Source organism: Ahaetulla prasina, chromosome 3, assembly GCF_028640845.1.
Source record: "Ahaetulla prasina isolate Xishuangbanna chromosome 3, ASM2864084v1, whole genome shotgun sequence".
NCBI lineage: Eukaryota > Metazoa > Chordata > Lepidosauria > Squamata > Colubridae > Ahaetulla > Ahaetulla prasina.
Genome location: NC_080541.1, coordinates 12,143,128 through 12,431,485, shown reverse-complemented (window position 1 = coordinate 12,431,485; position 288,358 = coordinate 12,143,128). Strand labels below are relative to the sequence as shown.

The window sequence follows — 288,358 nt, the reverse complement described above, 5'->3', positions numbered from 1 at the left end:
AATTTGTTACAGGTCTTGACAAAGAAGCATCACTCTTACATGAAAGAGCATTAAAGTTATATTTAATACCTAGCTGAACAGACTCCAAAACAAAGTGACTTCCCATTATCTACTGTCATTGATCAAATAAACTGAAATGAAGCAAATCAATAGGGATTAGACATCCAGAGTAGAGAGCAACAGGAACAAAAAGACAATCAAAAGTTCTTATTTATGAATACACTTCAAGACCAGTTTGAGCCCTTGTGAAGTAAGATGGAACTTAGATCTCCTATGCCGAAAAACTGATTGCTCGCAATGGGTTTTCTGCAAGGATCAATACATCACAATATTTATAATCCCATTTTCTATAACACTGAGGGTGGATGTTAGAAAACTACAGCTCAGATTGCATATACAGGACTCACTTCAAGTAGTTAAACAGCTCACACAAATTCTATCCCTGGGGAAAATCAGTGCAATCTATGGTTCGATTTAGCCAATATGTTAAACTGTCAATCCAAGTTAACGGAACACAACTCAAATAAAGTGTGTGGATAGCTCTTCATATAACGGCCTGGTTCACACAATAGAGCCCATGTTCCCGCAATACTCTGAACCAGAGGTGGGTTCCAGAAGGTTCTGACCAGTTCTGGAGAACTGGTAGCAGAAAGTTTGAGTAGTTCGGAGAACCGGTAAATACCACCTCTGACTGGCCCCGCCACCATCTATTTTCTGCCTCCCAAGTCCCAGCTGATCGGGAGGGAATGGAGATTTTATAGTATCCTTCCCCTGCCACACCCACCAAGCCACGCCCACCAAGCCACACCCACACAACTGGTAGTAAAAAAATTTGAAACCCATCACTGCTCTGAACTCTGGATTAACCAATCCCATGTTGATGTGTTGGATGTGCGTCTGGGTGGGTGGGTGTACACAAACACATGCTGACCTAGGTAACATTCTTTGACTTTCATTAGGGCTGATCTATCTAAGGGCATAGAAATTCTTTTATTTGTCTTGTGAAGGTTGGTGCGGTACCCTTGATCAGAACTACCACAAAACAGCAGATGATACATTAGTCAAATCAAACATGTGAATTATGTTTCCCCACAGAATAGTACCAAACCAGGGACAAGGCAGAATTCTCAGCTGTAATTTTTTTTCTTTAGGTACATCCAAAACTCATAAAGTGATTTATTGGTTCTAGGTTGTCAGAGTGCACACAATGTGACTATGTGAGACAATCCAGGAACAAATACATCAAACAGAGGTTTGTAATAATAAATAGTGGTTTATCTCTACAAAAGAATATACATACACGTACTAGGCAAAGGTCAAACAATCAATCAGCAGCTACAGCAGGGAAGAACACACACCGAAAGAGATACGCCTCAACAGGGCCTCTTCCTATAATATAGACTCTTAAAGCGGTAACAGTCAAATAACCCTACTGACTCTTTCCTACCATTGCATCATCATTACAGCATTACAGCATCTCTGGCAGCTGGCCAGCTCTTTCTTATTAATTAATTAATTAATTAATTAATTAATTATTTTATGTTATTTATTTATTTATTTATTTTATGTTATTTATTTATTTATTTATTTGTCAAGTACGTATTATCTAATACGTACTCGACAAATAAATAAATAAATAAATAACATAAAATAAATAAATAAATAAATAAATAAATATACAGTAAGTATAAGCATGAAATTGAATACATAAATGAATACAATTAAAGGGAACATAAGGACAGGGATGGTAGGCACGCTGGTGCTCTTATGCATGCCCCTTACAGACCTCTTAGGAATGGGGTGAGGTCAACAGTAACCAGTCTAAAGTTAAAATTTGGGGGGTTTGGGAATGAAACCACAGAGTCTGGTAGTGCATTCCAGGCATTGACCACTCTGTTGCTGAAGTTGTATTTTCTGCAATCGAGTTTGGAGCGGTTCACTTTAAGTTTGTATCTATTGTGGTTGAAGCTGAAGTTGTCATTGATAGGTAAGACATTGTAGCAGATGATTTTATGAGCTATGCTTAAGTAATACCAAAGGCAGTGTAGTTCTAAATTTTCTAAGCCCAGAATTTCAAGTCTGGCGGCATAAGGTATTTTGTTGTGAGTGGAGGAGCGGAGGACTCTTCTTGTGGGCTACTGCCAGTTCAGACGGGTTTGGGCGAACTGGTAGTTCTGATGATTAGCTGGCCCCACCCACCCACCCTCATCGTATCCTGTCCTATATTTCCTTCTTTCTGGCTCAGCTGATTTGTGCACCTCTGTTGTTCTACTTACCGGGGCTGCCTTAGAAGGTAAGCAGCTGAGGTTCAAATTGCTGTATTTTGAACGCTGCGACAAGCGCGTGGGGCACACATGCACGCGTTTACAGAACCAGTTGTTAAACTGGTTGCAGCCCAACACTGCCCACCACACACACACACACACACCCCTCAAGTGCCACCCTAGAATCAGCACATAGACACCTCCACAACATGGACAAGCTCCCCCTATAAAAATCTGCTGCTGTACCCCATTTCTCAGCAACCTGCCTCTAAAGGTAAACTATTTTGCTTTTAGGAATAAATATTTCTTCTTTCCGCACAGTTGCCTGGGTCTCCTTTTTGTTTATTCTTGCACAGACCCGGCTCAAGTTGGAACCCCAAATTATCCTTCTGACACTTGCCTAGAAGGGAGACTATATGGAAAATGCATTTTTTAAATGTGTCTTTTCGATCCAGGTGTTCATGTCATCTGGATGGCCGGCAGAAGTAAAGCATTTAGCAGAGAAATAAACACATCCACCGTGCGCATTTGGTATTCAAACCTCAGTTTTGTTTTGTTTTTAAAACCACCGGCTGCACTTTTACTTTATGTCTTTAATCAAAAATAAGATACATATATAAAAAGAGCCCAGCAGCTACACCAAAGCCGACTTTCTTCAAAAGGGAATTATGGTGCTGAAATCAATAAAGGTTAATGAAAAGCTCTGATGTCCACAGATGAAAAATATCCTATTCATCAAACTTATGAAAAGATGGAATTTTCAGAGGAGGGGATCAAAGTGAGAAGAAGAAAAAGCAGCTGTTATCAACGCTCATCTTAAATTGAAGAAGGGCCGGGGGGGGGGGGAGGAATGAGAAAAAGGAAGATGAGAAAAAAAATAAAGAGGGCATACATGATGATAACAAAAAAGACATGTAAACAATCTGAAGAGGAGCTGTGCTGTAGTAACTTTTAGTTTAATGAAAAGAAGGCTGTGTCGGGAAGGGGTGAAATGCTCTCGGTTCAGACCGGATCGGGCAATCTGGTAGTGATGGCAGCAGGTGGTTCAAAGATCTGATAGCAAAAATCCCTGCCCCCACCTCTACCCATGCCCACCCAATCGCCCGGTTGCCTGGTTGCCTGCTTGCCACTTCTTTTAAAAAATGCTTTTAAAAGGGGGAAAAAAGGCTCTGATGATCACAGATGAGCTGCGTGATCGTCAGAGCCTTTTTTTACTTTTAAAAGCATTTTTTACAATTTATTCAGCTGAATAGGTTGCAAAAAAATGCTTTTAATAACAACAACAACAACAACAACAACAGAGTTGGAAGGGACCATGGAGGTCTTCTAATCCAACCCCCTGCCCAGGCAGGAAACCCTACACCATTTCAGACAAATGGTTATCCAACCTCTTCTTAAAAATTTCCAGTGTTGGAGCATTCACAACTTCTGGTGGCAAGTTGTTCCACTGATTAATTGTTCTAACTGTCAGGAAATTTCTCCTTAGTTCTAAGTTAGTAAAAAAAAAAAAAAAAATCGCGCAGCACAGCTGATCACAGCCCCCTCGCGCTGTTCTACTTACCCCATGCTTCCTATTGGCGTGCATTGCATGCACACGGGTGGACCTCGCGTTTGGTGTGTGGTGTGCACTGCGCATGCGCACGCACAGTGCACATGTGTGGCCAGAGAACCGGTAGTAAACCAGTTCAGATTTTACCACTGGTGTCGGGGTGCGTGTGTATGTGACTGTTCTGTCTCCTTCCCCACTTCAGACCCACGAGCTGGCCTTCAGCCAGTGGATTCACAGGTCTTATCAGTCCTGGCAGAGAAATCGCAGCTGCCTGCCAAAGTTCAAACAAATGACTCACGTAGCAAGACTTTCAGCTCTTTTTGAAACAGTTCAGCTAAACTTTTGCTTCCCGTGGAGTGAGAGCAGTCCCAAATCTCCTTATACGTCTTGTGGGGTGGGGCTCCTGCCCCACCCTTCCTTTTGATGACGCCGCCTCTCTAATCTTCTGAAGCGCGGGTCAAGCCAAGCTTGATTATTATCATCAGCTGGGTCTGAAGGCATAGTCTGAAGGGGAAGGGAGGAATCAGGGTATGACGGCCTCATTACATCCTCTGACTGGTCTGGTTCTGGCTCCTGGAGTCGAGCCAAAGGAATTGGTGCTCCCAAGATAAGCCTTACTGGCCCTTTCCCCTCACTTTCTGAGTCACTTTCGGGCATGGGGCCAGGTTTGGGGGCTGGAGTCACAACAGTGACATGATAGCAGTCTTCCAATATTTGAGGGGCTGCCACAAAGAAGAGGGGGTCAACCTATTCTACAAACACCTGAAGGAAGAACAAAGAAGCAACGGATGGAAAAAATGAGGAAAAAATGATAAAACAACGTATAGATTTGAAACCAGAGACATTTTGGTTGGGCATTTTACCAGATAAGTATAATAAAGGGAAAGTCTATCTGATTTTACATGTATTAACTTCAGCGAGAATAGAATTCGCACAACAGTGTAACAGTGAAGAGATCCCAACTAATGAAGATGTGATAAGAAAAGTATTAGAATGTGCAGAAATGGACAATTAAGGAAAAAACTTACAATTAAGGAAAAGAAAGAAATGGAATATTTTTTGACTTGGGATTTATTTTATCAATGGCTAGCTGGCAAAAACAGGAGCTAGAAATAGGGGAATATATATGAAAGGATCAGTGATACAAGGAAGATGTGTTAAATTGGCTAAACAAATAGTATGACTCTTATGCAGCTGCGCGGGTTATAGAGGGAGCCCCTCGTGGCTCCCGTATGACACCTATCCTGCGCAGACTGCACTGGCTACCTGTGGCCTTCCGGGTGCGCTTCAAGGTTTTGGTAACCATCTTTAAAGCGCTCCATGGCATAGGGCCGGGTTACTTACGGGACCGCCTACTGCTACTGAATACCTCTCACCGACCCGTGCACTCTCACAGAGAGGGACTCCTCAGGGTGCCGTCAGCTAGGCAGTGTCGTCTGGCGACACCCAGGGGAAGGGCCTTCTCTGTGGGGGCTCCCACCCTCTGGAACGAACTCCCCCCAGGACTCCGTCAACTTCCGGACCTCCGAACCTTCCGTCGCGAGCTTAAGACACATTTATTCATCTGTGCAGGACTGGACTAGATTTTAAATTTATAGGGGTTTTAACTGGTTTTAATATTTATATTATTTTTTAAGAATCTGGCTTTAGAATAAGTTTTTTAATGGTTATTTTAATTTGTACATAAATGTTTTATTTGCCTGTGAACCGCCCTGGTTCGGGAGATAGGGCGGTATACAAATATGAATAAATAAATAAATAAATATTGGTATTAATATATATTGATATAAATGCGACAAATATTGCTGTAAACATTTTGAATATTACTTCCTAAAATGATTTGTATTCAGTCAACACACAGTTGAATTGAAGTTGGAATTTTTATATACTATAAAATAAAATTCAAACTTACTACAGAAGGAGGAGGAGGAGGAGGAGGAGGAGGAGGGGGAGGAGGAGGAGGAGGAGGAGAAGGAGAAGAAGAGGAGGAGCAGGAGGAGGAGGAGGAGGAGAAGGAGGAGGAGGAGGAAGCAGCAGCAACTGATTTAGGCTGGCCCCACCCATAGGGTCTCCTGCATGAGCGGGGGGTTGGACTAGAAGACCTCCAAGGTCTCTTCCAACTCTGCAAAATCCTGTGAAAGAAACACTTGCTGTTCTTAGAACTTCCTGCTGTTCGCAGTCATTTCCTTCTGAAAAAGCCAGAGAAAGCTAGGGCAACTGATTTTGCAGTCTGATAAACCACTTAATAGAATAGAATAGAATAGAATAGAATAGAATAGAATAGAATAGAATAGAATAGAATAGAATAGAATAGAATAGAATAGAACAGAATAGAATAGAATAGAATAGAATAGAATAGAGTTTTATTGGCCAAGTGTGATTGGACACACAAGGAATTTGTCTTGGTGCATATGCTCTCACTGTACATAAAAGAAAAGATACCTTCATCAAGGTACAACATTTACAACACAATTGATGGTCAGTATATCAATATAAATCATAAGGATTGCCAGCAACAAAGTTACAGTCATACAGTCATAAGTGGAAAGAGATTGGTGATGGGAAGATTAATAGTAGTGCAGATTTAGTAAATAGTTTGACAGTGTTGAGGGAATTAATTGTTTAGCAGAGTGATGGCCTTCAGGAAAAACTGTCCTTGTGTCTAGTTGTTCTGTGTGCAGTGCTCTATAGCGTCGTTTTGAGGGTAGGAGTTGAAACAGTTTATGTCCTGGATGTGAGGGATCTGTCAATATTTTCACGGCCCTCTTCTTGATTCGTGCAGTATACAGGTCCTCAATGGAAGGCAGGTTGGTAGCAATTATTTTTTCTGCAGTTCTAATTATCCTCTGAAGTCTGTGTTTTTCTTGTTGGGTTGCAGAACCGAACCAGACAGTTATAGAGGTGCAAATGACAGACTCAATAATTTCTCTGTAGAACTCTGTAGAACTTGTCCACTTGATGAGATTTTTTTGGGGGGTAGGCCTTAAAGATCTGAGGATTTCAATTTGAAGACTCCTGGTAGAACTTACAACTCTTTGGGAAGCAAGAAGCAAGAACTAAGACCCACAAAATTCATCGTTGAGACAGCCTGTGCTCCGTGGCTGGCTTTAATTCCCATTTTTCTATTCCGCCTCACATCTCGGTGACATTTTCATGCTTATCTAACGCACAGAATGACCTTCTTCACTGGAGAAACACAAATACACACTCACAGGCAGATATGCCAGAGCCCAGGCTAGCATTTCGCAGGGAAGAACAGCGATTTATTTTTATAGAATTGATCTTATTATCTCAGAATTCATGATGGCTCTTCCTACATAGGACTGTTTAAAAAAAAAACTAGGGGAAATAAACTCCTGAAGAATAGGTACGTTGAGCAAAAGGAATTTGTGGTGAGTCTATCAGCTCATTTGTGTTACCTGAGCATTTGTAATGATATATATGTATAGAAATGCACAGACATTCCAGCAACACATTCAATCAGATGTCGGGAGGCATCAGTGCAGAAATTCAAGGCAACCCTTCAACGTGGAAGGTGTTCAATATATATATTTTATAGAATAATAATATAAAGAGCAGTCAGCTTGAACTGGCTATTATTTGATTATGCATAAAGTACTTGAATGGAAAGTTATCAAAATGATGTAGATTAAATCAGCGAGGGAGGGAGGTTGGGAGGGAGGGAGGGAGGAAGGAAGGAAGGAGTGGGAGGAAGGGAAGGAGAAAAGAAGGAAGGAGTAGGAGAAAGGGTGGGAGGGAGGGAAAGAAGGAGTGGAAGGGAGGGAGGTTGGGAGGGAGGGAGGAAGGAAGGAAGGAGTGGGAGGGAGGGAAGGAAGGAGTGGGAGGAAGGGAAGGAGAAAAGAAGGAAGGAGTAGGAGGAAGGGTGGGAGGGAGGGAAGGAAGGAAGGAGTGGAAGGGAGGGAGGAAGGAAGGAAGGAAGGAGTGGGAGGGAGGAAAGGAAGGAGTGGGAGGAAGGGAAGGAAGGAAAGAGTAGGAGTGGGAGGAAGAGGAGGGGGAAGAGGAGGAGGGAGGGAGGGTGGGAGGGAGGGAGAAATCTCCATTTCTTGATTGAGGGAGACAGCATTGTCTGAAGGCATTTCCCATGGTCATGTGGCCGGTATGTCTATATACCTATGCACGGAATGCTGTTACCTCCCCACCGAAGTGGTACCTATTTATCTACTTTCATTTGCATGCTTTTGAACTGCTAGGTGGGCAGGAGCTGGAGCAAGGAATGGGAACTCACCCTACCCCACCCCCTCGCGCAGCAGTCGGGTCTCAAACCCAGGCTATCAGCTTTCCAGCTGACAAGCTCAGCTTCCTTGACCAATGACCCATCGTGCCCTCCATAAATATGTTCATATTCTAATTAAATCACAAAATCAAGGCGTTTTTACATTTCCCTTCCAGGCAGTAAATGACTGTTGTTGTCCACCGACCCATGAAGCACCCATCAAAATGGCCGCTTAAAACAATGTGGGACAATCGTTTGTTTAAAAATGAATGATTCCAACAAACGTCTTGGTATGCATATTCAAGTCCTTCCGTTCTTCTTCTTTATAAGCAACTTCTGACCTCCATCATCCCTCAATTCCTCAGCTGAGCCTCATTACCCAAGGTGCTAATTTACAATGTTTGAAGCCATAATCTAGTCCTTCATTATTATAGCCTTGCGGGAATGTTCTCAGAGTGTGGAAGCGCCTACGCAACTGAGGATCACAACCTTTGACTCCCCCAGGGCAGACAGAAGCTTGCAAAGGTCCTCCAAGATTAGCTGCAGAATTACAATGTTTAATCAGACAGAAGAGGAAAATCGTCAATGAAGGGGAAGTAATCGTTTTAACTGTGTTTAATTTAACTGAAATGTACCGTAATTTAATCAAAGCCAATTCAAATTTTAACTGTCTTCACGGTCCGCCTTGGTGAAATCTATCCTCTGCACCCCGGGCTCTTGATAGGAAGGAATTGTGATATTTGTCTTATTTTTCACTTTGTATATTCACGGCACATCCACTCTCCTTCTAGAGCAGAGTTTTGAAAATGGTATTACTACTTTCATCCACACACGTTTGTGGATAAGAAGGCAATTTTCTATTAAAAGTTATCCCAAACACAAAAGGCAATGAAACACGCAGAACACCCAACCTTCAAGTTAAAACCAAAGCAAAGTCAAAGAGTCAAAATAGAAAAGCGTCTTGCATTCATATTTAGTCAGGCTTGGAGAAGACCAGCAGAAACCAGTGAAGGACTTCTGTCCTGTGGAATTCCTCTCCAGAAGCACAATTAAGCAACCTTGTCATTTACAGTATATTTAGAAAATTGGTATAAGCTTGGCTGTTTAGCCTGGCATTCAGAGGCTCAGCCGTTCCCATGCGGCTTAACGTAGTTCGCTGTTTTTATGGTTGTAGACCAGAACAATTTGAAAAATAAAACCATAGTTTAAAGACACCATTGGAACAAAGCATATTGTAGCTAAAATGGAAGGGAGGGAGGGAGGGATGGACGGATGGACAGACAGGCAGATATAAGGGAGATAGATAGATAGATAGATAGATAGATAGATAGATAGATAGATAGATAGATAGATAGATAGATAGATAGATTTGATAGATAGATATGATAGACAAGAGAGAGATGGAAAGAGATAGATAGATAGATAGATAGATAGATAGATAGATAGATAGATAGATAGATAGATAGATAGATAGATGATAGAAGAGAGAGAGAGAGAGAGACTGACTGATTCCAGGTGATGTACCTCATGCTCCCTCCTCCCATTATTTCCCTCAGCATCTCTGTGAAGAAATTTAGGCTGTGAGGAAAAAGTTTTGCCCAAAGTCGCCCAAAGAGCTTTCATAGCAAAGATGGTGGTCGTGGGGAGAGGTGGGATTTGAACCTGGGTTCCCTTGATACCAGTCCAATACCAGTCTAACACCTTCCCCACCACACCACAATTGCTACATTTGGAATTGCCTGTTATTCTGGGATGTGAGCGCACAACGCTTGCAAATGACGCGAGCAGGTTTTAAGCCAAGAGAAGGAACTCTTTTCGTAAAACGGGCTCGCTAGACTCACTTTTTGTGAAATGGCCGGCCATAGAATCGTGAAAACCAAATAAAAGGACAGCTGGCCTAAGCAAGAATATCTCTGAGGGAAGGCACCAGAAACTCCTATGCTGCTCCCAACTGGGCGCAGTGCAATTTCTTTCCATACCAGGTTCCTCTGCGCACGAGGAACTGATGGGCATCTCTAAAATGTCTTTTTTTCCCCCCTTTCCTTTTACTTTTCATTTTATGGCTGAGACGCTGACATGAAAGGCGATCTGATCTTACTTTCCGATTTACACGATCCTTTCAGTGCATGTCATATCAACGCAGCCGCCTGGCTTAATGTCTTCCCGCAACACTCAAGGCTGCCCAGGCAGTTAATTAATTATGTGGCTTTCTGGAAGGTGGAAAAAACACCCAACTTGGTTACAAAGAGCTTAGCCAAGATAGGCCCTCAGAGAGAACAGAGATGCTTTGGGCTGGAGCAGAAACGGGGGTGGGGGAGAGGGAGGATGTCAGTCCTCTACTTATGACCAGAAGATAAAAGCATCTTGAAAGGAGCCTGCAGCCTAGCTTGTGTCCTCTAATCTAATATGATGTTTTTGTACCTTATCTAATACCTCCGAGTTTCTTTCATATAAAGAAACTGTACCAGGCCCCCAATGGAGCCACCTTTGTCATCTCCCTTCAAAAGAAGGTTTAATTAATGTCTATTGAGTTTCAGACTACGTGAGATCTGTCTTGGTCGTTTTTGCAAAATGCATGTTTTTTTCATTTTACATTCATTTCAATAGTAATAATAAAAGCTTCAATTGAGAATACATCGTGAGAAGAAGGAAAAAAAGAAAAAGAAAGAGGTGGCTATATAATGTTTTTTGTATAACAACTTACCTCCCTCCCTCCTTCTTTCCTTCCTTCTTTCCTTCCTTCCTTCCTTCCTTCCTTTCTTCCCTCCCTTTCTTCTATCCCTCCTCCTTTCCTCCCTCCCTGTCTTCCTCCCTTCCTCATATCTCTTCCTACTTCCTTCTCCCTCCCTCCCTCCTTCTTTCTATCCCTCTCTCCTTCCTTCCCTCCCTCCTTCTTTCTATCCCTCCCTCCCTCCTTTCCTTCCTTCTTTCCTTCCTTCCCTCCCTCCCTCCTTTCCTCCCTCCCTGTCTTCCTTTCTTCTTCATATCCTTCCTACTTCCTCCTCCCTTCCTTCCTTCCCAATATGAAACCCTTCACCCCCAACCTCCCCAATTTCAAATGCCTACAAAATATTGATTATAACTATTACTTATTAAGGGTAATTTAGTTTATAATACAGTATAATCTATAAAGACACATGCACAAAGCTGTTTTGGCGTGATGAATAAAGGCTCTGCGCTAGAAACTGGCAGCTCAAAAGTTCTAGTCCTTCCTTAGGCGTGCAGGTAACCGGGTGACCTCGGACTAGTAGTTCCTTTCTCATGCCTAGGAAAAAGAAAGCGAGGGTGAACCAGTTCCAAACATCTTGTCATGAAAATTTTGGAAGTCAAAAATAACCTTTCAAAAGCCCAACACATGTGACATATTATTTTTCTTAGTTTCGAGACTTTAACTAAGAAATATATAAACATTTTGACATGTCAGTATGACGTATATTTGCAATTTACTTGGAGACCTGTATTGTGGTGTACAAATTTGTACTGGATTTGGATAAAGCTGCACAAAACATTTTTTTCCACCAGTGATAAATTAGAGATACTGTTGCTTGCAATAGCCAGTCGTGCCCTGCTGCGTGAATATCTCTTTAAAAAAACAACAACAACCCAAAAGATCAATCCTGGTATATTTTATCAACCAAACTGTACTATGATCAAATATATCACAACACGTCAACGATCACCGTTCTCATTTCCCACATCTCTATTTTTGTTATTCCGAGTGACATTCCCAGTGAGCAGACGAGAGATTTATATTACAGATGGTAATTCTTAAATATCTTTAATACCAGCGAGGCAACTCATCAATCTTAGAGCAGGAGATATAGCCAAGATTATTTATTCTGACAGTCAATCATTAAAAAAACCCAAAATGCTCAATTTATCATAAATCCATGCTCTGTTCCTTCAAAGATTTGGCCTCAGGAAAAACAAAAAAATTCTTTGGAGTCATACCAAAAGGAACATTATGGTAAGAAAAATAATAATAATGACCATGATTTGTTTATTTATTTATTTTACTTTATGTCCCACCTGTATTATTTTTATAAAGAACTCAAGGCAGTAAACTTATCTAATACTCTTTTCTCCTATTTTGCCCCACAATCCTGTGGGGTGGGGGTGGGCCAAGATAAGGTGATTGGCACCAAGATCACCCAGTTGGTTTTCATGTTTAAGGCGGGACTAGAACTCACAGTCACCTGGGGATTGGCCTAAAGTCTTCCAATGGGCTTTCATGTCTAAGGTGGGACTAGAACTCACAGTCAGCTGGTGATTGGCTCAAAGTCTCCCAGTGAGCTTTCACATCTAAGGTAGGACTAGAACTCATAGTCACCCGGTGATTGGCCCAAAGTCACCCAGTGGCCTTTCACATCTAAGGCGAGACTAGAATTCAAAGTCACCTGGTGATTAGCCCAAAGTCACCAGTGGGTTTTCATACCTAAGGCAAGACTAGCACGCAAAGTCACCTGGTGATTGGCCCAAAGTCACTCAGTGGGCTTTCATGTCTAAGGTGAAACTAGAACTCACAGTCACCTGGTGATTGGCCCAAAGTCACTCAGTGGGCTTTCATGTCTAAGGTGAGACTAGAACTCACAGTCACCTGGTGATTGCCCAAAGTCTTTCAGTGGGCTTTCACGTCTAAGGCAAGATTAGAACTCAAAGTCACCTGGTGATTGGCTCAAGTCACTCAGTGGGCTTTCACATCTAAGATGGAACTAGAACTCACAATCTCCTAGTGATTAACCAAAAGTGACCCAGTGAGCTTTCATATCTAAGGTGAAACTAGATCGCACGGTCCCCCAGTTTCAAGCCTGATGCTTTAACTATTAGGCCAAACTTTCTCAACTAGACTGATGGTGGCTGCAAGCAGTGAGGTTGAACCTTTTGTGTTTTTATGCAATTTTTTTAAAAAAAATCATTGCAGAGCTTCAGTTGTAGCCGTTTGGCCACCATCACTATTTTTTAAAACATACTTTGCAGGAAAAGAGAAGATTCTCGTTGCTCCTTTTGCATGCGCACCGGCCAGCTGGTCTTTGGGTTTCCGGTGCTCCAGTACGCACACTTGCACATGTGTTCCAGTTTGGGCCCTTGATGCGGAAAAGGTTGACCATCACTGGCTTAGGAAGTTCATCCTAACTTCTCAATATCTACCATCCCTTTTTAAGGATATTGAATATTTGATTTAATCATAAATATTATCGATGATTCTTTTTTAAAACAGTTATTCAATATATGACGAGAAGTACCGATTATTATCGTAACAGGCAATGCCACTCTGAAATTTCTTGCAGTGAATCCTGAAGAACATGTCATGGAAAAGTAATTCTGAAAAGTATCATAATTGAATCAGATTATCTCATCGGCAGAAAATTGGTTCTGCTTTATCCAGAGTTTCCAATAATGGACTTCTACAATATTTCCCTTCAGACGAAAGGAACAGATGTCCGGAGGAGAAAACTTTGCTAGCATCAATTGAAATGTGATTGGATGTACAATTAAAAAAAAACAACAACAACTCTCCGAAACACATTTTACTGCAAACAGATTTTGCATCTTTATTTTTCTTTAATAAATAATTTTTATTGTAATTTTTCTTTTCCAAAACTCTAATACATAGTCAAACAGACAGTGTCATTTTTATATGCTTTAGATTAACAGTTCAAGTAAAATCTACATTATATACATATATATATATATATATACACATCCTCATGATTCGGAATATTATGCGGTTTGGGAAAAATGGTATAGGTGGATAGACAACAGAAACAAAAATAGGCAATATTCATAAGGAAGTTGAGGATGCAGATTTTGCATCTTTAGATGGATGGGGCTACCATTCGCTTCTTTTTGAAATGCATAATCCTTTTATTTTGGAAAATATTATTTCCCTGTGCCCCTTTCTTCCTTAACCTGGCTACCATATCAAATCAGCATAAACTACATTACAGAATCTGTTGGAAATAATGATATTTAAAGATTGGATGCGCCCTGTGCAACTCACTTGCAACAGATGCTGCGGAGGTGAGGCTGGCTGTTCATAGTAAATGTATCAAAGGAACTCTGATGATGCTAATGTATTTTATTAGGGTTAGGAAGCCTCATTCGTTCAATCTAATGCACATTTACCCTTTCCCTGCCCTTCAGGTATTGCCAGGACATATGGCAAATTAGGTCTCCCTGTTGTAATGTTTCTTCTTTAATTAGCAGCTATTAAAAATCATGTGGTGCATTATTTCCAGCCTGCGGTTGCACCTGTACTAGCCAAATTCACTTATGGCTCTTGATTGATGATAGCGGGGAAGTTATAATCAATGCCGCCTAGATAACATTTGCTAGAGTGAAAGAGGGCCAGGTTGTAATGACAGGGCTCCAGATCAAAGGACAATTTAATCCATGTCTCTGCTGTGGTGGGTTTACTCTCCTATCAGTGTTGAGGGGGGAAAAAACCCAATCAGAATAACAAAGTTGAGAGAGAACTTGGATGGTCTTCTAATCCAATCTCCTTCTCAAGCAGGAAACCCTACAGCGTTTCGGACAAATAGTTGTCCAATCTCTCCTTAAAACCCCCCGTAATTTCTGGAGGCAAGTTGTTCCACTGATTAATTGTTCTCACCAGTGGTGGAATGCTGCCGCTTTAACAACCGGTTCGGTGAACACACGCCTAAGGCGCTTCCGCAAAGTGCTGAAAATGGAGCCTTTAGAAGCTCAGCTGCTTACAAGTCAGCAACGGTAAGTAGAACAGCGAGGGGGAGGGATCAGCTGTGCCACGCGATTGAGATGAGCTACAAAGCAGGATATAAAGGACAGGATAGAGCAGGAGCTGATGGGCGGGGCCAACTGATCATCAGCACTACCGGTTCGCCTGAACCGGTCCGAATCGGCTGAATTCCACCTCTGGTTCTCACTGTCATGAAATTTCTCCTTAGTTCTGTGTTGCTTCTCTCCTTGATTAGTTTTTACCCGTTGCTTCTTGTCCTGCCTTCAGGTGCTTTGGAGAATAGCTTGAATCCCTCTTCTTTCTGGCAGTCCCTCAAATGTTAGAAGGTGCACATGTCAGCAAAGCACATGCACGGAAGGCCAGGCATATGTGTAGACACTCACATTTGTGAACCGGTAGGGAAAGATGAATCAAAAGTTGAAATTATATTGCTGAGAGAAATATTAAGAACCTCAGATATAGAATAGAATAGAATAGAATTTTTTATTGGCCAAGTGTGATTGGACACACAAGGAATTTGTCTTGGTGCATATGCTCTCAGTGTACATAAAAGAAAAGATAAGTTCATCAAGGTACAACATTTACAACACAAATGATGGTCAATATATCAATATAAATCATAAGGATTGCCAGCAACAAAGTTACAGTCATACAGTCATAACTGGAAGGAGATGGGTGATGCGAACCATGAGAAGATTAATAGTAGTGCAGAGTTAGTAAATAGTTTGACAGTGTTGAGGGAATTATTTGTTTAGCAGAGTGATGGCCTTCAGGAAAAAACTGTTCTTGTGTCTAGTTGTTCTGGTGTGCAGTGCTCTATAGCGTCGTTTTGGGGTAGGAGTTGAAACAGTTTATGTCCAGGATGTGAGGGATCTGTAAATATTTTCATGGCCCTCTTCTTGATTCATGCAGTATACAGGTCTTCAATGGAAGGCAGGTTGGTAGCAATTATTTTTTCTGCAGTTCTAATTATCCTCTGAAGTCTGTGTCTTTCTTGTTGGGTTGCAGAACCGAACCAGACAGTTATAGAGGTGCAAATGACAGACTCAATAATTCCTCCGTAAAACTGAATCAGCAGCTCCTTGGGCAGTTTGAGCTTACTGAGTTGGCGCAGAAAGAATATTCTTTGTTGTCCTTTTTTGATGATGTTTTTGATGTTAGCTGTCCATTTGAGATCTTGCGATATGATAGAACCTAGAAATTTAAAGGTTTCTACTGTTGATACTGTGTTGTCTAGGATTGCGAGAGGTGGAAGTATGGAAGGGTTTCTCCTAAAGTCTACCACCATTTCTACGGTTTTGAGTGTGTTCAGTTCCAGATTGTTTTGGTTGCACCACAAGGCTAGTCGTTCGACCTCTCGTCTATATGCGGATTCGTCATTGTCTCGAATGAGACCAATCACTGTTGTGTCATCTGCGAACTTCAGTAGCTTAACAGATGGATCGTTGGAGATGCAGTCATTGGTATACAGAGAGAAGAGAGGTGGGGAGAGCACACAGCCTTGGGGGGGCCCTGTGCTAATTGTACACATGCAGATGATACCACTACTAATGGCAGAAAGTGAAGAGGAACTAAAGAGCATTTTGATGCGGGTGAAGAAGGAGAGTGCAAAAGTTGGCTTATTATTTTTATTTATTATTTTTTTGCATTTATATCCTGCCCTTCTCCGAAGACTCAGGGCGGCTTACACTATGTTAGCAATAGTCTTCATCCTATTTGTATATTTATATACAAAGTCAACTTATTGCCCCCAACAATCTGGGTCCTCATTTTACCTACCTTATAAAGGATGGAAGGCTGAGTCAACCTTGGGCCTGGTGGGACTAGAACCTGCAGTAATTGCAGGCAGCTGTGTTAATAACAGACTGTCTTACCAGTCTGAGCCACAGAGGCTTGAAACTCAACATTAAGAAAACTAAGATCACGGCATCCAGCCCTCTCAATTCCTGGCAAATAAATGGGGAAGAAGTGGAGGTAGGGACAAATTTTATTTTCCTGGGCTCCAAGATCACCACAGATGGGGACTGCAGCCAAGACATTAAAAGACACTTGCTCCTGGGGAGGAAAGCTATGACAGCATTCTAAAAAGCAGAGACATCACCTTGCCAACAAAAGTGCATATACTCAAGGCTATGGTGTTCCCGGTTGCCATGTATGGCTGTGAAAGTCGGAGCATAAGGAAGGCTGAGCGCCAAAGAATGGAGGCCTTTGAACTCTGGTGCTGGAGAAGACTCCTGCGATTTCCTTGGACTGCAAGGCGATCAAGCCGGTCAGTCCTAGAGGAGATCAATCCTGACTGCTCCTTAGAAGGTCAGATCCTGAAGATGAAACTGAAATACTTTGGCCACCTAATGAGAAGGAAGGACTCACTGGAGAAGAGCCTAATGCTGGGAACGATTGAGGGCAAAAGAAGAAGGGGACGGCAGAGAATGAGGTGGCTGGATGGAGTCACTGAAGCAGTCGGCATGAGCTTAAATGGACTCCAGAGGATGGTAGAGGACAGGAAGGCCTGGAAGAACATTGTCCATGTGGTCGCGATGGGTCGGACATGACTTCGCAACTAACAACAACAACAACAAGGGAAAGTAAGTGAATACCACCCCTGCCCAGGGCACTGCGACCATCATCAATATGAGCCAGTTGACAAATATCCACATTTTGATGATGTGCCCATGAGGAGGCTACAATGGTCATTAAGTGTGAAAAATGATCGTTGTCACTTTTTTCACACTTAACGTGGTTGCAACCAGATAGTCACTAAATGAATGGTTGTAAGACGAGGCTTTCCTGTATAGTCGCTAACTAAGTCTTGTCCAACTATATGCTCCCTGCATCTTTGATTCCTGGTATCAAGAAAAAAACCCTTAATGTCTCAGTGTGTAGACAAATTCACTGATGATTCAACTGAGAAACTATTGATATTTTAGACCCAGAGAAATTCCTAAATGCTGGGGAATTCCTGGTGGCTGGGCATTCCCACAATAATTACGCAGTCAATAATTACGCAGATAATATCTCTCCATCTATAAGCTATGCTGTCCTTGACTTACAACCTTAATGGAACCTGCCAGCTATGGTTGTACTTTGTGAGGGTCATAAAGTGGGTTATCACGTGACATTTTACAACTTTTGTGGCAGTTGTTAAGCAAATGTGGTGGTTGTAAGCAAACATGGCAGGAACTGGTTGTCAGTCCTGTCAACTTACAGGAAAAATCTTCCTTCCTTCCTTCCTTCCTTCCTTCCTTCCTTCCTTCCTTCCTTCCTTCCTCCCTCCCTCCCTCCCTCCTTCCCTCCCTTCTTCCTATCACTTTTTCCTTTTCTTCCTCCTTTCCTTCTTCTTCCTCCCTCCTTTCTTATCATCTTTCCTCCCTCTTTCTCCTTCTCTCGTTCCCTTCCTTTCTCCTATCCCTTTTTCTTTCTCCCTCCTTTCCTCCCTTCCTCTCTTCTTTCTTTCCTTCCTTCCTCCTATCCCTCCTTCCCTCCTGCATTCCTCCCTCCCTCCCGCATTCCTCCCTCCCTTCTTCCTATAAGTTTTTCCTTTTCTCCCTCTTTTCCTCACATCTTTCCTCCCTCCCTCCCTCTCTCCCTCCTACCCCTTTTTCATTTCCTCCATCCTTTCCTGCCTCCCTCTCTTTTTTCTTTCCTTCCTTCCTCCATCCTTCCTCTCTCCATTCTCCCTATCACTTTTTCCTTTACTCCCTCCGTTCCTCCTCCTTCCTCCCTCCTTTCTTCCCATCTTTCTTCCCTCCCTCTTTCTCCTTCTCTCCCTCCCTCCCTCCCTCCCCTCCCTTTTTCCTCCCTTCCTCTCTTTTTTCTTTCCTTCCTTTCTCCTATCCCTTCCTCCTTCCCTCCCTTCCTCCCTCCCTCCCTCCCTCCCTTCCTCATAACTGTCCTGAATACATTCACAGACCCTTTTGGGGCCTGAAGAATCAGCCTCAACAATGCTTTCTTTCTTTCTTTTTATTTATTTGTCAATCATATATAAGATAACAGGTAAAAGTATAAACATAATTTGGATACATGAAAAGAGTAAGTAAAATTAGGACAGGGACGGTAGGCACGCTGGTGCTCTTATGCACGCCCCTAACAGACCTCTTAGGAATGGGGTGAGGTCAACAGTAGACAGTCTAAGGTTAAAATTTTGGGGGTTTGGGGAAGAAACTACAGAGTCAGATAGTGCATTCCAGGCGTTAACAACTCTTAGTTACTGAAGTTACTGAAGTAGTTACTGGTTCTATTCAGACAGGCATGTATACTCCCCTAAATAAAAACTCCAATCAATGAACTGGAGACTTCTAACCAGGTCTGTCTCACCAAAACTAACTAAATTTATTTATTTATTTATTTAATCATATTTATATACCGCCCTATCTCCCGAAGGACTCGGGGCGGTTAACAGGCACTTAAAAAACATATAAATACATAAATACAACATAAAAACAATTAAAAAACTTATTCTAAAAGCCCGATAGTTAAAATTATGATTAAAAATATAAAACTAAAACCCAATTTAAAACCCATAAATTTAAAATCTAACTCAGTCCCGCGCAAATAAATAAGTGTGTTTGGATAAGCAAGGAAGATACATTGCTATTGAACTCTTGTTGGAGGGAAAGAAGACATTATTAATAGGAGTTTATGCTCCAAATCAACAACAAGAAAATTTTTTCAAGTTTTTACATAAAAGAATAGTATTTTGGGATTATAAATCATATATATTAATGGGTGATTGGAATGGTGTGTTGGATACTCAAAAAGACAAAAAAAGCTTAAGGAAGATATCAAGCCGGGCGAAATTACCAAAGGCTTTTTTTGATATGATGGAGGACTTGGAATTAAGAGATATTTGGAGAGAACATAATACAGAAGAGAGGGATTTTACCTTCTTTTCTGATAGGCACCAATCATTTTCGAGGATTGATTTTATTTTGATTACTAATGACTTGTATTCTAGAGTGAAGAAGACGAAGATTTGTTCAAGAACTTTATCTGATCATAGTCCAGTTTGGATTGAATTTGATCGAAAAGGAGGCTAGGAGATCATGGAGGTTGAATGAGAATTTGTTTAAATATGAACAAAATGTAAATGAATGTAAAAACAAATGAAAGAATTTTTTATTATGAATATGAAAAAAGAGACATCTATAGAGATGATTTGGGACTCCAGTAAGGCTTATATGAGAGGAAATCTTATACAAATGAATATTAAATACAAAAATAAATTGCAGAAAAAGAAAAAGGAACTGGAAGAGGAAATTAAAAAGAAAGAACAATTATTGATAAATAGCCCAGGAAATAGTAAAATAAAAGAATCAATAAATATATTGAGAGGTCAGTTTAATATGTTAATGGCAGATCAAGTAGCAATTAATTTACAATATGTAAAACATAATACGTTTAATAATGCCAATAAGCCAGGAAGATGGCTTGCCTATTTAATAAGGAAAAAACAGAAATCACGAACGATTGATAAAATAGAATATAGGGGTAAGGAAGTTTATCAAAAGAACTTGATTAAAAAAGCATTTTTAGAGTATTATAGTAAGTTATATTCTAGGGATATGGTTGATGATACAGAGATAGAAAGATATTTACAACAACAAAATATTTGTGAGCTTACAGAAAATCAAAGAGAAGAATTGAATCAATTAATTACTTCAGAGGAAATTTTCTTAGCAATTAAACAACTTAAAATCGGTAAAGCACCAGGAACAGATGGTTTAACAGCTGTTTATTATAAAATTTACAAAATGAGATGGTTGAACCACTTAAAGAGTTATTTAATAAAATTCAAATGGGAGGAGATGTTCCCCCTTCATGGAGGACAGCCTTTATTTCGTTAATACCGAAGGAAGATCGAGATGGTATTAAAGCAGAGAATTATAGGCCTATATCACTTTTAAATACTGATTACAAGATATTTACCAAGATATTGGCTAATAGATTAATGCCAGTGATGAATCAAATAATTCATAATGATCAGTCAGGATTTATTAAGGGTAGGCAGATGAGATATAATGTGAGGCAAATCGTAAATTTACTTGAATATTTGGAACGAAACAACCAAGTATCAGCGGCATTCCTTTTTGGATGCTGAAAAGCTTTTGATAGATTGGATTGGCAGTTTTGTTTAAAGTAATAGAAAAATGCAATTTGGGGATTATTTTATTCGTGCAATTAAAGCAATATATCAGAAGCAAACAGCACAAATAATAGTAAATGGTGGGTTAACAGAAACTTTTAAAATTGAGAAAGGGACGAGACAGGGATGTCCCTTGTCCCCATTACTTTTATTTTAACTTTAGAAATTCTTCTGAATAACATACGTGGTTCCGATCGAATAAAGGGAATTAGAGTTAAACATCAAGATTATAGATTAAGAGCTTTTGCAGATGACCTGGTTGTTACTGTATCTCAACCAATATACTCAGTAACTGGTTTAAAAGATATAATTGGTCAGTATGGTAAAGTATCTGGATTTAAGGTGAATCAGCAAAAGACAAAGATGATAACTAAAAATATGAATATACAACAAAAAGAAGAGTTAGAAAGAACTTCAGGTTTTGAAATCGTTAAAAAGGTTAAATATTTAGGAATATATATTACAGCTTCAAATGTTAAATTATACAAAAATAATTATGAGGTATTGTGGCAGAAGGTATGGAAAGAAATGGAGAGTTGGAAGAAGTTACAACTATCTTTGCTGGGAAGAATAGCGGCTATAAAAATGAATGTTTTGCCCAGGTTTTGTTTTGTTTCAAATGATTCCGGTGTTTAAGAATGATATTAAATTCCAGGAATGACAAAAGGGAGTTAGTAAATTTGTATGGATGGGCAAAAAACCAAGAATAAAATTAAAAGTAATGCAGGATATAAGGGAAAGGGGGGGGTCTTAAAATGCCTAATTTAAAATTGTATTATGAAGCAGTTGTTTTATCATTAATTACTGATTGGATTAATTTAACTGAGGAAAGAGTTCTGAATATAGAAGGTTATGGTTTGTTATATGGGTGGCATGCCTATTTATTATATGATAAGAAAGTTGATAAAATATTTAAAAATAATATAATTAGAAATGCATTATTGAGGGTTTGGAGGAAATATCAATACAAATTAGATGGAAAGATTCCAATATGGGCAAACCCGAGACACATGATAGAAAATATAAATATATATCAAAAGATGGAGGTAGTTACTTATAAAGAACTTCTTTGTATGGAAAAGGGGGAGTTACAATTAAAATCTAGAGAAAAGATGGGGGAAGAAGGGAAAAATTATACATGGTTCCAATATGGACAACTACAAGCTAGATGGAAATTAGATCAAAAAATAGGTGTTAAGCAAATTGAGGATAATTTGTTAAAACAAATGAGAGATCAAGGTCAACAGCATATTAAGAGGTTGTATAATGTATTAGTAGAAATAGATTCAGAGACTGATTTGGTTAAGGATTGTATGATTAAGTGGGCACAAAATTTTCAGCAACCAATAATGTTGGAAACTTGGGAAAGAATTTGGGTGAGGAATGTTAAATTTACACAAGCGCAAAATATGAGAGAAAATTTTATAAGATGTTTTATAGATGGCATTTAGACCCCAAAAATTGTCATGTATGTATCCTAATGTACAGGCTAAATGCTGGAGATGTGATTGTGAAGATGCTACTTATTATCATATATGGTGGACTTGCAAAAAGTTAAAGCATTTTGGATTAAAGTATGGTGGATCATGCAGAATATTTTGAAAAGAAGATTAAGTTTACCCGCAGTTCTTTTACTAGGAATAATTATGGATTGTACAGCTATAGAGACTAAATTGATTCTGAACTTAATAACAGCCGCAAGACTTTTGATTGCTCAATATTGGAAGAAAGAAGAATTACCTACAATTGAAGAATGGACTCTTAAAGTATCAAATCTGGCAGAAATGGCAAAATTTCTGCTTACTTGAAAGACTATACACAAGAAAAATATATTTTAGAATGGAAAATGTGGATTGATTATATTCAAAATAAGTATCAGATAAAAAAATATCAAATAGCATATGAGTAAATTTAGGAAATAATTTGTATTAGATATATTTTTGAAGGAGAGGGGAATTGAGAGTGTGAATAAGCGTGGAGAGACTAGAGATTATAATTTAGGAATTATTTTAGATTATGATTGTTAGTTTTGATACCCTGCATTTTGTTCTGGGAAGTCGGGGTTGGGGTGGGGGTAAAGGGAAGGGAATTGGGGGTTGAGGTTAGTGATGGAGTGATGGTTAATGTACAGGGATTATTGAAGATGTATAAATATAATTAATGTAGGGTCGGGTCTGACCAGTTGCCATTTTAGAACGGTGGGGAGGGAAAAAGAGAGTAGGAGGTAGGAAAGAGGAGAAGAGGAAGGAAGAGGGGTAGAAGAGGAGAAGAGTGTAGGGTGGAGGAGGAGAGGAGGTAGATAAGAGAAGGAGAGGAAGGTTTGGAAAGTAAAAGAAGGTAGAAGAGGAAGAAGGTTAAAAGGGGTGGTGACTGGGCAGGCCCGACTAATTGTATATAACTGTACATTGGATGAATTATTTGATAAGATTGTAAAATAAAACTTTATGAGGAACCTCTCTATGAGCGCACAGGTCGGTGAGAGGTATTCGGTCGCAGTAGGCGGTCCCGTAAGTAACCCGGCCCTATGCCATGGAGCGCTTTAAAGGTGGTCACCAAAACCTTGAAGCGCACCCGGAAGGCCACAGGTAGCCAGTGCAGTCTGCGAGGATGGTGTCATGGGAGCCACGAGGGCTCCTCTATCACCCACGCAGCCGCATTCTGACTAACTGCACCCTCGGGATGCCCTTCAAGGGGAGCCCCATGTAGAGAGCATTGCAGTAATCCAGGCGAGACATCACGAGTGCGTGAGTGACCGTGCATAGGCATCCCGGTCCAGAAAGGCGCAACTGGCGCACCAGGCGAACCTGGTAGAACGCTCTCCTGGAGACGGCCACAAATGATCTTCTAGAGACAGCCGCTCATCCAGGAGGACGCCTGTTGCGCACCCTCTCCATCGGGGCCAGTGACTCGCCACCGACGGTCAGCCGCGGACTTAGCTGACTGTACCGGGATGCCGCATCCACAGCCACTCTGTCTTGGAGGGATTGAGCTTGAGCCTGTTTCTCCCCATCCAGACCAGACGGCCTCCAGACACCGGGACAGCACTCGATAGCTTCGCTGGGGTGGTCCGTGTAGAAAAGTACAGCTGGGTGTCATCTGCGACAGCTGGTACTTCACACCGAAACCACTGATGATCTCACCCAGCGGCTTCATGTAGATGTTGAACAGAAGGCGAGAGGATCGACCCTGCGGCACCCCACAAGTGAGGCGCCCGGGCCGACCTCTGCCCTCCGTCAACACCGTCTGCGACGGTTGGAGAGATAGGAGGAGAACCACCGATAAACGGTGCCTCCCACTCCCAATCCCTCCAACCGCGCAGCAGGATACCATGGTCGATGGTATCGAAAGCCGCTGAGAGGTCTAATAGGACCAGGGCAGAGGAACAACCCTATCCCTGGCCCTCCAGAGATCATCCACCAACGCGACCAAAGCCGTCTCCGTGCTGTAACCGGGCCGGAAACCGACTGAACGGGTCTAGATAGACAGTTTCATCCAGGTGTAAGGGAAACTGATATGCCACCATTTTCTACAACCTTCGCCGCGAAGGTTGGAGACCGGACGATAATTACCTAAAACAGCCGGGTCCAGGGAAGGCTTCTTGAGGAGGGCCTCACCACCGCCTCTTTCAAGGCGGCCGGAAAGACACCTCCACCAAAGAAGCATCGAATCGCCTGAGCCAGCCTCGTGTCACCTCCTGAGTGGCCAGCACCAGCCAGGAGGGGCACGGGTCCAGTAAACACGTGGTGGCATTCAACCTACCCAACAACCTGTCCATGTCCTCGGAGCCACAGGGTCAAACTCATCCCACACAACATCACCAAGACCACCTCGGACGTCTCACCTGAGTCGCTGCAATTTTGGTCCAACCATCCAAGTTGAACGATTTTATCGTATAGATAACCGTTAAACTCCTCAGCACGTCCCTGCAGCGGGTCATCCCGCTCCCCCTGGTGAAGGAGGGAACGAGTCACCCGAAACAGGGCGGCTGGGCGGTTATCTGCCGATGCAATGAGGGAGGAGGCGTAGCAACGCCTCGCTTCCCTCAATGCCACTAGGTAAGTCCTAGTATAGGACTTCACTAGTGTCTGATCAGCCTCTGAACGGCTGGACCTTCAGGAGCTCTCTAGGCGTCTTCTCCGGTGCTTCATCCCCCTCAGCTCCTCGGAGAACCAAGGAGCCAGTTGGGACCTTCGCCGGGTCAGAGGCCGCAAAGGCACGACACGATCTAAGGCCCCCGCCGCGGCCCGTTCCCAGGCCGCAACAAGTTCCTCAGACGTGCCGTGAGCCAGACCCTCAGGAAGTGGCCCAAGCTCCGTCCGGAACCTCTCCGGGTCCATCAGGCGCCTGGGACGGAACCAACGCATCGGCTCCGTCTCCCTGCGGTGTTGGATGGCGGTCAGAAAGTCCAGGCGAAATAAGCTTCACATAAGCTGCACCCCAGCTAAGCAAAGCAAAACCATGGTTATGGCATCTCTTGCTTAGCAACCCTAGTCGAGAAGCATCTCCTGTGAAATAGGAATTGCAAATGTTTTTTCAGATTTTATTTCCTGCTTCCCCAGATGTTATCCCCAAACGGAAGGTGAAGCTGGACCGATCTTCCCTCTCAATCCTGGAGAACTTTTCTTACCCCTTTATTGCTTTCTCTGGGAACCATCTGTTCTTCAGAGAGCGCGGGAGGGAGGGAGAGAGAGGGAGAGAGAGAAAGATTTACTAGATATATGGAGAAGTGAAGAGCAGCAAATTTATCTAGTGTTACGGCAGTGTAACAGGTCCTTGTTTTACAGCTGTTAATTCTGGGGCCTGTAATAAAAAAAAAAGGAGCAGAGATTGGTTTTTAAATGATGGCCTGGGGTAATTGCTTTAGCTTTTATTTCTTCATTCTGGGCTAGCAGAAGGCAGGTTTGTCGAGGATGAAGAAGCGGAAGAGATGTTATCCAAATGTATGTGAGTTTGGCAGAGGCAGCATCTGATATGTTTTATTTATTTATTTATTTATTTTGTCACACAGTATGTATAAGCATAAGCATGAAATGACTAAACAATATATAAGCATATATATAAGCATGAGTATGTAATAACTATATTAATTGGATATAACGAAAGGGAACATTAGGACAGGAACGGTAGGCACGCTTGTGCTCTTATGCACGCCCCTTACAGACCTCTTAGGAATGGGGTGAGGTCAATAATAGACAGTTTTTGGTTGAAGCTTTGGGGATTTGGGGAAGAGACCACAGAGTCAGGTAGTGCATTCCAGGCATTAACAGCTCTGTTACTGAAGTCATATTTTCTGCAATCAAGATTGGAGCGGTTAACATTAAGCTTAAATCTATTGTGTGCTCGTGTATTGTTGCGATTGAAGCTGAAGTAGTCTTCGACAGGAAAGACATTGTAATAGATGATTCTATGAGTTAAACTCAGGTCATGTCGAAGGCGGCGTAGTTCTAAATTTTCTAAACCCAGGATTTCAAGTCTGGTGGCATAAGGTATTTTGTTGTATTCAAAATACAATATATATGATATATTATATATATATACGATATATATGATATACGCAAAGGAACAAGGCTTCACCTAACCGGCTTATCCAAGTCAGGCACAGGAGCTGTTGCCATGCAACTTTCAACGTGCTGGAAGCCCTCTTCCCCCCCCTCAAAGAATGAAATATTTTGGGAAATATTTAAAAAAAAAAGGCAGATTATTAGATTTCCCTAAAGGAGAAATGGAGAAACATGTTTCTTAGAGGCAGAAAGCAGCCCCCGGTCTTCCTTAATAGCCCACGGCAGTTGCCAGCACTTAAGGAGATAAAGAGCTTATGGAAAGAGGAAGGCAACTATCTAGATGGCTCCATTCATAAGCAAAGCAAATACTTGCCTGCAGAAGCCCATTCAAGGCAGGATATTTCGAAACTCCTTGCAGCCAAATTTAAAGTTGCCCAGGTTAAAAAACACACTATCTTAGAAAATAAATCCAAAGTATTCAGAGTCCTAATTTTTAGTACTTAAAAAAAAAGCGAAAGGGAAGATCCATCAATGCAACTATATTTTAAATATAATATAAACTGTACTTTCTGTTCTCTAACTTTTATCTAAAAAGAAATAATTAAGAATCTGGAGAAAATAACCCTGAACTAGAAATCTTTGAGTTTTGATTGCTGGTGTCCTCCGTGACATATCTATTATAATTCTTGAGAATAATATGGAAGTAGTTTACGATGGCATTTTTCAGAGATGGTAAAATTATTATTTCCCAGTGCAGACTATTGCTGTAGTATATCTCACTGGTTGGGTATCTAAGGTGCAAGCAAAACCTCATTCTGCTTCATTTGCAAATCCACAGAAGGTCAACCTGTTGTTGCCCCTTGCCAAGTTGTCTTGAATGTGCTTGACATTAATTAAGATGCCCAGAATAGCAAACTAATAATTACTCTTGGAAGACAGTGGCAAATGTTACCTAGCAGAACTGAATGTCAAAGGGAGATAGGTTAGTTCTCTCCAAAAATTAATTCACAATAAAGTATTGAAACATCAAGAAAAATGAATCACAAAGATGCAATTATGGAAATACACTTTGCTTCTTATTTCCTTTGATACTCTAAATATACCAGGAGGTCTTTATCCCAGTCAACCGTTATTTTCCGCAACAGCCTTTGAGTGACATATTATTGTCATCTTCCAGTTATGGCACTAAACTTATTTTAAATTGGCATTATGGATTTTATGTAGTGCTACCATTTTCATCTTCATATTCCCTAAACTTAAAATGTTAGTGTTGGAAGAAATATCCACCTGGTTCAGTTCCAAGTGGGGAGAAAGACACTGGAAACATGGAGGCTGATTGGAAAGATGGTTTATTGATGTACAGGACCACATGGGTTTGAGGTCCATGGCAGCTGACCACATGGAGTGGAGAGTGAGGGTTATTTATACCCTCTCTTGGGCCTTGCCCTTGAGATTCCTGTTCCTGTGGCAAGGGCATGTTATTCTATTGGCTATAGTTGGACTCCCACGGAGCCATGTAGGATCAGTTTGTCTGAATCAAGTTTGGTTGAAGCCTGGAGGGCGATGCAATGTCCCCAGGTGATTTTGCAATGCAGTGAGCTCTGCTGATAGATAATCCTATTATGTCTGGGAGGGTCATGTCTTAATCCCATCACCCTGGAGCTGAAGGTCTTTTGTTTTGTAGATAGGCTGGCCCAGTCCTTCTCAATGGGCACCAAATATCTGTTGGGGGCAGAGAGCTGAAACTTTGAGTTTCTTTCTCTCTTTAGATGTCCTTTTCTCCTTTAGGGGAAATATAAGATTCTGCCTTTTTAATATTTTCTAAAACATTTCATTCTTCTAGGAGGGGTGGGTGCTAACTTTCTACATTAGGAACCCTCTTAGATGCTTTGTTTGTGGGAAGTCATTGTGATAAGTCAACCATTCTCCAAAGCATCTGAAAGCAGGACAAGAAGCAATGGATGGAAACTAATCAAGGAGAGAAACACCAAATTTTTTAACCTCTCCATCAAATCACCCAAAAGTATATGGACTCCCCCCCACCGCAAATCTTCTCGTAGATCCTCACTTCCCATCCAAGATTTAGGATTTAGAATAAGAGAGTTGGAAGGGACCTTGGAGGTCTTCCAGTCCAACCCCCTATTTAGGCAGACAAATAGTTATCCAACATCTTCTTAAAAACTTCCAGTGTTGGAGCATCCACAACTTCTGGAGACAAGTTGTTCAACTTATTAATTGTTCTAACTATCAGGAAATTTCTCCTTAGTTCTAAGTTGCTTCTCTCCTTGATTAGTTTCCACCCATTCCTTCTTGTTCCCTCAGGTGCTCTGGAGAATAGTTTGACTCCCTCTTCTTTGTGGCAACCCCTGAGATATTGGAACACTGCTATCGTGTCTCCCCTAGTCCTACTTTTCATTAAATTAGACATAACCAGTTCCTGTAACCGTTTTTCATATGTTTTAGCCTCCAGTCCCCTAACCATCTTTGTTGCTCTTCTCTGCACTCTTTCTAGAGTCTCAACATCTTTTTTACATCGTGGCGACCAAAACTGAATGCAGTATTCCAAGTGTGGCTTTACCAAGGCCTTATAAAGTGGTATTAACACTTTACGTGATCTTGATTCTATCCCTCTGTTTATGCAGCCCAGAACTGTGTTGGATTTTTTGGCAGCTGCTGCAGATGGCTGGCTCATATTTAAATGGTTGTCCACTAGGACTCCAAGATCCCTCTCACAGTTACTACTGTTGAACAAGGTACCACCTATACTGTACCTGTGCATTTTGTTTTTCTTGCTTAAATGTAGAACCTTCCTTTTTTCACTGTTGAATTTCATTTTGTTAGATAGCGCCCAATGTTCAAGTCTGTCAAGATCTTTCTGGCTCTTAAGCCTATCTTCTGGAGCGTTGGCTATCTGAGGTTTGGTTTATCTGAGGTTTAAGATATTCTTTTTCCAAGCTTGGCACATCATTTTTTTGTCATTTTTGTCCCAGTGTTTTGTCTGCATTATTTTCCCACAAGAACAAAACATTACAGGAATAGGTTAAGGAAAGTCTCTTTTTGTTACACGCAAAATTGCGCATCTTTCTCAGCAGGATCTTGTTTGAGACAAAAATAGGTTTCTTTTTTGGAGCAGGTGTCAATTTTATGAATACCAGGTGGCATCACAACAGAGGCAAAAAAAAAATGGGTTCCAATTTTGACTCGAGGCCCGTTGGAATAAAAAGGGAAACTTTTCTATGCACAAATCTCATGTTTGGGGGATTCGCATGAAATGTCAAATCAGCGATAGGAAATACCTTTTTGGCCTGAAATTCAAGAAAGCTATTGCCAAGAGAATAGACAATGGTGCATTTGTCTAGAAGAAGAAGAAGAAAAAGAAGGAGGAGGAGGAGGAGGAGGAGGAGGAGAAGAAGAAGAAGAAGAAGAAGAAGAAGAAGAAGAAGAAGAAGAAGAAGAAGAAGAAGAAGAAGAAGAAGAAGAAGAAGAAGAAGAAGAAGAAGAAGAAATCTGGCTTATTATAAAAGAGCTTCTTCACTTCACTTGTTGATTTGCTTATACGAAGGGATAGAGAATCTCAGGTATTCTTTTAACATACTATACCGAGTGGTGGGATTCAAATTAATTTAACAACCAGTTCTCGCCCCTAATGACTGGCTGGGTGGGTGTGGCCATCATGGGTGTGGCCAGGTGTGTGTGACAGACAGCACTTGGCTTCTTCTACCCCCCAAGAGCAGAAACAGGCCACGGGGGGATGCGCCGCCCCCCATGCCCCATTTTGGGCCTACGAGGCCTCCCTGAAGCCTCCTGAGAGCAAAAACAGGTTGCGGGGTGTGTGTGTGTGTGTGTGTGTGTGTGTGTGTGTGCGCACCGCACCTCCTGTGCCCTGTTTTGGGCCTAGAACAGGGGTGAAATTCTCTCGGTTTGGACTGGATCAGCTGATCCGGTAGCGATGGCAGCAGGTGGTTCGGAGAACCAGTAGCAAAAATCTCTTCCCCAGCCCCAAAGTCCACCCAATCCCCCAGTCACCCGCTTCCCCACTTGCCGCTTCTTTTAAAAAATGCTTTTAAAAGGTTAAAAAAAGGCCCTGACGATCACAGCTGAGCCGTGTGATCGTCAGAGCCTTTTTTTTTTTTTTACTTTTAAAAGCATTTTTACAACCTATTTGGCCAACTACCCAGTTTCTAACTTGGAGACGGTCTCAATGTATAACAATTCCAAGATTTTTTTTTTATCAAAACCTGGCACCAGGGCTTCATGGCCCTGCCTACAGTTAGGAGACTACAGGACCTGCCATTGACTGGATGGCACCTGGCTGAAATTGAAATCAAAACACGTCACTAAATTTCTCAGAATAACAACTATCTTCCGCATTGCCACTGCTTTCCATTCTAGGTAGATTTCCAGATTTTGATGTTGTCTTCTTTGACAGATTGTCTGCATTCAGTATCATAATCACACAACCTTTTTTTATTATTATTATTGGAGCCCTGGCTTAATGGTGAAGAGGAAGAGATCCCTGTTAATTCCCCATTGTGAATACAATCGTACCATCTCTGAAGACCAGGTGGGACGAAGCAGGAGCAGGATAGCGTTACCACGGAGCTTTATTATAATGCCAAACAGGCTGTTATTATTCATAGAAATGTGATTTATTATCTGCTTTGTGCCTGACATAAATAGAGAGAATGTGTGTGATTTGAAAACTTGAGCTATGGAAAACGAAGATAACTTGTTCCCAGTATTAGTGGTCTCAAAGCCAGTTTTTGGGCAGAAGGCCCAAACCAACACTAATGCAAATTTGAGAAATAGATTTGACAAGATGCAAGAGACAGCCCAGAGACGATCACTGTTGTGGCTCCCGCCCCCGAACCTGGCCCCATGCCTGAAAGTGCCTTGGAGCCGGGCCTGCTGCCAGAAAGTGATTTGGACAGTGAGGGAGAAGGGCCGTCAGGACTTACCTCGGAAGCACCGACCTCGAGATAACGAGGCCTCCTTCTCCTGACTCTTCCCCCCACCCAGGGCATGCCTGCAGACCCAGCTGACAGCAATCAGGCATGGTTGAATCCTAGGTTTCGTAGGCAGGAGAGGAGGGAACAACAGAAGCAAGGGTGGGGCAGGCCTAGGAAGTGCTGAGTCATGAAGCCACACCCCACAGGATAGGCAGCAAGAGCTGGTGTGTCTCTTTGTATCAGGCAAATCCACGGATTGACTAGAGCTGAAGGTTGTGACTCACCAGCGTCTTGGCAGCTATCGAGGGCTCTTGGCAGACGGTGATTCTTTTGCTGCCAGAGCTGATAAGAGTCGGCTAATTAAGCCATCGTTCGGACGGAGGCGAGGACGACACAACAATCACTATTGGCTCCTGGTAACCCAGGAATCCTCAGCTTTGCATTAGGATCAGTATATAAAGGAGAATCCCCAGTTAAAAAAACAAACCATTAAAGGAATCTATTTTCTTGAACCTTCATTCAGATGTATAAAAGTTCAACTTCCAGAATTCTCAGTGATGGTCATGCTGGCTGGGAAATCCTGTTGGTTGAAATTGCACATATGGAAGAAGGCTGAAGTAAATGCAGCTACCCAAAAAAAAGCTAATGCGATCCTAGGTTGCATTAACAGACCACAGCTAGAATACTGCATCCAGTTTTGGTCACCACGCTATAAAAAACATGTTGAGACTCTAGAAAGGCTACAGAGAAGAGCAACATACGTGCCTACCGTTCCTGTCCTATTGCTTCCTTTCATTAGATCCAATTAATATAGTTATTACATACTTATGCTTATATATATGCATATATATTATATAATTATTTCATGCATATGCTTATATATATTGTTGTGACAAAATAGAATAAAATAAAAAAACCAAGAGGATTAGAGGACTGGAGACTAAAACATACAATGAACGGTTGCAGGAACTGGGCGTGGCTAGTCTAGCGAAGAGAAGGACCAGGGGAGAAATGATAGCAGTCTTCCAATATTTGAGGGGCTGCCATAGAAATGAGGGGGTCAAGCTATTTCCAAAAGACCTGAAGGTCAGACAAGGAATAAGGGATGGAGACTGGTCAAGGAGAGATTCAACCTGGAAATAAGGAGAAATTTTCTGACAGCAAGAGCAATCAACCAACAGCTTGCCTTCAGAAGCTGTGGGAGCTTCATCACTGGAAGCTTTCAAGAAAAGACTGGAGTGCCATCTGTCAGAAATGGTGTAGGGTCTCCTGTTTGGGTGGGGGGGGTTGGACTAGATGACCTACAAGGTTCCTCCCAACTCTGTTAATATGTTAAAGATCATGTGAAATATTGGTATGGCTTTATAATACTTTGGTAAGACCACACTCGGAATATTGCATCCACTACAATACAAAAAATGGTGTTGAGACTCTGGAAAGAGTACAGAGAAGGGCAACAAAGATGATTAGGGGACTGGAAGCTAAAACATAGGAAGAATGGTTGCAGGAACTCGGTATGTCTAGTTTAATGAAAAGAAGGACTAGGGGAGACATAATAGCAGTGTTCCAATATCTCAGAGGCTGCCACAAAGAAGGGGGAGTCAAGCTATTCTCCAAAGCATCTGAGGGTAGAACAAAGAAGCAATGGATGGAAACTAATCAAGGACATATCCCCTGTTTTCCCCAAAATAAGACATCCCCTGATAATAAGCCCAATCGGGCTTTTGAGCACATGGCAATAAGGTCAAGCACAATAAGACAGGGTCTTATTTTTGGAGAAACACAGTAGCAATCTTTCCAGATGTCTACTGTGTCCCAAGGTCTTGTGAAATCTCAAGAAAATACTTTTTTCCCCCAGAAGCTGCACAACTGAAATGCGCTACATCTGCCAAATTGGCTGTAATATGTCCACACTGGCCATCTGCTTAATGAGGAAGGTGCCTAGCAGTAAACAAGAAAGGAAGGAAGGAAGGAAGGAAGGAAGGAAGGAAGGAAGGAAGGAAGGAAGGAAGGAAGAAAGAAAGAAAGAAAGAAAGAAAGAAAGAAAGAAAGAAAGAAAGAAGAGAGTCTGTATCATCTCCGATGAAGTGAGGAATCATACAGAATATATTTGTTTCAATAACTATTGACAAATTAAACAGTAGGACAATAGCAATAGCACTTAAGACTTATATACAGTGGTGGGATTCAAGTAATTTAACAACCGGTTCTCTGCCCTAATGATTTCTTCCAACATCCAGTTTGCCAAACTGCTCAGAAAGTTAATAACCGGTTCTACCGAAGTGGTGCGAACTGGCTGAATCCCACCACTACTTATAGATCACTTTACAGCCCTCTCTAAGCGGTTTACAGAGTCAGAGTTTTGCCCTCAACAATCTGGGGCCTTATTTTACTGACCTTGGAAGGACAGAAGGCTGAGTCAACCTCGAGCTGGTCAAAATTGAACTCCTGGCAGTGAGCAGAGTCAGCCTGCAATACTGCATTCTAACCACTGTGCCACAAGGGAAGAAGGTCTGCTGGCTAAGGAAAAATTGCGTAGCTCTTGGTTGTGGGGGCTTGCAAGCTAAAAGTTCTTCCAGATTTTAGGGCGTTTCATTTATTTATTTATTTATTTTGTCACACAGTATATATAAGCATAAGCATGAAATAACTATATAATTGTTCTGTCCTCCTCCGCCTCCGTCCGAATGATGGCTTAATTAGCCGGCACTATCAGCTCTGGTGACAAAAGAGCCAGCATCTGCCAAGAGCCCTCATTATTTTTCACGACGCTGGTGAGTCACAAACTTCAGCTCTAGTCAATCAGTGGATTTGCCTGTTACAAAGAGACACACCAGCTCTGGCTGCCTTTTATATCTTGTGGGGTGTGGCTCCATGACTCAGCACTTCCTAGGCCTGCCCCACCCTTGCTTCTGTTGTTCCCTCCACTCCTGCCTATGAAACCTAGGATTCAACCATGCTTTATTGCTGTCAGCTGGGTCTGCAGGCATGGCCTGGGGGGGGGGAAAGAGTCAGGGGATGGAGGCCTCGTTATCTCTTTCACCTGGCTTGCTTCTGGCTCCTGGAACTGAGCCAGGGAAGCCGGTGCTCCAGAGGTAAGTCCTGACGGCCCTTCCCCCTCACTGTCCAAGTCACTTTCTGGCAGCAGGCCCAGCTCCGAATCACTTTCTGGCAGCAGGGCTGGCTCAGGGGGCGCAGACACAACAATAATATATAAGCATATATTTAAGCATAAGTATGTAATAACTATATTAATTGGATATAATGGAAGGAAATAATAGGACAGAAACGGTAGGCATGCTTGTGCTCTTATGCACACCCCTTACAGACCTCTTAGTTGTAAGTTGAGTTGAGTTGAGTTGAGGTGAAGCTTTCTACAATTTAATGTTTGGCAGCCGTATTGCTTAATTTCTTTGGCAATCCTCGCAAAAGGATTACATTGATTTCGTTAAGACAACTCAAGTGGAAGCCAACCATAACCATTGTTTCTGAATAATTAACCAGCAGCTAGGAGGATATAAACTAGGAAGCGTATTTCATTTCTTGCATTAAGGCCAATGTTTCTTTTCTGAAGTACCTACGGTGTTGCATGTCGAAGTTTAGCATCTGTTGTTTGGCACGTAGGGATCTCGAGGGAGAGACGGATGCATAAATTCGGGGTGTTCTAAGGCAATATCAGAGCTGGGCCTTAGGGTGAGATTAGCAAAAGTGCAGCCGAGAGATTCGACGCCACAAAATGTGATAGAAGCTGGAATATAGAGGACTTTATTCCCCAGACCAAGGAATGCACTTAGCCTCTGGATGGTGTGTTGGATTGAGGTCACATAAAAAAAACAAGAGGTAAGAGAGAGAAATATGAGGCTGTGGGGAGGCCAGGAAAGAAATGGAAGGAGGGGAGACATCGAGAGAAAAAGTTACCAAAGATGCTGAGAAATGCACAAAGCAGTGTTTTAACTCACTCAAAGTGTTCACCGTGAGGATCATGCTACAAAGGAAAGTTGCAAATTCCTCTTGCGCTTTTGAGCTTCTGAATTTACACCCAGACTTTCATTAAAGACCTCGTGTAGATAGTCCTCGAGTTACAACCGTAATGGAGCCTGCCCATTACGACCGGGAGCCATGACAGTCATAAAACAGAGCATCCACTTGACCAACCTGATTTTACAAGCTTTTTTTTGCAATGGTTGTTAAGCGAAACCCAGTGGTCAGTAAGCAGACCCACTGTTTACTGTAGGGCTGGTTTTACCGGAAGTAAATGCCGAGTTTTGGTAAAAATGTTGTAACACTGGGACACTGGGGACAACCATCAATGCAAGGTCATTGTTGAGCACCTGACATAATCATGTGGTCCATTCGATCGCATTCCAAATTTATAATTGTCATGAGAAAGAATGCAATTGACAGCATACAAATTGATGAATGGTGGCTTAGCAGACTAAGTCTGTCTGTTATTAACACAGCTGCTTGCAATTACTGCAAGTTCAAGTCCCACCAGGCCCAAGGTTGACTCAGCCTTCCATCCTTTATAAGGTAGGTAAAATGAGGGCCCAGATTGTTGGGGGCAATAAAAGTTGACTTTGTATATAATATACAAATGGATGAAGACTATTGCTTAACACAATGTAAGCCGCCCTGAGTCTTCAGAGAAGGGCGGGATATAAATTCAAATAAAAAAAACAACAACCTCTGATTCAAGAGTACTGCAGGCTACTTCTGCTGATTAGCGGCTGCCAGCAGTTTGGCAGATCGAATCTCACCAGGCTCAAGGTTGACTCAGCCTTCCATCCTTCTGAGGTGGGTAAAATGAGGAGCCAGATTGTTGGGGGCGAATAGGCTGACTCTGTAAACCCCTTAGAGAGGGCTGTAAAGCACTGTGAAGTCTAAGTAAATATAGACTAGATATAAGACTAAATATAAGTCTAAGTCTATTTAGTCTTAGACTAAATATAAGTCTAAGAGCGATTGCTATTGCTATTTAGATGGCCAGTTTTAGAGAGAGGCCATAACTAAGGATTTTGGAAGCTACAAGTACTCATATTCTAAGTGTCCTTCCACAATCACGTCCCTTGTGAAAATAATATAACATAATATAACAACAGAGTTGGAAGAGACCTTGGAGGCCTTCTATTCCAACCCCCTGCCCAGGCAGGAAACCCTACACCATCTCAGTCAGATGGTTATCCAACATTTTCTTAAAAATTTCCAGGGTTGGAGCATTCACAACTTCTGCAGGCAAGTCATTCCACTTATTAATTGTTCTAACTGTCAGGAAATTTCTCCTTAGTTCTAAGTTGCTTCTTTCCTTGATCAGTTTCCACCCATTGCTTCTTGTTCTACCCTCAGGTGCTTTGGAGAATAGTTTGACTCCCTCTTCTTTGTGGCAGCCCCTGAGATATCGGAACACTGCTATCGTGTCTCCCCTAGTCCTTCTTTTCATTAAACTAGGCATACCCAGTTCCTGCAACCGTTCTTCACCTGTTTTAGTCTCCAGTCCCCTAATCATCTTTGTTGCTCTTCTCTGCACTCTTTCTAGAGTCTCAACATCTTTTTTACAATGTGGCGACCAAAGATGGGAAAACAATTTCCATAATTCCGAGCCAGCATTGATGAAACTTGTCCAACGCATCTGAACATTGCCCAATGCCAGAGGCTTGATATAGGGAATGCTTGCTAGCTTTTTACAGCTTTATTATTATTTTTTCTCTGTTTTCTCTCATTTATAACTAAATAACACTCTTGCAAAAAATGAAATTTCAGACGCCGAACACATTAATTAGACGAGTGGAACAATGGAAAAACAAAGCATATGTTCCAGGACTGCCTTTGTCCAGTGCTGTTCACTGTATGTGCTGAGTTGTTCCCAGTTTCATTATAATAATAATAATAACAACAGAGTTGGAAGGGACCTTGGAGGCCTTCTAGTCCAACCCCCTGCCCAGGCAGGAAACCCTGCACCATCTCAGACAGATGGTTATCCAACATTTTCTTTTTTTTTCTTTTTTTTTATTGAAAAAGTTTTAAAAAAACAAAAACATTTCCTTTTTCCCCTTCCTCCCAGAAAACCCTTCCCCTCCTTCGGCTTCCGGTCAATCACAAGGTATTGTTATACATAAACCAAACATAGAATAAAATTTTCCCTTCCAATCCAATTAACCTCATCCAAAGCTTTTCATCTCCCAACCCCCTCCCCATTACATAAAATAACTTCCTAATTATTCAAAGGCAATCTGATATTTCTTAATCTGATATCTGTTTTGTAGATAATCAATCCATTTTTTCCATTCAATTAAATATCTTTCCTGCGTATTGTCTTTTAAAAAAGCTGAGATTTTAGCCATCTCAGCCAAATTAATGACTTTCAGTATCCATTCTTCTATTGTAGGTACCTCTTCTTTCAATTATCCAACATTTTCTAGTTGTTGTTTTTTAATTACAAGAGATTGCAACTCTCCTAGAGATTCTGGAAGACGCTCCTAGAAGAGATACAACATAGGACATAGATCAGGGTTGTTAATCTTGATTTCATTGAGGGGCTACATCAGGGTTGTGTTTGACCTCGGGGGGAGTAAGGGGGAGCGTGACCAGGGATTTTAGATTTCACACCAGGGGTGAAATCTAAAAATTTTCCCTACCGGTTCTGTGGGCGTGGCTTAATTGGTGGGCGTGGCTTGGCGGTCAGATGGCTGGGTGGGTGTGGCCAATAACAATAAATAATAAAAATAATAAACAAAATATAAAAAAACAATAAGAGGTACCAAAAACCAACTTTCACACTTTACACACACACAACACAACACAACTGACACACACACACACACACACACACACACAAAATACCACATACAGCGTTCTGAGATTTTGTGTGTTTGTGTAGTTAGAGTGAAACACTACAGAAACACACCAAATCTCAGAAAGCTGCACAAATATTTTATTTCATTATTAAGGACTTCAAATATTTTATTTTATTATTTATCTGGACTTCAATTCCCAGAGTTCCTCAGCCAGCAAAGCCAGCCAGCATTAATCACTCAGTGATGAAATAGATTAGCTAAGTTAGATTAGTTCTGTCTGGTGCTGAAAATGAAACTGGGGCTTTCCGGCTGGGAAAAAAGCCATGAGGTCCATCAGTAATCAGGTAAGTGTCTTAGACTCTTTTAAAAGGAGGTTTTCTACATGTTTTCTATAAAAAACATGTTTTTTAAGGTTCTGCTGATGAGGAACTCAGGTGAAATCCCCAGAGTAGCCTTTAATATATTTTTTTAAGTTTAAAGGCTCTGCCGATCTCAGCTGAGGGGTGGGATCCTCAAAGGCTTTTTTTTTAACTTTTAAAGGCATGTTTTGACTGAAGCAAAACCTTCTTTTAAAAGTAAAAAAAAACAAACCCTGCTGATGGTGGGGCTCAGCAGAGGCAGGGCGGACGGGGCCAGGGATTTTTGCTACCGGTCCTCTGAACCAGCAGTCGCCATCGCTACCGGATCGCGCGAGCCAGTCCGATCCGGAAGCATTTCACCCCTGGGGCACAGCCAGCTCAATGTCACTCATGTCAGGGGCGCCTGTGGCAGCCTGAGCGCTCTGCCAGCGAAAATGGGCTCCAAAGCTCCATTTTTGACTGCGATGGTCTCCTGCAACTCTCTGCCAGTAAAAACATAGCTCCTGGGGGCTGCCCGTGGGCCTTGCGAGCTCCATTTTTGGCTGTGATGGCCTCCTGCAACCTGCTGCCAGCGAAAATGGCACTGAAAAAAATGACTTATGACTATGTTTTACACAACCGTTGCAGCATCCCCATGGTCACATGATCAAAATTCGGATGCTTGGCAACTGACTCACGATGGTTGTAGTGTCCTAGGGTCATGTGATTCCCCTTTTGTGACCTTCTGACAAGCAAAACCAAAAGGCTAAGCCAGAATCATTTAACAGCCTTATTACTAACTTAACCGCTGCAGTGATTCACATCTTGCTTCAAGTCAAATTGGTTCCTGGTGACATGCACAACCTTACATAGTTTTGTTTGGCAAGAAGATGAAAAAGCTTCACTTTCTATGTTTTTCTTTTAAAAAAAAAACACTTCCGAGCTTAGCCTTCATGTGTAAGATTTTTGCTTTGCTGGCTTAGGAACTCTGGGAGTTGAAGTCCACAGGTCTTAAAAGAGCCAAGTTTGCAGACCCCTGGGTGAGGCAAACCTTTCTAGTACTGAGTGCCCAAACCGGAATGCATGTGCATGCACATATATGTGCGTGCTAGAGCGCTGGAAGCCGGTTTTTTGCCCGAAAACGGTCTTGAAAACGGCCTGGTTTTTTACTGTTTTCAGGCCTTTTTGAGGCCATTTTTTTGGGCCGTTTTCCGGCTATTTTTGATCCAGAAAATGGCTCAGAAAACAGCCTAAAAATGCCCCCCAAAATGCCCTGAAAAATGCCCCCCAAAAACAGTCTAGTTTTGGGCCGTTTTTCAGGCTGTTTTCAGGCCGTTTTTTGCAGACCACAGACCAGCTGGCCGGCACACATGTGTGTGCTGGAAACCAGAAGAGCAGCTAGTGACGGTGTGTGTGTCCACAGAGAGGGCTCTGCGTGCTATCTCTGGCACACGTGCCCTAGGTTCGCCATCATGGGTCTATATTATGTTTTATTGTAGAATTAGTGGGATGGAATGTAGTCTGGATTTCCATTAGGGAGAGATGGCATTCCAGAGGAGCAAGAGACAACTCACTTCAGATAGTTTGTGTGAGAGAAAGAGGATGAAGACAGCTCCTCCCTATCAGATCCCAGAGTATAGGCATCATGTGGGTGGTAGCCTGCTTTAGTTTGTCAAGTTTCTGTCTTTAGGCAAGGAACAATAAAAAAAATCTGCTTCAAATGATTCTTAGCTTTTTGGAGCCTGACAGCAGGGGTGAAATGCTCCCGGTTCACACCAGCTCTCCTGATTAGGTAGCGATGGCAGCTGCTGGTTCGGAGGACCGGTAGCAAAAATCCCTGGCCCCGCCCCCCTGCCTCTGCTGAGCCGCACCATCAGCAGAGGTTGTTTTTTTTACTTTTAAAAGTTTTTCTTCAGCTGAAACATGCCTTGAAAAGTTAAAAAAAAAACAAAACCTCTGATGATTGTGGGGCTGAGCAGAGATCATCAGAACACTTTAAAAGTTTTTTTGAAAAAAACCTCTTCAGCCGAAGGGGAAAAGAAAAAAGAAAAAAACCCGAGGTTTTAAAAGCCTCCTCTGATGATCCCAGAGGAGTTTCCTGATCCTCACAGGCTTTTAAACTCACTTTTTAACAGTCCCCACTTACAAGAGCCCCCATCCAAACCCAGCCAATTCCCCTTCCTCACTTACCTATAATTACTGCTCTTTCGGGCTGGCAACGGCATTTTTTCTTCAGCTACTGAAGAAAAAAAAAAGGCTTGCTTTGACTTCCTGCTTTGCTGGCTGAGGAACTCTGGGATTTGAAGTCCACAATAAAACAAAATAAAATAATAAAATAAAATATTTGTGCAGCTTTCTGAGATTTGGAGTGTTTCTGTAGTGTTTCACTCTAACTAAACAAACACACAAAATCTCAGAAAGCTGTATATGGCATTTTGTGAGTGTGTGTGTGTGTGTGTGTGTAAAGTGTGAAAGTTGGTTTTTGAGCTTTTTGTGGCTGTGTGAAGTGTGAAGTGCAGCTGCTTTTACATTGTGTGTGAGTCAGTTGTGTTGTGTGTGTGTAAAGTGTGAAAGTTGGTTTTTGATACCTCTTATTGTTTTTTATACTTTGTTTATTATTCTTATTATTTATTGTTATTGGCCACGCCCACCCAGTCATCTGACCACCAAGCCACGCCCACCAATTAAGCCACACCCACAGAACCGGTAGGGAAAATTTTTAGATTTCACCCTGGGGCACAGCCAGCTCAATGTCACTCATGTCAGGGGCGCCTGTGGCAGCCTGAGCGCTCTGCCAGCGAAAATGGGCTCCAAAGCTCCATTTTTGACTGCGATGGTCTCCTGCAACTCTCTGCCAGTGAAAACATAGCTCCTGGGGGCTGCCCGTGGGCCTTGCGAGCTCCATTTTTGGCTGTGATGGCCTCCTGCAACCTGCTGCCAGCAAAAATGGCACTGAAAAAAATAACTTATGACTATGTTTTACACAACCGTTGCAGCATCCCCATGGTCACATGATCAAAATTCGGATGCTTGGCAACTGACTCACGATGATTGCAGTGTCCTAGGGTCATGTGATTCCCCTTTTGTGACCTTCTGACAAGCAAAACCAAAAGGCTAAGCCAGAATCATTTAACAGCCTTATTACTAACTTAACCGCTGCAGTGATTCACATCTTCCTTCAAGTCAAATTGGTTCCTGGTGACATGCACAACCTTACGTAGTTTTGTTTGGCAAGAAAATGAAAAAGCTTCACTTTCTATGTTTTTCTTTTTTAAAAAAACCACTTCCGAGCTTAGCCTTAATGTGTAAGATTTCCTGGTGGTCTCTTGTCCATGTAACTAGTTAGATCTCATTGACTTAAGATTCCAGGATTGCCTAGAGCAGGGATGTCAAACTCGTGTGCTCATGGTGTCATCATGTGAGGTACAGTGATTTTTTCACCTCCGCTAAATTGGTCAAGGGCCTGGTCAGCACGTGACGCCAGCGCGGGCCACAAAATTGACAGCCCTAGCCTAGAGTTTTGCAACCAAAATCTTTTAAACACATTTTGTTACGGGCAAAACTATGCCTGCTTTCTTGCTAATGGCCACCAAACTTCTTTCAGGAAATTGAGAACACATGTTGAAGATCTTTATACTTCTCACAATGAATTGACATTTTCACTTATTAAACCATACGCTGTCTTAACTGTTGGTGTTTTGTTTTGTTTTTTACCGCTGTTGCTAAAAAAAAATAACCTATTGAGATGCGGCAATTTAATTTAATGAAAATGCCTCCTTTCTTGATCATTCTTTCTTTTGCATTTTAATTTTCTTTGGTTTCACTTTCCTACAAACGCTTGCTCACAATTCTTTAAAAACACTGAGGCTGCATCTGGATCAAAACTACCATCTGCTTTTTTGGGATGAATAATTCAGTATGGACTGTTGGTCTTATCATCAGAAGATCACCACCCAAGTATGATAGTAACCGTAGCAGAATAAGAATTGGAAGGTATCTTGGAGGTCTTCTAGTCCAACCCTCTGCTCAAGCAGTTCTATACCATTTCAGACTAATCTCGTTAAAAATCTCGTGTTGGAGCACCCACGACATCCGGAGGCAAGTCATTCCACTGGTTAATTGTTCTCACTGTCGGGAAATTTCCCCTTAGTTCTATATTGATTCCCTCCTTGATTAGTTTCCATCCATTGCTTCTTGTCCTGCCTTCTGGTACTTTGGAGGATAGGTTGACCCTCCTCTTCCTTGTGGCACCTCCTCAAATAATGGAACACTGCTATCACGTCACCCCAACCCAACGGCATATATTTGAATGAATGAAATAAAAATATTGACATAAACCTACGATCCTTAAAATGCTTAATATGTGCGAACCTGGTTATTATGTAGTGGTTTAGGAAGGGTCTCCAACCTTAGCAACTTTAAGCCTGGCGGACTTCAACTCCCAGAATTCTGGGAGTTGAAGTCCGCCAGGCTTAAAGTTGCCAAAGTTGGAAATCAGGTTTAGGAAAATGATTGGTAAAAGAAGAGAATGGAGTTCAATTCCCAATTAGTTATGAAGCTCATTGGCTAATAATTATCCACTCAGGAGGATATGCATTCATATTATGACAGGACTGAGATAACAAAGAACACCTTGTTGGCTTAGCTAAAACAATCAGTCCCTTGATGGCAACAGATTAGTGTGGCTAGACACTGAATAAATAAAGCAGGAAACACATATTATTATAATGGGAATATAATACTTGAAAAAAAACCAATGAAATACTAGTCCTGGTTTACTCATAAAGCATTTTTTCTACAACCTCTCCAGCCGAAGAGGTTGTAGAAAAAATGCTTTTAAAAGCCTCTGGCGATCCCAGCTGAGCTGCACAATCATCAGAGGCTTTTTTTTTTTACTTTTAAAAGCATTTTTTCGGCTGAAGAAAAAATGCTTTTAAAAGTAAAAATAAAACCTCTGATGATTGCGCGGCTCAGCTGGACATGGGGGGGCCAGGGATTTTTGCTACTGGTTCCCCAAACCACCCGCCGCCATCGCTACCGGATCGGGCGATCCAGTCCGAACTGGGAGCATTTCACCGCTGGTTTACACCCTTAGATATGCTCCCATTTCACCTTTAGCTCTTTTTTTTCCCCATTAAACTAAACATACCCAATTTTTGTAACTGTTCTTCATATGTTTGGTTATTCTTTTTTACATTCTCCTGCTATTTTTTTTTTTAACTTCTTCTGGATGGTCAATTGCAGGCAACTTCAATAAACCGGACATTCTTATTTACGAGAAACTTTCAGCAATAAACTACAAGAAACCGTAACTTTCATTTACTGACTCTCCAGAAAATTGGGTCACAACTTAATTTGGAATGGCTCAGCAACATATCATGCTGATTGGCAGGCCGTTCTGGTTCTGCAGAGTTCTTGATGCTCTCTGAACTTCATTGTTTTCTTGCAGGTGTTCCATTGCCCAATTAGGTAACACCATCAGAACCAGAAGAAGACCCACTCCCTTCTAGCACTGATGATGTTACCTAGTTAGGGTAATGAAAAATCTGCAAGAAAACAACCAAGCTCAGAGAGCAGCAAGGACTGTGCAGTTCAACTCTGAGCCACAAATATTTTCCTCTGTTGCAGGCCTGTTAAAATGGCGGCCCACGGGCTGGATACGTCATGTGCGGGCTATGCCTACCGTGGCTTCACAAAGGCAAAAAACATTGCAATACATCACAATGCGATCGAGTTTGACACACCTGCCCTATTGCTTCCCGATTCTGGTCTCCATGCTCTGGTTCAAGTCCAGAAGAGCATAATATCCATGGTCTTTGATCACTTTTGATTCACTTCTACTCTCCCCCCCCGCCCCGCCAAAATCTCTATATTAATTGGATATTAGCATGCCATAAAGTTCAGATGGCTGTTATTGTCCTTCTGGACTTTCGACAGGAACACCTAGTTCGTTAAATAACTTGATGACAGTTGATAGTCCTGTGCCCATAACTTGATCCTGAAATCAAGGCCGATTAATTTTGAATAGAATTTGAATTTGAATAGAATTTATTGGCCAAGTGTGATTGGACACACAAGGAATTTGTCTTGGTGCATATGCTCTCAGTGTACATAAAAGAAAAGATACCTTCATCAAGGTACAACATTTACAACACAATTGATGGTCAGTATATCAATATAAATCATAATTTTTATCTCCTTATGATAATACAGGTACCTCATTTTTAGGGCTCTGTCTGCCATCTAGCCTCCTATGCTTTGGAATCACTTACTTCTTGAATCCAAGATCGGATTTCTTGAGGTTTGCAATATTCCTTCTTTTCCCAAGACTTGTAGGAAGCCAGGACTGTCCTTTTTCTTTATTCAACATATTAGTCTATATCGGTGATGGCCAGGGGTCTGCAAACTTGGCTCTTTTAAGACCTGTGGACTTCAACTCCCAGAGTTCTTCAGCCAGCTTTGCTGGCTGAGGAACTCTGGGAGTTGAAGTCCACAGGTCTTAAAAGAGCCAAGTTTGCAGACCCCTGGGTGAGGCAAACCTTTCTAGTACTGAGTGCCCAAACCGGAATGCATGTGCATGCACATACATGTGCGTGCTAGAGCGCTGGAAGCCGGTTTTTTGCCCGAAAACGGCCTTGAAAATGGCCTGGTTTTTGACTGTTTTCAGGCCTGTTTGAGGCCATTTTTTGGGGGCCGTTTTCCAGCTATTTATTTTTTTTTAGTAAAAAAGTTTTATTTCCATTTTCCAACAACCTATTCAATATACAGTCTCTTATTCAACATTAGTCATTAACTTTCATTTGTTACTTATTCGGACCTGCCCAGCTACCACTTCCTTCCTTAACAAACCTTTCCTCCTCCCTTCTCTACTTTCTTCTACTTTCTTCATCCTTCCTCTCCTTCGCTTTTCTACATCCTCTCCTCCTTCCCTACTCTTCTCTTCCACCCTTTCTAACCCTCTCTCTTTCCCCTTTCTTCTTCCTCTCCTTTTCCCCTTTTCTACCTCTCTCTTTCCTACCTACTTTCTTCCTTCACTCTCTCCTCTCCCTTTCCATTCCCTTCTGAAATGGCAGCTGAGCAGCCCCGATTTCATTTCAAATTATTTCTATTTCTATTTCATTTCAGAAAATGGCTCAGAAAACAGCCTGAAAATGTCCCCCAAAATGCCCTGAAAAATGCCCAAAAAAACAGTCTGGTTTTGGGCTGTTTTTCAGGCTGTTTTCAGGCCGTTTTTTGCAGATCACAGACCAGCTGGCCGGCACACATGTGGGTGCTGGAAACCAGAAGAGCAGCTGGTGACTGTGTGTGTGTCCACAGAGAGGGCTCTGCGTGCTACCTCTGGCACACGTGCCCTAGGTTCGCCATCATGGGTCTATATTATGTTTTATTGTAGAATTAGTGGGATGGAATGTAGTCTGGATTTCCATTAGGGAGAGACGGCATTCCAGAGGAGCAAGAGACAACTCACTTCAGATAGTTTGTGTGAGAGAAAGAGGATGAAGACAGCTCCTCCCTATCAGTTCCCAGAGTATAGGCATCATGTGGGTGGTAGCCTGCTTTAGTTTGTCAAGTTTCTGTCTTTAGGCAAGGAACAATAAAAAAAATCTGCTTCAAATGATTCTTAGCTTTTTGGAGCCTGACAGCAGGGGTGAAATGCTCCCGGTTCGCACCAGCTCTCCCGATTAGGTAGCGATGGCAGCTGCTGGTTCGGAGGACCGGTAGCAAAAATCCCTGGCCCCGCCCCCCTGCCTCTGCTGAGCTGCACCATCAGCAGAGGTTTTTTTTTTTAACTTTTAAAAGTTTTTCTTCAGCTGAAACATACCTTGAAAAGTAAAAAAAATACAAAACCTCTGATGATTGCGGGGCTGAGCAGAGATCATCAGAACACTTTAAAAGTTTTTTTTTTAAAAAAACCCTCTTCAGCCGAAGGGGAAAAGAAAAAAGAAAAAAACCCGAGGTTTTAAAAGCCTCCTCTGGTGATTCCAGAGGAGTTTCCTGATCCTCACAGGCTTTTAAACTCACTTTTTAACAGCCCCCACTTACAAGAGCCCCCACCCAAGCCCAGCCAATTCCCCTTCCTCACTTACCTATAATTACTGCTCTTTTGGGCTGGCAACGGCATGTTTTCTTCAGCTACTGAAGAAAAAAAAAAGCTTGCTTTGACTTCCTGCTTTGCTAGCTGAGGAACTCTGGGATTTGAAATCCACAATAAAATAAAATAAAATAAAAAAATAAAATATTTGTGCAGCTTTCTGAGATTTGGGGTGTTTCTGTAGTGTTTCACTCTAACTACACAAACACACAAAATCTCAGAAAGCTGTATATGGCATTTTGTGTGTGTGTGTGTGTGTGTGTGTGTGTAAAGTGTGAAAGTTGGTTTTTGAGCTTTTTGTGGCTGTGTGAAGTGTGAAGTGCAGCTGCTTTTACATTGTGTGTGAGTCAGTTGTGTTGTGTGTGTGTAAAGTGTGAAAGTTGGTTTTTGGTACCTCTTATTGTTTTTTATACTTTGTTTATTATTCTTATTATTTATTGCTATTGGCCACGCCCACCCAGTCATCTGACCACCAAGCCACGCCCACCAATTAAGCCACACCCACAGAACCGGTAGGGAAAATTTTTAGATTTCACCCCTGCCTGACAGCAATAAATATTTATTGTTTTACTGTTTTATTGTTTATATTAGCTGACATTGCCTTGTGTTTTATTTGAGTTACCTGTGCTGCACTCAGTTATAAAAATAATATCAAACTCATTGTTTTTGGTACTCATCCCGCCTCCCAGAACAGAGGTGGGTTTCAGCAGGTTCTGACCAGTTTTGGAGAACTGGTAGCGGATATTTTGAGTAGTTCGGAGAACCAGTAGTAAAAATTCTGACTGGCCCCGTCCCATCTTTTCTCTGCCTCCGGAGTCCCAGCTGATCGGGAGGAAATGGAGATTTTGCAGTAACCTTCCCCTGGACTGGGGTAGGAATGGAGATTTTACAGTATCCTTCCCCTGCCATGCCCACCAAGCCATGCCACACTCACCAAGCCACACCCACAGAACCAGTAGTAAAAATTTTTGAAACCCACCACTTGTGGGCCGGTGTGCTTGCAGAAATTATATATCTTATCTGCTCTACTTAAGCTAATGAAAATGCCTCCTTTCTTGATCATTCTTTCTTTTGCATTTTAATTTTCTTTGGTTTCACTTTCCTACAAGCGCTTGCTCACAATTCTTTAAAAACACTGAGGCTGCATCTGGATCAAAACTACCATCTGCTTTTTTGGGATGAATAATTCAGTATGGACTGATGGTCTTATCGTCAGAAGATCACCACCCAAGTATGATAGTAACCGTAGCAGAATAAGAATTGGAAGGTACCTTGGAGGTCTTCTAGTCCAACCCTCTGCTCAAGCAGTTCTATACCATTTCAGACTAATCTCGTTAAAAATCTCGTGTTGGAACACCCACGACATCCGGAGGCAAGTCATTCCACTGGTTAATTGTTCTCACTGTCGGGAAATTTCCCCTTAGTTCTATATTGATTCCCTCCTTGATTAGTTTCCATTCATTGCTTCTTGTCCTGCCTTCTGGTACTTTGGAGGATAGGTTGACCCTCCTCTTCCTTGTGGCACCTCCTCAAATAATGGAACACTGCTATCACGTCACCCCAACCCAACGGCATATATTTGAATGAATGAAATAAAAATATTGACATAAACCTACGATCCTTAAAATCCTTAATATGTGCGAACCTGGTTATTATGTAGTGGTTTAGGGAAGGGGTCTCCAACCTTGGCAACTTTAAGCCTGGCGGACTTCAACTTCAAAGCTGGCTCGGGAATTCTGGGAGTTGAAGTCCGCCAGGCTTAAAGTTGCCAAAGTTGGAAATCCCAGGTTTAGGAAAATGATTGGTAAAAGAAGAGAATGGAGTTCAATTCCAATTAGTTATGAAGCTCATTGGCTAATAATTATCCACTCAGGAGGATATGCATTCATATTATGACAGGACTGAGATAACAAAGAACACCTTGTTGGCTTAGCTAAAACAATCAGTCCCTTGATGGCAACAGATTAGTGTGGCTAGACACTGAATAAATAAAGCAGGAAACACATATTATTATAATGGGAATATAATACTTGAAAAAAAAAACCCAATGAAATACTAGTCCTGGTTTACTCATAAAGATGGCATTATGACAAAAAAATATACTTATTTTTTTCTCCCTTTGGTTATATAGTTGCAGAAGGCAACATATTTAGATCGAGGAAGGCATTAATTTCCACACCCAATAAGCAGGGATTGTAGCTGCTGTTATCAGTCTAAATAAGCCAAGCCTTAAATTGCAAGAGATGTGCGTGACAGTGATATATTGGAAGTTTTCTTTTAAATTACACCTGTCATGGGCAGTGGAAATGCAGAGCCCATTTGAAAATAATTTACTTGAAAACGTGTTAGTGACGCATGGTAAATTAAGTTTCCACAATCCCCCCTCGGGTTGCCAGATATTAACACAAGCAATTGTTTAATTGATTCAGGAAGCTTTCTTTGCTAACAGTGTGAATATTGTGACCAATTGCTACCCTCTTCCAAATTCCATTTTTCACGGCAAATGGGCTACAAAAGGAATTTGCTGTTTCAAGGGTTGTTTTTTTTTAAGTGGGGGAAAAAAATTGATATATTTTGCAGAGGTTGTTTTTAGTTCTGCGATTAGGTCAAGGAGTAATCTCTGCAAATGAACAATGAAGTTTAATTGGAAATCACAACCCAAATTCATTTGCTGCGTTAGCCGCACATTTCGTGGGGAATAGAACTGCTAATGAAAAAAAATCCCCATCTAGGGCCATTTAATAGGCATCCAATTTCCTGCTCAGAATAGCTCCCTTTATTTATTTATTTTTCTACACATCCATAATTATTGGCTTCAAGAAACACCATCAGGCACCCAATGTGGAGAAACTACCAAATCGTACTGAAATATCCGATGGAATATACGCACTCCTGGATCCTGAATGGTCCGCAGGGAAAGCCTTAATGATCAGCTGGATATGCGGAAAGATTTCGAAGATCCAGCTGGTTGCTGATTTTCCAGGTATGGCCTAATCAATTCTTATTAACAAGCTCAGACTTTATGCGCAGGATGGAAATTTAATTGGAGCAGTGGGTCCTCTAGGCATGCTCAATGTGCAAATGCTATATTGTCCCTGTCAGGGAGAGCCTGGCTGAGCCAGGGGTATGAGTCAACCAGAAGACAGTTGGGACCTTGGAGGTCTTCTAGTTCAACCCCCTGCTCAAGCAGGAGACCCTGTATCATGTCAGAAAAGTGGCTATCCAGTCTCTTCTTAAAAACCTCCAGTGATGAAGCACCTATAACCTCTGAAGCAAACTCCTCCACTGGTTAATTGTGCTCACTGTTGTTGTGGTCTGCCAGCAGCCTGCAGAGCTGGCAACGAAGTTGGACAGCGATGAGGCTGAGGTGAGGCCAGGGCCATCGGGAAGTGAGGTGCGGACTCCAGAGCCTCCAGAGACTGATAGTAGTGAGACAGAGGAACAGGAGGAGCCTGTCCCTAATGCACTCATGAGAAGAGTTGCCAGAAGGCAAGAGCAGCTCAAGCAAAGAGGATAACGGGAGTAGGGCCAAGAGATGATTGGCCCCTCCCATAAGGCTTAAAACAGACCAGCAATGGCGTTTGAGCTTTGCTGGAAAACACCGTTGGTAGCTTTGTCTTCTTCTTTGTTTGTCTTGCATTTATTTTTGTGACTTCTGAACGTTTGCCAAGAAAGGCCTTGGGCAGTTTGCCTAATTGGACCAAGGTTTGTGATAGGACTGAGGAATTTGTGTTGGGAGGAATTTGCTTTAGTCTGAGTTGAACTACACTGGGAATGAAGTAATTCTCAGCTGTTCGAATAAAGTTTGTTTTTTCATGGACTGAGTTTCTTACTACTTACTTGGACCTGGGTCACAAGAACTGTTAGGAAATTCCAGAGTGCTTCTTTGCTTGATTAGTTTCCATCCATTGTTTCTTGTCTTGCCTTCTGGTGCTTTGGAAAATAAGTTGGCTCCCCTCTTCTTTATGGCAGCCCCTCAAATATTGGAATACTGCTATCATGTTACCCCAAGTCCTTCTTTTCTCTAGACTAGACATGGCCAGTTCTTGCAACCGTTCTTCATGTTTTAGTCTCCAGGCCTTTAATCAATTTAGTTGCTCTTTTTTGCACTTTCCCCCCCCAAAGTCTCAACATCTTATTTGTAATGTGGTGACCAAAGCTGGATGCGGTATCCAGGTCTGGCCTTACTAAGACTTTATAAAGTGGTGCTAATACGTCACATGATTTTGATTCTACGCCTCTGTTTATACAACCAAGGATTGTAGTAGCTTTTTTGGCTGCTACTGCACACTTAAGTGATTGTCCACGAAGATTCAAAGTTTCTTAGTTATTGTTTTTGAGCCAGGTTTCGCCTAATTTGTACTTGTACCTTTGGTTTTTCCTGCCTCGGTTTTAAACCGTGCTTTTCTCCACATTAAATGTCATGTTGTTGGATAGGGCCCATTGTTCAAATCTGTCAAGATCTTGTTGGATCCTGACTTAGTCTTCTGAGTGTTGGCTATTCCTGCCAGCTTAGTGTCACCGGCAAATTTGATGAGTTCCCCTCCTAGTCCCCCATCTAAGTCATTTATGAAGATATTAAAGAGCATTGGGTTAAGGAGGGAATTAGCCTGGAATCTTTACAGTGGTGGATTGCCCCTGGTTCGGACTGGTTCGCAAGAACCAGTACTAAAACCGATGGAAGGTGCCGCCCACTGACCTGGACGTCATCAGGAAGCTTCTACGCACATGGGCCCATTGTGAACAGGTAGTAAAGGCAAGTAGAACCCACCCCTGAATCCTTATGTAGGCACAAAAGGGCAAGGACCAACTTCACTTGGATGATGTTAAATCTTATCTAGAGTCAGGTCCAAAATGTAAAGTCTGGGAAAATTCCTGTGTAAAGAGCATGAGCAATGAAATAGCTAATTGAACTCTTCACACGTGGATCTGGTTGTTGGCGCCTAATTGTAGCCAGGGGTGGGCTTCAAAATTTTTAGCAAGGAGTTCTCTGCCCGGTTGCTGTAGCCATGATAGGTGTGGCCAAGTTGGCCTCCTGCACCACAGCAAGAGGGGGCGGCTTCCCCAGGCTCCAGAGGCCAGAAATGGGCCAGTTTTCAGCCTTCCTGAACTTCCATTAGGCTCATTTTTCACTCTCCCTGAGCCTCTGTGTGCACCCTGCACTTACCTGCATCCAAAACGGGCCACGTGGGGACTCCTGGGAGGGGTGGGGTGGGTGGGGCCAGCCAGGAGTGGGATTTGGGGGTTCTCCAAACTGCACAGAATCTTAGCTAGAGGTTCTCCCGAACCCCTGCGAACCCCCAGCAGCCCACCGCTGACTATATCTCTCTCATTTTAAATTTCATTTTTTCCCCTGCATCTATTCTTTTAAGAAAAAAAAAATCTCATTGAAAAATAAAATCTGAAGAAACGCCACAACGAATTTCTTTGACCGTGAAGCCATTTTCTAAAATACTTTTAGCATTCCTGTCAATTCTATGCCATCTGGAATTTAGGGAAGGTAACCTTTCAACGTTGAAAGCATGGCGTTCCTTTCCAACGTTGCTTTGATCGGTTCATTGTTATGCTTGGCATTAGTGTCTGAAGTGCACCCGGACTCGTTGAACCGGCAGCTCACTTTTCAAAAGCTTCAAAAGCTTCCTGACCCTTCTGCCATTTGCCCCCCCCATCTCCCAGTGCAAAAAATAATAATTTTCACAATTGTGTTATGACTGATAAAGAGGAATTCAGGTAGTCCTCAACGTACGACCGCAATTGAGCCCAAAATTTACGTTGCCAAGTGAGAAATTGGTTAAAGTGAGTTTTGAACCCATTTTACGACTTTTCTTGCCACGTTTGTTCGGTGCATCATTGCGGCTGGTAAATTAGTTACAACGGTTGCTAAGTGAATCTGGTCTCCCCATTGACTTTGCCTCTCAGAAGGTCGCAAAAGAGGATCACATGACCCCGGGGCACAGCGACCGTCGTAAATGTGAGTCAATTGCCAAGTGTCCGAATGTAAATCATGTGACCATGAGGATGCTGCAATGGTCTTAAGTGTGAAAAATGGTCGTAAGTCCCATTTTTCAGTGTTGTTGTAACTTTGAACGATTGCTAAATAAACTGTTGTAAGTCAAGGACCACCTGTATTATATTCTACTGTATACAGGTAGTCCTCGACTTGCCACAAATGAGCCCAAAATTGCTGTTGCTAAGCAAGACAGTTGTTAAGTGAATTTTGCCCCATGTTCCCTGGTTGTTAAGTGAATAATGGCAATTGTTAAGGTAGCAAGATGGTTGTAGAGTGAACCTGGCTTCCCCATTGACTCTTGCTTGTCAGAAAGTCACAAAAGGGGATCACATGACTCCCCGGGACATGGCAACTGTCATAAATATGTACGAGCTGCCGAGTATCTGAATTTTGATTGTGTGACCATGGAGCTGGTGCTAGTCATCAGTGTAAAAAACAGTCATGTCACTTTTCTTCAGTACTGTTGTTAAGTTTGAACGGGCACTAAATGAAGGGTTGTAAGCACTGGTGGGATTCAGTCGGTTCGGGCAAACCAGTAGTTAAATTGCTGGCTGGCCCCTCCTCTCCCCTTCCAGAAGTTCCCAAGTTTTGGCTCCCAGGTAAGTGCAGGGAGGCTTCCTAAGCCCAAAACGAGGCGGTGTGTGTATGATGCCTCCCCCTGGCCTGTTTTTGCTCCCAGGAGGCTACAGAGAGGCCTCTTAGACCCAAAACAGGGCACGGCGGTGCGGGGGGGCGGTACGTTCCCCCCACGGCCTATTTTTGTTCCCAGGGGGGTGCAGGAGGCTGAGTGCTGCCTGTCACACACCCCCAGTCGGTCATTAGGGCAGAGAACCGGCTGTTCAGTTATTTGAATCCCACCACTGGTTGTAAATCGAGGAGTACCTGTACTGTATACACAATAGCGTACAATAATATTGTACATTATATTATATTGCATTCTGACTAATATCCAAGCAACAGGAGACTTTGAAAAGGATTTATTGGCTTGGTGGATTTTCAAGGAAGGGAAAAAAATCAAAGGTTAATGGAGATGTACAATGATGAAGTTGTGGCTATTTGCACATGACTGATAATCTTCCAGGCATGCTCCCCTCAAGCAAAGGAGCTTCCCTCCTTTGGGAAGCTGCTGCCACAGATATTACAAACCTTCTCTTGCTTTCTATTTTCCTGTCTGTACAATTATTTGAGCTGGAGATGATTTACAATTGAAGCTGTGGAAACACCTTTTTACATATTAACAAGACAGTCCTTAAGGTCCACCGAGTAGATTTGGCAACGATAGCGACGTACAGCAGAATTTTTAGGAACCCTTTTTAAGATCACTAACAAACAGGTTTTAAGTTTTAATTCCAAGAGAACGGCACAATCAGTTTGTAATATTTGGTGGGTTGTTTTTTTTTAGCATCCATCATTCATCCCTTTTGTGGAATTAATTTAATCCAGCAATACTCGATACCAATTCAAGTTACTATAAGCAGGTACAGGAAAATAAATTTTAGCTTCCAAGGGAAGCTAGCTATTTTTGAAGCACATATCTGGATATTTATAAGCCTGTAATGTTAGTTTTATTTCATTTCTGCTGCAAAGGGTGACTGGTCAGGTTTTTTGTTTTTTTAACCAAATTATAGTTAGAAACCTAGTTTGCTCCTCTTCCTCCTTCTAAGGTGGAGAGTAATGCATCACCTTAAAACTAATTACCTTGGGCTTCCGGTGGCGCCACCTTCTTCGCTGAGTTCCTAATTAAGGAGCTCCGTACTGAACTTTGTAAAAGCCAGGAAAACGCCGGCTTTAATCTCCTTCCCTGAATGAAAGGGAAAGATAAGAGCTGCGGAGGTGTGGTAGACCTCCCCAGGGGTTTTGTTTTTTATTAAGCAGAGCCCTGAGGGTCGAGTCCCATAAATAATCCTGCCAAGCTCCGACCTTCAGTGCGCGCCTGCAAAAGCAGGAAAAGAAGAAAGTGTCCATCTCTGCTAATTGTCTTATCTTTATGGATTTCTATAAGCAGAAGGAATGAGCACGAGTGAACAACTACTGGATTGCAAGTATTTTTGATTTCCTGACTTCTACCCTTTTAAAAAGAGAAACTTTTTTTTCTTTGTTTCAACTGACTCTTTAAGATGGCGCCTGAAAGGGAGTGAAAGTGAAGAATGGAATTCTAAACAGCCTGTGACAATACGCAAGAAAGATACTTAAAGGAATGGGAAAAATGGATTGACTATATTCAACGTAGATATCAGACTAAGAGTTATCAGACTGTTTTTGAATGATTATAATGTATTATTTTTGATTGTTTTCGGGGGAAGTTAGGAATTGATGATTGTAGGGGTATAATTAAGTTGGGACGAAAAATTTTTAGCATATGTTTTTATTTTTAACTATACCTTGTGCTAGTTCCGGGAAGTCGGGGGGGGGGGAGGGGGGTTGTGAAGGGAGGGGGGAGGGGAGGTGGGGGGAAAGGGGGAAAATTTTTTTCTGTAAAACTTTTTGAATAAAAACAAAAAAAACAAAAAACAAAAAAAAATATATAAGAAAAAAAAACTAATTACCTTTTCAGAATGGAAATAGCATAACCTGATGCAAAAATATACAGGTATAGATTTCAGTTGCAGCAAAAAATAGATTTTGGTGACCAGAAGGTCTCTTCTGTATATTAAGGATTTAAGGCAGCTGGAAGTAACTCCTGAGTAGTGAGAGCTATACTGAATATTTTGGGAAGAGATGATGGACACAAGGAGATTATGACCTGTTTTGGAAGTCAGGGATGGCTTAGCTTTTAGCCACAATGATTTTTTATTATTATTTTCTTTTACACCTAATAATTTGGTTTTTTGACTTATTCGGCTGTGTTACTGTATGTGTGTTGGGAGTGATGCATTATTTTTCCTGTCTCATTGCGAAGGTTTTACTCTATTTTTCTTTTTCTACCGGGTATGGTTTTTTTTTTTTTATGATTGCAAACTGGCAGGAATTTCAATGATTCAGTGGCACACACATTCAATGAATTTAATTATTTAACGTAATAAATAATGGGGAGATATTAAGAATTTATTTCAATTCTTGGTTTTCCTTTGTCTTTTTTTTTTTTTAAAAAAAAACCCCAAACCATATTAAATCTAGATGTGGACTTAATACGTTGCATTCTATCTTTCCAGCAAAAGTACATGGAAAAGAATTGAGATACCGACAGTCAATAATATGCTTGGAAACAGGGTCTGGAGGTCTCCCCCCCCTGCAAAATGGGGTTGCCTATTTAAAACTTGCATTATGTATATTTTAAAATTCCATTTTATTTGACAGAAGTCTTTTCAAGATCTCAGACGTAACAGGTCAGACAAGTTAAACTCTAAGCTGCTTCCTATATCAGAAGATAGAATTTCCTCGCTCAGAATCAAAAATGGGTGCTTTGATAATGTAAAAAAATTCATAGGATAAAAGAAGTCAGGTTATTCCTGTTTTTTTCTCCCCCTCTCCCTTTCTCCCTCAGAATAATAATAATAAAAAAAGAATAATCAATCTCAGATTTCAACTATGACCTGTTGGCATTGTTCCTCAGAGCTCTTCATATGGTTGGGTGCCAATCGTAACGTATCTTCTCTCTTTTCCTTTAAGCAAATTGAGAAGCAACATCTCCCCATAAATCAAGGATGTCCAACCTTGGCGACTTTAAGACCTGTGGACTTCAACTCCCAGAATTCCCCCAGACAGTATGATTGCAACTAGAATTACTGGTCTGGCGGAAACAATCTCGCTCAAAATCGTATCCCGTTTTCTTCATGGAACAGCAAAACGTTCACCCCATTGGTGACCACTTGTTAGAACTATGGACTCAGGGGTCTCCAACCTTGGTCCCTTTAAGACTTGTGGACTTCAACTCCCAGAGTCCCTCAGCCAGCAAAACAAGGTTGGAGACCCCTGATTTAATCCAACCTTGGTCCCTTTAAGACTTGTGGACTTCAACTCCCAGAGTCCCTCAGCCAGCAAAGCAAGGTTGGAGACCCCTGATTTAATCCAACCTTGGTCCCTTTAAGACTTGTGGACTTCAACTCCCAGAGTCCCTCAGCCAGCAAAGCAAGGTTGGAGACCCCTGGACTAAATATTGCCTGAGCTTCCTAGCATCCATTTCCTCCATTCTTCAAGAAGGCTTAGTAAAAATTAAGGCCTTCTCCAGATCAGCCCTGGTGGCCAGTGTACCGTATTTCATGCCAAATTGCTTAGTTTGATAAAGACATATGAACCATAATGGATTGTAAGCTGGGCTTTTCATGAAGAAATGTTCAAACATTTGTCAGACAAGGCAAACAGGACCCCAAACTCCACTTTATCACTCTGGTTTTCACAGCTTTCTTGATGCTAAATTACTTCTCTATGGCTCAAAATTGCATTCATTATGCATTATGGGGAACATAACCCGGCACTATGAACATCAATCAGAAATAGAGTGGCCAAGCTCAGGAAAAAAAGAAAAAAAGTCCACGGTTGTTTTTTTATACTCCTGAAAAACACTGTTGTAATCTTGCAAAGGCGAATAAGGAGGAAAAGCAAAATAAAACTTCAGGGATGGTCAGACCCTCCTCAGCCTTCCCAAATTATTTTCAATCTATGTGCCGCAAATACATGGTAATAATAAAACATTTCCTTTCTCATAGGAGCCTGGGGAAACTACGGCGGCAGCTTTGCATCCTTGAGAAACTGGAAGGAGGTGAAATTAAAAGATGAACGATCTAAAAGAGAACCCAGCTGCTTCAGATAACATTCTCAAGTCTTTTGAAAACTCAAATCACGTTCTGGGGTTTTTCGAAACTCACAAAGGCAAAGCTCCTTTAGAAGATTAAAAGAGTGATTTCTTTTCTAGAAGCAAAGAGGGAAGCCAAAGATGGGAAGAAATTAAAGGATGGAGCTTTATCCTTAGAAGCAGCTACACTGCCTGGGCCTTCTGTTTTTGCCCGATTGTCCTTTTGCTTTCTCAAGAAGCTTTTCAAACGGTGATTAAAAGAGCCTTTTTTTGAAACGCTACAATTTTCTTAAAGTGCATGTAACACACCCAGATAGTTTTATCGAGCCTCGCGGCACATTGCCAGTGATCGCTCCTCCTGGTTTGTTGGCTGGGGTCTCCTCACACAGATGCTTGTTCAGGATGCTTATTTGATCCCTGAAGAAGGTACCGGGATCGGTGTAATAAGAGGCTGTGATCTCTTGAGTTCCCTGGGAGAAAGGAAAGATTCGTGGGGAAAAAAAGGCATTAAAAAAAACAAAAACAGAAATGGCTCATGGCTCAGTGAGTGTCAAAATATCTCCTGCGAAAAGCCATTAGGGGAAGTCCTTGACTTACAACCATTTGTTTAGTGACCCCTCAAAGTTACAATGCCACTGAAAAAGTGACTTGCAGCTGGTCCTCACACTTATGACCAGTGTACCATCTCCATGGTGACATGATTAAAATTCAGGCGCTTGGCAACCGGCATGTACTTACAATAGTTGCCGTATCCTGGGGTCATGTGATCGCCCATTTGTAATCTTCCCAGCTGGCTTCCAACCAAGTCAATGAGAGAAGCTGGGTTTGCTTAATGGCCATGTGATTCACATAAGAATTGCAGGGATTCACGTAACAACTATGACAAAAGGGGTCGTATACCGTATTTTTTGGACTATGATGCACTTTTTTGTCTCCCAAAAGGGGGTGAAAATGTCTGCGGGTCTTATAGACCAAATATATTGTTGAAGCCCCGCCCACCCACTGGCCGTTTTTTTGGCCTCCACACGCCCCGTTTTTGGGCTTTTTTTCAGCCTTTTTAGGCCTGTTTTTGGCCCATTTTTTTCGGAAAATGGGCCCATTTTTTTCGAAAAATGGGTAAAAAAAGCCTCAAAAATGGGCTGAAATAAACCTCAAAAACTGCCCAAAAAAAGCCCCAGAAATGGGCCAAAAGAAAGGACTGAAAAAAGCCTAAAAATCGGGCTGAAAAAAGCCTCGAAAACAGGCCGTAAAAAGTCCCCCAAACGGGCTAAAAAAGGATCGAAAAAAGGCCTGAAAATGGGGGCGGGGGGGGGGGCAGAGGCCAAAAATTTTGTTGTTCTTGTTTTCCTAAATTTAGGTGTGCTTTATAGTCCGGAAAGTACAGTAATCACTTATAAAATCACCATGCTTAGCAATGGAAATTCTGCTCACGATTGTGGTTGTAAGTCGAGGATTACCCGGAGTCCAATCAACTGCCACCCTCACATCTAGCAGGAGTGAAACACACCATGGATTAGTAGCTGCAGGAAGAACCTTTTATGCTTGCTGTCAAATATACACTGGGAAATCATTGAGTGGCTCAGACTGCTAATGCAGTCTGTTATTAGCAGCTGCTTGCAATTACTGCAGGTTCAAGTCCCACCAGGCCCAAGGTTGACTCAGCCTTCCATCCTTTATAAGGTAGGTAAAATGAGGACCCAGATTGTTGGGGGAAATAAGTTGACTTTGTATATAATATACAAATGGATGAAGACTATTGCTTAACTTAGTATAAGCCACCCTGAGTCTTCGGAGAAGGACGGGATATAAATACAAATTAAAAAAAAAATCATTTAGCAGTGTCAGGAGGTGTCTAAAGGTGGAATCATTGCAACTGGGTCAAAAGTTTGCAAATCTGAAATGTTTCGTTGCTCATTCGAGCAACTTCATCAGTCAGAGAAAAATGACCGAATTTTTCAGAGTAGAAGATGCACCTTTCCCCCCCCCCAAAAAAAGAAGGTGAAAATCTGGGTGCGTTTTATACCCTAAATGTAGCCTCACCCAGCTTGTCAAACGGAGGTTTCAGAGGCTGAAAAAAGCCCCAAATGGAGCTTCAAAAAAAAAAAAGAAAGAAAGAAAAAGCCCCAAACGGAGCTTCAGAAAAAAAAGCCCCAAACGGAGCTTAGAAAAAAAGCCCCAAACGGAGCTTAGAAAAAAAGCCCCAAACAGAGCTTAGAAAAAAACGGAGCTTAAAAAAAAAAAAAAAAAAGCCCCAAACGGAGCTTAGAAAAAAAGCCCCAAACGGAGCTTAGAAAAAAACTTCAGAGGCTTTTTTTCTGAAGCTCTGTTTTGGAGGCTTTCAGAGGCAGAAAAAAGTTTTTTCCGAAATGGAGTTTCAGAGGCAGAAAAAAAAAAAAAAAGCAAGGCATAGAGCTCACAACCAAGGAACCTTTTGCTAAAATTCACCTCCGGGGAACAGCTGTTTGGGGGTATTCCAGGAGGCCGATCCACCTGCCAATCCGTTTTTTTCTTATTTTCCGCCCCAAAAACTAAGGTGCGTCTTATACTCCGGTGCGTCTTATACTCCGAAAAATACAGTAGTTAGGCAGAGAATCAGAGAGTTGTTGGAAGGTACTAACTCTTGCCATGCCAATTTGAGGGGTATCTCCCCCAAATGGCTTGCAACATGGCATCATCCAGTGCCATGAGGCTTACCTGCCCGAAGGACTTGATTTAGATGTCCTCTCCAGGTTGCTCCTGCTCTTCTATCGGCTGCAGGGCTTCTTGCACATAAACAATCAGTTCTGAGGCTTCTCCGCCCTGAGTATAAACTGTCACTGTCCCAATGCCTTCCATGTCATCTGAGGAGACCACCAAATGGTGCTGCTCGGACAACTCCAGCGAAGCCGGTTGCAAAGTTTCCTGAATCATCACGGTGTGATTAGCTGACTCTTCCTCTTCGGTCACCTGTCAGAACGATGGGAAAGTTACAAAAATGTTTGCAAAAAGGGAGCGGCAATGAAGAGGCGCAAAACTGGTAAGACCGAAGTCCCATAACATGCCAATTACTGGCCGCAGGTTTCAGTAGTGTATTGACTTTAGGGAAATGATTGACCAGATGTCAGCGTTCCGAGTAACGCATCCAAAGAAATCAGAAGAACCTCAGAGAACATGTTTTATTGGACACATCATATTGGCACAGCCAGTGGAAACCAACTCTAAAGGTTTCCTGTGGTTACCACGTAATTATGTTATGTCCCCCTCCCCACTTCACAGAGCAAACGCAAAGACGCGTGTCTCCCAGTCTTTTTATTTGCTACAGACCTGATTTTCTTCAGTTGAGGAAATACTTGGCATTGACCGTGCAAAGGCCTGCCAAGTTCTGAGTCCGTTATCTCGTGTCCAAGATCCGTTGCCAAAACTCACTGACAAAGTCCTTTAACCCTCCAACAACCGAGCTGCAGTGCACCCTTGGTAGCTTTTTTGTCCGTCACAAGGGCCACATGGCAGCTCCACCCACTTTTATACCCTGTGGAGTGTGGCTCACTGACTCAGCAATCTCTGAGCCTGCCACACCTTTTCCTCTGCTGCGCACGCTTATCTTTTCGTCGCTGTCTCGGATCAATCCAGGATTGATCGTCAGCAGCTGGGACTTGAGGCGTTGCCAGTGAGGAGAGTCCTGGCGAGGGAGGCCTTGCTGGCTTCTCTCCCTCACTCTCTGAGTCACTTTCCTCCATGAGGACAGGGTCGGGGGGCGGAGTCACAACAAATTAAAAGAACAAAGGTTTCCCTCCCCCAGGCGTCACAGGTCACATTGTCCAATCAAAACAGTTGGCAGGCTCCCTCCACCACTTCTGCTCCTCCTCCTACTGCCACCTGTTGGGATGATCTTGGTTCCCATGGGAGAGCTCTTTATTTTGTCTACGAGACGCTCTAGCTCAGTGATGGCTAACCTTTTCCGGAACGAGTGCCCAAAGCGTGCACCTGAACCCCCAAAATACAATGCGTGTGCAGCCCCGCGCATGTGCGCTACCCCGCACATGCCCCCCCTGTGCATGTGCAGCAGAGACGTGAAGACCAGCTGGATGGTAGGAGGCATGCGCGCATGCACAGAAGAACTGAACTGGGGCGACGGCTCACGTGCCATCGAAGAGGGCGCTGTGTGCCACCTCTGTGCCATAGGGTTGCCATCATGGGTCTAGCTATTTTCTCCCTCATCCATAGTGCATGGCAACTGTGAAGCAGCACAAATGGCTTCAGCCAGGTTCGATTCCAAGTTGACACCAGAATTGCCTGCTTGACTATGGTAGATTGTTAAGTCAAGCATGTATTGGAACGGCCACGTATGGAGAATCCATCACAAGAAAGATGTTTCCAGCTGGCCGTCTTTACACAGCAATTGAGCTGAGGTGGCTTAATGGGTTCCCAGATCAGGGGTCTCCAACCTTGGCAACTTTAAGACTTGTGGACATCAACTCCCAGAGTTTGCTGGCTGAGGAACTCTGGGAGTTGAAGTCCACAAGTCATAAAGTTGCCAAGGTTGGAGACCCCTGTTCTAGATGGTATCTGTTTATGGTAGAAAATGAACTAGGAAAGACCAACGAGAAATATATTCTTAAAGGCTATCAAAGCAGAGAGCTCTGCAGATTCTATAGAAGATTTCTATTTTTTTTACACAGTTCTCTCTCTGGACTGGAAACCACTGGTTTAAGCCATTGTAGTCCTTGACTTACAACCATTCTTTTAATAACTTGTCAAAATTATAATTAGCGTTGAAAAAAGTGACTAATGACCAGTTTTCACACTTTATGACTGTTGCAGCATTGCCCATGGTCATGTGATTAAATTCCGGGCGCATCTTTTCCAGCCAGCTTCCGACAAGTGAAATCAACAGCCAGATTTGCTTAATGATCATGTGATTTGCTTCACGATTGCAAGGGTCCGCTTAACAGCTGTTAAATGGAGGCAAAACTCAATTAACTGCCATGCTTAGCAACAAAAATTTGGGGCTCAACTGTAATCATACATCGAGGACTACCTGTATTCCACAAAAAGCACAAAGAAATGTATCGCTATCGACCAGAATTTAGGATAGACTGTATGTAAGCATCTTATGTATGATTTTCTACCAAAAAAAATATGATTTGTTCATTAAACATATATACTGCCCATCTCACCAAAGGCACCCAACCAGTAGTGAAATCCTCCAAAGTCTGCCACCAGTTGGCTGCGCACGCATGTGGGGTGCATGCCAAACGTGTGCTGCGCACACATGTGCATCGCAGGCACAACTGCACAGCGTGGAAAACGGAGGCTTAAGAAGGAAAATAGAACAGCAAAGGGGGGGAGGGGAAACAGCTGTGCTATGCGATTTAATTCGCTAGAAAGCAGGATTTCCTGCTTTCTAGCGAATATAAATTGTGCGACACAAATGATAGTCAGAAATACCGGTTCAGACGAACTGGTAGCATATTTTTTTACTACCGGTTTGCCCGAACCCATAGCTTTTATTACTACTGTTCTCCTGAACCAGTGCGAACCGGTAGAATTTCATCCTTCCCTGCCCCCAACCTTTTGAGACCGGTTCCGTGAGGTTTTCCTGTAGACCAGAAGGGGTGTGGTTTTGCATGCTGCCTGGATCCCGGCAGATGGGATCTTTGCTTGTTTGTGTGGTCCGGTTTCTGGCATGCTGTGGCCCAGTGCCAGTCCACAGACCAGGGGTTGGGGACCCTTGTTCTAGTCTCTCATGATCACAACAGTAATTTTCAAAGACAAGTAAAACACCAAATACTACCAGGCAAACTCAGAAAGGTTCAACCAGTTTATGCTGCGGATTTTCTTCCCACACAGATGTGTAATTCACATAGCAGTTTATCTTAAAGGAACAGCTGGCCCAGCAATGCAACTATAAACCACATAAGTTAAGCAGAACTTATGCTTATGCAGAAGACTAAGAATGAAAATATTGGAAGCTCAAGGTCTCCTTTCATTTCAGGCATGAGCAGCAAATGGAGCAAAGAATGGAAGAGAACAATTGTGCACTTATTTCAGAATACAAAATGCAGTCGTTTTGTGCCAAAATGGTCATTATGTGATATGCTTATATTCTACAAGACACCATTTTAGGCGAACATGCTGTACCATAAAATTGATTTACGCTGGCTTCTTTGAGGCCTCAGAAAACGAGTTTTATGGAGGCCTAGATTCAGTTGAATTTATCGTGAAAGAGGGGGAGAAAGATGGAAATATCACGCTCCAGAAAATGCAATGTAACGTGTCACAGTCATAGGCAGTGACAGACAAGATGCACAGGAGGAGGAATTCTACTGCTGACACACATTCCTGTTCTTTATGTCAATTCAAGTTTGGGATGTCCTGTTTCTCAAATGAAAGATCAAGAACTGGAATCTACAACCACTTCGGCTGAAGAAGTTGTAAAAAAAATGCTTTTAAAAAACTCCTCTGGCAATCCCAGCTGAGTTGCCTGATCATCAGAGGCTTTTAAAAGCATTTTTTTACAACCACTTTGGGGAAAAAATGCTTTTAAAAGTTAAAAAAAAATTGATCACGCCCACCCAGTCACATTACCCCCACACCAAGCCATGCCCACAGAACCGGTAGTAACAAATTTTACACTTCACCCCTTCCCTGGCCTCTCCAGGGGAGACATGCCATCCCTATCAGATGGTCCCGGTTCCAACCCCTCCTCCGAACCAGGAGCTGATGCAGCCATGATCCCTAAGTACAAGAATATAGTCAACTAATGGTCGAGGCAAAATTGGCGCTAGAATGTCAAGGGAATTCAATGGTGGCTGGACTTAAGTCTCTTGTGGCAACGCAATGACTCCGAAGTGATGACACATTTAATCTCACCTTCCAGCTCAGCCTGCTCTTCTACAGCAGGGATCTCCAACCTTAGTCCCTTTAAGACTTGTGGACTTCAACTCCCAGAGTTCCTCAGCCAGCTTTGCTGGCTGAGGGACTCTGGGAGTTGAAGTCCACAAGTCTTAAAGGGACGAAGCTTGGATTAAATCAGGGGTTTCCAACCTTGCTTTGCTGGCTGAGGGACTCTGGGAGTTGAAGTCCACAAGTCTTAAAGTGATCAAGGTTGGAGATCCCTGTTCTACAGCGTGAGAGATTAGCTAGTCATCCCAGGTCCAAATTTTTTATTTTTATTCTCTGAAGGATGTCAAAGCTGTCCTGCTAGGTCAAACGGAAGATCCATCTAATAACATTTTCCCCCTTTTCGTAACGGACCTTCAGGCTTCTTCTGGAATTGGTTGTTTTGAAACTTGATAATTTCTCTGTCATGGTTAATCTTGCCCAGCTAAAAATGCAGGGAACGAAGTCCAGCAGATCTAGACAGATCCACTTGGGGCAAGATTTATTTAATGTCTAGTTCTCCTAAAGAGTTAAGGCAACTCTTAAAAGCCAGTAATAAAAGACAGAATTAAAATGTGTAGTTCAAGAGAAGTAAGTTCTTTTTTTCCCATTACATTAAGAGAGAGCCAATATAAAGGTAAGAGTGAACGTATTTTTTTACTCCAGGATTTTAAGTTTGGAAGTTTTTGTTTTTTTCTAAAATGGCAAAACTGTCAGCTACAATCCAAATTTCATTAAGTGCAAAAGTTCTTCATAAACTGTTATATACCTATTTGGGGGCGTGTTATTTAGCATCACATCCTTATTTCTCTTCTCTTGGAATCTAGAATACTAGAGTTGGACGGGACCTTGGAGGTCTTCTAGTCCAACCCCCTGCTTGAGCAGGAGATTCTATACCACTTCAGATAAATGGTTATTCAGTTTCTTGCTGCAAACCTTCAGTGATAGGAGTACCCACAGCTTCTGAAGGCAAGCTGTTCCATTGGTTGATTACTCACACAGTTAGGAGACGACTTCTTAGTTCTAGGTTGCTTTTCTCTTGGTTAGTTTCCATCAATGGTGGGCTCCTACCAGTGGTGGGTTTCAATTTTTTTTACTACCAGTTCTGTGGGTGTGGCTTGGTGAGTGTGGCATGGCTTGGTGGGCGTGGCAGGGGAAGGGTACTGTAAAATCTCCATTCCTACCCCAGTCCAGGGGAAGGATATTATAAAATCTCCATTCCATCCCCAATCCAGGGTAAGGTGACTGCAAAATCCCCATTTCCTCCCGATCAGCTGGGACTTGGGAGGCAGAGAATAGATGGGGGTGGGGCCAGTCAGAATTTTTACTACCGGTTCTCCAAACTACTCAAAATTTCCACTACCGGTTCTCCAGAACTGGTCAGAACCTGCTGAAACCTTGTTATTCAATTAGCCGCCAATCTACAAATTCTCTCCAAGGCTTGTGCAGTTTTAAGAAAGAGATTTTAGATAGGATGATCTCTGATTGGTAATGTAGATATAAAGCTGAGAGTGGTGAAATTTTAAAACGTAAATAGAATTTATTAATGACGTTGAAGGGAATTAAGCACGGGGACTAGATTTAATTTAAATATTTTCCTGAATGGGTTGAATTTGATTTACTTCTATAATCAGATTGTGTGCAAACAAATAATTGAATTTAAAGAAGAAGAAGGAAAATACATTGTATTAGACTATAACTTAGGTGAAACGTGATATGTTTAAAGATGTACCTGACCAATAATTTGTTCACAATGATTTTTTTAATTATGCTTGTAAAATTTTTTTAAAAAATTGGCAAAAAAAAAAAGAACCTGCTGAAACCCACCTCTGGTTCCTACTGGTTCAACTCCGTCCACCCACCCGGACGCTTCTGTGCATGCACAGAAGTGTTGTGTGCGCGCACAAGCGCGTGTGCACCCATGAGCAAACCCGTAGTGACAGGTTTTGAAACCTGCTCCTGGTTTCCATCCATTGCTTCCTGTCTTGTCTTTTGATGTTTTGGAAAATAGTTCGATCCCTCAACTTTGTAGGAGCCCCTCAAATGTTGGAAGCCTGCTATTATGTGTCCCATAGCCTGTCTTTTCTCTAGATTAGGCATTCCCAGTTCCTGCAGCCATACTTCATATGTTTTAGCCTTCAACCCCTCAATCTTTCTTGTTGCACTTCTCTGTACTCCTTCCAGTCTCAACATCTTTTTTTATATTGAGGTGACCAGAACTGGATGCTGTATTCCAAGTGTGGCCTTAATGCGGTACTATAACTTCGCATGATCTTGATTCTATCCCTCTCAAAATTTAAAACAGAACCCTCAAAATTCTATTAATAATAATGTGGGTATTAAACCAAAATGTGACAACCCCAGAGCAGAACCAAATTATGTTAGGTATCCCTTCAAATGCACTTTACTTGTAACACAAAAATACTGACACTCAATCCTACTTCAACGTTTCCTGATTTACATAATGAAAAAGAATCTTTTTCAGATGACCCTGTTCATCTGAAAATCACAAGACGTATTTAACATTTTTTTTAAAAAAAAAAGGCAAGAGCGTTGATTTGTTAAAACATGGCAAGCCAACTCTTCCTTTCAAACCCCTTGGAAAATTAACAATATTAATAGTAATTTTAGTAATTTTCAACTGTCTACAGAAATCAGCCAAAGATTTAAACTCCTCTAAGACATCATTCAATACAAGAAGTAATTTGGGAGTTTCAGCACTTGTTAATGTGTCGGGACCAAATTAAGAAGTCAAGAGATGTTGAAATTGAAAACACTGCCATTAGCTGCTTTAGGCCTCTTGTGAATGTGCTTCTCTGTATTTTTTTTTTATTTGCATTTATATCCCGCCCTTCTCCGAAGACTCAGGGTGGCTTACACTATGTTAGCAATAGTCTTCATCCTATTTGTATATTTATATACAAAGTCAACTTATTGCCCCCAACAATCTGGGTCCTCATTTTACCTACTTTATAAAGGATGGAAGTGAGTCAACCTTGGGCCTGGTGGGACTAGAACCTGCAGTAATTGCAGGCAGCTGTGTTAATAACAGACTGTCTTACCAGTCTGAGCCACAGAGGCCCTTTGTGTGTCTCTCTATCTCTCTTGCTCTGCACAGTTTTGAACTTCATTTATTTTGCGGTATTTATAGATTCTAGGTGCTGGACAGCAAAACACAATCAGCAAGGTAGGTTACCTAAATGAAAAATAACAATGCATAGCAACACTATCTATATGATGTTGGTCCATAAATTAGTTACAAAGATACGATGGAATAGTATAATTTTAACAAGCTTGCAGCATGTAGAAAGGGTGGGGCAGACTTCGAAGGAATGGGATGAGAATTTGGAAGATCCATTCTCTACTTATCAGCCCGTAATATCTTGAGGTGTAGAGATTCACACTCAAGACGTTTGATTTGGGACAAGCAGATACAATTCAGACAAAGCCTTGCCCAGTATGTCCTATAGATTTTTGTGCTATAAAAGACTTTGCAGCAGTGGTGTAATCCAATTTTTTTTTACTACCGGTCCTGTGGGTGTGGCTGTGGGTGTGGCTTGGTGGACGTGGCAGGGGAAGGATACTGCAAAATCTCTATTCCCTCCCACATTCCTGGGGGCAGGATATTGCAAAATCATCCTAGAGTGGGGTGGGAATGAAGATTTTGCAATATCCTTCCCCTAGAAGTGGGGAAGGATATTGCAAAATCTCCATTCCCACCCCACTCCAGGGGAAGGATACTGCAAAATCCCCATTCCATGTTGCTGTGAGCGGGTTAGTTGGCTGTTAGTTGGCTGTCTTAGCAGTCTGAGCCACCAGAGGCCCAGGGTTGGACTAGATGACCTCCAAGATCACTTCCAACTCTGTTATTCTATGTTCTATATACCTTTTCCCTTTTGCACTTTCCACTAAATGGATTTGGCAAGGCTGGGGGGCAGAGTAATGGGAATTTTAAGTTATGCAGTTAAGGCAAAGGTACAATAAATTGTCCCTGTACTGTATTATGTTTGTAACAGGACAGGGGTGAAAATTACTTTTTTACATTATGGCATCTCCTGCTGTCAAATGTCCATAATTCTTTATTATGTTTCCTATGGCTCTGGTGCAATCTTTTATGGGTAGCATGAAAAGACTTCAAATTTAACCTAAGATGGATGATTATTGACATAGGTCTGCAAGCAAAACCAGATTGGGAAGCCCTGCTGGTAGTAACTCACGTCTTGGTCACTTCTTGCTTAGATTACTGTAATGTTCTCTACATGGGGCTGTCTTTGAAGTACACTTAGAAACTGCAGGTCTATGGAGATTCTCAGTCATCCAGGTCATGGTTGTCTCAAAGGTGCTTTTTCAAAAAGGCAACTGGAACTATGTTTTTTTTCCCTTGAAGAAGAAGAAGAAGAAGACATTTTTGCTTCTCATTGAAGAAGCTTCATCAAAACTGATGGAGCTTTTTGGACGAGAAGCAAAACATCTCCTTCTTTCTCAAAGGATTAAAAAAAATAGTCCAGGTGCCTTTTGAAAAAGCACCTTTGAGAAACATGGAAGCTAGGCCAGATGGCATTTTTGGCGGTCCTTGTTACACCCATCTAACATCACCGCTCTGTCAGCTGCAATTTTTATTTATTTATTTTTATTTGTCAAACACAATAGTATATATAAGTATAAGCATGAAATAACCATACAAATTGGATGCAATCAAAGGGAACATTAGGACAGGAACGGTAGGCACGCTGGTGCTCTTATGCACGCCTCTTACAGACCTCTTAGGAATGGGGTGAGGTCAGTAGTAGACAGTCTTTGGTTAAAGCTTTGGGGGATTTTGGGAAGAGACCACAGAGTCTGGTAGTGCATTCCAGGCATTAACAACTTTGTTACTGAAGTCATATTTCCTACAATCAAGATTGGAGCGGTTCACATTAAGTTTGAATCTATTGTGTGCTCGTGTATTTTTGCGATTGAAGCTGAAGTAGTCTTCGACAGGAAGGACATCGTAGCAGATGATATTATGAGTTATACTCAGGTCATGCCGAAGGTGGTGGAGTTCTAAATTTTCTAAACCCAGGATTTCAAGTCTGGTAGCATAAGATATTTTGTTGTGGTCAGAGGAGTGGAGAACTCTTCTTGTAAAATATTTCTGGACACGCTCAATTGTATTAATGTCTAAAATGAGGTGGGCCCAGTAGGTCTTGGGTACAATACAAAGTGCTGGTCACCACCTATAAAGTTCTCTGTGGCTTAAGAGTGAGGATGTTTGAAATTCTGCCTTTCTCCTATTGATTTTGCTTGTCCCACCAAATCTGTAGAGGACATTATCTGGATCTTTTCTGTCAAATAATGACATCTTGCTGGATCCTGGAGTTGAACCTTCTCAACAGCAGGATTCTGCATACCCCAGAGATTCAGATTATCCCCAACTATGTTAGTCTTCTACAAGGCAAAGATGACCTGGCTGTCTCTTTAGGCATTTGGGACAAATGAGGTCTGTTAACTATTAATGGTGAGCGGAGTCAATGTTTATACTTGGGCTCTGGGAGATAATCTATGGTACAGGTAGTCCTCGACTTACATCCAAAATCAAGACCAAAATTTTGTTGCTGCTAAGCAAAGGCAATGGTTAAGTCCAGGGGTGAAATGTAAAATTTGTTACTACCGGTTCTGTGGGCGTGGCTTGGTGGGGGGGGGTGTAATGTGACTGGGGGGCTTGGCCAACTTTTTTTAAAAAAAACTTTAAAAGCATTTTTTCTACAACCTCTTTGGCGGAAGAGCTTGTAGAAAAAACACTTTTAAAAGCCTCTGATGATCAGGTAACTCAGCTAGGATAGCCAGAGGAGCCTTTTAAAAGCATTTTTTCTACAATCTCTTCAGCCGAAGAGTTTGTAGAAAAAATGCTTTTAAAAGGTTCTGATGATCCCAGATGAGCCTCCTGATCATCAGAAGTTTTTTTTTTTTTACTTTTAAAAGCATTTTTTCGGCCGAAGAAAAAATGCTTTTAAAAGTAAAAACAAAAACAAAAAAACCTCTGATGATCGTGCGGCTCAGCTGGGCATGTGGGTGGGGGAGGGCAGGGATTTTTGCTACCAGTTTTCCGAACCACCTGCCGCCATCGCTACCGGATCGGGCAATCCGGTCTGAACCGGGAGCATTTCACCCCTGGTTAAGTCACTTTTGTCCCCATTTTATGAACTTTCTTGCCACGGTTGTTAAGTAAATCAATTAAGTTAAGCTAGCGGCATGGTTGTTAAGTGAATCTGGCTTCCCCATTGACTTTGCTTGCCAGAAAGTCGCAAAATGTAATCAAGCAACACTGCAACTGTCAAAAATACATGCCAGTTACCAAGCGTCCGGATTCCGATCACATGCTGCTTCAGGCGTAAGTGTGAAAAATGGTCGTCGGTCGCTTTTTTCAGTGCTGTTATAACCTGGTGAACAGTCAACTAAATGAACTGTCGAAAGTTGAGAACTATCTGAAGTTTGTATGTGTTTGAATCCTGTAAGCATCTTGTGTGATATGGGCTGCTATGTAAATGAGGGGTCTCCAACCTTGGCAACTTTACAACTTATGGACTTCAACTCCCAGAATTCCTCAGCCAGCAAAGCAAAGCTGGCTGAGGAATTCTGGGAGTTGAAGTCCACAAGTCTTAAAGTTGCCAAGGTTGGAGACCCCTGATGTAAATCATACATAGGTATGAATGAATGAATCGTTGTGACAACGAGCTTCTATAATTGGATCAGAGCTTGCATACAGAAGCCTGGCGTGATGAAACAAATAGAATAGAATTTTTTATTGGCCAAGTGTGATTGGACACACAAGGAATTTGTCTTGGTGCATATGCTCTCAGTGTACATAAAAGAAAAGATACGTTCATCAAGGTACAACATTTACAACACAATTGATGATCAATATATCAATATAAATCATAAGGATTGCCAGCAACAAATAGCTGTGCTTGGCTAATTTTATAACTAAAAGGGCCGTGGTGGCTCAGGCTGTAAGAAGCCTGTTATTAAAACACAGCTGCCTGCAATTACTGCAGGTTCTAGTCCCACCAGGTCCAAGGTTGACTCAGCCTTCCATCCTTTGTAAGGTAGGTAAAATGAGGACCCAGATTGTTGGGGGGGCAATAAGTTGACTTTGTAAATATACAAATAGAATGAGACTATTGCCTTACACACTGTAAGCCGCCCTGAGTCTTCGGAGAAGGGCGGGATATAAATGTAAACAACAACAACAACAAAAACTATATTTGTAACTACAGCTATTTTAATTGCTGATCTTTAGCAGAGGCCCAATGGACCGTGATGCCTTCTGAAGACAAGAATGGAACCTGGTAACTTGCCACTTTTAAAAAAGCAGTTGGAGGGCGATTATGAGGCTAAGGAGGACACCAGCTGATTGACAATCATTGTCATCTGAGGAGGGTTGAAGGCACTGAGCTGGAACTACTGCCAGATTCAATTGTATCTTCTTAAATGGATTTGCTGGCAGAATCACAGGGTTTATGGGATTTTCCTAATCTGGCGGATCAATCAGGAGAGCCTTATTCCCCGGGAACGGCGCTGGCCTTAGAACCGACTGACAAAACTCCAAGAGGCAACCAAATATCCATTAACCCGAGAAGCACACTTGGGAGTATTAACCCCACTAGATTAGGGGCCTCCAACCTTGGCAACTTGAAGCCTGCCGGACTTCAACTCCCAGAATTCCCCAGTCCGCCAGGCTTCAAGTTGCCAAGGTTGGAGACCCCTGCACTAGATGGATCACGCCCGGAAATCAATTCCATAAAAAGACCAAGGCTACTTTTCTTGAAGATTTGCTATTATTACAGAATCTTGCAAGTCCAACTGTAATGGACGTCTTCTTACAATTCAGTGAATAGGAATGGGTCTGCCTGAACTGCTTCTAAATGCTATCCGGCAGTTCTCGGCTGGCTTAGCCAATAACAGGAACAGGAACATAGTTGGAAGGGACCTTGGAAGTCATCTAGTCCAACCCCCTACCCATTCAGGAGACCTGTACTAGGGATTCGAACTGCCGAAAAGCCGACCTTTCTGATCGACAAGCTCAGTGTCTTAGCCACTGAGCCACCTATGGTAGTCAGGTGACTAGTCACCTAGTCTGGTTGGCCTAAGCAACAATTCCTACATATTTCTATCAAAGTCTTCTTTCTTACTCTTAACTTGTAGATAGCAGCATGTTTATGAAGGCGGGATCACCATCACTTCCATGGGAGTCCATGTCTTGTACTGACTTGAGAAACACTGTTGCTGTGTAGCATTGGAGAAAAGAAGCTATGAAATGAAGCATGCCTTTACTCCCAAATTGAGAAAAATAAAAAGGTTGGAAAAAATACCCGATTTTCCCTGAATTTACAAAAAGGGAAATGCTGAAGGTGGCACTCTCTTAGTGCTGGGGCTCTCAGCCACTTGGCTGGATGAGTAGATTAAACTCAGAGAAGGATAATCAGTTCAAAGCTATTAAAGCCAATGCATCTCTTCCCAGAAACGATAATGAACACGACTGCTCCAGCTCCAGCTCCAGTTCCAGCTCCTGCCAACCTAGCAATTTGAAAGCATGCAAATGCAAGTAGATAAATAGATACCACTTTGCTGAGAAGGTTACAGCATGCGGTGCTCTTTTGGTGTAGAGTCATGCTAATAAATAAATAAATAAATAAATAAATAATAAATAAATAAATAAGTAAAACCAATGCTAATTTGTTCTGGGCTTAAGGATATCTGTACGGTATGTCCTAAGTGGAAATGTGGGGGCACCTGCCCTCTGGAATGAGCTGTGGGGGGCTCCCCTTCTCTGTGGGGGCACCTGCCCTCTGGAATGAGCTGCCTCCAGGGATAAGACAACTCCCTGACCTCCGGACCTTTTGTCGCGAGTTGAAGACATTTTTGTTTAGCCACGCAGGGCTGGCTTAAAGTAATAGTAATTTTAATAGGGGTTTATTATAGTTTTATTATTGTTTTAAAGTCTTATTTCAGCCAAATTGAATCAGTTTTTTAACAGGTTTTTAAATTTTTGGGTTATATGTATATTGTGTTTTTATCATTATTATTATTATTATTATTTTTATTATTATTATTATTATTATTATTATTATTATTATTTTTATTATTATTATTATTATTATTATTATTATTATTATTATTATTATGCTGGCCACATGACCACGGAAAGGGTCTTTGGACAAGACCCTTTTCATGTCTTGGCTGGCTCCTTTGGCTAGCAAACAGAAATGAGCACCAGCCCCTAAGAGTTGGATATGACTGAGCAAGAGAACCCTTGACTTTAAAAAAAAAAATTTAATCTACTCGCCCATTAAGGATGATTGACTTAAATTAGGGACCTCTCTATGAAGTACTGGTATCCGAAAACAAGGATGGTCTGTTGATGGATGATAGGCAGTACTAGCAGAACCTGGATGAGCAGAAATGCTAACTTCAATTTGCTCCTCTACTTGTTCCAAGACTGGTCGTCTGAATCGATGAACTGTTTACACTGATGAACGTCCCACTGAGTTTCAGATGGTTCCTGACCATGATGGTCTTTAGGAAGACCTCACAGAGATGATCGTCCCCCCAAGTAGTGGGCCAAGAGGTTACTAGGATGGTTATAACCTCTAGTTTCATGAAAAGAAGGACCAGGAGAGACATGACAGCGGTGTTCCCATACTTAAGGGGTGGCCACAAAGAACAGAGGGCCAACCTATTCGCCAAAACACCTGAAGACAAGACAAGAAGTAATGAACGGAAGCTCATCAAGGAGAGAAGCAACCTAAAAGTAAGGAGAAATTTCCTGATAGTGAAAACAATTAAATCAGTGGAATGACGTCCTTCCAGAAGATGTAGGTGCTCCAATTCTGGAAGTTTTTTTAAAAAAGGTTTGGACAACCATTTATCTGAAATGGTACAGGCAGAGGTGGGATTCTGCCGGTTCTAGGCGGTTCAACCGAACCGTTTGTTAAATTGCCGTTTTGCCCCGCCCCTTGCCCCTCCCTTCCCCACCATTACTTACCGGTGTCGGGTGGGCAGGGAGGTGCATGGATCTGGTGGGCAGCGGCCACAAGCTGCTGCCCACCCGATTCATGCACCTCGCTGCCCACCCAATCCAAGCGCCACGCGGCCACTGACTGAAGCCTGCCTGCATCCGAGCCTCTTGCTAGTCAGCCGATTCAAGCTCCTCACTGGCCACTGATTGAAATATGTGCATAGGGACTACCCAGAAAACTGAAAAAAGTGATTTCTGACAGGTTGTCACACTTTTGACCAGTCCTCATACTTATGACCGATCATCATTTATTCCTGTTGCAGCATTTTGTGCATAGGGACTACTCAGAGGGCTGAAAAAGTTATTTTTGACTTGTCCTCACACTTTTGACCGGTCCTCACACCTACAACTGTCCTCACATTTTACAGTTTGCGCCCTATCTTGTAACCGTGGTGAAGAGAAGCAGTTGTGAAATGAGTGACATGGTTGTTAAAAATGCTGCAATGGGCATAAAAGTGAGGATGGTCATAAGTGCGAGGACAGGTCAGAAATGACTTTTTTTTAGCCCTCTGAGTAGTTTCTATGCCCATAGCCAGGACCACCCGGTCACATGAGCAGCTAGGCTCACCCACCCAGTCACATGACCAGCTAGCCACGCCCATCCAGTCACATGACCACCAAGCCACACCCCAAAATAAGCCTCGCCCACAGAACCGGTTGTTAAAAAATTTGAATCCCACCACTGGGTAAAGGGTTTCCCGCTTGAGCAGGGGGGCTGGACTAGAAGAGCTCCAAGGTCCCTTATATCTCTGTTATGTGAATTATTTGCTATCAGTGTGGCAAAATCCAATGATTAATTCGTACTCTGTTTTAACCCCCAGGAAGTAGGCCAGAGTCACTCAACCATAAAAAAAAAGAAGGGAGGGAGGAAAGAAGGAAATGAAATACAGTTTGGTGTGAACTGCTCATCTAATTAATCAGTCTGAAGCGCCACTGGGAAGGGTTTCCGTGATCCGACTCATCTGCAATTTTTGTTTTTGTTTTTTTTGAAAAAGCTATGTTTTTACTGCTCTCCAGAAATATAGTAAGCCGGGAGCGGCTCAATATTATTATCTGCTCCAAAGGCAGGGAGTCATCACCAAAAAGTCCAAGATTGCTGAAGGTGGCACACTCTCTTAGTGCTGGGGCTCTCAGCCACCTGGCTGGATGGGTAGATTAAACTCAGAGAAGGATAAATCAGTTTGAAGCTATTAAAGCCAAATGCATCTCTTCCCAGAAGCAATAATGAAGAAATAAATATAACTATAATCAAAGGATCTGAATTTGGCAACTCCTGGCTTTAAAGAGATGCATTTTTTTAATACCCAGAGACATGCAGATTTGGAGGGCCAGCTGCGGCTCGGCTCAGATGTTTGTCAGGATAGAATTTCTAATTTTGCAAACACAGGGGAGCTCAAATTAATTTCATCCCTATCTCTTGGCTAACATCACGATTATCTGAATGCGTTGCAGGAGAGCAGGGAAAGTGCCCGGCGTCTCTGTAGGCTGCCTCTGATAAAAAAAATAATATCAGTGAATTAGGCAATGGAGAAATTAGATGAGTGAGCGAAAGAAGAGAAGTCTAATTGTGTTAATTGAAGAATGCAGACTCCCTAATGAGTCATTCCCACAATAGTTTGTTCCAGCACTGAAGCCTCGTGCGGCGTTCAGTGGAAATTTTTTTAGCTCCGTTGGCACCTCAAGATAGGATCACTGCGTCTTTTTTTTTGGCTGAAGATGCCAAGTTGCACTCAATAATTTCAGGGGAAATAAGAGTTAGATAGGGAGGAAATAGGGTGGAGGGGGAGAAAGGAAGGGGAAATAGAGAAGGAGTAGGAGAGGAGAGAAGAAAGGAGGGAGGAAGAAAGGAGGGAGGGAAAGGAGTGAAAGGAGAAGAAAGGATTTGTTCTGTCCCCCTTCGCCTCCGTCCGAGCGATGGCTTAATTAGCCGGCACTATCAGCTCTGGCAGCAAAATAGCAAGCGTATGCCAAGTGTCTCTGTTATCTCCCTCGACGCCGATGAGTCAAACAATACTTCAGCTCTTAGTTAAGCAGTTAATTTGCCTGCTACAAAGAGGCACAGCAGCTCTTGCTGCCTTTATATCCTGTGGGGTGTGGCTCCATGATTCAGCACTTCCTAGGCCTGCCCTACTCCTGCTTCTGTTGTTCCCGCCTCTCCTGCCTACGGAACCTAGGGTCCAGCCAGGCCTGATTGCCATCAGCCGGGTCTGGAGGCGTGGCCTGGGGGGGGGAAGAGTCAGAGGACGGAGACCTCATTATCTCTTCCACCTGGCCTGCCTCTGGCTCCTGGAGCTGAGCCAGGGAAGCCGGTGCTCCCGAGGTAAGTCCTGACGGCCCTTCCCCCTCACTTTCCAAGTCCCTTTCTGGCAGGAGGCCTGGCTCCAAGTCCCTTTCTGACAGGAGGCCCGGCTCAGGGGGGCGCAGACACAACAGGATTGTTGTGAAAAGGAAAAGATGAAATGGAAGAAAGGCAACCCCGAATATATTTGAATATATTAGAATAAAAATTGAAATAGTTAAAAAAAAAAGAATGAAAGACAATGAAGATGAATAAAAATGGAGAAATTAGAACTTGAGGGTGAAAGAAGATGTGACTTAATAAAACGAGCAAGGAACTATTAGGAAATGAATAAAAACTATGAAAAAAGAATATTTTGGCAAAAACTGTAACTAAGTAAAATATATTCGAATATACTGAATTGTATAAGATACGATACGGCCAACACTCTGTTCATAAATCGTGTATGTGTGTAGGGGGGAAACTAAAAAACCAATAAAAACTTGTTCTAAAAAATAATAATAATTGCATCTTTGGTTGTGGTGTTTCAGGCAGCTTAATGACAAGTTTAATAATAATAATAATAATAATAATAATAATAATAATAATAATAATAATAATAATAATAATAATAATAATAATAATAATAATGCTATTATGCTAATACAGGTAGCCCTCCACTTATGACCGGTCACTTAATAACCATTCAAACTTACGGTATACATGAAAGGGGAGACTTATGACCCAGATTCAATGTTCTGACGGTAGTCACAAGACCGCACTGCGAATATTTGGCAACACAACTGTATTTATGGCCGTTCGCAGCATCCTTCAGTCACATGACTGCATTTTATGACCATTTTGCTGAAAACCAGCTCTTCTGGTTTTCTGCCAGATTGCGTCACGGCAAACAATGGGTTCAATTAACAACTGTGGTATTTGCTTTATGACTACAAAATTCGTTTAATGAGCTCTGCAAAAATGGAGATCATTTATGGGTTCTAAGACCAACCTATTTTGTGACTGTTAAAGACTTACGACCATAACGGGCAGGCTTCATTACAGTTGTAACTCAAGGACCACCTGTGGTTATACGACGCTTGATTTGGTCACCTTGGGCTACCATAACTGCATCCAGCCACAAATGTTTTATGTATTTGTTTATTTGTAAAACTTATTGGCTGCCATCTTATCACAGGGTAACTCTGGGTGGCTTAAAATCCTAAAAAGATTAAAAACTACACAAAAGCAAAAAGACAGAAATAAAATAAAGCATTAGCAAATGCTGGCCACTGATCAGTTTTGGGTGAGTTGAATCAAATGATTCTTTCATCAAAACCTAACGCTTTGCTAAAGAAAACCCAACGTTTTGTCATCAATACATCAAGTTGTAATCTGATTTACGACCACAGTTGAGCCCAAAATTTTCCCTTGCTTGGCCGAAGAGTTGTTAGATGAGTTTTGCCCCGGTTTATGACATTTCTTGCCACAGTTGTTACGCGAATCACTGCAGTTGTTAAATTAGTAACACCGTTGTTAAACGAATCTGGTCTCCACATTGATTTTGCTTGTCAGAAGGTCGCAAAAGAGCCTGTCCTTGAACCTGGGACACTGCAACCGTCATAAATGTGAGCCAGTTGCCCAAGTGTCTGAATTTTGATCACGTGTGCAGAGGCATGCTGTAACAATTGTAGGCCTGAAAAATGATCATAAATCGTGTTTTTTTCCAATGCCGTCGTTAACTCTGAACGGTCACTAAATGAATGGTTGTAAATCGAGGATTACCTGTGCTCTTTCTAATCATCCAGGGAAGACATATGTAGTAATTTCAGCATGTCTGTACTACATAATCTAAAGGTGTTCCGCTAACCGTATTCTTTTTGGCAGGTCATACTTAACAAAGAAATGGGGTGTAAATAAGAGAAAGATCTAATAAGCAACGGGCCTGCCTGTCGCTCAATCAAAATAACAGAATTGGAAGGGAACTTGGAGGTCTAGTCCAACTCCTTGCTCCAGCAGGAGACCCTATACCAGTGATGGCTAACCTTTTTGCCATCATGTGCCAGGAGACCAGGGGATTGCGTGTGTGCGATAATTCTATGCGCCCCCCTGCGTGTGTGCATGTGACCCCACCCGCTTCCTCTGCTCCTGACACACGATGGCTCAGTACGGCCATTTTTCTCTTTCACCTGGCTCCAGAGCCTCTCTAGGAGTCTGGGGAGGGGGGAACTGCCTTCCCCACCCCAACGGAGGTTCTCTGGAGGCCAAAAACAGCTCATTTGCCAACTCCTGGTGGGACTGGAAGGCCCGTTTTTTGTTGTCCCCAGCCTCCAGGGCCTCTCTAGGAGTCTGGGGAGGGTGAAAACAACCTTCCCTACTCCGGCCCGTTTTTAAAATGCTTTTAAAGGGTTCTGACGATCCCAGCTGAGCCGCATGATCATTTTTTTTTAACTTTTAAAAGAATTTTTTCGGCCGAAGAAAAAATGCTTTTAAAAGTTAAAAAAAGAAAACCTCTGCTGATCGTGCGAGAGGGTGGGGGGGGGAGGGATTTTTGCTACCAGTTCTCCGAACCACCCGCCGCCATCGCTACCGGATTGAGCAATCCGGTCCAAACCGGGAGCATTTTATCCCTGCTCTGGAGCCAGGTGAGAGAGAAAAACGGGCCTTCCCCAACACCTCCCGAGGCCCTCCAGAGACAGGAAACAGCCTGTTTCCCTACTTCAGGTGGGCCCAGAAGGTCGGAAAATCACGCCGGAGCGGAGCTCGCGTGCCCACTGATATGGCTACGTGTGCCACCTGTGGCATGCGTGCCATAGGTTCGCCATCAGGGCCCTATACTATTCCAGACAAGTCCAGTCTCTTCTTAAAAGCCCCCACTGATTGAGCACCCACAACGTCTGGAGGCAAACTGTTCCAAGGGTTAATTGTTCTCCCTGTTAGGAAATTTCTCCTAGGTTACTTCTCTCCTTGATTAGTTTCCATCATCCATAAACTCAACAGGCTTAACCGTTTAGAATTTGCAAGCCACACATTTGTAATCATTTACAGCACAGAATCGAAACGGGTAACCCAACAGTTAGCAGATGGGCTACTGAAATTAGAGGATTGCACCATCTCACCCACCCCTGCCTTGGCACAAAGGGTTGAGTCACTGGCAGTGAACTGTCAACCCTGTTGTTCTATGGCAGCCAGGACCTGCTTAATATCACAACATCACAGAACAGACCTGCAATTTACCCTGCAAATGACACACTGCGGCACATACAATTGCCGTGGCAACAAATCGGATTGCTTGGGGATAGAGGGGTAAGGAGGTGCAGGGAGGCTTGCAAGCCAAGGATAATGTAGCCTGAATGGTTGTTCAAAAGGGCATTTTGTTTTTCTTTTTAGTCAAAAGCCCTGCATAATTTTAAACACCGTGGAGACGTGCAAATAAATAACACGGGCAAGCACAGATGGAAGAGGTAAGGTGACTGATGTAAAAGTGATCAGAAACTAAAATCTCATCGGGGACAAAGGCACTGAGCTGAATGCCTATTCGATTTGATATTCTCCCAAAATGAAAATGGCCAATAAACAAATTTAGCAGCTTTCCTAGCTGCTCTTGTCCGTATGTTTTCTACTAGTCTTGCCATTCGACTGACTGCTGTGACGCCTCAGCTCTGTTTTTTTCCTCTGGTGGACATCGGTCTGCATCTTTTACCATGACAAATTGCTGTGTTTCTCAGGGTATGTTCGAGTCAAATCAGATCAGTGCTTAAACTCCTTCCGTGTGGCTCCTGTTGAACTGAATGCCACCTACCCAAAATTTTAATTTTGTGTCTGTCTGACAAAAAGAAAGAAAGAAAGTAAACAAAGAAAGAAAGAAAGAAAGAAAGAAAGAAAGAAAGAAGGAAGGAAAGAAAGAAAGTTCATAAAAGGTAAAGGTAAAGTTTCCCCTCGCACATATGTGCTAGTCGTTGCCGACTCTAGGGGGCGATGCTCATCTCCGTTTCAAAGCCAAAGAGACAGCGCTGTCCGAAGACGTCTCCGTGGTCATGTGGCCGGCATGACTCAACGCCAAAGGCGCACGGAACACTGTTACCTTCCCATCAAAGGTGGTCCCTATTTTTTCTACTTGCATTTTTACGTGCTTTCAAAACTGCTAGGTTGGCAGAAGCTGGGACAAGTAACGGGAGCTCACCCCGTTACACGGCAGCACTAGGGATTCGAACTGCCGAGCTGCCGACCTTTTGATCGACAAGCTCAACGTCCTAGCCCCTGAGCCACCGCATCCCTTTAAGAAGTTCATAGCAGCTGTCAAATCACAGGGAGATGCCCTTCCAATTTAATTCTCTTTTAATTCTTCGACATTGGAAGTTCCGAAGAAGAGGCTGGACAGCCACTTGTCTGAAATTGTATAGGGTCTCCTACTTGAGCAAGGGGTTAAACTGGATGACTTCAGTGGTGAAATGCAAAATTTTTTGCTACCGGTTCCGTTGGGCGTAGCTTGGTGGGCGTGGCTTGGTGGTGGGGGTGTCATGTGACTGGGTGGACGTGGCTAAAACTTTTTAAAAGCATTTTTTACTACTTATTCGCCCAAAGCGGTAGTAAAAAAATGCTTTTAAAAAGTAGAAAAAAGTTTCCAATGATCACCGCTGTGCCGCACAATCGGTGGAAGCCTTTTTTTTTTGGTTTACTTTTTTAAAGCATTTTTTTTACTACCAGTTTGGGCGAATAGGTAGTAAAAAATGCTTTAAAAAAGTAAAGAAAAAAGTTCCGATGATCGTGCAGCACAGCTGTGATCGTCAGAACCTTTTCTTTTACTTTTTAAAGCATTTTTTTTGCTACCGGTTCACCCGAACTGGTAGTTTTTATCACTACTGGTTCACCTGAATCCGAGCGAACTGGTAGCATTTCACCCCTGGATGACCTTCAAGTCCCTTCCAGCTATATTCCGATTGAATTCCTTGGTAGCATCAACATAAGAACCCTGCTTTGCTAAATAGTGGGCGATTAAACAGTTATTATTCATTATTTAGGTTTAATTTATTATTAAATTTGTAAACTGCCTGACTCAGAAGAGTGATATTTGCACTTTTTCTCAGGAGGTAGTCGTCGACTTACAACACTTGTTTAGTGACTGTTTAAAGTTATAACAACACTGGAAAAAAATTGATTTATGACCATTGCAACATCTTCATGGTCACCTGATCAAAATTTGACATTTGACAACTGACTCATGTTTATGACAATTGCAGTGTCCGGGGGGGGGGGTAGGGGGGGTTCACGTGATCCCCTTTTGTGACTTTCTGACCGGGAAAATCAACGGGGAGGGCCAAATTCACTTAACAACTTCTCACTTAGCAACATAAATCTTGGGTACAATTTTGGTTATAAGTCGAAGACTACCAGTGGTGAAATGTAAAATTTGTTACTACCGGTTCTGTGGGGGGGGGGTGTAATGTGACTGGGTGGGCGTGGCCAACTTTTCTTTTGCCGAAAAAAAAAAAAGCTTTTAAAAGTAAAAACAAAAATTTCTAATGATCGCATGGCTCAGCTGGGTGCTAGCCCAAAAACTGGGAGGGGGGGAGCCTGTTTTTCCTCCCAACAGGCTCCCTGAAGCCTGAAGCCTGCTTGGAGGAAAAACGGACTCCCCCCCCACCCACTTTTTGGTGTGGCTAGCAGGCTTCAGGTAGGCTGGGAGGAAAAACAGGGTGTTTGGAGGGGTCGTTTTTGAGAGAGAGAAAGAGAGAGAAGTGAGGGAGGGAGGGAAGGAAGGAAGGAGGAGAGAAAGGAAGAGGTACAAACCTGGCACTAGATGCAGCTTCAGAGGATAATCCAGGGCTGGAAGGGACCTAGAGGTCATCTAGTCCAGGGGTCTCCAAATGTGGTCACTTTAAGACTTGTGGACTTCAATTGTGGCGTGCACAAGAGCACCAACGTGCCTACCGTTCCTGTCCTAATGTTCCCTTTGATTGTATCCAATTTCTTATAGTTATTACATACTTATGCTTATATATATATGCTTATATATCGTATAGTTAATCCATGCTTATGCTTATATATACTGTTGTGACAAATAAAATAAATAAAATTCCCCCACAAGTCTTAACGTGGCCAAGGTTGGAGACCTCTGATCTAGTCCAACCCTGCTCCAGCAGGACATTGTTAGTGAGTTTCCATCTTTTGATCCCCCAGTCACATAACCACGCCCACCCAGTCACGTGACCCCACAAGCCACGCCCACAAGCCACGTCCACAGAACCGGTAGCAAAAAAAATTTAGATTTCACCCCTGGTTGTGAGTAATATCACATGTCTACACAGACGTACCAGAAACACACTTACACTTACTTTATTGGTAAAAATTTCTGGAAAGAAGGAAGCCCTTGCCTTCTTTCAACAACTCCTGATAGAAGGTATTTCAAGATGAGCTGTATAATTAGGTAAGTAATTAGGACTAAAGAGATAAATGGGATACAATTATCTCCTTCACGCTGTGGGAGGGGGAGTGAAACCTGTCCCTCTGCTTCTGCCCACTCAGATCTTCCCTTCTGCTTAAGACGGATTTTTAGACGACAGAGATAAAGAGACTCGTGACAGGATGCATTAAAATAACCTCCAGTCTTTTTTACTCTTACGATCGTTTCAATAACTGAGTCTCAGGGCCGAGAGAAACACAATATTGCCCCCCTTCCAAAGCTGCCTTTAAAATAATTGCCTTTAAAATAATACATTGAAGAAGGATGAATCTAGAATGATTAGAGATTGAAAAAGCATCCATTCTCCCCATGGATTCTTCCTCAGATGGTGTTATTTATTTATCATTTGTTAAATTTATTTAGACAGTATTCATTTATTAGTCGAAGAAATTTCTTTTCCTTCTTATTCACCACTGATAAAGACAGTCAGGGCAGTGGCGGGCTGCTAGCAGTTCATCCCAGTTCGGGAGAACCGTTAGCAGCGGTGGCGGGAGGCTCCGCCCACCCACCTGGAGATCATCAAATACGCTCTGCGCATGTGAGCAAACCGGTAGCAAAGGTAAATAATAATAATAATAATAATAATAATAATAATAATAATAACAACAACAACAACAACAACAACAACAACAGAGTCGGAAGGGACCTTGGAGGTCTTCTAGTCCAACCCCCTGCCCAGGCAGGAAACCCTACACCACTTCAGACAAATGGTTATCCAACATTTTCTTAAAAATTTCCAGTGTTGGAGCGTTCACAACTTCTGCAGGCAAGTTGTTCCACTGATTAATTGTCCTCACTGTCAGGAAATTTCTCCTTAGTTCTAAGTTGCTTCTCTCCTTGATTAGTTTCCACCCATTGCTTCTTGTCCTGCCTTCAGGTGCTTTGGAGAACAGCCCGACTCCCTCTTCTTTGTGGCAGCCCCTGAGATATTGGAACACTGCTATCATGTCTCCCCTGGTCCTTCTTTTCATTGAACTAGACATACCGAGTTAAAGTGAAACCCACCACTGGATCAGAGGTTGAAAAGAAAATAAAGCACAGCAAAACCAAGACCGCAACAATAAAACAATCATGTCGCCTATGCAAGAAGCAGGCTACAAAGCTAACAATCACGAGTTCAAGTCCTGCTACAGCCATGAAAAAGCGAGCTAGGTGGCTTGCGAGAATCACCAGGAGGCTCTGACTTCTAGTGCCGTCTTAGGCATGAAGGCTGCCTGGATGCCTTTGGGCCAGTCACTCTTTTTTTTTTTATTTGAATTTATATCCCGCCCTTCTCTGAAGACTCAGGGCGGCTTACATTGTGTAAGGCAATGTAACTCTCTCTCTCTCTCTCTCTCTCTCAGCCCAGCCCGCCTCACAGGGTTGTGCTATTGTGGGGAAAATAGGAGGAGGAAGGTATATTGGATATTAGGGCAATCAACCAATGGAATGGCTTGCTTTCAGAAAGTGTGGGAGCTCCATCACTGAAGGCTTTCAAAAAGAGACTGGACAACCATTTGACTAAAATGGTATAAGCTCTCCTGCTTGAGCAGGGGGTCGGTCTAGAAGACCTCCAAGGTCCCTTCCAACTCTTATTATTCTCTGTCATATACACTATGGGCTGTGAAAATATTTACAGACCCCTCACATCCTGGACATAAATTGTTTCAAGTCCTACCCTCAAAATACACTATAGAGCACTGCACAACTAGACACAAGAACAGTTTTTCCCCTGAACGCCATTACTCTGCTAAACAAATACTTCCCTTAACACTGTCAAACTATTTATTAAGGCTGCATTACTACTACTATTAGTCTTCTCACCGTTCCTATCACCCATCTCCTCCCACTTATGATTGTAACCTTGTTGCTGGTATCCTTACAATTTATACTGACTGTTTCCTAACATGATTTGATTGCTTATTTGTTCCCTATGACTATCATTAAGTGTTGTACCTTGATGAATGTATCTTTTCTTTTATGTACATTGAGAGCATATGCACCGAAGACAAATTTCTTGTGTGTCCAATCACATCTGGCCAATAAAGAATTCTATTCTGTTCTGTTCTGTTCCGTTCCGTTCTGTTCCATTCCATATTTTCTATTCTTTTTCTGTTCTGTTCCGTTCCGTTCCATATTTTATTTTATTTTCCATTCCATTCCATTCCATTCCATATTTTCTATTCTATTCTGTTCTGTTCCGTTCTGTTCTGTTCCGTTCTGTTCCATTCCATATTTTCTATTCTTTTTCTGTTCTGTTCTGTTCCGTTCCATATTTTATTTTATTTTCCATTCCATTCCATTCCATATTTTCTATTCTGTTCTGTTCTGTTCTGTTCTGTTTGTAAAAAATAATGGCTCCACATCCATTTCTCCCCATCCTAGCCCAGTGCCTGGATCTCAGTGGGAGGCTCTTGCAAAGGGCTGGGGGTAGCTATAGACAAAGCGCCTTTCTTTTTCGGCAATATTATGAAGCGGCTTCAGAACCCCGAGAAGAGCCTCGGAGTTTATTTAGCTCAACTTAATTGAGTTTCTGCAAGGCTAGCTAAGGAATCGTTCCAGTCCTTCATGTCAGGTAATTTGGTGCCCGCAGCTTGCCAACTCAATTCCTTGACTCATCATTTCTTTTAGCAGAAACTCAGCAAGATAATCAACAAAAACAGAAGAGAGGCGTGGAGAAACTGGGGGAAGGGCCAGGTTTTTTGATTTGCATTTCTCACGGCCACTCAGCCTTCTCTGCTCCTTGTCACATGCGCCCTTGGAAGGAGGTCTGCAACGGCTTGTGGGGGCAGCTTCAGCAGGAGTATCAGCCCCTGCAAACACTATCAAATGATCAGAAGAGAATATTTGTAGCTCAAGGGTTAAACAGTGAGGTCCTTGGTGCTCTCCGAATTTTTTTTTTAAATTTGCATTTATATCCCGCCCTTCTCCGAAGACTCAGGGCGGCTTACACTATGTTAAGCAATAGTCTTCATCCATTTGTATATTATATACAAAGTCAACTTAATTGCCCCCAACAATCTGGGTCCTCATTTTACCTACCTTATAAAGGATGGAAGGCTGAGTCAACCCTGGGCCTGGTGGGGCTTGAACCTGCAGTAATTGCAAGCAGCTGTGTTAATAACAAACAGACTTAGTCTGCTGAGCCACCAGAGGCCCAACCAAAATTTGCTGGTTTTCTTGCAGACGTTTCATTACCTGACTGGGTAACGACATCACTACTAAAAAAAAGGAGTGGGGTTTGCTCAGAGGGCAGCACCAAGGATCCCACAAAAGAGATTTCTTCCCTAGAACTGACTTAAACCCCATTCTACCCTAAAAATTAGGGAGGCGGGGGCTCAGTGGCTAAGACGCTGAGCTTGTCGATCGAGAGGTCGGCAGTTCAGCGGTTCGAATCCCTAGTGCCGCGTTAACGGGGTGAGCTCCCGTTCCTTGTCCCAGCTTCTGCCAACCTAGCAGTTCGAAAGCACGTAAAAAAAATGCAATTAGAAAAAATAGGGACCACCTTTGGTGGGAAGGTAAGAACGTTCCGTGAGCCTTTGGCATTGAGTCATGCCGGCCACATGACCACGAAGACGTCTTCAGACAGCGCTGGCTCTTTGGCTTTGAAACGGAGGTGAGCACCGCCCCCTAGAGTCAGGAATGACTAGCACATATGTGTGAGGGGAACTTTTACCTTTACCCAAAAATTATTGTGCCTCGCCCGCCCCCCTCTCCGCAGCCGGGCTCCTCCCATCTCCTGTAATCTGAGCCAGAGACTGATAGTGAAGAAGAATGGCCTGGCATGCCTCCAGCCCCCAGCCCTGGCACCATGCCCGGACAGACTGAGCAAATAAACCTCCCCCAGACACCGTGTGAGCAAGAAGCCAGCCACGAGCTAGAATTGCCGGCAGCTGACAAAACGTGGACAGATCCCCGCTTCCGGAGAATGGAGGCGACATCAGCAAAAGGAAGGGAGGCAGGCCTGGATAAGTGCTGAGTCATGGAGCCACATCCCATGGCTTATATAAAGGATCTGCTTTTTGGCATTCCTTGAGTCAGGCAAAGTCTAATCTGGTTGCTGAAGTCACACCTTGGATTCCTGCCTGAGAACTCTGACAGGAATTTGGCAAAGCTGCAGAGGCTTCGTGGCCACGCTTGATACAGACTTCCCAGACCCGGCCGTCAGAGGAGGAGTGGGATACGACAACTTGTGGGGGCAGCTACAGCAGAAGTATCAGCCCCTGCAAACACTATCAAATGATCAGAAGAGAATATTTGTAGCTCAAGGGTTAAACAGTGAAGTCCTTGGTGCTCTCCGAATTTGCTGGTTTTCTTGCAGACGTTTCATTACCTGACCGGGTAACGACATCAATACTAAAAAAAAGGAGTGGGGTTTGCTCAGAAGGCAGCACCAAGGATCCCACAAAAGAGATTTCTTCCCTAGAACTGACTTAAACCCCATTCTACCCTAAAAATTAGGGAGGCGGGGGCTCAGTGGCTAAGACGCTGAGCTTGTCGATCGAGAGGTCGGCAGTTCAGCGGTTCGAATCCCTAGTGCCGCGTTAACGGGGTGAGCTCCCGTTCCTTGTCCCAGCTTCTGCCAACCTAGCAGTTCGAAAGCACGTAAAAAAAATGCAATTAGAAAAAATAGGGACCACCTTTGGTGGGAAGGTAAGAACGTTCCGTGAGCCTTTGGCATTGAGTCATGCCGGCCACATGACCACGAAGACGTCTTCAGACAGCGCTGGCTCTTTGGCTTTGAAACGGAGGTGAGCACCGCCCCCTAGAGTCAGGAATGACTAGCACATATGTGTGAGGGGAACTTTTACCTTTACCCAAAAATTATTGTGCCTCGCCCGCCCCCCTCTCCGCAGCCGGGCTCCTCCCATCTCCTGTAATCTGAGCCAGAGACTGATAGTGAAGAAGAATGGCCTGGCATGCCTCCAGCCCCCAGCCCTGGCACCATGCCCGGACAGACTGAGCAAATAAACCTCCCCCAGACACCGTGTGAGCAAGAAGCCAGCCACGAGCTAGAATTGCCGGCAGCTGACAAAACGTGGACAGATCCCCGCTTCCGGAGAATGGAGAGGCGACATCAGCAAAAGGAAGGGAGGGGCAGGCCTGGATAAGTGCTGAGTCATGGAGCCACATCCCATGGCTTATATAAAGGATCTGCTTTTTGGCATTCCTTGAGTCAGGCAAAGTCTAATCTGGTTGCTGAAGTCACACCTTGGATTCCTGCCTGAGAACTCTGACAGGAATTTGGCAAAGCTGCAGAGGCTTCGTGGCCACGCTTGATACAGACTTCCCAGACCCGGCCGTCAGAGGAGGAGTGGGATACGACAACTTGTGGGGGCAGCTACAGCAGAAGTATCAGCCCCTGCAAACACTATCAAATGATCAGAAGAGAATATTTGTAGCTCAAGGGTTAAACAGTGAAGTCCTTGGTGCTCTCCGAATTTGCTGGTTTTCTTGCAGACGTTTCATTACCTGACCGGGTAACGACATCAATACTAAAAAAAAGGAGTGGGGTTTGCTCAGAAGGCAGCACCAAGGATCCCACAAAAGAGATTTCTTCCCTAGAACTGACTTAAACCCCATTCTACCCTAAAAATTAGGGAGGCGGGGGCTCAGTGGCTAAGACGCTGAGTTTGTCGATCGAGAGGTCGGCAGTTCAGCGGTTCGAATCCCTAGTGCCGCGTTAACGGGGTGAGCTCCCGTTCCTTGTCCCAGCTTCTGCCAACCTAGCAGTTCGAAAGCACGTAAAAAAAATGCAAGTAGAAAAATAGGGAACCACCTTTGGGGGGAAGGGAACAGCGTTCCGTGCGCCTTTTGCATTGAGTCATGCCGGCCACATGATCATGGAAACATCTTCGGACAGCACTGGCTCTTCGGCTTTGAAACGGAGATGAGGCACCGCCCCCTAGAGTCAGGAATGACTAGCACATATGTGTGAGGGGAACTTTTACCTTTACCCAAAAATAGTGGCCAAGATATAAGGCCTGGTCTAGCTTAATGTCCATATAAGCTGCTTTTTTGCCAGTGAGCTCGATGTAAGCTTAACTCCTAGCTACTCCACTTACAAACCAACTATATAATTTATCATTTTAGGCACCACATAGATCCATGGTGGCACAGTGGTTATAATGCAACACTGCGGGCTACGTCTGCTGACCGTCGGTTGCCAGCAGTTCGATTCTCACGGGCTCAAAGTTGACTCCGCCTCCCATCCTTCCGAGGTGGGTAAAACTGAGGACCCAGATTGTTGGGGGCAAGAGGCTGACTCTGTAAACCGCTTAGAGAGGGCTGTTAAAAGCACCGTGAAGCGGCACGTAGGTCTAAGTGCTATTGCTATTCACCCTCCTTAGCGGCTGCATTTGAACAATTCCGCAAAGCTCTGTGTAGCCAGACTGATTGAAGGAAAGAAGAAAGATTTACACAAAGAGAGGAATCACACAGAGAGGGCTGGTAAGGACAGCAGCTGAGAGAGGAGGAGAGGCAATTCTCACAGCAGCTGGAGACCAACCATCGCTTTCAGGGAAGGGGGGGGGGAAGGAAGCAGAAAGAGCTCTAACAGAGATGAAGGGATGGAAAGGGATGGAAAGGACCAAGTCGGAATCCCGCTGAAGAAAGGAGAAAAAAAAAGGCTTCCCAAAGCTTCAGCAATGATGGTAAGATAGGCTCCAACACGGACTAAAGCTTAGCCTTTAACAAAACCTTAACACAGTGGTTCTCAACCTTTATAGTGCTGCGACCCCTTTAATACAATTCCCCACGATGTGGCGACCCCAACCATAACATTATTTTCATTTTGAATTTATCGCGCCTGAAGCCGTGTTTTTTTTGTTTTTTTTTGTTTACATTTATACCCTGCCCTTCTCCGAAGACTCAGGGCGGCTTACAGTGTATAAGGCAATAGTCTCATTCTATTTGTATATTTTTTACAAAGTCAACTTATTGCCCCCCCAACAATCTGGGTCCTCATTTTACCTACCTTATAAAGGATGGAAGGCTGAGTCAACCTTGGGCCGGGCTCGAACCTGCAATAATTGCAGGCTTTGTGTTCTTAATAACAGGCTGTTCTTAATAACAGGCCTTACCAGCCTGCGCCATTCACCGGCTAGCGATCTGAACTGCTTGCGATTGCCTTGAGGACAGAGGCATTAAAGCGGAGACTCCTCCCCTATTAAGTTTATGGCGCCTGAAGCCAGATTAGGCTAGCGATTGGGAGTGATTGCAGCTGGCTTGAGAGGGAGACATCAGAGCAAAGATTTCTCTCTTTTTTAATTCATCGCGCCTGAAGCCGAATTCGGCTAGCGATTTGAAGAGCCTGCAGCTGGCTTGCGGAGTTAACCATTGGAGCGCGATTCTTCGACTCGCAAGTATACTTCCCATATTTCCGATGGTCTTAGGCGACCCCTGGTAAATCGTCATTCGACCCCCAACGGGGTCCCGACCCACAGGTTGAGAACCGCTGCCTTAACAGAATAGAACAGAGGACCTTGGAGGTTTTCTAGTTCAACCCGTTGCTAAAGCAGGAGACCCTAGACCAGTGATGGCGAACCTTTTAGGGACCCAATGACCCAAACTGCACACACGCAGCCAAATTGCAAGGGGTGGGTGCATGCGTATGCGCACCCCATGCATGTGTACATCCTCCGCACATGCGCCCATGCCCCACCCAAACTGCACCCCATGGGCACATGCGTGCGCACCCCACTCATGTGCGGAAGACCCGAAGACTAGCTGGCTGGTAGGAGGCGTGGGTGCATGTGCAGCAGAGATCCGAAACACAGCTGGGGTGATGGCGCGCATGCCCTCAGTGTGCCACCAGTGCCCTATACCTGTGATGGTGAACTTATGGCATGCGTGCCACAAGTAGCACGCAGAGCCCTCTCTGGGACATGCAAGCCATCACCCCAGCTTAGCTCCACCGCGTATGCGCGCGTGCCTCCCACCAGTCAGCTGGTTTTCATGTCTCTGCCGCACATGCGCTGGGTGCAGGCATTGCATTATGGGTGTGCGTGCTTTCACACGTGCACACTTTTGGCACTCGCTGCCCTATATCATTTCAGACAAATGGTTGTCCCATCCCTTCTTAAAAACTTCCAGTGATGGAGCACCCACAATTTCTGGAAGCAACCTGTTCCACTGGTTAATTGTTCTAACTGTAACTAAGGATATTAGTTACACTGCACTGGCTCCCGGTGATCTTCCGGGTCCAATTCAAGGTGCTTGTTATCACCTTCAAAGCGCTCCATGGCTTAGGACCGGGGTATTTACGGGACCGCCTACTGCCACCAGTAGCCTCACACCGACCAGTGCGCTCTCACAGAGAGGGCTTCCTCCGGATACCGTCAGCCAAACAATGTCAGCTGGCGACCCCCAGGGGGAGGGCCTTCTCCGTGGGGACTCCCGCCCTCTGGAACGAGCTGCCTCCGGGGCTTCGTCAACTCCCCGACCTCCGGACCTTCCGCCGCGAGCTGAAGACGCTATTGTTTCGATGTGCAGGACTAGCTTGAACATAGTTTTAAACCAGGGTTTTGAATTAGGGGTTTTAAACGGGGTTTTAATTGTATTTAAAAAATTTTAGGCCATTAATCGAATCAGTTTTTTAATATAGTTTTTAATTTGTATTATATGTATTTTGTCTTTTATTGGCTGTGAACCACCCTGAGTCCTTCGGGAGTAGGGCGGTATACAAATATAATAAATAAATAAATAAATAAATAAATAAATAAATAAATAAATAAATAAATAAATAAATAAATAAATAAATAATAGTAATAATAATAATAATAATAATAATAATAATAATAATAATAATAATAATAATAATAATAATAATAATAATAATAATAATAATAATAATAATAATAATAATTCCCCTTAATTCCAGGTTGCTTCTCTCCTTGATTAGTTTCCACCCATTGCTTCTTGTTCTACCCTCAGGTGCTTTGGAGAATAGCTTGACTCCCTCTTCTTTGTGGCAACCCCTGAGATATTGGAAGACTGCTATTATGTCTCCCCTAGTTCTTCTTTTCATTAAACTAGACATACCCAGTTCCTGCAACCGTTCTTCATATGTTTTAGCCTCCAGTCCCCTAATCATCTTCGTTGCTCTTCTCTGCACTCTTTCTAGAGTCTCAACATCCTTTTTATAATATAGTGACCACAACTGGATGCAGGATTCCAAGTATGGTTTTATTAAGGCTTTGTAAAGCAGTACAAACACTTCGTGTGATCTTGATTCTATCCCTCTGGTAATGGAATCTAGGATTGCATTGGCTTGCTTTCTTTTCCTCCACTTTTACATTTGGACTATTTTTTCCTACCTTGATATGCCTGTCTGGTATTTCTTTATTTCCCGCTTTTATTGTTTTTTACAAATCAGATGGCGAATATACTCAACCCACCTTCCTTCTCCTATTTTCCTCACCCACAAGCCTGTGAGGTGGATTGGGCTGAGAGCAAAGGACTGGCTGTCAGGCATGAAAGATCAGCATTGCATGGGAAGATCCAATTAAACCAAACTTATTGTTATTCATATCTATGTACAGGAATCTTGCCAATTAATGCTTAGCGCCTGCTTGGAGTTAGATAAGGGTCCATGGAATTCAAAGGGGGTTCGACTTAAGTCTGCTTGTGGCAATGTAGAGATTTTAGGCCGATTCCGCTTTTGACTCTGTCCCCACGCTCTGTTTTTTGTTTTCCTACACCGGCTCACAATCACCCAGCCAGTTTTCCACACCTAAGGCAAAACTTGTCCTCACTGTCTCCTGGTGATAGGCCCAAAGCCATGCAACTGGCTTTCATGCCTAAACTGGAACTAGAACTCCCAGGCTCCTGGTGACTGGTGTAGGAATGAGTTGCTTGGCTGAAGAACAACCACCTTCAGCTGAGATCAACCAGATCTCAAAAAAATGCACTTGTGTGTCAAATAACCAAAGGATGTTCCACAGGATCACAGGCGGGGGAGGGGAGGGAGAGGGAGAGAAAGAGGGAGAGGGAGAGAGAGGGGGAGAGAATGAGACACAGAGAAAAAGAGAGACAGAGAGACAGAAAGAGGGGGGGGGGAGAGAGAGAGAGAGAGAGAGAGAGAGAGAGAGAAAGAGACAGAGACAGAAAGAGGGGAGAGAGAGAGAGACAGAGAGAGAGAAAGACAGACAGAGAGACAGAGAGAGGGAGAGGAGGGGAGAGAGAGAGAGAGACAGAAAGAGGGGAGGGAGAGAAAGAGAGAAACAGAAACAGAGAGAGAGAGAGAGAGAGGGAGAGAAAGAGAGAGACAGAGACAGAGAGACAGACAGAGAGAGGGGGGAGAGGGAGGGGAGAGAGAGAGAGACAGACAGACAGAGAGGAGGGAGAAAGAGAGAGACAGAAACAGAGAGACAGAGAGGAGAGAGAGAGATGGAGAGGGAGGAGAGAGAGACACACACAGAGAGAGAGAGAGAGAGAAAGAGAAAGAGAGACAGACAGAGAGAAGGAGGGGGAGGGGGAGAGAGAGACAGATAGACAGAGAGAGAGAAGGAGGCAGAGGGAGGGAGAGAAAGAGAGAGACAGAAACAGAGAGACAGACAGAGAGGGAGAAGGAGGGAGAGGGAGGAAGAGAAAGACAGAGACAGACAGAGAGAAGGAGGGGGAGGGGGAGAGAGAGACAGACAGACAGAGAGGGAGGGAAAGGGGAGAGGGAGGGAAAGGGGAGAGGGAGGGAAAGGGAGAGAGAGAGAAAGAGAGAGAGCATTCCACTGGTAATGAAAAGAAAGGTTACCTGCTTCACCACAGTGACGGTTCCTGGGGCCATGGCAACCACCGAAGCTAGAGCAGCGCCGTCATGGGGCTCTGATCCCAGCTCAATGATTTGCTGAAGGATGTTGACAGCCGTGGCATCAAGCCTTCCTCCTTATGGGGGAGAAGCATTAAGGTTAACCCTGTGAGGGGGATGCAAACTTTGTGACCACCATTCCCCTTTGCTCACCTTTCCGCACTGCATACTCTCTCTACAACCACTCTACACTCTAAAGGTCACCCGTGATTTACAACCGTTTGTTTAGCGAGTTACAATGGCATTGCAAAAGGGGACTTCCCACCAGTTGTCATACTTATGATTCTCACACACCCCTGCAGCCACGTGGGGATCAAGTTTCGGGTGTTGAGCAACCAGCATTAATTTACGATGGTTGCAACGTTCTGGACACCTGCGGATCCCCACTGCGACCTTCCCAGCCAGCTTCTGACAAGCAAAGACAATAAGGGGGGGGGGGAACATGGTGTTCTGTCCTCCCTCGCCTCCGTCCGAGTGATGGCTTAATTAGCCGGCACTATCAGCTCTGGCAGCAGAATAGCCAGCGTCTGCCAAGAGCCTCCATTATCTTCCACGAGGCTGGTGAGTCACCCAGGAACAAAATTCAGCTCTTAATCAGTGGATTTGCCTGTTACAAAGAGACACAGCAGCTCTCGCTGCCTTTTATATCCTGTGGGGTGTGGCTCCATGACTCAGCACTTCCTAGGCCTGCCCCACCCTTGCTTCTGTTGTTCCCTCCTCTCCTGCCTACGAAACCTAGGGTTCAACCAAGCCTGATTGCCGTCAGCTGGGTCTGCAGGCGTGGCCTGGGGGTGGGGAAGAGTCAGGGGACGGAGGCCTCGTTATTTCTTCCACCTGGCCTGTTTCTGGCTCCTGGAGCTGAGCCAGGCAAGCCGGTGCTCCTGAGGTAAGTCCTGACGGCCCTTCCCCCTCACTGTCCAAGTCACTTTCTGGCAGCAGGGCCGGCTCGGGGGGCGCAGACACAACACATAGATTTATTTAACAACCACATGATTCACTTAAGAACGGCAGTGATTTACTTAAAAACCGTGACAAAAATGGTTGTATAATCAGGCACAGTTCACTTAAGAACCACCCTTGCTTTGCAAGGGAAATTATGGTTCCAATTGTGGTCATAAGTCAAGGACCACCTGTATGCCAAAATATCCCTCTTGTCTTCTGACTCAGATGTCTCACCTCCCTCCTTCCATGCTTATTTTCTCTTTCTTGGGGGTTTTATTGAATTTTATTCCAATTTTCCCTCAGAGTTTTGTGCAAATTTCCCCTTTCGCTTATTGCATCTTCAATATTAATTGAATGCTGATGCTGTCTTTTCTTCTTATCTTTCAAATGTGGTACCTAACAGCTTGGCCCAAAGTCATCATCTCCCGGTGATTGACTTAAAAGTCAGCCAATCAGTTTTCATGCCTAAGGCAGGACTAGAACTCACTGTCTCCAGGTGATTGGCCCAAAGTCACCCAGCCAGCTTTCGTGCCTAAGGCAGGACTAGTGTTCTGACCTGCGCTTCCTGAGTCTGTAAAACACACGAGTAGTCCCCAAAACCTCTTTTATTTCAATAGCTGTAAATTCTGCTCATTCACAGATGAGTCCCAAATAGTTGTCCTTCGGGATAAGGCTGATAAATCACCCACCTTTATCTCCCTTGACACACTGCCAAAGACCTAACTGGCAAAGCTACATGGAGTCCAGAATCAAACAGAGCTTCAGACTTTAAACTGCACAGAATTAACAATGTTGCTTCCTGCAAAGGCCCACGTGCCTTTGCTCCTCTTTTAAGTCTTATGGGAGGGGACAATCATCTCCAAGCCTTACTCCTGAGTTGTCCCTTTTGTTTTAACTTATCTTGCCTTCTGGCAGCTCTGCGCATGCGCGCACTGGGAAGAGGCTCCCCCTGTTCCTCTGCCTTGCTGATGTCAGACTCTGGAGGCTCCGGAATCAGCATACAACTCCCAGATGGTCCTGGCCCCATCTCTACCTCTGACGCAGAGCCCTCGTCCGAGCCTTCCCCAGACTCCAAGACTGGCCCATGGTCCTCCCCAACCTCCTCACTGTTCAACTCTGTTGCCAGCTCCACAGGCCGCCAGCAGACCAAAACAACTAGAACTCACTGTCTCCAGGTGATTGGCCCAAAGTTACCCAGCCAGCTTGCATGCCTAAGGCGGGACTAGAATTCACTGTCTCCTGGTGATTGTTCAAAGCCACCCAGCCAGCTTTCGTGCCTAAGGTGGGACTAGAACTCACTGTCTCCTGGTAATTGGCCCAAAGTTACCCAGCCAGCTTGCATGCCTAAGGCGGGACTAGAATTCACTGTCTCCTGGTGATTGGCCCGAAGTCACCCAGCCAGCTTGCATGCCTAAGGCGGGACTAGAATTCACTGTCTCCTGGTAATTGGCCCAAAGTTACCCAGCCAGCTTGAATGCCTAAGGCGGGACTAGAACTCACTGTCTCCTGATGATTGGTTCAAAGCCACCCAGCCAGCTTTCGTGCCTAAGGCGGGACTAGAACTCACTGTCTCCAGGTGATTGGCCCAAAGTTACCCAGCCAGCTTGCATGCCTAAGGCGGGACTAGAATTCACTGTCTCCTGGTGATTGGCCCGAAGTCACCCAGTTGGTTTTTTTTTGCCTAAAGTAGAACTAGAACTCAGAATTTCCTGCTTTTTCACCTGGTGCCTTAATCACTAGACCGAACTAACTGAAACATCATTTAAACATCTCTTTTTTTAAAAAGTATTGATTTGGTCTTAATGAGAGCATGTTACCATTCTCTGAGGTATATCTTAGGTCTTGCAGAGCAGCGACAGCTGCTTGAGTCCCTTGCAGATCTCCAGCTTCGGTGATATGCAGGTACTGCGTGGCGGGCTCTTCGGAAATTTCTGCAGTTTGCTACAAAGCAGAAAGCAGTTGGAGAAGAAATAAGAGTTAACAGGCACCAGTATATTACAGAGCTGCCAAAATACTTACCTACAGTTCAAGCTTAAGTATGTCTCTTTGAATAAGCACAGCATCACAAAATGGCCCTTAACAATGAAACAAGTTAGAATCTTTTGATGTGCGAAGCAAGCAAAGATTCAGCAACGAAAGAACATTGCTTTAATCGAAAAGTAATCTGGAAGTGACTTGTCAAGGTCATATACAAGTCAGTTGCCGCAATTGGGAGACTCTTTATCAAATAAATCCTATCTCTGATCGTTACCGATCTCATTAATTTTACTAGTGGGTGCATAAGGATATGCGCATAAAAAATCAGTAGGATTATAGGCATGAAAGTAATCCTTTTGATTAGAAGAAAACTATAATTTATCACATTACTTTCAATCCAGATGGTGCCTGAAAACACCAACAGTTTTGAGGTTTTAATTTTTACGTTTAACACAAGTCATTAAGATTTCTATTTAACTTCACAGTTTTTTCCATCGTTTTTTTTTTTCAAGGAGAAAAATGAGACTGCAGTCTTATAACCATCATTAATAATCTCCATCAGCCGCAAGGGGTTTAAATAAATATGTATAAAGGAGATAGATGGCATTGCATAACTTTATTGTAAAATAAAGCCAGCACTGTCCGAAGATGTTTCCATGGTCATGTGGCCAGCATGACATCATAGGGTATTGTTAACCTTCCTATCGAAGTGGTACCTATTAATCTACTCGCCTTTCCATCCTTTTAAAAAGCTAGGTTGGCAGGGGCTGAGGTGAGGATGGGAGTGTCAGAATATGAATATTCATAGACTGGAATAGATCAGACAAGGTCAGCCAATGAATAGGCATAGCAACTAAGTCAGCCAATGGGAGCTGATTGGTGAATTGAAACTGAAACTGAAACTGCAAAGAGGCTGGGCATGGCTGTGCATTACGCTCTGAGCTGTGAAGCTGCAAACTAGTCTGTCTGCTGTACTGCTTGTGTTTTGCTTGTAACTGCTACGTTGGAAGAAATCTGCTATTGGTATTGTACATTTATCTTCAGGTATTATATATATATATAAAGAAGCTAATGAATCCTGCTGAATCAGGTTACCCGTGTGTGCTTCCTGGATTTAATTTCTGCAACAAACTGATAGGGAGCTCACCCCGTCATGTGGTGCATGGGTCTCGAACCTGGGCTGTCGGCTTTTCAGCCAACAAGCCCAACGTCTTAACCGCTGAGCCACTGTGCCATCCTAACTTTATTGTATTATCTAATTAATTTTAATACACTTCCAAGGATTCTTTTTAAGAATCCAAGATTCGGTTGTTTTGCAACCAAGCCTCCAACTGAATATCTTACTATATAGGTAGTCCTCAGCGTATGACCACAATTGGGACCAGAATTTCTGTCACTAAGGAAGTCATTATGGGAGTTCTGCCTGATTTTATGCATTTTGCCATGGTTATTAAGCAAATCACTACAGTTGTGAAGCGAATCCAGCTCTCCCCCATTGACTCTGCTTGTTGGAAGCCAGCTGGCTGTTTAAGTTAATGACATGGTCGTAAAGTGAATCCACCTTCCGCATTGACTTTCCTTTTCAAAAGGTTGCAAAGGGTGATTAGATGATCCCGGCACACAGTAACGGTCATAAATGCATGCAGGTTGCCAAATGACCAAATTTTGATCACGTGACTTTGGGAATCTTGAGACAGTCATAAGTGCAAAGGCCGGTGTTGTGTCTTGCCCACCCTCAGAGCAGCCGGGGCCTTCTTATCTGCTCCCGAACACTGAGGAATGTATGCCTCCCGGTCCCAGTCCTGGCTCCATGCCCACACAAACTGCAGAAGAAGCAGCACCTCCCGGCCCCAGCCCTGACTCCATGCCCAGGCAAACGGAGCAGCTAGACCCCTCCCCCTCCTCCACAGCATGTGAGCCTGAGGAGGGTTTATTCCCAACAGCTGATTGGAGTAATCCTCGCATCAGAAGATTGGAGAGGCGGAGGCAACAGAGGGAAGGGAGGGGCAGGCCTTAATGAGTGCTGAGTCATGGAGCCACACCCCATGGCCTATATAAAGGATCTGCTTTCTGGCAGTCTCTGAGTCAGGCAAAGTCGAACTTATCTTGCTGAAGTCACTTACTGGTCTCCTGCCTGCTCTGAGGACTTTGCTAGGACTTTGGGCAGAGCTGCAGAGGCAAGCCTGATTCGGATTTCCCTGACCCGGCCGTCAGCGGAGGAGTGGGACACGACAGCCGGTGATAAATATAAGAACTTTTTGCATGCCATTGTAAGGTTGAACGCTTGTTACACATATAATTGTAAGTCAAGGACTAGCTGTAGCTACAGTAACTTGTGCATTGAGTTTGGATATAAATGCATTTCTTACTTCCATTCTATCTTTATCCTCAGTATAATAGCTACGGTGGCGCAGTGGTTAGAGTGCAGTACTGCAGGCTACTTTTGCTGGTTACCGGCTGCCAGCAGTTTGGCAGATCGAATCTCACCAGGCTCAAGGCTGACTCAGCCTTCCAAGTGGGTAAAATGAGGACTCTGATTGTTGGGGGCAATAGGCTGACTCTGTAAACCGTTTACAGAGGGGCTGTAAAGCACTATGAAGCAGTATATAAGTCTAAATTTATATTTTAAGATTTTAAATTGTTTTAAAATTTCGGCCACATTATAATATGCTTTTTAATTTCTCTTAATGTTTATATATTGAATTTTACTTGGCTGTACACCGCCCTGAGTCCTTTGGGAGAAGGGCGGTATAAAAATCGAAATAAATAAATAAATAAATAAATAAATAAATGTTAGTGCTACTCAAATAAAGCTTGAAGGTCTAACTTTGGAAGAAACTTCCCATCAATTCCTTTGTATAGTGCTGATCTCTACACAACAACGCTGAGAATCAGCAACACACCTAAGCATTGCAAGTAAAAAATAATGTTCTGCATTTGGGTCAACTCCAACTACGAATGGAACTTATATGGGTGAATATATTGAATGGAACGTAATGGATTAAAAGGGACATTCTGCCAAGGAGAACTTAAGAGGAGCAGAACTAACCAAAAGATTTTATGCTATTATTCCCTACCTTTTAAAGGATGTATACCTTACTTCCCATATTGACTACAGGTTAAAAAAAATCATCAAAATTCTAAACGAAAGAGGGAAAAAAACCCCAAGAATACTATTGCTCCTTGCCCCTTTCCCTTAAACCAAGGATGGGCAATTATGGCCCTTTTATAACCTGTGGATTTCAACTCCCAGAATTCCTGAAGCAAGGCTGGCTCAGGAATTCTGAGAGTTGCAGTCCACAGGTCATAAAGGGGCTATAGTGGTCCATCCCTACCTTAAACATTGCCGCCTGAGCTAAGAAGGGTGCCTTTTTTGTGGCAGCCCCTGCCCTATGGAACACCTTGCCACCTGAAGTTTGGGAGGCCTCCAACCTTTTTAGCCTTCTGTAAAACTTTGAAGACTCAGTTTTCTCCCCCAAGCGCTTAGAGAAGCTTAGATAAATGCAAATCAGAAGTTTGACTGGGCACCAGGTTTCTGTTGTTTTTAATATTTTTAAAGGTAGTCCTTGACTTACAACTGGTTGCTCAGTGACTGCTGGAAGATATGAGGGAAGAATAGATGGAAGGATGGATGGATAGATGGAAGGAAGGAAGGAAGGAAAAAAGGAAGAAAGGAAGGCCTGGCCTAGGGTTTAATTTTAAAATTAATTTTAAATGGGGTTTTGTACTTTTAACTATAGTTTTAAATTTGGCCTAATGGAATAAGTTTTTTAAATGTCGTTTTAACATGTATTTATTTTATATTTTATGTTTTATAAGGCTGTAAACCGCCCTGAGTCCTTCGGGAGATAGGGCGGTATAGAAATTTGAATAATAAATAAATAAAAATAAAGGAAGGAAGGAAGGAAGGAAGGAAGGAAGGAAGGAAGGAAGGAAGGAAAGAAAGAAAGAAAGAAAGAAAGAAAGAAAGAAAGAAAGAAGGAAGGAGATAGAAAGAAAAGTAAGAAAAGGAAGGAAAGGAAGGAAGGAAGGAAGGAAGGAAAAATGTATGTAAGGAAGGAAGGTAGGAAGGAAAAAGATAGAAAGAAAAGTAAAGAAAGAAGAAAAGAAATCTGTATTATCTGTATCGAAATCCAATCTGAATTGAGTGTCCCAACAAAGTCTGCCTTCTTCAGATGAAAAAATACATGGCCTTTATATGTGTGTGTATGTGTGTGTGTGTGTGTGTGTGTGTATGTATATGTATATGTATATGTATATATGTTTTCTGAGGTTTTCGCGGGTGTTTGTATGTAGGTCTTTGGTTATTCGGGTTTTCTCCCGTGTAAAATTGGAAATGTCTTGGCGACATTTCGACGAAGTCTCATTCGTCATCTTCATTGCGATCACACATTGCTCCCAGAAGCACGAAGCTGAAGCCTGAAGATGACGAATGAGACTTCGTTGAAACGTCGCCAAGACACTTCCAATTTTACGCGGGAGAAAACCCGAATAACCAAAGACCTACATATATATGTATGTATGTATGTATGTATATGTATATGTATATGTATATGTATATATATATATATATATGTATATATATATATATATATATATATATATATATATATATATATTTCTGGCTCAGGTTTCAGCTTGAAAAGAGAAACGCCTGGGCTGATGTTGGGAGTTGTGATAGAATTTAGCCACACGTTGTTGCTATGGCCACCAATTCCTTATATATAATTTCAGCCTCATATGAGGCTTCATTCTAAAGAAATAAATGACATTGAACAATTCGCTTGCACTCGATACCCCTGCCTGCATAAAAAGAGAGAGAAACAGGATATTTCTTTTTAAGTTTTATAGGAGAATGTTTGTTACTCCAATTTTTTTCCTCGATTCCCCATCACATTTCAGGGAAAAGGCAATATTTTAGGACAGCTGCGGCTGCTTGCATTTACCTCCGCGTCCTGCTCCATTATTTTAAGTCCGTGTTTGTTTTTGAGGTGCCTGTTGAATTCCCATTTTGTGCTGTACACAAAGTTGCACACAGGACATTTGATGCCACCTGGGAGGGAAGAAAAACAACAACAAAAAGAGAGAGTGCATATTTAGAGATATTAAATAATAAAAACGTACTATAAACCTACCGGGATACAAATAAAGTTTATTTTTCTATTAGTTTTTAACCTGGCTTAACCTGCTAACCTTTTCACAGGTTTGGTATTTTTCTCTTCCCCATATGATATAGCCTTGTGCCATTTCACGAAAGGGTTTTTTTTGGCAAACGGTAGCAAATTGATGATTGTGTATCTATATTCCGGATGAATACTGCTTCCTGTATGAATATGCCAAAAATATACCATATATAAGATGCTCCGGAGTATAAGACGCACGTTAGTATTTGGAAAGGAAAATAAGAAAAAAAAAATATCTGCCTCTGCCTACCAGCATCCATCAGTATTCATCTGGCTAGCGTCCTGTCAGTGTGTGAGAGTTTTGAGGGATGTTTGGAAACTGAAACAGTATTTGCTGTGTGAGGAACAAGGAGACAGTTTGGAGCCTGGGCATGGCTGAGCTCTGCAGCGCTGAGTCCATGCTGAGCTCTAAACTAGTCTGTTGCTCAAAACGGAAACTGAAACTCCTCTCCTCTGCTTGTGTTTTGCTTGTATTTACTACCATGTTGGAAAACCTGCTTTTGGTATTCTATATTTACCTGATATGTTATGTTATATATAAAGAGAAGTTATTGAATCCTGCTGAATCAGTTACTTGTGTGTGTTTTCTGGATGTGATTGCTGCTGCAAACTCTGACACGTCCTTGCAGCAAATAGCGAGCAGCCAGGTTGTTGTGGTCCACCAGCAGCCTGCAACGGAGTCAGATAGCAATGAGGCTGAGATGAGGCCAGGGCCATCAGGGAGTGAGGTGCAGACTCCACAGCCTCCAGACCCCTGTTGTTGTGGCTCCAGCCCCCAAATCTGGCCCCATGCCCGAAAGTGACTCTGAGAGTGAGGGGGAAGGGCTGGTAAGGCTTACCTCAGAAGCACCGATTCCTTTGGCCCGGCTCCAGGAGCCAGAACCAGGCTAGTCAGAGGACGTAATGAGGCCGACATCCCCTGATTCCTCCCTTCCTCAGGCTATGCCTACAGACGCAGCTGATAACCATACTAATCAAGCCTGGACCGACCCGCGCTTCAGAAGATTAGAGAGACGGCGTCATCAAAGGGAAGGGTGGGGCAGGAGCTCCACCCCACAGGATATATAAGGAGCTTTGGGACTGCTCTCACTTCTACGGGAAGCAAATTAGCTAACCTGTATCGAAGTGAGCTGAAGTTTTAATCTGTTTGAACATTTTGGCAGGCAGCTGCGTTTTCTTGGCCAGGACTGATAGGAGCCCTGTAACCACTGGCTGTAGGCCAGCTCGTTACTCCAAAGTGAGGACGGAGACCGAACACCTGTTCTAAGACCTCCAGCACTACTCCAGCGCCACCACTATTAAGCCTGTTAGACGAGGCACCTCCCTGATTTTATTTTAAGTTAAATGCCTTTATCTGCCTTTATCTGCCACAGCGCACGGGTCTTGGTACAGGACAAAGGCATTACCAGTTACAAAAACCTGAACTGAAATATTCATTCCATATTCCCCTCTTTAATAAAAACTCAATTAGAACGGAGACTTTCCCTTCTTTTCTTTTAAATTAAAATTACTGCAACAATAACAGTCAGTTAATTAAAATAGCCACCTTTGTCACTCTGACTTTAATTAAGGAGCAACAAGTGAAAGTCTGCCATTGAGCCAGTGGCATATTCGGTAGGGCGGTTAATTGACACCACAGCTAAGGAAAATTAATTTCTCTCCAATTCATTAACTGCCGTGGCAATATAGAGGCAAAAGGTCATTGAATGGCATACCTTATCTGCTTCTGACACATAAAATGGAAGGATTTCCCATTTCTGAAACAGCGAGACAGCCCCATTTTCTGCCACCCCAGAGCCTTGGGGGGAAAAAAAAGGTCTTTTGGAAATGATTTCATTTATATTTTTGCAGGATGGACTGGAAAATATATTCCGAGGATTAATGCAGGGAGAGCTCCAGGAAACACAACTTTGTTTTACAAACTCCTGGACAGTTTGAATCTGGGAAGAGGAGAGAGTGAAAGTGGCCACAATGTTGTGTCTGCACCCCCCGAGCCGGGCCTGCTGCCAGAAAGTGACTTGGAAAGTGAGGGGGAAGGGCCGTCAGGACTTACCTCGAGAGCACCGGCTTCCCTGGCTCAGCTCCAGGAGCCAGAGGCAGGCCAGGTGGAAAAGATAACGAGGCCTCTGTCCCCTGACTCTTCCCCCCCCCCCAGGCCACGCCTCCAGACCCAGCTGATGGCAATCAGGCCTGGCTGGACCCTATGTTTCGTAGGCAGGAGAGGAGGGAACAACAGAAGCAGGGGTGGGGCAGGCCCAGGAATGCTGAGTCATGGAGTATTTATGCCTTTTGCGATTAGTGGAGAATATGCCTTTATCTGTAGCTGGAAACCCAAGAGAGTTCATTAGTGTGCTTACATGGAGTGGTTCACACTTAAAGCGGTTTGCGTTTCAATATACAAGCCTAGCTATACATTTGCCAACAATATTATACTACTATAGTGGGGTTTTTTAGAGGCAAGGTGAAAGCAGGTTGGGAGATTTTTATAGAGACTGGCACGCCCTGCCTCAGTTTATCAAATCTCTACCAAAATACTTTCAGCATGTCAATTGTCCCACCAGAGGCAAGAATACTCTAGACCACTGCTACACAACACTAAAAGATGCCTATCGGTCTTTACCACGTGCAGCTGTAGGACACTCTGATCATTGCATGATTCACCTTGTACCTGCTTACAGGCAAAGACTTAAAGCCATAAAACCAATAATTAAATCAGTGAAAACCTGGACGGAGGAATCAGAATTAAAGCTACAGGCATGTTTTGACTGCACTGATTGGAATATTTTTAAAGATACCTCTGCAGACCTGGATGAACTCACAGATACTGTAACATCATATGTCAGCTTCTGTGAAGACCTATGTGTACCTACAAGGAACTTGCGAATACACAGTAATAACAAACCTTGGTTTACACCTAAACTTAAGCAGCTACGACATTCCAAAGAGGAAGCCTACAGAAAAGGTGATAAAATGCTGTACAATCAGGCCAGAAATGCACTAACAAGGAGATAAGAGCAGCAAAAGAAGCTACTCTGAAAAGCTAAAGAATCAATTTTCAGCAAATGAACCAGCAAACATGTGGAAAACTCTTAAAAATATCACCGGCTATGGCAAACCTCCTTCCCAGGCTGAAGGTAATCAACAACTGGCAGATGACCTGAATGAGTTTTACTGCAGGTTTGAAAGGAAACTACAGCCACCTATCTCCACAACCCCATCTCAGACACACCAACAACAGCCAAGCCTCCTACAACTGACCCCATTTCATTGGGTTCACAACCCCTAGTGATCACAGAAAAGGAAGTGCAGGACCTATTTCACAGACAAAAGCCAGGAAAAGCTCCAGGCCCAGACAAGATAACTCCTTCTTGCTTAAAAGTCTGTGCTGACCAATTGGCCCCATCTTCACCCATATTTTCAATAAATCACTAGAGATGTGCTATGTTCCTTCTTGCTTCAAACGCCTACCATCATCCCAGTGCCAAGAAGCCCACCATCAAGGAACTGAATGACTACAGACCAGTTGCTCTAACATCTGTAGTCATGAAAACCTTTGAAAGGCTAGTGCTTTCCTACCTGAAAACCATCACGAATCCGCTCTTAGACCCCTTGCAATTTGCATACCGAGCAAATAGATCAACAGATGATGCTGTTAATATGGCTCTGCACTACATTCTACAACATCTTGAGTCTCCAAAGACCTATGCAAGGGTCCTTTTGTAGACTTTAGTTCAGCATTCAATACCATCATTCCAGACATTCTTCTAACTAAGCTAAACCAGCTACAGGTACCGGAACAGACTTGTAAGTGGATCACAAGCTTCCTAACAAACAGGAAGCAGCAGGTGAAGCTAAGCAAGATCACATCAAATACCTGTACAATTAGCACAGGGCCCCCAAGGCTGTGTGCTCTCCCACTTCTCTTCTCTCTGTATACCAATGACTGCATCTCCAATGATCCATTTGTTAAGCTACTGAAGTTCGCAGATGACACAACAGTGATTGGTCTCATTCGAGACAATGACGAATCCGATATAGACGAGAGGTCGAACGACTAGCCTTGTGGTGCAACCAAAACAATCTGGAACTGAACACACTCAAAACCGTAGAAATGGTGGTAGACTTTAGGAAAACCCTTCCATACTTCCACCTCTCACAATACTTGACAACACAGTATCAACAGTAGAAACCTTCAAATTTCTGGGTTCTATCATATCGCAAGATCTCAAATGGACAGCTAACATCAAAACATCATTAAAAAGGACAACAAAGAATGTTCTTTCTGCGCCAACTCAGTAAGCTCAAACTGCCCAAGGAGCTGCTGATCCAATTCTACAGAGGAATTATTGAGTCTGTCATTTGCACCTCTATAACTGTCTGGTTCGGTTCTGCAACCCAACAAGAAAAACACAGACTTCAGAGGATAATTAGAACTGCAGAAAAATAATTGCTACCAACTTGCCTTCCATTGAGGACCTGTATACTGCACGAATCAAGAAGAGGGCCGTGAAAATATTTGCAGATCCCTCGCATCCTGGACATAAACTGTTTCAACTCCTACCCTCAAAACGACGCTATAGAGCACTGCACACCAGAACAACTAGACACAAGAACAGTTTTTTCCCGAAGGCCATCACTCTGCTAAACAAATAATTCCCTCAACACTGTCAGACTATTTACTGAATCTGCACTACTATTAATCGTTTCATAGCTCCCATCATCAATCTCTTTCCACTTATGACTGTATGACTATAACTTGTTGCTGGCAATCCTTATGATTTATATTGATATATTGATCATCAATTGTGTTGTAAATGTTGTACCTTGATGAACGTATCTTTTCTTTTATGTACACTGAGAGCATATGCACCAAGACAAATTCCTTGTGTGTCCAATCACACTTGGCCAATAAAATTCTATCTATCTATAAAAAATTCTATCTATCTATCTACTATCAAAATGTGTTCCTTTTTCATTTAAAAATTAGCTTCTAAAAACAACTGTTGCTTACCAGTAAACCACCATTGGCACACGACATAAGAGATATACAGCAAAATATACATTCCTTCCCTCCCCTCAAAATGTAAATATTGATAATCAAGGAACATTGATTTATCCCAAAGGTGCAAACTGAACTGGAGAAGCTTCTGGGATGAGAAGTGAAATGCCAGGGGGGAAATGCTATCGGTTCGGAACGGTTCGACCGAACCGATAGTAATAAAAGCTACCGGTTCAGACAAACCACAGTATTTTGGGTTCATATAACATATAGAATAGAATAGAATAGAATTTTTTATTGGCCAAGTGAGATTGGACACACATATTTGGCCAAAATGAACAGAGGTAGTTCTCGACTTACGACCGGCTGCTTAGTGACTGTTTGAAAGTTGTAAGGGACTCTGAAAAAGCTGCTTACGATCTGGATTCAAAGTTTTGATGGCCGGCCTCCTTTCTGTGGTCATTTGGGCATTTGACAACTAGCCTGCATTTATGGCTGTTTGCAGCCTGCATCCCATAGTCACGTGACTGAGATGGATGACTTTTTTTTTTCTTTTTCTGGAAACCAGCTTTTACTTCCAGTTTCTGGCAACAACAACAACAAAAAAGTTGCCTAGTGAATATGATTTTACATGACAAACACAGTGTTTGCTTAAGCACCGCAGCAAAAAGAACCGGTCGTAAAAGCTGGTGTGGTCACATGGTGACCCATCTACCGACCGTCATAATTTATGATTGAAATTGTGCACTCCATTACGGTCATAAGTCAAGGAATACCTGTATAGGTATGCCATTTTTATTTACAATATTTTTATTTTCCTGGACTTTTAGCGCTGCTTCAGTTGGTGCTGACTCTGAGTAAGAAGCATCCATACTAAGATTAAAAAAAAAGAACGGTGTTAGTAGGAACGGTGTTAGTAAGCAGCATAATGAAGAGCAGCATCCACAATGTGGAGTGATTAAAATGAAATTAAAGAAGCGTTCTATTGTAAAAGGAAACAGCTTTAACACACGTCCACCCGAAGGCCTGCTGAAACAACCAGGGTTGGGTGGCTTTCCTGAATCCTAGGAGGGTTGGAATGAATAGTTGGATAACTATTTATCTGAAATGGTATAGGGCGGGTGTCAGCAAGAAAAAGAGAGAAGGGAGGGAGGGAGGAAGGGAGGGAGGGAAAGAAAGGGACAGAGGGAGGGAGGAAGGAAGGGAGAGAGAGAAAGAGAAGAAGGGAGGGGGGAGGGAGGGAGAGAAGTGGAGGGAGGAAGGGAGAGAAAGGGAGGGAGGAAGATAGGGAGAAAGGGAGAGAGAGAGAAAGGGAGGGAGGGAGGAAAGAAGGAAGGAAGGAAGGAAGGAAGGGAGAAATGAGAAAATGATGGAGGGAGAGAATGAGAGAGAGGAAAAACAAAGTAACGAGAGAGAGAGAAGGGGGAGAGAGAGAGAAATGAGAGAGAGCTGGAGGGAAAGAATGAGAGAGAAGGAAAAGAGAGGAAACAAATGGGAGAGGGAGAAGAGAGAGAAAGAGAGAGATGAAAGAGGGAGAGAGGGAGGGAGGGAGAAAGGGAGAGGGAGAAAGAGAGAGAGAGATGAGAGGGGGAGAAAGAAAGAGATGAGGGAGGTAAGAGAGGGAGAGAAAGAGAGAAATGAGAGAGAGAGAGAGAAAGAAAGAGAGAGGGAGATAGAGAGAGAGATGATTGAGAGAGGGAGAGGGAGAAAGAGAGATGAGAGAGGGAGGGAGAGGAAGAGAGGGAGAGAGAGAGAGAGAGATGAGAGGGAGAGAGAGACCTGTTTCCATAGAAAAGAAAACACCAGGAGCCACAAAACCCGGGTAGGCGTGGCTGGGGGGGTGTCATGTGACTTGGTGGGAGTGAGTGACATCATGTTGGCCACACCCACCTAGGTTTTGTGGCGCCTGGTGTTTTGTTTTCTGTGGGAAATGGGTCCAAATGGCTCTTTGAGTGTTTAAGGTTGCAGACCCCTGTTTCAAAGGGGTTCCAAAAAAAGATGGCATTATTTATATCCATTGATACAAATCAATGGTGGTGCAGTGGTTAGAGTGCAGTACTGCAGGCTACTTCTCCTGACTGCTGGCTGCCTGCAATTTAGCAGTTCAAATCTCACCAGGCTCAAGGTTGACTCAGCCTTCCATCCTTCTGAGGTCGGTAAAACCAGGAACCAAACTGTTGAGGGCAAGATGCTGACTCTGTAAACCGCTTAGAGGGGGCTGTAAAAGCACTGTGAAGGGGTATATAAGTCTAACTGCTATTGCTATCGCTATATATCTGCCATGATATCCCATTCAACCAAACTTCTAAAATCTCTGGATTAATCAAAAAATGCCAACTGTTTGTTGGTACATGATGTATCTTTCAAGTAGGGCAGAATCGATAAAGCCCCTCCTCCACCTATAACCAAATCTCAAGATGGATCATGGACAGGTAGCCCTCAATTTATGACTGCAATGGAGCCCAAAGCAAGGCAGTTATTAAGTAAGTTTTGCCTCATTGTACAACCTTTCCAGCCACAGCTGTTAAGTCATTGTGGTGGTCATGTTAAATTTTGCTTGTCAGAACGTCACAAAAGGGGACCACCTGACCCTAGGACATTGCAAACATGATCAAAATTCAGTTGCCAGTTGCTAACCATCTGAATTTTGATCATGTGACTACAAGCATGGTGCAACGGTCGTAAGAGTGAAAAATGGTCATATGTCCCTTTTTCAGTGCTGTTGTAACTTCGAACGCCCACTAAACGAATGGTTATAAGTTGAGGACTATCTGTATGTACTTCATATTCCTGAGCAACTTCCTTTCCTAGCACATACTGTGATAAACATATCCATCTATTAAAAGCCAACACAATTCTAGGCTGGATAAACAGAGGGATAGAATCAAGATCACGTGAAGTGTTAGTGCCACTTTATAATGCCTTGGTAAGGCCACACTTGGAATATTGTATTCAGTTTTAGTCGCCACGATATAAAAAAGATGTGGAGATTCTAGAAAGAGTGCAGAGAAGAGCAACAAAGATGATTAGGGGACTGGAGGCTAAGATATATGAAGAACGGTTGCAGGAACTCGGTATGTCTAGTTTAATAAAAAGAAGGACTAGGGGAGACATGATAGCAGTGTTCCAATATCTCAGGGGCTGCCACAAAGAAGAAGAAGTCAAGCTATTCTCCAAAGCACCTGAAGGCAGGACAAGAAGCAATGGGTGGAAACTAATCCACCCATTCATTTCATTGAAATGAAAAGGTGTAGGGTTTCCTGCCTGGGAAGGGGGTTGGACTAGAAGACCTCCAAGGTCCCTTCCAACTCTGTTATTATGTTATTATGTTATTAATCAAGGAGAGAAGAAATTTAGAACTAAGGAGAAATTTCCTGACAGTTAGAACAATTAATCAGTGGAACAACTTGCCTCCAGAAGTTGTGAATGCTCCAACACTGGAATTTTTAAAGAAAATGTTGGATAACCTTTTGTCTGAAATGGTGTAGGGTTTCCTGCCTGGGCAGGGGGTTGGACTAGAAGACCTCCAAGGTCCCTTCCAACTCTGTTGTTGTTGTTATTGTTATTATTATTATTATTATTATTTTATTAACTCATCATAAACTCTTGTTATTCTCAACACAGTTAGGACTCTAAATAGCCTCCCATACATTTTATGCTAGTCCGTCTTGCTCAAATTTCCTTGACATTAGAAAGAGAACTCAATGCAAATTCCTTAACGCATTTGTCTCGTGCCACCGTTTCCATGCTGCCGAAACACAGATTCATGCTTCTTATAGACATAAATTCTGTGGGGAGCAGGAAAAAAAAAAGCCAGTAAAGAAAAAGAATAATTTGGCAATGCTTTAAAATGTCATGCTTGGGAAAGTTATGTTTTATTCATTACTCAAGAGCAGCCTTGCATTATGCTGGCATCTATTCTAGTGTAACAAAACGGGGGAAATTTTAAATCCTCCCAAAGCTGCTTTGAAATGGGGCAAGAGAGTTTTACATAACATCATTCAACGTTGAAAGATAACGTGGAAACAATCAGAAATAAAATAAGAAAAGTCATTTCACTCAACCGGCCCGGCGTTTTTTTAAAAAGACACTACAATCTAAATTGGGGACCTTTATTTCCGCACTGGCAGGAATGTTACATCGTTTTGTGATGTCCTGAATTTTTTAAATCTGTTTCATGCCCCGCAAAATATTTGATTGTACAGCCAGATTGCCAGACTGAACAACAGCACAGTATCTGCTAAGGGATGAAAGACAATCTCTTGAGAAATTACATTTGAATATTTTACTGCTCTCCAAATCCTTAAAAAAAAAAAAATTATTTTGATGTCAGAAGAAGAAGAAGAAGAAGAAGAAGAAGAAGAAGAAGAAGAAGAAGAAGAAGAAGAAGAAGAAGAAGAAGAAGAAGAAGAAGAAGAAGAAGGAGAAGAAGAAGGAGATGGAGAAGGAGAAGGAGAAGGAGAAGAAGAAGGAGAAGAAGAATTTCTTTTTAATCTGCCATCTGTCTAGCTAACCTTCTGGTGCTCAGTTCACTCTTTGGAAGAAGGTTCAGCTAATTTTACATCTCTAGGAAATAAATCAGGGCCTCTGTGGCTCAGACTGGTAAGACAGTCTGTTATTAACACAGCTGCCTGCAATTACTGCAGGTTCTAGTCCCACCAGGCCCAAGGTTGACTCAGCCTTCCATCCTTTATAAGGTAGGTAAAATGAGGACCCAGATTGTTGGGGGCAATAAGTTGACTTTGTATATAAATATACAAATAGGATGAAGACTATTGCTAACATAGTGTAAGCCGCCCTGAGTCTTCAGAGAAGGGCGGGATATAAATGCAAATAAAAAAAAAATCTGTTTTGGAATGAAATTTGAAATGAATATACCACAAGGAGCTTCACCAAAAGAGCAACTAACCAGGATTCTAATTCCAGGTCACATTCGTAAGGACCTGGTCAGTAATTCTTGTAATGAATCCTATGTCAGGCTTACACAATCAGACCCATTTTAGAAAGGGCACTTCACTTCGATAGAAATGACCTCTGCTCCTTGAAGTAGTCAGTTGAAAGCCAGGGAAGAAGTTGCTTAAAAAGGACTTGTGACTCTATTGAAGTGTTGAAAGGCCAAGTACCACTCCATTTTGAACAGATAGATAGTGCTTTGTTGAAGGGACAACTGAAGCAAAATGTCTCTCCAAAGTTTTGCACAACCCCCCAAAATTTATCAAATCTGATTGATTCTTGTCACAAGGGACATGGGGGCGGGGGTTTATTGTTTCAACTGTTTTTTTAAAAGATGCCCACTGAGATTGAGTGGCTGACTATATGTATTCTCTTAAATAAATAAAAAAATAAATAGAAATCAAAGCTGGTGAAATTTGCAGGCCAAAGATTGATCGAAACTGATTTTCATGTTCAGGTTTGGAGATTCCAGAGCAAACCAAACCCAATTCAATCTAGCCAACTCAACCAACCCAACCCAACTTAACTCAACTTGATCCAACCAAACTAACTCAACCCAACCCAACCCAACCCAACTCAACTAACTCAACTCAACCCAACCCAACCCAACCCAACCTATATATGGCCAATTAGAATGTTGTTCCTTTCAGATGCTTCAGATGACACACAGAAATACACTTGGATTATTTTTTTCCCCAGTGAAAAAGAACCACATATTAGACTTCTCATTTATGTGATTTATCCATTTCAACTTAAATCATTTTTCTTTCTTGGCGATGATGCTCAAAGTCATTCCATGGAGAGGGAAGGAGAAGGAAAGCCATCATTCATCAATGATGCAAAATATTCTCTCTGTGAGAAAAGTAACTATAGGTTAATGGAAAGGAAGACAAGTTACCTTGCTGGAGAAGGGCTTCAGCTGCCAATTCGCCAGAGCCTGCATTAACATATTCTTCACTGGGATGTTTCCTGTTATAATGTCTTTTGAGGGAACCAGATATGTTGCAGGAATAATGGCAGTGTGCACAACGGAAAGGCTGCAATTATAAAAGGAAATGAATTAATTATATCTGGCTTCAGATGCTGCACATCTTATTGTTATGTTACCATAATCAGATTTAGATCTGTCTTGCTCCGCGCATGTGAGCAAGTAAACTTATCCCATTATGAAAACAAAACATATAACGGGCAACACATCTTAGATTTTATTACCTTTTTATGCCCTGCAAAGTTTTACAACATGATGGAAAACTATCGGCACCAAACATTCAGTAAACTATTTATTTGCCATGAATGGCTAAATTCTGCTCTGTTTCATAAAGGGATAGATTGCCAGAGCAAATAAATTTACAAAAAACAACTGCAACCTTTTTTATTGACTAAATAAATTACCCGGCAATGAAATTAATGCTCTGTGCTAATTTAGTGGCATACCTCCAAACGGAAAGAGACAGGAAAGCAGAGGGTTGAACCCCATTCAAAAATGACTTCTAAAATGAGACTAATGTGAGCAGGAATGCACCAGATGCAGAAATTGCTCACACGTACAAAAAAAAAAACATTTGTTCCAAGAAGTCTTAAGCCGCAGAATGCACTTTCACAAAGCCCCAAAAAGAGCAATAAATAAGAAAGCTCACATGTTTTCCATTCTGAGTTAATGTATGCCGAGTGTTTAATGCAGTCGGCATCCAAGATTTATACTTAGAAGGCCTGGACCGATTTATGCTTGTTCAATATTTGAAGATGAGTGTCGTAATAACAAATTAGCGACTGAATACAGACTGTTATTGATGTTGTTATTACTATTGGTATCATTCACTTCCTGCTTTTGTCCCAGAGCGTTTTATCCCCCATAATAATATCTCTGTAGATAAGTCGATCTGAAAAAAGAATGACTGGCCCATAAATTAAAGAACATCCTCTATAATTTTTATTTTTTTGGGGGGGATAAAGAATAAATCACCATAAAATATAGACATTTATCAGCAAATAACTGTACCGTCCAATAAAATCTGAGCACAGATTACCATCAAAATGGAAAGACATGAAGCATCACACATGATTTCATGTCGGGTGGGATATATACGTGTTTGCGTTGTTTATCTAAACACCTTTTCCAGCCAAGGAGTTTTTTCACGTAGATCTTGAAAAGAGTCTATCTCATTCATCTAATAGCAGGGTTTGATCATTGTCATAAATAAGAGACAGGTTCATATGGAAGGAGGTGGCCTTTATACAACCCCTAAAGAGTCAGATCTTTGCCATAACGAAATTGCCACTTTGAATTATGGAAGTCAGTGGTCGAGCACAGGGTACTCTGGCTTTCCTGGTGCACCTCTGACCAAAGTTTAATCGCCATGTAGCTAAGATTAAGACTCTCTCTCCAGTATCTGCCCCATGCAGATAACCTTAATTGGTTACAGATGTTAAATCATAAATCACAGGGACAAAAGTCACCTTAGAAAGGAATGAAGCTTAGCAGGAATCCTAGACAGAAAGAAACACATTGGTTCAAAAGGCGGATGAGTTTGTAGACCTATATCCAAGGTTTATGAAGAGACTTGTGGTCCGTGAGAAAATTTTGGTGGTCCCCAGAAAAATTATTTGCATTTTTTTTATATTGCACTAAATACTATTTCTCTTTTTAAAAATTCATATTAGTGGTCTGCAGGATTTAAAATTATGAATTTAGTGGTCACTGATGTCCGAAAGGTTGGTGACCCCTGGCATAGACCACAATCATCCATCCACCATGAAAGAAAGCTTCCAGAAATTTATCTTTAAGAAATGATATATAAATATATCTATAAAAGTTCTATTCTATTCTATTCTATTCTATTCTATTCTATTCTATTCTATTCTATTCTATTCTATTCCATTCCATTCCATTCCATTCCATTCCATTCTATTAACTTCAGGCTAGTAGGGAACTGAGATACATCTTCAAATTAGTAGTTTTCATCGATGACACTATTCAGATTATTCCAGAGATTCTATGCCCGTGATGACAAGTTTATGACACACGTGCCACAAGTGGCACACAGAACCGTATCTGTGGGCACGCGAGCGTTGCCCTAGCACAGCTCCAGCACGTAGGTGTGCACCAGCCAGCTGATTTTCAGGCCTTCTGGGCCCGCCGGAAGTTGGGAAACAAGCCATTTCTGGCCTCCAGAGGGCCTCCAGGGGAGTGGGGAAGGCCATTTTTTGCCCTCCCCAGGCTCCAAGAAAGTCTCTGGAGCCTGGGGAGGGCAAAAAATGGCCTACCATTGTCGTGTCCCACTCCTCCGCTGACGGCCGGGTCAGGGGAATCCGAATCAGGCTTGCCTCTGCAGCTCTGCCCAAAGTCCTAGCAAAGTCCTCAGAGCAGGCAGGAGACCAGTAAGTGACTTCAGCAAGATAAGTTCGACTTTTGCCTGACTCAGAGACTGCCAGAAAGCAGATCCTTTATATAGGCCATGGGGTGTGGCTCCATGACTCAGCACTCATTAAGGCCTGCCCCTCCCTTCCTTCTGTTGCCTCCGCCTATCCAATCTTCTGATGCGAGGATCACTCCAATCAGCTGTTGGTAATAAACCCTCCTCAGGCTCACATGCTGTGGAGGAGGGGGAGGGGTCTAGCTGCTCCGTTTGCCTGGGCATGGAGTCAGGGCTGGGGCAGGGAGGTGCTCCTTCTTCTGCAGTTTGTCTGGGCATGGAGCCAGGACTGGGGCCGGGAGGCATACATTCCTCTGTGTTCGGGAGCAGATAAGAAGGCCCCGGCTGCTCTGAGGGCGGGCAAGACACAACAACCATGCCCACAGGTAACCTTTTTGCCATTGCATGCCAAAAGCGGGGGGAGCGCAGGGGAGCCGTGCGCACATGCATGGGGGGGGGCATTGAATTATGGGTGTTTGCACGCATGTGCACAACCCCCCCTCCTGAGCAACCCCCCCTTTTGGCATGCGACGGCAAAAAGGTTAGCCATTACTGTCCTATGCCAAAATTACAGCCCAGTTCCATTAGACAAAGAGTCAATGTAACCCAACTTCACAGGCTTATCTGTTCTAAAGATGTCCTACAACACATAGTGGTTTTCATTGGAGATGTGTCACTTCCGAATTATTGTTGTTCAGTTGCTAAGTTATGTCTGACTCTTAACAACACCGATGGACCACCGCACACCAGGCCCCCTTGTCCTCCATTCCCTCCCAGGGCTTGGCCAAATTCATGGTCATTGCATTGATGACATTATCTAATCATCTCATTCTCTGCTGTCTTCTTCTCTTTTTGCCTTCAGTCTTTCCCAGCAACCTCTTTTATTGAGATGGCTGTGATTCACAGCCCATAATTATTCACAAACAGTCTGTGAAGATTCCGACTCGAGTTGACACAGTCTTTCACGGTAATGTTGATAAGCACCCACCTTTATCTTCCTTGAAACGCGGCCAGAGACCTAATTGTCAATTAGTTTTGCAAGGCCAAAAGGGGCACAGAGTCAAATGGACTTCTCAGAGCTTGAATTGACTGTATGAACTAATTGCTTACTACAAAGGCTCACGTCCGTTTGCTCCTCTTTTATGTCTTATGGGAGGGGTCATCATTTCCAAGCCTTACTCCCAAGTCACCCTTTTCTTTCTTAATTGTTCTTACCTCCTGGCAGCTCTGTGCGTGCGCACACTGGGAACAGGCTCACACTGTTCTTCTGCCTCACTGATGTCAGATTCCGGAGGCGGCACATAACTGGCAGATGGCCCTGGCTCCCTCCCTGCCTCTGACGCAGAGCCCTCGTCCGAGCCTTCCCCAGACTCCAGGGCTGGCCCACGTTCCTCCCCAACCTCCTCACTGTCCGAATCTGCTGCCAGCTCTGCTGGCCGCTGGCGGGCCACAACACTGTCCTTCCAAAGAACAGGCAGGATTGTTTTCCTTTAGGATTGACTGATTTGATCTTCTTACAGTCCAAGGGACTCTCAAGAATCTTCTCCAACACCACAATTTGAAAGCATCAATTCTTTCGCGTTCAGCCTTCCTGATGGTCCAACTCTCACCGCCATACATCTCTACCCTTCATAATAGGGAGGCTTTATTTTGTTACGGTAACTCACAGCGCTGAAAGAGAGTTCTCCATCTAAGCTTTTAATTTTGTTAAAAGTTAATGCATTTATTTGCATATATTTGCACCTTTTAAAAAGGATGGAATGATAATCGAAGCACTCTATCTTGTGTTGGAAAATAGTACTTTTTAAAAACCTGTTCAGAATTCATACGAAGAGATAAACAGATGAAAGATGGGCTTAAGATAGATTACAATGTCTGAAGTTTTCAAACAATTTCAGACATAATTGTTTCATATCTTATATACCGCCAGCTAATGATTCTGAAATGCTATTAGAAACTATGACCAGCCTTTATCTAGAGCTACAAATAACTTCCTATTTGGCTTCCTATTCGGCTAACCTAATTGTAATTAAATGTTCCACTAATTAGCCTTTTAGAAGTTGAACTTGAGTGAAACTAATTCTTTTAGTTGGAGACTAAAAAATGTTGTTACAGCAAGAAGCAAGAGTGGAGGACTGTAAAAAATATTTTTTAAAAAAACAATTTTATTTATGGCATCTACAGAGGTCATGCAATCGTTGATACACAAGTTTAGTTTAAATAAAGTGTCAGCAAATGTCTATGTATACATATGCGCACATACATACACACACACACACACACACAAACACACACACACACACATATTTGCTTACATTATTTAAACTAAATTTGTGTATCAATAATTGCACGACTTCTCTAGATGCCATAAATACAATTGTTTTTATGTATATATATTACAATCCTCCACTCTTGCTTCTTTCTGTAACAACACTTTTTTAGTCTCCACCTAAAAGAATTAAATATTATTTTTATATAAGATATGTGGACAATATAATACAGGAGATAATACATTAAATTAAAATAAAACCATAATAAAATCAACATGATATGGAGCCATAGATTTGCAATGGATATAGATGATAGAATTCATAATTGAAAACAATTTAGGTAAGGGTAAGAAAGGTTTGGGATGAAAATAACATTTTTATCAGAGTGGTTATTAGTGTATAGGTAGTCCTCAACTTAAAACCCTAATGGAGCCAGATCATTAGGGTTTTAAGTCTTGATGTCATAATGACGCTATAGAGCACTGCACACCAGAACAACTAGACACAAGAAGAGTTTTTTCCCCGAACAAACAAACAAAACAAACAAACAAAAATTTGTTTATCTGCTAAACAAATAATTTCCTCAACACTGTCAAACTATTCACCAAGTCTGCACTACTATTAATCTTCTCATCGTTTCCATCACCCATCTCCTTCCACTTATGACTGTATGACTGTAACTTTGTTGCTTGTATCCTTACAATTTATATTGATATTGATTGTTTCTTGATTGCTTATTTGTACCCTATGACTATCATTAAGTGTTGTACCTTAGAATTCTTGATGAATGTGTCTTTTCTTTTATGTACACTGAGAGCATATATATGCACCAAGACAAATTCCTTGTGTGTCCAATCACACTTGGCTAATAAAAAATTCCATTCCATTCCATTCCATTCCATTCTATTAAGCGAGTGGGGAACAGCATTCTGCTCTGCTGAGTGGCCACAAGATTATTCAGTGGCAGACCTTGATCCTGGGGTATTCTTTGTAGTAAGGTGCCCCAGAATTAAACTTTCCATAATGTTGAAAAGACAAGTAAAGATGTTTTCATTCTCTCAGGTCTTTTAATCAATTAATGTTTAAATCAATTAATGTTTAATCCATTAAGCATATTTGCTGCTTAGAAGCGTATTAACTATGCCGGCGGTTGCTATAGTTGTTTTATGGTTATGTACTTTAATTATTGTGTTTTAAGGTTTTATTTAATTTTTCATAATTGTACTTGGTGCCATTAACATGGCACGACCTACCCCAGGAAACTTTGAGTTTGAAGGAGAGCATATAAACATTTAAAATAAATAAGTAATAAGTAATAGATTATAAATGAAGTGTTGCTCTGATGTTGAAATTAGCAACCAAGGCCCTAGTTTTTCCTTTGCTGAAAAATTTAAGTGATGACTGCAAACAAGGATCCTTTTGATAGTAGTAGCCACTCCACACTCCATACTCTTAATAGCGTATTAATCTCACCAGGAATATAGCTGCGATTCCGAGTGTGATTTAGGGATGCTTCTGATAGATTTTTAAATATGTCTACATGTATGCATTTCTTTGATGCAGTTTAATTTCATCTTGCATAGCTTTGTAAAGACACTTTGATCAGCTTGTGAGACAGACATTCCTTGATCTATTTACCAAATTAAATAAACTGCCTTGTCTGTCGCCTTCGTAAAAGTAGCTTTTGCTATGTTTTTCCTCTCCAACATCCTCAGATTTGCTCCTAGCAAAACGAGCAAGCAACTCAAGTTTCTAACATTCCCACTTGGAAGGTAGATGTGAACTGATATTTTGGAGAAAGGATGTCAACCAAAAACAAAACAAAACCAGATTCTTTAAGAGAAATATCAAAAACTCTTAATTCCACCAAATAGTAAAGCTGGCAAACCACAATACCACAGTTAAGCAGAAAGAGGATCTCAATTGGTGTGAGTTTCCTAATGCCTTCCCACAAGTTCTCTTGCTTACTAAAGACATTTCTTGGGTTTTGAATTCTCGAAGTATCTCAGACTCTCCAATATCTGACTGTGTGGTCTCTTCCCAAAATCCCCAAAGCTTCAACCAAAAACTGTCTTACTATTGACCTCACCCCATTTCTAAGAGGACTGTAAGGGGCATGCATAAGAGCACAAGCATGCCTACCATTCCTGTCCTGTGGAGTCAGTGTGCATTGCGAGGTACAAAATCTGAACAGTAATTCGGCCCTGTAAAATCCTTGGTCAGACAACTGAGTCAACTGTCAACAGTTTTCAATACACATACAAAGCAAGAGGAAGACTTAACCTAATCAAGAGAAAGACTTAAACTAATCAAGAGGAAGACATGACCTAATATGGCAATTGGGGAAAGGGATAACCTAATATGGCAATTGGGGAAAGAGATACTTAAGATAACAATACCTGCTACGTGACAATTGTATAATCATGCTTTACCCCCTGTTTGCTACTCAATAAAAGGTGTGCACTCAGAGCAATCTGGGCTCACCCCATCCAGAGAGAACAATGGTGTCTGAGTCTTTATTGGGAAGGTAGCCCGTGTTCCTAACACGCACCCTTGCGAGGGCCTGATCCATTTGCAAACAGCATCCCTGCGGGGACCCTACGAGTCAGCGAAGAAGACCCACCCTAGATGACAACGATGCAACAACTGGGAGCTCGTCCGTGGATTCTTCTTGACTCCAAGGTGTGATCTCTGTCTAGAGATACACTTCCTTCACTCCTATTACTTCGCACCTGGAATAGGCTACGTACACGTAAGTAATGGGCTCCTCACTTTCCAAAGTTTTGTCAGTTCATAGGGACGAACTTTATTCTTTAGTGAAGAAGGCTAACTGTTTGCAAAAAATTAATGGCACCACTGTATATCCTCTTTCTAAAAAAATCTCTTAATCAATTTCTTCTCTATATTACTCTTCACTGTCCTGCGTATCCCCAGGAGGGTACCTTGCGTCGTTCCTCTTGGGAGCGATTAGGCAAATATCTTTATGAACACCCCAGGGCACCAACTGAAATCTTAACCACATGGAGGGTGGTCATGGCTGCTCTTACTACCCTTTATCCTTCCTTTCCCACCTCCTCTCTTTCCCCCCTCTCTGAACCTTCAAAGCATATTGAGCTAGAAATTAAATCTGTGCTTGCTGTCCCTTCAGCCCCTTGCTTTCAACTCTCAAAGCATATTGAGCTAGAAATTAAATCTGTGCTTGCTGTCCCTTCAGCCCCTTGCTTTCAACTCTCAAAGCATATTGAACCAGAAGTTAAACCTATACCTGCTTCTTCCATCTCTGCTTTGAAAACTGCCTCCTTTCCCCTGCCTGCCTCCCTTCCCCCAGAGCACCCCTCCCTTTCCCCCATGGGTGCTCAGCAACTGATTTGGTTCAATTACTTCTTTATATTTGGAAACAATCTGGAAAAGAATTTGCTCAGTGACTATATGGAAAAATTGGGAACTTATTTCCATGAAAGTCCAAGAGCCCCTGGAAAAATTTGTCCAAGTGGCTCATGATCCTTGAATGCCTTATTTTACACGAAGTCACTTAAACAGTTTGTCAAGACTTCTGCCTTATCAAAAATGACTTAAAAGGATCCACAATCACAGTCATGATTTAAACTGCTGAGTTTTCTCAGACAACGTTCCCCAGGTCTGTAAATGTTGTTTGATGATGTGTGTGCTTGTGTATGTATGTATGTGATCATTTTCAGACCTGCATAAGAATTGTAGAGATAATTGTGATGCTTGATTTGCATGGAATGTGTGTATGTGCAAAACTCATTGAGAAGGTGTGAGATTTCTGTGTTGTCTTTTGGATTTGCAAGAAATGTGTGCATGTGTGAGAAATTGTCTCTGCATGTGTGTATGTGTGTGTCTGTGTGTGTATCTGTCTGCATAAATTCCGTATGCAAGCAGCCAGGTACTTTTGGGGAAAAAAACAAAAAACAATTTTTTTTTCCTTTTGCAAGCAAGTGAGTTACTTTTGGACATTTTTTTTCTCTTCATATGCATGAGAGTGTCTTTGCAGTGAGTTACTTTTAACTTTTTTTCTCTGCCCTCGCTGGCTTAACTACCCCCCCCCTTCATTCCTTGTAGTGCCAGGGAAGAGGGTGGGCGAAGGGGGAGAACCATTCACCCCCCCCTCCATTTTTTTTTCTCTGCTGAGCCTGTCTGAGAAGGGAGGGACAAATAGGCTCTTTGGAGCTTTGCTTTTCACTGATTTGGAATTTCTTCATCTGCATAAAAGCCCTGCAGATATATTTTCCTTTCAACCCTGAAAACAATTTTGATTCTAAATTTCAATCCTGAAAACACTTTTGATTTTAATTTTTAACCCTGCATACGATTTTGATTTTGATTTTAATTTTTAATTTTTCTTGTTTCTGGAACTTTTTGAGGTTTAAACTGCCTGATTAAACCTATACCTTTATAAATGTTTTCAAAGCACTGAGCTGACTCAAAATGTTTCATTTAGTTTTGTATTTTTGAAGCTGTTAACATACATAATAAGAGTTGGAAGGGACCCTTGGAGGTCTTCTAGTCCAACCCCCTGCCCAGGCAGGAAACCCTACAGCATTTCAGACAAATGGCTATTTTCTTATGTGTGGATGCATTTTTTTTTAGCAGAAATCTTTTTTTGGGAAATGCACTCAGGTTTTCCACATAAACAGACTCACCAAAAGCTTACAAAATGTTTTTCTTTTTTGAATCAGACTCAAGGTGCCCCCTATTTGCTGTTTGTATTGTTTATCTTTATTTTTTAGCAGCACAAGATGTGCCCTGTTTTAGGAACTATTTCAGAGATAAATTAGAAAGTTACAGGATGTGAAGAGAGATTTAGAAGGATGAGCAGATACTAGTGCTGTGAAAGATTTAATTTGTTAATGAAGCTGAAATAAAAGTTTAATGTTAGGAGTTAGGAGTTAGAAAAGTTTGTTTTTGGAAGTTTTGATAGTATGGATTTGTTAGTGAACAACTTCCACACATGAATAAAAAGGGTGGGAGTTGGGTTTTTATTGATTTTTTCTCTGTCTTCCACATAGTACCTTTGTTAAAAAACAAAACTGAGATTTGTATGTAAACCCCCTCCCCAAGTTGTGTCATCTCTTCTTTGTCCCTGCTTTTGTGTTTTAAATTTTAAAAGATGCTGGAAAGAAGAAAAATGACTTTTCCTCCAGGATGGACTGGCTACCTAGACAGGGTGAAGAACAGAGTTCAACTTTCTTTCTTCTCTGTATTTTTGTTTAAATGATTTCACCTGTTCATTTCCTTCCTGAATCCAGCTACCTTTTCTCATATGGAAATATATTGTATTAGTTTAACTGTTCAATGCTGATGTTTGCTGTTTCTTTTTCAGTTCTACCTGCAAGCTATCTATTCCCCCTTGGCCCCCTCCCTAATCCTCCAACAATGCCTTTTCTCACCCAGAAAAAGAGGAGGAGGGGACCCTTTCTCATGTCTTTTAAACATGTAAAGATCAAAAGACTTTTTAAGACAGTTGATTCTTTCTTGTTTTATGTATTCATGTAAAATTTGTATTTTGAGATTTCTATCAGCAGCGAACATCCAAATCAACGGTGAGACCTTGTGAGTCCCTGGTCGACATATCTGTCCCTACCATCAAAAGATTGACGGCAATTGACTTTTTTCTTCCTACAAGAGACATTTATCGCTCCTTTGGCCTTCTCTTCCTCCAAGAAGGTGGATTGTGTGTGGGTTTTAAAGGAAGACTGCTGCTTCTATGCTGATCATCTGGCATTGTACAGGACTCAAAGAATAAACTAAGAAACTTAACTTTGATATGGTTTACAAGCTATTATAGTTGTAGTTGGTATGATTGCATTAGGATGTATAATTTTACCTTGTATTCTACCTATTTTTGTTAGAACAATTTCTAAAAGTTTATCTTTACTGGCTATTGAAGAACTCGAAGATGATTACACCCAAACTGCATCTAATGATTTCTGCCTGGTTGACGAATAAGAAATAGACAAGGATAGTATGGCTAATATTTGTGTTTACACCAACATGAAACTGACTGTCTGGTCCTAAAAAATAAAAACAGAGGAGATGTCCCTCTCAATTATTCAACTTACTGTATTAATGCCACTACAGATTTATATCATCAATGTACTATGTATGTGCCTAAATCAAGAATGTCCTCCAGTTTGCAATCTCAATCTTTCCATGGAGGGTATGTTACTCTATTCTCCACCATTGTATCAAGATCTTTTTAACGTTTCCCCATGGTTAACCACTTTATTGTCTGCTTTAATAGGACCTATTGTGTTGTTATTGCTTGCTTGTACTGTAGCACCATGCGTCATAGGACGTATGATACAATTTTTAAAATCTCGCATTCAAGCACTTGACTCAGAGGTTTCTGAAACCAAGGCAAAATTGAATTTGGTAGCTGCTCAGGTTTACGACCCATGCAAACAGCCACTGTTAGCATTTACCTCTGATTCTGATATAGAGGATGACAATTACCTTTCACAAAAAAACTTGCTCACTGACATGGAAGGTGTCGACCTTAAAGGGCCTGCTCCGGCCATGCAGACTTATGCAATGGAATCTATCAAATATGATTGTCTCGAGCAATTTTAAAATAAAATAAAAAAGGAGGAAATGTGGAGTCAGTGTGCATTGCGAGGTACAAAATCTGAACAGTAATTCGGCCCTGTAAAATCCTTGGTCAGACAACTGAGTCAACTGTCAACAGTTTTCAATACACATACAAAGCAAGAGGAAGACTTAACCTAATCAAGAGAAAGACTTAAACTAATCAAGAGGAAGACATGACCTAATATGGCAATTGGGGAAAGGGATAACCTAATATGGCAATTGGGGAAAGAGATACTTAAGATAACAATACCTGCTACGTGACAATTGTATAATCATGCTTTACCCCCTGTTTGCTACTCAATAAAAGGTGTGCACTCAGAGCAATCTGGGCTCACCCCATCCAGAGAGAACAATGGTGTCTGAGTCTTTATTGGGAAGGTAGCCCGTGTTCCTAACACGCACCCTTGCGAGGGCCTGATCCATTTGCAAACAGCATCCCTGCGGGGACCCTACGAGTCAGCGAAGAAGACCCACCCTAGATGACAACGATGCAACACTGTCCTATTGTTTCCTTTCGTTATATCCAATTAATATAGTTATTACATACTCATGCTTATATAAATGCTTATATGTTATATAGTTATTACATGCTTATGCTTATATATACTGTGTGACAAAATAAATAAATAAAATAAATAAATAAATAAAATGGTAGCCTGGATCCAATTTTACCTTTTTTTAAAAAAAATATAGAACATAATGTGAACACTCTACAAGCAATTCTCGACTTACGACCCGCTGTTTGGCGACTGTTCAAGGATGCAACGGCTTCCTCACAGGGGGATTTACAATCTGGTTCTGACAATTGTTTCCCCATGGTCACGTGAACCTCATGAGGAATATTTGGCAACCAGCCTGCATTTATGGCCATTTGTGGTCATATGACAACGTTTTATGACTTTTATGCTGAAAACTGACATTTGCTTGCGTTTTTTGATAAAAATGGCCTGTGGCAGTGGTGGCAAAACTTTTACTCACTGAATGCCGAAAATGTAAGCGCTTTGCACACGCACTTGCTATCCCCGCTAATGTGCGGCTCCCCCCACGTGCTGCATGTGCAATCATACCATCTGCGCATGGGTGCAGGTTTCATGCAGCTCCCCCATGTGCTGCGTGCGCAATCGCACCATTTGCACATGCGCACGGCTCCGCCCCTTTGTGCTGCGCGTGCTACAGCACCATCTGCGCATGTGCATGGCTTTCGTGTGTCCTCGTGCACTGCGCATGCAACCACATGTGCGCGGCTTTCACGCGGCTCCCGGTACACTGTGCGCACAATTGCACCATCTGTGCATGCATGCAGTGCGATCCGTGTGCAATTGCACCATCTGCGCATGCACGTGGGTTTCGCATACGCAATGTACCCGTGCGAACGCCATCTACGCATGCGTGCATTGTACACAAGTACTCTCACATGCATGCGCAAAATGCATGCGCATATGCAGAAGAGCTCTGAAGACCAGCTGGGTCCCCTGAATTGCGCACCAGAGGCCCGAACACCAACTTGGGTGCGCGTTCATGAGCAGCTGCAGGTGAACTGGGCGACAGCTCGTGTGCCCGGAAAGATAGCTCTAGGTAGGTTCGCCGTCACGGGCCTATAGCAAACCATGGGTTTGATTTATGACCATTCCTCTTCACTTAACAACCACCACAAAAAAGGTAATAAAACACAGGTCCGGTCATGTGGTGACCCACTTTACAATCACAAAGGGTAGGTCCATAAGTCGGAAGTGGAGGACTCCCTGTATCAAAATGAAAGAATGCAAATTCCTACCTCATTCCACCCGATTGGCTGCGAGTTAAAACCATTTTGCTTCAGTTCCAGAATTGATTTAGAGGCCGTTAAATTGTAATTCTGAAACCTTGAGCTGTCAGGCGTAGCAGCAGTCAATGAACCACATTTATAAAACAAGACCGGTGGCAGGCTTCTTACCTTGAATGAAGTGTGTTGTTCCATGTGCCTCAGAAGCTGTGGCTTTTGGGCTGCAGTGTAATCACACACCGTGCACTTGAACTGTTTTCCTGAAACAGAAAGCGGAGAAATTCAGATCTAAGTGGAGAAAGAATAGAATATGCTGAAGGGAATTTTGACTGCTGAGGAGCAATTTCTCTCGAGCATAAAGAGTTGGTTGCTCAAAGAGGTTTCCATCAACTGAGAAACGTAAAGGATAAGTGAAAAAAAAAAAATCTGGGTTCAACTGTAGTAAATCAAGGACTACTTGTGTACCAATAAAACCAAGAAAAAAACAGTTCTTGCATGAGTTGTTGTTGTTGTTAGTTGTGAAGTCGTGTCCAACCCATCGCGACCCCATGGACAATGTTCCTCCAGGCCTTCCTGTCCTCTACCATCCTCTGGAGTCCATTTAAGCTCACGCCGACTGCTTCAGTGACTCCATCCAGCCACCTCGTTCTCTATCGTCCCATTCTTCTTTTGCCCTCAATCTTTCCCAGCATCAGGCTCTTCTCCAGGGAGTCCTTCTTTCTCATTAGGTGGCCAAAGTATTTGAGTTTCACCTTTAGGATCTGGCCTTCTAAAGAGCAGTCAGGGTTGATCTCCTCTAGGACTGACTGGTTGGATCGCCTTGTAGTCCAAGGGACTCGCAGGAGTCTTCTCCAGCACCAGAGTTCAAAGGCCTCAATTCTTTGGCGCTCAGCCTTTCTTATGGTCCAACTTTCACACCCATACATTGCAATTGGAAAAACCATAGTCTCTACTATACACACTTTTGCTGGCAGGGTGATGTCTCTGCTTTTTAGTACGCTGTCTAGATTTGCCATAGCTTTCCTCCCCAGGAGCAAGCGTCTTTTAATGTCTTGGCTGCAGTCCCCATCTGCGGTGATCTTGGAGCCCAGGAAAATAAAATCTGTCACTACCTCTATGAGTGGAAACCATTAAATCAAGTTGATTTAATCAATTCCACTCATCTAAGAAGTGATTTTTTCCCTCCACACCTGCATTTTGAGTTGGAAACAAATTGGCATGTGCAAAACAAGAAGGAAGTCAAGGAAATGGTTTGACTTGCTGGTTGGAGAAGATGGCCAGAGGGTGATAAGCAACAGGGAGAAGTCTGAACTGCTTAAATGTTATTTTACATACATATTTTTAATATCCAGCGAATATTTATTTGTTAAAACTTTTATGCCAAAAAGCCCTCAACTGTATAGCAGCTTTTAATACTAGCATACACAATATACATTTATTTCTTTCATTTCTCATCATTTTCAGCATTTTTTTCCCCACGAAATAAGGGTGGTTTAGCATTTAGAGAGCATATTTAAACCCACACAGAGATCTGTTCTACTCCCACTCTTCCTATAGAACCTGGACGGAGAAATGCTGTTTGAAATCTTTTCAGAAAGAGCTGTCAAAAACTTGGAAGAAATACTCCAATGTGCAAGAGGAAAAAAATTTCCACTAATGTGAAGAAAACTAGTTCCTAAGTTTGAAATTGCTGTAGAAAGTTGGGAGCAAAGATGACAGTTTTCCTATTATACAATACCAAAAAAAAATAAAATCTGATGGTTAAATATTCTCTATCCTTCTGAAGAAAGAAAAAGTCAGATTTTGATGAACCTCAGTCTTGCCGTGAGCAATAATAATAATAATAATAATAATAATAATAATAATAATAATAATAATATCATCATCAGAGTTGGAAGGGACCTTGGAGGTCTTCTAGTCCAACCCCCTGCCCAGGCAGGAAACCCTACACCATCTCAGACAGATGGTTATCCAACATTTTTTAAAAAATTTCCAGTGTTGGAACATTCACAACTTCTGCAGGCAAGTTGTTCCACTGATTAATTGTTCTAATTGTCAGGAAATTTCTCCTTATTTCTAGGTTGCTTCAGTCCTTCATTAGTTTCTACCCATTGCTTCTTGTTCTACCCTCAGGTGCTTTGAAGAATAGTTTGACTCCCTCTTCTTTGTGGCAGCCCCTGAGATATTGGAACATTGCTATCATGTTTCCCCTAGTCCTTCTTTTCATTAAACTAGACATACCGAGTTCCTGCAACCGTTCTTCATGTTTTAGACTCCAGTCCCCTAATCATCTTCGTTGCTGTTCTCTGCACTCTTTCTAGACCTTTTTTTTTTTTTTTTTGCATTATGGTGATCAGAATCAGGTTTTATGTTGGGACCCTCTTCTGGCTCAGAATAATGAAGTGAGCGGTGGTGGCAGACGCCAGTACAGGTAGTCCTTGACTTACTATTGTTAATTGAGCCTGGAATTACGGTCATTAAGTTGTGACCGCCATTAAATGAATCATCATGGGACTGCACCCGATATTATGATTTTTGCAGTTCAGCAAATTCCATGATTGTTCCTTTCTAGAACAAGACAACCATGATAAAACCTGGTCACATGACTGTGAGATGCTGCCAATGGCCATAAGCACCCAAAATAGGGTCACATGATATGGGGGGGGACACACACACACACACACACACCCATTAGAATTTTGGAACCAGGTCCTAACTCCCTTTTTGCAGCCGTAACTTCCAATGATCACTAAGCGACCGGTCGTACCTCAAGGAATATATGAATTTAGTTTAGAGAAGGGCAGATAGCCAACACAAAATACGGGTGGTCCTTAACTTACAAAAGTTCATTTAGCGACCATTCTAAGTTACAACAGCACTGAAAAAAAGTGACTTATGATCATTTCCCACACTTGGAGCATCCCCCTGGTCAAGGGATCAATATTCACACACTTGGCAACTGGCTTGCATTTATGCAGTGTCATCTTTCGCGACATTCTGACAAGCAAAGTCAATGGAGCGGCCAAATTCACTTAACCACTGCCTTCCTAACTTAACTGTAGAGATTCCCTTAACAGCAGTAGTAAAAAAAAAAAAAAGGTTGGGGAATGGGGCAAAACTCACTTAACAGCTGCCTCACTTAGCAACGGAAATGTGGGGCTCAATTCTGGTCGTAAGTTGAGGACTACCTATACTGTGAAACTGGAAAAATAAAAATGAAAGCACCTGTTTGCTCTGATGAGGCTTGGCTGATACTTTCGATTGTTCTTTTTTTATATATATATTAAAAAGTTTTTTATTTTTTAACAAACATACACAAACAAACAATACTTTTTTTTTGAACATAGTATTGGCCGAGTCATAAATTTGCATAGCTTTCAGTTATCTCCTAACAAAATTTATATATTTTGCTTTTTGCCATAATATGCTTTCTCTCTAATTTTAATTTTTCTTTTCCTTGTTTCTGTTATATAACTAATCTTTCCATTCGCCCTAATCTCTAATCTTAAAAGTTGTTCTCCTTTTTTTCCCCTTCTCTCATTGCTTCCTTCAAGTTAAAACCCTATAATTTAAAATCAATACTTCTATTCAAATATTTTCTCATTGCTCCCTTTTCATACCATAGTTCCAAGCATTTTCCCTAGATTCCATTGTTCCAATTACAAAAATTAATATTCATACAATTTTACCTGTATAACCCAATTCTTTCCCTCTTTTCCATTTCTTCCTTTATCAACTTAAAGGTAAAGGTAAAGGTTCCCCTCGCACATACGTGCTAGTCGTTGCCGACTCTAGGGGGCGGTTCTCATCTCAGTTACAAAGCCAAAGAGCCAGCGCTGTCCGAAGACGTCTCCGTGGTCATGTGGCCGGCATGACTCAACGCCAAAGGCGCACTGAACGCTGTTACCTTCCCACCAAAGGTGGTCCCTATTTTTTCTACTTGCATTTTTACGTGCTTTCGAAACTGCTAGGTTGGCAGAAGCTGGGACAAGTAATGGGAGCTCACCCCATTACATGGCAGCACTAGGGATTCGAACCGCTGAGCTGCCGACCTTTCGATCGACAAGCTCAATGTCCTAGCCCCTGAGCTACCGAGTCCCTTTTATCAACTTAGGACTGTTCTTTTCTGCCTCTATACGAGCCATGGTGGCGCAGTGGTTAGAATGCAGTACTGGAGGCTACTTCTGCTGACTGCCAGCTGCCTATAGTTTGGCAGTTCGATCCTGACCGGCTCAAGGTTGACTCATCCTTCCATCCTTTCGAGGTGGGTAAAATGAAGACTCAGATTGTTGGGAGCAATAGGCTGATTCTGTAAACCGCTTAGAGGGGGCTGTAAAGCACTGTGAAGTGGTATTGCTATAAATTGAATTTAAAAAAAAAAACCCCACTGGAACTTGTCAGTCCCTGCCTGTTGCAGTCAGATTCTAAAAGTAGTGTGTGCATATTGTCACATAAGCTTTCTGTGAAACTACCAGTGTAGCAGAGGGACCTTTCAGACAAGACAGAAGAATCACAGGAATGTCCTACTGAGAACATTTGCCCCTTGAAGTATTCTTTTGTGGTTGGCTCTAAATGTCGGCCCATCTGCTAAATAAGACTAAACAAGGCCTGGGCCGTTTCTTTCAACTTGTATCAATTACACCTTCCTTTGCCATCTGGAACCACGTCTCCAAACCTGACCCAGAGCTACTCACCATCAGCAGTGTGAAGGAGTTTATGGCTCTTCAAGGTGCCTTTCGATTTGAACTTCTTCCCGCACCTGTCGCACAGGTGTGTCTTCTCGGTGCTGTGACGATTCATGTGAGCTTTGAGGTTGCTTTTGCTGCGAGTAGCGTATTCGCACAGAGAACATTTGAATGGCTTGAGGCCTGTGCGGGGAGAGAAACCGTTTTATGTAGTCAGTCTGTCCGGCTCGGTCAAGATGAGAGAATGTTTTCAGGTGACATTCCCCCCAAGCTGCTTGAGAATTTGGGGGTTGCATTTACAAAGTATTTGAGAAGGGGATGTCCAACGATAAAATCCTACTGGTTCGCACCGGTTTGGGTGAACTGGCAGTGATAAAAACTACTGGTTCGGGCGAACCGGTAGTAAAAAAACCCCTTCAATTCCAGCGAACCAGTATTTCCGATGATCAGCTGTGCCGCGTGATTTAAAATCACCAGAAAGCAGGACATCCTGCTTTCTAGTGAATCTAAATCATGCGGCACAGCTATTTTCCCCCCTTGCTGTTCTACTTACCTTCCCAAGCCTCCTTTTTCTGCGTGTTTGGTGCATATTGTGCATGCATTTTGTGTGAATTGTGCATGCGCGCGCAGTGTGTGTTTGGCACACAGCGCGCAACACGTATTTGGCATGCACTGCAGATGTGTGCGTGCGTGGTGCAGATCGTACACGCGTGGCCAGTGAACCGGTGGCAAACCGGTTCAGATTTCACCACCGGGGATGTCCAATTAGGGAGGGCTATTTTATCTCCTTTGCAAAATTGTACCACGGAACCTCATGATAGCGTACGCTTATGTATGTACAGAGGCTGATGGTTATAAGCCACTGATAAGATTGTGTTGCCCCCCCTACAATATCAGACAGAATGGGGCAGGAAAAACCTGTTTGGGATTACGCCAGAAGGGAACGAATTTATAACCTGCTCATTTCACAACCTTGACCTGCCTCAATTTTCTCCCATTCACACCAACCTTTAATGATTCTGGAGCGATGCTTAATGGCTGGGTTTGCACAGCATTCTAGAGAATTGTTGCTGCAGCAAAGGAAGTGCCAACGAACTAACGGTAAACAGCCCAAACAAAGAACCACCACGACCCTGTCCTGTCTCCTTCCCCACTTCAGACCCACGAGCTGGCCTTCAGCCAGTGGATTCACAGCTCTTATCAGTCCTGGCAGAGAAATCACAGCTGCCTGCCAAAGTTCAAACAAATGACTCACGTAGCAAGACTTTCAGCTCTTTTTGAAACAGTTCAGCTAAACTTTTGCTTCCCGTGGAGTGAGAGCAGTCCCAAAGCTCCTTATATATCCTGTGGGGTGGGGCTTCTGCCCCACCCTTCCTTTTGATGATGCCGTCTCTCTAATCCTCTGAGGTGCGGGTCAAGCCAAGCTTGATTATTATTATCAGCTGGGTTTGAAGGCGTAGCCTGGGGAAGGGAGGAATCAGGGGATGACGGCCTCATTACGTCCTCCGTCTGGTCTGGTTCTGGCTCATGGAGCCGAGCCAAAGGAATCGGTGCTCCCGAGGTAAGCCTTACCGGCCCTTCCCCCTCACTTTCTGAGTCACTTTCGGGCGTGGGGACAGGTTCAGGGGCTGGAGTCACCCCTTCCACCAACACTGAGAGGGCAGCCACTGGAATATAAAATGAAAGCAAACCCCACTCCCTACTAGCACTGATGATGTTACCTAGCTTGGTAATGAAATGTCTGCGAGAAAGCCATCAAGCTCAGAGAGCACCAAGGACCCCACAGTTTAACCCTGAGCTACAAATCTTCTCTTCTATCAGTATCCATGAGTAGGTTAAGTTTTTATGTGCATCCTAACATCTAGAGCATGGGTGTCAAACCTTTTGGCTTGCCTGGGTCACATATAAAATAAATAATATAGCTAATGTATATAAATAACAATGTTAAAAGTTTATGATCTTGTGGGGCTGATGTCCAAGGCTGTGGCCTGTGAGCTGCAGGTTGAACATTCCTGATCTAGAGCAGGGGTCTCCAACCTTGGCAACTTTAAGACTTGTGGACTTCAACTCCCTGAATACCTCAGCCAGCAAAGCAAAGCTGGCTGAGGAATTCTGGGAGTTGAAGTCCACAAGTCTTAAAGTTGCCAAGGTTGGAGACCCCTGCTCTAGAGCATAAAGTAACAATCATGGCTTAATTTTCTGGACATATGTATATGTAATTCACATAAACGCTGGAAGTGGATACCTTTATTTTATTTTAATTCTGTTCCTTGCTCAGAGTCCCTTGTTCAAGTGGGCAGCCACATAAATTGGATAAATAAACAGATGCTGCATTTTATTTATCTTAAGTTTTGGACTTAAATGTTATGTGAATCCAAGCCATTCTTTCCTGGTTTACCGTTCTCTCCTACCCATCCCTTTTTTCTCTGAGCTGTAATTATCGATTTCAAGTTCCTTGAATAAGAGTGCATTGTCCTGCAGTTTGTAGAGTGCCATGCATTTTTAGGGAGGGAGGGAGGGAGAAGTAATAGCTAAGCACACTGAATTTTTTTTGCCTTTTTTTTTTGTGTGGCCAGCAGCTTTGAAAATGTGCGAACACTAAAAAAAATCAGTCACAAATGGTAATATGTTAATTTAACATTTTGTGAGGAGGTACATATCAAGAAAGAATTACTTGCTGGAGTAATCCTGATTCATTAATTTAGCAATAAAAGAGATTCAGCATATTGATTCCTGAACAACTGTGGACTTCAGCTGCTGAGGTAGAAAATCGCAAAACATATAGCCTGAATGAGATGAGGCACGAACAACTGATTTATACAGCGTTCATTCCAAAATAGGATATAGGAAGGAGTTCTGAAAACTGATGATATGACATGCTGAAGCAATAAAAAAAGTTTTAAAATAAAAAGCAATAAAGAAGTTCTATTATAAATGCTATAAATGAAGAATGCATTATACAACATCAATGATGGGGATTAAAGATTAACCCTGTGCTACTGATCTCCCTGATAGATTTTTGCGTCAGATCAGATAGCCTCTTAAATAATGTAGAAGTGTTGATATAGTTAAATATGTTTGTATTTACTATATGATGCAATATGAATGAAAAAGTTTAAAACAAATTCAGTTTTGTGGGGTGCCGCAGGGGTCGATTCTCTCGCCCCCCTGTTCAACATCTATATGAAGCCACTGGGTGAGATCATCAGTGGCTTTGGGGTGAGGTACCATCTGTACGCTGATGATACTCAGCTGTACTTTTCCACCCCGGGCCACCCCAATGAAGCTATCGAAGTGCTGTCCCGGTGCCTGGAAGCCGTACGGGTCTGGATGGGGAGAAACAGGCTCAAACTCAATCCCTCCAAGACGGAGTGGCTGTGGATGCCGGCACCCCGGTACAGTCGGTTGCAGCCGCAGCTGACTGTTGGGGGCGAGTTATTGGCCCCAATGGAAAGGGTGCACAACTTGGGCGTCCTCCTGGATGGACGGCTGTCTTTTGAAGATCATTTGACGGCCGTCTCCAGGAGAGCTTTTTACCAGGTTCACCTGGTTCACCAGCTGCGCCCCTTCCTAGACTGGGGTGCCCTATGCACAGTCACTCATGCACTCGTCACATCTCGCTTGGATTACTGCAATGCTCTCTACATGGGGCTCCCCTTGAAGAGCATCCGGAGGCTTCAGTTGGTTCAGAATGCAGCTGCGCGGGTAATAGAGGGAGCCCTCATGGCTCCCATGTGACACTTCTCCTGCGCAGACTGCACTGCTACCTGTGGCCTTCCGGGTGCGCTTCAAGGTTTTGGTTACCATCTTTAAAGCGCTCCATGGCATAGGGCCGGGTTATCTATGGGACCGCCTGCTGCCACCGACTGCCTCCCACAGACCCGTACGCTCCCACAGAGAGGGACTCCTTAGGGTGCCATCCGCCAGGCAGTGCCGACTGGCGACACCCAGGGGAAGGGCTTTCTCTGTGGGGACTCCCACCCTCTGGAACGAGCTCCCCTCAGGACTGCGCCAACTTCCTTCAAACCTTCCGCCGCGAGCTTAAGACACATCTATTTATTTGTGCGGGGCTGGCCTAGGGTTTAGTTTTTAAAAATTAGTTTTAAATGGGGTTTTGTATTATTTTAATCGATATTTTTAAATTTGGCCTAATGTAATAAGTTTTTTAAGATTTTGTTTTAACTTGTATCTATTCTTATGTTTTTTATGTTTTTATAAGGCTGTAAACCGCCCTGAGTCCTTCAGGAGATAGGGCGGTATAAAAATTTGAATAATAGAAAGTTACTGAAATAGTGATCCAATGAACCCTGATGTGGGGCAAATCCTAAACTGCGCTTTGAATTCTCCCTGCTCCAACTGACTTTAGGACGCTGATATCTGGCCTTGATTATTTTTATACATAACTCAAGGCAGTGAACATATTCAACACATCTTCCTCCTCCTATTTTCCCCACAACCACAACTTAGTGAAGTGGGTTGGGATGAGAGAGAGAGAGAGAGAGAGAGAGATTGGCCCAAAGTCACCCAATTGGCTTTCATGTCTGACACAAGACTAGAACTCATCATTTCCTGGTGACTGGCTCAAAGTCACTTGGTCAGCTTTCTTTCCTAAAGTGGGATTAGAACTCACTGTCTCCTGGTGATTGGCCCAAAATCACCCAACCAGCTTTCTTTCCTAAGGTGGGACTAGAACTCACCGTCTCCTGGTGATTGGCCCAAAATCACCCAACCAGCTTTCTTTCCTAAGGCGGGATTAGAACTCACTGTCTCCTGGTGATTAGCCCAAAATCACCCAACCAGCTTTCTTTCCTAAGGCGGGATTAGAACTCACCGTCTCCTGGTGATTGGCCCAAAATCACCCAACCAGCTTTCTTTCCTAAGGCGGGACTAGAACTCACCGTCTCCTGGTAATTGGCCCAAAATCACCCAACCAGCTTTCTTTCCTAAGGTGGGACTAGAACTCACCGTCTCCTGGTGATTGGCCCAAAATCACCCAACCAGCTTTCTTTCCTAAGGCGGGACTAGAACTCACCGTCTCCTGGTAATTGGCCCAAAATCACCCAACCAGCTTTCTTTCCTAAGGTGGGACTAGAACTCACCGTCTCCTGGTGATTGGCCCAAAATCACCCAACCAGCTTTCTTTCCTAAGGCGGGACTAGAACTCACCGTCTCCTGGTGATTGGGCCAAAATCACCCAACCAGCTTTCTTTCCTAAGACGGGACTAGAACTCACCGTCTCCTGGTGATTGGCCCGAAATCACCCAGTTGGCTTTTATGGCTGAGGCAGGATTTGATATGATTTTGTTTATCATTTATGTATTGGTGCTGAAGAAGGACTTTTAATAATAGGAACAGCTCATTGTAGACATTTGTATCAGAATATGTCATGCTTGCTTCCCAGTTTTTTTTTGCCTTCCTGATTTTTTCCCCTCACTGGCAAATTACTACAATTACGGACAGACAGGTCCTTGCTACACCCCATTTACCTTCATGAGCCCAAATGTGACGCTGGAGATCCGATCCGTTCTTCATGAAATAAAAATTGCAATAAGGACATTTCACGGCTCGTTTTCCGATAAGTCCTTTGAGCTGAACTCTCCTGCCAACAATCTTGGAAATTGTGTGCATAGATACCTCTGAGATTGAGAGGGGAGACGGGGTTGGGGAAAGAAGGAAGGAAGAAAGGAAGGAAGAAGCAGAAAAAAAGAAAAGAAAAGGGGAAAAAACGGTAAACACTAGTCTTTAGGGAAGACATTTGCAGAAACCAATAAAATATATATGTTTTGACTGCTGGTTGTTGAATCTTTTAACGAATATTCCTTTCGTGGGTTTTCTTTTCCCCAGGTAAGATCTGAACTTGAAAGAAAGAGCCTCATTAATTGATGGCTTTCCCAGCATTGGTCAATCCATTTGTGTATTATGCTGTTTTCTCTACTCTTTGAGCAACAAATTATAGACTGGTGGGGCTGTTGGTGCAGAAATTGGATTCTGTCTGTGTTTTCTCGCAGGAAGCCTCCTCAAACAGTAAACACCTGAGCAGGGCAGCTTCACTAACCAAATATTTATGAGCTTTAATAGTCTCCGAGAGCTGCTAACATTTGTTCAAGGCTTCACCCAGGATTTCCGGAAGGGGATGGGAATTCCAAATAAACAGCTTGTTAACAACTGCAAAAGGCCTAAAAACTCAGATGGGATGATATAATTGCCAGAAAAGAAGGATGCGTTATTCGGATTCAGCGAGGGAGAAGAACCAAACATAAGGATGTACCGGATCTTTACAAGGATGCATATACAGGTAGCCCTCGAGTTACGACTATAATGGAGCTTGGCCCTTTATGGTTGTAGGTCGTGATGGTTGTAAGTCGGGCCAACCATACAACCGATCCAATTTTATGAACTGTGTTTGTGGTAGTTGCAAAGCAAACAGCATTCTTGTATGTATCATTAAGTGTTAAATTTGTACTCTATGACTATCATTAAGTGTTGTACCTTGATGAAGGTATCTTTTCTTTTATGTACACTGAGAGCATATGCACCAAGACAAATTCCTTGTGTGTCCAATCACACTTGGCCAATAAAGAATTCTATTCTATTCTGTTCTGTTCTGTTCTGTTCTGTTCTGTTCTGTTCTGTTCTGTTCTGTTCTATTCTATTCTATTCATGTTAAGCAGGGGTGAAATCCAGCAGGTTCTGGAGAACGAGTAGTGGAAATTTTGAGTAGTTCGGAGAACTGGCAAATACCACCTCTGGCTGGTCCCAGAGTGGGGTGGGAATGGGGAGTTTGCAATATCCTTCCCCCTGGAGTGGGGTGGGAATGGGGAGTTTGCAGTATCCTTCCCCTGCCACGCCCACCAAGCCACGCCCACCGAACTGGTAGTAAAAAAATTGAATTTCACCACTGGCGTTAAGCGAACCAAAGGTTTGCTAAGGGCTGCTTTCGCCAAAATCTGGAAACAAATAACGGATTTTTTAGCAAAACCATTATAAAACCCAATTACATGATCATGGGATGCTGCAAACAGCCATAACTGCAAGGCTGGTTGTTAGGTATGTAGATGTATGATCTTGTGGGTGGGGGGGTGGGGTGCGGAAGAGGGCAGCCATCAGAGCTCTCTGTATTCAACAGGAGCATTTCTGGGGTCTGTTGCTAAGCCACCCGTCATAAGTCAAGAATTACCTTTACGAGTAGTCCTCAACTACGAGCACAACTGAGCCCAAAATTTCTGCTGCTAATAAGAGAGGTGTTAAGTGAGTTTGGTCCCGTTTTGTGACCTTTCTTGTCAAAGTTGCTAATTGAATCACTGCACTTGTTATTAACACGGTTGTTAAGTGAATCTGGCTTTCCCCGCTGACTGACTTTGCTTATCAGAAGGTTTCAAAAGGGGATCACATGACCTCGGGACACTGTAACTGTCATAACTATGAACCGGTGGTCAAGCCTCTGAATTTTGATCACGTGACCATGGTCATGTAGTCATCATAAGTGTGAAAAACGGTCATCAAACACTTTTGGAGTACCATTGTCACTCTGAATAGTCACTAAATGAATGGTTGTAAGTCAAGGAGTACCTGTTCAATCTCAGGGAGATCATATAAGGCACACAAGTTTCCACAAGGACTTTAAGTCGTTTTTTTCAGCGTCACTGTAACTTCTTAGGGTCAGTAAACAAATAGTTATACCATGTTTTTCAGATTATAAAATGCACCGACGTATAAGACGCACCAAGATTTAGAAGAGGTAAACAAGAAAAAAAAAAGTTTTTGCCCTCCCCAGCCCCCAGGAGCACTCTGCAGGCCTCCCAAACCCTCTGCTTGTCCCGTTTTTGCAAAAAACAGAATTCGCAGAGGGTTTGAGAGGCCTGCAGAGAGTTCCTGGGGGCTGGGGACGGCAAAAACGTGACACGTGAAGGATTTGGGAGGCCAAAAAATGGCCCCGTTTTTCACAAAAATGGCCTCATTTTTTGGGGCACGCAGGGTGTTTGGGAGACCTGCAGAGTGCTCCTGGGGGCTGGGAAGGGCAAAAACGCCCCCATTTCTGCAAAAAACAAGTCAATTTTTGCAAAAAACAAGCCCGTTTTTGGCTTCCCAACCCCTCCATACATCGTGTTTTTGCCCTCCCCAGCCCCCAGGAACACACTGCAGGCCTCCCAAACCGTCTGCACATCCTGTTTTTGGAAAAAAAGGGCCTGTTTTTGGCAAAAACGGAATTTGCGGGGCAGTGTTTTGGGAGGCCAAAAATGGCTATATTCAGTGTATAAGACACACCAACATTTCTACCCTCTTTGGAGGATGGGAGATGTCTGTCTTACACTCTGAAAAGTATGGTAAGTTGAGGACTACTGTATGTCTTTGTATGCTGTACGGACCTGGTTATACCTAAAAGGTAAAAGTAAAGGTTCCCCTCGCACATATGTGCTAGTTGTTCCCGACTCTAGTGGCAGTGCTCATCTCCGTTTCAAAGCCGAAAAGCCAGTGCTGTCTGAAGACGTCTCTGTAGTCATGTGGCCGACATGACTCAACACCAAAGGCGCACAGAACGCTGTTACCTTCCCACCAAAGATGGTCCCTATTTTTCTACTTGCATTTTTTAAGTGCTTTCGAACTGCTAGGTTGGCAGAAGCTGGGACAAGTAACGGAAGGTCACCCCGTTACGCAGCACTAGGAATTTGAACCGCTTAACTGCCAACCTTTCGATCGACAAGCTCACCGTCTTAGCCACTGAGTCACCACGTCCCGATGGTTATAGCTACTCGAAACAAAAATAATTCCAGGGTGAAGAGCTGCTTCCTAAACCGTTAAGTCACTATTTTCAAGCAGACCGAGGAGTTGACCCCAGTGACTTTTGACCGATTCAAACACTGACCAATCCAAACACTCTCTGTTCTCACTTTCTAGACCGTTTCTCGGGTCATTTGCTACATGAGGGAGAACGACAGTCCCGTCCACAAGAAAATCCTCTGAAACAGCTTGAAAAGTGAGCAAGGCGACGATATGTGTTCACACGCCCACTCTCCCTCTGCAGACACAAGCTGACAAGCCACAATTTCCTTCCCCCTCTGCTAACGCCCCCAAAATCTATCCAATTGTTATGCTGGAAACCAGAAATCCTTTGCGCAGCCTGGCAGATAGGAGACTGGGAAGGTTACAGAAGCACTGAGGAGCCCTTGTTAACTACTCGTATGCTCCACATTTCAATTCCAGAAGAAAGGTTTGCCTCCTTCATTTTAGCCTGGCAAATTCACTATTCAGAGTATAGGTGCTGGGGCACGAAATAATTTAATCACCCAAGTGATTTCTTTTTTTTTTTTTTAATCTTCCTCATGATGATAATGACAATAATAACAGTAACAATGAAAGCCTAATAGCAAGAAGGCATAATAATATAGCAGCAGACTGTTATTCAGCTGGCGGCTTGCCTCCGCGATTGCAGTGCATTAAAACCCATCAATGGGCCTTATCTTACCTGGATGGTTTGTCTTTATATGAGCTTTTATAAGTCGGTCTTCAGAAAATGATTTCTCACACACAGGGCAGGAATAACTCTTTTTGTCCTTTAAAGGAAAGAAAAAGGAAAAGAAGATGGTATCGGTTCACTGAACTGATTGCTAAACTCATTACACAGTGAATAATATCGGGCTCCCAACAAGATGAGGCTCAAAGGTGGATTTTAGTTGGCGGATGAAACGGCAGAACAGTTATCATTATCACAATGAGCCACATGGAAAGGATTTAAAAAAAAAGAAAAAAGACTCGTAAGCACACGGGTGATTTCAAAATAATTCAGCGCTTCGGTTTTAGAGCAGGGGTGTCAAACTCAAGGCCCGGGGACAGGATCTGGCCCACGGGGTGCTTAGATCTAGCCCACGGGGCCGCCCTGGAAAAAGCGGAGGACCGGACCGCAGGGCCTCTGCCAGCGAAAACGGAGCTCGGGAGGGCTGCGTGTGGCCCTCCCGAGCTCTGTTTTCGCTGGCATTGCAGGAGGCCGTCACAGCTGAAAACGGAGCTCGGGATCCTGTTTTCGCTGGCAGAGTGCTCGGGTCCCCACAGGCACCCTCAACACAAGTGGCAATGAGCTGGCCACGCCCCCCTGACCCCCTCCCCCCAATGAAAACAAGTTTGACACCCCTGGTTTAGAGCAATCTTGGCAACTTGAAGATCTTCCAACTCCACTGGTTGGTCCACAGGTCTTGAAGTTGCTGTGGTTAGACATCCCCCGGTTTAGAGCAATAGAGGGGAGAGGGAAAGAATAGCAATAGTATTTAAGACTTATATACCGCTTCACAGTGCTTTACAGCAGGGGTCTCCAACCTTGGTCCCTTTGAGACTTGTGGACTTCAACTCCCAGCTTTGCTGGCTGAGGGATTCTGGGAGTTGAAGTCCACAAGTCTCAAAGGGACCAAGGTTGGAGACTCCTGCTTTACAGCCCTCTCTAAGCGGTTTACAGAGTCAGCCTATTTCACCCAACAATCTGGGTCCTCATATTACCAACCTCCGAAAGGTGGAAAACTGAATCAACCTTGAGCCAGTCAGGATTGAACTCCTAGCAGCGGGCAGAATTTGCCTGCAATACTGCATTCTAATCACTACTACGCCACCAGAGGAAGGAAGGAAGGAAGGAAGGAAGGAAGGAAGGAAGGAAGGAAGGAAGGAAGGAAGGAAGGACTTCTATTTCTATGTCAAGCATGGCTGGAAATTGTTGGGAGTTTAGTATCATCTCATGAGCAATAATTTGTTTAGCATTACTATACTGTATATTATGAAGCAGCTCTTGCAAAAGGACAGATGCAGCCTGGCAGACCAATCTTCTTTAATTTAACAGGTCATGGGATTCAAAATTAAAACTGGCTTTAGAAATGGCAGGTTTTAAAAAGACTGACACTACCTCTGCTAGACTGAAATTGCTTTCTTCCGCAAATGTTATGCGTAAATAATATCTGGGACCACTCCATCCCACGTAGGGGAAAACAAAGAGCTAAATGAGAATGGATTCCAAGCCCCTAAACTATTATTTCTACCGATGTTTGAATAGCTGCTCGATGGGAAGTGAACATTTCAGAAACCAGACAATAAATACGCAGAACCTCAAGTACATTATCATCCCAAAAGCTAATAATTTCGAAGCCAAGTTGATGAGTTGGAGACTCTTAATTCAATTCTGAACATATGCAGCCAGCTCCATAAAGGCTCCTGGGAACTTTGACAGTGTGGAAGAGACAGACTGCTCCACTTCTAACAAATGCCAAGATTTGCTTCCCAAAAAAGCCAAATGCTACACGAGACTCATCGAGATAAAAAAAAAAAAGATTTTCTTGCAGAGTAAGAGTGGTCTACGAAGGAAAATTCCAGCCACACAGAGAATATCAAAAAATTCTCATCACTATATGTAAGACCTTCACTTTGACGTGGTAATAAGTATAATATGAACGAGTTTAAAATTTGATATTTCTTGTTGGGATATGTGCTCATTAGAAAACATTTTCAGGGCTGAGATTTATCAGGAGGAGTAAATCTCAACGATAAGCGATCATTTTTAACGTATCTCTGGATCTGCAATTCTTCTGTCAAGGAGAAATTAGAATTTGACTTTCAGCATCTTCAGAGATTTTGGCTCAAATGTAAAAGAATTAGATATAGTCACTATCAAAAAATGTCCATGTTTATAAGAGGAAAAAAAAAAAGCATAACATGAACACATTTTCTAGTATGAATAGAACGTAACATCCTAAGGCTGGAAGGCGTCAGTATATTCATGAACTAGAATAGGGACAGCCAATGAGGGCTGTTTGGTAACTGAAACATAGTATTTGTTTCATGGGGCCATAAGAGACAGTTTGGAGCCTGGCCGTGGCTTTTAACTGTTCTGTATGTAAACTTGAGGGCACTAGCTTCTCCCTCCTCCATTTGGCCTTCTTCATTTTGTGCTTCCATTTTGGCCTGTGTTTGTACATACTATCTTCTCCTCTCTACTACGTTGGAAAAACCAGCATGGGTATTGTATAAATGCCTTATGTGTTATTATGTATATAAAGAAGTTTTGAATCCTACTGAATTGTCTGATTGTGTGTGCTGCAAACAAGCTCTGACAGAAGGGACCTCAGAGGTCTTCTAATCCAGGGGTCTCCAACCTTGGCAACTTTAAGCCTGGAGGACTTCAACTCCCAGAATCCCCCAGCCAGCAAAGCTGGCTGGGGAATTCTGGGAATTGAAGTCCTCCAGGCTTAAAGTTGCCAAGGTTGGAGACCCCTGTTCTAATCCAACAGGCAAGAGATCGTATCACATCCAGATCAAATGGTTGTCTAGGCTCTTTTTGAAAACCTTCAGTGATGGAATACCCAAAATCCCTATTCCATTGATTAATTGTTCTCAATGTCCTTCTCATTTCTAGATTGGAGGTCTTTTTAACAAACTTCCACTCATGATTTCTTGTCCTGCTCTCTGGAGCTTTGGAGAATAAGTCACTAACTCTTCTTTGTGACAGCCCCTCAAGTACCAGAAGACAGCTATCACATCGCCTCTAAACCTTCTCTTCAATAGACTAGACATGCCCAGGTCCTGCAACCGTTCTTCATATGTTTTAGCCTCCAGACCCTTTATCATCTTAGTTGCTTTTCTCTGCACACTTTCTAGATCTTTTTTTTTTTGCATTATGGTGATCAGAATTGTGTGACCTCACTAGTGTGGTATAAAGAAGCAATACTAACTTCTCATGATATTTAAGACTGCATCAGCAGAGGGTCAAAATCAAGTTAGCTCTTCTGAAACTCCTTTTCTTTGGAGGTTTAGCACGTTCTATCAAGCCAAACCGTCTGGACATTTTATGGAAGAAAGTCTCCTGGATGTTATACATTCTGGCAAGTGGTCGGGCTACAACTGCAACGGCCTAGGAATAAATCACCCCATGGACCTCTGGTGGCTCAACAGACTAATGCAGTCTGTTATTAACAGCAGCTGCATGCAATTACTGCAGGTTCAAGTCCCACCAGGCCCAAGGTTGACTCAGCCTTCCATCCTTTATAAGGTAGTTAAAATGAGGACCCAGATTGTTGGGGGCAATAAGTTGACTTTGTATATAAATATACAAATAGGATGAAGACTATTGCTTGACATAGTGTAAGCCGCCCTGAATCTTCGGAGAAGGGCGGGATATAAATGCAAATAAAAAAAAAAAAGAATGATCTGGACCAGTCAGATTTCAGGCCTGATTTAGCACACACAGAGAGCATCAATCATATTGAGGTGGCGATGTGACTCCCGTCTATGGAGATTCTCAGTCATCCAGGTCATGGTTGTCCCAAAGATGCTTTTTCAAGAGGCAACTGGATTTTCTGTTTTTTCTTGGAAGACGTTTCGCTTCTCATCCAAGACGCTTCTTCAGCTCTGCTATGGTACTTATGACCCAGTTTCAAAGTTCCAATGAACTTCCAATGCACACACACACACACACTGGTCATGTCACAATATTTTGGGTGCCTGCATTTACAACTGTTTGCAGCCGTCTGCACTCGTGCGACTGCATTTCACCATGTTTTTACTGAAAAAAGGGCCTCTCGTGGCTCAGCAGACTAAGTCTGTCTGTTATTAACACAGCTGCTTGCAATTACTGCAGGTTCAAGCCCCACCAGGCCCAAGGTTGACTCAGCCTTCCATCCTTTATAAGGTAGGTAAGTTGACTTTGACTTTGTATATAAATTGACTTTGTATATAGATTGTTGGGGGCAATAAGTTGACTTTGTATATAATATACAAATGGATGAGACTATTGCTTAACACAATGGAAGCCGTCCTGAGTCTTCGGAGAAGGGCGGGATATAAATTCAAATAAAAAAACAAAAACAAAAAAACCAGCATTTTTCGACAAAACCAGCCCATCGTGAACAATTGGTTTGCTTAACGACCGCTGCAAAATGGTCATAAAACCAGGTTGGTCATGTGGGTGACCCACTTTATGACTTGCGACCATAATGGGCAGGCTTCATGATGATCCTAAGTCGAGGATCATCTGTGTTGTACTTTATTTAAAAAGGGGGGAAAAAATAACAGAGGTATAGAGAGAGGATGGTGAAAAACATCCAATTTAGGCAAAAGGGCTGGGAAGTGGCTCAAAAGTCTGTTATTAACACACAGCTGCCTGCAATTACAATTACTGCAGGTTCTAGTCCCACCAGGCCCAAGGTTGACTCAGCCTTCCATCCTTTATAAGGTAGGTAAAATGAGGACCCAGATTGTTGGGGGGGCAATACAAGTTGACTTTGTATATAATATACAAATGGATGAGACTATTGCTTAACACTGTGTAAGCCGCCCTGAGTCTTCGGAGAAGGGCGGGATATAAATTCAATTTTTTTTAAAAAAGGTAACTGGAAGTTTTACTTGTTTTTCTCTGGCATTATGTTGAAAACTCTGCTATTCAATCAAAGTCCTTGGCTCTTAAGCACCGCGGAAGCTGTAGGTACCTTTGCGATAGACTACAAACGCACACAGAGCACAGCAGTTTGTAAGAGATCAACGGCTACAAATAAAAACCGGAGACCGTGATCAGAAAACAAGCCCAGGCTTTTCTATGCAGAAGGAACTCAGCTGAGCATTCTTTTTCTAATTCAGGGCTATAATCATCCTAATAAATACCTGTAAACGCTACGGTGCATTTATAGAAGGATTTCCCCCCAATTTGCTCACAATTTCCTGCTGCTTTCTGAAAAACCAACCTGGGGTTTTCAGAGACACGGTACTTAGTCAGAGTAGGAAATTGGCCCTTCTGAACATTTTCATTTTTGTTTTTTCCACACACACACACACCCCGAAGGGGTTCGACCTGGTGGAGATATTGGCTGACAGCCAATCTTCTGTCAGTATAGAAGAGCTCTAAAAACGTCAGATGCTCCATGCTGACCGTTTCTTTTTAAGGAAAAAAAAATACATAAACACAGTCAGGCATCAGAGAAGGGGAGGGGGGGAATAGCATTGACAAAATTTCCTTTTGTTCTTTTGCGATATAGGCATCAAAAATTGTTTAACCTGTAAGGAGGCTCACAGTGGCTTAGCGCCTCCTGGCTTCTTTCGACGGTTTTAAAACAGAAGTGGGCCATTTCAAAATACGACAAAAACTAAAACACAGTATAGTAAGGTAGATTCAAAAGATTCTACTTTTCTCCGTAAAACGTGACAGGTGAAAGGGGACAGAATATTTCCGGCAAATTCCTAGTTGACTGGCTTGGTTATGACAGTTCTGCATTTCCTCTCTTTTTATCTGTGTTAAAGAGAGAACCAACCTAGAAATTAAGGAGGTATTTTTTTAACGGTGAAAACGATTAATCAGTGGGACGGCTCATCTTCAGAAGTAGTGGGTACTCCAAGACTTGGAGGGCTTTAAGAAGAAATTGGATAGCCATTTTTTTTTTAATTTGAATTTATATCCCGCCCTTCTCCAAAGACTCAGGGCGGCTTACACTGTGTTAAGCAATAGTCTTCATCCATTTGTATATTATATACAAAGTCAACTTTGATCGGGATCAAAGTCAATTTGATCGGGATGATATAAGGCAGGGGTCCCCAAATTTTCAGACCTCAGGGACCACTAAATTCATAAGTTTAAATCCTGCGGACCACTAATATGATCTGCCTAATGACTGGCTGGGTGTGGCTAGGTGGTCATGTGACTGGGTGGTTGTGGTCAGCTCGATGTCACTCACATTGAGGGGCGCAGCTCCCCAGCCTCTACTCGCCCCTCCCCTCCCAGGGCCTCCTCGCCTGCCCGCCCAGGCTCCTTAGGGCCCCAACAGGAAGCAGTTGCTGGAGCTAAGCAGCCACCATAAGAAAGATTTGGCAAAACAGCTGGCTCAGTTCTAATTGGATCTGACCGAGAAGGAGGGTCAGCAGAAGCACCTCACTCAGGACTAGGAGCATAGGCTTTCCAAGCAGCGGGAAGACCTGTGGGAGTGCAAGGCCAGGTACTGGTGCCTGGAGGCTCAGCAACCTAAGATGATCAGCCAGTTCATGATCAGACATAGTGTAAGCCGCCCTGAGTCTTCGGAGAAGGGCGGGATATAAATGCAAAAATAAAATAAAATAAATAAATAAATAAATTCCAGGCCATGATGCAGTCCCACTAGAACAAGGCCTTCCGGCTCTTCGTCACCAGCCTTCGCCCAAAGTCCCACACCAGGAACCCCAAATCGGAATTTCTGTCCCCCCTCCGACCCACACAAAAAGACCCCGAAGGGGGAGACTCTCTGCAGCAACACAAACATTCATTGCAAGTATCTGGCCCAGGGGTCGTAGTTTGAGGACCCCTGATTTAGTGCAATATAAAAAAATGCAAATAATGTTTCTGCAGACCACCAAAATTTGTCCACGCACCACCAGTTGGTGAACGCAGATATAAGGTGTCCTGCCTTGAACAGGGGGTGACTAGAAGACCTTTGAGGTCCTTTCCAGCCTATGGATTGCATGTACTATGCAACAAAAGGATTTCTTATTTCCCATGGCTCTCACTTCTCCTTCACTGATTATATCTCACCCTGCAAACAAAGAGCCCAAGCCAATTGGTTCCAGCCACCTTCCTCTCTACATAAATCCTGTACAAGGCTCATGTGCAAGGAAGCTGCAAAGTCAAGTAGAAAACATCATTTTTCAGGCCTTTTGTTGTCAATGGGCTTGCTGAGACTTTGGCCAATGCGTCAAGGAGAGAAGATGAAAAGATAATTAAGGCGGAAGGGAAGGGGAGGACTTGGATAAGCATGACTGAAGGGCATATGGCTGGTGTGCCAAGGGGACGAAGAGATTTAGTCAAGGATGCTGGGAGATGGCTGGAGGCACTCTTGCTCCCAGATAAGGCCAGAAAATTAGCAATCCATGGAGGCAATTTTATATACAGCTCTTCCTTCTCAAAAAGGTAAGGAGAGGAAGGTTATATGTATTGCTGAATAAATTTGCCTCAACTCAATTGAGGAAGGAAGGAAGGAAGGGAAAGAAAGAAAGAAAGAAAGAAAGAAAGAAAGAAAGAAAGAAAGAAAGAAAGAAAGAAAGAAAGAAAGAAAGAAAAGAAAGCTAGAAAGAAAAGCAAGAAAGGAAGGAGGAAAGAAAGAGAAAGAAAGAGAAAGAAAAAGAAAGAAAGAAGAAAGCTAGAAAGAAAGAAGTAAATAAGTAAGTAGAAAGATAGAAAGATAGAAAGAAAAGCAAGCAAGCAAGGAAGGAAGGAAGAAAGAGAGAGAGAGAGAGAGAGAAATGGAAAGAAAGAAGGGGAAAGAAAGAAAAAAGTAAGTAAGTAGAAAGATAGAAAGATAGAAAGAAAAGCAAGCAAGCAAGGAAGGAAGGAAGAAAGAGAGAGAGAGAGAGAGAGAAATGGAAAGAAAGAAGGGGAAAGAAAGAAAAAAGTAAGTAAGTAGAAAGATAGAAAGAAAAGCAAGGAAAGAAGGAAGGAAGCAAGGAAGCAAGGAAGAAAAGAAGGTAATTTTCATGCCCTTTCTATATTTTTGTCCAATTCAATGTGTATAACTGAGATGTTATTTCCATACAGGCATGCCACCTAGTGTAAAAATCATTAAGGTATGAAATTATTAACAGCAAGGAGCTTTTCCCCATAAGCTGTACTTGTTTTGATGCATCAGTAGTCAAGGCAATAAATGTTCCCTAGGTTCTGGGGTCTCTTGATTACTAATGCAAAAGAAGCCCAAAATTAAATTATGCAAAATAATCCAAATGCAACCAATTCATCCGGATATAAAATGCCTAGTATTTAGTTAGGGAACTCATTCAGAGGTTGTTGTGCTCCAGTGGCACACAACTTTTTTTTTTTCCTTTTTATGCAACCAATCCATAATCATAGTCCCAAAATTCAGACTGTCCCACGCCTGAACTGAGAAACAAATATAGTAGTACTACTTAGCTGGAGAAGTTTAGAAGGTTGACCACAGCTATTTATAGAGCAAATGCAAACAATATAATGGTAGAATTGACATTTGAGCTTCACCCTGCAGAAAATGTAGCAAATTTTGTTTTAAATCCCCCTTTTTAAATTGCTTGCATCCTTCAAATTTTATATACTGTTTTTATGCTTTTACTATTTTATTTGTACACCACCCAGAATCTCCTTGGGGAGGAGATGGGCACAGGTAGTCCTTGACTTATGACAATGGAGCCCAAAATCCATGTTGCTAAATCAGACACTTGTTTAGTGAGTCTTGCCTCATTTTACATTCTTTCTTGAAGCGGTTGTTAAGTGAACCACTGCAGGTTGCTAAGTTAATCACACGGTTGTTAACTGAATCTGATTTCCTCGTCAATTTTGCTTGTCAGAAGGTTGCCAAAAGTAATCGCATGACCCCGTCATAAATATGAGTCAGTTGCCAAGTGGTCAGTTTTGATCATGTGACCATCAAGGTTGTAACTGTGAAAAATGGTCACCAGTCTCTTTTTTTCCAACGCCGAATGGTCACTACACCAACTGTTGAATGTCAAGGACTACCTGTAGTTTTAAAAAATCTGATAAAACATGTAAATTGAAAGTTTAAACAAAGGTACTATCCACGTTCCAGGCTTACCAACTCTGAGTGCACTTTGAGATGGGCTTGGAGTTTGTACTTATCCGGGGTAGAATAATCGCAGTCTTCGGTGGGGCATTTCAGCAAAATGTTGCTATGCTTCTGGATGACATGGCGCTTAAGACAATTTTTGGTGATGGAGGAGTAGTTGCACTGGGAGCAGTAATGAAGATGCTCTCGTGTGTGTGTGCGGACGTGCATGTCGTAATGCACCTGGTACCAAAACAACTTGCCTGAAAACAATATGGAGAAACATTAGTAAGCAGATGACTTATCTTACTTATAAGTAGATAAGTTTCCACAATTCGGTAACCGGGTTCAACCATAAGGCTGATGTGTTGATCTTGATGAACGTATCTTTTCTTTTATGTACACTGAGAGCATATGCACCAAGACAAATTCCTTGTGTGTCCAATCACACTTGGCCAATAAAATTCTATTCTATTCTATTCTATTGCAGGAACACCAAAAAAACTTTATCGGACCCCAGTGTTGTGCCTCGCCCGTCCCCCTCTCCGCAGCCGGGCCCCTCTCATCTCCTGCTATCTCAGCCAGAGACTGATAATGAAGACGAATGGCCTGGCATGCCTCCAGCCCCCAGTCCTGGCACCATGCCCAGACAAACTGAGCAAGATGAATGGCCTGGCATGCCTCCAGCCCCCAGTCTTGGCACCATGCCCAGACAGACTGAGCAAATAAACCTCCCCCCCCCCACAGCGTGTGAGCATGAAGCCAGTCACGAGCTAGAATTGCCGGCAGCTGGAGGGTGGACAGATCCCCGCTTCCGGAGAATGGAGAGGCGACGTCAGCAAAAGGAAGGGAGGGGCAGGCCTGGATAAGTGCTGAGTCATGGAGCCACACCCCATGGCCTATATAAAGGATCTGCTTTCTGGCATTCCCAGTCTAATCTGGTTGCTGAAGTCACACCTTGGACTCCTGCCTGCCCTGAGAACTCTGACAGGACTTTGGCAAAGCTGCAGAGGCTTCGTGGCCACTCTTGAGACAGACTTTCCAGACCTGGCCGTCAGAGGAGGAGTGGGACACGACACCCAGTCTGTTAATGCGCACAGAGTAAATCAGCTCTGAACAAATCTAAATTGGTTATACCAGGGGTAGTCAACCTTTTTATACCTACCGCCCACTTTTGTATCTCTGTTAGTAGTAAAATTTTCTAACCGCCCACCGGTTCCACAGTAATGCACCATGTATCGTCTGCACATGTCTCTCGCACATTGTGGATTGGGTTTGGGGGGGCGCCGGCTACCAGCTCTGCTTGTCTGTTACAGCTGGGTGGTGTGGGGGGAGATACGCGAGCTATTCCAGGATGAAGCTCTTTTGTCTGCGGTCGCACTAGAGCGCCATTTAGTTTCACTTACATAACGTGAACTAAACTTATGCGCGGGCGATACAAATAGTATATTTTCAGAAATTTAAATTGTCACAGGGAATTTTATGAAAACCTAATGAAAATGTTTTTAAATAATGCTATGAAATCTTTTTAAAAAGCCAATTAAATTAAAAAAAAAAGGAAAGTGCTTCAGTATCGCAAAACCCCTACCGCCCATCATGAAAGCTGGAACACCCACTAGTGGGCGGTAGGGACCAGGTTGACTACCACTAGGTTAAACGAATGCAGTCTAAACCTGTCATGAAAAATACCTAATACTAATTGAATTGAACCCATTTTGGCATATCCAGTCCACACACCCCACCAAAATTGGAGTAAAAAAAAAACAGCCTGAAAAAAAATAGGTCATGACCTAAAATAGGTCATGACAGAACATACCTCCCAAATAACTGACTGCTTATAGTGGCCAAATCATGATAGTGCTGCAATTTTGGACAATGAGAAAGGGGGCTGTGATGACTTGCCAGGACTCCCTTAATAACAGAATAACAGAGTGGGAGGGGACCTTGGAGGTCTTCTAGCCCAACCCCATGCTCAAGCAGGAAGTCCTGTACCGTTTCAGATAAATGGTTGTCCAATCCCTTTTTAAAGGGGCTTTTAAGGGGGGGGAGGGTAGTGACGGGTAGGGGGAGCTCAATCCCTCCAAGACGGAGTGGCTGTGGATGCCGGCACCCCAGTACAGTCAGCTGCAACCGCAGCTGACTGTTGGGGGGAAGTTATTGGCCCCAATGGAAAGGGTGCGCAACTTGGGTGTCCTCCTGGATGGACGGCTGTCGTTTGAAGATCATTTGGCGGCCGTCTCCAGGAGGGCCTTTTACCAAGTACGCTTGGTCCGCCAGTTGCGCCCCTTCCTTGACCGGGATGCCTTATGCACGGTCACTCACGCTCTTGTCACCTCTCGTTTGGATTATTGCAATGTCTCTCGCACATTGTGGATTGGGTTTGGGGGGGCGCCGGCTACCAGCTCTGCTTGTCTGTTACAGCTGGGTGGTGTGGGGGGAGATACGCGAGCTATTCCAGGATGAAGCTCTTTTGTCTGCGGTCGCACTAGAGCGCCATTTAGTTTCACTTACATAACGTGAACTAAACTTATGCGCGGGCGATACAAATAGTATATTTTCAGAAATTTAAATTGTCACAGGGAATTTTATGAAAACCTAATGAAAATGTTTTTAAATAATGCTATGAAATCTTTTTAAAAAGCCAATTAAATTAAAAAAAAAAGGAAAGTGCTTCAGTATAAAACCCCTCCCGCCCTTCATGAAAGCTGGAACACCCACTAGTGGGCGGTAGGGACCAGGTTGACTACCACTAGGTTAAACGAATGCAGTCTAAACCTGTCATGAAAAATACCTAATACTAATTGAATTGAACCCATTTTGGCATATCCAGTCCACACACCCCACCAAAATTGGAGTAAAAAAAAAACAGCCTGAAAAAAAATAGGTCATGACCTAAAATAGGTCATGACAGAACATACCTCCCAAATAACTGACTGCTTATAGTGGCCAAATCATGATAGTGCTGCAATTTTGGACAATGAGAAAGGGGGCTGTGATGACTTGCCAGGACTCCCTTAATAACAGAATAACAGAGTGGGAGGGGACCTTGGAGGTCTTCTAGCCCAACCCCATGCTCAAGCAGGAAGTCCTGTACCGTTTCAGATAAATGGTTGTCCAATCCCTTTTTAAAGGGGCTTTTAAGGGGGGGGGAGGGTAGTGACGGGTAGGGGGAGCTCAATCCCTCCAAGACGGAGTGGCTGTGGATGCCGGCACCCCAGTACAGTCAGCTGCAACCGCAGCTGACTGTTGGGGGCAAGTTATTGGCCCCAATGGAAAGGGTGCGCAACTTGGGTGTCCTCCTGGATGGACGGCTGTCGTTTGAAGATCATTTGGCGGCCGTCTCCAGGAGGGCCTTTTACCAAGTACGCTTGGTCCGCCAGTTGCGCCCCTTCCTTGACCGGGATGCCTTATGCACGGTCACTCACGCTCTTGTCACCTCTCGTTTGGATTATTGCAATGCTCTCTACATGGGGCTCCCCTTGAAGTGCACCCGGAGGCTTCAGCTAGTTCAGAATGCAGCTGCGCGGGTGATTGAGGGAGCCAAACGTTGCTCCCACGTAACACCGCTCCTGCGCAGTCTGCACTGGCTTCCTGTGGTCTTTCGGGTGCGCTTTAAGGTTTTGGTTACCACCTTTAAAGCACTCCATGGCTTAGGGCCCGGGTACTTACGGGACCGCCTGCTGTTACCTTATGCCTCCCACCGACCCGTACGCTCACACAGAGAGGGTCTTCTCAGGGTGCCGTCCGCCAAACAATGTCGGCTGGCGTCCCCCAGGGGTAGGCCTCTATTGAAAGCGAAGCAAAAAAACCAAAAACACATCCTTTTAAATATACTTTTTCTCCAGTAAGTGAATTTAAAAGACTTGATGAAATGGATTTAATTATTTCCAGAGAGACAGGAACCTCATCTGGACATAGTTAACTGGCATTCCTCTGCCAATTGTGTCCCTAATGAGAAACCTTTCTAAAAGGTATTCGGCTAATTGAACTGTTCTTAATGCACAGAGTTGTTATCAAATGCAATTTTCGAAAAGCAGTTGCATTAGGGAGCCTTATTAGTGTATCAGGAGATCAGGAGATGACTGCCCAGGGAGGCATACTTTAGGGAAAAAAACATTTTTGCTATAACAGCTGCAGGAAGCATGGAGTTTAGTTGGCTCAGGTTTAAATTAAGAGGGGAATTGATAAGATTAATAGGCAGGACTCACAGCGAGAAGTTAAAGAATGGGGACAAAACATGGTTTCAAGAGAAGGGAATATTTAGAGCTCATGGTTGAATTGTGGGGTCCTTGGTGCTCTCTCAGCTTGACATAACATAACATAATAACAGAGTTGGAAGGGACCTTGGAGGCCTTCTAGTCCAACCCCCTGCCCAGGCAGGAAACCCTACACTATTTCAGACATTTTCTTAAAAATTTCCAATAATGGAGCATTCACAACTTCTGGAGGCAAGTCGTTCCACTTATTGATTGTTCTGTCAGGAAATTTCTCCTTAGTTCTAGGTTGCTTCTCTCCTTGATTAGTTTCCACCCATTGCTTCTTGTTCTACTCTCAGGTGCTTTGGAGAATAGCTTGACTCCCTCTTCTTTGTGGCAGCCCCTGAGATATTGGAACACTGCTATCATGTCTCCCTTGGTTCTTTTGGTTGCAGACATCAAGTAAATAACCAACTCAGAAAGCACCAAGGATCCCACAAACCATGGTTTACTATTGAAGAAACTGAAACGAAGGGAAGTGCAGGTCTTCAGTAGCAAGTTGGAAGTTAAAAACAGGTAAGCAGTGCTAATAACAAAGCCAGCAAGATTTTAGGGTTAATAGATGAACCTAGGTTTAATATTAAGGCTGACCCTCTGTAGCTTCCATTTCTTAGATAGCTTATTTACCACAAGGAGAAGCACAAATTCCCAAGGGTAAAATATTGTCTTCTTCAATCAAAACAAAGAACAGCTTAGGTTCTCTGAAGGTGGCTCAGAGGCTAAGACGCTGAGCTTGTCGATCAAAAAGGTCGGCAGTTCAGCGGTTCGAATCCCTAGTGCCGCGTTAACGGGATGAGCTCCCATTACTTGTCCCAGCTTCTGCCAACTTAGCAGTTCGAAAGCACGTAAAAAATGCAAGTAGAAAAATAGGGACCACCTTTGGTGGGAAGGTAACAGCGTTCTGTGTGCCTTTGGTGTTTAGTCATGCCGACCACATGACCACGGAGACGTCTTCGGACTCTTCGGCTTTGAAACGGAGATGAGCACCGCCTCCTAGAGTCGGGAACGACTAGCACATATGTGCGAGGGGAACCTTTACCTTTTAGGTTCTCTATCTGACAGTTAATGCCAGTCAAAGATAAGCTGTTATTGCCAGTGCGCTGGAATAGGATAATGTTCAAGAGTTTAGGAATCAAGAGCCCAATTTTTCATTCTTTGGTTGGTTGATATGGATTTGCCAGGTACAGAGGCAGTACTAGAAGCTCAAACACTTCTGTTGGGCTGAGTGGTGGATTTAGTAGGGCAGAATGGAATATTCTTCAAAATGAAAAAAAGGTGTTCTGTCCTCCTTCGCCTCTGTCCGAGTGATGGCTTAATTAGCCGGCACTATCAGCTCTGGCAGCAAAATAGCGAGCGTATGACAAGTGTCTCTGTTATTTCCCTCGACGCCTATGAGTCACCCAGGAACAAACTTCAGCTCTTAGTTACTCAGTTGATTTGCCTGCTAGGAAGACGCATAGCAGCTCTGGCTGCCTTTATACCCTGTGGGGTGTGGCTCCATGACTCAGCACTTCCTAGGCCTGCCCCACCCTTGCTTCTGTTGTTCCCTCCTTTCCTGCCTACGAAACCTAGGGTCCAGTCAGGCCTGATTGCCATCAGCTGGGTCTGAAGGCGTGGCCTGAGGGGGGAAAGGGGACAGAGGCCTCATTACCTCTTCCACCTGGCCTGTTTCTGGCTCCTGGAGCTGAGCCAGGGAAGCCGGTACTCCAGAGGTAAGTCCTGATGGCCCTTCCCCCTCACTTTCCAAGTCATTTTCTGGCTGGAGGCCCGGCTCCAAGTCACTTTCTGACAGGAGGCCCGGCTCGGGGGGGCGCAGACACGACAAAAGGTCTTCTGCTGTCATGACATAAGCCTAAGATTGAAAATCAGGCTTGTCAGTTGTTACATCTTTTCTATCCTGTTCTACAGAGTGGAGAGTTGGTCTCTGACAGAAAGCCACGTGAAGAGACTAGAAGCATTTGAAATGTGGATTTACAGGTGGCGGTTACGGATAAGTTGGGTTGACAAAATCAGAAATGAGGAGGTGATCAGCTGCCTGGGAAAGCCAAGGGAAATCATCCAAACCGTAAAAAAGTGAAAGTTGGAATATTTTGGACATCCAGAAAAATATGGTATACGTCATTTAATCCTCCAAGGAAAGATGAAAGGCAAACAAAGTCCAGGCAGAAGAACATCATCATGGCTTCAAAATCTAAGAGAACAAAACTTAACAGCATTTTTTCGTGTGGCTGTTGATAAAAATAGGATCACCAACATGATCGCCAACGTCGAATGACAAATATGGCACAAGAAGAAGAAGAATGGAGGAGTAGTCCCTTATCCTTTCTCAATGAGGCATTAATTACCTGCTGACTCTACCATTCTCTTCTATTCTGTCCCACCAAATCCGCCACTAAGCGCAACAGAAGAGAGATGCTTACTTCTTCCCAGGACGTTTAGCTTTCTTCTTACCCACTTTGTATTATTTTATGCCAGGGGTCTCCAAACTCCCCGTTGTGTCTCGCCCAATCTCACCACAGCCGGGGCCTGCTTATCTGCTTCCGAACACGGAGGAATGTTCTAGTATGCCTCCCGGCCCCAGCCCTGGCTCCATGCCCAGACAGGCTGAAGAGGAGGAAATATCTCCAGCCCCCAGCTCTGGCTCCATGCCCAGGCAAACGGAGCAACTAGACCCCTCCCCCTCCTCCACAGCATGTGAGCCTGAGGGAGGTCTATTGACAACAGCTGCCGACTGGAGTGACCTTCGCATCAGAAGACTTGATAGGCGGAGGCAACAGAAGGAAGGGAGGGGCAGGCCTGGATAAGTGCTGAGTCATGGAGCCACACCCCATGGCCTATATAAAGGATCTGCTTTCTGGCATTCTCTGAGTCAGGCAAAATCTAAACATATCTTGCTGAAGTCACTTTCTGGTCTCCTGCCTGCCCTGAGGACTTTGCTAGGACTTTGGCAGAGCTGCAGAGGCACACCTGATTCGGATTTCCCTGACCCGGCCGTCAGCGGAGGAGTGGGACACGACACTCCCAAAGCATGAGAAACTAAGAAGCGGCAAAGAGATTAATGGGATTTATAAACGAATGCTTCAAAAGATCTTATTGCATGGCTTAAAGTGGGTCTCCAAACTTGGCATCTTTAAGGCTTGTGGACTTCAACTCCCAGAATTCCTCAGACAGCACTGAGCCTAAGAGAAGTGTTTGGGCTGCTAGTACTGCTTCTAGTCCTCTAATCCAGTGGTGCCGAGTGCCGAAATAGGAGCGTGTGTACACACGGGGGTGGGGGGAATGCCGGAAACTGGAAGAGCAGGTCCCTGGCATGCGTGCGCCAGGAAGCTAAGCTTCTGGTTTCCAGTGTGTGCATGCACACCAGTGTGTGCATGCACACTTCCTGTTTCTGGCACGCACCAGGGAACTGCTCTTCCAGTTTCTGGTGCTCCCGCATGCGTGAAGAACAGCTCGCCAGTGTGCATGTGCGTGTCGGAACTCGGAAGATCAACAGGAAACGGCTGGTGTGCAGGGAGAGATAGCTCTGCATGCCACTTCCGGCACACGAGCCATAGGTTCGCCATACGATTCTGGTCCAAGCTCAGAGAGTACCAAAGACCCATTAGTTCAACCATGCTTTTCCCCAATTCTTTTTGTCTAACCAGGTCTGCTGCTTCTTTACTTATCTGATGTGTCCTGCTCAGTGGTGGGGCACTGCCGGTTTAACAACCAGTTCGGTGATTGCGCGCTTCGCGCACGTGTACAGTTTTACAAATACTAACCTTCTGTGTTAACTGTGGGAGTAACACAGTTGAGGCGCGGCAATCTGCTCTGCCACGCCAATCAGCTGAGAAGATAAAGGTAAGTAAAGCGCAGGAGCGGGCGGATGGGCTGATCTGATCATCGGAGCAAACCGGTTCGCTCCCAGCTGATCGTCAAAGCTAACGGTTTGCCCGAACCGGTCCGAACTGGTAGAATCCCACCCCTGGTCCTGGTCCTGCTCCTGCTTTTTGACTCTTGTTCCAGATTCTACATCGCCACCTTTTACTTAAGATAGGACTAGGAACAGCCTCAAGGTTTTAAATCCCAGATCCCTCTCCAGGTTCCTCTCACAGGGCAGATGATCCCATTAAAGAAGGAGTCAAATCCTGAACTCCGCTTCTTCAAGAGACCTGCAAAATAATTAATTTCAGAAGGATAGCAACACTCCTTCCTTGGGTGGCTTTAAGAAACCGATCTTCAATCCTATTGTTCTGGTGATTACGATGGAAACAAACTTCCGCTATTCACGCGCCTATGTGAAAACAAGTCATCAACATTCTGCTCACCACAGTATTCGCATTCCAAGTCTCCGTAGACCTTCCTGATCTTCTCACACAAGGCTGTATTCATTTGTTGTTTTTGCAGATTGTCCAAAATCTGCATAAAGGCTGCAGCTCCAGTTTGCTCCTCTGAAGGTTGAGGGCAAGACTCTGAATTCTGGTGAGACTCTACACTGGATTCTAGAAGGGAACTGGGGGACTCCGTCTTTTCAAGAGTTGAGTCGTTGACTTCCTGATGATTAAGACACACAGTCTGACTCTCTTCTTCAGTATCAGGAATATTCTCCGGATCTTGGTGTTTCTGGTTAAAACTGGAGTTTTCCTCTCCCAAAAGCTGTTCAACTTCACAGTGGACATTCACCGAAGAGTCAAGTGGCAGCTGGTCTTTGGCCAAACAGGTCTTTTCACCATCTGGATCTGGCAAAGTGTCCTTCTGTAAAAAGCTATCTGAAGCACTGACCAAGCTAGCATGCGGGGACAGCAATTCAGTTAGGGGCTCACAAATTGGATCCGTTGCATTTGTTGCTGGTGAGCTTTCAAAATCCAAAAGGAGAGCGGGAGACGTTCCCAAAACCTCTGCAGGGTTATTATTTTCATGGCTTCCCTCGATGGCATCTCCTTCTCCCATGGAGACGGACTTTACTACACAGAGTGCTTTGGAGTTTAAAAGTGACAGTTCAGCAGCGGTCTGGGACAATTCTTCTCCGAGGGCTTCCTGCTGGATGTCTCCTCCAGGCTCCAGCAGACAAAAGCTCTGATTGATGGAATTGTTAAAAACGGATGTCTCGGGCAGTTCCCCATGTGCGTCTTTGATATGCGAGCGGAGCCTGACGGAGCTGACAAATTTCTTTGAGCACTCGCTGCAAATGTACACAAAAGGGTGTTTGCGGACGTGAAGCTCCAGAGCTTGGTACTTGGTGGCTCCGTGGCCGCAGAGCTCGCAAGCAAATGGCCTCTGATCCCCGTGGACCAGCATATGCCTGTCACGATCCAGTTCGTTTTTGAACTTGCGTTCGCAGATTTGACAGTCGTACAAAAGCTGTCTCTTGCCTTCCCGAGTCATCAAGCGGAGCTGGTCGAAGACGTTCTTCACTTTTTTGTCCTGCAGGTCATGGGCTTCCTTGATATGCTTGATCAGGTTTTTGACATCCGAGTATTTTTTCTTGCAGAAGCGGCAGTGCTGCTTGATCTTCTTGTGGACTCTCTCCACGTGGACTTTGAGGTGGCCTTTGCTCAGGCAGGTGAAGGGGCAGTAATCGCAGGAGAACTTCTCTCCCGTGTGCTTCCGCAGGTGGACGTTCAGGTTGGCTTTGATGGCGCTGGCGTAGTTGCAGAAGGAGCATTTGTAGGGCTTCTCGTTGGTGTGGATCCTCAGGTGGGCCTGAAGGGAGTGCTTGAATTTGAACACCTTGTTGCAATACTCACAGGTGAAAATTTTTAGCTGAGTGGCTCCCAACCTAAGGAGAAAAAGAATCAAGTCATAAAATCACGAAAGCAGACATGAGAATAAGAGCCATTCAGATAGACCAGGTTGGTCCTGAGGACTACTTCTAAAGAGCTCCTCACCCGTATTCAACATTGAGATACCAATAGAATTTCAGGCTTAGATACTGCCCCATAGCGTTTTACAGCACACCATTTTATATACCGTATTTTTCAGAGTATAAGATACTCTGGAGCATAAGATGCACCAAAGTTTTGGGGAAGGAAAATAAGAAAAAAAAATTCTGCCCACCAGCATCCATCGGTATTTATCTGGCTAGCATCCTGTCAGTGTGTGTCGTGTCCCACTCCCACTCCAACGAACGAGTCAAGGAAGTCCGTAACAAACTTGGCAATGAAGCCTTTGCAGCTTGCCAAGTTCCTTCAAGGTTTATCAGGGCAGGCAGGAGTCCAAGTTGTGACTTCAGCGATAGAGTCCGATATCAGCAAACTAGATAAAACTTTGCTTGACTCAAGGTTGGAATGCCAAAAGTAGATCCTTTATATAGGCTGTGGGATGTGGCTCCATGACTCAGCATTTATCCAGGCCTGCCCCACCCTTCCTTCTGCTGGCGTCGCCTCTCAGATCTCCGGAAGTGAGGGTCCTCCCACTGTGAATTGTCTTCAGCTGGATCTGCTGATAGCGTCTGGGAAAGGGAGGGGTCAGAGGGAGTAGGCCCGAGTAATTCCAGCACCTGGCGGGCTTCCTGTTCTGAAGGCTGAGCCAAAGGAACACACGCTGTATGAGTAACGTTTCTTGGGGTACACCTTTCACTCCTGGAATCCTCTCTAGGCATGGGGCCAGGGCCGGGGGCTGGAGGCATGACAGGCCGTTCATCTTCATTATCAGACTCAGAGTCTGATAAAAGGCCCGGTTGGAGACGGGAGGGGCCCGGCTGAGGAGAGGAGGGAGGACGAGTCACAACAGTGAGACTGTTTGGAAACTGAAACAGTATTTGCTCTATGAGAAACAAGGAAGGAGACAGCAAGGAGCCTGGGCGTGGCTTAGGTCAATTGTTCTAAAGCTGCATGCTATGCTGATCTCTGAAACTAAAACTGAAACTCCTCTGCCCTGCTTGTATTTTGCTTGCTGCTGCAAACTCTGACAGTCCTTGCAGCAAATAGCGAACAGCCAGGTCAGCTTCGGCACATTATTGCAGCCTGATTCAGCATGAGCAGCTGATTGGTGGGTGGACTGGCCTCCTGGAATACCCCCAATCAGCTGTTCCAGGCTGCAAGGATTGCCATAGACCATCACTTCCTCCGTGCCTTGCGTTTTTGGCTACATTCAGTGTATAAGACACACCCAAATTTTCACCCTCTTTTGTAGGTGGGGGAGAGCATCTTATACTCCGAAAAATATGGTACTTCATTAGCTAAATAGGGAAAAAAACAGCAATGCAATGTTCCAAATACCAGTCTTCCCATGTGCTAATTGCTACGTAGCTTCTATTAAGAAAGATAAGCTTTCTCCGAACGATGGAACATCCTTAGCATGAATTAAAATTCCTGGAATTTTAAAACGATGCCTATAATACATTTTCAATACATCAACGCAGGTCTTCCCAAGCATCTTTCCAAAAATGCCACGATTGCGCTTTCTCAGTAATTTAAGTTACGAGAACGTTTCTGCCCAGAGGGCTACCCTGTACTTAGATTTGTAAATGGAGATTACCTGCTTGACTTCATTGGCTGCTCATAAGGAGTTTGCTGAATGGCATATTCCTGATAACCTCTTCGCTGAGATGTGTCTGGCACAGAGGTTTCTGAGTTGACGGGCTGCTCATTTTTGGGAGAATCTGCTTCCACAGGAATGATCTTTGTGGCACCTGCAGCAAAAACAAAAAAAAAAAAACCAGAACTGCAATTCACCTAAAAGCCTCTAAAATAGTCCTCAATTTACAACTAATTTGTTTAGTGACCAATTTGAACCTACAGCGGCGTTGAAAAAAGCAACTTATGAATAGTTCTCAGAGTGGTGACCGTTGCAGCATCTCCACGGCCACATGATCTGAATTTTGATCATAAGGCATTTTCACAAGACGTTTTATTGGTCTGGGCTCAAGCCCCGTTTATCTGATTGTTGTCTTGGTAATGGAGCTTCCTTCTGCCCTTCAAGGCCATCCTCTCTACCCATGACGGCGAACCTATGGCACACGTGCCAGAGGTGGCACGCAGTGCCCTTTCTGATGGCCTGCGAGCCATCGCCCCATTTCAGCTCTGCTGCACATGCGCCTCCCGCCAGCCAGCTGGTCTTTGGGTCTCTGTCGTGCATGCGTGGAGGCAGGGCGCGTGGGGGGGCTGTGGGCGCAGGCGGGGGACATGTGCATGCAGGCGGGCGACAGGGCGCATGCAGGGGGCCGTGCATGTTTGTGGGGAGGGGTGCATGCGCGAGGCCCGCGTGCACATTGCATTTGGGGGGTTTGGGCGCACACCCGCAGCATTCATATGTACATGCCCACTTTTTTTTGTTTTGTTTACATTTATATCCCACTCTTCTCCGAAGACTCAGGGCGGCTTACAGTGTATAAGGCATTTTTACAAAGTCAACTTATTGCCCCCCCAACAATCTGGGTCCTCATTTTACCTACCTTATAAAGGATGGAAGGCTGAGTCAACCTTGGGCCGGGCTTGAACCTGCAGTAATTGCAGGCTACTGTGTTCTAATAACAGGCTTCTTAACAGCCTGAGCTATCCCGGCCCGGGATAGCTTTGGGCACTTGGTCCGGAAAAGGTTATCCATCACTGTTCTATACCATTACTGTGGCCTCTCTACTCTATTCACCATAAACAATATTTCTGAAAGTTACACTTGTAGCATTCTAGGCTGCCAAGCTACACACCCACTTCTGATAATAAGATATTTATTGAAGTAGTATATCTTACGACAAAGCATAATAAAGCTCGAAGCTTACTTTAGAAAGAGAGCCTGAAGACACAAATCTTTAAGATTGTCAAAATGCAAGCACAGTCCATTTCCAATCCAAGATTCCCAAAAATCAAGAATCATCCAGTCATAAGGAGGAAATTTGAACATTTTTTTTTTTTTGTCATCAGAAGCCAGTTACAAAAGTTACATCTCTTTTGTAACTGGACATTAGCTTGAGTGAGTGACATTTCTTTTTCTTTCAAGAAGACAGGTGAGTCTCCTCTCTTTAGCTAATTCCTTTCAGGTACGAAAAACCAGTCCCATATGTGAAGAGTTCAAATGATCTACTGTATTTTTCAGAGTATAAGACACACCTTTTCCCCCAAAAAAAGGGTGAAAATCTGGGTGCGTCTTATACTCCGAACATAGCCACGCCCAGCCTCAGAAACGAAGCTTCAGAAAAAAAGCCTCCAAAATGAAGCTTCAGAAAAAAGCCTCCAAAACAGAGCTTCAGAAAAAAAGCCTCCAAAACAGAGCTTCAGAAAAAAAGCCTCCGAAACAGAGGTTTCAGAGGCTGAAAAAGCAAGGCGCAGAGCTCATAACCAATAAACCTGTTGCTAAAATTCACCTCTGGGAACTGCTGATTGGGGGTATTCCAGGAGGATGATCCACCCGCCAATTAGCCTTTTTCTTATTTTCCTCCCCAAAAACAAAGGTGCGTCTTATAGTCCGGTGTATCTTATAGTCCGAAAAACACAGTACTTTATTGCTCAATGCCTGGCAGTTTGTAACTGGGCAAGACTAGATAAGGTTCACCGGCATTCAAGGGGAGGTTCAGACCTTGTCCTTTTTTGCCTATGTAATGATTCCAGACTAAGTCCCAGCTTCACTCCTCCACCAGCTCAGCCAACATCTCCATATATAAATTGAGGCTCAAAGTGATCAATTCTTCAGCTTCTTAATCTGAAAATTTAGACTGATCCTTAACAGTCCCCTACAAATAGCCCTACTCTGAATCTAGAAGCAAATCTAATCTAGATAGAAGGAAGAAATAATCTTAAGGACAACTGCTGGTAAGAAATGGCAAGCCAAGGAATGAATAAAGATTGCTTTTTTTTTTGTTTGTTTACATTTATATCCCACCCTTCTCTGAAGACTCAGGGCGGCTTACAGTGTATAAGGCAATAGTCTCATTCTATTTGTATATTTTTTACAAAGTCAACTTATTGCCCCCCCAACAATCTGGGTCCTCATTTTACCTATCTTATAAAGGATGGAAGGCTGAGTCAACCTTGGGCCGGGCTTGAACCTGCAGTAATTGCAGGCTACTGTGTTCTAATAACAGGCTTCTTAACAGCCTGAGCTATCCCGGCTTATTCCCATACATTCATTCACCAATTCTTTTTTTGCTAGTTTCCCATCTTGGCATTATCACCCGAATTCTGAAATATCCTTTTGCTGAGTTTTAGCTCAGCCCTAACAACTTTTCTTGGTTAATGAGCAACTTTCTGTTTTTTTGTTTTTAAAGAATAATACCGCTTTTGTGCAGCAGTAGCTTAACTATCTTGAAATATGAACAATATGGCTTCATATTTTAATTTCAACATGAGAGCTTATCTACAAAGGCCACGGGGGAAAAAACAAAGAAAAATGAGCAGCAAACAATTAAGAAGACAACATGAGAAAAAGAGACAAAGAGATAAAGCTGACATTTAGAACCAAATAGAAAGCTGTTTGATAAACAATAATGAATGCTTTTGCCCTCTGTAGCTCATCTCATTTTTTTCCTTTACTGCCCATCAATTAGTTTTATTCATACTTATTTAGAGAAATAACATACATTTAAGAGTTCAGTCTTAAAAATGGAGTATGGGGAAAATATGGAGAATGGTCCTTTCTTTTGTTAATACTTTTCTCTTTAAAGATTTGAAAAGCACTGATTCTTTTAAAATCAGTCTAGGTAGTTCTCAGCTTACAACAGCTTGTTTAATGACCCATTCAAAAATACAACAGGAGCAGGAAAAGTGACTTATGATTGTTTTTTTCTTTTTCACACTTATGATGGTGGCAACTTCCCCATGGTTACATGATCAAAATTCAGACGCGTGGCAACTGGCATGCATTTAGGATGATTATAGAAGAGGGCCGTGAAAATATTTACAGATCCCTCACATCCAGGACATAAACTGTTTCAACTCCTACCCTCAAAACTACACTACAGAGCACTGCACACCACAACAACTAGGCACAAGAAGAGTTTATTCCCGAAGGCCATCACTCTGCTAAACAAATAATTCCCTCAACACTGTCAGACTATTTACTGAATCTGCACTACTATTAATCGTTTCATAGTTCCCATCACCAGTCTCTTTCCATTTATGACTGTATGACTATAACTTCTTGCTGGCAGTCCTTATGATTTATATTGATATATTGACCATCAATTGTGTTGTAAATGTTGTACCTTGATGAACGTATCTTTTCTTTTATGTACACTGAGAGCATATGCACCAAGACGAATTCCTTGCGTGTCCAATCACACTTGGCCAATAAAATTCTATTCTATTCTATAATGTCCCAGGGTCACATGATCACCTTTTGTGATCTTCCCTCAAGCAAAAGCCAATGTGGAAGCCAGATTCACTTAACAACTGTGGCAAGAGAGGTTGTACAATGGGGGCAGAACTCAACAAAAGTCTCACTTGGCAGCAAAACTTTTGGGTTATAAATCAAGGACTACGTATATCTGGCTGGTTGGAGAGAAAGAAACAGAAGTTGGATTCTTTTAAGATGACACTGGACCAGCCATTTGTCTGAAATAGTATAGAGCAGGGGGTCTCCAACCTTGGCAACTTTAAGCCTGGAGGACTTCAACTCCCAGAATGCCCCAGCCAGCTTTGCTGGCTGGGGAATTCTGGGAGTTGAAGTCCTCCAGGCTTAAGAATTGCCAAGGTTGGAGACCCCTGGTATAGAGCTTCCTGCCTGAGCAGTGGGTTGGACTAGATGACCTCCAAGGTCCTTTCCAACTCTGTTATTCTGTAGGACTAGTTAAAAGAGAATACGAGTCTGGTAAAAAGGAATAGCTTTTGTTCCACAGATGCATCGATAGTCAGATCTAGAAGAAAACAGACAATGGAATACCTACTGTAGATGGAGAAATTACAGAGGCATGAAATCAAAGGGATTATACACAAGAGAAAAATGTTCCTCCTTGAAACAGGAAGGATGCTGAGGTTGCATTTACAAAGATTCAACATAACCAAAAATATTTTCAACATAAAATCCACAAGATAGAACATTTTTCTGCTGTCGTGTTCTTGAAGTTGGTCATTTCCCCCCCCCTCCCTTTTTCCAGGTCTCTTTCTTGGATGATGGAACAAGTCAAGTTAACCTACACGTGTGTTGTGGTCCGTCAGCAGCCTACGGAGCTGGCAACGGAGTCAGGCAGCGATGAGGCTGAGGTGAGGCCAGGGCCATCGGTGAGTGAGGTGTGGACTCCAGAACCACAGAGACTGATAGTAGTGAGGCAGAGGAACAGGAGGAGCCTTGTTGTGTCTCGCCCAATCTCACCACAGCCGGAGCCTTCTTATCTGCTTCCGAACACAGAGGAATGTTCTAGTATGCCTCCCGGCCCCAGCCCTGGCTCCATGCCCAGACAGGCTGAAGAGGAGGAAATATCTCCAGCCCCAGCTCTGGCTCCATGCCCAGGCAAACGGAGCAACTAGACCCCTCCCCCTCCTCCACAGCATGTGAGCCTGAGGGAGGTCTATTGACAACAGCTGCCGACTGGAGTGACCTTCGCGTCAGAAGACTTGATAGGCGGAGGCAACAGAAGGAAGGGAGGGGCAGGCCTGGATAAGTGCTGAGTCATGGAGCCACACCCCATGGCCTATATAAAGGATCTGCTTTCTGGCATTCTCTGAGTCAGGCAAAGTCTAAACATATCTTGCTGAAGTCACTTTCTGGTCTCCTGCCTGCCCTGAGGACTTTGCTAGGACTTTGGCAGAGCTGCAGAGGCACACCTGATTCGGATTTCCCTGACCCGGCCGTCAGCGGAGGAGTGGGACACGACAAGCCTGTTCCTAATGCACGCATGAGAAGAGCTGCCAGAAGGCAAGAGCAGCTCAAGCAGAGAGGACAACTCTTGAGTAGGGCCAAGAGATGATTGGCCCCTCCCATAAGGCTTAAAACAGACCAGCACCAGCGTTTGAGCTTTGCCGGAAAACAACGTTGTAGCTATGTCCTCTGCTTCGTGTACGTCTTTGTTTTTGTGGCTTCTGGATGTTTGCCAGGAAGGGCCTTTGGCAGTTTGCCTAATTGGACTAAGGTTTGTGAGATAACTGAAGACTTTGTGTTTGGGAGACATTTGTTTTAGTTTGAATTGAACAAATTCGAATAAAGTTTATTTTTCCACGGACTAAGTTTAGTACTACCTACTTGGGCCTGGATCACAACAACGTGGGACTGCTAAATAAAAGGTCAAAAGCCTGCAAGCATCACACTGCCGTACCCCAAAATGGGCAAACTTTCAAACTGGCCCAACGTCACAACTCAAAGAAGTTGACCAGCACAACTAAATCGGTTTCACTCATACACAACAGCCCCAAAAGGCAGATTAGGCAGTGAACTACAGTATGTATTTACAGATTTGTTACGTAGCCACATGTCTTTTTTTGAAGGTGAAGGCCTAACTTGTGTCTTCAATGGGAATTGCTTTTCTGTTCAACATACAGCACTGATGACCTATACTTGTAAAAGGCAAGACGGTACGAGAGTTTCTATTATATCGGCCAATAGACCAATCACATGAAGTAAATAAAGCTTGGGTGTTGTTGTTTTTTTTGCTTCCTGCAATCTAGTGAAGGTCCCGAAAGAGGAAGAGAAAACAGCTACTTAAGCCAGGGGTCTCCAACCTTTCGGACCTCAGGGACCACTAAATTCATAATTTTAAATCCCGTGGACCACTAATATGATCTGCTTAATGACCGGCTGGGTGGGTGTGGCTAGGTGGTCAGGTGACTGGGTGGGCATGACCAATTTGATGTCACTCACGTCGAAGGGCACCTCGCCAGCCTCTACTCGCCCTTCCCCTCCTACTCACTCCTCCCTTGCCTGCCTGGGCTCTTAGGGCCCCAACAGGAAGCAGTTGTTGGAGCTAAGCAGCCACCAGGAGAAAGAGTTGGCAAAACAGCTGGCTCAGTTCAAATTGGATGTGGCTGAGAAGAAGGCTCAGCAGAAGCACCTCACTGAGGACTAGGAGCATAGGCTTTCCAAGCAGAGGGAAGACTTGCAGGAGTGCAAGGCCAAGTACTTGCGCCTGGAGGCTCAGCGGGCTGATGGTCAGCCAGTTTCAGGCTATGATGCAGTCCCATTGGAATAAGGTCCTCCGGCTCTTCGCCACCAGCCCTGCTTCCTTCCAGCCTTCACCCAAAGCCCCACACCAGGAGGCTGAAGCAGACCCCAAGTAGGAATTTCTGCCCCCCTCTGACCCACACAAAAAGACCCCGAAGAGGGAGACTCTCTGCAGCAACACAAGCGTTCATTGCATGTATCTGGCCCAGGGGCCGTAGTTTGAGGACCCCTGATTTAGTGCAATATAAAAAATGCAAATAATTTTTCTGGGGACCACCAAAATTTTCCCACGGACCACCAGTTGGTGACTGCTGACTTAAGCAATGTCACCGTTGGGGTTGTAACCGTCCTGAAGGAAAACATTTCTTGTCCAAAAGTCTGCTTGGAATTGCTGAGGAAAGAAAACAACCACAAAACCAAGCAACAGCCCAAAAAGTTTGACCCTCAACACTTCACAAAGTCCAAGTGAAGGACGATAACTTTTTTAATCTAGCGTGTTGCGAAAAGAGAAAGGAGAAGAAAAATTACAATAGTCGTACAACAAACACAAAAATATGCAGCCTAGTTTTCATCATCAACTTTGGGCTAATCGCTCCCTCTCAGCCCAACCTACCTCACAGGGTTGTCGTAGGAAAAATAGGAGGAGGAGGAAGCGTAAGGTACATTTGCTGCCTTGAGTTATTTATATAAAGCAATAAAGGTGGGATAAAGCCTAATAAATAATATATTGGCTTCCTGTGGTTTTTCGGGTGCGCTTCAAGATTTTGGTTACCACCTTTAAAGCGCTCCATGGCTTAGGACCCGGGTACTTACAAGACCGCCTGCTGTTAAACCTTTGCCTCCCACCGACCCGTATGCTCTCACAGAGAGGGTCTCAGGGTGCCATCCGCCAAACAGTGTCGGCTGGCGGCCCCCAGGAGCAGGGCCTTCTCTGTGGGGGCAGCGACGCTCTGGAACGAACTTCCCCCTGGCCTACGTCAAGTGCCTGATCCTTCCGTCGTGAGCTCAAAACACACTTATTCATTCAAGCGGGACTGGCATAATAGTGTTGAATTTTAATTTGGGGTTTTGTTAATATTTTAAAATTTAAAATTTTAACTTTTAATTATCAGCCTTTTATAATCTGCTATGTTTTAATTGTTGTTTTTAATTGTATATATCTTGTGTTTTATTTTTGGCTGTACACCGCCCTGAGTCCTTCGGGAGAAGGGCGGTATAAAAATTTAATAAATAAAATAAAATAAATAAATAAATAAATATTGACCACATGAAATGATATTGAGGACCCAGATTGTTGGGGGGGGGGCCAATAAGTTGACTTTGTAAAACATACAAATAGAATGAGACTATTGCCTTATACACTGTAAGCCGCCCTGAGTCTTCGGAGAAGGGCGGGATATAAATGTAAATAAATAAATAAATAAATAAATAAAATAAATAAATAAATAAATAAATAAATTTATCAATCTTTCCATTGCATCCATGGAATAACAGTTGATTAAAAAGAAGTCCATATCTATACAGGTAATCCTCAATTTATGACCACCATTGAGCCCAACGTTTCTGTTGCTAGGCGAAACATTTGTTAAATTAATAAAGGGCCGGTTTAGCTCTGCCTGGTAAGGCCTGTTATTAAGAACACAAAGCCTGCAATTACTGCAGGTTCAAGCCCGGCCCAAGGTTGACTCAGCCTTCCATCCTTTATAAGGTAGGTAAAATGAGGACCCAGATTGTTGGGGGGGCAATAAGTTGACTTTGTAAATATATACAAATAGAATGAGACTATTGCCCTATACATTGTAAGCCGCCCTGAGTCTTCGGAGAAGGGCGGGGTATAAATGTAAAACAAACAAAAAAAATAAAAAAATAAATGAGTTTTGCCCCATTTTATGACCTTTCTTTTTATATCTATTAAGTGAATCACTGCAGTTGTTAAGTTAGTAACAAGGCTGTGAGGTGAATCGGGCTTCTCCATTGATTTTGCTTGTCAGAAGGTCGCAGAACGGGACACTGCGACTGTCGGAAATATGAGTCGGTTGCCAAACATCGGAATTTTGATCGCGTGACCAAGGGGATGCTGCAAGGGTCGTAACTGTGAAAAACGGTCGTAAGTCACTTTTTTTCGTGCTGCTATAACTTTGAACGGTCACTAAATGAACTGTCTTAAGTTAAGGACTCCCGGTAGCTTTCTAGACCGGGATGCCTTATGCACGGTCACTCATGCCCTCGTCACTTCTCGCCTGGACTACTGCAATGCTCTCTACATGGGGCTCCCCTTGAGGTGCACCCGGAGACTACAGTTGGTTCAGAATGCGGCCGCGCGGGTGATAGAGGGAGCCACTCGTGGCTCCCATATAACACCGATCCTGCACAGGCTGCACTGGCTACCTGTGGTTTTCCGAGTGCACTTCAAGGTGTTGGTTACCACCTTTAAAGCGCTCCATGGCATAGGACCTTGATATCTTCGGGACCGCCTTCTGTTACCACATGCCTCCCTCCGGCCGGTACGCTCCCATAGAGAGGGTCTTCTCAGGGTGCCGTCAGCCAAACAGTGTAGGCTGGCGACCCCCAGGGGGAGAGCCTTCTCTGTGGGTGCACCTACCCTCTGGAACGAGCTTCCCCCAGGACTTCGACAACTTCCTGACCTCCGGACCTTTCGCCGCGAGCTGAAGACATATCTATTCTTCGAGCAGGACTGGCTTAAATAGAGTTTTTAAATATGGATTTTATTGGGGTTTATTTTTTTATATTTTGTATGGTATTTTAAATTTAGGCTATTTTGAATAAGTTTTTTAAAATGTGTTTTATTGTAATATATTGTATTATTTTATTTGCCTGTTCACCGCCCTGAGTCCTTCGGGAGAAGGGCGGTATAAAAATTAAATTATTATTATTATTATTATTAGCGGTTGAGTAAAAAGAAGTCCATATCTATCGTTCAAATCAGGCGTGTTCCATGTACTGGAATAATGTTATTTTGTGCAGTCAAAAGGCAAAATTTGCACAACCCAGAAAGAAAGGAGTTGCTGTAGCATGAGATGCTCTGTTCTTCCAATCTGGCAAAGATTTAAAGACCATTCTTAGACCAGGTCACCCATGTAATTCCTATGCTCTGCGCAATTAACCTAAATGCACATGAGCCCATTAGTGGAACTTAAAGTTGATTCTTCTAAGAATTAAAGCTTATGTGGGTCAGAAAACCCTTTAGGGGCCCTCAAACCCTTATTTGTACCACTCAAAGTCGAGCTCCAAGACTCAGCCACCGAGAATTCTGCATTATTTATAGGCGACTAAGTTTACCATCCATAATTTCAATTTTTTTCCCCCACTTTGCAAGTCTAATGAGCAGAGAAGAAGCGAGCCCCCGTTTTTTCCCATGATTTGGCAAAATCTTCTAGCTCTTGGGTCAAAAGCTGTATATTTTATACTGAAATGCCGCTGTAGGGATGCAGATTCCTTTACATCCATAATTACATAGTACGTGAGGGCCTAACTATATGAAAGGAATGTGGCATTTCGCGAGAGCCGATCTGGACTAGTGAAGTTTGAGAGAGGTTTTTATAATGGAAGAATTGTTGAAATACATACTGATTTAAGATGATGAAATGAATGATGTAATATGATTAACATAAAACTTGGACTACTTTACATGAAATGAGGGAAGAAATACTTATAGTTAATTAAATGATTAACTGACCAAAATACCGTATATACTCGAGTATAAGCCGAGTTTTTCAGCATGTTTTTTGTGCTGAAAAACGTCCCCTCGGCTTATACTCGAGTATATACGGCTTATACTCGAGTTTTTTTCTTTTCTTTTTTTCACATTATACCGGATGGTGCAAACTTGGCGGGCTTTTGCATTAGCGCGGGGAAGCCCTGCCGGTGCAGTGAGAGGGCGGGGCGGGGGACCCGCCAGCCTTCTCGGCTGAGGGAGGGAGGCTTTCCCTGACCGGTAGCTGCCTCATTTCCCTCCCTCGGCTTATACTCGAGTCCCCAGTTTACCCCAGTTTTTTGGGGTAAAATTGGGGACCTCGGCTTATACTCGGATCGGCTTATATTCGAGTATATACGGTACTTGGACATCTATCAACCAGATTGATAAAACGTAAAACTAGATAAATCGTATGTTACGTATATGCTGAAATTGCACAAAAGATTTGTAATCAATCAACCAACACACTATATTTGTATTGGAGATGTTTTTATATTTGTTTGTCTAAAAAAAATAAAAAAAACTTTCAAAAAAAAAAGCTGTATATTTTATACTGAAATGCAACTGTAAGGAAGCAGATTCCTTTACATCCATAATTGCATAGCACGTGAGGGTTTAACCCAGTGGTAGTCAATCTGGTCCCTACCGCCCACTAGTGGGTGTTCCAGCTTTCATGGTGGGCGGTAGGGGTTTTCTCCGATACTGAAGCACTTTCCTTTTTTTAAATTTAATTTACTTTTTTAAAAATTTTCATAGCATTATTTAAAAACATTTTCATTAGGTTTTCATAAAATTCCCCGTGACAATTTAAATTTCTGAAAATATACTATTTGTATCGCCCGCGCATAAGTTTAGTTCACGTTACGTAAGTGAAACTAAATGGCGCTATAGTGCGACCGCAAACAAAAGAGCCTCGTCCCAGAATAGCTCATGCATCTCCCCCCACACCACCCAGCTGTAACAGACAAGCAGAGCTGGTAGCCAGCGCCTCCCCCCCAAACCCAATCCACGATGTGCGAGAGGTATGCGCAGACAATGATACACGGCGCAGGCTCTTTTGTTTGCAGTCGCACTGGTCAGTACGCAGTTAGATTTGTGAGAGTGAGCACGAACTGGTGGGCAGTTAGAAAATTTTACTAATAACAGAGATACAAAAGTGGGCGGTAGGTATAAAAAGGTTGACAACCCCTGGTCTAACTATATGAAAGAAATGTGGCATTTAATGAGAGCCAATCTGGACTAGTGGTTAAACCACTTTAACTAGTGATTAAAGCACCAGGCTAGGAGTTGGAAGGCTGTCAATTCTAGTCCCACCTTAGCCATGAAAGCCGTGGGGTGACTTTGGGCCAGTTATTCTCTCTCTCAGCCCAAGAAAGAAAGAAAGAAAGATGGGAGGGAGGGAGGGAGGGAGGGAAGAAAGATAGAGAAAAGGGAAGGAAGGAATAAGAGGAAGGAAGGAAGAGAAGAAAAAGAAAAAGAAAGAAAGAAAGAGGGAGGGAGGGAGGGAGGAAGAAGAGAATGGGAGGGAAGAGAGGAAAAGGAAGGAAGGAAGAGAAAAAGGGAAAGAGAGAAGGAGAGGAAGGAAGGAAGGAAGGAAGGAAGGAAGGAAGGAAGGAAGGAAGGAAAGAAAGAAAGAAAGAAAGAAAGAAAGAAAGAAAGAAAGAAAGAAAGAAAGAAAGAAAGAAAGACAAAAATCCTCCCCTTCCCGCCCCTCTGAAATAGTTGTGGTTACCTGGAATTGCTTCGTGGGCCGTCAAAACCACACTTATAATCGGATTCTTAGCTCCTGAGTCTGCTTCTTTTGAGGAAAGACTTTTCTCAGTCCTTTGTACCCGCTGCCTCTTGGATGGCTTTTCTCGCTCATCTTCCTTCCTGTCAAGGTCAACATCAGAATCATTACCTAAAAGGGCAAATACAAAAAAAAAAAAGAACATAAAAGAGAATGATGAGTAGCTTTCTTTCACGTTTACCAGCCACAGGATGGTGAGGTTTCACCCTTGGCTTTGTTGAAAAAGAAAACCTTTGTAAAAGGGAGGTCCATCTAGCGCAGAGGTGGGCAACTATGGAAACTTTATGACCTGTGGACGTTCAGCCCCCAGGATTCCTCAGCTGAATTCCACAGTAAAGTAAAGCTGCCACGGTTGCCCACCCCTGATCTAACGGGACCAACAAGGGCCTTCTCTGCGGTGGCTCCCTCCTTGTGGAACATCATCCCTGTGGAGATAAAATTGGGCCCCACTTTGACACCCTTTTCACAAGCCCTGAAGACCCGGTTTTGCCAACGGGCCAGAGAGGGATGGAGCCCATCACATCACACTCTTGTCAGAAACACCGAGATGCTTCTGTGTTGAAAGCAGGGGTGAGATTCTACCGGTTCGGACCGGTTCGAGTGAACCGGTAGCTCCGACGATCAGGTGGGACCAACCACCCGCCCCTGCGCTTTACTTTACCTATATCTTCTCAGATGATTTGCGCAGCAGGGTGGATTGCTGTGCCTCAGCTGTGTTACTCTCCAGCGGTAAAGCGGAAGGTAAGTTTTTGTAAAGCTACGCATGCGAGCGAATAGGCGCAATCACCGAAGCGGTTGTTAAACCGGCAGGATCCCACCAGTGGTTGAAAGGATTAGCCAGTGCCCAGGAGATGCCCAGTTGAGGGCTCCTTTTACGTCCTCGGCGGGAGCTGGAGCGAAGGACAGGAGCTCACCCTGCCTCACATCAGCACTTGGATCTCGAACACAAGTTCGCTAACCTCCAAACCAGCATCTTCACCATGAGTGCCACCAGACTCCTTATGGAGCCCATCAAACGGCTTAGGTGATTGTTGTAACAGTGGGTTACAGGTTATTGCTTTTAATGAAGCAACTGGATTTTTTAATCCCTGTAAACTGTCCAGTGTCACTAAGAGTGAGTTGGGTGGCCATAGAAATTTGTATAAATAAATAAACACAGAAGACAATTTATGACAACAAATACAAGAGATTGGGGAAGCCGAAAGCTTCTCAGTCCGATGCAAAGAATTATCCTTTCATTTTTGATCTGCCTGATCTCTTCCTGTAAATCAGGAGTATTCAACCTTTTTATACCTACCACCCGCTTTCGTATCTCTGTTAGTAGTAAAATTTTCTAACCACCCACCAGCTCCACAGTAATGCGCTATATATTGTCATCTGCGCATACCTCTTGCACATCGTGGATTGGGTTTGGGGGGAGCCGCCGGCTACCAGCTCTGCTTGCCTGTTACAGCTGGGTGGTGTGGGGGGAGATGCGCAAGATATTCTGGGATGAGACTCTTTTGTTTGCGGTCGCACTATAGCACCATTTAGTTTCACTTATATAGCGCGAACTAAACTTATGCGCGAGCAATGCAAATAGTATATTTTCAGAAATTTAAATTGTCACGGGGAATTTTATGAAAGCCTATTGAAAATGTTTTTAAATAACGCTATGAATTTTTTTTTAAAAAGTCAGTTAAAGTTTAAAAAAAAAGGAAAGTGCTTCAGTATCGGACAAAACCCCTACCGCCCACCATGAAAGCTGGAACGCCCACTAGTGGGCGGTAGGGACCAGGTTGACTACCACTGCCATAAATGGTTCTTCTTTGCTTTCTCTTCTCGTTAGTCAGGTGCTTACACTGGATCTATCCTCAGATCAATAATGCCCATTAATTTGTGGAAGGCATTCATTGGCAACTTGCAACGGGTGTTAAAGCAATTACTGCGTGAAGGATTTCACGGCTTGTTCTTATTTTTTCTTTGTTTTAATTCCTTTTTAATTAAGTACTTCTAAGAATGTGACACAAACGGGCCAGAATGGAGAGAGGAAGTTGAATCCTGACTTCTGGTATGCATCGTTGGTTATTTGTACAAGGTGGTGAATTCTAGAGGTGAAATTCGGGTTGTTGTTTTTTAGGCAGGCCAAGGTAACCGCTCTGCCAATGTAAAGAAATTGGTTTAATTCGACATATGAGACAAATCTATTTCGCAATGCAGCTCAGAGACAAAATTAGTCGGCAAGTAGTCTGCCGAGATTCCTGAAGGTGTTGACAACATGGTAGGTAGTCAGTGCGTGACTAATCATCGTGTTTGAATGGTTTAAAAATGGTACAGATTAAGCACAAAAGCAAGTGACTTATTTGTCTATTTGGCTTTATGAAATGACGAGACGCTTCCTTCTTTCAGGGGCAGAAAAGGCTGTAAAATGGGGAAAAACTCACATAACCAATATCTCAATTTTGGTCATACGTAGAGGATTACCTGTAGATCTTTTCCCTGGGCAAGAAAGGTCATAAAATGGGGGGGAAACTCACTTAACAAATATCTCACTTAGCAACAGGAATTGTGGGATGGATTTTGGTCATAAGAAGAGGACAACCTATGTTTTTTTTCCCCTAGATCTAAAGTTTGTCCAACTAATGAACAATGGAGATAAGAAAAAATGTCTGTGATTTATTGAGCTTAATTTCTGCTACTTGTAGACCAGGGGCCTCAGAAATGGATGATCTACAAACTGAGGACAACCTATCCCAGGGGTCTGCAAATTTGGCTCTTTTAAGACTTGTGGACTTCAACAAGAGTTCCTCAGCCAGCAAAGCTGAAACCAGCCAGCCAGCCAGCAAATTTGAAGTCCACAAGTCTTAAAAGAGCCAAGTTTGCAGACCCCTGACCTATCTATCCCATTCAGAAGGGCTGACAATATAAGACAGGGGTCTCCAACCTTGGCCACTTTAAGACTTGTGGACTTCAACTCCCAGAGTCCCTCAGCCAGCTTTGCTGGCTGAGGAACTCTGGGAGTTGAAGTCCACAAGTCTTAAAGTGACCAAGGTTGGAGACCTCTGATATAAGAGACCCTTTCTCTCATCAAACAATACATGATTTCCCCAACAACATGTTCATAAGCAAATCACAGAGTGGAGCTATGTGAGGTTGGAAGAAAAGGTCCATCTCCCAGTTGCTGTGGTCTACAGCAGGGGTCTCCAACCTTGGCTGGCTGAGAAATTTTGGGAGTTGAAGTCCAGGAGTCTTAAAGTTGCAAAGTTTGGAGGTTCCTGGTCTACAGACAGGAGAAATCAAAGCGCAATAATTCACAAGTATTTTGCAACTCTTATCTCCATTGTTCATTAGTTGGACAAACTTTAGATCTAGGGGGAAAAAAATTGTACAGGTAGCCCTCTACTTACGACCAAAATTCAACCCCAAATTTCTGTTGCTGAGTGAAATATTTGTTAAGTGAGTTTTTCCCCATTTTACGACCTTTCCTGCCCAGTTCGTAAGTGAATCACTGCAGTTATTAAGTTAGTAACACGGTTGTTAAGTGAATCTGGGTTCCCCGTTGAGTTTGCTTGTCAGAAGTTCACAAAAGGCGATCACACGACCCCGGGATAGTGAAACCGTCATAAATATGAGTCAATTGCTAAGTGTCTGAATCTTGATCACGTGACCATGGGGATGCTGCAATGGTTATAAGTGTAAAAAATGGTCATAAGTCACTTTTTCCAGTGTTGTCGTAACTTTAACGGTCACTAAGTGGATTGTTGTAAGTTGAGAGCTATCTGTACTGGGAGAGTTTACAGCAGGGGTAGTCAACCTTTTTATACCTACCGCCCACTTTTGTATCTCTGTTAGTAGCAAAATTTTCTAAGCGCCCACCGGTTCCACAGTAATGGTGATTTATAAAGTAGGGAAGTAACTTTACTTTATAAAATTTATAAAGCAGAGTTACTGCAAGTTAAAGCGTATAATAATAATTACTTACCAAATACTTTATGTCGGACTTTTGCTAAGTTTGGCAGAATAAATCTTTATAAATCAACTTAATTAACTAACTTAATTAATTAACATCAATTGTGTTGTAAGTGTTGTACCTTGATGAAGGTATCTTTTCTTTTATGTACACTGAGAGCCTATGCACCAAGACAAATTCCTTGTGTGTCCAATCACACTTGGCCAATCACACTTTGGCCAATAAAAATTCTATTCTATTCTATTCTATTCTATTCTATTCTATTCTATTACTGTAGTTAAATCTACCTTTTTATTTATACTTTGCATACATAGAAGCATAAATTATGAAAACCTAATGAAAATGTTTTTAAATAATGCTATGATTTTTTTTTAAAAAGTCAATTAAATTAAAAAAAAAAAGGAAAGTGCTTCAGTATCGGACAAAATCCCTACCGCCCACCATGAAAGCTGGAACGCCCACTAGTGGGCAGTAGGGACCAGGTTGACTACCACCTGTTTACAGTATCTGAGTATACGATTATTAGGCATTACTGTCCATTCAACAAATTACAATCTGACCAAGGTATACCATATTTTTCAGAGTATAAGACACACCTTTCCCCCCTACCCCAAAAAAAGAGAGTGAAAATCTGGCTGCATCTTATCCTCCGAATGTAGTCCCTTCCAGCTTCTCTAATGGCCATTTCAGAGGCTGGAAAAAAGCCATTAGAAATGAAGCTTCAGAAAAGAAGCCCCCAAACAGAGCTTCAGAGGCTTTTTTTCTGAAGCTCTGTTTTGGAGGCTTTCAGAGGCAGGAAAAAAAAAGCAAAAAAAAAAAAAAAAAGCAAGGCACAGAGCTCACAATCAAGGAACCTGTTGCTAAAATTCACCCCTGGGAACAGCTGACTGGGGGTATTCCGGGAGGCTGATCCACCTGCCAATCAGCTTTTTTTCTTATTTTCCTCCCCAAAACCTAAGGTGCGTCTTATACTCCGAAAAATACAGTAATTTAGACAACTGTCATTTAACAAAATAAGATTAGCTTTGTGAGTAAAGTTGAGGGTCCTTGAGTGGCTCAGACTGCTAAGACAGTCTGTTATTAACAGCAGCTGCTTGCAATTACTGCAGGTTCAAGCCCCACCAGGTCCAAGGTTGACTCAGCCTTCCATCCTTTATAAGGTAGGTAAAATGAAGACCCAGATTGTTGGGGGCAATAAGTTGACTTTGTATATAATATACAAATGAATGAAGACTATTGCTTGACATAGTGTAAGCCGCCCTGAGTCTTCGGAGAAGGGCGGGATATAAATGCAAATAAAAAAATAAAATAAAAAAAACTTATGACCGTAATGAAGCTGGCCCATTACAATCATACGCCATAACGGTTGTAAAATGGGTTGGCACCGCAAAGATGGCGGCTGTCAGCACTGTGCAAAGTCTTTTAAAACTCTTTGTGTTGTAGTTGTTAACTGAACCAGGGGTTTGCCGTGGGTGTGGTTTTGTCGATTGTAAAATGGGACCATATGACCAGTGGTGGGATTCTACTGATTTGGACCAGTTCGCGTGAACCGTTAGCTCCGACTTTCAGCCATGAGTGAACCAGTTCGCTCCGATTTTTAAGTGGGCCTGCCCGCCTGCCCCTGCATTATACTCACCTATATTTCCATTTCCGAGGCCCAGCTGATCAGCGCGCCACAGTGAATTGCCGACCTCAGCTGTTTAGCGAACTGGTTGTTAAACCGGTAGCACCCCACCCCTGCATAGGATGCTCCAAGCATCCATAAATGAAGCTGTGCTGTTGAGCACCGTACGTTGGGTCCCATGACCATGGAGGGGATGCCGAAGGTTGGAACTTTGAATTTAAGTCGCAAATTTCCTTTTCTAGATCCATCGTTAAGTCGAGAATCATCTATATACAAAGTCGATTTTTAGTAGTAGGTTACAGAATTACAGAATAACGGAGTTGGAAGGGGCCTTGGAAGTCTTCTTGCCCAACTCTCAGCTCAAGCAGGAGACACTATACCTGTTCTTTCCCCACCACCACCAGTCTGGGAGGCACAAGCGATGACTTAATTAGCCAGCAATTCACTCCACGGCAGCTATCAGCTCTGGCAGCAAACTAGCGAGCGTCTGCCAAGTTTCTCTGTTATCTTTTCTTGATGCCGGCGAGTCAACCAGGAAACCAAGAACAAACAGTACTTCAGCTCAAGTTCTCTCTAAGCAGTTGATTTGTTCGCCACGGAGTAGTATAGCAGCCCCTTCTGCTTTTATACCCTGTGGGGTGTGGCTCCGTGACTCAGCACTTTCTAGGCCTGCTCCCCCTGCTTCTGTTGTTCCCGCCTCTCCTGTCTATGAAACCTAGGGTCCAACCAGGACTGATTGTCCTCAGCTGGGTCTGGGAGCATTGCCTGGGCGGGGGGAGATACAGGAGACAGAGGCCTCGTTATTTCTTCCACCTGGCCTGTCTCTTGCTCCTGGAGCTGAGCCAGGGAAGCCGGCCCTGCAGAAGGGAGCCCTGACGGCCCTTCCCCCTCACTCTTTGAGTCACTCTCTGGCAGGGGACCAGGCCCCAGGGGGTGGGGGGGTGGAGCCCCAACAATACCATTCCGGACAAGCGGCTGTTCAATCTGTTGTTAAAAACCTCCTATCATAGAGCACCTAAAATTTCTGAAGGTAAACAGTTCCTCTGATTAATAGTTCTTACTGTCAGGCAATTTCTCCTTAATTCTAGGTTGGATCGCTCTTTGATAGTTTTCCATTCCTTATTTCTTGTCTTGCCCTCAGGTGCTTTGGAGAATAGATCACCCCCCCTCCTCTCATCTGTCAGGTAAAGGTTTCCCTCGCACTTACGTGCTAGTCATTGCCGACTCTAGGAGGCGCTGCTCATCTCCGTTTTAAAGCCAAAGAGCCAGCACTGTCCGAAGACGTCTCCATGATCATGTGGCCGGCATGACTCAATGCCAAAGGCACATGCAACGTTGTTACCTTCCCACCAAAGGTGGTCCCTATTTTTTCTACTTGCATTTTTACGTGCTTTCAAAACTGCTAGGTTGGCATAAGCTGGTACAAGTAACGGGAGCTCAACCCATTATACGGCAGCACTAGGGATTCGAACCACCGAACTGCCGACCTTTCGATCAACAAGCTCAGCTGTCTTAGCCCCTGAGCCACCGCATCCCTCTCATCTGTTAAGAGCCCCTCAAATATTGAAAGGTTACTAATATGTCACTCCTTGTCCTTTTCTTCATTAGGCTGGACGTACCTAGTTCCTGCAATCACTCATAAAACACATCATATGTTTTAGACTCCGGTCCCATTATCATTTTTGTTGCTCTTCTCTGCATTCTTACTAGAGTGTTAGCATCTTTTTTATATATTTGTCTTATTTTATTGTTAACCAGTTTGTACATTGGACTGAAAAGGGCATCTAATATCATGTGGCTTATGTACATATATTGCCACGTCCCTGAAAATAAGTACTACTGTTGTTAGCGGAGGGAAATGTATTCCTATCTCTTAACTTCTATCAGACCGAAGCAAACTTTTTTGGGATAACGAGCTGTGACAGTCCTAAACTCCCATAATTTCCAGATAACATGCCCAGGAAAATCCCAATGCTTTTATACAACATCAGGAAAGGTTAGACTCAAGCAAATGTTTTGCAATAGCATTTTATTCTTTGTCTTGCAGGAGCCTGATTGAGATGAATAGTCTTCGCTTCTGCTCCCTCTTGCAAAGGAACATTAAGCAATCAGTTTGAACAGCTGGCACTCTGATTTGGCAAACTAATAAACTGACCTCATGTACCCAGAGTTAGGTGATTTAAATCCAATGCAGCATGCACAGAGTAATTTGATGCCGGGCTGCCTGTATATTCAGACGGCATTTGCAGGATGCCTGCATTTCTACTGATGATAAAGGCAGCTGTCAAAGACATGAATCACTGTGTTCATTTCGAGCTAGGCTGTTCATCAAGCCGTCAAGATTTTCTCTTTGGGGTTCCTAATTAGAGACTCAGCTGCTTAGTGCGCATTCTTAATTGGAGAAGGTCCCAGCTGAATGTTTAGGACATATATTGGTCTCTTAATTGTCATGATTCCAACCCACTCTTCTTTGGTGTGTTTGTAGATTTTCTTTTTTTAAAAAAAAGAACGGCACTGGTTTTTATAATGATCATCATCTCGATTTAAACATGGGAAAGTTCTTGGATCAGGATTGTACAAACCCAAAGATTCTTTTAAAAGCACATTGACGACTCAAGAGATTTACGGTTTAAATGAATCATTTGCTTTTAAGGTAAATGACAATTAGGTGCTGGGCACCTAGAGGATAGTTGCTCGGGTTTTTCCCTCTCTTCTAGAATTTTTTTCCCCAGATTTATCTCACCTTTATTGCTTTATAAGAAACTCAAGGCAGTGAACGTATCTAATACTCCTTTCTCTTCCTATTTTTCCCATAACAACAACCCTCTGTGGTCAGTTGGACTGAGAGAGAGTGACTGACTCATCCAGCTGGTTTTTATAACCAGAACAACTAGACACAAGAACAGTTTTTTCCTCTGCTAAACAAATAATTCCCTCAACTCTGTCAAACTATTTACTAAATCTGCACAACTATTAATCTTCTCATTGTTCCCATCACCCATCTCTTTCCACTTATGACTGTATGACTATAACTTTGTTGCTGGCAATCCTTATGATTTATATTAATATATTGACCATCAATTGTGTTGTAAATGTTGTACCTTGATGAACGTATCTCTTCTTTTATGTACACTGAGAGCATATGCACCAAGACAAATTCCTTGTGTGTCCAATCACACTTGGCCAATAAAAAATTCTATTCTATTCTATTCTATTCTATTCTATTCTATTCTATTCTATTCTATTCTATTCTATTCTATTCTATTTTAATGTTAGACTAGAACTCACAGTCTCCTAGTGATTGGCCCAAAGTCACCCAGCAGGCTTTCATGAGTTACATGGGATTAGAACTCACTGTCTCCTGATTTCTAGTCTGGTGTATAACCACTACAATCACATAACCAAAACGGTTCAGATCAGACAAATCAATCATTTTGCTGATCCTCCAAGCAAAGAACATGGAGTAGACCAGTGGGAGTCAACCTGGTCCCTACCGCCCACTAATGGGCGTTCCAGCTTTCATGGTGGGCGGTAGGGGATTTGTCCGATACTGAAGCACTTTCCTTTTTTTTAATTAAATTGACTTTAAAAAAAAATTTCATAGCATTATTTAAAAACATTTTCATTAGGTTTTCATAAAATTCCCCGTGACAATTTAAATTTCTGAAAATATACTATTCGTATTGCCAGCGCATAAGTTTAGTTCGTTACATAAGTGAAACTAAATGGCGCTATAGTGCGACCGCAAACAAAAGAGCCTTGTCCCAGAATACCTCACGTATCTCCCCCCATATCACCCAGTTGTAACAGACAAGCAGAGCGGGTAGCCGGTGCACCCCCCAAACCCAATTCACGATGCGCGAGAGGCATGCGCAGACGACGATACAAGGAGCATTACTGTGGAACCGGTAGGCCGTTAGAAAATTTTACTACTAACAGAGATACAAAAGTGGGCGGTAGGTATAAAAAGGTTGACTACCCCTGGAGTAGACTATAGTAGCTAGACAAACTTATCGAAAGAGATTTTGGGCTCAACTGTGGTCATAAATTGAAGACTACCTGTACAGCAGTGGTGAAATCTGAACCAGTTTACTACTGGTTCACTGGCCGCGCATGCGCACTGGGTATGCGCATTTGCACTGTGTACCACACACCAAATGTCAGTGCACGCACGCAGTGCATGCCAAAAGGAGGCATGGAGTAAGTAGAACAGTGTGTGGAGGGGTGATCAGCTGTGGTGCGCGATCTTTTTTTTTTTACTTTTAAAAGCAATTTTTTTTACAACCTATTCAGCCGAATAGGTTGTAAAAAAATGCTTTTAAAAGTAAAAAAGGGCTCTGACGATTGCGTAGCTCAGCTGGGATCATCAGAGCTTTTTTTTTTTACCTTTTAAAAGCATTTTTATAACCTATTCAGCCGATTTGGTTGTAAAAAAAATGCTTTTAAAAGTTTAAAAAAAAGGCTCTGACGATCAGGCAGCTCAGCTGTGATCGCCAGAGCCTTTTTTTTTTTACCTTTTAAAACCATTTTTTAAAAGAAGCGGCAAGTGGGCAGTTGGGTGGGCATGTGGGGTGGGGGCAGGGATTTTTGCTACTGGTTCTCTGAACCACCCACCGCCATCGCTACCGGATTGGCTGATCCAGTCCGAACTGGTAGCATTTCACCCTGCTGTACAGCAGTATTTTCAGGAAAGCTCCAGAAAGACTGAAGCATCTTCTGTTAGCACTGTCTCCGCACGGACCAAAGCTGCAGAGTCTTACCTCTTCAACAAACAGAGATGTTACAAATGACTGTTAGTAGAGCTCCTGCTGTTACAGCTGTGGAGCAACTCCCCTCAACCCCCCTCCCCTCTGGAGTGAACTATGGGGCAGCAGGGGAGATGTTTCTTGTTGGGTTAGTGTGCAAAATCAATGCGCTCTCTAACCCATCTACTGATCAGAGAACAATACATGTTGTCTTCCCTAATTATCTGTTTTATGGGAGACAAATAGATTATTAGGTATCCGGAGATCGTTTCTTGACATCTCTGCTAAATTATTACCTTGTGCTATGTGGGTTTCAGAGGGAAGGTCTCGGAAAACACTGGCAAATGCCATCTGATTTGTCTTTGTTTCTTCATTAGATTCTATCCTGCTTTTGTTACTTTATAATCAAAGTGGTTGTACATATGTAATACTTCGTCCTCATCCTCTTTTTCCTGACAATAAGAACCCTGTGAACCCAAATTCAACCAGCCGGCTTTCATGACTAAGGCAGGACTGGAACTCACTATCTCCTGATGATTGGCCCAAAGTCACTCTGCTGACTTTCTTCCCTAAGACTGGACTAGAACTCACAGTGTCCTGGTAATTGGCCCAAAGTCACCCAGCCAGTTTTCGTGCCTAAGGCGGGACTAGAACTCACTGTCTCCTGATGATTGGCCCAAAGTCACCCAGCCAGTTTTCGTGCGTAAGGCGGGACTAGAACTCACAGCCTCCCACTTTCTAAGCCAGCAGCTTAACCTTTAAGGTGAAACCTTACATATTTCACAGATCACCTCTTGTGGAAAGAACCCTTATTTCCCAACTGTCTAGCTAAAATCGTGATTTTCAAAAAAAAAATATTTTTCAGGAAATAATGATTATGGATATTTCTCTTATATGTTCAAAGGAAGAATGTATTAGGGGGTCTAGGAATCATCAACAACAAAATCCCATGGAAAGCTGTGGGTAACCAGAATTAGGAGTTGGCTTATACTTAAGAAATGATGTACATAGAGTGGACATATCGTGTTGTGACCCAGGCCCAAGTAGGTAGTAATAAACTTAGTCCGTGGAAAAAACGAACTTTATTTGAACGGCTGAGAATTACTTCATTCCCAGCGTCGTTCAACTCAAAGTAAACCAAATGCCTCCCAACAGAAATTCTTCAGTTAACTCACAAACCTTAGTCCAATTAGGCAAACTGCCAAAGGCCTTTCCTGGCAAACGTCCAGAAGCCACAAAAACAAAGACGGATACGAAGCAGAAGATGAAGCAGAAGACACAGCTACAACGTTGTTTTCCGGCAAAGCTGAAACGCCTCTTGCTGGTCTGTTTTAAGCCTTATGGGAGGGGCCAATCATCTCTTGGCCCTACTCCCGAGTTGTCCTCTCTGCTTGAGCTGCTCTTGCCTTCTGGCAGCTCTTCTCATGCGTGCATTAGGAACAGGCTCCTCCTGTTCCTCTGCCTCACTACTATCAGTCTCTGGAGACTCTGGAGTCCACATCTCACTTCCTGATAGCCCTGGCCTCACCTCAGCCTCATCGCTGTCCGACTCCGTTGCCAGCTCCGTAGGCTGCTAACGGACCACAACATATCGGTATGTACTGGCCTCACCCAGAAGTTCTTACATCCGATCCATTCCACACGTTATCTTACATGCAAATATAGTTCCCATTCAGACATGCATCAGTCCTGCTGAAACAGTGACAAAAAGGAAGCCCAAAGCAAGCTCAAGTCCCAAGCTTAAGTTTTAAATGTTCACCTTGAGAGTCAATACAACACCGAAAGTTCACATTTAATATTCTAAATTAATTTGGAGTAGTGAGGTGCAAATCCCTAAGGCTCTGACTGTAATTGGATTGCCAATCGTAGGCATCATTGTCCAGTATTAGGGGAAAAATTGAAGCGGTGCATTTTTGAAAAGAGATTTAAATTGCTTGGCCAGACTATAAAAACATCCATATTCTCAATGTTGCTAGGGAATTTTAGGTTGGACAGGAGGGTTTCTTACACCAGAAATTCAAGCCATGGGTAATGTAGGTAGTCAGGTCTCTTGGCAATCTGGTCACCCTTAAAACGTACTGCAGGAATGTAGCAGCAGCCCCTCTGTTATCTTCTCACCCAATTCCACCCTGCTGGGTCCCTGCAGACCTTGGGTTTGCTACCTATGGGGCCTTGGGGGTGGGAGGTGGAGAATGGGTGCCTCAGGGGGTGGAGGAGGCTTTAGGAGGTTCAGGGCAAACTATGTGTGAGCTGAGGAGGTGCTGCTGTGTGAGCACAGGCCTGCACTAGGTCTTCTGTGCTCTGCTTAATGACCAGAAGCAGGAGAACAAAGTTTGTGGGCATTAAACAAGGTGATTCTTTGGGTACCTCATTTAATGACTACCATGACTATAATGGGCAGGTAATGATAGATAGATAGATGATAAAGAATAGATAGATAGATAGATAGATAGATAGATAGATAGATAGATAGATAGATAGATAGACAGATGATAAAGAATAGATAGATAGATGATAAAAGATAGATAGATGATAAAGGATAGATAGATAGATAGATAGATAGATAGATAGATAGATAGATAGAGACAGAGAGATAGACAGACAAAGAGATAGACAGACAGACAGATAGATAGACAGACAGACAGACAGACAGACATCATAGGTGGCTGGGTAGATGGATGGATGGATGGATGGATGGATGGATGGATGGATGGATGGATGGATGGATGGATGGATGGATGTAGGTAGGTAGGTAGATGATAGACAGACAGACATGATGGGTGGGTGGGTAGGTGGATAGATGGATAGATAGACATATGCAGACAGACAGACAGGTAGATGATAGACAGACAGACAGACAGACATGATGGGTTGGTGGGTAGGTGGATAGATGGATAGATTAGACAGAGATAAATAGAGATAGACAGAGACAGACAGATAGGTAGATAGGTAGATGATAGACAGACAGACAGAAGGACAAGATAGATGAATGGATGGGTAGGAAGGGAGGGAGGGAAAGAGAGAAAGATACACATACATACATGTATATATACATATACATACACACAGATAGATAGATAGATAGATAGATAGATAGATAGATAGATAGATAGATAGATAGATAGATAGATAAATTCCATTTTTAAACTTCTGAACTTTCCTTCCAGCACAATTTATAGCCTGTGAATGAAAAGTGCTGTCAGCTTCTGGAGAGCAAGGCTTAGGAATTCCAATAAAAGATTTATCAACTCAGCATGTATGCTCGTAACATAGCTGAAACTTAACTAGCCTAAGAATGTAAAGCTGGGCTTTACACGTGACTGAGTTTAATGAACGACAAAACTTTGCATTCCAAAACAATTTCTGAACCTTAAACTCTGCAGAATTGTATTTCAATTTATGCAAGTGGTAACTCCAGGGCATTTGCCTGTCAGTTATATTTGTAGGTGTAGAGAGCCAAGGAGATGGGCTTAAGGCGTGTATCAACAGTCCTCGACTTATGATTGGTTGCTTAGCAACCCTCTGAAGTTACAATGGACCCCTCCCTCCCCAAAAGGTATTAATGACCCAGTGCTGAAGTTTTCATGGCCACCACTCCTGCAGTCATATGACTACCAGCCTGGCCCTTTACGTAGTCCTGTGGTCACCTGACTATGTTTTAGGACAGGGGTCTCCAATCTTGGCAACTTTAAGCCTGGAGGACTTCAACTCCCAGAATAACCCAGCCAGCAAAGCCTCCCATCTGGAAGGCCTGGACGAGGAGCCTCCAGAGGCGGACAGCAGAGAGGCAGAGGACCAGGAGGAGTCTGTTCCTAGTGCACGCATGCGAAGAGCTGCCAGAAGGCAAGAGCAGCTGAAGCAAAAAGGACGACTCGGGAGTAAGGCCAGGAGATGATTGGCCCCTCCCATAAGGCTTAAAAGAACAGCAACAATCCATTGGGTTCTTTGTGGAAAAGCAATGTTGATTCCATTGCTTCTTGTCAGCGTCTCTTGAACTTTGTGGGGGTTTTGCCAAGAAAAGTCTTTGGCAGGTTGCCAAAGACAACAAAGGTTGGTGATAAAGCTGAAGGACTCTTTATGAAGAATTTGTTTTAGGCTAAGCTGAGAATGAATTAATTCTCAGCTGTTCTAATAAAATAAGTTTGTTCAGGATTGAATTGTGTTTGGTAATCACTACTTGGGCCTCGGTCACAACAATGCTTGGCAACCGGTTCATACTTCTGTCGCTGTGTCCCAAGGCCATGTGATCACCTTTTATGACCTTCTGAGGAGCAAAGTCAAAGGGGAAGACAGATTCACTTAACAACTGGGTTACTAATTCATCAACTGCAGGGTTTTCACTTAACAACTGTGACAGGCAAGAAAGGTCATAAGATCGGGCAAAACTCACTTAACAAATGTCTCATTTAACAGCACATCACATCAGCCCAGGTCTCCCCAGGGCGAAGAGAAAACATGCCAGCAGTTTGGGGAGTGGCATGAAGGTGGCCATACCCACCCAGTTGGCCAAGCCCAGTGAGTGGTGTCAAGCTGGCCACATCCACTCAGTTGGCAACATCCACCCAGTAAGCGCCCCACCCCCCCTGAGGTCAACCACAGCCCTGATGCGGCCCTCAATGAAATTGAGTTTGACATCCCTGATTGTCGTGTCCCACTCCTCCGCTGACGGCCGGGTCAGGGAAATCCGAATCAGGCTTGCCTCTGCAGCTCTGCCCAAAGTCCTAGCAGGAGACCAGTAAGTGACTTCAGCAAGATAAGTTCAACTTTGCCTGACTCAGAGACTGCCAGAAAGCAGATCCTTTATATAGGCCATGGGGTGTGGCTCCATGACTCAGCACTCATTAAGGCCTGCCCCTCCCTTCCTTCTGTTGCCTCCGCCTATCCAATCTTCTGATGCGAGGGTCACTCCAATCAGCTGTTGTTGGAAGTAAACTTTCCTCAGGCTCACATGCTGTGGAGGAGGGGGAGGGGTCTAGCTGCTCCGTTTGCCTGGGCATGGAGCCAGGGCTGGGGCCGGGGGATGCTCCCTCCTCTGCAGCCTGCTTGGGCATGGAGCCAGGGCTGGGACCGGTAGGTGCCCCCTCCTCTGCAGCTTGTCTGGGCATGGAGCCAGAACTGGGGCCGGGAGGCATACATTCCTCCGTGTTCGGGAGCAGATAAGCAGACCCCGGCTGCGGTGAGAGCGGACAAGACACAACACTGATCTACTGTGTTTCCCTGAAAATAAGACCCTGTCTTATATTTTTTTGAACCCTGAAATAAGCGCTTGGCCTTATTGCTGTTGTGTCTGTGCCCCCCGAGCCAGCCCTCCTGCCAGAAAGTGACTTGGAGCCGGGCCTGCTGCCAGAAAGTGACTTGGAAAGTGAGGGGGAAGGGCCGTCAGGACTTACCTCGGGAGCACCGGCTTCCCTGGCTCAGCTCCAGGAGCCAGAAGCAGGCGAAGTAGAAGAGATAACGAGGCCTCCGTCCCCTGACTCTTCCCCCCCAGGCCACGCCTTCAGACCCAGCTGAAAGCAATCAGGCTTGGTTGGACCCTAGGTTTCGTAGGCAGAAGAGGAGGGAACAACAGAAGCAGAGGTGGGGCAGGCCTAGGAAGTGCTAAGTCATGGAGCCACACCACACAGGATATAAAAGGTAACGAGAGCTGCTGTGTCTCTTTGTAACAGGCAAATCCACCGATTGACTAAGAGCTGAAGTTTGTTCCTGGGTGACTCACTAGCGTCATGGAAGATAACGAAGGCTCTTGGCATACGCTGACTATTCTGCTGCCAGAGCTGATAGTGCTGGCTAATTAAGCCATCACTCGGACAGAGGCGAAGGAGGACAGAACACATGCGCTCAAAAGCTTGATTGGGCTTATTATCAGGGGGAAACGGGGTAGTGAGACCAAGAAGAACGGCCTTGTTCATGGTGGCTCCCTCTCTGTGGAACATTGTCTCTGCAGAAATAGGATTAGTCACCACCTTGATACTCTTTCAAAAGGTCCTGAAGATACGTTTTTGCCACTGAGCCAAGGAAACCCCATACAAAGCCCATCAAGGGGGTGGTTTGATTTTGTTGGCAGGGGAGTGGAGCTTTATTAGACTTTTGTACAGGGGATTTATTTCTGTAAGTCGCACAGAATCAGTGTGACTAAGTTGGGTAGCCATATATCGGTAAAACTCCCTTAAAAAATAAATAAAACTCCATCAAGGCAGCTTTCTACGTGTCTACTTTTCACTCATCTTTGATTCATGCACCGTAACATACTTGTGCTCACCTGAATCCCCTTCTTCTTCCAAGTCCTCATTCTTAACGAGAATACAGATGTGCTTTCGTAACTGTCGAGAATTAGAGAACTTCCGGTTGCACTTCCGGCATTCCAAGTTGTCAGTGGGAATATCCACCGCTTCTCCCCCTTCTTCAGGTCCCAGTTGAATGCCTTCACTTGGAGCAGAGGTGGTGTTTTCAGCTGGTTCCTCTTCAGCGTAACATTTCTTGGTTGATCCTTTGGGCCTTCCTCTCTTCCTCTTCACTACAAGCAGTTCTGTTGGAGTAGAGAATGGGAGAGATATTAACCATTGTTTGGACCAGAGACATTAACCATTGTTTGCCGTCGACCAAACAATGTCGATTGGCGGCCCCCAGGGGGAGAGCCTTCTCTGTGGCAGCACCCGCCCTTTGGAATGAGTTGCCTCCGGGTTTACGCCAACTTCCTGACCTCCGGACCTTCAAGCGGGAATTGAAGACTTTATTATTTCATTGGGCGGGACTAGCCTAAGTGTATTTTAAGTGTATTTTAATTGTAATTTTAAGGGGTTTTAAGTCGGTCTAAGACCATTTTAGTTGATTGCCTTGTCAAATATTTGTTTTTAAATTCTTTTTAAATTTGTTATTTATTTGTTGTATTTTAAGATGGCTGTACACCACCCTGAGTCCTTCGGGAGAAGGGCAGTATAAAAATTAAATTATAAATAAATAAAATATAAATAAATAAAAACCACTTTACAGGGTTATTCTGGGCTTTAATGAGTATTTATTGAATAAACTCGCAGCAAAGGCATTCCAGGAGATTCTCACCACAAACGATTTTATACGGCCAAGTGTCTTCGGATTGTATTTATTACAGGGTGGTCAATTAAATTACAAAGCAAGCCAATCCTATTTTCCCAACTTAACTCGAAAACTCGTTATACATTCTAGACATTTGTTGTATTAGTGACAAGTCACAGTAAAATCTAAACCACTGACCTTCTTCCTTATGAATCAGCATTAGTGTTTAGCAATTACCACTTTAAGGGAAGCTGGAGATTCAAATACTAGTGAAGGCTGGAAACAGCTAAGAAAAATATGTGACTTGCATCAGGAAGAATAAAGATTTTTTAAGAGAATGTTCCAATCTTGGAGGGGCTAGCACAAAGATGAGGGGGTCAACCTATTTTCCAAAGCACCAGAAAGCAAAGCAAGAAACAATGGATGGAAACTAATCAAGGAGAGAACCAACCTAGAACTAAGGTGAGGGTGAGAACAATTAATCAACCTTCCGAAGTTGTGGATGCCTCATCACTGGAGGCTTTTAAGAAGAGACTGGACAGCCACTTGTCTGAAATAATATAGGGTCTTCTGCTAAGCAGGGGATTGGACTAGAAGACATCAAGGTCCCTTCCAACTCTTGTTATTCTATTTAAAGAATGAAAAATATGGTCAAAAATGTTTATCAGGCCTTGTGAGTGAGCTGGGTCCTTGGCTGATGTTTCATTTGACGGATACTCATCCCAAAATTACCCAGCTAAGGAAAGGATTTCTTAAAAAAAAAAAAAACAACTGGGAGCCAAACCAACTGGATTCACACACAATGCAGGAAGCCAAAATCATAGTCAACCCAACCTGCGGTCTATAACTGTGAGCTGTGATTTATATGAGCCTCACCAGCTGAGCTTGCAAACCCCTCCTCCTCAAAAAACAAGGCTTGGTGCTAGGTGTGAACCCATCCGTGTATGGAAAAAGCGATACCTTGGGGAGAGTTCTGGAGAAAAATGATGGATTAAGTTGGCTTAGGTTTTAGCGGAGCAGAAGTTTGGGGTTGAAAGTGGGACTTCACCTAAGCAAGGGGTCTCCAAAGTTGGCATCTTTAAGACGTGGACTTCAACTCCCAGAATTCCTTAGCCAGCAATGCTGGCTGGGGAATTCTGGGAGTTGAAGTCCACAAGTCTTAAGGTTGCCAACTTTGGAGACCCCTCGCCTATCTCACCTTTTAATCACTTTTATTGGAAATGGCCTATAAATTGCCTTTTGGCCATTAAGACCTCCAAGAAAGACAAGTTTTATTACACTGGGTGGTTTTCCTCCAACCCGGCTTGTGAAAGAAGATTTATGTAAATTTGAAAACTTAAAAAAACTTTTGTTTTAATTTGGAAAGAAGCAGTTAAGAAGTTGATTAGAATGTTGATTTTGGAAAGTGTTTAAACGGATTAACGGGCCAGATTGACTGGAAACAAGATTTTGAAAAAGTTGTACGTACATTTCCTGTTGTTGTTGCTGTTTTTAAAAATCTTATTAAAATATATGGAGATCTGAGCTTAAGAGTCAGAAATCTCTTCCTGGGAAATGTTCTGTTTGAGAACAAAACATGATAAGAACAGACCTTGAGGGCGGGTTACTAGAGGCAACCAGAAAGAATTAAAGATTATAATTAAAAGAGAACTCCCACTAATACAGAAGTGGGGTGGGGATATTGAGTCTGAAGAATTTAAGGATATTTAGCAACAATGTACTCAGAAGTTACTCTTTAGACTGATACAATAAAAATGGCTTAAAAGAAGAGATAGAAGGGGCATAGCTTTATATCAAGGTGTTTTCGATATGGTTTTAATTAAAACTAACAGGTTAGGTGCATATTGACAAAGCACAACAAATAAAACTGGCTGAGGTTTCCATAGGCGCAGAGGAGATGCTAATAGTAAAGCAGAATAATGACTTGGATATGTGGATTTTAACTCAGAAAAATGACTTGGCTAATTTTCTTACTTTGGATTTACGAAAAGATGTGTTATACCTATGAAGGAATTCAGGAGAAGAGAAAAAAGAAACCAGCTTTTAGGATATTACCTAAAAGGAATAATTAAAACCCTTAAAACAAAAATTAAGGTGTACAAAGTGGGCCTATTTGATCAAGGTTAAACTGTATATCAGCCTCTTTTTTTCCAGCCGCTTTAATGGGATTTCTTTGAGCAGGAGTGAATGAGACTTGTTTATAGATAAGATACAGGAAAAAGAGTTTGGTCATTGGAGAAAATGATAAACTATGATATTATAACTGAGGGGCGATGAAAAGAAGATGATCAGAAATTAATTTGTGGCGTATTATTTGAAGGGATTAAAGATTAATATTTTCAATTTGTTCTTTCGAGTGGCTCTTAATGGAATTTTTCTCGATTAACTTTGACAGCTGAAGTTTTAAAGATTTGTTTATAGATATAAGACATGGGAGGAAGAGGTGTGTGCGTGCATGTGTGTATGAAAATATTACAATAAGGTGTAAAAAAAAAGAATTATGAAATTGATTTACAGTACTTGTTTAAAGTTAAACTATTGGAAATGTTTAGACTTATTGTATTCTTGCAAAACCACTGTCAAGCTTTTTAAAAGAGAAATTCAGCTAGGAGCTGCATATTCCCCCACTCTCCCTTCTTAGGTTTCAGCCACTGTTCAGCCATTTTACTCTGAAACTTGATCAGGGAACAAAGAATGAAGAAGAAATGTTTTCCTCTAAACTTCAACCCAAGGTTAGAAGAAAAATTCAATAGAAATAAACTCCAGATATTTTGCAAATTCAAAAAATACAGAAATCCAGTGTGAGAGTCTAAAAACTCTTCACATATACCACCCCTCCCCAACGCCTGTTGTGCTGTCATACGGAGGGGACAGAGGTTATCTAGAACAACATATATCAAAAAGGGGAAAAAAAGAAAAAATGTTTATCCTTATTCTTGATGGAGAAGATCCATCCATCCATCCATCCATCCATCCATCCCTCTCTTGCCCCTTTTCTCCTTTTTGCACTATATTTTCTTATTTATGTTTTTCTTGTTTGTATTGGTTTTTTAATCCATCCATCCATCCATGTCTGTCTGTCTGTCTCTCTCTGTCTCTCTCTCTATCTATCTCTTGCCCCTTTTAGCACTATATTTTCTTATTTACGTTTTTCTTGGTTTGTATTGGTTTTTCATCCATCCATCCATGTCTGTCTGTCTATATCTATCTATCTATCTATCTATCTATCTATCTATCTATCTATCTATCTATCTATCTATCTCCCTCTTGCCCCTTTTCACACTATATTTTATTATTTATGTGTCAGGCTGCCTCTGATTATATCTAGGAAAGAATACACCTTGACTTCATTTGCAAATAAAGAAAAGTACTTTTACTAGGTACATCTGGACAGCAGCAGTATAAAGTTGAATCTGAGACAAAATATGGTTAACAATCTATATCCCCCCTGTTTCTCCCTCCTCTTCCCCAAGAGGTCATCAGGTCTGGTCCAATGCCAGCTCCTTCCCGGGGCCCCGTGGTAATCTTCTTCCGCAGGTCTCTGGCTGTCAATCATATCAGGAATGCAATGTCCGTTAGAGTTCGCGCTCAAACATTCCTGTTGAATTCAAAACATTAATCTCCCCTCCCCCCTTAATTATGTCAGACCGACACTCTTAAAGGGCCCTCTCTACTTAACTTGAATCCAAGAGCTATTTACATTAGAAATAAAATCCCATGCTATCTAACAACTGAATATAAGGAGTACAAAAAGATGTAAAGATTGGAGTGGAGGCTGACATTATGTTTTTCTTGGTTTGTATTGGTTTTTTATCCATCCATCCATCCATCCATCCATCCATCCATCCATCCATCAATCTATCCATCCATCTATCTATCTATCTATCTCCTTCTTGCCCCTTTTTTCTTTTGTGCACTATATTTTCTTATTTATGATTTTCTTGGTTTGCATTGGTTTTTTATCCATCCACCCGCCTCTCCCCCCTCTTCTCCTTTTTGCACTATATTTTCTTGTTTACGTTTTTCTTGGTTTGTATTAGTTTTTTACCTTTGTAATTTTAAACTTCAATAAAAAGTATTTTTTTTTAAAAAAAAAAGGAAAGGCAAGGAAAAGAAATGTCCTAGCCTTTCTGTTTTTCAGTCCCAATCGATGTCTCCCCTGGTTAGAACTTAAGAGAGCTACAATCTTCCCCTGATTATCAGTCTAGCTAAGACTCCCTCACTTTTTTTTTTAAATAAAATAGTTTTAGAATAGAATAGAATAGAATTTTATTGGCCAAGTGTGATTGGACACACAATGAATTTGTCTTGGTGCATATGCTCTCAGTGTACATAAAAGAAAAGATACGTTCATCAAGGTACAACATTTACAACACAATAAATAAATATTTAAATAAAATAGTTTTACTGTCTGTTCATGGTTAGGCTTAGAAGAAAGATCATCATCCAAAATTGGTCTGCCTGCTAGGAAAACTGACTCCTGCTACAGTGCTTCTTATCCCAAAAAATATGAGAAAAACATCCCGTTCTGGGCAATTCATAGAAATTACTTTTTTTTAATGAAAGGATCAGAGAAATGAATAAGTTATCCCAAGTAAAGAGCCATTATGCTGTTTTTCCCCTCTAAATATATATATATATATATATATATATATATATATATATATATATATATATATATATATATATATATATATATTGGAAGTGTCTTGGCGGCGTTTCAGGCTCTCAGCTTGCTTCCCAGAAGCTTGAAGCCTGAAGATGACGAATGAGACTTCAAACGCCGCCAAGACACTTCCAATTTACACGGAGAAAACCCAACAACCAAAGACCTATATACAAACACCGTGAAAACCTCAGAAAACAAATATATATATATATATATATATATATATATATATATATATATATATATATATATATATATATTATTTATTTATTTATTTATTTACATTTATATCCCGCCCTTCTCCGAAGACTCAGGGCGGCTTACATTGTGTAAGGCAATAGTCTCATTCTATTTGTATATTTACAAAGTCAACTTATTGCCCCCCCAACAATCTGGGTCCTCATTTTACCTACCTTATAAAGGATGGAAGGCTGAGTCAACCTTGGGCCTGGTGGGACTCAAGCCTGCAGTAATTGCAGGCTGCTGTGTTTTAATAACAGGCTATCTTACAGCCTGAGCCACTCAAGGACCCATATATTTCATTCAAGCATCAACTAATCCATTTGGTAAAAACTTATATTGTTTTAGCATGCCTATCCTGATAAAAGGGCTGAGGTGGGTGAGGAATTAGATGTTGTTACTGAGAAATAATGGACTTTGCATTATCTAGGCTTTTATTATTCCCTGGTGATTTATCGAGACATGCTCGCTTTTTTGCAATGCGGAACTTCATCAATAATTTATTCGGAATGCATGAGGGGAAATACACAACTGAAGTGTGTGTGTGGGTGTGTATTCAGACATAGAGCCTCACACAGAGCAGCAGGTTTGGCTGAATTACTGACAGCCTATGCTTCTCACTAAAACTTTTACCTGCTTTGCAAACCTCAAAAGAGTTGCAACCCTGCCAAGTTCTGATTTTTATAACACTCGGTATTAGTATGCTTCTCTGAATGGCCCTTGTGCAAAATCACAGTAATCTAAGGCAGGGGTCCCCAACCTTTCGGACCTCAGGGACCACTCAATTCATAATTTTAAATCCCACGGATCTAATGGCTGGCTGGGTGGGCGGGGCTAGGTGGTCATGTGACTGGGTGGGCGTGGCCAACTCAATCGCCAACTCAATGTCGCTCACATCGAGGGGCGCCTCACCAGCCTCTACTCACCCCTCCCCTGACAGCCGCTCCTCGCCTCCCCACCCAATTGTTGGAGCTAAGCAGCCAAATTTGGGCAAAGGCTGGAGGGAAGAGCTGGAGGGCCTTGTTCCAGTGGGACTGCATCATGGCCTGGAACTGGCTGACCATCTCAGCCCACTGAGCCTCCAGGCGCCGGTACCTGGCCTTGCACTCCTGCGCAACAGTTCACTTAGTGACCGTTTGAAGTTGCAAAGGCACCAAAAAAAAGTGTCTTATGACCCGTTTTTCACACCTACGACCGTTGCAGCCTATCCCCCACGGTCACGTGAACTAAATTCATATGACTGGCAACGGACTCGTATTTATGACGTTCTGCAGTGTCCCGGGGTCACGGGATCCCCTTTTGGGACCTTTGGACCAGCCCAAGTCAATGAGGAAGCCAGATTCGCTTAAACAACCGTGTTACTAACTTTAACAGCTGCAGTGATTCGCTTCACAAATGTGGCAAGAAAGGCTGTAAAATGGGGCAAAAACTCACATAAAAAAAATGTCTCGCTTAGCAACAGAAACGTTGGGCTCGATTGTGCCCCTAAGTCGACAACTACCTGAACTGTGGCAGCATTCAGAACAAGAGTTTAGTGTATATGGGGGAACATACGAAGAAAGTTGAAATGGAAGTTAAAATACACGTTTGTAGCCTTGCTTGGCTCAGCCAGGACGTTCACAGTATAGAAATTTCCTCCTGGTTTGTGCAAACAAAACCACAGACAGTTTTATAATATATTAATTAGACCTCCAACAGCTAATCTTTTGAACGTATCAATGGCCAGATTTATTGCATCAATTCTTGCCGCAATGGTGCACAGGGTTAATTAGCAAAGCTGGTAGTTCAGCTGTCATGCAACCCTTAAGAAACAGTGCTTGTATTTCTCACTTGTGGTCCACTTTTAACTTTTCAGTTAGATATAGCCTAATCTTACATATTGTGTGAACCCTCCAGTGTGTGGAAGACATCAACAATTGCCACTTTTGATTCACAGCCTGTCTCAGCTTAATACTGTATGTCTGAAGAGGCGTTATGGTATTATAACATCCATTCCTTAAATGTACGGTAAGTTAGCAATAATGGCAAATAAAATTAGCTTTTAGAAATGTAGACTCCTGCAACTGTATAGAGCGGTTGGACTAGAAGACCTTCAAAGTCCCTGCTCTGTCCCACTCGCCTCAGTCCGAGCGATGACTTAATTAGGGGCCGTGGTAGCTCAGGCTGGTAAGAAGCCTGTTATTAGAACACAGCAGCCTGCAATTACTGCAGGTTCAAGCCCGGCCCAAGGTTGACTCAGCCTTCCATCCTTTATAAGGTAGGTAAAATGAGGACCCAGATTGTTGGGGGGGCAATAAGTTGACTTTGTAAATATACAAATAGAATGAGACTATTGCCTTATACACTGTAAGCCGCCCTGAGTCTTCAGAGAAGGGCGGGATATAAATGTAAATAAATAAATAAAAAAAAATTAGCCGGCAACTATCAGCTCTGGCAACAAACTAGCGAGCATCTGCCAAGTGTCTCTGTTATCTCTCTTGATGCCAATGAGTCAACCAGGAACAAACAGTACTTCAGCTCTAGTTAAGCAGTTGATTCGCTTGCCACGAAGGGCCTCTGGTGGCTCAATAGACTAATGCAGTCTGTTATTAACACAGCTGCTTGTAATTACTGCAAGTTCAAGTCCCACCAGGCCCAAGGTTGACTCAGCCTTCCATCCTTTATAAGGTAGGTAAAATGAGGACCCAGATTGTTGGGGGCAATAAAAGTTGACTTTGTATATAATATACAAATGAATGAAGACTATTGCTTAACACAATGTAAGCCGCCCTGAGTCTTCGGAGAAGGGCGGGATATAAATTCAAATTAAAAAAGAAGTATAGCAGCCCTTGTTGCTTTTATATCCTGTGGGGTGTGGCTCCATGACTCAGCACTTCCTAGGCCTGCCCCACCCCTGCTTCTGTTGTTCCCACCTTTCCTGCCTATGAAACCTAGGGACCAGCCAGGCCTGATTGCCATCAGCCGGGTCTGTAGGCGTGGCCTGGGGGTGGGAAAGAGTCAGGGGATGGAGGCCTCATTATCTCCTCCACCTGGCCTGCCTCTGGCTCCTGGAGCTGAGCCAGGGAAGCCGGTGCCCCCGAGTTAAGTCCTGATGGCCCTTCCCTCTCACTTTCTGAGTCACTTTCTGGCAGGGGGCCCGGCTCAGGGGGCACAGATACAACAGTCCCTTACTGTATGATTCTAGTGTACGATTCTATGCCGGTCTATAAAACTTACAAGATATATGCTAGATGCTGTCTGGCTACCTGCTCTTACAATAATGGAGACGCTTGATTTACAGCATAAGGCTTTGCTTATCAGTTGTGCAACTTTTACTTTTTTTTTGTTTTGTCCTCTCCTTCGACCCAGCTATAATAATATTGAAACCAAGCGTCAGAAAAGGGCCATCCAGCCTCCGATTATTTTGGCTATCCAGCCTCCGATTATTTTGGCGCCAAGGACAAATACCGTTCTTAGAAATGAATGGAGAATTGTATTTGTCATTCTGTTTAGCTAGGACAACAATCATCGGCTAAGCTACTCAACCTTTGTGCTGTATGGTTTTTTGGCTAATACATCAGTGTTAATTTTCCATTATAAATTATGAATGGTCCCCAGTCCTGCCTTTACAGAAAATGAGGGCAATTATCTAAAATGAATCACAAGAATTTTTTTTTTTTTAGTTAGCATTCAGCCAATTGACTTGCCAAATGACAACGGCCTCTTATCTGATGCGGTGGCTGCTTTCCAAAGGAAATTTCCCATAATGGCTCTCTAAGAGCTAGTTAACTGTGGAGCACCAAAATAAAAGTTTTAGAGACAAAGCCAAGCTCTGCTTACACTTAAAACCAATGGGCAGCAATCAATCGTTCCTGGAATGTGTCTGTAATCTCGGAGGTGATAACCGTCATTACAAAGAGCGGCTCCATATTGCTCTCTTCTCATGATAGAAGTCCACCCCATGGCATTCTGCTTCGCATGGGGCAGGTTACCGCGTTTGGGGAGGAGGGCATTTGTTCTACTGTCATGGCCTGTATATAAGAGAAGCAATGGCATTCGAAGGCTATGTTTCTATAAGAAGATAGAAGATATAAAATCTATAAGAAGGTTTAGGTATGAAAGCCACCCCAGGAGGCCGTGAGTTCTAGTCCTTCCTTAGGTATGAAAGCCAGCCCAGGAGGCCGTGAGTTCTAGCCCTTCCTTAAGCATGAAAGCCACCCCAGGAGGCCGTGAGTTCTAGTCCTTCCTTAGGCATGGAAGCCACCCCAGGAGGCCGTGAGTTCTAGTCCTTCCTTAAGCACGAAAGCCACCCCAGGAGGCCATGAATTCTAGTCCTTCCTTAGGCATGAAAGCCACCCCAGGAGGCCGTGAGTTCTAGTCCTTCCTTAAGCATGAAAGCCACCCCAGGAGGCCGTGAGTTCTAGTCCTTCCTTAAGCATGAAAGCCACCCCAGGAGGCCGTGAGTTCTAGTCCTTCCTTAAGCATGAAAGCCACCCCAGGAGGCCGTGAGTTCTAGTCCTTCCTTAAGCATGAAAGCCACCCCAGGAGGCCGTGAGTTCTAGTCCTGCCTTAGGCATGGAAGCCACCCCAGGAGGCCATGAGTTCTAGTCCTTCCTTAAGCATAAAAGCCACCCCAGGAGGCCGTCCTTCCTTAAGCATGAAAGCCACCCCAAGAGGCCATGTGTTCTAGTCCTGCCTTAGGCATGGAAGCCACCCCGGGAGGCCGTGAGTTCTAGTCCTTCCTTAAGCATGAAAGCCACCCCAGGAGGCCGTGAGTTCTAGTCCTGCCTTAGGCATGGAAGCCACCCCAGGAGGCCGTGAGTTCTAGTCCTTCCTCAGGTATGAAAGCTGGCTGGGTGACTTTGAACACCAATCACCGGGTGCAGCGAGTTCTAGTCCCACCTTACTTAAACATGCAAATCAGCTGGGTGACTGGGCCAGTCACTCTTTCTCAGCCCAACTACCTCCCAGGGTTGATGTAAAGAAAATAGGAGGAAGGAATATCAGGCAAGTTTGCTGCCTTGAATTATTTAGAAAAGTAATAAAGGCAGGAAATAAATCAATGACTAAACCATGGACGCTCAGCTTTGTTACTTCTACCCGAGCGCGCAGCTGAATTTATAAAGGTAGTTAAATTCACGCACGTACGCGCTCTCTCCTTAAAGGACAGGGATGGTAAACATGTGGCACTGCAGACATTAAACCGCACTTATCATTCATGAAAGAAAACAAATCTTCTGGCAAGCTCCAAGAGACCATCAAAGCCTTTCTCGCCTTACGCAGAGAACGTTTAATCGCCCTAGTCAAAAATTCATGAATTACACCAAGATTTTGCTGCCGTTATGAATTAAGAGGAAGCTGCGGTTGTTTTAAGTGCTGCAGCAATTTAGGACAAACCCGAGCCACGGAGCGCAACGAGGGTTCACGTCTTTGGCAGACTTTGGCTGGTACCTTCTCCGTTTTTATTCAGATTGGCGGGCGTCGCGAGAGGCCTGAGCAGAATAATGATTTCGTCCACCTTGGCCCCATCTTCTGAGTGTTTCTCGGAGGCGTGAGACAGCAGTTCGGACTGGTTGGGGGAAAACAGATTGCACAGCTTGCACATGAAGATGGATCTGTTCCCTGGAAAACATAAAACGAAAGAAAAAAAAATCAAAGTTGGTTATTATTATTATTTAATTGGGAGTCTTCGGGAATCTATAAAGTTATCCAGGTAGTCCTTGATAAGAGCGGTGCGGTGGCACCTAGAGGTGGAGCTCTCGTCTCACAATCAGGAGGCTGTGAGTTCGATCCTAGGTAGAGGCAGAGATTCCTCTCTCTCTCTCTCTGCGCACATTTGAGAATATATCTGCTGAACAAAACTCCGCATTGGCGACAGGAAGGGCATTCGGCCATTAAAACGCTCTGCTAGCTCCATTCAGTTTGCCCAGACTCCAACCCCACAAGGGATTATGGGGTTCTTAGATTATGGAGATGATGACACAGGTAGTCCTTGACTTATGACCACAACTGAGCTCGGAATTTCGGTTGCAAAGTCGGGTCATTATGTGACCGGATTCAATTGAAGCAATTCATATGGTCATAAATCCAAATCCAAATCCAAATCCAGATAACCGGATAGACGATTTTTGCCAGAAAATGCCCCCCGAAAGTCACAAAATGTAAAAACAGGAGTACAAGGACACTACAACCGGTCATAAATGCGAGCTGGTTGTCAAGCAAACATGGAAGGTGATACAGCAATCCTAACTTTGAGAATGGACCGAGAGTCACTTTTGGGGGAATATGTCGCAACTTCAAATAGCAATAAACACTTAAGATGTATATACCACTTCACAGTGCTTTTACAGCCCTCTCTGAGAGGTTTACAGAGTCAGCATATTGCCCCTTCCCCAATCATCTGGGTGCTCATTTTACCGACCTCGGAAGGATGGAAGGCTGAGTCAACCTTGAGCCTGGTGAGAATCGAACTGTTGGCAGAGGGCAGAGTCAGCCTGCAATACTGCATTCTAACCACTGCGCCACCAGTTTCCAAATGGTCATTAAGGGTTTAATCTTAAATCAAGGCATATCTATGGATTTATTATATAAGGTTTTCTGCCTAAGCAAGGGGTCGAACTAGAAGACCTCCAAGGTCCCTTCCAACTCTGTTATTCTGTTCTATTCTATTCTATTCTATTCTATTCTATTCTATTCTATTCTATTCTATTCTATTCTATTCTATTCTATTCCATTCCATTCCATTCCATTCCATTCCATTCCATTCCATTCCATTCTGTATTTTATTATTCTATTCTATTCTATTCTATTCTATTCCATTCCATTCCATTCCATGTTTTATTATTCTATTCTATTCTACTCCATTCCATTCTATTCCATTCCATTCCATATTTTATTATTCTATTCTATTCTATTCTATTCTATTCTATTCTATTCTATTCCATTCCATTCCATTCCATTCCATATTTTATTATTGATCCTATCCTATCCTATCCTATCCTATCCTATCCTATCCTATCCTATCCTATCCTATCCTATCCTAAACTCCACCTGGCGATCTCAGCAATGTAAGCCAGATGAGGAACTTTTTTTTTTTGGGGGGGTGACATCCCAGAAATAACAACATGAAAACGGTTTGCCCTTTTTCTAGGATGTCCCTCCCACCAAATTCCTAATCTCTGAGATTTCCTGGTGGTCTCCCATCCAAGGACCAATCAAGGACTAATCTGCTTTATCTTTTTAAAATTAGCCAAGTTTGGGTAGAGGCTACTTATCTGATGTACTTAACCATTTTTTTAATAATAATTAGACTCAACAATTAAACACTTAGTGACCATTTAAAGTTTTAACAGACCTTTCAAAAGGTACATATTCCGAAGTTCGACAGCCATTTCCTCTTCCCCCCACACACACACACACACCAGTCATATGACTGCATTTTGGGCATTTGGCAACCAGCTCACATTCACAGCTATTTACAGTCTCCCACAGTGACATAACTGTGGTTTGTGACGTTTTTTGAAGAAATAATAATAATAATAATAATAATAATAATAATAATAATAATAATAATAATAATAATAATAATAATAATAATAATAATAATAATTTAATTTGTATACCGCCCTTCTCCCGATGGACTCACAGCCAAATAAAATCGACAATAAATAGGTACAATACAATAAAAACAATGATAAAAAACTTATTAAATTTGGCCCATAATTAAAATAAAACCATAAAACCCCAATTAAAATACAAATAATAAAACTAATTCTATGCCAGTCCAGCGCGGAAGAATAGATACGTCTTCAGCTCGCCTTTTCTTCCAGTTTCTAGCAAAAAAACGGCCATAGCAACCAACAGAACTCCAGTGTTCACTTTATGAATGTCACATTCGCTTAACGTTCTCTCAGGCTGGTCGTTTTCCGATCATCGTTGCTGGGCTCAATTATTCCACTAACTGGATAAATAGGAATGCGGATAGTCGTCGACCTACTACTATAATTGAGCTTGGCAATTAGGGCCTTAAATTGAGGACTGCCACAAAGAGGGGGGGGTGTCAATTAATTAATTAATTAATTAATTTGTTTGTTTATTTATTTAGTTGAGTACATACTAGATAATATATATAAGTATAAGCATAAATTGAATATATAAAATGAATACAATTAAATAGAACATTAGGACAGGAACGGTAGGCACGCTAGTGCTCTTATGCACGCCCCTTACAGACCTCTTAGGAATGGGGTGAGGTCAACAGTAGATTGTCTTAGGTTAAAGTTTTGGGGGGGTTGGGGATGAGACCACAGAGTCTGGTAATGCATTCCAGGCATTAACAACTCTGAAGTCATATTTTCTGCAATCGAGTTTGGAACGGTTCACTTTGAGTTTGTATCTATTGTGTGCTCGTGTATTGTTGTGGTTGAAGTTGAAGTAGTCATTGACAGGAAGGACATTGTAGCAGATGATTTTATGAGCCTATGCTCGGGTCATACCGAAGGCGGCGTAGTTCTAAATTTTCTAATTTATTTTCCAAATTTTCTAATTTAATAAATTTTCTGATTTATTTTCCAAAGCACCAGACGGCAAGACAAGAAACGATGCATGGAAACTCATCAAGGAGAGAAGCAACCTGAAATTAAGGAGAAACTTCCTAACAGTGAGAACAATTAACCAGTGGAACAGCTTGCCTCCAGACGTTTTGGGTGCTCCAACACTGGGGTTTTTTAAGAAAATACTGGACAGCCATCTATCTGAAATGGTAGAGGGTTTCCTACCTAAGTAGGAGGCTGGACTAGAAGATCTCCAAGGTCCCTGCCAGCTCTTGATTGGAAGAATGAAATAACGCAGTTTGCCTGCTAGACATTTGGTTTTGAAGATTGTAACGAAGAATAAAAAAGCAGAAGAAAACCAAAAGAAGGAAACTCAGTTTCAGAACATGAAGTGGAGTCAAGAAATCACCTGCCAAAACTAGATTATTATTTTTTACTTGTTATCTCACAGATGTGTTTCCCATCTTCAGTCAATTTAGTGCCCTGCCTCTAAACTCCATAAAAAGAAAAGCCAAAACGCTTTACAGATTTGCTGCAAGGATGAGTAGTAACTAAAAAGTGAGATCTTGCTACACACTGCATAAATAATTATTGCTGCTACTAATAATAATATGCTGCCGATCTCTGTAGTATCTGAATAAATATGTGAACTGTAAGGGATAAATCAGCTGATAATTAGGCTGGGAACCTACAGGACAATAACTGAAAGAGCCAATTAAAGGTAAAGAATCAAATAAGCAGTATTCCAAATTAAGCATGAGTGGAATTGATGAGGAGGCTGCGGGTAATTAATTAGGAGGGAAGTCAACAGAGCAATTAATTAGACAAAAAATTAAATATGCAGAGGATCCAAGAAGCTGTTAATCAATTACGTATGCAGCTACGCTACAGAGACATAGAACTGGTTGAAATATTTCGGCTGGCTGTATGCGATTTTCTTGTAGTCTACAAACCTAAAGCCTTATTTACTATTCCAGACAACTTCCTTATGCCATGAAAGCTTTGGGAAAATAAATCTATTTATCTGCTATCATTATCTCTGTATTATCGTAATATTTTCTCTACTTAGAGCAACAACCTGTTAGAGAAGAAACGTCAACGAACGGAGTGTGACTTTGCTTCTGTGTAAAGATGGACACAGTTGCCCTGTTCATCTCGTACAGGGTGACAGAATAACAGAGTTGAAAGGGACCTTGGAGGTCTTCTGACCCAAACCCCCTATTCAAGAGACCCTACACCGTTCCCAGATAAATGGCTGTCCAGTCTCTTTTTTGAAAACCTCCAGTGACGGAGCACCCATGTTGTGCCTCGCTCGTCCCCCTCGCCGCAACCGGGCCCCTCTCATCTCCTGCCAGACACTGATAGTACAGAAGAATGTTGTTGTTGTTGTTGTTGTTGTTGTTGTTTACATTTATATCCCGCCCTTCTCCGAAGACTCAGGGCGGCTTACAGTCCTGGCATGCCTCCAGCCCCCAGTCCTGGCACCATGCCCGGACAGTCCAAGCAAGACGAATGGCCTGACATGCCTCTAGCCCCCAGTCCTGGCACCATGCCCGGACAAACGGAGCAACTGGGCCCCTCCCCCACAGCATGTGAGCCTGGGGAATGTGAAGCCAGTCACGAGCTGGAACTACCAACAGCTGGGCTGGAATTACCAACAGCTGGAGGCTGGAGAGATCCACACTTCCGGAGAATGGAGAGGCGACGTCAGCAAAAGGAAGGGAGGGGCAGGCCTGGATAAGTGCTGAATCATGGAGCCACACCCCATGGCCTATATACAGGATCTGCTTTCTGGCATTCTCTGAGTCAGGCAAAGTCTAATCTGGATTGCTGAAGTCACACCTTGGATTCCTGCCTGCCCTGAGGACTCTGATAGGACTTTGGCAGAGCTGCAGAGGCACGCTTGATATGGACTTCCCCGACCCGGCCGTCAGAGGAGGAGTGGGACACGACAACCCACAACTTCTGAAAGCAAGCTGTTCCACTGGTTAATTGTCCTCACTGTTAGGAAGTTTCTCCTTAATTCCAGGTTGCTTCTCTCCTTGATTAGTTTCTATCCGTTGCTTCTTGTCCTGCCTTCCAGTGCTTTGGAGAATAGCTTGACCCCTTCTTCCTTGTAACAGCCCCTCAACTGTTGGGACACTGCTACTTCAGGGAAGCTGTAGCCACTGAACCAAGATTAACATCAGACTCATTTCACAATGACTAATGCGACAATAAAGATAATTACAATAATAATAAAAAATTGTTTGGAACGAAAGATAAGCTGTCGATAAGAAAGACAAAAGAGGTCTGGATAGCGGATGTGGCGGTAACTGAAGAACGCAGGAGAGGAGAGAAAGAACTTGAGAAAAAAGCAAAATACACAAACCTGCAAGTAGAAATAGAACAACTGTGGCAAAAGAAAGCAAAGGTAGTATCGATAGTAATAGTCTTTTCAGGAAAAACAGGGCTATATACCTTGATTAATGTGCAAATGTTAAGAAAGAAAGAAACCGAGGTGGGAAATGAAGAAACGCAACAGATTTTAAGGGTGTCTTGCCTTTTCTCACACTGTTGTGTCTCATTCGCTTTCCCCGCAGCCGGGCCCTTCTTATCTCCTTCCGAACGCTGAGGAATGTCCTGGCATGCCTCCAGGCCCCAGCCCTGGCACCATGCCCAGACAGGCCGAACAAGATGATGGGCCTGAAGTGCCTCCAGCCCCCAGCCCTGGCTCCATGCCCAGGCAAACGGAGCAACTAGACCCCTCCCCCTCCCCCACAGCATGTGAGCCTGAGGAAGGTCAATTACCAACAGCTGGAGCCTGGAGCGACCCTCGCTTCAGGAGAATTGATAGGCGGCGTCAACAGAAGGAAGGGAGGGGCAGGCCTGGATAAATGCTGAGTCATGGAGCCACACCCCATGGCCTATATAAAGGATCTGCTTTCTGGCATTCTCTGAGTCAGGCAAAGTCTACCTTATATTGCTGAAGTCACTTCCTGGTCTCCTGCCTGCCTTGAGAACTTTGCTAGGACTTTGGCAGAGCTGCAGAGGCATGCCTGATACGGACTTCCCCGACCCGGCCGTCAGCGGAGGAGTGGGACACGACACACATCTATCAAATGTATGTTACCCCTTTATAAAGACTTGACCATCTGCTTAATAAAATTCTTTTTTTTTTTCTTTTTGCTTTGCTCCGGGACTTTAGAATTCAAACAGAGAAGCATCTGCCACATAACACACCATACTTAACAACTGTCAATAAGCAAATCTGGATTTTGGACATGGCAGTACCTGGAGACAGCAGAATAGAAGAGAAGAGAAAGAAGTGGAGAAGCTAACAAAATGCAAAGACCTACAAATAGAAAGAGAACGACTATGACAAAGGCAAGCAAGGATAGTACCAATAGTAACAGGCACCTTGGGTGCAATCCCAAAACAACTGGAGCACCACTTAAACACCATCGGCATTGACAAATTTGCCGTCAGTCAATTGAAGAAGGCAGCTTTACTTGGAATAGCTTAAATCTTGTGACCATACATCTAACACCATCATACATCAACATCTGTCTATCCCAGGTCCTTCCTTGGGAAGGACTCAATAGGAGGACCAAAGTGCCAAATCCAGCCTGAACATCTGGCTGACTGTGCGACAAAAAATAAAAAGTAAAAAATAATAATAATAATGTATTATCCCATATCCTTGGGGGGAGATTCCAAAGGTGAATAAAAAGGCCAAATCTCATCTAAATATCTTACAGACTGTGTGACTAGCCATATGCTGTAACTAATAATAAAAAATAATATATATTTAAAAAAAAAAGAACTGGAAAAGATCTTAAAGTATCAAGATCTGAAAATTGAAATTGAAAGATCATGGCATAAGCCGGCTGCGATGACCCAGGCGTTATTTATTTATTTGTTTATATTTCTATACTGCCTTTCTCCCGAAAGACTCGGGGCGGTTTACAGCCATGTTAAAACAATTTTTACAAACACTAAAATAATTTAAAATGAAATATTTAAATTTAGGCTGACTCCTTAAAACCCATTTAAAATTCCCAATTAAAACTATCAGGCCAGTCCTGCACGATGAAACAGCCATGTTTTCAGCTCACGTCGGAAAGTCCGGAGATCAGGGAGTTGGCAAATACCTGGTGGTAATTCGTTCCAGAGGGTTGGGGCCCCCACAGAGAAGGCCCTCCCCCTGGGGGGGTCGCCAGCCGACATTGTCTAGCTGACGGCACCCCGAGGAGGCCCACTCTATGGGAGCGCACCGGTCGCTGGGGGGCCGTCGGTCGCAGTAGGCGGTCCCGTAAATAGCCAGGTCCCATGCCATGAAGCATACTGGGAAACATACCAAAAAAAAACTTGGATGGCACACAGAAAATCTGTGCATTGACAAAATGTTCATCCTTGGTTGCAAAAGGACACACTGATTGGATCTGTACACATACTATGCTGATGCATTACACTATACCAGATTCTTGGGAAGAACTTGATACATATGAAGGCCATCGTTAGAATATTCACAAACAGGACATGAGTTGACAACCTTCTTTCATTGCGGCTCCCTGGTATACAGTTTAGTAGCTAAGGTGTTTGGTTAGAAGATGGGAGACGGTGAGTTCTAGTTCGGTTTCAGGCATGAAAGCCAACTAGGTGATTTGAGGTCAATCAGAAAAGTTGTGAGTTCTAGTTTCATTTTAGGCATGAAAGTTGGCTGATTAACTTTGGGTCAATCACCGAGAGTCTGTGAAATATAGTTTCATTTTAGGCATGAAAACAAGCTGGGTAACTTTGGCTCAATCACCAGGAGACCATGAGTTCTAGTCTCACCTTAGCTATGAAAGCCAACTGGGTGACTTTTAACCAATGCCCAGGAGACAGTGAATTCTAGTCCCAGTTTAGGCATGAAAGCTAACTGGGTGACTCTGGGCCAATCCCCAAGAGACGGTGAGTTCTAGTCCCGCCTTAGCTGTGAAAGCCAGCTAGGTGACTTTAGGCCAATGATTTCCCCGTGCTGGCTGGGGACTTCTGGGAGTTCAAGTCTGTTAAGAGTTCATTGCAAAAATCAAATCCAGAAGCACATACAGATAACTGATTCAGCTGGATTCATTAACTTCTTTATATACATAATAACAGATGAAGTATTTACAATACCAATAGTTGATTCTTCCAACGTGGTAAAAGTTACAGGCAGAACACAAGGCAGGAGAGAACAGTTAGTTTAATTTCAGCAGAGCAGACAACATGCACAGACTGCTTAGTTTCAGTTTCAATTCTCTGCACAGACTCAGAAGCTGCAGACTCAGACACACCCTGTCTCCAGTCTGTCTCAGCTCCCATTGGCTGGCTGAGTTGCTACACCAATTCATTGGCTGACCGTGTTACCATGTCTCTGCCAGTTTATGAATAATCTGACAAAGTCCTCCCCATCTTTAAAGTTCCCAAAGTTCTGAAACACTGTTCTAATGCAATGCTTAGGGGCCCAGACAAGAGAAAGGCCCCCACCTTTCCTTTTGGCCTTGAGGACAGCTATTTTTTGAGCCTTGTCTCCATCAAAACCAAGTGAATGATGCATGTATCCTGATTGACAAGTATCTCCTTTTCACTTTACTAATCAGACAGTAGCCTTCAATCCTCAAGGCTGGCTGTTACATGCAACGTTTCCTGATTCAGGAAAGATACCAGTGAGAAAAGTTATTTTTATGTTTTCTTTTCCTTAATAAATTGGTACAAGATTTATTTTGGTGTGTATGAATACATACCAAAGGGACTGAGCCACCGAAAGGATGCAGTGGCTCAGTGGCTAAGACACTGAGCTTGTCGATCGAAAGGTCGGCAGTTCAGTGGTTCGAATCCCAAGTGCCGCATTAACAGGGTGAGCTCCCGTTACTTGTCCCAGCTTTTGCCAACCTAGCAGTTCGAAAGCACGCAAAAATTGCAAGTAGAAAAATAGGGACCGCCTTTGGTGGGAATGTAACAGCGTTCCGTGTGCCTTTGGTGTTTAGCCATGCCGGCCACATGACCACAGAGATGTCTTCGGACAGTGCTGGCTCTTCAGCTTTGAAACAGAGCCCCCTACAGTCAGGAACGACTAGCACATATGTGCGAGGGGAACCTTTACTATGAATACCAAAATTAAGTGGTATGGCTTAATACCAGTGGTGGTATTAATACCAGTGGCGGTGTGGCTCAGGCTGTAAGATAGCCTGTTATTAAAACACAGCTGCCTGCAATTACTGCAGGTTCAAGTCCCACCAGGCCCAAGGTTGACTCAGCCTTCCATCCTTTATAAGGTAGGTAAAATGAGGACCCAGATTGTTGTGGGGGGGGGCAATAAGTTGACTTTGTATATAAATATACAAATAGAATGAGACTATTGCCTTACACAATGTAAGCCGCCCTGAGTCTTCGGAGAAGGGCGGGATATAAATGTAAATAAAAAAAAAAAAGTAGATTATTTCCATTTTAGACAGGGAGTTGTTTGCATTTTTTTCCCTTCATTCAATCAATTCCAATTTTCAAAGACCACCTAGATAAGTCCCTGCAGTTTCCTTTGCAAGGGTTTTTCAGAAGTGGTTTGTCGTTGCTTTCTTCCTAGGGCTGAGACAAAGTGATTGGCTCAAGATTACCCAGCTGGCTTTGTGCTCAGGGCTGGGCTAGAACTCCCGGACTCCTGGTTTCTAGCCTAATTGCTATACCAAACTGGCTCTCTGCATTCTTTATTACTGCAGCCATTGCTAGAATTAACTCAACGGTTCTCAAGAATCATCTTAAAAAAAAAAAAAAAAAAAGCACCTACCCTGAAATTTCTGGAATATTGCAAACCTTATTTTAAGCATAATTCCTTACTGTTTATCTTCCAGCCTCACAAAGAGTTAAAACAGCCTAGCTGGTTAAAAACACTGTATTGATTTTTAAGTTAAGGGCTGAGTGTGTTCCTTTGAAGTAGCTCTCTTCGGAATGTTAACAGCGGCCTCTAGTGGCCACTGTGTTAGAAAACACAACTGCAATGAAAACTTTAAAAAGAAAAAAAAACTGGAAATGCTAAACCAAAACAGGGTTTTTCAACCTTTGTCACTGTTAACTTTTAAGAGGTCTGGATTTCAACTTTCATAATTTTCATGTTGGCTGGGAAATTCTGGGCGTTGAACTCCAGATCCTTTACATCCTGGACATAAACTGTTTTAACTCCTACCTTCAAAAAGGACGCTGTAGAGCAGGGGTCTCCAACCTTGGCAACTTTAAGCCTGGCGGACTTCAACGCCCGGAATTCCAGAGTTGAAGTTTGCCAGGGTTAAAGTTGCCAAGGTTGAGGACCCCTGCTATAGAGCACTGCACACCAGAACAACTAGACACAAGGACAGTTTTTTCCCGAAGGCCATCACTCTGCTAAACAAATAATTCCCTCAACACTGTCAAACTATTTACTAAATCTGCACTACTATTAATCTTCTCATCGTTCCCCTCATCCATCTCCTTCTACTTATGACTGTATGATTGTAACTTTGTTGCTTGTATCAATTTATATTGATATTGTTTCCTGATTGCTTATTTGTACCCTATGACTATCATTAAGTGTGGTAACTTATGATTCTTGATGAATGTATCTTGTCTTTTTATGTACACTGAGAGCTTATGTAGCAAGACAAATTCCTTGTGTATCCAATCGCACTTGACCAATAAAGAAATCTATTCTATTCTATTCTATTCCATTCCATTCCATTCCATTATTTTCTCTATTCTATTCCATTCCATTCCATTATTTTCTCTATTCTATTCCATTCCATTCCATTCCATTCCATTATTTTCTCTATTCCATTCCATTCCATTCCATTCCATTCCATTATTTTCTCTATTTTATTCCATTCCATTCCATTATTTTCTCTATTCTATTCTATTCTATTCTATTCTATTCTATTCTATTCTATTCCATTCCATTCCATTCCATTCTATTCCATTCCATTATTTTCTCTATTCTATTCCATTCCATTCCATTATTTTCTCTATTCTATTCCATTCCATTCCATTCCATTCCATTCCATTATTTTCTCTATTCTATTCCATTCCATTCCATTCCATTCCATTCCATTATTTTCTCTATTTTATTCCATTCCATTCCATTATTTTCTCTATTCTATTCTATTCTATTCTATTCTATTCTATTCTATTCTATTCTATTCTATTCTATTCTATTCCATTCCATTCCATTCCATTATTTTCTCTATTCTATTCCATTCCATTCCATTCCATTCCATTCCATTCCATTCCATTCCATTATTTTCTCTATTCTATTCCATTCCATTCCATTCCATTCCATTCCATTCCATTCTAAAGTAGAGAAAAAACACTGACCTACAGTAGCTCGTGAAAATGGAAGGAAAGGGGGGAAGGAGGATTATTATTTATTTATTTTCAGAAGCAATGAAAAGCGTCTTACAGTAACTTTGGTGGGTTCTGATTCTAGGAATTATGAGAGAAGAAGCAAGCAAGGGATGCACATTCAAAGCAGGAATTTTTTTGGTTTTATCCAAATGGCATTTAGGGGCCCAGCTTCCTTAAGGTGGAAGAGGTTAAAGTATCTCATGACCCAAATCTCTCCATTTGTAGCCAATGTATCGTCTGTGTGATGTTTCCAGGTATGTTGCTCACCAGGAGGCACCAAGTGATCTGTTGGGATCTTGGGATCTACAAGTAATGAGCTCCAAGAGGACAAACCAGTCAAATGGAGCTCAGTGTAATTTCGCTGACTGCAGGATAAAAAAGATGGAAGGGACCTTGGAGGTCTTCTAGTCCAACCCCCTGCTCAGGCAGGAAACCCTACACCACTTCAGACAAATGGTTGTCTAATCTCTTCTTAAAAATTTCCAGTGTTAGAGCATTCACAACTTCTGCAGGCAAGTTGTTTCACTGATTAATTGTTCTAACTCTCAGGAAATGTCTTAGTTCTAAGTTGCTTCTTTCCTTGATTAGTTTCCACTCATTGCTTCTTGTCCTGCCCTCAGGTGCTTTGGAGAATAGTTTGACTCCCTCTTCTCTGTGGCAGCCCCTGAGATATTGGAACACTGCTATCATGTCTCCCCTAGTTCTTCTTTTCATTAAACTAGATATACCCAGTTCCAGCAACCGTTCTTCATATGTTTTAGCCGCCAGTCCCCTAATATATTGCTATGTTGGTTAAATTAATACTCCACCTTTGCTTCAGAACCACATTACTCCTCTCTTAATAAATAATAATAATAATAATAATAATAATAATAATAATAATAATAATAATAATACTATTTTAATTTTTATACCGCCCTTCTCCCGAACTCTTAGGTCCCTGGGAAGGTGTTTGGTGAGTTTGCTTGATTTAATCTTATAAACCAGGGGTCTCCAACCTTGGCAACTTTAAGCCTGGAGGACTTCAATTCCCAGAATGCCCCAGCCAGCTTTGCTTTGCTGGCTGGGGAATTCTGGGAGTTGAAGTCCTCCAGGCTTAAAGTTGCCAAGGTTGGAGACCCCTGTTATAAACCATCAAGAGTCACTTGTATGATGTAGATGGTAGATAAATAGATATACAGACAAGACACAGGCAGCAGGATAAATAAAAGATAGGAAACGTGAGGGAATTAAAAAAAAGGCATATCAATTTCCAATTTCTATAATCTGTCAGAAGGTTCCAGAGTTGGACGGGACCTCAGAAATCTTCTAGTCCAATCTCGGATCTAGGACAACTCGCCGCAGGACAAGAGTTATACATTTCGAAGAAATGGTGGAACGAAACCATTAAAGAAAGGATGCACAAGAAGGGCCAAAATGAAATGTGAATGACAAAAATTAACATTTTTAAAAAATTATTTTAAATAATTTAAACTGAATTGTTAGCCATGAATATCATCTGGGCTCCTTTTTCTCTCTCTCTCACTCAGTCCAACCCATCTCACAGGATTGTTGTGGGGAAAACAAAGTTACATAGAATTTTAGGCTCTATTATTAGTGCTTTAAGAAACGTGATACTTCCATTTTAGCAAAACTTAAGTTGGGAAATTAAGTTGGCCCATAAGAAAGGCTGAGCGCCAAAGAATGGAGGCCTTTGAACTCTGGTGCTGGAGAAGACTCCTGCGAGTCCCTTGGACTGCAAGGCGAACAAACAAGTCAGTTCTAGAGGAGATCGACCCTGACTGCTCTTTAGAAGGCCAGATCCTGAAGATGAAGCTCAAATACTTTGGCCACCTAATGAGAAGGAAGGACTCCCTGGAGAAGAGCCTCATGCTGGGAAAGATTGAGGGCAAAAGAAGAAGGGGACAACAGAGAACGAGGTGGCTGGATGGAGTCACTGAAGCAGTAGACGTGAGCTTAAATGGACTCCAGAGGATGGTAGAGGGCAGGAAAGCCTGGAGGAACGTTGTCCATGGGGTAGAAATGGGTCGGACACGACTTCGCAACTAACAACAACAAAGTTGGGAAATGAAGTTTCTCCTTTGAGCCAAAGTTACTTCTTTTGATATGCAAAAAGAATAGCCTTTTCAAGAACAATAGGGCTTTTGATGAATATCCCTGGCTAAAGTCCAATTGTTAAGAAACAAACAAACCCAGGTAGGAAAGAAGGAGATGCAATCTAGCTGAAGGGTTTCTTGCCTTTACTCACACCTATGAAATGTATGTACCCCTATATAAAGACTTGAGCGTACCCTTCATAAAATGGATTTTCCTTTGCCTGAATCACTTTTGGTTGCAATTGTTGGGGTGGGTGAAGAGAAAGACAAGGTCATTCTGTGAAGGTCTTCTCTCACAAATTCAGGGACCACGTATTTTCCAGCTCTATGCTGGCTTAAGTGCCGGAGCCTTCCTTCCTTCCTTCCTTCCCTCCCTCCCTCCCTCCCTCCTGGAACTGAATATGTCTAGTCTGATGAAAAGAATATCTCAGGGGGTGCCACAAAGAAGAGAAAGTCAAGCTATTCTCCAAGGTACCTGAAGGTAGGACAAGAAGCAATGGGTGGAAACTAATCAAGGAGAGAAGCAACTTAGAACTAAGGAGAAATTTTCTGACATTTAGAACAATTAACCAGTGGAACAACTTGCCTCCAGAAGTTGTGGATGCTCCAACACCGGAAATTTTTAAGAAAATGTTGGATAACCATTTGTCTGAGATGGTGTAGGGTTTCCTGCCTGGGCAGGGGGTTGGACTAGAAGACCTCCAAGGTCCCTTCCAACTTTGTTATTCTATTCTATTTTTTCTTTATCTTTCTATCTTTCTTTTTATCTATCTATCAGAATAGTTGCATTACTAAAGTGTAGGAAGTTAGCACCCACCACTCTCCTAGAAGAATGAAATATTTTAGAAAATATTAAAAAGAATAATATATTTCCCTGGATGAGAAATGAAGAAACATGTTTTAAGGACAAAGCAGCTCCCAGCAGCTTCCTGCCTCCCCTCCACACCTTTGTCAATGGGTCAAAGACAGAAACTCATTCCCCCCCAACCTTTGTCAATGGGACCATCATCTGCAACACAATAGGACCCATCTAGCAACAGAAACTCCCCACATGGCACCTGGGAAGATTACATCAGCCAGCAAGCTTAGCTAAGACTCCCACCCCCTGGGAGTCTGACAACCAATCAGGATACTCTTCCTGTGCCCCAGGAAGTTCAAAGCTCAGAAAAAGTATAAAGCCAGGGCGCGCTCAGCACCTCGGCCCTTTTCTGTTCAGGAACTCAAGCCATGTGATCCTGACCACCATTAAACCATCTTTCCAAGCAGCCTCCATGTTTCCAGTGTCTTTTTCCCCACTTGGAACTGAACCCAGATGGATATTTCTTCCAACAATTGATATGCATTATACTATAAATATATTATTGACTTGCCTGCAAGAGGACCATAAAATAGACAAATAGAAAATAAAGAAGGTAAAATTCAAACCAACATGCACTTTCCACTAACATCCCACACTTAACAACTGTCTCAATAAGAAAGACAAAAAGTCTGGCTAGTGGACGTGGCAATACCTGGAGATAGCAGAAAAGACAAGAAAGAACTAGAGAATATCACAAACCACAAAGACCTGTAGACAGAAGTAGAATGACTGATGCAAAAGCATCAGGGCCGTGGTAGCTCAGGCTGTTAAGAAGCCTGTTATTAGAACACAGTAGCCTGCAATTACTGCAGGTTCAAGCCTGGCCCAAGGTTGACTCAGCCTTCCATCCTTTATAAGGTAGGTAAAATGAGGACCCAGATTGTTGGGGGGGCAATAAGTTGACTTTGTAAAAAAATATATATATATATACAAATAGAATGAGACTATTGCCTTATACACTGTAAGCCGCCCTGAGTCTTCGGAGAAGGGCGGGGTATAAATGTAAAAAAAAAAAAAAAAAAAAAAAGCAAGCAAAGGTAGCACCAATAGACGCCTTGGGTGCAATCCCAAAACATCTGCAGCACCACTTGAACACCATCGGCATTGACAAAATCACCATCAGTCAATTGCAAAAGGCAGTTTTGCTTGGAACAGCTTACATCCTGCACACCACACCCTCAGTCCAGAGATATTTCATGAGAAGAGTCCTCCACTCTGCTCGCAACAGAACACCTTATGCCTCCAGACTTGGAAATTTTGGGCTTAGACCAGGGGTCTCCAACCTTGGTCCCTTTAAGACTTGTGGACTTCAACTCCCAGAGTCCCTCAGCCAGCAAAGAGTTGAAGTCCACAAGTCTTAAAGGGACCAAGGTTGGAGACCCCTGGCTTAGACAACTTAGAACTTATGTAGGTCTTAGGTCTGACCTGAGCATAGCTCATAAAATCATCTGCTACAACGTCCTACCAGCCAATGACTACTTCAGCTGCAACCACAACAATACACAAACACACAATAGATACAAATTCAAGGTAAACCGCTCCAAACTCGATTGCAGAAAATATGACTCCAGCAACAGAGTGGTCAATGCCTGGAATGCACTACCTGACTCTGCGGTTTCTTCCCCAAACCCCCCAAATTTTAACCTAAGACTGTCTTCTGTTGACCTCACCACATAAAGTTGCCAAGGTTGGAGACCCCTGAGCTAGCTTGCGGGGGGGGGGGTTGCATGAAAGTCTAGATAAACTCCTGACTATGGACTAAGGAGGTTGGGAATGATGGGTAGGGGAGTCCCCGCGTTTTATTTTTTGGGGAGCAGAAAGAAACAAAATTATTTCTTTTTTTTTCCTCCCAAAGAGGTCTCAGCAAAGCGGGGGGATACTAAACATTTCCGGTTCTCCTTCGACACCAGCGTCGTTTCCGCCTGCCACTCAATTTGCCCCGCACGGTCGATATAGAACCGGAAGTGTATGGCAGTCCAACAACCCTCCGCTGCTTGCCTCGTTCCTTCCGAGTCCGAGCCGCCCCTTTTTCCCCCACTCACCGGCCGAAGGAGACTCCATGGCAGCCCGCGGAAAGAAGAAGGAAATATATATATAGATATATCCGGGTGTTTCCTTTTTGAACTGCGAGAAAGAGAAGGGAAAAGGAAGATGGGCGCACTTCCGTCCCTTCGGGAAAGCGCCGTCCGCCGATGCGCCTTTCCGGAGTCCCTGGAGCGGCGAGGAGCGGCTTTAAAAAACGAAAGGAGGGGGAAAAGCCAGCCCCGACCCGTGTAAATATTAATTGCGGCCGCTCTGGAATGGCGGCGGGAGAAGCTGCCGGACGGGGATTATGGCGAATCTGCGGCGACCGACATGGCGGCGGCTTGCGCTTCCTCGAGTGACGTCAGAGCCGCGCGCGCGCGTCGAGGGAGGGGCCGTCCCCTTCGCTCCAGCGCCGTTGGGCGGAGCCAGGTCTCCTCCGGGTGCGCCTGCGTGGCTACGGCGCCTCCTAGTGGCTGCTGGAAAGTTTCAAAGCAATCGGAGAGGATCCTAAAGGTGCTTTTTTTTTTTTTTAGCAGGCAACTGGACTCTTTTTTTTTGGAAGACGTTTCGCTTCTCAACCAAGAAGCTTCTTCAGCTCTGACAGGATAGTATTATTAGTATCCAATGACCATCATTAAGTGTTGTATTTTATGATTCTTGATGAATATATTTTATTTTTTCTTTATGTACACTGAGCCTATGCACCAGACAAATTCCTTGTGTGTCCAATCACACTTGGCCAATAAAAAATTCTATTCTATTTTTCTATTCTATTCTATTCTATTCTGGGGAAATGGAAGGATATACAGACTTTCAGCCGGAGGGAAGTTGTGCTGGATCTCTGCAGATTGGGAATTGGAGCTCCCCAAATCTCTGGATGCTGAGCTTGTAAACCCATGTATGGGCATAGGAAGGGTGAAGATGCCACAACAAGGTGGCGGCATTGAGTTGGCTATGTTTCCCAAAAGAACCAAGTCAATGCTTGGATGGGGGACCACCAGGAGATCCAAAGGCTGTGATAAAGAAACAGAAAACCCCAGGAATCAGTGAAGCCGTTTCCTTAATGCCAAGAAAACTGCATGGAAGAGTCTCTGTAGTTACCAGCAGTCAAACTCTTCTTTGAATAAAGTGTAGTCTTAATCAAAACACAATGAAGTGGAGTTCTCACCTTTCTGTACTGCCAAAGAAGACACCCACATTCAAATGTTCAGCAAACTTTCAGGAGTTGCGCTGCCTTGGAAATGTTTATGTAGACACAGCACACAATGTACTCATTTATTTATTCAATTTATATGCCGATCATTTCATTTTATGTACACAAGTATGTGCTTGTGGGCCTCCCAAGAGTCAAGCTGAAATCAACTTGCAATCTGAATGGCAGTCTCCAGCATATGAGCTAATAAAACTCTACAAAAGGACAGGATGAATGTAGTTTATGACAGAGAATCGCATGGAACAACTTAACTTCTCTCCTTAAACTGCAGTTCTGGACATGCCAATCCCAGCACAAAGGTGTTTTGGTGCAAGACTGAAGGGCCTACATGATGTGTGTCCAATGTTTTGGCTTGCCTGAGCCACATATGAAATATAACTAATGTATATAAATAACAAACTTCATTTTTAAAATATTTGTATTTAATTTTTTATTATATAATGTGGAGCTGAATTACAAGCTAGGGCTACATGTGGTCCATGGGCTACAGATTGGATATGCCTGATCAATGCGATAACAAACTGTCTAAGGCAGAGGTCTCCAACCTTGGCAACTTTAAGCCTGGCGGACTTCAACTCCCAGAATTCCCCAGCCAGCTTTGCAGTCCGCCAGGCTTAAAGTTGCCAAGGTTGGAGACCTCTAGTCTAAGGAACAAAATGAGTTTTCAGAACAGTTTTAGATATAAACAGGATACAAAAAAGGAAAATAAATTTAAGGCATCTCTAAACTGAGGTACAAATAACCAGGTTCAAGGTCCAAATTACTGAGCCCCTTAAGTTTACTTCAAACACAAATAAGAAGCAATATGGAATTTGTACATTAACAACCCAATTCTGAATAACACTGTGACCTTTGAGTTTTTTTATTCCTTCCTCTAGAACTGTTTTTCAAACTTGGCAACTTTTAAGATGACTGAATTTTAATGTCCAGGATTCTCCAGCTGGGCACTGAAGTCCATACATCTTGAAAGTTGTTCGAAAAAACATTAAGAGTGGCCAATTTTATTTTATTTATTTATTTTTGCAAATTCATGAATTTTCCAATAAGACCTTACAGCTAGAAGCTAGCTTAACATAATTTGCAACATTTGGGTTTCACAGAGACCAGACTAAATATACCAAGGATTCTAATTTCTGCTGACCAAAAGTCTTTGGCCTGCAAGACAAGAAGTTCTCATATTTAACGGAAATCCTCTGCTCAGAAAAAACTACTCAAAACAAAACAAAAACCCTAATTCAAAGCAAAAACAAAGGTTTACAGTAGTGGCCAAAATTGTGGAAACCTTTTGGGAAAACTAGCTAATAACACCACTTTTCTTTTGAGTAGTACCATAAAATTATATATCAATGGAAAGATAATTGAATCAAGAATAACTTTTATGAAGGATTTGCTATTAGAATAGCAGAAACATAGAAATAGAAAAGTGAAACACATAGAAAAAATGAGATATACAAAAATTATCACCATAGAAAAAACAAGATATAAAAAATTGATCCCCATGTCAGTTCATACTTAGTGAGTCACCTTTAGCATGAATTACGGCCTTACAACATCTTCCCATGGAGTGAACCAAGTCTTTTAGTTCTGCAGCTGTTGTCATGTGAAACCAAGATTGAAGGATTGCTTCTATTAATTGGGTTTTATTGCTGGGTCGCTTCTGACTAACAGGTTTCTTTAGTCGGTTCCATAGATTTTCAATTGGGTTAAGGTCTGGGCTATTCCCAAGCCATTCCAGCAGTGGGATGTGATTGTCTCGAGACTCCAAAAATAAAGTGGTGCTATTAGCCATCAAACCTCAAAAATACACTTTTCCCAAAAGGTTTCCACAATTTTGGCCACTAGTGTATATAAAATCCTCCCAAATCAGCTATTCCTTGCAGAGAATGGCGATGCTGTGAAACATTTTGCCCCTCCCTCAGTATTTACTAGCTAGCATGTATGTGCGAGGGGAACCTTTACCTTAAGCTGTTCTAGTATTGCTGAAAACAGGCCAGTGAAGTTAAAAACCTTTCTCATCACCCCATAGCACTTTAGGGTGGTATGTCCAACACCCCAGATTCAGGCTGCAGAGTTCAAGGCTGGCTCCTTAAAATGCTAGAGCCCACCCCGGGGCTGTAATTAACTTCTGCTCTTAACACACGGGATTAGGCATCTATGCTCCGACAAATGGACATCACCAGGAATAATTTTCGCAAAGACCAAACCGTATTCCGAGTCTACCAAACGTGGGGTTAAATGTGGGTTTTTTCCAGCAGTTTTTCAGGGCTGGCTTTCTTTGCATCCCTCCCCCCCCCCCACAATGGCTGGTTCTAGACCTCACTAATTAACCTTTACTAAGCTATTAGTTCTTCCTTGAGTGGTGCAGTGGCCTAGAGGTAGAGCTCACAATCAAGAGGCTGTGAGTTCGATCCGAGGTAGAGGCAGATATTTTCTCTTTCTGGGCACAGTGAGAATGTATCTTTTTTTTTTTTTTACATTTATATCCCGCCCTTCTCCGAAGACTTAGGGTGGCTTACAGTGTGTAAGGCAATAGTCTCATTCTATTTGTATATTTACAAAGTCAACTTATTGCCCCCCCAACAATCTGGGTCCTCATTTTACCTACCTTATAAAGGATGGAAGGCTGAGTCAACCTTGGACCTGGTGGGACTAGAACCTGCATTAATTGCAGGCAGCTGTGTTTTAATAACAGGCTTCTTACAGCCTGAGCCACACCGCGGCCCTTCATCTTCTGAATATAATTCTGCATTGGTGACAGGAAGGGCATCCGGCCAGTAAACACTCAGCTCTCCGTTCAGTTGCCAAGACTCCACCCCGCAAGGGTCATTAAATGTGGATGAGGATGCTATTATTTCTTCCTCTCTAGAGCAGGGGTCTCCAATCTTGGCCACTTTAAGCCTGGCGGATTTCAACTCCCAGAATTCCCCAGCCAGGCTTAAAGTGGCCAAGGTTGGAGACCCCTGCTCTAGAGGCCTATCTTGTCCCCTCAGCTTGGCTTCTCTACTGTTTGTAGCGTTCATCACGAGCTTCACATTACCTGTGTTCTTTTAAAGAATATAAGCATGCTGCTGAGATATAACTTACCTGCAGAGATCTACCTGGGCTTTTCTCTCTAGCCTCCTGGGCTTTGCACATTTCTGTTCAGTTCAGGCACCCAAAGGAAAGTCTGCTTTTAATAGGCAGATCTACAAGGCTTCTATGAGACATCTCCAACCAGGAGAATGGATGCCACCTCCTTCCCAAGGGCACTAAGCCTCTCTTCTTTTCTTTTTCTTTTTTTTATTTGAATTTATATCCCGCCCTTCTCCGAAGACTCAGGGCGGCTTACATTGTGTTAAGCAATAGTCTTCATCCATTTGTATATTATATACAAAGTCAACTTTTATTGCCCCCAACAATCTGGGTCCTTCATAATTCCACTTTGGGACAGCAGGATCCACCATCAGAAATGGTCTGGCGCCACCTCAAAGTCATGGTTTGTTTAAACTTGCTTTGTCGACCAAGCTACGATACTGGATTTATATACAAGGAGGCTATTTATATTTATCAAAGACAAGCGGAAGACTTTTATCTTTTAAGGTACGTCAGCTTAGTGGGCGAAGGTTATATTTTATAGAAATCTCAGCTGGAGTAACAATTTGCACGATTTCAAACTGTTTTCTACACCCATCCCATTGACTGTGAAACAATCATCCTATTTTGGGACACAAAGATTAGCAGCCTGCAGCTATACACCCCATGTTTTGCACTACCAAGCCCTCCCCCTATTTTGTTCAACAGAGAGCAGATAACTGATGAATCAGCGCTCATGTTGCTAAGAGTCATAGTACGCAGGCAGTCATGGATGTGGCCAGTGACTACTAACTCAATCCTCAGCTAATCATCATTTATCGCCATCAATTTCTATATGAAAGGGGTTCAGCCAAACATTTGAAAGGGTTAAGGACAATTTATTCTACTTGAAAAGCCTCAAAAGGGACAAACCAACTAGTGTAGTATGTTGATGATAAGAATTTCCCGTACATTACTCAACAATTGTTTCTGAAACGCAAAAGGGCAGACAACTTTTATGTAGGCTTTCTTCTCCAGGACTCAAACCCGGCTACCACGCGTGCAGTGGCAAAATTCTTGTGTCGCTGCAATGGCCACAAGAAAAAAATCGCTTACAGAATTATAGCTATCAGCTTGTGCCAATATCGGCTCTCCACTCACGTAAATTAGGGAGTGACGGTTTGAGGTCATGTATTTTCTTAACAAGGATGTTATTATCCGCTATGAATGCATTATATTTTTTTTTAATATATTGTATGTCTATTGCTGGTCGATGACCGTAATGAAATTATGTTCTGTTCTATTCTGCTTCAGTCAAGCTTGTCCCTCTTCCTCCGCTCACTCTTTATTAGAGTCTTTAGAGCAGGGGTCTTCAGCCTTGACAACTTTAAGACTTGTGGACTTTGCTGGCTGAGGAATTCTGGGAGTTGAAGTTCACAAGTCTTAAAGTTGGCAAGGTTGGAGACCCCTGCTTTAGAGAATAAAGGCTGCATTCCATATTTGAAGAAATGAAAAAAAACAGCAACTTAATACTGGAAGACCTTGATGTTTTCACCATCAACATTCCTGATTGTGTAGAGTTTTGGCCTGCAACAACCCACGTGGTCACTAAGCACAGCATAGTATGGAGATTTTTGTACCGGTATCTGAAATGTGTTTAAATGAGGTGGTGCGGGAGGCACCACAATCAAGAGACTGCGAGTTCGATCCTAGGTAGTGGCCGATATTTTTCTCTGGGCACAATGATAATATATCCGCTGCTGAACTCCGCAGTGGTGACAGGAAGGGCATCCGGCCAGTAAACTCAGCTCCATTCAGTTACCCCAACTCCACCACTATGCGAATAATTACGGGGTCATTAGAGGACCAGAAAAAAAATCTGAAATGTGTTTGAATATTAACCAACAGCCCGATTTTTGTATCTCTTGACTGCCATTTGGATTGTTGCAATCCAGATATAGTAGCCCTAAGCTGACTTTCCACACTTCCGGTGAATAGTATCTATATTCAACGCTTATTTTTTTCTGTTGTCCTGAGACTTGTGTCGGTGAGATGTGGAAGGCATCAGCAAGCAACATGATGTCTTCCAACTAAGATGCCTTTGCAGAAGAATCCTAAAAATCCGCTATTTTGACCGTGTTCCTAACAACTAAGTGCTCCAAAACAGTTTCTCTTGCAAACTACATAACATCGTCGCACGTAGGAGACTCCAGCTCGCTGGTCGTATTTTCCGCATGGAAAACAACTGAATCCCCAAGATGGCAGTGAGATGGACGTCCCTGATGCCAAACGGCCAAGATGACACTCTCAAAATACATGGCAAAGGATGTTCACGGAAGACCTAAAGACTGTAAAAACCAGGAGTCTCCAACCAGGGCAACTTTCAGCCTGGCGGACTTCAACTCTCAGAATCCCCCAGCCAGCAAAGCTGGCTGGGGAATTCTGGGAGTTGAAGTCCGCCAGGCTGAAAGTTATCCAGGTTGGAGACTTCTGCTCTAAACATTCACATTGGAGATTCTAATGGAGATTCTCAGTCATCCAGGTCATTGGTTGTCCCAAAGGTGCTTTTTCAAGATGCAACTGGACTTTTTTTTTATCCTTGAAAACGTTTCGCTTCCCTCATCCGAGAAGCTTCTTTATTTCTGACAGAAACGTCACATAAGAAGTGAGACGTCTTCAAGGAAAAACAAAGAAAAGTCCAGTTGCCTCTTGAAAAAAAAATCCTTTGGGAGAATCACATGGATTTGCCCAAGAGATCCCATGCTGCCTGAAATGCTACACAGCATGGGAGGATCTAATGCTAATGCTAAAAACTGTCCTGAGTTGAAGTGTGTGAAGACCTATATAACACACTCTTGAGTTGATATAGAGAAAAGACATCCGTAGAAACAAAATGGCCAGATACGTCACTTCTATAGTTTTTGGGTTTTTGTTTTCTGCTTTTTTCTTTTCTTTTCTTTTCTTTTTTTGTAGTTGGTTACCCACATTTAAGGGACGCGGTGGCTCAGGGGCTAAGACAGCTGAGCTTGTCGATCGAAAGGTCGGCAGCTCAGTGGTTCAAGTCCCTAGTGCTGAATAACGGGGTGAGCTCCCGTTACTTGTCTCAGCTTCTGCCAACCTAGCAGTTCAAAAGCACGTAAAAAATGCAAGTAGGAAAATAGGGACCACCTTTTAGTGGGAAGGTAACAGCGTTCCGTGCGCCTTTGGCGTTGAGTCATGCCGGCCACATGACCACGGAGACGTCTTCGGAAAGCGCTGGCTCTTCGGCTTTGAAACGGAGATGAGCACCGCCCCCTAGAGTTGGCAACGACCAGCACGAATGTGTGAGGGGAACCTTTACCTTTACCAGCATTTAAATGGAATGGAGTGAAGCAGATGGCTCGTCTCCCTTCTTCCCCAACCCCAGCTGCTCAGCAAGGCCCTTCTTTCCAAAGCAGTTGGAGTAAACTTCCATCCCCCAGCCATTTCATGGGATAAAAGCTGAGTGTAGGATGTTTACATGAACTAACAAAATGAAATTCGATGTAGACAAAAGTGAAGTCTTTGCACTCAGGCACGAAAAACCAAAAGTACACATACAGATTGGGAGAAATCAGGCTTAATAGCCGTGACTGTGGAGGGGGATCTTGGGAATCTTAGTGAACAGCCAATTAAATATGAGCCTAAGTTGCATTAACAGAGGGATACAATCAAGATAAAGGGAGGGCCTAAGACTACTCTATAAAGCCCCTAGTAAGACCACACTTGGAATATTGCATTCAGTTTTGGTCACCACATTATAAAAAAGATACTGAGACTCTAGAAAGAGTGCAGAGAACAGCAACCAGGATGATTAAGGGACTGGAGGCTAAAACATATGAAGAACGGTTACAGGAACTGGGCATGGCTGCTCTAGTGAAGAGAAGGACCAGGGGAGACAGGATAGCAGTCTTCCAATATTTGAGGGGCTGCCACAGAGAGGAGGGGGTTAAGCTATTTTCCAAGGCACCCGAAGGCCAGACAAGGAATAACGGATGGAAACTGACCATGGAGAGATTCAACCTGGAAATAAGGAGAAAATTTTTGACCGTGAGAGCAATCAACCAATGGAACAGAAGTTGCCTCCAGAAGTTGTGGGAGCAAATGGAAGCTTTCAAGAGGAGACTGGACTGCCATCTGTCAGAAATGGCGTAGGGTCTCTTGCTTGGGCGAGTGGGCTGGACTAGATGACCTAGAAGGTCCCTTCCAACTGTGTTATTCTAACTAAGAATCAGTGGCAACCAGTGCCTGGGCTTCAATATTTTTAGAGATCAACTACACCAAATGCAATGGAAAGAAATAAAAGGAAGCGTCCATTTTCAAACACGAATTTCCCCCTGAACGCAATTAACAAGCGACCGTAACATTCAGAAATACAGGCAGTCCCCGACGTACGACCCCAGTTTAAATTTCTGTGGTCAAGCAAGACATTTGTTAAGTGAGTTCTGCCCCATTTTATGACCATTTTTGCCACAGTTATTAAGTGAATCACTGCAGTTGATAAGCCAGTAACCCAGCTGTGGAGAGAATCCAGCTTCCCCATTGACTTTGCTTATCAGAAGGTCGCTAAAGGGAATCACGTGACCCAGGGACATAGCAACGGTCATAAAGATGAACCGGTAGCCAAGCATTTTGATCACATGATCACGGGGATGCTGCAAAGGTCGTAACTGTGAAAAATGGTCGTAAGTCACATTTTTCAGTACCATTGTGACTTTGAAGGGTCATTTGATCAGGGGGTCTCCAACCTTGGTCACTTTAAGACTTGTGGACTTCAATTTCTAGAATTAGCAAGATGAAGTGATGAGAGATTTTTACTTACATATTCTGGATTTTCCAAGAACTAATCAATATAATACTTTGCACAAAAAGGTGGGTCTTAATTTTGAAATATGCACATCCAGAAAAAAAAAATGTTGACATACCGTAGCTTCTCCCAGCCTGAAGGACTTCAAATATTTGGGCTTAAAAGTCCCCACCTTTCAACTAAAACAGTCTAACTTGAAAATCCAACACAATTAGAACATGTCACATTAGGGAAGCTGCCATTTTGTAAATGCCATTCTTGATTTCTACAAGGGTATGTGCAGTTTTTTGAAAAGAATGGAATGGAATGGAACAGAACAGAACAGCAAAGCTGGCTGAGGAACTCTGGGAGTTGAAGTCCACAAGTCTTAAAGTGACCAAGGTTGGAGACCCCTGCACTAGATGAACTCTTGTAAGTCGAGGACATTTAAAGCAACAGATACTTCTGTAAGTAGCAAATAATAATAATAATAATAATAATAATAATAATAATAATAATAATAATAATAATATTTTAATTTGTATACCGCCCTTCTCCCGAAGGACTCAGGGCGGTGAACAGGCAGATAAAATATAAATACACACAATAATTTAAAAACAACCCTTAAAAAACTAATTTAAATGCCCAAAACGTTAAAAAACATACTCCCCTATAAAATAACACAATTTTAAAAACCCATCCAATAAAAATAAAAATCAGGCTAGTCCAGCCATATGAAATAAATAAGTTTTAAGTTCGTGAAAGGTCCTAAGGTCAGGTAATTGTCAAGTCCGAGGGAAGTTCGTTCCACAGGTCGGAGCTCCCACAGAGAAGGCCCTCCCCTGGGGCCGCCAGTCGACACTGTTTGGCTGACGGCACCCTGAGGAGTCCCTCTGTGGGAGCGTGCGGACGATGGGAGATAGAAGCCGGCAGTAGGCGGTCCCGTAGATAGCCCGGTCCTAAGCCATGGAGCGCTTTAAAGGTGGTCACCAATACCTTGAAGCGCACCCGGAAAACAACAGGTAGCCAGTGCAGTCTGCGCAGGATAGGTGTTATGTGGGAGCTCCGAGACGCTCCCTCAATAACCCGCGCAGCCGCGTTCTGAACTAGCTGAAGTCTCCGGGTGCTCTTCAAGGGGAGCCCCATGTAGAGAGCATTGCAGTAGTCCAGGCGAGAGGTAACAAGGGCATGAGTGACTGTGCATAAGGCATCCCGGTCCAGGAAGGGCCGCAACTGGCGGATCAGGCGAACCTGATAAAATGCTCTCCTGGAGACGGTCGCCAAATGGTCTTCAAAGGACAACCGGCCATCCAGGAGCACGCCCAAGTTATGCACCTTCTCCATCGGGCCAATGATTCACCCCGACAGACAGCCGCATCTGCAGCTGACTGTACCGAGGTGCCGCATCCACAGCCACTCCGTCTTGGAGGATTAAGTTTGAGCCTGTTCCTCCCCATCCAGACCCGTACGGCTTCCAGACACCGGGACAACACTTCGACAGCTTCACTGGGGTGGCCCGGGGTGGAAAAGTACAGCTGAGTGTCATCAGCGTACAGATGGTATCTCACCCCAAAGCCACTGATGATCTCACCCAGCGGCTTCATATAGATGTTGAACAGGAGGGGTGAGAGAATCGACCCCGCGGCACCCCACATGAGGCACCTTGGGTCGATCTCTGCCCCCTGTCAACACCGTCTGCGTCCGATCAGAGAGGTAGGAGGAGAACCACCGATAAACGGTGCCTCCCACTCCCAACCCTCCAACCGGGCGCAGCAGGATACCATGGTCGATGGTATCAAAAGCCGCTGAGAGGTCTAATAGGACCAGGGCAGAGGAATAACCCCTATCCCTGGCCCTCCAGAGATCATCCACCAGCGACCAAAGCTGTCTCCAGATTGTATCCGGGCCGGAAGCCGGACTGGAACGGGTCTAGATAGACAGCTTCATCCAGGTACTGGGGTAGCTGACATGCCACCACACTCTCTACAACCTTCGCCGTGGCGAAGATTGGAGACTGGCCGGTAGTTCCCTAAAACAGCTGGGTCCAGGAAGGCTTCTTGAGGAGGGTCTCACCACAGCCTCTTTCAAGGCCGGAAAGACCCCTCCCGCAGAGAAGCATTTGTAATCCCCTGAGCCAGCCTCGTGTCACCTCCTGAGTAGCCAGTACTAACCAGGAGGCACGGATCCAGTAAACATGTGGTGGCGTTCAGCCTGCCCAGCAACCTGTCCATGTCCTCGGAGTCACAGGATCAAAGTCATCCCAAACCACCTCAACAAGACGGGCCTCGGAACCTCGCCTGGATCTACCCAATTTTGATCCAATCCGTCCAAGCTGAACGATTTTGTCGTATAGATAACCGTTAAACTCCTCGCACGCCTTGTAGGGGTCCTCCGCCCCTCCTGTTGGAGGAGCGAGCGGGTCACCAAACAGGGCGGCCGGGCGGTTATCTGCCGACGCAATGAGGGAGGAACGAGGAACGCCGCAACCCTCATTGCCACTAGGTAGGTCCTACTATAGGACCTAACTAGTGTCCGGTCAGCCTCAGAGCGGCTGGATCTCCAGGCACTCTCTAGGCGTCTTCTCCGGCGCTTCATCTCCCTCAGCTCCTCGGAGGACCAAGGAGCTGGTTGAGACCGACGCCGGGTCAGAGGCCGCAAAGGCACGACACGGTCCAAAGCTCCAGCCGCGGCCCGTTCCCAGGCCGCAACTAGCTCTTCAGTCGAGTCGTGGGACAGGTGTTCGGGAAACGGCCCAAGCTCCGTCAGGAACCTCTCCGGGTCCATCAGGCGCCTGGGACGGAACCAACGCATTGGTTCCGTCTCCCTGCGATGGTGGGTAGCGGTCAGAAAGTCTAGACGAAGGAGAAAATAAAAATGGGTACTGTCCTTTTTTCTTTCTTTAAATATTTATTAGGGTTTTTTTTAACGCCGAAGAACATATTTAAAAAACAACATCACAGCAAGAACAAAGGAATAAAAAGTATGCTCAGCCACTAAATAAAACATGAAGGTTTCCGTAAACCAAAGATACAGTAGAGCTAACAGAAGCATGAGGACAAGCCAAGACATTTCTTGGGCTACTAGGAGTCTCAAAGACAAAGCGCCCGAAAAGGAGCTATAACTCTAAATAATGAATAATATTAACGATATTTTGTCCTTCCAATTTAAACGAGGATAATGCGTTAAATATTTAAGTAGGGCTGTGTTGGAGGTGCCCCCCCAAATATTAACCTTTTGAATTTGTAATTGGTCATCACCAGCTCTTCTAAATTTGGATTTCAGACGCTCTTGATTTCACCTTTCAGTGACGAGAACATTCTGTCTTCGGACAAACGAGGAAAGGGCTCCTTGTTTATTTGTTCAGTTTAGTATCTCCCCTTCCCCAAGAGCAAACGGCATCTGCCTATTTCTATTTTTCTGTTTCCCCCACCACAAAAACTCTGTGGGGTTAAGCTGAGCCGAGACGCACCGATTCGAGGTCTGATTTAGTCTGATCTTGACAAAAAATAAAGTCAACTTATAAAAGAGTTGGCAGCCTACAAGTGTGACAACATAAAATAAGAGGAAACTATAGGACGCACCCCAACATTCAGGAGCACAGAGCGTTATTCTTAACTTTCAGATGCTAGAGAGGCACCTTGAAATTTTTCCTCTTTTATGCCTCATCGTCCTTAACCCGTTCAGCTCTCAACAGAGTGCCAAGAAACTTAAATGAATGTATGAATGCGTGTGGGTGGGTGGATGTTTCTCAAGTTGTCCAAAATTGTAGTCTTAAGAAGCAGAAATGCTGAGGAGCTCCTATTTAAGAAAACAAACAAACAGCACTGCTCAGTCCGAGAGGGAACACATTAAAGCAAAAATCATGAGAAAAAAAAATGGATAGACCTTATAGTAACCTCTAGATCAGGTCTAGTAGCATTGCGGTTGGCTTTGGCTGCCCATAATGATCAATGGCCTAACCCTATCCAGGTAGTCCTCCACTTACGACCACAACTGAGCCCAAAATTTGTCAGAGTATGAATATTCATAGACTGGAATAGATCAGCCAATGAATAGGCATAGCAACTAAGTCAGCCAATGGGGACTTTGGATAGAATGGTAACAGGTCAGCCAATGGGGACTGTTTAGAAACTGAAACTTAAGTAAGAAGTCTGGGCGTGGCTTAGCCCTGCAGCTTTAAGCTCTGAGTCTGATTCTATGCTGAGAACTAAACAAGTCTGGGCTTGCCTGCTCTGAACTCTGAAACTGTGAGCTATTCTCTCCTCCACCTGTAACTTCTACCACATTGGAAGAATCAGCTGTTGGTGTTGTACATTTATCTTCATGTGTTATTATGTATATAAAGGAGTTCATGAATCCTGCTGCATCAGTTTACCTGTGTGCGCTTTCTGGATTTGATTTTGCAACAATCTCTGACAAAATTTCCATCACTAAGTGAGACGTTTGTCAAGCAGGTTTTGCTCAATTTTATCACCGTTCTGGCCACAGCCGTTAAGTGAATCAGGGCAACTGTTAGATCAGTAAAGTGGCTGTTAAGCGAATATGGCTTCTCTGTTCTGCTGACTTTGCTTGCCAGAAGGTCGCAAAAGGAGATTGCATGAACCCGGGACGCTACAATCGTCGTAGACGTGACAAAGTTGCCGAGTGTCTGAATTTTGATCACGTGATACTGGGGATGTTGCAATGGTCGTAAGCTTGAAAAATCACTATTGTAAATCACTATTTTCAGGGCTGTTGTAAATTTGAAAGGTCGCTAAACGAAGTGTTTTAAGTTGAGAACTACCTGTGTGTGTTAACCACATTTACTGATATTGGCAAATCCAAAGGAGGAAAAATGGATTCTCCCCCTCCCCCCCCCACTTGTCCAGAGAAAACTGACATTCCCTTTAAGGCAGGGATAGAGAACGATGGCCCCTTTATGACCTGGGGACTTCAACTCCCAGAATTCCTGAGCCAGCCATGCTGGGAATGGAAGTCCACAAGTCATAAAGGGGCCATTGTTCCCCACCTCTGCTTTAAGGTCAACAGGAGGATTTTATCATCCATACTGCCAGATTTTTTTTTCCTCCTCCTCTCAACCAAAACTCAATCTGTGTTACAGATCCTACCGTGTTTCCCCGAAAATAAGACCCAACTGGAAAATAAGCCCTAGAACAGGGGTAGTCAACCTTTTTATACCTACCGCCCACTTTTGTATCTCTGTTAGTAGTAAAATTTTCTAACCGCCTACCGGTTCCACAGTAATGCGCCGTGTATCGTCGTCTGCGCATGCTTCTCGCGCATCATGGATTGGGGTTGGGGGGGGGCCGCCGGCTATCAGCTCTGCTTGTCTGTTAGAACTGGGTGGTGTGGGGGGAGATGTGCGAGCTATTCTGGGACAAGGCTCTTTTGTTTGCGGTCGTACTATAGCGCCATTTAGTTTCACTTACGTAACGTGAACTAAACTTATGCGTGGGCGATACAAATAGTATATTTTCAGAAATTTAAATTGTCATATGGAATTTTATGAAAACCTAATGAAAATGTTTTTAAATAATGCTATGAAATTTTTTTAAAAAGTCAATTAAATTAAAAAAAAAGGAAAGTGCTTCAGTATCGGACAAAAGCCCTACCGCCCACCATGAAAGCTGGAACACCCACTAGTGGGCAGTAGGGACCAGGTTGACTACCACTGGACTAGAATGATTTTTTTCAGGATGCTCATAATATAAGCCCTACCCCCAAAATAAGAGCCAGTTAAGATCGGCAGCCAGATGGATCCATTTAGTACTGTATTTTCCCCAAAATAAGACCTAACCAGAAAATAAGTCCTAATGCGTCTTTTGGAGCAAAAATTAATACAGGACCCAGTCTTACTTTTGGGGAAACATAGTAGAATCAACAGCGCAGTACCTGCCAGTTTTGAAACAAAGCCTCTTGATAATGAATCTTTTCCTTCGGCGTTGTTTATGAGTAGCCGGTGGCAGCAAACATCGGACTGAAAGCTACGTTTTCCAGCTTCCAGTCGGGGATGTTTACAACAACAAACTACCATTCTTTGGGCTGCAGGGAAGGGCCCGTCTGGAAAAAGACAGAAAAATAAAGGTAGGTGAAAAACACATTTCTAGGTCTCCTTCAGCAACCATACTGGTAACAGTATAGCAATAGCAATAGCACTTTATACAGTCCATAGTGCTTTGCAGCACTCTCTAAAGCAGTTTACAAAATCAGCAAAATCAACCAACAATCTGGGTCCTCATTTTACTGACCTCGGAAGGATGGAAAGCTGAGTTGCTCAGGATCGAACTCCTGGCAGTGAATTTAGTTAGCCGTACCACCTAGACTTATATATTGCTTTACAGCACTCTCTAAAGCGGTTTACAAATTCAGCATATTGCCCACCTCGGAAGGATGCAAGGCTGAGTCAACCTTCAGTCGGTCAGGATCGAACTTCTGGCAGTGAGCCAGCCTGCAATACTGCATTCTAACCACTGCGCCACCACGGCTCATATTATGTACAGCACAACTACCCTATGCAGAGGGGAAAGCATAAACGGTTGATACAGGCAGTCCTTGGCTTACAGCCACAATTGAGCCCAACGTTTCTGTTGCTAAGTGAGGCAGCCGTTAAGTGCATTTTGCCCCATTTTACAATCTTCCTTGCAACAGTTGTTAAGTGTATGGCTGCAATGTTGGTTCAGTTGGTTGTTAAGTGAAGCTGGCTTCTTCATTGACTTTGCTTGTCAAAAGGGGATCACATGACCCCAGGATAGCAACTGTCATAAATCAGTCAATGGTCATAACTGTGAAAAACGATCCTAAGTCACTTTTTTCAGGGCTGTTCTAACTTTGAATGTTCATTAAATGAACTGCTATACCTATACATTTAAAGCAAAAGATATTTTTTGGTAAACAGCGAAAAAATGGGCACTGGATCTTTTTTCTTCCTTTAAATATTTATTAGTTCTTTAACGCAGAAGTACATATTTAAACAGTTCATTAAATGAACTGTTGTAAGTCGTGGACTATCTGTACAGAATTTATGGAAGTGGTCGTTATTGATGTGATATTGAACGTGATATCAGTCAATTCATGGACTTGGTTGAGGGCCCTGATATTTTATTAGTGAAATTTTATCCAAATGCTTAAGTTAAGTGAATAAGTTTTTTTTTTAACAACAACAACAAAAAGATTCTTAAGAGCAACTTAGAGAAAACATTTTAAAGACAGGTGTGCTCCCTGTGAGAGATGGGAAGGAACTTGGTTACATTAAGCCAATTGATTTAGATAGTGTAATCTTTGGACCAGTTACAATAAGATCTTCGTTAGTCCAAAAGTTTCCATTAAACTTGCGGTTAAGTTAATTTTTTTTATAGTGAATCACTATAAAATTATGTACAATAGAATCCTTTGTTATTACCTCAGACATAACAAGGCTAATAATAGCAAATAATCTGTCCAAGAAAAAACAAATCCAGTATTTTCTGGAAAGATTTTATCAGGATTATCTGATCATAAATACCTGAATCTTGCAATTTGTCTCCTTGCGGTGATTGGATCCCATCTGGTATTGGTCTGCATTGGCTTTTATGGTGTCATATTGTGCCCAGAGTCGGTTGGAGTTGGGCGATGCCTAAATTGAATTGAATACATAAATTTCAGTAAGTTGCCATCGCTTTATTGAGCCAGTTAAGTTCAGTACAAAACCTATGTGGAAAAGAGGTGGAACTCAGGTCAGATGTATTAATTTTCAAGATCTTCTTTTTAAAAAAACCAAAACAGAAGGTTAAGCAGGTGACATTAACATAAACAATGGCTACCCAACCTGCCTTCCACTGAGGACCTGTATACTGCATGAGTCAAAAAGAGGGCTGTGAAAATATTTACAGACCCCTCACATCCTGGACATCAACTTTTTCAACTCCTGCCCTCAAAACGACGCTATAGAGCACTGCACACCAGAACAACAAGACACACCAGAACAACAAGACAACAACAGCTTTGCAGGTTGAGGAATTCTGGGAGTTGAGGTCCACAAGTCTTAAAGTTGCCAAGGTTGGAGATCCCTGCTCCAGAGGAGCCTACTCGTCCCTCTCAAGTCATGTGGAAGACACCCGGTCGGCGGCGCAGGCTGTCCAGAGCCCTAGCCAGTGGAGAGCAAGCGCCCAGCCTGGCCCTCGAGCTCTCAGGACACCGGGGCTCCACAGTCCCAAGTTCCGTTTTTAGCCGCGAAAGCCTCCTGCTATGCTCTGTCAACAAAACTGGAGTGCGGGAAGACCGCACGTGACCCTCCTGAGCGGTTTTCACTGGCAGAACACTGTAGAAGGCCGTCGCAGCCAAAAATGGAGCCCCCAAACACCATGCACAACCGTCTTGAACTCCATGCACGGCCCTCCTGAGTTCCATTTTCACTGGCAGAGGCACTGCGGGCCAGTCCTTCAATGTTTCCAGAGTAGCCTCGCGGGGCAGATCTAAGCACCCTGCAGGCTGGATGCGGTCCGCGAGCCTTGAGTTTGGCAAGGCATTTTGAGTAAATGGCATTTTGAGTAATGACATGCGAGATAGGGACATATGCTGATGTTTTGCTAGACACCTTCACTGTCTCACCTGGCATTCCACTTCAAAAAACACATTTGTTTTAGAAGCATCTCCCAACTGTAATTCTTACAACCAGCCATGCTGTGGTTAGAAGGCGGGAACTGCAGCGTGCAGCATGGATAAGAAACTGACTTTTATTGCTTTTCAAGACAAAGGAGGTATTTTTAGAACCGAGAACCTGGGAGTTAAAGGGATTTTTCACGCAGAAGAAAGCACATAGTATGGAACAAATCTGCCTGAGCATGAAAGTTTATAACAGGATTGTTTGCTTTTTCTATGCAAAACCAAAACATTATGGAAAAGAAGGAATGTCATAAATACCAGTTGCCATTCTGCAATCTTGGCATCTATGCTATGAACGTAGTCCCTGGCTCTTCAGGCTGAGTAAAATACACACAAGGTAGCCCTGGAAAATAACCGAATCCTTTTCCCTAAGAAAATGGAAAGGATAGCACAGAGAGTTCCAGCATCTTTATAATTTTTTTTCCCCACCAGATGCTATTTTTGCAGAGAATTGAAGGTACCAATTTGGCTGCTTCTGCGTCATGTCACTTGGAATTTCACAGAATATCACATCTGCAATATAATCTTGCTTGGAACTGGATAACAATAATTATTTTATTATATTAGCTGCAATTCTTTTTGAGTGGTGCAGTGGTCTATAGGTTTTGTAGTGGTGCAGTGGTGAGGCTCTTGCCTCACACTCCGGAGGTTGTGAGTTCTATCCTAGAGGCAGATATTTCTCTCTCTGGGCACTATGAGAATATATCTGCTGAATATAACTCTGCACTGGCAATGGGAAGGGCATCTGGCCAGTAAACACTCAGCTCCATTCAGCTGGCCAGGCTCCATCCCGCAAGGGATTATGGGGTCATTAAACAAAGATGATGATTAGCTGTATTTGTTTTCCTGTTCAAAACTATTCGGCCGAAGAGGTTGTAAAAAAAAAAAGAAGCTTTTAAAAGGCTCCTCTGGCGATCCCAGCTGAGTTGCCTGATCATCACAAGCTTTTAAAAGCATTTTTTTACAACCTCTTCGGCCAAAGAGGTTGTAAAATTAAAATTAAAAAAAAAAAGTTGGCCAAATTAGCCACCCAGTCACACTAGCTCCACCCCACCATGCCACGTCCACAGAACCGGTAGTAATGGATTTTACATTTCACGCCTGCCCCAATCCCTTCAAGTCGTGACCCGCAACTCAGCCGCGAACTACTTGCAACCGGGCCGCAGTTTGACTCGCGCAAGTGGCAGGCTGGCACACATGCACACAGCTCCACTTGCCATCCAGCTGCATGGGCACGCAAGTTCACACCAGTGTGCCACTTGCATGGCCCAGTCTCCGCTCTCCCCTCCTCCTCCAGCCAGGCTGCCAAGCCGCAAAGACCGCTGCTCTACACAACAAAGGCAAGCTGACAGACACAAGGAAGGGCAATTAAGATTGACCTTGTGACAGAGCCACACATTAGAACCATTACATGCACACCCCCAAACCCTTCAAGACCCCCCAAGGACAAGCTCTTTTATAAAACAACCCCTTTGTGCCTCATTTTCTCTGCAGCTACCTGTCGTGTCCCACTCCTCCTCTGACGGCCGGGTCGGGGAAGTCTGTATCAAGCGTGGCCACAAAGCCTCTGCAGCTTTGCCAAAGTTCTGTCAGAGTTCTCAGGGCAGGCAGGAGACCAGGATGTGACTTCAGCAATCCAAGTTAGACTTTGCCTGACTCAAAGAATGCCAGAAAGCAGATCCTTTATATAGGCCATGGGGTGTGGCTCCATGACTCAGCACTTATCCAGGCCTGCCCCTCCCTTCCTTTTGGTGACGTCGCCTCTCCATTCTCCGGAAGCGGGGATCTATCCACTGCATCGTTTCGTCCCCAGCTGCTGGCAATTCCAGCTCGTGGCTGGCTTCAGGCGCACATGCTATCGGGGGGAGGTTTGTTTGCTCGGTTTGTCCGGGCATGGTGCCAGGGCTGGGGACTGGAGGCATGCCAGGACATTCTTCTGCACTATCAGTCTCTGGCTGAGATAGCAGGAGATGAGAGGGGCCCAGCTGCGGAGAGGGGGGCGAGCGAGGCACAACACTACCCCCACAAGCAAACCTCTTTGCTTTCGGGAATAAATAAATCTCCTTTCTTCACAGCATATCTGGATTTCATTTTGATTTGTTCTTCGGTATCCTCGGCTCAAGCTGGAAACCCAAATGTACCCAAACCCAAATCTGGCAAAATGTACAAACAATATCGGGAGGAGAGCAGAGAAGAGCAACAAGAACGATTAAAGGGCTGGAGGCTAAAACATACAAAAAACAGTTACAGAATTGGGCAAGTCTAGTCTAATGAAGGGAAAGGACGCAGTGGCTTGGTCGCTAAGATGCTGAGCTTCTTGATCCAAGCACGTAAACAATGCAAGTAGCAAAATAGGGACCACCTTTGGTGGGAAAGTAACAGCGTTCTGTGTGCCTTTGGCACTTAGTCACATGACCATGGAGACTTCTTTGGACAGCGCTGGCTCTTCGGCTTTGAAACAGAGATGAGCACTGCCCCCTGGAGTCAGAAATGACTAGCACATTTGTGCGAAGGGAACTGTTGTGGCCCAAGTAGGTAGCATTAAACACAATCAGTTCAAAAACAGACTTTATTAGAACAGCTGACCAGCCTTGGTCTAATTAGGCAAACTGCCAAAGGCTTTTCTTGGCAACAGTTCAAAAGCAGAAGACGCCGACAAGAAATAAATGTAGCAAGACAAGGAGCAAGTCTTATCAACGTTGTTTTTCGACAAAGAGCCCAAGATCCATTGCTGGTCTTTTAAGCCTTATGGGAGGGGCCAATCATCTCTTGGCCCTACTCCCAAGTCGTCCTCTTTGCTTTAGCTGCTCTTGCCTTCTGGCAGCTCTTCTCATGCATGCATTAGGAACAGGCTCCTCCTGTTCCTCTGCCTCACTACTGTCAGCCTCTGGAGACTCTGGAGTCCGCACATCACTCCCAGATGGCCCTGGTCTCACCTCTGCCTCCAACGCAAAGCCCTCATCCGGGCCTTTCCCAGCCTCCAGGAACACTCCATGTTCTTCCTCAGCCTCATCACTGTCCGACTCCGCTGCCAGCTCCGCAGGCTGCTGGCAAACCACAACAGGAACTTTTGCCTTTTAGTCTATTGAAAAGAAGGACTAGGGGGGACAGGATAGCAATGTTCCAGTATTTGAGGGGCTCCTAGAAAGAAGAAGCGGTGAAATTATTTTCCAAAGCACCTGAAGGCAGGACAAGAAGCAATGGATGGAAACTAATGAAGCAGAGAAACAACCTAGAACTAAGGAGAGATATTCTAACTAGTGAGAGCACTCAATCAATGGAAGAGAAGTTGCCTTCGGAAGTTGTGGGTGCTCCATCACTGGAGGCTTTTAAGAAGAGACTGGACAGCCATTGATTTGAAATGGTATAAGGTTTTCTGCTTAAGCAGGGGGTTGGACTAAAAGACCGCCAGGGTCCCTTCCAACTCTCTTATTCTGTGTCCTACATTCTAAGTCGCATGGCCAGGTGACCCTTCTTTCCCCAGTAGAAATAGGAAAAGTGACCCTTTTTCATTGGAGTTCAAGTTTGGGATGGGAAGGAAAAAACGCTGGTCGGTATTGAGACAGATCATGTTGTGACTCGTCCTCCCTCATCTCCTCAGCCGGACCCCCTCCCGCCTACACCCGGGCCTGTTATCAGACTCCAAGTCTGATAATGAAGATGAATGGCCTGTCATGCCTCCAGCCCCTGGCCCTGGCCCCATGCCTGGACAGGATGTCAGGAATGAACAAACAAACCTCACTCCTACAGCGTGTGAGCAGGGAGCCAGCCATGTGCTAGAATTACTGACAGCAGATCCAGCTGAAGAAATTTCACAGTGGGAGGATCCTCGCTTCCGGAGATCTGAGAGGCGACGCCAGCAGAAGGGAGGGAGGGGCAGGCCTGGATAAATGCTGTCATGGAGCCACACCCCACAGCCTATAAAAAGAACCTGCTTGTGGCATTCCAACCTTGAGTCAAGCAAAGTCTCATCTAGTTTGCTGAAGTCACAGCTTGGACTCCTGCCTGCCCTGAGAAACCTGGAATGAATTTGGCAAAGCTGCAGGGGCTTCGTGGCCACACTTGATATGGACTTCCTAGACCCAGTCGTCGGAGGGGGAGGGGGACATGACAGATCAGGATAGGAAATACAAATCTCAGTTGCCTTGATTTCACCAAGGGTGATATCCTGTTGGCCGGCTGCAATGGCTAAGAGCGGTTGACAAGTGTGGAAAACTTGACAAATGCCACTGTAAAGCTTCCTGCTTGGGGACGGCTGTCTAGTCATCTCAGCAACTGTCTGATCTTTGCAGATAAGGCATGGAGAACTGCTGTGATAGCTAGACGTAGGGGGGTCAAAGATAGGTCTCCAAGTGTATACAGGTTCCCAACAGGATTTCTGGTATACAGGCAAGCTTCTGAGTTACAGGAACAGGAAACTTAGTGGAATATTTCAAGTCCGTGTGATGTTCACTCAAGCGGTCTTCCTGCAACTGACTCTGTTTACCAAAGAGATCACAGGGAGGTCAGCAAGATTGCCGACACAAACAGCTGAGGCTGAAGAACAAAGCTCAGGGACTGCCAACAACAGCAGCTGCAAGGGACGAAGAGAGGTGAGACAGAAACGAAAGATACTCTTTCAAAGGATGGTTGCGAGGTGACAAATGGGTTTGATGACTGTGCAAGTGATGCCAAAAATTAACGTTCTCTTCTCTTTAAAAAACAAAATCAAAACACAACAGTTACACAAATAGGAAAAGAGGGTTATTTCTAGGCATCCGAGTCTACAAACGGAAGGCAAGCTGAGATTGACAGACATATTGTCCTTCAAGTTTAAAATACTTTCGTTCTGTGTTGGGAAAACGGTCAAGATTAATTCAGGGTTTACAAAAACAACGAAAACTTACGTTGCAAACTCCCGTGTCCAAGTGCTCTTCGTCCAGATGGTTTTAAAGAGGACAAAATCGAACCTAACAATTTCACTAAAATCCTTTGCACAATCCTAGGCTGTATTAACAGTGGGACAGAGTCAAGATCACAAGAAGTGCTACTACCGCTTTACTAAGACCACACGTGAAATACTGCATCCAGTTTTGCTCACCACCATATAAAAAAGATGTTGAGACTCTGGAAAAAGCGCAGAGAAGAGTGACAAAGATAATTGGGTTGTGTGTGGGGAGGCTGAAGGCTAAAACATATGAAGAACAGGAAAAGAAGAACTGGGATGACATAATAGCAGCGTTCCAATATTTGAGAGGCTGCCACAAAGAACACGAGTTTAACAATGGGTATTGAACATGGGAGGTCCTGCCTTATTTAAAGAACAGAATTGTGGGTGTTCACTAGGGAAGTCTGATCTTCACAACACAATTATGCGGAAGCATGTCACGGCTTGAACAAAGGAAATTCTTGAAGACCTCGGAAAAAAAACAGGGGTTGATATTGAACAGGCTGGAAAGGATTCGAAAATGATTTCCCAAGAGTTTTCATTCCCCAAGTTCACTGCGGCGCAGACTGTGTGCAAAGGAGCAAATTCAACACCATTCCAGTAGTTCTTGACTTGTGCCTACAATTGAGCCCAGAACTTCCGTTGCTAAGGGAAACAGTTGTTAAGTGAGTTTTGCTCGTTTTATCACCTTTCTTCCCATAAGTGTTATTCACCGCAGTTGAAGTTAGTAACACAGCTGTTACTAACTTTAGTGATCTAGCTTCCCCATTGACTCGGCTTGTCAGAAAGTTGCAAAAACAGATCACGTCACACACACACACACACACACACGGGACACTGCAACCGTCATAAACACATGCCAGTTGCCAAGCAGCCAAATTTGGATCACATGACTGTGAAGATGCTGCAACTGTCGTAAGTGTGAAAATAGCAATAGCACTTAAGACTTATATATTGTTTCACAGCCCTCTCTAAGTGGTTTTACAGAGTCAGCCTCTTGCCCCCAACAATCTGGGTCCTCATTTTACCCACTTTGGAAGGATGGAAGGCTGAGTCAACCTTGAGCCTGGTGAGATCTGAACTGCCAAATTGCAGCCAGCCAGAAAGTCAGCAGAAGTAGCCTGCAGTACCGCACTCTAACCACTGCGCCACCACAGTTCTTAAAAACAGTCATGTCACTTTTTTTAGTACTATTGTTAATTTCAAATGGTCACTAAAGTGATAGGTGGTAAGTCGGCGATTAACCGTATCCTCCTTGGGAGCGGCCAACCAAGCAAGACCATTTCCAAGAGCAAGGCCTATCAAAGAATCCCAAGGCAACTGTAAGGAACTTGAATTGTGAGCCACCCAGAGTTGTTTGCCGAGATGGACGGCTATAGAAATGAAGTCAAATAAATCAGTAAATAGATAGATTATGTTAGTGTCAGACTACCACCAGTAGAACACCAAACACCAATGGTGTTCCTGGCAGAGTCGCAAGGAGAAAGCTGTTGTGACCCAGGCCCAAGTAGGTAGTAGGAAACTCAGTCAGTTAAAAACAAACTTTATTCGAAAAGCTGAGAATTAACTCATTCTCAGTGTAGTCCAACTAAATTAAAGCAAATTCCTCCCAACACAATTCCTCAGTCCTATCACCAACCTTGGTCCAATTAGGCAAACTGCCAAAGGCCTTTCTTGGCAAAAGTTCAGAAGACACGATATGAAACAAACGCAACAAGACAAAGATATCAACATTGTTTTCCACCAAAGAGCCCAAACGCCATTGCTGGTCTTTTAAGCCTTATGGGAGGGGCCAATCATATCTTGGCCCTACTCCCGAGTCCTCCTCTTTGCTTGAGCTGCTCTTGCCTTCTGGCAGCTCTTCTCATGCGCACATTAGGAACAGGCTCCTCCTGTTTCTCTGCCTCACTACTGTCCGCCTCTGGAGGGTCCAGAGTCCGCACATCACTCCCCAATGGCCCTGGCCCCACCTCTGCCTCCGATGCAGAGCCCTCATCTGAGCCTTTCTCAGCCTCCAGGACTGGCCCATGTTCTTCCTCAGCCTCATCGCTGTCTGACTCCGTTGCCAGCTCCGCAGGCTGCTGGCAGACCACGATGGCTTTTCAAAAACTACCGAAGACTTGAGTTCTTCCAATGGGCATTCGTCAGATGAATGGACATCACTGCGCTTATTGCTCACCTGTGTATTCTGACTGATTTCCACTCTGTATTTTTCCAATTTTTAAAAAAATTATGCCTATCAACTGCTGGGACTTGACGTGGAACCCAGCAGCACATAAATGCAATGTGTGTGTTCCTTAATAAAATTATTCTGAGCTCTGCGTCATCTGAAGAGCTGAATTAACTCTCTCTCTTTAGCAAACATTGCAACTGCTGTTTCTTTAAAAGAAGTCAAAGTTGTATTTTTTAGAGAATTTCTTCCGGGCGGAGGTGGGGGGAGAGAGAGACAGACAGCAACAAAGACGCAAGAAAGGATGATTCATGTGCAAAAAAAAATCCCGTGTTTTATTTCTGACTTCATCTCTTTAACCTTGAGATAGGATGCAGTGAAAGTTCACCACGATGGCTTTCCGCATGAGGTTGACATTTAGCATAAACAGATTCCTCACCTGACGTTAAAAGGCCAACTTCATTGATGCATACAATATTGTTCATAGGTGAGAGATGAGTCAATTCGCGACAGGGAGATTTGAAGTCTTCAGTGATGGATGAATCAGCCCAAGACGTGTAGTTTGGAAAGTTAATCTCTAGAAACATCCAAACGTTTAGAAGATGATAACCATCCTACCTTGATTCGATCTGAGCCAACAATGAGAAAATGAATATATCCGTATTTTTTGGACCGTAAGACGCACCCGACCGTAAGACGCACCTAAATTTACAGGAGGAAAACAAGAAAAAAAATAGTTTTTGGCCTCCGCGCGTCGCATTTTCACCCTTCCGGGCCCCCAGAAGCACTCTGCAGTGCGCCGCAAGAGCCGTTTTCGTGAAAAACGGGCCCATTTTTGACCTCCCAAGCCCTCCGCATGTCGTGTTTTTGCCCTCCCAGGCCTCCAGAAGCTCTCTGCAGTGCTCCGCAGAAAGAAAAAATGCTTTGGCCGAAGAAAAAATGCTTTTAAAAGTTAAAAAAAAAAACTCTGATGATCACGCAGCTCAGCTGGGCATGGGGGGGGGGGCAGAGATTTTTGCTACCGGATCTCCGAACCACCCGCCGCCATCGCTACCGGATCAGGCGATCCGGTCCGAACCAGGAGCATTTCACCCCTGGGCCAAACTGTTCCCAAAGTCTGTGTTTCTTCATCAGGCTAGACACCGCACAATGACACAGAACTAGATTCCTTAGTGAGGGATCTAAATTATTAGCACAAAGATGTCCTTTCCTGACACAATTTCATCGGGATCAGTGAACTTCAATGCTTTTCTCTTAGCTTCTCTTTTGCTGCTGCTCTATAACCCCTTGAGGAAAATATAAACTTTCATCCAACGTCTTTAAAATTAGACTCTTCCACTGGAACTTGCTGGCAGCAACAATTACAGTACCAGTCAGGAACGGTCAGCATCCTACCAGACGGATAAGAGGAAAAGTAATACATTGAAGACTGCGTGCTTGTAAAAAAGCCTCTTCTGGGAATTCAGTGCACAACACTGAGAGACACCTAAGAGAACACATGATATCTTTGCTTTGATCTCCAAGGTCGCAGGCAAAGCTGTGTAAGGCCATCCATCACCAGCTGAGAAGGTCACTATAGTACAGTGGCTCTCAACCTTTATAGTGCTGCAACCCCTTTATAGTGCTGCGACCCCTTTAATACAATTCCCCACGATGTGGCGACCTCAACCGCGATGATAGGCAGCGATCTCAGCGCACCTCAGCAGCCGCAGAAGGGGAAAAAAAGTGGCAAACTGTTTTTTTGAATTTATCGCGCCTGAAGCCGTATTGGCTAGCGATCTGAACTGCTTGCGATTGCCTTGAGGACGGAGGCATTAAAGCAGAGACTCCTCCCCTATTAAGTTTATCGCGCCTAAAGCCAGATTAGGCTAGCGATTGGGAGTGATTGCAGCTGGCTTGAGAGGGAGACATCAGAGCAAAGATTTCTCTCTTTTTTAATTCATCACGCCTGAAGCCGAATTCGGCTAGCGATTTGAAGAGCCTGCAGCTGGCTTGTGGAGTCAACCATTGGAGCGCGATTCTTCGACTCGCAAGTATACTTCCCATATTTCCGATGGTCTTAGGCGACCCCTGGCAAATCGTCATTCGACCCCCAATGGGGTCGCGACCCACAGGTTGAGAACCGCTGCTGTAGTACAATCCTTTAAGTAATTTCATGTCACCCCCTGCGGTCCCTAAGAGAATCAAGAAAAGTTTCCAAGATGGGGAAAATGTTTATAACTCAGTCCTTCTACCCTTAACTTTGCCTAGATTTAGACCAGGGGTGGGTTTCAAAAATTTTTACTACCGGTTCTGTGGGTGTGGCTTGGTGGGTGTGGCATGGCATGGTGGGCGTGGCAGGGGAAGAATACTGTAAAATCTCCATTCCCACCCACTCCAGGGGAAGGATACAACAAAATCCCCATTTCCTCCCGATTAGTTGGGACTTGGGAGGCAGAGAATAGATGGTGGCGGGGCCAGTCAGAATTTTTAGTACCGGTTCTCTAAACTACTCAAAATTTCCGCTACCAGTTCTCCAGAACTGGTCAGAACCTGCTGAAACCCACCTCTGATTTAGGCCACTCTGAAAAGTGATAAAGACCATATTTCAGGAAACAGGCATTTCTTACCGAGGTACATTTATAATACAGGCTAAGCAAATAAAAAACCGATATATTTTTCCTGATTGAATTGTGCCTTTTTTCTGATGCACATACAATTTCTCATGCGTTAAGGGCACATAGGCAGAACATGATGCAAGAACAAACACAGCTTTCTTCAGAGAAAGGATGCATCAACTAAAAAGAGGCTGGTTAGAAAAAGATGATTTAAAATCTCAAATAGGTTTTATGTACAGGTGGTCCTTGACTTAACAACCACTCATTTAGTGACCGTTGAAAGTTACAACAGCACTAGAAATTGTGACTTGTGACCATTTTTCACACTTACAACTGTTGCAGCATCCCCACGGGTATCAAAATTCAGACAGTTAACAACAATTACAATGTCCCGGGATCATATGATCACCTTTTGCGACCGTCGGACAAACAAAGTCAATGGGTAAACCAGATTCACTTAACAACCATGTAACTAACTTAACAAATGCTACAATTCACTTGACAACTGTGGCAAGAAAGGTTGTAAAAATGGGACAAAACATACTTAACAAATGTCTTGCTTAGCAACATAAATGTTGAGCTCATTTGTGGTCGTAAGTCAAGGACTAGCTGCATTTAACCAACATTCTAGTTGACTTTCTTACACACAACTCACACCATCGTAAAACACTGAACACTGGACAGCCACCTGTCTGAAATGGTCTAGGGCACAGATGGCAAAGCTATGGTATGCGTGCCGGAAGTGGCACACAGAGGCATCTCTCCAGGCATGCCAACCATCGCCCATTGCTCTTCTGGATTCCAGGACGCATGTGCACGCCGCCCAGTTGGTCTTCACGCATGCAGGAGCACCGGAAACTGGAAGAGAAATGGCGTGCATGTGCGCAGTGGGAATGTTCCAGTTTCCGGCGCACACCTGGTCTTCCAGTTTCTGATGCACATGCGCGTGCAAAGACCAGCTGGGCATGCGCACCAGGGAGCTGTGCTTCCGGTTTCCGGTGCTCCTGCGCGCAAACACCAGCTGGGCGGAATGCACATTACGCTGAAACCCAGCAACGGGTGACATGCCCAGAGGGATGGCTCTGCGTGCCATTTCCGGCAAGCGTGCTATAGGTTCACCATCAGTGCCCTAAACCATTTCAGACAGGTGGCTGTCCAGTCTCTTCTTAAAAGCCTCCAGTGATGAAGCACCTAACATTTCTGCAGGCAAGCTGTTCCACTGGTTGATTGTCCTCACTGTTAGGAAATTTCTCCTTAGTTCTAGGTTGCGTCTCTCCCTGATTACTTTCCATCCATTGACTGCATCCTTGAAAGATAGCCTTATCCTTTTTGAAAAGGAAACAGCATGTTACACGGCAGAACTGCAGTCAGAATCTAGGCCAGAGGGAAGGAGGTGGCAAATGCAAGCTCCCGTTGTGTATAACGTCATCCTACAGCTTTATTGTATTGTAGTTTCTAAATATACACTGCCTGTTCTTGAATAGCAGTGGACAACATCTGAATTTTCAACGGCTGCCCTATTCTACAGACAGTTGTTGGGTAGCGTGACCTCTGACAATTAAGTAGATCGCTCATAAATAGCCAGGCTCTATTAAGAAAGCATCAAATCTACACTCATCCCAACTACATGCACCACTAAAAACAAAGGGCCACAAATAATCAACAATTCGACTGAAAAGGCAATCTCCTGTGTTCTTCGTGGCTAATGATGGCTTATCCTAGAACAGGGGTGTCCAAAGTTTTTTTGGTGAGGGCCAAATACAGAAAAATAAGCAAAGGCCCGGGCCACACCATTGAACGGGGGGGGGGGGTCGTCTAAATTTTTTCGTAGTTCTGTGGGCGTGGCTTATTTTGGGGTGTGGCTTGGTGGTCATGTGACTGGTGGGCGTGGCTAACTGCTGGGACATTACAATACAGATGGATACAGTCAGTCTACTAAAAAGCAACAATATGTGGATATCATCTTCATTTAAGGGGGGAAAATGTTTCATATTCATTCATCTTGGCCAGGGGTGTCCAAACTTGGTCCCTTTAAGACTTGTGGACTTCAACTCCCAGAGTCCCTCAGCCAGCAAAGCTGGCTGAGGAACTCTGGGAATTGAAGTCCACAAGTCTTAAAGAGACCAAGTTTGGACACCCCTGATCTTGGCTTTTGTTTTGTATTTGGTATGAACTTGAAACTATGTTTGCAATATAGTTTTTGTCTGGAGACATTCTGCACACTTCCCCCCACCACTGTTCGGCCCCTCGCCGCCCTCACCTGTTTCTCGATGGCTGTCACTGCCGACACGCGTGTCCACCCCCTCCCTTCATTATTCCCTGCCCATGGGGTGGAGGCGCGAGGAGCTTCGCCAGGCGGCCCGAGGAAGGCGAGGGTAGAACTGCTGGGGTCAGGCACGGCCAGCAGCCTCTTTCCTGCTCGCTGCCTCCTCCGCCCCCTCCCTTCATTATTCCCCGCCCATGGGGTGGAGGCGCGAGGAGCCTCGCCAGGCGGCCCGAGGAAGGCGAGGGTAGAACTGCTGGGGTCAGGCACGGCCAGCAGCCTCTTTCCCGCTCACCGCCTCCTCACCTGTTTCTTGATGGCTGTCACTGCCGACACGCGTGTCCGCCCCCTCCCTTCATTATTCCCTGCCCATGGGGTGGAGGCGCGAGGAGCCTCGCCAGGCGGCCCGAGGAAGGCGAGGGTAGAACTGCTGGGGTCAGGCACGGCCAGCAGCCTCTTTCCCGCTCGCCGCCTCCTCCGCCCCCTCCCTTCATTATTCCCCGCCCATGGGGTGGAGGTGCGAGGAGCCTCGCCAGGCGGCCCGAGGAAGGCGAGGGTAGAACTGCTGGGGTCAGGCACGGCCAGCAGCCTCTTTCCCGCTCGCCGCTTCCTCCGCCCCCTCCCTTCATTATTCCCCGCCCATGGGGAGGAGCCGCGAGCCTCGCAGCGAACCACCGGGCAAGCACTGGGAGGCGGCCGAAAAGGGCCATATTCAATTATATTTTCAGAATTTGCTGCGGGTCAATAAAAACTGGCCCGCGGACCGCAGTTGGCCCACGGGCCGTAGTTTGGACACCCCTATCCTAGAAGATATGGAATTTTATTGAACTTGTTGGCTTTCAGCATTGGTGATATTCATCTCCGTAGCTTTTACTGTGATACAAAATCTTCCAGACATACCTTTTCCTCCAAGAAACACCATTTAACAACCAGGAAAATGGTTACAGAAGGATAGGGCAGGCCTTATAAAATTTAAACATTGAATCAGCCTCAGTTCCTAATAACTTGATGGAAATATCATGATGTTCTCCTGGCCCACCATTTCAGGCTAGTACAGGTAGTCCTCGACTTACAACAGTTCATTTAGTGTCCGTTCAAAGTTACAACGGCACTGAAAAAAGTGACTTATGACTGTTTTTCACAGTTACCACCGTTGCAGCATCCCCATGGTCATGTGATCAAACGTCAGACGCTTGGCAACCAGTTGGTACTTATGACCGTTGTGTCCCAAGGTCATGTGATCCCTTTTTGCAACCTTCTGACAAGCAAAGTCCATGGGGGAAGCCAACTTACCAACCAGGTTACTAACTTACTGACTGCACTGATTCACTTAACAACTGATGCAAGAAAAGGTCATAACGTCGAACAAAAACTCACTTAACAATAGAAGGACTTAAGCTCAATTGTGGTTGTAAGCCGAGGAATTCTGTATGCGATTGTGTAGGATTTTATTTTTCCAAATTCACAATCCTGTTCACAGGCTTGCTGACCTCCTCTTCAAGTCCAAACCAACCCTGTCTCTTGTTTGTTTTCCTGAGGTCAGATCAGGTCAGCTGGATGATGCCACATGTGGACTTTATAGAAAACTTATTTTCTCTGTGAAAGATACCGTGTTTCCCCGAAAATGTCTTATATTTTTTTTGAACCCTGAAATAAGAGCTTGGCCTTATTTTCAGGGAGGTCTTATTATTTTGGGGCGCATGGAGCAAGACGGGGCCCCTCTTGCCATCATACCTGAGTTCCAGCTCTGTCTCTAACCCTAACCAGAGGAAATGGCAGGGACCGGCTGCGCATGCGGTTAAATATTTTCGGCGAGGGCTTATTTTCGAGGAGGGCTTATTTTTAGGGGAGGGCTTATTTTCGGGAAAACACGGTATATATCTTCCTTACTCTCTGAGGGAACAAGATACGGTTGCCTTCCTGACTCTGAAGTTATCTAATATTTTCTAGAGATTATCTAACACTATCACATGGCCCAGTGGTGAAATATAAAATTTGTTACTACCGGTTGTGTGGGTGTGGCTTGAGGGGGGGGGGTAATATGACTGGGTGGGCATGGCCAACTTTTTTTTTTTTTACTTTTAAAAGCATTTTTTTACAACCTCTTCAGCCAGAGGTGTAGAAAAAGCGCTTTTAAAAGGTTCTAACGATCCCAGCTAAGCCGCGTGATCAGAGCCTTTTTTTTTACTTTTAAAAAGCATTTTTTCAGCCGAAGAAAAAATGCTTTTAAAAGTGAAAAAAAAAAAACCTCTGATGATCGCGCGGCTCAGCTGGGCATGGAGGGGGACAGGAATTTTTGCTACCGGTTCTCCGAACCACCCACCGCCATCGCTACCGGATCAGGCGATCCGGTCCGAGCCGGGAGCATTTCACCCTTGACATGGACCCACTGCAACCAGATCACAAATGGGAAAACGGGAAAGACGGAAGAGAGAACATGGCAATAAGGAATCATTATGGCTTTAGGCTGGCTCCTCCTTCCCTTCATTTCCCTGTGGAATCGTTCTTCTATCTGCCCTAATATACAACTGTGTCTGAACAGCACTCCTCCCAAATTAGAAATAACGCCTGCCCATTATGCAGCAACGTTCTCTAGCCTGAAGGCCTACTGCTAAAATTCCAGAATTTCAGGTGACACAGCTACCTAGCAGCCATGATGTTAGGCGCATCCTTCAAGATGCAATTCCAATATATCAAGTTGGATAAAGCTCGTTTGAAATAATGATGGCACCCTTGATTAATTACAAAAGACTGGGCCTGCAGTTGCACATGCCCTTGTCATCTCAAGGCTATTAAACAGGGTGGATTTGATTTAAACCAAGTTGATTTAAAACCACGGTTTAAATCATGATTTAAATCCCTAGTAAAAAGGCTTGTTTTAAATCAACTCTATTTAAATCATAGTTTTTAAAGAGCAACTGTCAATTCTGTCCCGCAGTGGCTCCTCCTCTGACCCGCTGTAGATTCAACGACAGTCCCATTCACTTTAATGGGACGGCTGGTGATGCGGCGGTGACACTACATGAGGGACGTGGCAAGCAGCAACTGAGTGGATGCCCGCTAACAGATGCTGCCATGATGGATCTGAAATGACAGGTGCTCTTTAAATGTAAGGACTCGTTCTTGCTGGCAGTTAGAATCTTTAATATTTTTATTTGCAAACAAAATGAAGATTTCTTCCTATTTAGCTTTCAGAGCTTGGATTCACTGAATAAGTTTACCAAAAGTGTAAATATTGCAGAATATACAGCCTCATGCTATATAAAACTAAGTTCCCTTTCATGCTGAATAAACTAAATTATTAACGTATCTTAAATAGAAAGCTGTCTTTAGATAGATTTTTGCTCCAAAAGCATTTTATTAAAATAAATTTAATAAAAATAAAAATAAATCCAATTTAATTTTTTTTAAAATCTGATTTTTTTTAAAAAAAATAAATCATCAATTTTTATCCACCCTGCTATTAAATCTATTTCAGTGTGCTTTCTCGATAGGGCTGCCCTTGAAGGCCCCTCAGAGGCTGCAAATGGTCCTGAATGAAGTGGCATGAGGGGTGTGGTGGGCCTGCCTCAGTATGCTCATATGACACCCCTGTTTCCAGGTATGATCCAAAGTTCTGGTTATCACCAATAAAGCCCTACATGACATGGGACCCTGTCAGGGTGGATAAAAATCGATATTTTTTTAAAAAATTAAAAAAAAATGAATTTTTAAAAATTTAAATCGGATTTTTTAAAATTTGAATCAGATTTTTTTAATTTAAATCAGATTTTTTTTTATTTAAATCAGAATTTTTTTAATTTAAATTGGGTTTTTTTTATTTTTATCGAATTTATTTTAATAAAATGCTTTTGGAATAAAAATCTATCTAAAGATAGTTTTCTATTTAAGATACAATAATAATTTAGTTTATTCAGCATGAAATGGAGCTTAGTTATGTAGCGTGAGGCTGTATGTTCTGCAATGTTGGGATTGTCAATGAGTCAACAGCAGGTCAGAGGAGGAGCCGCTGCAGGATAGACACGACCGTTGCTCTTTAAAAATGAAGATTTTAATCAAAATAGAGTCGAGTCGAGTCGAGCAGAATAGAATAGAATAGAATAGAATAGAATAGAATAGAATAGAATAGAATAGAATAGAATAGAATAGAATAGAATTTTCTATTGGCCAAGTATGATTGGACACACAAGGAATTTGTCTTGGTGCATATGCACTAAATCGAGTTGATTTAAATCAAGCCTTTTTACTAGTAATTTAAATCGACCTGATTTAAATCAAATCCACTCTGGACCCTGTCATTTGAAGGACTACCTACCTCCTGTGGTTTCTGCCCAGCTGGTAAAGTCCAAGGGAGTAGGTGTGCTCCAGCAAACAAACACAACTTTCAGGATCCAGAAAGCAGGGCTTCTCTGTCATGGCTCCCCTCCCTCTGGGATGAAGCCCAAACAGTCCCTGAATCGGGCGGGCGGTAAGCGAGCTCTTCCTGTAACGTTTCTATATTCCATTTTATATAATGAGCTGCTTAGAGATATTCCGGAGTCAGGCAATGGCAAAATGGAAGTAAATAAATTACTATTGAGGCTATAGCTTACTTTTAAAGAGGACTGAGACACAGGAATATGGAGGTTGACAAAACGAAGTATAAGAACAGGAGTGGTAGAAACTAGGGGCGGAGTTAAAAGAGGGATCAGCCTAGAATCCTTACATAGCCACAAGCAGGACTAAAAATCCAACCTCCCTTGAATTCCACTGACCCGTATCCAAACAGGTGCTAACCATTAGTTGAGAAGCTTCCTGTGCATAGACTTGTTTAGCAATAAATCAGTTTAATTCATGTGTGGACACGGCCTTTGCATGCCTGAGCTTGACACATAGAAGATGATAGCGATCAGATGATGTTGAAAATAACCAAGGAGAGGCGCGATCTGAGTACTCAAACACTACTAGGACACTCCAAAAATTAAACTGGGATCTCAATTAAAAATCACAGAAGCAGGTACACAGCAAACTGTTCGTTTTGTTGCCTAGTATGTCTGTGTATTGTCCAGAAAGCAAGACAATTATGTATAAGATAATGCATACAGGTTAAAACTTTTCCTTTTTAAGGAATAATACACCATCAATAAAATAGTTGTTCCCTGTGCTGCATTTGTGTTTCTACACAGAAAGGAAATTCAAACTATGTAATTTACACCTTTCCTGATAAAGTTAATATAGGAAAGATTTAAACCAAACAGCAGAATTAGACAAGGAACCGTATAACAAGGGATTAATACATTATGGATTAATAGTCCTTGACTTACAACAGTTGTTTAATGACAGCTGTTTAGTTGTTCAAAGTTACAGTGGCACTGAAAAAAGTGACCTATGAACATTTTTCACACTTATGACTGTTGCAACCTTCTCATGATCACAAGATTTACAATTGGATGTTTGACAACTGGTTCATATTTATGACGGCTGCAGTGTCCCAGGGTCATGTGACTGATCCTCTTTTGCGACCTTCTGACATGCAAAGCCAATGGGGAAGCCAGATCCATTTAACAATCATGTTACTAATTTAACAACTGCAGTGATTCACTTAACAAATATGGCAACGAAAGTGGGACAAAACCCACTTAACAAATTTCTCATTTTACAACATAAAATTTTGGACTCAGTTGTGGTTGTAATTTAAGGACCACCTGTAATTGTATCTTCACCTTTGGAATATTTGTAGATGTCCCAACACTACAATGAAGAGCCCTATCCCAACTCTCTGATCTTGTAGCTTCTGTTATAATATTTCTCAGGTCTTCCATCCTATTTTTTGCAGAGATATAACACGTACCAAGCTACCTTGAATCTTATGGACAAATGGGCTTCACCCAACCCTTTGATCTTTTAAAACAAACAAACCAAATCATAGTCTGCTGTTGATATCTCCTCAAAGGCAGCTTGATACAGGAGCATGAAGGAGAAGGACTCAACAGATACCATAAATCAAGCCATTATGCTCAGAGGACAAAGTTTGCATACATTAGAAGGTTACATGATTCAGCCACAACACCCAAGATCATGCTGGGAGCTAATGCCTTCAGTCTTTATTATAATGGTGTTGTTATTTATGACAACGAAAAGCAATCGTCCCGTATGACAAAAATAATAAAGCGTAGCCATTTAGCCTGAGCCATCGTGAGTCCTCATCAGAGTAGAAAAATAAGATATGAATCAAATACATAACCAACTCTATTTTTTTTCCCAATTCAGTTGGGCTTCATTTGCTCTTCCTACCTCAAGAGGATATTAAAAATTAGACAAAAACAGACTCCACCCTCCTGGACAATTCAAAAACAGCTCAGAGTAAACGTCAGATGCAACAGCCATAATGCTCCTTATTCTTGTTAATATTTTGTTTTCCTTTCATTGTCTAACTTTAACTTCCACTTAGATAGATACTGGGCATATCTGTTTTAATCTGTATTTCACTCAGAGCGTTTGTTATTACCTCCAAAGTTGCTCTTCAACCATGCACGTTTGATCAATACCAAACCTACGACCTACGTTCTACTCCAACCTGAAAGGAGAACTAAAAAAATTATTGATTTTTGTTATATTCCACAAATTGGCTGTTTCAAATATGCTCGTTATCACTTACCGCTAAAGCTAACCCGATTGGTTCTGCAACAAACGTGAACAATATTAGACTTTAATGAAATAATAATAAATAGTAGATGAAGGCACTACTGAGATAAAAGTCCGTATCTCAATATTATCTCATAACCATAACTTTCTCCACTCTTGCCAGAGGCTATAAATCAGGGGTGTCAAACTCAAAGCCCATGGGCCGGATGCAGTCGGAACCAGCCTGCAGAGCCGTCCTGGAAAATATAAGGGTTGCTTTGGCCCAGTCTACCCAGTGCGAAGAGGAAACATGCCAACATTTTGGAGAGACAGAAGTTTCCATAGGATGAGCTCCAGCACAAATCCAAAAACTTGGAAGAATAAACCTCTGGTCCTAGGGGACCGATTCAGATTGGATCCCTCAATCACATCCGTCAGCCGAGATCTACTTGTATAAGAGAAGAGTGTCAAAACAAGGGACGCACCAATGCTCCATCAATACATGAGCTGAAATTATCCCTGCTTTTCTTCCCCTATCTCCTTATCTCCCCCAAGCCATTGTTCTGAATCACTGGAAAGCTAAGATTCAACGCCAACATAAACCTTTCAGTTAACTGACATTTGCCAAGTAATACACGAGGGTTGGCCCTGTGTATTCATTTCCGCTAAAAGATTTTTTTTTAAAAAAATGTCGAGCCAAGTGGTTAGGAACTCACACAGACCTGGGAAAATATTCCAAGAGTGAAGTCACACATACACCCTTTGCTGACCCTCTTATCTCCCCCAATGCCTCACCCTTTTAATCTCAATATGTATGTTTTTAATGTATCAGGAGATAATATATAAATAAGGGCTATATGAACCAGAAGGGAGAGGACAATCATAAGTGCAGCTGTGCCTTATTTCATTTCTCTTTCTTGAAAAGGATCCAGGTCAACTAAGGATGAATTTTAATGCAACCATCGTTAAACCACTGTACATAACAAGGTCAGTCTGTTGACCAGGAATCCAGTGTTTCTACTGAAAAGTCTTTTGAGGGAGCATAGGAGCCGATGTCGCCATTGGCTCTGCAGGCCTTCAAGGTCATGGGACATTCCTCAGGAAACACCCAAAAAAGTCCCCGAGATGACACCCAAATGTCCTTGGAGGTATGTTTTTTATCTTATCTAAAGTATGTCAGCTTGACCGGGTGGAGTGTGCCAGCGCTTCTGGATGGACAAGCGGACAATATAGCAAACATGAGTGTCAAAGTATGTTCAGGGTTCTCCCTTGCGAAGGGAGGCTTGTCTTTATTCAGCCGAATAAACACGGAAGCAGCTTATTGAGGTAAATATCTGGACTCTTATTTTCCTTTATACCAAGATTCTCCCCAAGTCTTAAATTTTGGAGGACCAAGGCTGTGTTTTAAACCAATGCTCTCCAACCATGGCAACTTTAAGACTTGTGGACTTCAACTCCCAGAATTCCCCAGCCGGCTTTGCCGGCTGAGGAATTCTGGGAGTTGAAGTCCACAAGTCTTAAAGTTGCCAAGGTTGAAGAGCATTGGTTTAAACTGTTTAGTCCAGTGGTGAAATCTGAAACAGCTGACTACCGGTTCGCTGGCCGCATATGCACACCACGCACCAAATGCAAGGTGTGCGCACAGGCAGTGCACACCAAAAAGACGCATGGGGTAAGTATGCACCGGGGGGGGGGTGATCAACTGTGGCGCATGATCTTTTTTTTTTACTTTTAAAAGCATTTTTTACAACCTATTCAGCTGAAGAGGTTGCAAAAAAAGGCTCTTAAAAGTAAAAAAAAAAAAAAAGGCTCTAACGATCACGCAGCTCAGCTGGGCATGGGCGGGGCGGGGTGGGGCGGGGCAGGGATTTTTGCTACCGGTTCTTCAAACCACCCGCCACCATCGCTACCAGATCGTGCAATCCGGTCCAAACTGGGAACATTTCACCCCTGGTTTAGTCGTGTTAAATCTATTAAAATGTTACACTAGGCCAGCGGTTCTCAACCTGTGGGTTGCGACCCCTTTGGGGGTCGAATGACGATTTGCCAGGGGTCACCTAAGACCATCGGAAATATGGGAAGTATACTTGTGAGTCGAAGAATCGTGCTCCAATAGTTGACTCCACAAGCCAGCTGCAGGCTCTTCAAATCGCTAGCCGAATTCGGCTTCAGGCGCGATGAATTAAAAAAAGAGAGAAATCTTTGCTCTGATGTCTCCCCCTCAAGTCAGCTGCAATCACTCCCAATCGCTAGCCTAATCTGGCTTCAGGCGCGATAAACTTAATAGGGGAGGAGTCTCTGCTTTAATGCCTCCGTCCTCAAGGCAATCGCAAGCAGTTCAGATTGCTAGCCAATACGGCTTCAGGCGCGATAAATTCAAAACGAAAATAATTTTACGGTTGGGGTCGCCACTTCGTGGGGAATTGTATTAAAGGGGTCACCACATCGTGGGGAATTGTATTAAAGGGGTCGCAGCACTATAAAGGTTAAGAACCACTGCACTAGGCAACTCTAATCAGAATGTGAGAAGGCTCAAAGGGAAAGACAGAGACCGTCTGGCCTGGGCAGCAATCCAGATGTGAAATGTGTACTCAACAACTCAAGCCAAATGTATCTTTTTCCCCAAAATGTGAGGCAGCTGTAGAGGAGCAGATCTTTGCTTCCAGGAAAAGATACGGCTGCTTTAAAGCAATCCAGATAGGTATTCCATTGGCATCCAGAACCATGTATTTTTTTCAATTAATATCCCACCTTTGTTTAAAAAAATAACTCAAGGCAGGAAATATGCCTAATACTCCTCCCTCCTTTGAATTTACAGGTCTGTGCAACCCTAATGGAGAAGGAAAGAAAGGTATAAGGCAATTTTTTTTTCAAAATCAAAAAGGGTAAAGATTACAAAGAAAGAATGAACAAATCACGTAGGTTCCAAGCAATTCTTGCATTTAACGGATAATGAAAAAAAAATGTCTCGAGGGCCAAATTGTTGCCTTCCTTTGCTCAAAAGACTTCCAACGAGTCCTCAGCCTCCTTATCATTGTGCTAGTACAACCTTTCTTAAGAAGGCAATGTACTTTAAAGCAGGGGTCTCCAACTCGGCAACTTTACGACTTGTGGACTTCAACTCCCAGAATTCCTCAGCCAGCAAAGAATAGAATAGAATAGAATAGAATTTTTATTGGCCAAGTGTGATTGGACACACAAGGAATTTGTCTTGGTGCATATGCTCTCAGTGTACATAAAAGAAAAGATACGTTCATCAAGGTACAACATTTACAACACAATTGATGATCAATATATCAATATAAATCATAAGGATTGCCAGCAACAAGTTATAGTCATACAGTCATAAGTGGAAAGAGATTGGTGATGGGAACTATGAAACGATTAATAGTAGTGCAGATTCAGTAAATAGTCTGACAGTGTTGAGGGAATTATTTGTTTAGCAGAGTGATGGCCTTCGGGAAAAAACTGTTCTTGCTACCGGTTCTGTGGGCGTGGCTTGGTAGGCATGGTGTGGCTTGATGGGCGTGGCAGGGGAAGGATACCGCATACTCTCCATCCCCACCCCACTCCAAGGGAAGGATACTACAAAATCTCCATTCCCACCTCCTCTGGGGCCAGCCAGAGGTGGTATTTGCCGGTTCTCCGAACTACTCAAAATTTCCGCTACCAGTTCTCCAGAACCTGTCAGAACCTGCTGGATTTCACTCCTGATCTAGTCCAATCTCCTTGCTCAAGCAGAACACCGTAAATATATACCATTTCAGACAAGTATGCCCAGACTCATATATTTAAGCCCCAAACTCATTATTGCACAACTCTGCCTAGAAACAGGCACTTTTAATGATGCAGTACGCAAACATTTACTGTAGTCATGTTCTCGCATGCACCTAATCAGGGGTGCAATTACTCCTTAGCAAGTTGTTTGTTCTATCATATCTCTACGAAGCTGTCTTCAGATGGTCTCTACCCCATGAGTGAGTCACACTGGATATCTCCCACAGTTGCCCCAATGCTATAATAATTCAATTCTTTCTCCTGCTTATTCTGACACCATGTAAGGGCAGCCTTAACATGTACAAAATCTCCACTGTCTTGATCAATGACATTGTCTAGTTCAGGGGTCTGCAATCTTAAATACTCAAAAGAGCCATTTGGACCCGTTTCCCATAGAAAAGAAAACACTGGGAGCCACAAAACCCTTCCTGCGCCTGACTATTTCTTGAGCGGCCACAAAACTAGCATATGTAGTTGAATTAAATGTTCTGTTTTCTTCCGAATCTTTTTTTTATTGGATTTATCCATGGTTGGCCTATCAGGGGTTGAAAAGGTCAATAAATTGCGTGCCGGCGGGTGTCACACATTGGCGGTTATGATGCATATTTTGAGTGACAGGGAGCCACAGCACAGGGGTGAAAGAGCCACATGCGGCTCCAGAGCCGCAGGTTGCTGACCCCTGGTCTAGTTTAATGAAAAGAAGGACTAGGGGTGACATGATAGTGTTCCAATATTTGAAGGGCTGCCACGAAGAAGACGGAGTCAAGCTATTCTCCAAAGCACCTAAGGGAAGGACAAGAAGCAATGGATGGAAACTAATCAAGGAGAGAAGCAACTTAGAACTAAGGAGAAATTTCCTGACAGTTGCCTTTAGAAGTTTTGGGTACTCCATCACTGGAGGATTTTAAGGAGATGGAACAGCCACTTGTCTAGAATGGTATAGCGCAGGGGTGAGCAACCCGTGGCTCTGGAGCCAGATGTGGCTCTTTCATCCCTCTGCTGCGGCTCCCTGTTGCTGGTCGGCTCAATTGATAGGGCTTTCGGTTAGGGCAGGTAGAGGAAAAAGGACGCCATGGTACGAGGAGACTATGGTGGGGGAACCAGACTTCCGGTCAGCAGAGGAAAAAAGACGCCACGCTAGGAGACTAAGATGGGGGAACTGGACTTCCAGTTGGCTCCAGAATTGAATGGGGGCTTCCGGTTAAGACCTTTGTGGCTCTTTTGAGTGTTTAAGGTTGCCGACCCCTGGTATAGCTTCTCCTGCTTGAGCAGTGGGTTGGAGTAGACGACCTCCAAGATGCCTTCCAACTGTTTTTCTGTAATAAAACACAACACTGTATACTCTTATCCTCTAGAACAGTAGTTCTCAACTTTTATAGTGCTGCGACCCCTTTAATACAATTCCCCACGATGTGGCGACCCCAACCATAAAATTATTTTCATTTTGAATTTATCGCGCCTGAAGCCGTATTGGCTAGCGATCCGAACTGCTTGCGATTGCCTTGAGGACGGAAGCATTAAAGCGGAGACTCCTCCCCTATTAAGTTCATCGTGCCTGAAGCCAGATTAGGCTAGCGATTGGGAGTGATTGCAGCTGGCTTGAGAGGGAGACATCAGAGCAAAAATTTCTCTTTTTTAATTCATCGCGCCTGAAGCCGAATTCGGCTAGCGATTTGAAGAGCCTGCAGCTGGCTTGTGGAGTCAACCATTGGAGCGCAATTCTTCGACTCGCAAGTATACCATCGGAAATACATATTTCCGATGGTCTTAGGCAACCCCTGGCAAATTGTCATTCGACCCCCAACGGAGTCCCGACTCACAGGTTGAGAACCGCTGCTCTAGAAGGTCCTAGGCTTTACCACCCATGGACCATGGAAGCAAGCGAGGTAGCCACAAGTCCACAGAGGAAGATTAGGGATCAAGAACGTGGATAGCAAAGTTCGTGACGGAATAGGTTTCAAGGATGGAAGGAGAAGACTTCAACTCATCAATGAAGAAGGGTTGCAGAGGAATTGTCAGTACTTGTTGTTAGCCTACGGAAGTTGCACAACAAAATTATTTTCGGGAATACCTGAAATTACAGCTCCGATTCTTGAAAACGCTGTGGGGAATATTTTGCTGCACAAGGTATACAGATACTGCTTATGGGACAGTGGCCACACCTGGAAGGGTGGAGGAGATAAAACATCTGTCTCTCTCTCTCTCTCAAGGGAAGAAGGTGCCAAGATATAGCAGTTCCCAAGGCCTTATTCAATCAACAGCCAAAACGGATCCACCTACTAATATTCTAATTCTTTCACAAGAATGCACCTTCCAGTATCACCCACTAATTAGAGCACACAACACGGGATAAATGAAGAGATGAGGATTTCTTCTTTGTTCCGTCAACCATCCCAACTGGACATGCTTTTTTGTCTTTTTCCTTTAATTTGCAATAAAGCAACTACTACTCAATTAAGGTTAACTGCAGATGTAGTTGAACAGGTTTTGCAAGTTCAAAATGAATCTCAAACACCCTCCCGCAGCTGTCTCCCAATCACGAGTTTTAGAAAGTCGTAAGGTCAGAAGCAAGATAACAAAAGCAGTTATATCGATCTACATGAAAAGTAATATTTTTAATTATATATGCATGGGAGATAATAAGTGTTGCTATAAATTCTAAAAGTGATTTTCAAAATCATTTTAGTTTAGGTGCTAACATATTTTTTTTTAAGTCAGATTTCATTTTTCTGGATTTCTGAAAAATTATCCAAGAAAAACAAAGATGTAAAGTAAAAGGTAAAAGTGTCCCTGTGGATTTTACTTTGCTAGTTGTTTCGGACGATCATCTCCATTTCAAGGTTATTCAGGCAGCACTGTCTGAAAATGTTTTTGTGGTCATGTGGTCAACATGACATCATGGAAAGCTGTTACCTTCTCACCAAAGTGGTACCTATTTATCTACTCACATTTGAATGCTTTCAAACTGTAAGGTTGGCAGGAGCTGGGGCGAGGACGGGAGCTCACCCGTTGCATGGCACTCGGGTCTCAAACCTGCGCTGCCGGTTTTCCAGCCAATAAGCCCAGCATCTTACCCACTGAGCCACCACTCCGCTCTTAATGTATAAAGTATTACTTTCAAAATTTGTAATGTTCTCACCTAATCAGTTTTATCTAACTTTTATCTTTGTTTCTTTAATATTTGAAGCTGGAAAAATAAGACTATTTTCCCAGCTTCAGACATTAGAGAAGTAGAGATAAAGATAATTACTGTAAATTAAAAAAGTATATCCAACTTTATCAACTATTCAATGGTGTAATCTCAAAATACTTGTTCCTTAAGACTGGAAAGCTTGGTGGGAAAGCTATGGGCTTCCTGAGGCCCCATAAGTGCAGGGGCTCCTCTAACTTTTTCCCCTTCCCCTTACTTGTTCAGTTCTCATCCCAGAGTTTGTATTACACATCAGATGTCAAAGTCAAAAAGAGATTAACCATAAAATCTGAAATTATGAAAGGTGATAATCTACAATTGTGATACTACATAGTTAAAAAAAAAAAAGCAAAATACAGGCATTCCTCAACTTACAACCTGCCACGAGTAAGCCAAATTTCTGTTGCTAAGCCAGGCAGTTGCTAAGTGAGTTTTGCCACATTATACGACCATTTTTGCCACAATTGATAAGCAAATCAATGCAGTTATTAAGTGAATCATGCAGTCATTAAGCTAATCTGGCTTCCCCCATCCTTTCAGAAACCGGCTGGGAAGATTATAAAACGTGATCACACGACTCCAGGACAGTGCACCTGTCATAAATATGTGACAATTGCCTGAATTTTGACGCTGCAACAGTCATAAGTGTGAAAAACGGTCATAAGGCACTTTTTTCAGTGCCGTTATAACTTCAAATAGTCACTAAATGAACGGCTGTAAATAGAGGACTATCTGTCAACCAAAGGTAAAGGTAAAGGTTCCCCTTGCACATATGTGCTAGTCGTTCCCGACTCTTGGGGGCGGTGGTCATCTCTGTTTCAAAGCCAAAGAACCAGCGCTGTCCGAAGACGTCTCCATGATCATGTGGCCAGCATGACTCAACGCCAAAGGTGCACGGAACGCTGTTACCTTCCCACCAAAGGTGGTCCCTATTTTTCTACTTGCATTTTTTATGTGCTTTCGAACTGCTAGGTTGGCAGAAGCTGGGACAAGTAACAGGAGCTCACCCCGTTACGCGGCACCAGGGATTCGAACCGCTGAACTGCCGACCGTTCGATCGACAAGCTCAGTGTCTTACCCACTAAGTCACCGCGTTCCTATCAACCAAAAAGCAGCTACAATTAAGTCTAATTTGAAAGAAATTTATATTCAATAATTTAATCCCATAAAATTTATAGTACAACACTTTAAAAATCCATATTTTTCCATAAATGCAGTGTCTTCTACAATCAAACAATATATTGTATTTCTTATCTATATTGTAAAATAAAGTTTAGCTTAAAGTTCTTATTTTTTTTTTTCAGATTTTATTTTACCACAACTCTCTTCATTTTTCCTTTTCAACCATTTTCCATGCAAATTCTATTTTGACTTGCAAAAGTAGAATTAATAAACCTAAACAAGTTTATTATTCCATTATTCAATTGAGTAACAATTACTTCCACTGAGTAACAATAGAAAATCTCTGAGCTGAGTGACCTTTGGTAAAGCTTTTTATATTCTTATTTTATCACTCATATTCAGCCGCTATGCCCTGAGATTTCTTACCTATTGATCTTATAAAGAGTCAATTAGCTTGGAAAATTAACCTACAAAGCCGTTTGAAATCCATCACATCTGAAACTATTCAGCAACGCCTTCTTGTACATATTCCAAGGTGTAACGTCAAAACTGCTTCTGCATTTTTGCGGAGCAAATTAAAACAAACGAACAACTGTTTATTTTTTAATTCAGCCTGCTGAGCCTTAATACTTTTACTTCCTTTGCTGAAACTGCTCCTCTGTTCTGTGACATAACAGTACCTATTAACTTTTCTCTGGGAACCTACCGTAAATCACCGTATCGCATTAAATCACAATTATTAAACAGCACTTGCTTTCATCGGGTTGATAGTCACACTCTTTAAAAAAAAAAATCCAAGAGATCCCTCTTCCCCCAAATTAAATTCCTAATTAGTTTTGCTAATTAGTCATAGCCCAGTCTCATTAAGCGGAATCTACGGAAATATATCCTCAGGAATAAGAAATCCAGAGTAGGAAACGATTGAAGCATTTTTATATAGTAATTAAATGAATCAATCATCTGTCAATCTTTATTCCAGGAATTGTCGGGAAAGTCTCTGAAGGCAAGCCAGCTGGGAGGAAAATTTGCCCCCAAAGTGAAAATATTAAAAAAAAAGTTTATTTTTCATTAAAGTGAAGAACTTTGATCTCATCAGCATTCTTTTATTGCCGTCCTGCAAATGGAGATGGAGGGAGAGGGGAGGAGATAGAAAAATAACCTGAAGTCAGCAAGCTTATTACATCTTTGGTGGGTACAAATTAAGATTAGGCTGTGGAAAAACCCTCAGCTGACTGTGGAGGAGTCAGGTTGTGGTTAGCTGAACACAGCATTTTTCATCCATTCTCACCCTAGGAACACTTCAATTTCATTTCAAACCATTGTTCACTTGCACACCCAGATGCTTTCCTCCCTAAACGTGCCAATGTGTCATCACCAGGCCGCGCACATATGGTGGCTTCACGTTAACGAAAAACAAAGGCAGTTTTGGAGACGACTTCCGGTATCCGGCGGCAACGGACATCTGGAGGTGCCTCTCCTGCCTCCAGTGTCCGAATCCGGCCGCCTCCGAGGCCCTTAGGGGCCAGGTGTTCCGAAAAGGACACCTGCCGCACGGACGGCTCGCCAGGGGTCTCCCAGCCGATATACAGGACTGGGGGGACCGATGCTGGCGCGTCCTAGGCTCGGAGGGGTTCGGAGGCCTCAGGCCGCGGCCATTACTTTGGTCGTCGCCTGGGCCGCTGTGCCCGGTGACACCGGGGCTTTGGATTTATAATTGCAGCAGCCTGGTGGCGAACAGGGAACGGAGAAGAATTGAGGAAGGGAGAAGGGAAGGAGATATCGGCAAATGTGAGTGGAGTGCTCCGGAGTGCGGGGGGGTTTCTCTCCCTGCGACTGGAAGGAGCACGAATCACTTTGGAGAGAGGAGAACTTAAAATAACAAGATTACGGTTTTGTGGAGCTCTGGAGAAGAGGTGATGGAGAAATTTAGGAGGGAGGGTTTGAGGCCCCTCCTCTGGGGAACAATGGTGGCGTCCAGCTTCCGCCTTCACTATGAGAATCTTGATGACATCACTTCCCTTCGGCTTCCTGGTTGACTAACTGTACTCTGGACTCGTTGCTCCTGTGAGTGCCCCCTGGTGGATCCGGAGGAAATTACAAGGATACTGTGCTTGCCTGAGGATTTTAAAAATTTTTTTTTAAATGGCAAAAGGTCAGAGACCAACTGCTGGAGAAATGGAGAGAATTTTGGAAAAGTTATCTAATATGGACAAGAAACTGGATGAAATAAGAGCAGAAATTGTGACTATCCAAAAGGATTTAAAGGACACTCAACAAGTCTCAGCAGAAAACAAGCAGAAAGTGGAAGGTCTGGAGGGTGAGATGCGGGCAGTGCAGAAAAGAGAGGAGACGACAGGCAATGCTGTGCTTGGACTACAGATGGATAAAATGTCTTATTTCCTTAGGTTTCAAAATCTGGAAGAAGTGGACCAAGAAGACTTGAGAGATGTTGTGACTAAACTGTTGGGAGAATTTCTTGGGAGAGGTGTTGACTTTATGAATTGGGATGTGGATCGAGCTTATAGAGTTAATTCAAAATATGCACGCACGCATGCAGTTCCTAGAGAGGTTCATGTCAAATTTGTGAGAAGAGAGACGAGGAATGAAATTCTTAGAAAACATAGGAGTGGGGCACTGACTTATAGGGGCAGGGAGATAGCCATTCTGAGGCAGATTCCCAGACAGGTACGTGAAATGAGAAAGAAATATTACTTTTTGTCAAGCAAATTGTACCAGAAGGGAGTAGGCTTCAGATGGCTGATGCCAGAGGGATTGATGATTTTCCGGGAGGGCATTACGAAAAAAATTAGTACAATTGCGGAGGCTGCGGCCTCGTGGAGGAACACAAAGCCCTCCTGGAATTAGATGACCCAGGAGTTGAAGAAGGGAGTTTATAGACCATGGGGAGGAGGCGGCTGCCGCTGTTGCCGCCCTGGAGTTGGGTCAGGCTGAACCCAGAGTTCTGAGATCCAAAACTAGGAAGTGACAATGATATTTGGTATTGTGTTGGTTTTCCTTATTCTCCTTTGTATGATATTCTGATTATTCTTGACCCTTCTTTATTGCGTATGTAAGATTGATAAACTTAGCTACTTCGTATCACCTGCTTGCCATATGGCTGTTGTATGTGTTTAAAATTTTGAGTAAAATTCTTATCTTGTATAAGAAAAATGAAAATTTACCATACCTGATATGTATTTGTATAAACCTTTTTTGACCAATAAAAACTTTTTGGAAAAAAAAAAAAAAAAAAGAAAAACAAAGGCAGTTTTCAGATGTGCTGAGCTCCACGTAAATTACACGTGGATCCGACAATGTGGTTTTTTTGGGAACATTAATTTGAAAAGGGCCACACGCACGCTTTAAAAAACCCTCAGGAATAATCTTCAGAGATCTGAGCGTGAAGTCTTTGTAATGAAGCCATTTCAGAAAACTCTTAAAATGTTCATTCTAAACAACGTTCACTCAGTTTCCTCCTAAAAAAAAAAAAACTTGCTGTCAGCAGAAAGTTTTTAAAAGTAAACTCAGCCTTCCTTTTTGCACAAAAAAACCCCCCTCTCTTTTTAGTTACTCTGGGTTTTACCATCTGTGAACAAAGCGCTCTTTTTTTAAGGCCTAATCTGTCCTTATCAGACATAAAAGAGCTTTTTTTCCCCCCCAACAATAAAAATATGCATGCGTCTGAAATCAAAACCTCAGCATCTGACTTTTCGCATTTGCATTCAGGAAGGAAGACAGAGCTCATTATACAGAACTGATCCCTGGTATCTGATGTTTCTCCATCTGTTTCACTATGTAAGAACTGATGTTTTTACGAACATGCGGCATTACAACTTCAATCCAGGTATACTGTCTAAATGGTCACTGCAACCTTGCAATCTCTTTCAACTTAAACCCAACATGGCACTTCCTCAATATTATGTAAACACCAGGCTAGCAACGGAACCTTTTTCCTCTCTCCCAAGCACATAAGCTAGTCCTCAGCTTACGACCACGATGGAGCCCAAAATTTCTGTTGCTAAGCAAGACGGCTGTTAAGTGAGCTTTGATGCATTTTACGACCATTCTTGAAACACTGCTGTTGACTGAATCACTGGAATTCAGTTAGCAACGCAGTTGTAATCTTGTTTCCCTTGTTGACTTTGCTTGTCAGGTCGCAAAAGGGAACACTTCATGACCCCCGTGACACTGCAACCGTCATAAATACAGGCCAGTTGCCAAGCGTCCAAATTTCGATCACGTGACTGTGGGGATGCTGCCAACGGTCGTAAAACAGTCGTAAGTCGCTTTTTTCAGTGCCGGTGTAACTGCGAACAGCCACTAAATGAATGGTTGTAATTCGAGGACTATCTCATCTTTAATGAACAGAAGCTACCAAGCCTAAATCCAACTTCTTACAGCTCTGTTCTTCTTCTTTTTTTCCAGTAAATGGAAAAGACAGAGAAGAAAATCCAGTTTTAATATTGCACGCACAAAATACAGGAGAGAATGATGTTACAACTTGCTTAGAGCCAAATCAGGATCCAACCAGGCCTTTCCCCATGTAAATGCTTTCAAGGGGCCGACCTACAGACACCAAAAACATTTCTTTCCTGACACTGAGAACAGTCCTTTCAGAAACTGTGGGTGCTCCAACACTGGAAGTTTTTAAGAAGAGATTGGACAGCCATTTGCCTGACATAATACAGTCTCCTGCCTGAGCAGGGGGTTGGACTAGAAGACCTCCAAGGTCCCTTCCAACTTTGTTGTCCCAAAGGTGCTTCTTTTTTTTTTTCAAGAAGCAGCTGGACTTTCTGGTTTTCCTTTGAAGATGTTTCGCTTCTCATCCAAGGAGCTTCTTCAGCTCTGACTGAAAAGCACCTTTGGGACAACCATGACAACCGTGGATGACTGAGAATCTCCATAGACTTCCAACTTTTGTTATTCCATTATTCTTCCAGGCCAACTCAACTTTCATCCCCTTCCAAAGCCACGGGTCTTGGCCTCCATTGGTGACCTTCTCTAGCTTGAGAAAAATAATAATAATAAAAAAAAAACACCAGCAGCTCTTATCCACCCATCCGGAGGAAAAACCATAAACAATACTCTTTTTTTTTTTTTGCCCTCCACTTTTCCAAATGTCAGGCAGGACAACCTTTTAAGAGGAAGTTTCCATTACAGACTGCATATAACCAGGTTGAAAAAACACAGAAAGGCAGCCCCGAAGAGAAAAATAAGAAGAAAAGCCTGCCAAAAGGAAAAGTTATTTTCTATTCTTTTTCTTGTTACGGAGGGAGAAGGAAAAAGAAAAGGAAGAAGAACTCCATCTTTAAGGAAGGCGACGGGATCCTTGAAGAGCAAAAGGCAAAAAAATAAAAGAGGGCACACTTTCTTAAGAACCATTCGCTTAAGATTCACTTCTTTTTAAACATTTTGCACTGCCAAGAACTCTGCATTTCTTTTAAGGCAGAGGTCTTCAAACTTGACAGCTTTGTAAAGTCCACAAGTCTTAAAGCTGCCAAGTTTGGGGACCCCCGTTTTAAGGCATCAAGGATTCCTGCATGCCGGCTAGGGAATTCTGGGAGTTGAAGTCTACAAGTTTTAAAGCTGCCAAGTTTGGGGACCCCAGTTTTAAGGCATCAAGGATTCCTGCATGCCGGCTAGGGAATTCTGGGAGTTGAAGTCCACAAGTCTTAGAGATGCCAAGATTGGGGACCCCCCTGTTTTAAGGCATCAAGGATTCCCTGCATGCTGCCTGGGGAATTCTGGGAATTGGAAGTTCAAGTTGCCAAGTTTGAAAAAAGTGACCAAGATGGTACAGTTAGGGAAGGAGGAAGAAGTAGCTGTTACCCTAGTGGGGAGGGGCTTTTGACAACCCCACCCCAAGAAAAGGAAGTGCTGCTTCCTGGACTTTTTTTTTGGGGGGGGGGAGAGGTATCTTATAGGGATGCTGAAACAGGGGTGACTTACTGATTAAGCATGGAGGGGGGGGCAACCACATAGGGAAGGCTTACATAGGGGGGAGGCAGATGGAGAAGACTTGGGGGGGGGCAACACCCAACTTTTGGAGCAGGCAAGAACTAGCAAACCCCCCCCCCACTTTGGAGAATGGGACAACCCGGGCCAAGTTGAGGGCGCCCCTCGTGCCCTTCCCCCAAGGTGAGCGAAGGGGCGTGGCGAGGGGGCGTGGCCACTGTTAACACCCCCGCTGCTTCTCCTTCTCGCCCCCCCCCCCGTTCGTACCTGCCGGGAAGGGGCGCCGCTCCCGCAGCCGCCGCCACCGCTTCTCCGGCTCGCCTTCAGTTTGACCTTTTTTCCGCGTCTTTCCCCGCTCCCCCTCGTCCCCGGCTCGCTGACGTCACCGTCCTAGCAACCAATCCGCGCTCCACCCCCGTCTTCTTCTTCTCCTCCTTTTCGCTTTTCCCGCCCACCCCCACCGCAAAAAGCGCTCGCGCTCTCGCGCGCCGCTTCAGGCTGCAGGAGGAAGGAAGAGGAGGAGGAGGAGCGAAGTTATGCAAAACGACCTGGCGGGCGGCACCCAATCAGCCAGTCCGGACGACGCACGCTCCCGGAGGAGGGGAGGGGAGGGGAGGGGGAAAGCGAAGGAAGCAAGGAAAAAAGGAAGGCGCGAGCCGAGGGGCGTGGCCTGGCGGGGAACGCCCTCCTCCGAAGTGGCCACTTTCGAAGGTTGTGGGCAGGGAGGGGGAGAGGAGGGAGCGGGAGGAACAACACCTTTAGAATGGATCGCTTGCGCATGCGCGCTCCTGACCATACTTTCGCGGCAAGAACTTTTTGACTTTTGTCTCTTTTACAGTTTTTTCCCGTTCATTTTTTTTTTATTTTGCAGGTTATATTACCGGGTATGCGTGCCCAGCCGCGAACTGCGACTGCCAGATTGTTCAAAGTTGGCTGGCTGCTCAGAAAACAATCAGACTAGAGTCTGGAAGGGACCTTTTGAGGTCATCTAGTCCGGTGGTGAAATCCAATTTTTTTTACTACCAGTTCTGTGAACGAGGCTTGGTGGGCGTGGTGTGGCTTGGTGGGTGTGGCAGGGGAAGGATACTGCAAAATCCCCATTCCCTTCCCACTCCATGGGAAGGATACTGCAAAATCCCCATTCCCTCCCCACTCCAGGGGAAGAATATTGCAAAATCCCCATTCCCTTCCCACTCCAGGGGGAAAATACTGCAAAATCCCCATTCCCCCCCACTCCAGGGGAAGGATACTGCAAAATCCCCATTCCCTCCCCACTCCAGGGGAAGGATACTGCAAAATCCCCATTCCCTCCCCACTCCAGGGGAAGGATACTGCAAAATCCCCATTCCCTTCCCACTCCAGGGGAAGGATACTGCAAAATCCCCATTCCCTCCCACTCCAGGGGAAGGATACTGCAAAATCCCCATTCCCTCCCATTCCAGAGGAAGGATACTGCAAAATCCCCATTCCCTCCCACTCCAGGGGAAGGATACTGCAAAATCCCCATTCCCTCCCCACTCCAGGGGAAGGATACTGCAAAATCCCCATTCCCACCCACTCCAGAGGAAGGATACTGCAAAATCCCCACTCCCACCCCAGTCGGGGGCCAGCCAGAAGTGGTATTTGCCGGTTCTCCAAACTACTCAAAATTTCTGCTACCGGTTCTCCAGAATCTGTCAGAACCTGCTGGATTTCACTCCTGATCTAGTCCAATCTCCTTGCTCAAGCAGAACACCGTAAATATATACCATTTCAGACAAGTGGGGTGTCCAGGCTTTTATTAAAAACCTCCAGGAATGAAGCACCTGCAACTTGTCCTCACTGTTAGGAAGTTAATTCCAGAAATATAAGTAGCCCTGGACTTATGACCACAATAAAGTTGCTAAGTGAAGAGAGTTGCCCAGTGAATTGTGCCCCATTTTACGACCCTTCTTGCCATTTGCTTGTTAAGTAAATCGCTGCAGTTGCTAAAGTTAGTAAAACGGTTGTTAAGTGAATCTGGCTCCCCCATTGACTTTGCTCAATCAGCAGGTTGCGAAAGGGGATCACGGCGACCGTCATAAGTATGAGTCGGTTGCCAGACGTTTAAATTTTGATCATGAGACCGTGGAGATGCTGCAACAGTCGTTAAGTGTGAAAAAGGGTCAAAAGTCACCTTTTTCTAAGTGCTGTTGTAACTTTGAACGGTCACTAAATGGACTGTTGTAAATCGAGGATTATCTATATTGCTAGTATTGGAATAATCTTCACCTTTGCTGGTGTAATTGTGGGAAATGGATAACATATTTTAAAATGGAGCAAGGGGGGGGGACCCAGCAACAATTACAGACTTTGGCGAGGAAATTAGAATTTCCTCTGGTGGCGCAACAGGCTAATGCAGTCTGTTATTAACAGCAACTGCTTGCAATATTGCAGGTTCAAGTCCCACCAGGCCCAAGGTTGACTCAGCCTTCCATCCTTTATAAGGTAGGTAAAATGAGGACCCAGATTGTTGGGGGCAATAAGTTGACTTTGTATATAATATACAAATGGATGAAGACTATTGCTTGACATAGTGCAAGCCGCCCCGAGTCTTCGAAGAAGGGCGGGATATAAATGCAAAATAAAAAATAAAAAATTGGCAAGATGCCCGTTTAGCATTTTTATTTATTACAAGCTGCTCCCGCTTTTCTGAGGCAGGGGGTTGGACTAGAAGACCTCTGAGGTTGCTTCCAACCCTGCCATTCTTAAATTACAGATAGTCCCAATTGAAGCCAACAATTGTTGTTGCTATGCAGACAGCAAAGTGAGTTTTGCCCCGTTTTACGACTTTCTTGCCACCATTGTTAAGTGAAACCCTGCAGTTATCAAGTTAGTAAGCTGATTGTAAAGTGAATGTTTGTAGCTCAGAGGTGAACTGTGAGGTCCTTGATGCTCTCTGAGCTTGGTTTCTCTATGGAGGTTCTCTGTCATCCAGGTCAGGGGTCTCCAACCTTGTCGGCTTTAAGACTTGTGGACTTCAACTCCCAGAATTCCTCAGCTGGCTGAGGAATTCTGGGAGTTGAAGTCCACAAGTCTTCAAGTTGACAAGGTTGGAGACCTCTGATCCAGGTCATAGTTGTCCCAAAGGTGCTTTTTTTCAAGAGGCAACTGGACTTTTCTTCTTTTTTCTTTGAAGACCTTTCGCTTCTCCTCCAGGAAGCTTCCTCAGCTCTGACTGGATGGTGGGGAATGGAACATCCACACTGATGATGTTACCTAGTTAGGTAATGAAAGGGCTGCAAGAAAACAACCAAGATCAGAGACCACCAACGACCCCGTATAGTTTATGTGATTTTTATTTATTGATAGTTACTATTTGAGAAATTGAAATGGAGAAACGTTAAAATGTTTATTTGACTTTTATGGACCTTCTGAAAGGGTTTTGGGGACACCCGGGGTCTCTAAAACCAGGGGTCGGCAATCTTAAACACCCAAAGAGCCATTTGGACCTATTTCCCACAGAAAAGAAAACACCAGGAGCCACAAAACCCTTCCTGTGCCTGACTATTTCCTGAGCGGCCACAGAACTAGCATGTATAGTTGAATTAAATGTTCTGTTTTCTTCTGAAATTTTTCTTTCCTTGGATTTATCCATGGTTGGCCTACCGGGGATCGAAAAGCTCGATAAATTGTGTGCCGGTAGGTATCACACCTTGGTGGTTGTAACACATATTTTGAGCGACGGAGCCACTGCAGAGGGCTGAAAGAGTGACATGCAGCTGCAGAGCCGTGGGTTGCTGACCCCTGCTCTAGACCAGGGGTCTCCAACCTTGGCAACTTAAAGCCTGGTGGACTTCAACTCCCAGAATTCCCCAGCCAGCTTTTTTATTTATTTATTTATTTGCATTTATATCCCGCCCTTCTCCGAAGACTCAGGACGGCTTACACTATGTTAGCAATAGTCTTCATTCTATTTGTATATTTATATATAAAGTCAACTTATTGCCCCCAACAATCTGGGTCCTCATTTTACCTACCTTATAAAGGATGGAAGGCTGAGTCAACCTTGGGCCTGGTGGGACTAGAACCTGCAGTAATTGCAGGCAGCTGCTGTTAATAACAGACTGCATTAGCAGTCTGAGCCACAGAGCTTTGCTAAATTCATAATTTTAAATCCAACGGATCTAATGACCGGCTGAGTGGGCGTGGCTAGGTGGTCATGTGACTGGGTGGGCATGGCCAACTCAATGTCACTCACATCGAGGGGCACCTCACCAGCCTCTACTCGCCTCTCCCCTGCCAGCCACTCCTCGCCTCCCCACCCGGGCTCCTTAGGGCCCCAACAGGAAGCAGTTGTTAGAGCTAAGCAGCCACCATGAGAAAGAGTTGGCAAAACAGCTGGCTCAGTTCAAATTGGATCTGACCGAGGAGGCTCAGCGGAAGCACCTCACTCAGGATTAGGAGCATAGGTTTTCCAAGCAGAGGGAAGACCTGCAGGACTGCAAGGCCAGGTACCGGCGCCTGGAGGCTCAGTGGGCTGAGATGGTCAGCCAGTTTCAGGCCATGATGCAGTCTCACTGGAATAAAGCCCTCCAGCTCTTCCCTGCAGCTTTCACGCAAAGCCCCGCACTAGGAGGCTGAAGCAGACCCCAAGTTGTAATTTCTGCCCCCCTCCAACCCACACAAAAAGACCCCAAAGGGGGAGACTCTCTGCAGGAACACAAACGTTCATTGCACATATCCGACCTAGGGACCACCAAAATTTTCTCGCGGATCACCAGTTGGTGACCGCTGATGTAAGGCAGGGGTCTCCAACCTTGGCAACTTTAAGCCTGGCGGACTTCAACTCCCAGAATTCCCCAGCCAGCTTTGCTGGGATTCTGGGAGTTGATGTCCGGGAGTTGAATTCTGGGAGTTGAAGTCCGCCAGGCTTAAAATTGCCAAGGTTGGAGATCCCTGCTCTAGACCATACTTTAAGAATCCTCGTAGACAATCAAAGTTAGGGTCTTTTTTTTTAAAAAAAAATCCTGTTTGTGAAAGACCTCATTATTCCTCATGGTTCATTGAATTTCCAAAATTCAATGCACTCTAATCACCCTTATCTTCCTTTCAAATCCAGTTAATGATTTTGGTGTACAAAATGTTATCCTTCAGCTAATGAATGGCGGTCATAACATTTATTTAATTTTCCATAGGCTTACTCTTACCAGGATCACTTCTTTTTTTCGTTTGGTTTCTGCTCATAAATTATGGAAAGTTTCTTGCATGCTTTCCGCTACTAAAATCAAAGGTTTGTCAATGTAAATTCCTCCTTTCTCCCTTGAAAACAGAATAGGACCTGCTCTCGTTAATTATGAAACAAGCAAAACTATTTGTGCGCGCAAAGCAAACATTTTTTTTCTAGATGAATAGACTGCGATAAAGTATATTGCGTGTAGTTTGCAGCTAACTTTTCAAGGAGTTGGTCTAAAAGACCTCCAAGGTCCCTTCTAACTGTTATTCTGTAACTTAACTTGGCTGGTCTTGAGAAAAAGGGGAATCTAATCTAATTTCTTCTTGGATGAGAGACCACCAAGAAATCCTAAGATTGTACTCTAGGCTGGGAAATCACCGTCTCTCTCTCTCTCTCTCTATATATATATATATATATCTCCCTATTTATCATCATCTATCATCATCTCTCTATCATTTATCTCTCTATCATCCATCTAGCTAGCTATCTTATCTAGCTATCTCTATCTATCTATCTATCTATCTATCTATCTATCTATCTATCTATCTATCTATCTATCTATCTATCTATCATCTACCTATCTACCATCTATTGTCTATCATCTATCTATCTATCTATCTATCTATCTATCTATCTATCTATCTATCTATCTATCTATATCTATGCACCATCTCTCTCTCATCTATCTTCTATCATCTATCATCTACCTTCTATGTACCATCTCTCTGTCATCTATCAATCATCTACCTTCTATCTATGTACCATCTCTCTATCTTCTATCATCTATCTATATCATCTGTCTGTCTATCTATCTATCTATCTATCTATCTATCTATCTATCTATCTATCTATCTATCTATCATTTGTACTAGAGCATAGAATAGAACATAGAATAAGAGATCTCTCTCTTTATCTAAATCTACCTACCTACCCATCCATTCATCCATCCATCATCTCCTGGAAGCGGTAAAAATCTAAGTTCTTACAACTGGCTATTTCTCTCAGTAACAGAGCCTGCTTTCTCTTTAGGAGGAAAAAAAATAGCAAAAACTCTTAAATTTAGTGGGAAAATCTCTCAGGGACCACCACCACCACCACCCCGATGAAATTTTGGTGTTAAAGTCCCCTGACCAACAGTGAGGAGATTGGGAAGGAACATGGGCCAGTCCTGGAATCTGGGGAAGGCTCTGATGAGGGCTCTGCTTCGGCGGCAGAGTGGGGGCCAGGGCCGTATGTCAGTTATTAGCTGCCTTTGGAGGCAGACATCAGCGAGGCAGACAAATAACTGGAGCCTGTTCCCAGTATATGCACGTGCAGAGTTGCCAGACGAAGGGAACATCTAAAGAACAAGGGTCGACTTGGGAGTAAGGCCACAGGTGGACGATGAATGGCCCCTCCCAGAGGGAATAAAAGAGGACCGAAAGGGGAAGGGTGTTTGGAGGAGACAATTAGTTCATTACTGCAATCTTGCCAAGTATTGCGGCATCTGAAAGATATCGGCCTGGCTACTCTCCAACCCTGGTAAAGGTCGGTAATTGTGAACTATCTTGAAAAACTCTGGGAGAGGAAAGATTTTGCTGGAGAGGAATTTCACTGTAAATTAAATAAAAGGGGTTTATTGGGATGAGGACCTTGCTTCGTGCTGCTGGGGAAGCCTAGCCTTGTCAGAACAACACTGTTAAATGAATCGCTGCAGTTGATAAATTAGTAACACAATTGTTAAGTGAATCTGGCTTTGCCCATTGACTTTGCTTGTCAGAAGGTCACAAAAGAGGCTCCCATGACCCTGGCACACAGCCACGGTCATAAGTATGAAGCCATCGCTAAGCTTCTAAATTTTCATCACGTGATCATGGGGCTGCTACAAAGGTCGTAAGTGTGAAAAATGGTCATAAGCAGCAGTGGGTTCCATATACCCTTGCCACTGGTTTCACACACACACACACACAAACTTTGCACGTGCCTTCTGTGCATGCACCCAGCCTTCCACACATGCGCCCGGGCTTGTAAAGGTGGCTAAATAAGATGTCTTTACACCGCTAGCAATTGCCGCTACCGGTTCGCCCGAACCAGTCTCAACCTCTGGTCATAAGTCACTTTTTTCAATGCCATGGTAACTTTGAATGGTCACTAAATGAACTGTTGTAAGTCGAGGACTACCTGTATTCTAGTCTCAACCTTCTCCCCATCTAGCTGAGGTTTTCCGCCCTGCGGATCTACCAAATTCTCTGGAGCTTTAAAAGATAATCCAGTCAGATGATGTTTATTCGCACAGTTTCAGCGCAAGGCAATTCCGTTCTCCCGAATGTTTGGCTGCAAACCTTTTTTTTTTCTTTTCTTTTATGGGAAGCGTTTTTATATAGTCTTCAGCCAAATAATAAAAAAGAAGAAGAAGAAGAAAGCTTTCAGAGTAGCTTAGCAAAATCAATAATATATCTAGTCAGACCTCTCCCTCAGGCTTACAATGTAAAAGATTTGAAGAAAGGGAGGGAAAGCAAAACAGGGATGGTTCTTGATCTTTAATGGGTAAAGAGATAATTCAGTCAACTTCTTTGTTTTGCTCTTCTATAATGCCTGGATCGTAGAACAGAAGGGAACTTGGAGAACATAGAATCAGAGTAGATGTTGTGGTCCGCCAGCAGCCCGCAGACCTGGCAACAGAGTCAGACAGTAAGGAGGCTGGGGAGGACAATGGGTCAGTCCTGGAGTCGGGAAGGCCCGGATGAGGGCGCTGCGTCGGAGGCAGAGATGGGGCCAGGGCCATCTGGGAGCGATGTGCGGACTCTGGAGCCTTCAGAGGCAGACAGCAGAGAGGCAGAAGAACAGGAGGAGCCTGTTCCTAGTGCCCACATGAGAAGAGCTGTCAGAAGACAAGAGCAGCTGAAGCAAAAAGGACGACTCGGGAGTAAGGCCAGAAGATGATTGGCCACTCCCATAAGGCTTAAAAGAGCAGCAACAAGCCGTTGGGTTCTTTGTAGAAAAGCAACATTGACTTCCGTGCTTCTTGTCAGCATCTCTTGAACTTTGTGGGGATTTTGCCAAGAAAACCCTTTGGCAGGTTGCCAAGGACATCAAAGGTTGGTGATAAGGCCGAGGGACTGGTTATTAAGAATTTTGTTTTGGACTAAGCTGAGAATGAATTAATTCTCAGCTGTTTTAATAAAATAAGTTTGTTGAGGACTGAATTGTGTTTAGTAATCACTACTTGGGCCTTGGTCACAACATTACAGCTGGAAGGGACCTTGGAGGTCTTCTAGTCCAGCCCCTTGCTCAAGTAGGAGATCCTATGCCATTTCAGACAAGTGACTGTCCAGTCTCTTCTTAAAAAGTGATGGAGCACACACAGCATCTGAAGGCCAGCTGTTCCACTGGTTAGTTGTCCTCACAGTCAGAAAATGTTTCCTTAGTTCCAGGTTGATTAGTTTCTATCCATTGTTTCTTGTCCTCTTTGTGGCAGTGTCTCAAATACTGGAATACTGCCATCATGTCACCCCCTAATTCTTCTTTTCTTTAGACTAGCCAAACCCAAATCCTGCAACCGTTCTTCATATGTTTTCGTCTCCAGGCTCTTAATCATCTAATCATCAACTAATCATAGTTGCTCTTCTTTGCACTTTTTCCAAAGTCTCGAGAACTTTGTTTGTAATGTGGTGACCAAAACTGGATGTGGTATTCCAGGTGTGGCCCTACGAAAACTTTATAAAGCCATACGAATACTTCACATGGTTTTGATTCTATGCCTCTATTTATACAACAAAGGGTTGTATTACCTTTTTTTAAATGCTGGTGCACGCTGTTGGCTCATGTTTTTGAGTGAAGGAATCCATGGTTACATCAACACACACACACACACACACACACACACACACACACACACACAAATGGGCCAGCCAGTCTCTGCTTGAAACCTCCTCCAAAGGAAGCATCAAGATATTTCAAAGCAATTGGGTCCATTGATAAAACAGCTCATACCATTAGGAAATCTCTCTTGGTGTACAACTCCATATCCTTATAGCAGGGGACTGCAACCTTAAACACTCAAAGAGCCATTTGGACCTGTTTCCCACAGAAAAGAAAACACCAGGAGCCACAAAACCCTTCCCGTGCCTGACTATTCCTTGAGCGGTCACAAAACTAGCATCTGTAGTTGAATTAAATGTTCTGTTTTCTTCTGAAACTTTTTTCTTTTCTTAGATTTATCTGTTGTGCCTCGTCCTCCCTCCTCTCCTCAGCCGGGCCCCTCCCTCCTCCTGCTGGGCCTGCTATCAGATTCAGAGTCTGATAATGAAGAGGAACGGCCTGGCATGCCTCCAGCCCCCAGCCTTGGCCCCATGCCTGGAGGGGATGTCAGGAATGAACAAACAAACCTCACTCCTACAGCGTGTGAGCAGGAAGCCAGCCACGTGCTGGAATTACTGGCAGCAGATCCAGAGGAAGAGAATTCACAGTGGAAGGATCCCCACTTCCGGAAATCTGAGAGGCAACATCAGCAGAAGGAAGGGAGGGGCAGGCCTGGATAAGTGCTGAGTCATGGAGCCACACCCCACAGCCTATATAAAGGATCTGCTTTTTGGCATTCCTTGAGTGAGGCAACGTCTCATCTGGTTTGCTGAAGTCACACCTTGGATTCCTGCCTGCCCTGAGAAATCTGAAAGGAATTTGGCAAAGCTGCAGAGGCTTCGTGGCCACGCTTGATACGGTCGTCGGAGGGGGAGGGGGACACGACATTATCCATGGTTGGCCTACCGGAGGTTGAAAAACTCAATAAATTGCATGCCGGTGGGTGTTGCACATTGGTGGTTGTGATGCATATTTTGAGTGACAGGGAGCCACACCAAAGGGGTAAAAGAGCCACATGCAGCTCCAGAGCTGCAGGTTGCTGACTCGTGACTTATAGTGTGCTAGACTAGCCTACATGAGAGCTTGGTGGTTTATGGTTCAGCACCTTTAGAAGACAGAAGAAAAGAAAATGCCCCAGCATATAACCCCATCTAGTGGGTGGAGAAACAAAATACCAAGTATATTCTTTGAAGCTGACCCATCCCGTTTTACCAAGCAGCCTGCACTCTCAAACCAAGTGCACGCTGGGAAGCCAGGCTCCATTTTCTTTAGCATTTGGAGAAGGCAGAAGCACAAAGAAGGCTCCATCTTAATCTGTGGCAGATGGTCATCCAAGGACAAACCCACATCACACATACAGAGCGTCGCTGGTGAGATTTAAATTGCTTGTATTTATTAATTATTATGTTCAGCAGTAACTCAATACTGTCTATCTTGTATTCGGTTCTCATTGTATGTATCCCTGTTTTCCCCGGTTACACCATATCCTGTTCTTTCAGTAAAGCATCCAGATCTACTCACACGGTCTGCTTTATTGGAGGACAGGTGGGTTTAGCTGCATGTCAAGCTGACACAGACTAACGTGTAGTGAGGACACAACAATCTTAGCAGGTTGTATGAATCAGGCGAGCCTGTGAACCTGTAAAATCATCTGTTTGAGCAGTGGTGGGATTCAGCCGGTTATGTCCAGTTCGAGCGAACTGGTAGCGCCGATTCCGGTAGGCCCCGCCCAGACATAATGACATCCTATTTAGCCATGTTTTGGAGGCTGTGCGCATGCACGGAAGGCACACACGCTCACCTTTGCGAACTGGTAGGGAAGGTAAGTAAATCCCACCTCTGTGTTCGGTCCAAGACAGCATGTTATGTGAACCCCAACCACCCTATCAGAGTTGGCTTATGAAAAAAATCAAGGCCACCACTGAGGGGCAGTCAAGAAGCTTTGGGTATCCCTTTGCTGCCATCTAGCGGTCATTTAATTCAAGGAAGCTATTGTTTATGACAAGAGGTTGTTTTTCCTAAATGGGGTAAATTTGACTCACTCGCTCTGCAATTTAATCATTTCTCTTTGTTGTCACGTTAAAAATTGCAGCTTGGCCATCTGAGCTTAAGGGTGTGCACCTTCCAATATTGCCTCAGGTGAGTTTACCTTACAGATTTATTCCACATTTTTTTTTCCTTTTATCTCTGAGTCATTAATTTCTGCCCTCTAGCTTAATTATGTTAGCTTTGTGTTAGATCATGTTAGCTTCGGCAAAATCAACCTTAATTATGTTGTGTGAGTTGCTTGGTTATAATGCTTTATGTTTAATGGTATTATTAAAAAATGTGTTCTTGAATCCCCCATCCTCCACCCCAAAAATGTTAAGTATACCTAAGCTCAGATTCTAAGTGTGTTTAGATCTGGTTGGCATGTGGATGGGAGACCACCAGAAGATCACAGAACTGGAGAATAAGAGGGGGAGACCCCGTTCATAACATGCCAAGAAAACTCATTACAGATAATCCTCAATTTACAACTGTTTGCTTAATGGCCGTTCGTAGTTACAGTGGCACCGAAAAAGTGACACATGATTGTGTTTCACACTTACAACCATTGCAGCCTCCTCCTGGTCACGGGATCAAAATTTGGATGCTTGACAACTGACTCATATTTATGATGGTTGCAATATCCCGGGGTCACGTGATCCCGTTTTGCGACCTTATGACAAGCAAAGTCATAGGGGGAAGCCAGGTTCACTTAAGAACTGGGTTACTAATTTTAGCACCTGCAGTGATTCGCTTATCAACTGTGGCAAGAAAAGTCATAAAAGGGGGTAAGATTCATTCAACAGGTGTTTCACTTGATAATCATACTTTTGAGCTTAATTATGGTCGCAGTCAAAGATCACCTGAGATTTAGGCTGAGGCAGAGGTGGGTTTCAGCAGGTTCTGACCAGTTCTGGAGAACCGGTAGCAGAAATTTTGAGGAGTTCGGAGAACCACACAGAAGGGTCTGTGTGGCTCAGACTGCTAAGACAGTCTGTTATTAACAGCAGCTGCTTGCAATTACTGCAGGTTCAAGCCCCACCAGGTCCAAGGTTGACTCAGCCTTCCATCCTTTATAAGGTAGGTAAAATGAGGACCCAGATTGTTGGGGGGGCAATAAGTTGACTTTGTATATAATATACAAATGGATGTAGACTATTGCTTGTAAGCCGCCCTGAGTCTTCGGAGAAGGGCGGGATATAAATTCAAATAAAAAAAAAAAAAGCGGTAGTAAAAATTCTGACTGAGAATTCCGTCTATTCGCTGCCTCCCAAGTCCCAGCTGATCGGGAGGAAATGGGGATTTTGCAGTAACCTTCCCCTGGATTGGAGAGGGAATGGAGATTTTACAATAACTTTCCCCTGAAGTGGGGTGAGAATGGAGATTTTACAGTATCCTTCCCCTGCCATGCCCACCAAGCCACGCCCACCAGCCAATGCCACGCCCACCAAGCCATGCCACACCCACCAAGCCATACCACGCCCACCAAGCCACACCCACAGAAACGGTAGTAAAAAAAAAATGAAACCCACCACTGGGCTGGGGCTTTTGAAAGGATCAGCCTCTGAAACTCAACCTAGCTTGAAGATAAAAGCCAATATCCTACTTGGTTTCGTAACCAATTCAGCAAAACGTCTGTAGAGATTCTCAGACATCCAGGTCATGGTGGTCCCAAAGGTGCTTTTTCAGGAGGCAACTGGACTTTGTGTTTTTTTTTGAAGACGTTTCCCTTCTCATCCAAGAAGCTTCTTCAGCTCTGACTGGATGGTGGGGGAATGGAAGGATTTGTATTGTATTGCATTGTATTGTATTGATATTATTGTATTGTATTGTATTGTATTGTATTGTATTGTATTGTATTATATTATATTATATTATATTATATTATATTATATTATATTATATTATATTATATTATATTATATTATATTATATTATATTATATTATATTATATTATATTATAATATAATATTATATTATATTATATTACATAGAATAGAATAGAATAGAATAGAATAGAATAGAATAGAATAGAATAGAATAGAATAGAATAGAATAGAATAGAATAGAATAGAATTTTTATTGGCCAAGTGTGATTGGACACACAAGGAATTTGTCTTGGTGCATATGCTCTCAGTGTACATAAAAGAAAAGATACGTTCATCAAGGTACAACATTTACAACACAATTGATGGTCAATATATCAATATAAACATTACATTACATTACATTACATTATATTATATTATAAAAAACAAGTCCAGTTGCCTCCTGAAAAAAGCACCTTTGGGACAACCAATTCAGCAATTTTTGTGCCTTGACAATCTGTCAACCTGGTTTGGGTCATTTTCTAGGGATTATCTGCATAGTTTGCCACCAGGCTGTGCTCTTACACTACATATTAACATTCCACGCACTCATTTTTCTACTCTCAATGCATTATTCAGCAGACCCAACATGGTAAGCGCCAGGCGTGACTCGTACAATGTCATAAGAAAATGCTGAATAATTAATGCGAAGGTAACTTCAAATTTCATCTTGACGGATACTTTCTGGGTCTTTTTTTTTTCCTTCTTGACACCCACACAAAGCGTGCAAACAGTCAAATGCACGGAGTAAGAAAGAAATCCTAGCTTGACAGACAGAATTTAGTTCTGACCACAGACTCCCAGCGAGCCGTTAATGAATCAGACCCCTTAAATCAACTCGGGCTCGGATTATTTATACAATGAAAGAAAGAAAGTCAACCCATATATTTTTTTAAGAGACCCAAGGCTGCGCTGCCAATATTTCGCGCCAAGCTGCTGAATGACAATGGGGCAAATTTTAGCTAAAAATGTCGAGCCACATGAAATAATGCCTTAAGCTTTTGAAAGGATGGAAAATATTTTTAGCTCGGGTGGTAGATGTTGGCGGTGGTTTGTTCTCTGAGATTGCTCTTCATCTTCGGAACATTTCGTCACCAGGCGAGGTAACATCATCAGCCCGTAAGGTCCTGCATCAATCAAGCGACCGACCAACGACGGCAGTGAGCACTTGTTCACCGGGTGAGCTTAAAAATAATCAGAATAGAGCTGGGAGGGACCTTGGAGGTCTTCTAGTCCAGCCCCCTGCTGAAGCAGAAGACCTTACACCATTTCAGACAAGTGACTGTCCAGTCTCTTCTTAAAAACCTCCAGTGATGAAGCACCAACAATGTCTGAAGGCAATCTGTTCCACTGGTTAATTGTCCTCACTATTAGGAAGTTTTTCCTCAAATCCAGGTGGCTTCTCTCCTTGATTAGTTTCCATCCATTGTTTCTTGTCCTGCCTTCTGGTCAGTGGTGAAGTCTAAATTTCTTTCCTACCGGTTCTGTGGGTGTGGCTTAGTGGGCGTAGCTTGATGGGGGGGGTCATGTGACTGGGTGGACATGGCTATGTAGCCATGTGACTGGGGGATCAAAAGACAGAAGCTCACTAACAATGTCCTGCTGGAGCAGGATTGGACTAGATGACCTCCAGGTCCCTTCCAGCCCTGGATTATCCTCTGAAGCTGCATCTAGTACCAGATTTGTAGTCGTTCCTTCCTCTCCTTTTTCCTTCCTTCCTTCCTTCCTTCCTTCCTTCCTTCCTTCCTTCCTTCCCTCCCTCCCTCCCTCCCTCCCTCCCTGACTCTGTGGTTTCCTCCCCTAGCCCCCAAAACTTTAACCTTAGACTGTCTACTGTTGACCTCACCCCATTCCTAAGAGGTCTGTAAGGGGCGTGCATAAGAGCACCAGCGAGCCTACCGTTCCTGTCCTATTATCCCCATTTATTCGTATCCATTTCATGTGTTTATAATCATGTTTAAATCTGTTATCTAATACATGCTTGATGAAAATAAATAAATAAATAAAATAAACCCATCAGCAGCTTAGAGGGGTGGAATAGAGAGAGGAAGCAGTTGTCATTACCTGAATTCTAATGTCATTCCATACATTATGTGAGTTACATAACTGGATGAAATTCTCATTGTTTGCATTATGACACCTTAATTCAAGAGATGTCCACACAGCTTGAACATAGAACATAGAATAATCGGATTGGAAGGGATTTTGGAGATCTTCTAGTCAAACTTCCTCTTCTTGAAGACCTCCTGTGATGGAACACCCAGAACTTCCAGAACATTCCACTAATTTATTGTCAGGAAATTTCTCCTTAGTTCTAGGTTGGGTTTAATGATCTTCCACTTGTTACTTCTTGTCCTATCTTCAGGTGCTTTGGTGAACTACTTCCTCATCACAGGTCCTGAAGTACTGGAAGACTGCTATCATGTCCCTCCAGTCCTTCTGTTATTAGACTAGTCCCCTTAATTGTTCATCGTATGGTTTATCCTCCAGACTCTTTATCGTCCATGTGGCTCTTCTCTTACTTTTGCTAATCTCAATATCATTTTATAGCATGATTTTTTAAATTTGCATTTATATCCCGCCCTTCTCCGAAGACTCAGGGCGGCTTACACTATGTTAGCAATAGTCTTCATCCTATTTGTATATTTATATACAAAGTCAACTTATTGCCCCCAACAATCAGGGTCCTCATTTTACCTACCTTATAAAGGATGGAAGGCTGAGTCAACCTTGGGCCTGGTGGGACTAGAACCTGCAGTAATTGCAAGCAGCTGTGTTAATAACAGACTGTCTTAGCAGTCTGAGCCACAGAGGCCCCTAATCAGTATTCCCTAATCAGTATTCTTCAGTATTGCAAGAGTTGCCTTACCCAAACAGTATCAAGTGGTACTAAGACTTCATCTGACCTCGATATTATTCCTTGGTTGATGCGGCCTAGGACTGTGTTGGCTTTTTTTAGCAGCTGCAGTACACTGTTGGCTCCTATTTAAGTGGTTATCTCCTAGAACTCCTGGATCCTTCTCACAGTTACTGCTGTTGACCCATGCATCACCTATTTTATACCTGTGCATTTGGTTTTTCCTGCAGAAGTGCAGGATCTTATTTTTCACACCACTGAAGGCCCAATGCTCAAGACTATAAAGATCCTTCTGGATCTTCTAAAGCAGGGGTCTCCAACCTTGGCAACTTTAAGACTTGTGGATTTCAACTCCCAGAATCCCTCAGCCAGCAAAGCTCTATATATCCTATGGAAGAGGTGCCAGCAAAGCTGGCTGAGGAATTCTGGGAGTTGAAGTCCACAAGTCTTAAAGTTGCCAAGGTTGGAGACCCCGATCTAAAGTGTCAGCTGTCTCCCGCCCGCCCCCAATTTGGTGTCATCTGCAAATTTGAGGAATTCCCCTTCTATCCCTTTTTGTTCCTGCATGCTTAGATAGCCACCATCATTTTCTTCTTCTTTTCTAATATTTCCCCCTTGCTCCAGAGGTGGGTTTCAGCAGGTTCTGACCAGTTCTGGAGAACCAGTAGCAGAAATTTTGAGTAGTTCCGAGAACCGGTAGTAAAAATTCTGACTGGCCCCGCCCCCATCTATTCTCTGCCTCCCGAGTCCCAGCTGATTGGGAAGAAATGGGGATTTTGCAATAACCTTCCCCTGGAGTGGGGTGGGAATGGAGATTTTACAGTATCCTTCCCCTGCCACACCCATGAAGCCACACCCACAGAACTGGTAGTAAAAAAAATTGAAATCCACCACTGCCTTGTTCCCTTTGTCCTTGTGGCTGGCTAGCTGGCAGAATTAGTAAATGAAAATAGAAGTATTTTCTTCCTAATCATCCAAATATTTTTACAGTTTTAATTTAAAACACGCTGGGTTGTTAAATGCTGAGCTCTGGAGTTTTGGGGTGGTGGTTGTTGTTTTTTCCCCAGTTCTCCTAATATCCGTCACAAATGTTGAGAAAATTACACTCCCGTCTTTCCGTTATTACTATTTTCTATAAACATACAAAACTAATCATTTTCTGCTGCAACCGGAAAGAGCAGATCCCATAAAATAAATAAAAACTGCATCTTCTGTCTCTATATATCCTATGGAAGAGGGGCCATCTATAATTCATAACTCTGCTAGTGCACATTTTATCCGTTCTGTAGCATTTTATACTTTTATTATTATTGTTATTACAGCAGCAAGAAAGCTTTATCAGTATTAATGTCTGAGTTCCGTTTCCAGCTCATATAAGAGAGTCCAAGATCAGCCAACCTATTCTTCTTCTTTTCTCATCGGTTGCGAAAATGTACAGTAATTTTTGGTGGCTTGGGCCACCGAGACCAATTGCCAAACCTTATTCTAAACCGGTCAGTCCTAGAGGAGATCAACCCTGACTGCTTTTTAGAAGGCCAGATCCTGAAGATGAAACTCCAATACTTTGGCCACCTAATGAGAAGGACGGACTCGCTGGAGAAGAGCCTAATGCTGGGAATGATGGAGGGCAAAAGAAGAAGGGGACAACAGAGAACGAGGTGGCTGGATGGAATCACTGAAGTAGTTAGGTTTGAGCCTCCGAACCGGTATTTCCAACGATCAGCTGTGACACAGGGTTTAGCTTTGCTAGAAAGCAGGAAATCTAGCAAAGCTAAATTAGGCACCACAGCTGATCCCCCCCTCGCTGTTCTACTTACCTTCCCAAACCTCCTTTTGGTGCATACTGCACATACGTATCTGGTGTGCGTTTGGTGTGCGGCGCGCATGCGTGGCCAGCGAATCGGTAGCAAACCGGTTTAGATTTCACCACTGCTTCCAAGGTCCCTTCCAACTCTGTTATTCTATTCTATTTTTTTTTTCCTGCTAAAAGCCAGCAGCCCAGCTACAAAACATCCATAAAGTTACTTCTTGAATAGAGATTCAATTTGCACCATTCTGAAAAGGCAAGTACAGTTAAGCCTATTAGCTTCATTTCAATGTGATTTAAAGCAACTGTTGGCTTCAATGCTTCTGTGTGATGCTACTGCAGGTCTCAATAAGGGAACAGATGTGGGGGGAAACATGCACCGACAGCAATCTCTTATCAGTTTTAATTAGTATTTTGAATGCAATGAAAGCGCTTCATAGTGACTGCTTTTAATGGTAGCTAAATGATTAATGCAAATAATTAACTTACACAATTTATGAAAGTGATATGTTAGTTTAATTAATAGTAATTAATTGTTTTAATTGGAAGATCTGGCCCAGATGGGGAAAATATTCATTGTCCAGCAATGTATACATGCCAGAGGATAAATCATATTGAAAAATAACCAGTTTGGAATGTCACATAAAATCACCACTTAAGTTAAGTAAGGAGCTTGTGGGCAGATACTCCAGATGCCAAAAACAACTTAAACAAAGAATGGGAGTTGGCTGGATACTAGAGGAGATAGTTTCGCATTAAAAAGCATCTCTTCTGTTATTGTTGAAAAGTCCCACTTTTTCAATAAAGACTGCACTAAGAAAAATCACTAGATTCACAGGACAAACAGAACGGGTTTTAAAACATCTAACAGTCTATAAAGTAAGTCTATAAAGTCACAGACGAAGAAAGAGTTACAATGAAATGCAAGGTTACAAAACAAGAACAGAGAACAAAGCTGTGGAACAATCTAGATCTGAAAAAAACGAACGGGTGATTTAGAGCCCGGGATCTATCGGAAAGCTTATTAAAATAGCTGCCTCTTTTTCTAGATTGGTGCAGGGTTCTCAACCCGTTCTGTGTACGCACCCACAAATGCTCTCAATCCCATCTGTCTTTGGACTCCAGATTGTGGCACAACTCTAGACAAAAGCTACCAGCTCAGAAAGTTTAAAGAGCAAAAGTAACGCCAAAATGAATTCTGGCTGTATGGAAAGCAGAGACTGAAATATTCATCACCTTAATTAAAAGAAGCTAAAAGTTAATAAAGATGATCTTCAAAGGGCTGGAGGAAACGGAGGAAGTTTTCATATCAAGTAGACTTTTAATGAAGATGTCAGGGACGAGCATGTCCTAGGAGAAGTTTCCAAAACTGGAGAGGCTACCAGGCCCTATTGGGGGGAAAAATCCTTCAACTCTTGAGGAAGAGTTGAAGAAGAACATCTCTTGATGTCTCTAAAATTCAGGGAGGATACATGAAAGGCAAGATAAGATCTGGAGGGCTTGAACCAAGGGTGAAATCCAGCAGGTTCTGGAGAACCGGTAGCGGAAATTTTGAGTAGTTTGGAGAACTGGCAAATACCACTTCTGGCTGGCCCCAGAGTGGGATGGTAATGGAGATTTTGCAGTATCCTACCCCTGCCAAGCCCGCCAAGCCATGCCCACAGAACCAGTAGGAAAAACTTTTGAATTTCACCCTGGCTTGAACCCCATAAAATGACAACTGCTATCCACATCTGATGGGTGGCTGTGGGACAAATCATGTTAGCTGGTGCCTCCTGGTGATCAAACTAACCTCCTTTGAATGGAGTTTGACTATTGATGACTTATGGTGGGTCTCTCCATAATCTTCTTGGTAGAGGTAGAGAAATTGGTTAGCATTACTGGGAGGTGGGCAAAAGGAGCAACTCTTTAGTCTAAACCAGGGGTCTCCAAATTTGGCAACTTTGTGGACTTCAACTCCCAGAATTCCCCAGCCAGCATAGCTGTGTGAAATATTCTGGGAATTGAAGTCCATAAGTCTTAAAGTCACCAAGTTTGGAGAGCCTTGGTCTAGTCCATAGTTCTGATGTTCTTGGGATGTTACAATCCAAGTTTCAAGTAGGCCTGATTCTACTTGAAGAGCCGAGGTGGCGCAGTGGTTAGAGTGCAGTACTGCAGGCTACTTCTGCTGACTGCCGGCTGACTGCAATTTGGCAGTTCAAATCTCACCAGGCTCAAGGTTGACTCAGCCTCCTATCCTTCTAAAGTGGGTAAAATGAGGGCCCAGATTGTTGGGGGCGATAGGCTGACTCTGTAAACTGCTTAGAAAGGGCTGTAAAGCACTGTGAAGTGGTATATAAGTCTAAGTGCTATTGCTAATAAGGGTCTGAACTGATGCCACTTCTGTAGATGACCCACAGGGAGCAGTCTGGTGCCACTTGTGTAGCAAAGTCAGTTTATTGTGTCTTGGTGGCGCTGTGGTTAAAGAGCAAGTGTTGCAGGCAATACTCTTTCCACAGCCTGGAGTTTGATCCTGACCGTCTCAAGGTTGACTCAGCCTCCCATCCTTCCAAGGTGGGTAAAATGAGGGCCCAGATTGTTGGGGGCAATAGGGTGACTCTTTAAACCGCTTAGAGAGGGCTGTAAAACACTGTGAGTGGTATATAAGTGTAAGTGTTAACATAACATAATATAATAACAGAGTTGGAAGGGACCTTGGAGGTCTTCTAGTCCAACCCCCTGCCCAGGCAGGAAACCCTATACCATTTCAGATAAATGGCTATCTAACATTTTCTTAAAAATTTCCAGTGTTGGAGCATTCACAACTTCTGGAGGCAAGTTGTTCCACTTATTGACTGTTCTCACTGTCAGGAAATTTCTCCTTAGTTCTAAGTTGCTTCTCTCCTTGATTAGTTTCCACTCATTGCCTCTTGTTCTACCCTCAGGCACTTTGGAGAATAATTTGACTCCCTCTTCTTTGTGGCAGCCCCTGAGATATTGGAAGACTGCTATCATGTCTCCCCTTGTCCTTCTTTTCATTAAACTAGACATACCAGTTCCTGCAACCGTTCTTCATATGCTTTAGTCTCCAGTCCCCTAGTCATCTTTGTTGCTCTTCTCTGCACACTTTCTAGAGTGCTATTGCTATTGCTACTTATACTTCCAAGACAGGAAGATTGTCTAGGGATTCTGTCTGTTGCCAGAATCATTTAAATACAGAATAGAATTTTATTGGCCAAGTGTGATTGGACACACAAGGAATTTTTCTTGGTGCATATGCTCTCAGTGTACATAAAAGAAAAGATACGTTCATCAAGATACAACATTTACAACACAATTGATGATCAATATATCAATATAAATCATAAGGATTGCCAGCAACAAGTTATAGTCATACAGTCATAAGTGGAAAGAGATTGGTGATGGGAACTATGAAACGATTAATAGTAGTGCAGATTCAGTAAATAGTCTGACAGTGTTGAGGGAATTATTTGTTTAGCA

At 43.3% G+C, this 288,358-nt stretch overlaps 1 protein-coding gene across 2 annotated transcripts; it reads right to left on the bottom strand.

Annotated features, from left to right (window-relative positions):
* Positions 1 to 56,667: 56,667 nt before the first annotated feature.
* Positions 56,668 to 267,568, bottom strand: ZFAT (zinc finger and AT-hook domain containing). Of its 2 annotated transcripts, none has more exons than XM_058175106.1 (17): positions 267,551 to 267,568; positions 200,521 to 200,691; positions 189,409 to 189,675; positions 172,775 to 172,942; positions 160,782 to 160,935; positions 157,631 to 159,081; positions 149,098 to 149,330; positions 140,022 to 140,109; positions 136,045 to 136,194; positions 130,568 to 130,741; positions 126,045 to 126,133; positions 112,715 to 112,853; positions 101,628 to 101,734; positions 96,522 to 96,645; positions 93,709 to 93,839; positions 60,015 to 60,266; positions 56,668 to 57,790 (listed from the first exon to the last, which is right to left on the bottom strand). In XM_058175106.1, the coding sequence occupies exons 2-16, from the start codon at positions 200,672 to 200,674 to the stop codon at positions 60,033 to 60,035; spliced, it is 3,663 nt and encodes a 1,220-aa protein (XP_058031089.1). In that variant the 5' UTR covers positions 200,675 to 200,691; positions 267,551 to 267,568; the 3' UTR covers positions 56,668 to 57,790; positions 60,015 to 60,032. The 2 variants fall into 2 exon arrangements, with proteins under 2 accessions (XP_058031089.1, XP_058031088.1); XM_058175105.1 differs by lacking the exon at positions 267,551 to 267,568 and adding an exon at positions 216,989 to 226,778.
* Positions 267,569 to 288,358: the final 20,790 nt, after the last annotated feature.

What these genes read in the sequence shown, in the direction of transcription:
- ZFAT (XM_058175105.1), bottom strand. An exon ending in TCTGAATAAAAACGGAGAAG is followed by an intron (nt 189,676 to 200,520) that starts GTACCAGCCAAA and finishes CTACTCCAACAG; the next exon opens with AACTGCTTGTAGTGAAGAGG. An exon ending in GGAAGAAGAAGGGGATTCAG is followed by an intron (nt 172,943 to 189,408) that starts GTGAGCACAAGT and finishes TTGCCCTTTTAG; the next exon opens with GTAATGATTCTGATGTTGAC.